The sequence below is a fragment of the Amblyomma maculatum genome, chromosome 1 (assembly GCF_055883805.1).
Source record: "Amblyomma maculatum isolate TAMU_Amacu chromosome 1, ASM5588380v1, whole genome shotgun sequence".
In the NCBI taxonomy this organism is placed as follows: Eukaryota; Metazoa; Arthropoda; class Arachnida; order Ixodida; family Ixodidae; genus Amblyomma; species Amblyomma maculatum.
The window spans coordinates 158,563,151-158,780,211 of record NC_139344.1 but is presented as its reverse complement, the minus strand read 5'-3'; the positions used below and the strand labels follow the sequence as shown (position 1 = coordinate 158,780,211).

Below are 217,061 nucleotides of genomic sequence, written 5' to 3'. Positions count from 1 at the left end.
TTTTGCTGTAGTTTCCTCTCTCCACGAGACGAAGAGCGAGGAAATGCCTTACGACCTTCCATGCAGGCGGGGACATCTCTCCAAGTAAATTTTTGTCTTCTTAATTCCACAGCTACGCTGTGCAATTCATTCAGTTATCTCCTCTAGCGAATGCGAAGTTTTGAGTCCTCGAAGCAGGATCGCTTATGGGGATAGAAAGATTGACGTATGTGTTCTTCCTTCATAAACGCGAAGTGATGACATATATCTGTTTGTTGAGGCCGACTTGGCACCGCGACGGCTGCTGCGGCACCGCAAGTTACAGAGGTGCGAGATACGAGCGGTACGAGATACCTAAAAAAAAACAAAAAGCCGACAATCATCCCGTTACCGTTTTAACACGAGTTTTGCGAAAAAGCGCACCGTCACTTTTTCATTCCAGTTCTTTTTTTTTTTTTTTGCCCCGTTTGTTGGAGCGCGACTGCGGCCAGAACGCGGCCGGAGGAGGAGAGAAAGAACCGAGCGCGCGCGCGCAAACGCGTGCTGGAAAGCAGCGCAGAGCAGACGACAGCATGCAGACGACGAGGCCGCTCTGCGCGGAGGTTTTGACGGGGTCTCCATGGAGGGCGCTGACGCACAGAGCGGCGCAGCGCCCCCTGGGCAAGGTTTTCTCCCCTATATCTTCGTCCACGCAGGTTAGTTCACCGGCCTGTTCCGAAAATCAACCATTTTGCTCGCTGTCGTTGCTGCCACCCATACCTTTGGGCTAGCTCGCCAGCATACTCGCCTGTTCTCACGGTACACTTTTTTTTTCTGGATGCTTGCCTGTGTGTCACGCGAAGGCCTATGAAATGCCTACTAACGTCGAGCTTGCTAAACGATCGTGGAGGAAGTTGAGTCAAAACTTGAAAACGTGGGTGACCAACTTACAGAAGACATCTTTGGCAAGATCTTATTGAAAATGCAAGCTTCAGGACTCGATGCTGTAGAGCTTAAAAAGCAAGTGGATGGCCTTGAGTCCAGCGTTAAATTCTTAAGCAGCATGGTTGAGAAACTGCGCGAGGAGAAAAACGCGTTAGCAGCAGACAACACTGCGCTAGCGGCGGAAAACCAAGAATTAAAAGCGCAAAACTTTGAGTTATCCAGAAAAGTTTCTGAGTTGGACCAATATTCTCGAATAAACAATGTTGAAATTAAAGGAATTCCGGTCACACAGGACGAAGACTGTGTGGCCGTCGTACTCACCATTGCAAACAAAGTTGGATGCCTTCTTGCATCATCTTATCTGGACATTGTTCACCGAGTCGCGACGAGAGATAGTGACAAAAAATATATAATCGCTAGGTTTTGCTCACGCTCAAGAAAATCAGAGTTCATCAGTGGTGCGCGAAAAGCTAGGCTTGGTCTGCATGATATTGGCTTGACAACTCCTGAAAACAGGCCCTGTTTCTTGTATGACCACCTAACCATGCGAAACAAAGATCTGTTCTCAAAAGCACTGAGGCTCAAGAAAGCGAAGAGCTGGAAATTTCTGTGGACGGACAACTGTCAGATAAAAGCAAGAAAAACAACCACAAGCCATGTGTATCGCATCTCTGACGAGTCTAATCTGGCGCTAATCTGCTAGTCATATGATACACTTTTGGAGCGTTTGCATTGCCGACTAAAGAACAATGGCGTCCTATCTTACGACAAGTGAGCTGAAGAGATTTCTTCTATAATCTATAATCCATTTTATATAATAATCTATAATCCCCTTCTATAATCCATTTTAACGCGCGTGGCATTCGCAAGCATTTTGATGACTTTGACAGTCTTTTTTCATCATTGGATACACGGTTTTCAATAATTGCTGTTTCGGAGACTTGGCTAAACGTCGATGATAAAGATTTGTTCTTTTTCCCTTCCTATGCATCGGAATACTCACATCGGCAGTCGATTAAACATGGTGGTTCAGCTATATATATAAGATCCAACATCCCATATAAACGCAGGCACGACCTAGAAATCAGTGTCACTAACTGTGAATCTGTTTGGGTGGAACTTGCCAACAATTTTCTAAATACAGACCAAAAAAACTTTATTCTTGGTTGCATCTATCGCTCCCCATCTTCATCTGTCCCAGACTCCTGTACTGCTCTTGAACGTGTCATGACGACTTTAACTGCCGAAACTAAGAACATCATAATTACAGGTGATATTAATATTAATCTTCTTGATACCAGCTCCTCTGATACCGTGAATTATGCTACATGTTTTCAAAGTTTGGTTTTGAATCCCTAATTACACTGCCCACACGTTGTGTCATTGGTGGTGGAGATTCATTAATTGACCACGTGCTATCTAACCTAGCATTTCCACCAGACACCGGCATTCCGAACATTGACATTACTGATCACTATCCAGTTTTCATGCGCTTCAATTCCCATCCTGAACACAGCGCCATCTCGTATACCAAAGTTGTGCTTGATAAAGAAAAGTTCGTCACTGCAGTTACTAACGCAAATTGGTCTTCACTTATCTCGGCGAACGACCCACAACAAGCCTTTTCGCGTTTCTTAACGCTCCTGATATCTTTCATTCATGCTAACTCCCAGAGACGTAAATGCAAGAAAGTTATTGCGTCACCCCAAAACCCATGGCTAACCGATAAACTCCTAAAGGCAATGCGCACGCGCGACAACCTTTACAAAAAGACAAAGAAAAAACCGTTTAATATCAAGCTTCGCGCTCGCTACAAAAGATTCTGCAATTGCCTATCCATGCAATTAAAGAATGCTAAAAGACGTTTTATTGAACAGCGAATTATCGAATGTGGTAGCAACACTAAAAAAAAAGTGGGAAGTAATTGACTCATTCCTAAATAAAGATGCACAACAGGTGCCGATAACGACTGTAACCCACGACAATGTTGTTTATTCTAGCCCTTGAGAAATTGCCGATGCTTTCTGTAATTACTTCTCGCATCATAACTCAGTGCCAGCACCCCTTTACGAGTTCGGCACAAATCATCCACCTTATTCATTTTTCTTATTCCCAACAAGTCCTGACGAGGTTGTTTCCATCATTTCCTCTCTAAAAATAACCAGCGCAGGTCTCGATGGTGTTCATGCTAGCTATATAAAACTAATCGCTCAACCCATATCTCTTGTTCTTTCTAATATCATTAATAGCATGTTTAAGACCGGAATCTTTCCTCGCGAACTAAAGCACGGCAGAATCACTCCGGTGTTTAAGAAAGGTGACCGCTCCTTGATAACAAATTATAGACCAATCTGTGTACTCCTCTTTTTCAGCAAAGTAATTGAAAAGTTAATTGAAAAACGCTTCACCAAATATTTCGATAAATTTAATGGTCTTTCTTCTTTTCAGTATGGATTTCGCCTAGGCTACTCTACTGACCCAGCAATTTTATATTTAACAGATAAACTTAAAAAGGAAATAGACGCAGGAAACTGCGCTGGTGCAGTATTTATAGACCTCACTAAAGCATTCTATTCTATTAACCATTCAATTCTCTTCATGAAACTAGAAGCGGTAGGAATAACAGGCCCACCATTGCAACTGATTAAAAATTTCTTAAAAAACCGCAGCCAGCTAGTAAGTATTTCAAGCATTTATTTCGATGGAAAAACTACTAATATAGGCGTACCACAAGGCTCAATACTAGGCCCACTTCTTTTTCTGGTCTATATTAATGACTTGCCTAACCGCCTGACTTCTTCAAAATGCGTCTTATATGCCGATGATACTACAATCTTCACTTCAGACAGATTCGTATCGACTGTAGTTAGTAACTTTAACAAGGACCTTGCTCATATTTCAAACTGGTGTGAACTTAATATGCTTCAGATTAATCCTTCAAAAACTTCTTTCCTTTTATTCACCTCAAGCCAGATAACTATTGCATCATCATCGTGTATTCGAATTGGCCAGCATATAATTACACGAAGCGATTACTGCATCTACTTGGGCGTGGAGTTAGATTCACATTTAAAATTTCATCTGCATATTGCCCACGTCAAAACTGAACTAGCATATGGCATACGCATACTAATCAGAGCACGAGCTTTCTTTTCACATTCTACACTGATGTCTTTGTATTATGCATTCATACATTCCCACATCACCTACGCCATTGTAGCCTGGGTAAACACTTATAACGCGCATTTAATTTCTCTACAAACGATTCAAAATCGGGCACTTAGAATAATTACTTACACCTTCAATGACTCTAGCGCTAAGCATTTACTTCGTAATCATGGAATCCTGGCAGTCGCTGAACTCGTTAAATACAACCTATGCACATTCTTCTACAAGTTACTAAACGACGAACTTCCAGTATCACTTATTCCACAAATTTCACTAATAAATGATAACAAAACGCGATTCGCAAGAAACAAAAATTTATTACTACCTAGAGTACGAACAAATTATGGGAAACAAACTTTTCATTTTTCTGCTATCATGGTCTGGAACGCGTCAACATCCATCGTCAAATCTCTTAACAAAAACAGATTTGCATCCGAAGTTAAACAATTCTTTTTAACAACAGAAAACTGATTCTGAATAATTACTATGTTATCAGCTTTGCGTGGTATGTATTTTTATGTGGTTTAACATGGTTTAAAGTCTGTACTGTCATGCCTTTTTATGCATATATTTTATTACTGTTTGATTTGGTGTTTAACTTGCTTGCTCACTGTGTTTTTTGTTGTAAAATAATGTTAAATATCTGAGGAAAGGAGGATGGCAAAAGTTATGGGGGAAAGAGAAAAATACAAGGTTCTCAATGCGGATTTTCAGAAAATAGCAAGGAGAGATAAGAATGCCTTCCTGAACTTACAGTGCCAAGCAGTCGAGGACAACAGCCAATTAAGGAACACAAGAGCTCTGTGTAAGACAATCAAAGATATCAAAGGAAGCTTCTGTGCTAAGCTGGGCACGATAAAGGACAAACGAGGCAAGGACCTCACTGAAGCCTCAGAGATAAAGAGGTGGCAGGAATACACAGAAGAAGTGTACAAGAAGGACCCGAATGTGCAAACCCAACATAAGACGGTTGTGATTACTGATCTCGAGCCGGGCATCCTGAAGAGTGAAGTTGAATGGGCCTAGCCAGCCTTGCTAAGAACAAGGCTAGCGGAATTGATGGCATTCCAGCGGAGTTGCTTCAAAACCTCAACCATGACGCTGTTAACATTCTGCATACATTATGTCAGAAGATTTGGACAACCCTGCAGTGACCACAGGATTGGAGGAGGTCAGTTTACATCCCCATTCCAAAGAAAGGCAGTGCCAAAGATTGTTCCAACTACCGTACGATCGCGCTTATAAAATCCTCCAAGGTAGGCTGCAGCAGTATGTGGATCGGGAGCTTCCGGACGTGCAAGCTGGCTTTCGCAAGGGCAGAGGAACTAGAGACCAAGACCAAATTGCCAAACTTCGCTGGATCATGGAAAAAGCAAGAGAGTTCCAGAAACCCATCTACTTCTGCTTTATTGATTACGCGAAAGCGTTTGACTGCGCAGATCACAGCAGATTGTGGCAAGCTCTCCAAGAGATGGGAGTTCCAATTCACCTCATCTGTCTCCTCAGGAACCTGTATGAAGGACAAGAGTACACAGTCAGAACTGGGCATGGTCTTACTGATTGGTTTCCGATCGAGAAAGGAGTGAGGCAAGGCTGCATACTGTCGCCCTGCCTATTTAACCTATATGCAGAGTGCATCATGAGGAAGGCCGGTCTGGACGAGCCTTCAGCTGGAGTGAAGATTGCTGGAAAACGTATCAACAACCTTAGATATGCGGATGATACCACTTTAATGGCAGAATGCGCGTACAAGAAGAGAGTGAGAAGTTTGGGCTTAAACTGAACATTAAAAAGACAAAGATCATGGCGTCTTGCCCTATCAAGTCCTGGAGCATCAATGGACAAGAAGTGGAAGCTGTGACATTTTATCTTCTTGCGCTCCAAGATTACCTCGGAAGGAGACTGCAGCCATGAAATTAGGAGACTCTTGCTTCTGGGAAAGAGAGCAATGGTTAACCTTGACCGTCTAGTAAAGAGCAGAGACATTAGTCTGCCAACCAAGATCCGTATAACTCGTGCTATGGTCTTTCCAGTTGTGATGTATGGATGCGAGAGTTGGACTGTGAAAAAGGCTGACCGCCGAAGAATTGGCGCGTTTGAATTGTGGTGCTGGCGAAGACTCTTGAGAGTTCCTTGGAGTGCCAGAAGATCAAATCTGTCGATATTGTCGGCCATAAACCCTGACTGCTCATTGGAGGGTCAAATTCTAAAGTTAAAGCTCAGCTACTTTGGTCACCTGATGAGAAGAGAGGAGTCGCTGGAGAAAGATTTGATGTTGGGAAAGGTTGAGGGTCGCCGGAGAAGGGGTAGGCAGCGAACGCGATGGTTAGATGGCATCCTCGAGGCACTGCAGATGAAGTAATGTGATGTTAGGAAGATAGTGAGAGACCGGAAAGCGTGGCGTGATATGGTCCATAGAGTCACGAAGAGTCGGACACGACTGAACGACTGAACTGAATTAGACAAAACCAGCCTAGCATAACATAACGAAGGAGATAAAAAATTTAGAGCAAGGGCTTTGCACCCTTGGAACATTTCATATGTCTTGAGAAGCGCTAATGGAAAGATAAAATGGTATGGGATCAGCGGCATTGCATAACAATAAATACGAAGCTATTTATCTAAGCGTTAAACAAATAAACTAATCGAAATAAAATTGAAATACTCCCGTGAAGGAGACCATCCGAATGACCATTTTTAGACTCAATCATGGCATAAAGGCAATGACCAAACTCAGTGCCACATTGCCGAATAGCAATGAAGTGGAAAACTTCAATGTCGCGGCCTTATTTCGTGGGCAGTGGTCTGAAAGCTTGCCCTGCTATGGATCAAGGACGCGTCATTCCGATTCTTGATCAGGACCAAACCCCCTTCACCTATATACACAAGTTGTCCCCTTATAGCTTGTCTACTAAGGTGGAATGTGCGCTCAGAGACGACTAGCACTTTCACACTTTTGAGTTTTCTCAACAAGGAACCTCCCCCCGCGGTATCTAAGATTTTAGTGCGCTCGATCCCTGATATCTAGGACCCCGTTTTTCTTCTGCCATGACGGACGTGTTAGGTCGAGGCGAAACGCATGGCGCAAGCGTATGTGGACATTAGGACGTCATGGACGTTCCCAGGCGGTCGAAATGTCCGGAGCCTTCGAAGACTTACGTTGTCCCTCATAGCCTGAGTCGCCTTGGATCGTTAAACGCCGTAAGTCAAATTAATACCATCAGTATAGGCACGAAATAGATCCGATGTTTGTACGGCGTCTGACAGCAGCTACTCGTTTGCACATCGCACGTAACAAAATTTAACTGCACACAAGGACAGTCCCAGGCGGGCGAATATTCAGGAAAAGAGTGGGTAAATTCAAGAGTAGCATAGGCTCAGATAATGTGGCAACATTATTTTGGACGAGCGGGATTTTAAAGAGGCCAACCCAAAAGCCCACGTGCTTCTTGGACTGAAAGCAAGAAAGAGAGGAATTCAAAGTTCGCAAACGTTTTTTCTTGTTAGAGCTTGCTCAAAAAGGACCTGGTGGCAGACGCAGCTTTTGCGGATAAGAGCCAAAAATAGATTTCGAAACAGTTGCTCGCTCCTATCGGCCCGCATGCAAATAACTTCACAACGAGCAAAACACAGTTGTACATCGTCCTTTAACGCAGAGAGTTTCTCAAAAAGGAAACGTGGAGTCAAATGTTCTCACAGATGTTTGCTAGGTACCAGCCGCCAAATATGACGACTCAACACAGTATGCGCAACTACTCTAAGCTCTGCTCGATGGGCTCAAGTGTAATGAGTGGTTCGTGCGGCTTTTGAGAAAACTCAAAAGTGTGAAAGTGCTAGTCGTCTCTGAGCGCACATTCCACCACTATAAAGCATGTACTTCGCGTTTTCGTGTCGCTGTACATTGTAGAAATTCATTTTGTTTAGGAACATATTGGCCCTGTTAAAGGCCACGACAACATTTTGCGGTAAAGACTGCACTTCCTACTTGTTCCCCGAATTGCAAAAATGGAAGACGAAGTCACGGGAATTCGTGTGACAAATAATGAGCTTTCACTAGGAAAGGTCAAATTTAATGCTAAACGAAAGTCAAATAAACCCACTCGTGCGAGCTCCGCCGGGGTGGTGCAGTGGTAAGACGCCCGACTACTGTCCGGAGTTCCCGGGTTCGAATCCGACCACGGCGGCTGCGTTTCGATGGAGGCGAAACGAGGTGGTGTCCGTGTGCTGTGCGATGTCAGCGCACGTTAAAGATCCCCAAGTGGTCGAAATTACTCCGTAGCCCTCCACTCGGCTCCCCTTTCTCTCTTTCAACTTTCACTCCCACCCTCATCCCTTCCCTTACAGCGCGGTTCAGGTGTCCACAGAGCAAGTGTGACAGATACTGCGCCTTTCCCTTCCTGTGAACCAATTATTATTATTATTATTCGTGCGAAATGAGTGTTCGTGTGCAACTTCCCTACTTGAGTCACATAACACGAATGCCTGTGCTGCAGGTTGGGAAGTGTATAGCAACGACGCTAATTTATTCTCTGTTCTGTACAATGCACGCTACGTAGTGATGTGACGGCTTCCGAAGCATTGCTACAAAAGACTTTCCACCGTTTCGCGGCATTTTGATAGTTTTGGATATAACAATGAATAAAAACAAAATCGCTTGTTTAATATTTCTTGGGGAGATAGTAATCTTGGAAGGAGAGGCAATAAGCACTTGGCTTGGGAGACAGTAAAATCTCCCTTTGATTACGTTACTTCCGTCTGATTTGACTTCTCTCGCAAAAAGCAACGTTGCGTATTATCCCTTGCTTCTAGATTTGATCAAATTGTGCGCCTATCGAGTTTGATGTCGATTTAACGCCTTTATCATTAATTGCAGCGTCATTTTCATCGCTACTATCATCTTCACGTTAGACAAGGAGAATTATGATGTGCGTTTCAAGATCACGGGCAACATGGCCGATGATGTCACCAGGTGATGACGTCACAATCTCGCTGTATCCCGCGAAATCTTGCGAAGAAGTGTGACACTTCTCGTGGCCGGACGGACAGGGTCATGGCCGCTAGTATGAACCATTAAAAGCGTTCACCTTAAAAGAAACTTTGCTCGAACGTAAGGCGACCAAAAAATTAAAAAATTGAGAGCGATAAAAGCAACAAAGCGGAAACAAGAGAAGCCTTGCGTCCACGCCTGACGGACTTTCGAGTGCCATTCATTTCCAGCGTGCAGGCTGCAAGGTCACGGTGCATGAAGTCAGAGCTACCCTCTCAAGTACTTCCGTCGCCTACGGCTAGCCGTAGTAATGGCTGCAGCACTGGGGGGGGGGGGGGGGGGGGGGGGGGGCAATGCTATAGCCCAATCACCACTGTAGTAACCACGCTAACAAAGTGCTGTGGATAGTGAGCTCTTGTTGCATGTGCAGAAATGTATTATTTCGCAAAGAAGAGGCAGGCCCGCAGTAGTAGAGTACCATTTTACAGGTTGCAGGAGACTTTATAGCATTTACATAATACAGGCAACGTACATGGAAGTCGAACTGTATCCACGCCAAATTTAGCTATCAAAGATCCGAATTGACGTTTTCGATTACATGCAGTGACTCCGCTAACTCCGGCGAAGAATCCTTGATGCAGGTGCAGTTTTATAACGGCTGCGCTGCCGCGATTAGATTGACGCTACCTCACGGCATACTCGGTTTTCATGTAGCTTAAACGGGTACCGCTTCGTTTCAATTCCTGAGAAAGAGAAAGAAGGAGGATTCAACTTTAGCCCATGCAGACATATCTGCCGAGGTCCAAGGTAACCTGAACGAAAGGATAAATATATATATATATATATATATATATATATATATATATATATATATATATATATATATATATATATATATATGAGAGGCAGGTGAAGAATCTATCGCGAACATGTCAGCCTGCCGCTGCAGCCGGGTCGTTAAGTCACGGCGGCAGCTGATTTTGTTCATCAAACCACGGCTGAGAGCAGCGCGATCGTGGCGCGCGAGTGCGCTCGTCCCTTGATGTTTTGAAAGTAGCGACACTCTCCTCCTTCGCGGCGCATTCCTCCTCGTTTCTCCTCGCCCGCCAGCCGCCCGCGCTGCACACGGCACTCTTTTTCACCCAAGCGCCCGCCGGCCAGCCGCGCCTTTGAACGCTGGCGTGCTTTTTAAGCACCGTTTACAGCTTCGGTAGTGAAAGTAATTCTCATAAACGGTTACCCAAGCGATTAGAATGCTGAGAAAAAATTCTGTGGATTTTTTTCTTTTTTTAAGGCACTTAATTTCTAAATATTTCCCAGAAGAAAACATTCTTCTGCGGGTATCATTTACGAAAACCGTCTCTGAAAGGAGATGTGATGTTTTGCGGCGTGTAATCAACTAAGTAGTGCTCCAGGCATAAGTTAATGCGTATTAAGCTTATCAGTGCAAGACATCTAACGGTTTGCTAGTGTTTATGGCGGCGTACAATAAATTAGTTGTAAGTGCTGTGCAAGACGATGTGTTTAGTTTCCTGATGTGAACGCAGGTGCATGCAGTGAGATGTGCGGCGCAGAAGTGATGGACTTAAAAAACTTACAAAACTGACAGTTCAAAACACAACACAAAAAGCAAGCACAATTGTACAAAAGCAATATCACGCTATGAATGAATCGGTTTTAGTGCGGCTGAAAAATGACCAACACGGTACCAAGCATGAACTGCTTACGATTTCCAGACATGTAATGAAGCCGATGCTACGTGGTGCAAGGGCCAGCACATTATTTAGAGCCGAAACTCTCCAGTAAAAGGAAGTTCAAAGCACGGAACGCAGTTTTCTTTAACGTTTATTGTCTCTCCTTCACCCTTTGTGGACGTTCTGAAGTTTTTTTTTTTCTTGGTGCACTTTACCATTGAGCCCCTTCAGTTTATGTTGCAGTAAATTGAAAGCGGATTGAAATAAAAAAGTCTTTTCTATTGTGAACAAAATTTATTTCGACATGAAAAGCGAAATCCTCACGTTAGATATTAACTACACAGTGGCTGTAAAATTTTAAAATTTATCCCAGGCAGTGGTTTGCTGCTTATGAAATATATTTGTTTTAAAAGTATCACATAAAGGTCATTTGCTTCGCAAGCAATGAAGCGTCTGCACATCATTTAATGCTTGAAACCGCAACGCGCATGCCAATGCTTTTACTGGCACATTTGGAACTCTCAATAGAAGATCTTTTAGCCGCTTCACTTTTCACTAAAATTTCCATGCGCAGTTTGCCGAATATTTTAACAATGTCTTCAAGTAAGTTATGGCAAGAAGGAAAGCATGTCTGCGAAGTTACGCTTTGGGTAATGGCTTCACCTCCGACTCATGTACAGAATTACGGATTAGCTCTTCCTTATTAGTGCGGAAGTAGTTCTCTGCTATTTTTATCACTTCAATCACCCCTTGCGATGGAGTGGTCAAAGACTGCTGGTGCTTTGAAAAGTTTTTGAGCTCTATCAGCGTCGTAGAGCTGTCTCGTTCAATCAGAGAATTATAGCAATTCTCACACTGTACTCGCTTCACAAGTTTTGAAGCAACGTAGCCTGCTAGGTACGTTAATGACTGCTCTATTTCAGGGCTCAGGTCAAGAATATCATCGGGCGCTTGAATAGCATCTGTGTCGCTTCTTGCTTCACTTGTGTCGCGTAAATGTAATAGTAAATAATCTTCCTCCTCGGAGTAGCTTCCTGATTTACTAGGCTTCAAAAATTGACCTAGTGTTGCGTTCCTTAAGCTACATTTAAACTCATATAGTCTCGGGATGGGGTTTTTGGCGCGTAATGTAGAGAAAAAGTTTCCAAGTCCATCCTGGCCTAACCTGCTCAGGAACACATAATGAAAGTTGTACGTTGTGAGAAGGACGTCTTGTACTTCTAGTGCTGTTATTGTCGCTAGTATAATTCCCGATTGTACAAGCTTCCAGACAGCATTTTTTTTTCACGTCCAATTTGAATTTTAGAGAAGAGCTCGATTATCATTTCCAAAAATGCTACACTGGAGCCATACTCCTCTTGAACTGCGTGGCTAAAAGCTAGCTTTGTTGTCCGTGACGTGATCAGGCGAAACCACCTGAACACGGTTTCGATAAACCATGCAGTAGTAAGAGCGTTTCTCGGAATTTTTCCTCTGTCTTGAAGCAAGCGCAAGCCTGAAGCTGTGTCATTATGGAAAATGGAAAAAGCTGGGCCTACCTTCATTTTATCGTAGTGGCTTGGATCAAGACAGGAAGCATTTAGGTGCGGGGAAAGTTTTATATCATCCGTTTCATCGTGCCTTACAAGTGCTTTAATGAACTCAAAATTCACGACATTAGTTGGCAAGTTATGTTTTTGCACAACTTCTTCGGGAAGGTAGATGAGGTGCCCTTTAGTCAAATGATTTCTAAGATTTTTTAACAAGTGAGGTACATCGCAAAGAAAAACAACGTGCGCAAGGTCTCCTTTGCTTGAGTGGGTGAAAAATGGCGCGCGAAGAACGAAAAGCTTCACAAAGAATGCAAAAAGCGCGCGTGAGTGAACTAGAATACCTTCTAGTGGCGCGAACGACGCCGCTGGGGCACGCCGTTTCTCATTGACGCCGCCAGGTGGCGCAACTGCAACATCTTCTAGTCAACTTTTCAATGCTTTCTTGCAATAGTGCGACATAGTATCGATACTTTTGCGCGTATATATAGTAATAAGCGCTTATTTTTCCCTGTGCTGATTTATGTAGACCTCCACCTATGTCAGAAGTTTGGCTTTTCATTCGAAATTACTGTTTTTTTCACGGCTGCACTAGTGCGAAAGCGCTCTTATTTCGCTGGCGTCTGCTACGGCTCATGCGGGATGAGTTCTGTACTTATGTAACTTTCTGAGCCCCGCAGAGCCCGCTTTATTAAAGAGAAAACTCAACCGTCAGCAGCAGACTGGTAGCAGAGTGGCCAGGCACTGTGCGCATGCACGGATCCTCACATCTCTGTTCAGCCTCGCGCGTCGCAGTAACTTTCCTTTAGCCAAATAAGGATGGATAGTAAACTGCGCTATTCGGTATGCACTGGTAACCAGGAAATACTGACTTTAGCGTGAGATCTGCGTAGCATTAGGAAATTTACCAAATGGAAAAGTGAGGAGCAGTTTCAGGATGTTGTTTAATGACAGAAAGTGGTCACGAAAAAAAAACTACGTTTTTTAAACGAGCCATCCGACGATATTCTGTGGATATTCTCTTTTGTTCACTTCAGGACGTTGTTTTTTGACAGATAGTGGTCACAAAAAAAAAGAAAAAAAAAGTTTTTTGAAACGAGCTCTCCGGAGATATTCTGTGGTGTTACCATTATTCTCTGTTCACAGCAGCAATATCTACTATAAACCATCGCTGTAAGCCAGGTGCTAATTAAAATCCGTTCATCATCTCATATGCATAACATATATGCCAAAAATACATACATGAGGAGGGCAGAGCAGTTTTATTTAGGTACTTCCCAAGGCTTCTCCACTGCTGTTTTATTTTATTTGCATGGGACACAAGCCATCAACAATGAGTTGTTTTGTGAAATTATTGACTACACAAACAGTCCTAACAATGAGTTGTTTTGTGAAATTATTGACTACACAAACAGTACTAAGAGCATCCATCTGCTCATCTTCAGGTGCTTTGAAGCTTGACATTGCGCTGGTTAATGCATTTTGTGAAAAAGTGCATGCGGGTACTTAAGCAGTGATTTCAGCTGCACCAATTTGACAGTGGTCAGAGTACCCAGGTTAGCAGGTTTGCTTGGCCAGTAGCATATACTGTGTACAAGCTGTCTGCTTGAATTTAGACTGAAGCAGGTTGTAAAAACATTCTCAAGGTCAGCCACAAACTGGTATCTCTTGAAGGGTACAAAAGGCCTCTGTTGTCCTTAAAATTAGTAAAATTAGCCAAATTTAATACATGTGACATCTTTTTCTTTTCAGAAAAAGATTAAAGCCTTCCTCACAGTTTGTTTGAGGTAGGATTTGAGGTAGGATAGAGAGACCACAATTGTATACAGCTGCCAGCCAACTGGCTCACCCCAGGCAATGTTTTATTTTGAAGCTAAGTAATTAGTAATTATTTTTTAATTGACTAACTATTGCCTTTAGACAATAACTGTGTTTGCAGAATTTGAGAGCGCCTTCTAAAACCTCCATTCCATTTATTTCCGATAAAGAAAGCCTCATCGTTTTTCCAAGCTCTAAAGAAAGCCCGCGAAATACAAAAATTATCAGCCTGTATAGCGCTGAGACTGGGCTGTTGAGTCACGGCCGCAGCTAATTTCTGTCACTTAAACCATGCACGGTTGGGAGCAAAACAATATCGTAGCGCATGAATGCGTCAGTCACGTGATTTTTTTATTTTTTTTATTTCGCGAGCTTTCTATAGAGGTGGGAAAAACTATGCAAGTGAGGTTTTCTTTATCGGGAATAAATGAAATGGGGGTTTCAGAAGGTCCTCCCCAACTTTGCAAATCCCATTTATTTGAACGCAATACTTACTAAATTAGAATTGCAAATTGAAAAATTGCCTGCACCGTTTTTTTTTATCGATATTTATTGTCTTAGGGCATCAGTAGGGTATGATATGAAGGATGATTAAATGATTAAATAAATATGCCAGCTAGAGATCCAAGGATATACCATGACTACGCGGAATTGAATTTAATTTAATCTTAGCTGTCTGCTTTATTGAGCCAGTGGTAGTATTCGAGATCACGCAAACAGTCGAAGCTTTCTTCCCCCGAAGTCTTCCTTTTGTTCAGACCTGGTGCGCCAGGTGGCTGTCAGCAAGTGGTTTCTCTGGCCTATCTTAAATGGTTTATTTTTAACCCTTGGCTGAAGTTAACTTGGACACGCGGTATAAAATATGTCGGCTATCGTTTGGTGTCGCCGGCTTAATAGCAAGAATCTGCACTGAGCACAACTCTGTAAAATCAATATTGCCCACATCCAGCCTTGGCTTCACGGGTTTGACGGTAATATATGCCGGACAACCCGGCAGGAGTGTATAGGCACCACATCAGGTGCCAGTGATGGCTTTTCACGCGGTATATCCTCACTTCTGCCGTTGATCATATATATGCGTAGTCACGCAGCAGGATGAGGTGCGGCTTGAAATGATGCTCACACACTGCCAATGTTTCTGTGAGAGGCTTTTCCTGCCTTCACAAGCTTCGTTTCCACTTTGTGCGATGTTTATTGTCCCTCGGAGCAGCAAACAAAGGTGACTGGAGCATCCGGATAGCCGCGCTTCGGCATCTCGGAGCAAAACAGTGCGAGTTGGTCTTTTTCCTGGCCATTCCGAACATCGCATGATGCTTTTGAAGGGCTGAGATGTCTTAGTTGCTGTGATGGAAGGCAGAACTGAAAGTTCGAGGGCGAAATCGCAAGAATGTGCAGACAGCACGGCGCGCCAAGCCTTGACTTCCCTTTGCGGACGCGCACATGGTCCTAGTAAACGTAACTGCAGCGCCACCAGCGGCGGTCAGTGGCGTCCGGCGTGCAAGAGGCGCCCATTTTCCTTCCGTTCGCGCCACTAGAAAGTATTCTAGTTCACTATACGTGTAACCATGGCGACCCCGGGGACAGCCAGAGTGACCAATTAGCGCGAAGCGGAACGCGCCGCGCGTCTGCGCGCGGCGTCGCGCAGAGGTGCCCGTCGCGCGGAGATCTGAATCCGAGTAGGTGGCGAGAAGGTGAGGAGAGGAGGTGATGCGGCGGCGGCAAAGTACAAAGCGTGGCGGTACTTTATCGAGGGATTTTACTCGTCCCGTAGTTCATTTCGTACTTCGCGGGCTTTCTTAGGAGTTGGGAAAAATATAAATGAATTCATTGCTTTATCGCAAATAATAGAATGGGGTTTGCTGAAGGGGCTCTCTAACTTTGCAAACGGCGTTTACTGTCTGAAACCATTTAGTAGAATTTAGGCCAGCAAGCCTAATTAGCTAATTAATTATTAAAAATACTAAAAATTCTGATAGGTACCCAAGATGGCTACTTACATTATGCAGCTCATCTGAAGTTTAACAGTTTGAAAGTTTATTTCTGACTCACATTACAGTGGGAAGGAAAAACACTGGGCAGAAAGCTACATAAAGTAGCTTGAATTAGCACCCAGTGCCCCATGTAACATTGGCAGAAATGTGTTCGCGAAAATCAGGCCTAAATGAAACATAATATTCCCATCAAAGATAAAGAAAGAAAAAGGACAACAATAGTATAACGCTCATAGCGTACACTACAAAATAATTGCACATAATTAATAGAAGCCACACACATTACAATACACCAACCTTTTACACTGATACCACATTAGGCTCTCATATGCGCATGAAGTATAACTGCCAGCGTGAGACCAGCACCCACTTTCGAAAATTCTTAAAAATAGTGAGTTCAAAGTAGAAAAAGAGCATTTGCAGGAACAAACTCTCAGCCGCAGCGAGCACAATCTTCTGCAAAACTGGCCACACAGACAAAAGTCTACTTGTCGAAACGTTGTCTCGGCTTGCGAACTGAGGCTCCCCCTACACCCTTGTTCAGTGCCCTTTCAAAACCTTTCTAACTATAGAACTGTTAAATATAAGTCACTAAATAACTGTTTGGGCAAAAGACAGATAAGTTAACTGAGCCCCTGTGTATCACGATCCTTGATTCGGAACGAGTGAGTGAGCCCGAATGAGCCATGAGTCGAGATGAGTGAGTGAGTCCCGAGAAGAAGTCATCCGTCGAGGTGAGCGAGTCACCCGAAATGAGAGAGTGAATCCCCATGAGTCGTGAGTCATAACGAGCGGTTGACTTCTGATGAGTCGCGAATTGAAGTGATCCTGGGGGAGTTGGGAGTCCAAGTTTTAGTTCACAAGTTTGGTGAGCCCGAGCTTGTGTGAGTCCGAGTTTTAGCGAGCCCGCAGGTTGTCTAAACTTTTGTGAGTGAGCTTGAGCCGGAACACTTCTGATTTTGCAGAAATGAAGCTTCTTTTCATCCTGTGCAGCGTTTTCAGCATTTTTTTTTTTGTACCTTACAAATAGAAACACAGAAGCACGAAGACAAGATTGGCATGTGTAACGTCAAGCGGGAAAAAAATCTCTGTATCTGATTGGCGATCACTTTTCACTACAAAACAAGTTCGTAGAAGCATAAGTCAACGAAATGAGCAGCTAATGCTCTCTGACGAGAAAAGCGCCGAAATAAAGGTCATCTTATTTACACAGACTGATTTGTTCACGGAGCACGAACGGTTTAAGGCAGTCGCTATACTTTCCGGAATGTACGTACCCGTCTTGCTGCATAGAGTCCTGTTTCGCGAGTCCTTGTTACAAACGAGTGAGGACATCCAATCCTGGAAACGGCTGATTAAACTTTTTTGGTCCTCATTCGTTTCCCCGGTCAGAAACGAACAGCTATGGGTACTGTGTGAGCGAAGAATGAAAAGGAAGCCTTATTTCTAAATACTTCAAAAGCTTTGAGCAGGGACAAACCTTGGCGCCAAATGCAGAGATGTGAAAGAGGCCCTGATTTAATCAAGCATGCGTTGGTTTTTTTTTTTGGTAAACTCCTTGCTTTGTCGGAGATAACACGTTAAGCTTTCGTGTTCCGCACCTGATGACTGCACTCTGGTAAAATGCGCGGCTGGTCACGTTCACCTCAGCTGTAATTCGATAGGCTTTGCTTGTCTCACGTTCGGGTTGCTTCTCCCGGCGTTGTTCCGCTGGTCATGCGTAAAGGGAGGGGGCGAAATTTTGCCTTTTTATTTAACGTTTGTCAAATTCTGATGGGCAACCATATAAAACAAGCGGATGCTGAATTGCATGCGTCTATCTGAGAGGCTAATGAACAACTAAGCCGTTTCAGCTGGAGCAGAACTTACCACATGCAAAGGAAGCATTAAGCAATTGCGGCCGTCACTAAGCAATCGCTGATAGAAGTGGTAATTGAAGCAAATGATCTGGAATCAGTGACGTTGAGAGAAATGCACCCTTTGAGAGCAAGCTCAATAATTTAAATAATCAAATAATTTAACCGCCTAAATGGTTCTTTCCTTCCTTTTTTATTGATGCCCAGTTCCCCTCTCGTCGACATTGACTGCAGTTGAAATTTCCGCTTTTAAATTCTCACACACATTCATGCAGTGGTGATCAAAGCACAGTCTATCGGAGCTAGCATGTCTGCGGCGGGCGAGAGTGTATAAAAAGTTGGTCTCAGTGGTTTAAAAGTTACTCCATTGAAATTCGTTCATATGGATCGACAGTTAATTTTTAGGCAGTAATGTTTGCCCTCCCAAAGATTATTCCTGAGGATTAACAGTTAATCCTGAGGGAGTAATAATTCCACTCCCAGAGATCATTTCTGTGGACCAACAGTTAATCCTTAAGAGAGTAACATGTGCTCTCCTTAGGATCATTTCCGAGGATCAACTTTTAGTCTTTAAGGGAGTAACATTTGCTCTCCTTGGGATCATTTTCAAGGATCAACAGTAGTATTATAGGGAGCATCAGCAAGGAGCAACTGTTCCTCCTTCTACAGTTTGTCCTCTGTAGGTTAAGTGTTTATCCCCTTGCAGTTGGTCCCCAAAAGGATCAGTGGTTGTGACAAACCAGTTGGTCACCAAAAAGACTAACGTCCCTACCCCTCCGACGACCTCCGGAGCTGCATGGTTACACTCAAAAACAATACACACACAAGAGAATTAAACCAAGACATTAACACAGATGATGCGCTCGCTACCAACTGCCTGTTTTGGGGGCAAAACGGATGACGATCAACAGGACTTGAGGGCACCCATTGTGTACCAAGGTTTACCGAAACCAAGGTGCTGGCAGGCGCAAAAGACCGTTTTAAAAGAGAGATTATTGAAGCATTCAAGATTATTTCGGGGGAAGAAGGGGAATGCGTGAGTGTTCCGTCGGTGGCGCTCAACAGCAAGGAGGTGATACTTCTCCGTTTGAACAATGGGACAACAATTTAGACGTAATTTGTCATTATTTTCGTTTTATCTTTATTTAATTTTTTTCATTCTGAATTTCTTCGCATTTTTTCTGAATCTTTTGTTTACTTCTTCATATCGTAACCCCACGTTTTTTGGGATGCATTCTTCTTCGTCGCACCACAAAAACAGGCAGTTGGTAGCGAGCACATCATCTGTGTTAACGTCTTCGTTTAATTCTCTTGTGTGTGTATTGTTTGTGTATAACCATGCAGCGCCGAAGGTTGTCGGAGTTGTATAGCCAACTATAGCTCGCTCGCAAGTACTACTGTCCCTACCCCTTTTAGTCCTTTTTTTTTTCTTAGAGTGTACCTTTTGATACCCGCTCTGTTGTTCCCCTCCTAGCGTCATCTCTGTGGAAAAGCACACGTGCCCTCATCATACCATGTACTTACCCCCTCCTTCATAACCTAACAAGACTAGAGGAGGTACCCTTAGAAGGATAAAGGCTGGGGCGGCCCTTACCCCATCGGTGAAGTGCCGATGGGGCTCTAATGACATAGGACTGACCACCTGCTCGAAATGTTCTACACCGGCTGCAGAGGTGGTTGTCCGCCAACTGCTATGGACTTCTGCTGGGACGAGGGCGCCAAGTACACGGATTCCCCAGGAAGCAGGACTGTCGACGACGAGAGAGGAGGATTTCTCCAAGTGGCAAACGGACAACACTAAAAGCGAAAACCTTCTCCAGGTTCTGGCAGAAAACAGTTTACACGACTTCCTATAGTATGCCTTATGGCATGTTTGCGAAATAAACAAAAAGAATACATCTTCAATAACTTTATTTTCTCGTAACTTGTCAACCTTATCGCCTTATCGTTATCGTTATCAACGTTATCGTCTTTGCTCCCGCAAATCTTTTTATTTCTTCATTTTAGCCTCTCACGTGTGACAACGCTGTGATCCCCTGGCACAAAAGGAAAGGGCCACATGAGCATCAGCATCAGCCCCTGAGGCAACGCTGGAAATCCGGGGCACAGGCCGCCTTCCGCTACGAGATATAGTTCACGTTGCACTAGCCTGCATCAGCTACGCATTTGAAAATGTTATATCCAATCTCACAAACTCATTTCCCCTCCTGTAATGATTTCTCTGGTTGTACTGAGGGTCACCATACACTACTAGTGTTGATACCCAAAAGAAGCAGTCGAAAAACAATGTCAATGGTGATGCGGTGCAGGTTATAAAAATGCTTCCAGATGCCTCCCAGCGGTATGAAAATGAGAAATAGGCATTTATTTCTAGGCACTCGACTAGGAATTTTCTGTCCGGATCACAAATTACACGCCAATATTTATTGCTAAACTGCTTGCAGTTAGCTTGACCATTTACAAAGTCCCTGTAATATTACATAAGCATACTCTATGACTGCCTGTTAGCCTTCGCAGCCCTGGAAACCTACAAGACACGTCTTTTTAGAACATTCCGAATATTTTAACGCGGTAGCGTTAAGGAGCTCGTGTCGCAGAAAAGCCGGTGTCGTCGGCGGCGTTGGCCGTGAGCGATAAATCCCGGCATGCACTTCATAAATAAAAAGCAACTTCCAAGATGGGCTGGGTGGGAATCGAACCAGGGTCTCCGGAAAGCGGTACAAAAGCGCTTCTAGTGAATGCGGTGTTGCCTTAGAAACGTGCCGTAGAACGTTATACTGCGGTGTATATCGGTAATTATGAGCATGTTACTTACAGAAGTCGCAGTTACACGAGTAGCGAAGTACGTTTCCGCTACATTTCTTCTGCACTCTGCGCACATGCAGAGCCATCTTGCGGCAAACACAGAACCCCTCCTCGCAATGTGCGGCGCTGCCCCGACACGTGGCGCGCCACTCGCCCCTGACGCTATCGCGTTCCACTCTTGAAGGCGAAGCTTAAGCGTCCTCCAAATTTTATCCTTCCATGTACAAGGAGTGTTTATTCAGTGGGTACTGCAGCATTGTGGCATTACTTCAAATATAATGGACGATTTCTTACAAATTCAGCTCTGTGTTGTACCTAACATTATTTGGATAACTATGTCCCGTTTATATCCAAATACTGCGCTCTTTTTTGTCATGAGCAGCCCCTGGCGGCTAAGGACTTTGACCCTTTAAATTTTCATTGAAACATCCGGTATTAAAGCCCGTATAGCAATGTGAGGCCTCGGTGACGCTACTGCATTGCGGAATTTTTTGCATCAGTCTTTATATCGTTGTGGATTCACGCCGCCGGATCTTTGTGCGTTAGGCGATGAGGTGAAATCTATAAAACATTACAATTTCTCCTGTCGAAGGTATGCTCATGAGAGAAGAAATTATTTCGAAATTCTTCTTGCTCGCTTTGGACTGCCGCTTATGTTTCCTGTCCTCCTCTCCTTTGGTACAACTGTCAAATAGCCTGCCTTAAAATCGTTGTGTTAGTTACTCAGCCATAATATCGAGGCAGGAAGATTTGTTTTTTAGCGATTTTCTGTCTTGATTATACTTACAAGTAATATTTTCAATTTTATTTTGTTTTGATTTATTGATTACGAAACCTACCACATCAAACGTTTTACTAAATCCTAATTCATCATATTTATTACTCCGACTAAATCGGGATAATGTATAAAATTTCTTGACTTAATCCTAGATGGACCACGTATACAGATGCGAGAAGAAAAAGAAAAAAGGCTAATCTCCTCCTCGTGGGTACGTGTCATGAGCTAAGGAAGAAGAAAGACTCGTTGTGCCTCAGAAATCGACTCAAGCCTAATCATCCCTACCTGCGCATACTTCACAACACAGACTAGCATGGTGCGTAGCCAGCGTAGATACGGATGAGCGCAAGTTTGCGTGTGCGTTGTTGATACTTCAAAATTTTCAATTTTCATTCGCGGTAATTCGTTTTCGTCATTCGCAGGTGGCCTAATGGCATCTCTTTCTTGACAAGACCATTCGTGCATCGGTGAGTTTGCATCTGAAAAACGAGCATGACTGATGATCTAGAATACTTGAAATTATCTCTGCAAGATCGTTGTCAACACAAGTTATGGAAGACTCGTTTGAGAGGATATGAAGATGCAGCATTGCTATTTAGCTCAATCACAGATCCCAAAGATGCAGAATTCCACAAGTTTTTGCCTCTAATCAAGAACTTTGTTAATGACTCCAACAGTGTCTGCCAGGAGAAGGGCCTGGCAGCAGTCTTATCATTTGTCGGAAAATCTCATCTGGCCGATCGAGTCTGCGGTGATGTTCTGGCCGGGATTGTGTCCAAGTGCATCGCATCTCAAAAACAGAGGACACGAGATCTGGCAGAAGAAATCATTTTCAAGTTTGTTGAAATCCAGAAACAGGAAGCAGTTGTGGTAGGGCTTGCAAAAGCCCTGGACAACAAGAACCCCAAAATAGTATCCAGATGTGTGGCCACAGTCAGAAAATGCCTGCGTCTTTTTGGTGCTCGCGTCATTTCGGTTAGACCTTTCTTGAAGGCCATTCCCAAGTTACTTGAGCACAGGGACAAAACTGTGCGGGAAGAAAGTAAATTGTTGACCGTAGAATTGTGCCGCTGGATCGGTGATGCAGTGAAGCCCGTACTGCAGTCGCTGAAGCCGGTACAAGCGTCAGAACTTCAGGAAGCGTTAGCCAAAGTGGAGAATAGAATCGTGACTCCAGAGAACTATATTCGTTCTGAGCAGCTGAAAAGGGCTCTGACAATCGAAGCTGGCTCAGATGCAGTGGACGGCGGTGAAGTGGGGGAGGATTATGGCGGTGTTGCTGGAGTCCCTACGAATGCATGCGAGCAGTTGGAAGTTGAAAACTTTTCAATGCTTCCCAAGGCCTTCTACCAGCAATGCGAGTCAAGAAAGTGGCAGGAACGAAAAGCGGCTCTTCAGAAATTACTAGAGCTTGTGAGCAACCCTACGTTTGAAGCCGGCGATTACGCCCACCTAATCAGAGTGCTGATTAGGATGGTAGCTGAGGACAGTAATGTGGTTGTTGTAGCACTGGCTGCGAAGTGCCTGGCTGGGCTGGCCGTTCGCTTCAGGCAAATTTTTCGCCGTTACGCCAATGCCTGTATATCCACGTACATAAACAAGCTAAAAGTGAAGAATCCGAACGTCATTACCGCACTGAGAGACGCCCTGGACAACGCTTTTCAGGCTACAGATTTAAGAGCCATCTTGGAAGATGTCACAGCAGGACTGCAAAGGAAAAATCCACAGATCAAAAGGGAAATAACTCTGTTTCTTGCACGCGTTGTTTCAACGTTGGCTCCAAATGTGCTGGACAAAAAACTCCTGAAGGCACTGGTGACATCGCTCTTGAAGACGCTAAATGACTCAGACCCAGCAGTGAGAGATGGTTCGAGCATGGCATTGGGAACTGCGATGAAAGTTGTTGGAGTGGAAGTGATCATGCCCTTCCTAGGAGACCTGGACAATGTCAAACTGCAAAAGGTGAAAGCGTATTGTGAAAAAGCAGAAGTCGTTGGTTCCCCACCTCAGAATGCCGCACGCGAGTCTGTAGCTTCAACGGGTGCGGCCTCTCCTATCACCGCAAAGGAGCAACAACTGATAAATAATCTTTTTAAATTAGCAAAATTTTTTGGTTATACGGCATTTTCTGTTCTTTTATTTTTCTGTTTTGTTTTTTTTCTGGCGCAGGTAAACAAATAATGCAAAATATCTTTTTTTTTCTCGTCTTGCAATGGGCATGTTTTTCTGCCTGTAAAACAATAAAATTGCATCAAGCGCCAATTTCTTCAATGAACACCATTTGTTTAGGCGAACGCCTAATTGGTAACTCCACCCCACGAATATCTCTCGGCTCTGGCAGTAATCTATGGCACCCATAAAATTGGCTATGCAACAACCGTTGTCTAGCCACCCGAAAGCACAAGTGGAAAAATGAGGAATAGATACCAGTATAGCAGGGAGCCAACCTCCATTCTTGTTTGGCCTAATATATGCTCATAGTTAGCAACAACGGACTTCAATGTGGCGCCACTATTTATCCTTCGAATCGAAATTTTACGCAGTCGATCGTCGGGCAGCGCGTCTTCGGGGTTTCCATTTCGCTTTCTATTCAGCATTTACCTACTATTCAAGTAAAGATCAGTTTGCGGTAGAAAATACAGCAGACGACATAAAATATCGAATTGGTTGCCTGCCAATCAAGGTTTCGGCTGCAAAACAAAAAAGTACAGTTTATTTCGCGAACGTATTTCGGTAAGTGAAGTTGAACATATATTCTCTGTACGGGGACAGAAATTTTCTTTAAAAATGCCTTTAATTTCGCGAACATTGTACTACGCTGCAAAATAAGGACAGGACAACAATCCTCCATGCATTAAACAGAAGGAAAATAAAACAGCCCTGTTAGCTGTTCAAGAAGCACTTTAAAAGTACCAAGTTGTAGGGGCATCAGTGGAGAGAAAATGATGCAGAAATAAGCAAATAAGGAGTTTTGGTCCAATAAAAGCCCTAAAGTTGTACAAAATGACTGCCGTGGTCAATAAATTATGAAATAGGTTCCCACCTTGTTCCTGTCAGCTCTGTGCTAAGCTTCTAAGTGGACAGTGTAAGAATTTAAAATGCGTCCTATCCACGGTTTGTATAACAACCATTTACCATAAAGAGAAACCCATAACCCCAAGAAACAGTTAAGGTGAAATTCTCGAATATGAACACAAACACTCTGCAACACGGAAATCGGTCCGCAACTAAACTAAATGTGTCACCATTGATTTCTACTTTGCACAGCATAACTGCGTACACACATTCAAAGCTCAGGAAAATCTAGACTTAGTGCAATACACACCGTAAACAAACACCTGATGAAACCACACAATACTCAGACAATGCCAGGCTTGTCGCAATGCTCACACGTTGCCAATTGGAACAGGTTTGAAATTGAAAAAAAGAAAGCCAATACACCACATGAAAATAAATTAAATGAGTCTGGCCCAAACCTTTTTAAGCACGATACAAATCTAAAATTGAGCAGGAAATGCGACGTAAAAGGGCTCCTCCAACCAAATGGGATTGGCTTTTTGACACAGTGAGGCGGTCAATCGCTCCGCCCTTGTTAGCGATGTAGCAGTTGCAAAGAGGTTGAAGTTGAATTCCACCGGCCAGAAGACCCGCCCCAAGGGCATTTCCCGCTAAATTCCAAGCTGCAAAAGTATGCAGGCTAGAACCCATTCTACTGTATAAAACTGGGTCCACATGACGCTGGCAAAAAGGCAAGCAGGTTTAAAAGAGATTAGGCATGCTTGGCCATACTACCCACAAGACACAAACTACAACAGACGGTCAAGCCGCTCAAGTCTAATGAACAGTATCTCATGGAGCGACCATGGACGTGATAAAGAGAGAGCCCCATTCCGGAATGCGTCTGTGCACCACCTCCTCTGGCTCAGCTATAGGCTGCCTGGTGGTTGCCGATGAAAAACATAGACTGTGGGGGCACGGCCGCTCAATGGAGGCGCACTTGGGTGCGGCCCGTCGCGTCGCCCAGAAGAGCCGTATTGCGCCTAGTTCTCATCGCCACCGCTGCGGCGCCACCGCTCCGGGACGAGTCCGGGCGGAGAGCTGCGCGCAGCGGCCGTGGCTGTGCTTTCGTTTCGGCGTCCGCGTGGTCGGCGCTTGCTCAATTTAGGATTATGAGCGGCGTTTCACACAGTATGTGATGCTATGTGCAAGTTTGCTATTGATAAGGTGATAGCGGCAAGTCATCATCACTGGGCTTTTCCAAGTCATTCGTGGTCTTCCGTTTACAACGAGAACGAGGCAGTCGCGTGCTTCGCTGAGTGCGCACCCATTTAGTTGCGTTTCAACCACTGTAATAACGTATTAGATATTGCAATCTTGAAATCAGGACATGGTTTGGGGCCAATTATTCGGCGTGCACTTTTATGGAAACTTACAATTCAGGACGTAGCGTTCAATATTATTGTTCAGCCTGTTCCTCCGTTTTCACTGGAAATAATATTCAAGTGGGTACCACCAACAAAACATACTAGCTAACAAAAACTGTTGCAAAAGAAACAACACAAGACAGCCAGTTCAACGACACGCCCGCAGGCTCAGGCAATTTTTTTTCTCGTTTGATTATGAAGCCGCGTGATGCACAAAAGACACGCAAGCTTATTTTACATGCGAAGAACTTTTCTCGAAAAAGGTTTATGTGCCAGCGTGATTTTTTCCACTGTCTGATTGATGTTGCCTGTCCATTTGGTCAGCAGTGGTCGCATTAGTTTGGTTAGGTCCTTAGTGCGACTGCGGTCTTCTCTCTCGCAAATCAACTCCGGAAATTGCACAAAATAGGGAAGACGGGATGAAATTAACATGTTGCATAGCTTGCTGCTTCTTATGACCTGCGGGCACTTCATCACCTTGCTAACAAATGTGCATGGTGATTTTCAGATACCTTAGGCGTCCATCATCAAGAATTTTGATAAGTCCAGGGTTTTGCAGGAATCACAAGGCACAAAGTTAATAAATGGACGGGGACTAATAAAATAAAATTATTGACACTCTAAAGTAAGCACTAGAAGTTATTTAAACTTTGGTAATATATAAATAATAAAAACACGGGCAGGCACTGAAAACAGAATAAATAAAAATGTTTCATGAGATTCTGTACAACTATTCATACTTTCTCTTCAAATGGACATGCAAGGTAACCAGCCAAGAATGCAATCGGTGCTAACTCTATATCAGCTGCTGGTTCACACCACACATGAATGAACCCAAGCTGACTCGAAAACTCTCTCGCAGCAGACGTGATATAGCAGTTGGCAAGGTACGACTTTCATAATCACGAATGCCAAGTTTTATAGTTGCGTATTGTTGATAGGTGCATTTTCATACTGATGCTTGCAAGTTGCCAACCTGCGCAAAGCATGGCAAAATGTGTATAACATCAGTCGATATATATTTTTTTTCGCTAGTGGTACCTTCCGTATTTTCTCCGAAATGAAAACGGCAGCCCTTGCATCAACTTTGTCGTTCCCGCCTTTGAATTGCCTTAGGCTGCTAAAAAGCGATACTATAGACCCGCTTTGAGAACCTGCTTTAGGGCGTATCGGAAGCTGAAAATAAGATTCGGTTAAATGCAATGCACTAGTAAGGCACACAGAAGACATTGTTGTAAGATACTTGATGTGATCAAGAAGGTACTTAATTTGCGCCACTGTGGATCTGGTTGTCATGATTGTTGCTTCGTACGTTTGTTTGGTTAGCCTTTGCTTCGACGTGCCTCCTTGGACCTGATTGTCTTCGATATGGCAAAGCCCAACTCTAACCAAGAGAATCTCTCGTCATCTGACAAATAGAGCGGCTCCTCTTGGTGTCTCAATGGCTTCACTTATGCGATGTTGGGCAAGGCATACCATTTTGATATCATCGTCATAAAAGTGATCGTGGCGCAGCTATCTTGAAACACACATGCTTCAGGATGACACGGGGGGTTGTCCAGGAGGAAATGAAGTGTAGCTATAACAAGTGGGGAAAATAAAGCATTTGACCTGCGCACATCAATTTTTTCAAGGTTGTTTGGCTCAACATGAGCCCGCGTGAGTAACTTAACTTGTAATTTGGGCAGTTCGGAAGCACGGAAGGGACAGCTGAAGGAAGCAGGATCTTCAGTTTCATGTTCTTCCTGTAATCGTCATCTGTGAAGTGCAGTGAGTATACCAGTGACTTGTCACTCGGCTCCCACAGGCTTCCTTTTCCATCCTAGCCCTCCCGAGATATGTTTTCCAGCCATGCTGCTCGACGTTGTGAATCGCACGGGAACTCATGGTAACCGATCTTTTCTTGCTTTCGTGGTGCACAGCGGCACACAGCAGTTGCCTGGCATGGTGCTGCATACGCTTAGGACGCTGTTGACACAAGCACCGATGACACGCATGCAGAACTATCAGAACCACGCGGTTATGCTGAGTAGTCAAAACGATAACACGCGCCAACCCAGCCAGCGCGCTCCTTCCGCGTCGTCTGCTCGTCCGTGCCGGCGGCGCTTTGTCCTGGAGTGGTGGCGCCCCCGCGGAGAATGACGGCGGCAACTGCAACTTCTCCCAATACGCGCTTCCCCAGCCATTGAGGCGCGACGCGACGGGCCGCACCAAGTGCGCCTCCATTGAGCGGCCGTGGTGGGGGCATGGCGGTGTTATTTCTGGACCAGCAATGACTCTTCAAGGCGCAACATCGGCATCAGGCGCTTCCTTGACGCTCGCTTGATGCGTTCCTCCAGGAGAGACTTGCCCTGGTCAGAGAGCTGACCGATATACTTGAATACGCGTTCCTCCTCGCGGAAGTAGGCCTGAATCACAAATTTCAGTGCTGCATTCCTGACTGCGTTGTCCGTTTCTGAAATGTGCTTGTCGACGTCATTGAGAAGAACCGCTGGCATGGGTTCCAAGACTGGGAGGCCCATATCTTCGAACAGAAAGCGCAATTCTTCCAAGCACTCTGCACGCTGGCGTGCATTCCTGGATGACAAACGCTGCATGAGGTATCTGAACACCTTGGATCCTGGGAATATCTTGTATATCCGCCGGAAGGTGTCGCGCACTCCCTTGTTCATGGTGTCTTTGGAATCGCCGGCCTTGAGGATGAGGTAAGCATGGCTAACCGCAGCCGTTGCCTAGTGGTAAGGGCGGCCGTCTCGACTGCGGGAGGTAGGTAGGTAGAAACCCACCGCTTGTCACCCATTGGTAAAATTAGTAAGGTCCCCCGGATTGGCGCCTGGCTTTCATTGGGGGTTTGCACTTGAGAGAAGCTCCGTAAACGCTGCTGCGTCCCTCGCGGACCAAACCGAGTTTTCAACGACATCGCATCCTGTCAAAGGTGATTCATCATTGTCTTGGTCTTCACATTGTTTCTCGGCATCAACAAGAGCGTCACCAACAGTTTGACAGCTATGTTCACGGAAAGCTCTACTTCCAGCATGCGATAAATAGTCCGAGTTCAGGCGGAGCAGTGCAGCAATCAATTGGGAGCCGCTGTAAGGAGCAACTTCCGACTTTGCGGGGTTTCTCGCGGTTAAATAGGTCGCTTTTTGTGCGTCCTACAGCAGGTTTCGGCGCAGTATACGTTGGCGACGGCAGTGTGTCTAACACTTTTTATGATAATTTTGTTTCAGGGTATGGGCTTAAGTATATATTTTGTGAACCAGACGCGGTTCACGGCAATTGCAGCTCTCAACTGCTTAGTCCTGGCTCCGAGAGAAACCTCCTTATTAAAGCAGATAATTAAACTGGCGTGCAGGATTCGCTGGCATGCTACTTACTATACGTAGGAAAGACAATTGGGGAGAGAAAGGTGGAGTTAGGCGTTGAATACAAAAGAAATGAAGATAGGGGACACGATACTGCTCGTCGCACCACGCGCTTACTCGTGCTTTTCGTACAGGTTAGTTAATTAGCGTCAGAATTCTCTCTACATTAAAACCTCAAATCCTTGCTTTTTCGCAGTGTCGGGCCCCATTCATCTTTTTCATGTTAAGAAATGGTCAGTCTACTTCTTTGAGTGCTCTGTGCTGGTTGTGTGCAATGTTTACCTTTCCAAACTGCTCATTTTCTTGTCAGGTGATGTCGAGTTAAATCCTTGCCCCCCTACTGCATGTGATTCCTGCACGCAGACTGATGCTCCAGATCTTTCAATTGTTCTACAAGCCATAAGCAGAACTGAGTCAGGCCAGGTGCAGATTCTATCGGACCTTGCGAAAATACGCAATAGACAAAAGAAATCAAAGGCCTTTCGGAGTCAAAGTACTGGAGCAATGTGTTAATGCGATTTCAACTGGCGACACTATGCAAGCCCCGTCTACCGAAATAGCGAATTTTAAGGCTACTCTTAATGATGCCGAGAACTGACTTCGAAAGAACAATCTTCTATTTTTGTTTTTTGTTTTTTTGTTTCAAAGATAACATATCTGAGACGTGGAAGCAATCAGAAGACCCTGTTGTCTCACTTTGCGCTACTAAACTCGGTATCTCAATCGACCCAGTTAACATAGATCATATGACTGGCTCTTTCCAAGAGGACAGAAGTCGCCCAATTATTGTGCGTTTTGCCAGATTTAAAGAATAGGATGCTGTTCTTGTTTTGTGTCACAAGCTTAAAGACTTTTATGTTCGCGTAGACCTTTTCCGCCCTCTTCATCTTGCCCGCAAAAAGCTTCTTGAGTTTGCAAATGACCAAGACTTATCTAATAAACTGCGGCACAGCAAACTTTTCATTGATGGTTGAAGCTATGTCTACGATGCTAGCTCAGATACTGAGGCTTTACAAAAAAAGTAGCACGCAATCGATCTCTAGACAGCGTCAACCTGCATGTGATGCTCGTACTAACTATAACCTCTGATTTTCCTTTCATCATACAGGCATCAGTGCCATGCTTATCAATTGTCAAAGTGTAGAGAATAAAAGTGATGAACTAGCTGCTTTAATATCCTCTTCGAACACGGATGTTGTTATCGGCTGCAAATCGTGATTAGATGAATCCATTTCCAGCGCTTAAGTGTTTCCTTCTGAATATGTATCTTACCGAAAAGATAGAAACACACATGAGGGAGGCGTGTTCTTGCTAGTAAGGCAAATATAGCAAGATTTGCGGTCACTACTGGTGATATCAAATTTGAATCAGTGTGATGTGAACTGGTGCTTGAGAATCGTGAACACCTTACGATCGGTGCATTTTATCGCCCGCCTAATAACGACTTCCATTCTCTCAATGCCCTCTCGAATGTTTTGCTGAAAGTCATAACTGATTATTTCCTGGTCGGAGTAGACTTTAAAGTGCCTGATCTTCAGTGGCAGAATAAATTACCAGTGCTCTCCTCCCACTCGTCTTTATCTAACGCCTTTAATTATCTTATCTCAAACACATGGTCTTTTTCAATTTGTGGCAACTTCAACCAGACGCCAAAGAGGGGCGAATTCGATTCTTGATCTTTTGTTCTCGAACTCCCCTTCATTGCTCGTCTCTCTCGGTGGTGGTGGTGAACTCTTTTATTGCGCCGAAAAACAGGGGACCAGTCAAAGGACCGGTTGCGCTTACTTAGAGGAGGTCGGCGGGGATCCTTTGGGATGCCGCGGCCTCCACAGCGCGCCGGATAAGCCAGCGTTGGTCTGCTGGCTCGGAAGTACACAGGATAGACTCCCACGTCTCTGGGGTGTTTGAGTTGTCTGTGTTGTAATGTGTACAAGTCCACACCATGTATATGAGTGTAGCCGGAGTTGAGCAGTGTTTACACATGGGGGCTATCTGATCCGGAAAGATCCTGCTGTATAAGAGGGGGTGTGGGAAGCTGCCAGTTTGTAGTTTGCGCCATTAGACGGCCTCGCGTCTTGTTAGATCGCGGTGTGCGGGAGGATATGTGCACTTTTGGAGTCGGTAGTGCTGGAGTATGTCCGTGTAAGTAGTGAGTAGAGAAGCGCTTGAGATATTAGTGTCAGCGGAAGCAGGGTGGCTGATCATATTCTCGGCTCGGCAGCTGAGATCTCGAGCGAGAGTGTGTGCCTGGGCGTTTCCTCTGAGCGATTCGTGGGCTGGAGCCCAAAGAAGTAAGCGAGATGTGGAAGAGGGTGCTGTAGAACGTAGAATGTGTAACGCCTGGCAAAAGATACGGCCAGTATCGTAATTGCGAATAGCCTGTTGAGAGTCACTGATGACGACTTTGGTATTAGGGTCGGCTAGCGCTAGCGCAATGGCAACCTCCTCAGCTGCGGTGACTGTTTCTGCATTGCGAATGCTGCAGGCTGTGTACCAGCTGCGGTGAGGGGCGAGAGCTACCGCCACCATTGCTGGCCTCGATGGATGGTAAGAGGCGTCCGTATACGTGACGTCCGGACGTCCGCTGAAGCGTTTCTCGAATTGACGAGCCCGGTCGGCCCGTCTCTCGGCGTGGTGTTCCGGGTGCATCCATTTGGGAATGGGAGGAATGCGGAGGTTTAGGCGATATTCCGGTGTAAGTTCAGCGTAACTTGGGGCCGATCTCGGCGGGGGGATCCCAACTTGCTGCAGTACCGCTCGGCCAGCGTGTGTGAGTGAGAGCCGCTCATACTGGGCGGTGAGGGTTGCCTCGATCAGTTCGCTCACGGTATTGGAGATTCCGAGAGCCATGAGCTTATGGGTAGCTGTGGACATGGGAAGGCCTAGGGCTTTTCGAAGTGACGCCTCTAGCCGTTCGCTTTCGGCACGGGTGAGACGTAAGTAGGGTCCAGAGTAGGTGATGCGGGAGCAGATGAAAGCTTGAACGAGGCGCGGGAGGTTGGACTCTCGCATGCCATGATGCTTGTTGGAGATTCGCTTAAAGAGGCGTCCGATCTGTACGACCGACTGGTCGATGCGTTGGATCGTGATGTTGTTGCTGCCGTTGGCCTGCAGATGCAAGCCCAAGATCCTGATGTTGTCTGTTCGAGGAATCGGGTTTCCTTGCACCTGGAGGTTGATGTCAGGAAGTATATTTGAAGGGCGTCGTCCCGGGGAAGGGATGATGATATACTCGGACTTTATCGCCGAGCAAGTGAGGCCAACTGCACTTAGATAATCTCCAATCCGTTCGATCGCGGTCTGTAAAGTCTCTTCAATCTGGCCGTCACTGCCGCGCGTGATCCAAAGTGTGAGGTCGTCAGCATAAATGCTGTGATGCAGGGGGGGGGGGGGGGGGGGGGGGGGGATGTCGGCCAGTAGCTTCGGCAGGCCTATCAGTGCGACGTTAAAAAGCATCGGCGAAAGTACGGCGCCTTGCGGCGTGCCACGGTTTCCCGGAGAGATGATGGAAGGATCTCCAGTGCCGGCTTTAAGTTGAACTGTGCGGTCGGTGAGAAAGTACGCATACATGCGATGTCCAACACCGAGAGCTTGAAGTTGTTGAAGAATCGCTTCATGGAGGACGTTGTCGAATGCCTTGGCAACATCGAGGCCGACGATGACTTTCGTGTCTAGTGTACGTCTCATGACTACCTGATGATGGAGAAGAAGCATAATGTCCGGGGCCGCTAAATGAGGGCGGAAGCCGAACATTGTGTCTGGTAGAAGATAGTTGTCTTCAAGGTATCGTGAGAGCCTGGTCTGGATAACGTGTTCCATCAGCTTCCCAACGCAGGACATGAGAGAGATGGGACGGAGGTTGGCAAGGTAGGTGGTTTGCCCGGCTTGGGGATGAGGACTAGATTGGCGCATTTCCACTCTTGAGGAATGGTACCGCTGGCCCCACATTCTTGAAAATAGTCGGTAAGAGCATGAATGGATGCGTCGTCAAGATTCCTAAGCATTTTATTTGAAATGCGGTCAGGGCCGACCGCCGAAGTCGTCTTGAGCCCGCATTGTAAGTACAAAACCGATCATTGCTGTGCCGCGGCCTCGCAAAGCCTACAACTTTGAAAGAGGAGATTATGATAATGTTATCCTTGCCCTACAATGTGAACTTGACAGCTTTGTTTAGCATAGCGCAACCCGAAATGTAGATGAATTGTGGTCTGACTTCAAAGATAACGTTCTGGGCTTAACTGATATATACCTTACCAAATACTTTCACTAAAACGCAGAAGGTCTAAGGCATGGTTCACGGAAGAAATAAAGATTCTTGTTAACAAAAGGAATCGTGTGTTTAGAACCTACAAAGACCAGACTAACTCTACTGCTTTTTGAGACTTGAGCAGTTGAATGCGGAAATGAAGTCTAAAATCAAAATAGCAATAAATGAGTTCTTTGTTTCACTTGGACCGAAAGTTGCAAGCAATCCAAATAATCTATGGAATTAAGTTAAGGCCAATAACAAAGATGAGGTCGGAATCTCTCCGATAGCAGATGATCTCACTAGTGATGCAGGTAAGGCAACTTGCTTTAACCAGTATTTCGCCTTTGTTTTTTGGGACTTGGCAACAAGGCTTACTCCAGTTACCATGGGTGCCATTTCTGAGACCATACCTGACATTACAATTAGTAGGTCTGGTATTTTTATTCTTCTGCGAAAGCTAATTAACACTGTTCTGCTCCTGGCCCCGGCGGAATACAGAACTCTGTTCTTGAATCTTGTGCAGACATCATCTCTTATTGTTCATCCATTTTGTTCACAAAATCTCTGGCCGCTGCTGAACTCCCCCAAGAATGGAAAATAGGGAATGTACTACCAATTCATAAGAAAGGACTGAGGGACTGCGTCTCAAATTACAGACCAATTTCTTTAACTAGCGTTTCCTGTAAGGCACTTGAACACATAATTTACACTAACGTTTGTTACCATCTTGATAATAATAGTAATTTCTTTGTAGTTTATCAGCGTGGGTTTATATATCAGGGACGTCTTGTGTTACACAGCTAATTACATTTTCCAAAGGCATATTTAGCTCATTCGATAATGGTTTCCAAACTTACTGCATTCTTCTTGATTTTCAGAAAGCATTCGACAAAGTTTGTTACGCTCTTCTGCTTCACAAACTATAAGCTCTCGGTTTACCTTGGCATATTCTTTTCTGGCTACAAAATTACCTAACTGGCCGTTCGCAGAAAGTAATCAATAATGGAGCTGAATCTGCTACCGCTTCTGTGACATCCGGAGTACCACAGGGCTCCGTATTAGGGCCTCTTCTTTTTTTAATTTACATTAATGACATCGGTACTGGAATATAACGTCAAAAATCACTCTACGCTGATGATTGTGTTTTATATCGGGAAAATAAAAAAAGATTCAGACCGATTAGCTTTACAGTCAGACCTCCATAGAATATCCCATGGGTGTCAAAACTGGCTTATGTCTCTAAACGTTTCAAAGTGCTGTTCTATCCGTTTCACCAGAAAGCGTAACTCCATGCAATCAAATTATTACATAGATGCTCAGCCCCTCGTCACAAGCTAAATACCTAGGTGTCACATTTTTTTCAGACTTAACAGGGAATATTCACGTTCAGTGTATAAACCAGAAGGCAGGCCGCGTTCTAAGCTCTATTAAACGAAATTTGAAGCAAGGCCCACAGAACACTAGGAAAACACTTTATATAACCAATGTCCGGCCTATCATATGCCTGCATTGTGTGGGACCCCCCCCCCCCCCTTCCCCCCACACGCACACACACAGCACCTCATTAATAGCGTAGAAAATATTCAGAATCGTGCCGCTCGCTTTGTAAATTGTTGTTACCAATTTCACAGCAGCAGATCTCCGATATAAAAAGTCAAATTGACTGGGTGGACCTTGCCCCGCCGGGGTGGTGCAGTGGTAAGACGCCCGACTACTGTGCCGGAGTTCCCGGGATCGAATCCCGGCCTCGGCGGCTGCGTTTCGATGGAGGCGAAACGAAGTGGCGTCCGTGTGCTGTGCGATGTCAGCGCACGTTAAAGATCCCCAGGTGGTCGAAATTACTACTCCGTAGACCTCCACTACGGCCCCCCTTTCTCTCTATCCACTCTCACTCCCACCCTCATCCCTTCCCTTACGGCGCGGTTCAGGTGTCCACAGAGCAAGTGTGACAGATACTGCGCCTTTCCCTTCCTATGAACCAACCAACCAACTGGGTGGACCTCTCCCTTCGCCGTGAACGATTTCGCCTTTTATTTTTGCGGGACATACTGTGCAATGAAACACCGTTAGCTGAAAGTAGATATTTACAGACATCGAGTTATGTATTTGAGCGATGAGGTCACAGACTAAACATTAAAGAACTTTTTGCCCGCACATCTGTTTATAAGAAGTTTTTTTCCGTGCACCATCAGTAAATGGAACCGGCTGCATCCTGACATTGTTGAAACTGCTGATCGAGCAAGATTTGTCGATGCGCTTAGTCATTATGCGTAACTTTCATTTTTTCCCCGTTTGTGGCCACTGATTGATTGGCCGTGTTTGTTGCGTGTGTTTATTTATTACTTTGGTGCTATGAATTGCGTTGGTGAAATTATTGATTGCCCGAGTTTGTTGCTTGTATTCCTTGTTACTCTGATGCATTGCAATGGTTGTCTGTCCTACCACACTCTTTACTGTAATGCCCATTAGGACAATTTATTTGATGTCTGTACTGTTTCATTTTACAACTTTGGTGCTGACAAGTGTCAAGTCTTTTGCCTCGTCTCTCTTAATGCAATGCCCACCAGGCCGATATGTAGGTACATGAACAATGAAATAAATAAATAAACAGAGGGAGAAAAATACGACCATAAGAGCGTACTAAGGTGCATCGTCGAGTAATGCTAAACAATGAAGTATGAGATATATAGCCCTACAGATATGCTTACAAAGTTCACAGCATGAAAAATACGTGAGTGTCCTGCAAGGGCATACAGTTCATAGCGTGAAAAATGCTTTAGGGCGGCACGCAACGTAAAACTATAACTTGTCAAGAAGTCCCATGTCTTTTAATATGCAAAAAGAAAGTTCATTGCTTTTCTCTGTTGCCTATCGCAGGCTAAGGGACCTAAAATACTGCCCAACGTTAGAGGCACTGTGGAGACCTTCTCCATGCAATGTTCGTAGTCAGCACGTTCACCAGTATACGTAGGGCGCCTAAGCGAGATATCTTCTACAATTTGAATCGCGCCGCAGTTGTCACAATTCGGACTGCTCGTCTGACCGAAACGGTATCGCAAACCGTTTGTAAATGCAACGGTCAAGCGAAGTGGATGATATAGAGTTTCCATGTGGCCAGGAAGTCTGGGAGAGAGCCTTGACCTAAAATATACTGAGTGAAGGAATTGGTAATGTTTTTGTCACGCTAGTGACGGCAATGAAGTATTGGGTGGCACAAGATGAGGAAGAGGCGTTGGGGATTTGGGGAGCTAGTAGGCCTCACCTTGTCCCTCTGCCACACAACTGTAAATAAACACCCCCTTTCTTATTTCACCCTAACAACTTCAATTCAATTCACTTTATTTATTTCCCATGTATACATTGTGAGGGCCGAAGGAAAAAAGCCAGATATTGTGGATTGACATTACCCTCGGCCCCTACATTGCAGGGCAGCAGACAAAAATCAAATTATTTACACAAGTAACATAGCGAAATGCAAACAAGGTTGTCAAAAAAGAAAGAAAACAGCTCGCAGAGTTAGACAGAAAAAAAAAAGAAAGAAATGAAGCGCACACAAAAAATAATGACAAAATTCAACAAAAATACAATTCATAGAAAAGATGACCAGAGTGCTCCGTTCGACCCCTTTTTCACTACCAACGGAGCTCGGCAAGGCCGACTGGAGTATCACCGTTGTCGCCGCCTTGCCGGACTGCCGCCGCTTCCGACCATCATGGAACGCATAACAGACTCCAACCGTGCAAGCCGCGATGCTACAAGCGAGGCTGGCGACAGGCCAGCCCCCTCCAGCCCTATTCCGCCCCAGCCTTACAGGGAACCACGATCGTTTTCTGAAGAGGCTGAGGACGTTGAGAAATGGTTACTTCATCATCAAAAAGTTGGTACAACCGGTGGGACCCTGTCACCATGTTAACCAATGTCGTATTCTTTCTAAGTCATACAGAATGACCTGGTTTGAGAATAAAGAGGACAACCTGACGACTTGGGAACGGTTTGCCACAGAGTCAAAACAGCGTTTTGGCGACTCTGTTTCGAGCAAAAAAAGCGGACTGAGCAGACCTTTGCCCAAAGAGCTCAATTGCCCGATGAAACTTGCACCACCTGCATAGAAGAGATCATCAGATTATGCAAATGAGTCAATTCAAGCATGCCTGAGGAAGACAAAGTCCGCCAAATTTTGAAGGACATCGCGGATGACGTGTACAAGTACTTAATCGCTAAAGACAATCTTGACACTGTCTCTGAGGTCATTACAAATATCCGCGCGTTTCAAGCTCTCAAAACACGTTGTATTGCGCCGAAATTTGGGCGGCATGGCCAACGTGCCTACACCGTGGCCAGCCTTGATGACCATGCCCTACTAGATCTTCCCTCGACTATCCGGCAAATCGTGCGGGAAGAATTTTTACGGCCCAACCCACTTCCCCAGCATGAATCTGCTGAAGTCTCTGGTCACAGGGTCTCTGGAATGCCGGCTACTTCATCATGACTTCATCACCCTAAGCGATTGCAGCGCTTTCTCCCAAGCTCATGAAGTTCCAGCTTCGATTTACTACCCGCCTTTGCATTTCGCTAACCTGACTGCGACGATGCTCAACGCCTCAAGGTATGACTTCGCCTAGTGTACATCTCGATCTACAATCCGACCTACCAGGATTACTGAGCTACTTTGGTCATCTGATGAGAAGAGAGGAGTCGCTGGAGAAAGATTTGATGTTGGGAAAGGTTGAGGGTCGCCGGAGAAGGGGTAGGCAGCGAACGCGATGGTTAGATGGCATTCTCGAGGCATTGCAGATGAAGCTATGTGATGTTAAGAAGATAGTGAGAGACCGGAAAGCGTGGCGTGACATGGTCCATAGGGTCACGAAGAGTCGGACACGACTGAACGCCTGAACTGAACTGATACGACGCGCCCTGCGGTTCCTGGCTCGTATCTGTTGAAGAGCAGCATTTTCTACCTCCTGCACCGATCTGCTACCGTGGCGGCGTCGAAGGTCACATCAACAGGTACTGCCGCAGTAGGCTGCCGCCACGGTGCAGCCGCCCAGCGCTTCCAACAGTACCCAATAATGGGAATACAGCCCCGTTTTCCAGCAATCAAATGCTCCGCGTGAATATCATCGCCACATCCCGGGCGAGAATCTCCGCGAGCATTCCCAAGCATCTGATAGAAGCTTATTACTCCTTCACTCGCTTTCCCTGCGCGCCTTTCTCCATCACCACGGTGGCTCTCCGTGTCACCTCGTCAGGAACACTAACCAGCGCGACCAATGGGGGTGAGGCCGCTGGAAATGTGCTGTGCGCCAATATCCCTCCTTCAACTGTAATGCTTAAAAAGAATATTCGTGTATTCATTGGTGGTATGTGTAAACTAGATTTAGTGGATACGGGTGCGACTGCGTATGTGAAGGGTAATCAGTTTAGGCGGTTATTGAGACGTAAAGTGATGTTTGAATAGGACCGCGCTTCAACATTTTGTGATGTGAGTAAAAAGGCGTTGCGACCGTTAATTGTGTCTAGTGCGCAAGTGTCTGTGCGGGGTGTAATTTTTCAAGCGAAATTCGGCATCCTACCCCACTCTTCGCATAGCATCATTCTAGGAATGGACGTTTTGAAGTTTTATGGCGCTACTGCGGACTGCCGAAGTGAAGGGGTTCATTTTGACGGCCCATCTGCCAAGTATTTTTGAAAGCGGCCGTAACGAAGAAACCGTTTTTAGTATTACCGAAGGCACAGTAGTTCCACCCTTGTCTGCCATGTTCGTTCCCGTGTCTGCTCCACTTATTGACCAGGTTACATTTCAGGCAGTGGTGCACCCATTCACTCAGCATGCCTCAAGAAAGATGTTATTATTCCTCATTGTGGGACCTCCGTGCATCACGGTGGTGCCTCGTTATGGACAATCAACCCATCATCCGAGCCTGCCTTTTTGCTAGCTGGATATTAGCTTGCCTCATCGTGGAGCCGATGCGCCCCGCGTCTTTGCTTTGGTCACAGATGCTACGAGTGCCCCCGTACCTCCGGCTGCTGATGAATATTCGATCTTCCACATGATTAGCACCGATCTGAGCTCACTTTAGCGCCGTACTCTTGTGGATAGTCTCCTACTATTCTCGCCTGTGTTTTTCTTTTCTCAAACAAACCAACCTCTCGCCCAGTATCTTGAACCCATCACACCATCGATACTGCTTTCGCTCGTCCCATCCGTCAAAAGCCACATCACGTGTCCCCATCTGAGCGCCATGCGCAAGTGGAGGAAATTCTACGAAAGAAAGTGATACAGGAGTCATATAGCCCTTAGGCAGCCCCTGTAATCCTCATACGTAAGAAAGACGGTTCGTGGCAATTTTCTGTCGATTACCGACGTCTAAATTTTGTTTAGAAAAAGGACGTCTATCCTCTTCCTCGCATAAATGGCACCCTCGCTGCCTTTCTGGACCATCCTATTTTTCTTGTCTCGACCTCAGATCTGTCTACTGGCAAATTCCATTGGGCCCTGCGAATAAGAAAAAAATAGCCTTTGTCACGCCAGATGGTCTTTTGAAGTTTAATGGTATGCCATTCGGGATGTGCAATGCGCCTGCCACATTTGAACGATTTATGGACACAGTTCTGCGCGGCTTAAAATGGGACATTTGCCTTTGCTATCTGGACGATATTGTCATATTTGGGACGTTCTTCCAAGAAGACAATGACCCTCTATTCCGCGTCTTGAACGGTCTGCACAACGCTGCCCTAATCCTGAACTTGAAAAAGTGCCGCTTTGGAGAGCGCAAAGCGCTGGTGCTAGGACACCTCGTCCATGGTAAAGGTGTTATGCCGGATCATCAGACAACCCCCGTTCTTTAAACTCCCGGAGGCAGTGAAGGAATTGCGCAGTTTTTCTAGGATAGTGTGCGAATTTTAGACGTTTTATACATCGCTTTGCTGACGTTACTTCCCATTTACGTGCCCAAAAACGGTACTTTTGACTGCACACCAAAGGGCGACGCGCCATTCCGTCAACAGAAGTTTCTTTTAATATCGAAACCCATTTTACGACATTTCGATCCTGCTGCAGTGACGGAAGTTCCCACGGACGCTAGTGGAATCGGCCTCAGTGCAGTCAGTGTCCAACGCCACGACGAACGAGAGCATGCTATTGCGTACCCAAGTCGTACCCTGAGCAAGCCAGGCCGAAATTACGCAGTCACCGAACAGGAATGTCTGGCTGTCGTTTTCGGTATGCAGCGTTTCAGTTCATAGTTGTAGTTGGCTGCAGAACCTTCGTGACCCATGTGGTCGCCTCGCACGCTGGGCCCTCCGAATACAGAAATATGAGTTTGACGTGGTGTACAAAAGCGGGAGGCATCATGCAGATGCAGATGTATTTCTAGGATGCCAGTGGCCACGACCAGATTTGACTGTGACTATTTCGACAATTATATATCGATCCTCGAGCCGGTGTTCCCCGACCAGAAATTTTTCAAAACGGAACAGCAAAGGGACAGAGGTCTGCAGCCCCTCTTTGTCGTCGCCCAAGCCTTCTAGATGGCGGGCACTTTGTCATACTGGGATCGCGGAAATTGGGCCGATTTACCAGCTTGCCTGCGACATCACACACCAGGCTTGCGTAATCCGCTTCCCTTTCCCACCGACAGAGGTGCGAACCCTTCAGCATCAATAGACACTATGACAACGTCAGGTAGGCATTCCAACAGTGTGCCACCGACACCATCACTCTGCCTGCTGTGAGAAATGCAACGTGATACACATCCCTGGCCAGGGTTTGCCTCTAAACTGGGGCCTGGTTGAACCAGCTCGTTCTCGCCTCGGTGACTGTAACAAATTTATAATAAAGTGTTTTTTCTCTGTGAACAAACTAAAAGAAGGATTTTATACAGCCTAAACAATTAACATCAGCAACTGAACATGAAAGGAAGGGAGCAGCAATGGAATATCAAGACCCGAATCCGATGCGGCCGGAGTAAACTGGTTGCAAAACAGTGACTGTCACCGTGGCTTGCACGAAAAGTCCGTGGTGGAGCGTGGTGATGGTGGAAAACATTTATTCAGGGCTATTGTCAGGAAGAGTGGGGACTCGAATTAAGGGCCAGCCCTTTACAAATTCTATAAATATAGGAGGGGTCCCTAGTCCAGAACCCCTGTGGCTTCCGCGGCAGCTAGGGCCCTATTCACGAGAGCTCTTTGACTCTCTGTGGTAGAGCAGTCGAGCAGGGCACCCTACCAGCTCTCTTGGGGTAGGTTAGGGGAAAGGGGAGTAAGCGGGGTTAGAAGGGCATGTCGACAACATGTGGTACATGTCCAAGACCACACACCCACAATGTGGGCACTCCCTGTTAAAAGATTAAAATATTGCAGCACCGCCGGGCACAGTACCATGTTTATATATAAGCGAAGGAGCCAACGCTCCTCGGTTTTGGTTAGCTTTTTCGCTAGGGGATGGAAGCGGCTATGCCAAGTTTGATAGAACTGAACAATGTATTTGTAACTTATAGCCGGGGTAGGTTCTCATACCTCAGGCGGCCGGTGCTTGAGAGCGCGGGCAGAGGCGACTTCAGCCTCGTTTCCCTCTAGTCCCGCATATGCTGTGGTCTAGATGAGGACACGTGTGTCAGAACGATTCCGGTACTCGCATCTACGTAAAATTTTCGCGGCGCGTCGAGAGATGCGTCCTTAATCTAGAATCTTACAGGCTCCCCGGGAGTCGGTGATAATAACCCGACGGTCTAGTTCTGCAGCAATGAGTGCTATGGCGACCTCCTCCGCTATCCTCCGCTTATGTAATGTCATAGCCTCCTTTATACTCTGTGCCTGTCAACGCGCCGCGCGAACAATAGAGCGGCGCCGTCGAGTAAAGTTGCGCGGTCCCCTCGCTGAGGGCGCCGCTGACATAGGGGTCGAGGCGCACAGGTACAGTCGAGCGCGATTTGAAGGTTATCGCACGAGCGTCGACCGGGAACATGAACAGCGCCATGGCCCAGAATTCTCTGCCGAGGCGAGGGGGGTATCAAGCCAGCTTCCCTCACTCTTCTTGCTGTTCCTTCAGCAACCGTCACTCCCTGCTGGGACATCACTTCCTTTTTTTTTACTTTTGGTTCTGCGAACAGACAGTGATCGTTGTGCGCACGGCGTATTCTACGGTATTATCTGAAATTGGAAACTTTATCGCAATAAATGGAAAGCTTAGAATAGAGAGAAAGGACGGTGAGTCTGTCGCGGGGGAAATGGTTGTGGTATGGAACAGCGAACGAGGGAGAGAATAGTGCGAAATCATGATTTTTCAAGTTCCAAATTTGGCTGCCAGGTGCCTGCAGTGCTAGGCTGGTCGACGCTCGTGCGATAACCTTCAAATCACGCTCGACTGTACGAATGTCGGCGCGGGGCGGGAGCGCTGTTATTCGCTAGCGGGATAACTGTTCCTAAGCATGAGTCGTGCATATTCAGCATATTTACTTGTAAGGCCGACATCCACTAAGCATAACAAGTGATCATGATACTTGTTAGGCAATAACACCAACGCTATATGACATTTTATGTCAGGCAGTTTCAAGAAATTGCGCATGGCTCGAAAAACTACATGAGTGCTCCGCTAGCGCCAATGGTAATAGAAAAATTACAATGCTAGTCTACTCTGCAATAAAACAAAATTTAAGAAGAAAGGCACCCGCATTTATTTACACATTTCACAACAGCAATTGTGCTGTAAGAGTACCATGTAGAAGTTGTGTGATGAATAGCTGCCACAAGTAGGGAAAAAAGTTCGCGGTGACTGCTGTCACTGATAGCACTTCAGAAGCCAGCTTGATTTACAGATGATTGGAACAACTGCATCGCAGTATGCCATTGAGATCTGTAAGATGAACAATTTTGGTATCAGCTGTTACTTTCAATGATTCAGCGCGTCGTACAAACGTTTTTTTTTTTTTTTTTTTAATCTAGAAAAACAAGGAAAGACAAATATACGCGTTGCATCTTTCTGTTTCGATCACTCCAAAATAATCGTCACAATAGGCAAAGCTCGTGTTTTTATTTTTTCACGGAATTGCGCAGTTAGCGAAACAAAAAATACCGCGCTCGAGCACATGTAATATACCACACAGACGAGCTAACCAGGGAGGAAGTTCGCATCGCAGTCCAGAAAATACACGTGCACATTTAATATTATTATTACCTTACTGACGCGTAGTAAACACACTTCTGGTGCTGTCATTATTTCTCACAGGCCTTAATGCGGTTGAGTGCGAGAAGGGAAACAAATATAGGCTTTGCAGGATTTGGTTTAACTCACTTTAAAGTAGTCATCTTCACAATAGGTAAATCTTGTGTTTCTATTTTATCACAAATTTCGTAATTAGCGTATACTGTAAAAAAAAAAAAAAAAAAAAAAAAAAAGCTTCGCAGGAGCACACTAACACACTACGCAGACGAGCTAGGCAGGGAAGCAATTAGCATTGCAGTCCAGAAAGTACAGGTGCGCATCTAACATTACTATTGCAGTGTTGACGCTTAATAAACACATTGGTGCTGTCACGAGAAGGGAAACAAATATAGGCTTTGCAGGATTTGGTTTAACTCACTTTAAAGTAGTCATCTTCACAATAGGTAAATCTTGTGTTTCTATTTTATCACAAATTTCGTAATTAGCGTATACTGCAAAAAAAAAAATAAAAAAAAAGCTTCGCAGGAGCACACTAACACACTACGCAGACGAGCTAGGCAGGGAAGCAATTAGCATTGCAGTCCAGAAAGTACAGGTGCGCATCTAACATTACTATTGCAGTGTTGACGCTTAATAAACACATTGGTGCTGTCACTATTTTTTACAAGCCTCAAAGCAGCTGAATACTACGCAGCGATCGCCGGAAGGACAAAGCAAAGCTGGCACTGACCAGTTGGTGCAATGCTGTATTCCTGCAGCACCCGAAGGCAGAGAAAAGTAGAAGAATGGCCTTGCACACAGCAGAACAGTCCACGAAACAGCGAGACCGCGGCAGCACGTGGCTATCCGGACCGCTTTGCAACACGGCACACCCGGCACACTCACGGCGCACCAGGCACTCGCCTGGCGAAGGTGGATGGATATGATGGAATATAGGAGCGTCCCCTTTGAAACGGGGTGGTAGCAGTAGCTATCATGCTCATTTTTCTCCCTATATCTTAATTATTGATTTAGAATGGTTAACTAAACCATCATTCTATTTATTAAATTTTGTTCCTACATTACTAACATTATGTCACTTCTCTGCTTTTAAGCCACCAATCTTCCAGTCGTTTTTTGCTAGTTTCCACCGCCGGTTTATTCACCCGGCCACTGTTATCTCTAAATCCCAGAGCTTCAGGAACAGTGATTGCGCCTGCATCAACTTCCGGATGGATACCATTACATTCGAGTATAATATGGTCAATTGTTTCACTGAAGTTTCCACATACAGCACATGCGTCAACTCCATTGTTAAATTTCTTTTTGTAGCTGCGTGTTCTAAGGCACCCTGATCTAGCTTCAAAAAGTAGGGCACTGCCTCTTGAGTTATCAAAGAAATCTTCCTTCCTGATCTGCATTTTCCACTTTCGGTATAATTCCACACTCTGTTTCTTTTCCATCGAATTTATCCAATTTTTACCTTCTGTGTTTTTCACCTGTTGCTTAATGCTGTTTATTTCTCCGTCCTTGTTACTAGCATACTTACTAGTTAGTTTCCTAGTTCTTTTCCTCCATTGTGAGTCAACGCTTTTTAGGTACAGGTATTTAAATACTTTAGCTGCCCATCTGTTACTGTGAAATTTGCTCAGGCGTTCCTCATATAATATTTTACTCTGAGCTTCCCGCACTTAGAAAGATGCCCAGCCCATATCTCCTTGTACCGCCTCATTTGTAGTTTTGCCGTGGGCACCTAGTGCTAATCGTCTAACGGATCTCTGATTTGTTTCTAATGTCGACTGTACCTCTGATTTTAGGCACAAAACCGCATTTCCGAAAGTAAGTCCGGGCACCATAATTCCTTTCCAAATACCCCTCAAAACCTCATACCTACTGTATCCCCACAATGCCTTATGCTTCATTATCCCGGCATTCCTTCGCCCTTTGGCCTTAAGTGATTGCTCATGCTTTCCAATGTATGCCAATCCTTCGTTTACCCATACCCCCAGATATTTATATGCTGCTACTCTAGGTATTTCAAGGCCTTGTATTTTAAGACCCTGATCAGTTGAGCCGTTGAAAATCATCAGACCCGACTTAACTGCGCTGAGACTGAAGCCTAGAGCGTCCCCTTCGTCTCCGCAACACTTAACTAGAGTTTGCAATTCTTCCAGACTCTCAGCTAGCAGCACAATATCGTCTGCATACATCAAACCGGGGAGGCGCTGCTCTACCGCCTTTCCACCTAATCTATATGACAGGTTAAAACCTAGGTTACTGTCTTGTATCCTCTGTTCCAGGTTTATCATATAAAGCATGAACAGCACCGGTGATAGAGGACAACAGCCTTGTCTTAATCCTTTGCATACTTTGACATCCTCCGTACTTCTTATCCCTTCCCACGTAATTTCTACTTTGTTATCCCGGTATATTTCCTGTAGGAACTCTATTATCTCATAACCGATACCTTCTTCTTTTAATATGTTCCACAGAAGTTCCCTGATTACGTTGTCGTACGCCCCGTTTATGTCCAGGAAGGCCAAATACAAAGGTCTATTTTCCACTCTAGATATTTCGATGCATTGGGTAAGCACGAACAGGCTATCATCTAAGCGCCTACCATTTCTAAAGCCGTTCTGAAGTTCTCCGAGTATCTTGTTACTTTCAACCCATGCTTGCACCTTTAATGTCACCGCCTGCATGGCTAACCTGTACATAACAGATGTTATGGTAATCGGCCTGTAGGATTTTATGTGCATCCTGTCTCCTTTCCCCTCATAAATCAAATTCATTTTACTCTGCCGCCAGCTGTCCGGAATTTGCTTATTCGTTATGACTGTTTCCAGAGCTTTTAACAACGTTTCCTTACTTTTTGGACCGAGTTCATTAATCAGCTTGATCGGAATTCCATCTATTCCTGTAGATGTGTTTTTAGGAATATTTTTTTCTGCCTTTTTCCAGTTTAGATTGGTCAGTTCTAAGCTGCTTTGTATTCTGCTACCTGGTGTTGCTTCCTGATTTGCGGAGATTACCCTATCGTCGCTCTTAAATGACTCGGCTATAACTGATGTAATGTAGTTCACTGCGTTATCTCCCTTTAAACAATTTCCCTCGTTATCTTGAATCCGATCCTGCTTTCTTTGATTCTTCTTCCCTAGCCAGCTTATATGGTTCCAGAATTTTCTTGCTCCGCCTCTAGAGGCATCGTGTATATCAGCCATCCAGCGATCGGTGGACTGTCTTATTTTACTTTGGACGAGGGCCTGCACCTGAAGTTTCTTTTGTCGATATGATTCCCATTTTTGGTCGATTTCTTCCTGCTGAGATACCTGTGCTTTCTTTGCTATTCGGTGTTCCCTTGAAGCAGCCCGTCGTTGTTCAATAGCTTCCCTGATTTCCTTATCCCACCAGCTCCGTGGCTTCCTCTTTCCATTCCAGCGGTTTGCTACTTTAACCTCCTGAATTTTCCTCCTTATGAGTAGTTCTACCTGTTCATAATCCCAGTCTTCCATGGGGCTTTTCTCTATTGCTTCCTCTATGTCTGCTGCTATCTGCGCTATTTGATCGTCGTTTAATTTCGCGTTTACGTTTTGTCTAAGTTCCATTTCTCTTTTCATCAAGGGCCCCATCTGCAGACTAATACGTTTATGATCACTTCCCAGACTACACTCCCCTTCGTCTATTTCCATTTTTGTGACCTTGCTATAAATTTCCTGCGACATTAGACAATAGTCAATGGTCGTCTGCCTGTTGCGGAATTCCCATGTGATTTGGCCTTCACATTTTGTTTCTCTATTTACTATAACTAGATCGTGTCGCTCACAGAAATCTAGCATTAGCTTGCCGTTACAATCCGTGTATCCATCCAGATCGTCGATGTGGCCGTTCATGTCCCCCAGTAGAATAATATTGGCCCCGTTTCCAAACTGGCTTATATCGTCAGTGAGACATTCAACAAGATCCCTGTTTTCTTGCCTGCATTGATGTCCTGTTCCTAAATAAACTACCCCTAGCCATGTCCTTATGCCGGCAATTGTTCCTGAAACCCAGATATGCTCTTTAAAAGATGATTTAATTCTTTGCCAATTTGTTCCCTGGTGTATCAACATACCTACCCCTCCACCCTTTTTTTGCGTTCTCGTTCTGTTGCACCCTTCCCAGACGTAGCCTTCTATAAAAGGCGGATCTTCTAGATCCCTGAGATGAGTCTCGCAAAGAGCGTACACACCTATTTTGTCATCCTTCAACTGCTGTTCTATCTCTAACCATTTCGCTCTTTTTCTACCTCCTTGCTTGTTTATGTAGCTGATCCTAGTGTTAAATTTCTTTTTTGTACTTTTCTTTCTCGACCTACTCTTTGCCATTTTTGGGGGCTCAGCCTCCATTATTACACTTTCTTCTGCTTCACTTCTAACTACCTCTGTGCACGGAGTCCTCGCGGACCCCCTAAAAAAGCTACAGCCCTGCCTGCCAGGCGTCAGCCGATCTCTGCTCCCACCCTTCTGTTAAAATGAATGCCATCTCGCTGAAAAGCCCTACCAAAACCTGCTTTATGTACCTCCCTGTTTACCTCAACCATTTCGAAACGCTTCTCCAGGCTTAACTTTCTTATGTCTTGATTAACTGTCACCACGTCCTTTTCCATCTTTCCGCTCAATCCTAGCACCTCTGGTACTGTGCATACAACTATCTGCGTCTGCTGTACTATCTCCCTGATCTCATCAACTCCCTTAGCTAAACTTTCCACCACTCCTGCAGCGTCACCATTTAGGACATCGTTTAGCCCCGCGGCTACTATTACCTATTACCATACTACGCTCTGCGGAATTCTTCAACAGCCTATTTTTACTCTCTTTTAGCACTGCCCTCATTGTGCTCCCTGGGAAGGCTCCAACCAACACTCTCTTATCACCCCTTACACGTTCCAAGATATCTCGCTTGCACCTGTTCATGTTAGAATCTCCGATGATAAGCACCTGGGCCTTCTCTCTCCCTCTCTCAACTGTTGGCTCCTGCTTTCGGTTATCTGTGTCCTTATCTCTGGGATTTTCATTCTTCCTTACTTCTTCCTTTTTCTCCGGCGTCTTAGCTGCTTCTAAATAACTCTGACGGTTCGGATCCGCCTGACCTACTTTGCTTATGCCTTCCATGCCAGTGCTGGCCCCCGCCACGTGGCCCGCATTGGAATGGTCATCCTCGTTGGTTCCAAGGATAAAGTCGGCCCCTTTTTTTTTTCAATTTGAGTAAGCTGTCCAAGCAGTTTCTGATTTTCCGCTCTTAACAAACTTACTTCATTTTCTAAATCATCCACACGAGACACTAAACTGCCCCTTTCTTGATCAAATCTATCTAGACGCGCACTCAGTACGCAACACCGACACAAAAAGTCGCTGCCTTCCGCTTCACCTACAGAGTCAAAACGCGTTTCCTTGAGATTAACCTGCGCCTCACACTTAGTACACTTTACCTTCTTTTGATTGCACATCTTAAGCGCTCTTCGACTGAACTGTATCTATTACGAATTCTCAGAATATACAGATTGCCAAAAGAAGACACAAGAAACGACTAGCAAACACGCGTTAAAAACCAATTCTGCGAATGCCAATAGCCTAGAAAAAAAAAGATTTATTTAAACAAGATAGCTAAACAATGAACGCCAAGAAAACCTAGCTGCCGGCACGAAAAACCAGGCCGCTAGGACCAAGAGCTAAAATCTATTCTTTCCCCTGTCCCGTGGAACTGGCGTGGCCGTGCATGGTGCATACTCGTCTCCTGTAGCAGCCTATTAAAATTCTCGCCCCTCAAATGTCTTCGCTGCAGCTTGCCTGCTTGGCAAGACCAGTGCGCAGATGGGGGGGACGAAGGGAGGGCGGAGGTGGTGTGTTGAGTATACACGCGCGCCCTTACCTTACTCGCAACCGCACAACAACCCAAACCAGCTTGGGGAATGTGCTTTTCTCCTCTCCAAGGAGCCCATCCTTCACCCCTGGTTCCTTTCTCCGCCTCCGCATCGCACTGACAAGCGGTAGCAAAGGGTAGCACGCTTTCCCTGGCGGCGGTTTCCGCGTGTCGGGTGCAATATTTCATCTCCCAGCAGTGACGAAGTCATGTGAAGTAAGAGCCACGCATGCATTTTCCCATGTACAGGCTCACAATGCTCACAATACATTCTCACCTTACCCTTCTTGTCGGCAGTGACAACAGCTTCAGCAGGGGTCAGCGTCCTATATCCCCACCCCCACGGCGTCTTGACGACGAGCATGTAGTCGTTTTTTGTTTTTTTTTTTCGCTACTGGAGGTGGAGGGCGCGTGAGGGAGAGAGGAGTACGGGTTCTGGACTGAGGCGACAACCAAAATGGGAAATATATATTTTCTTACCCATTGTTTCTGCGAGCGTTGGAGTCAGGACGCAGTAAAAGATTGTGTAGGAATCTTTATCGAACCCATATTACACAGCGTGTTCACACATTGGCGGCGAATAAGACCACGAGTGCCCGTTTATCGGTACTCGATGTTGTAAGCTGCGACGCCGAGCATTGTTTCTGCGCAGCCTTGTGTACAGGTGAGTAGTTTTAACAGCCTACAAGTGTTCATTCAAACTGGCCTGCCTGCTATAGTGTTTGGGTGCACAATAAACGCATGCGTCGAAGGCGACAGGGGTTTTTAAGCACCGAAAGCGTCCCTCAACGGATGTGAAATAAGTCGTATTTGAACAGCGATGAGAAATAACACTGTTCGGGATGAAAGAATATTTTTCTTTCATTTAAATGTCGCGATAAGACGCGAAAAGGTAATGAAGGCTTGCCCCACATATTCCAAAGGGTGGCTGGTCAAGCTATTAAATTTACTCCATATTTCATGTGCTGTTATCAGAATAAAGCGATGTAATTACTCCCTCCGCATTTAAAGGGACACTAAAGACAGCCAAAGATGGTATGAAAATCTAATAAACTACATTTGGTGACACTGTCGCCGCATATCCGGCAGCAAAAAAATCGAATAATTGCTGAGATATTGTGATAAGAAGTTGAGGTTTTTTCTTGTTCCCGCCGGTCAAATTCAAACTGTGGCCTCCAACTACGTAGTTGGAGTTGAGTGACGCACACTATGACGTAAGCGGAGACTCCGTGATAGCTAGCGAGCCGGCGCGGTCCGCGGCGTCGCATCCCTCAAGGGCCAACTTGGCAACAGCGTACTCGCAATGACGGCCTCAGCCGAAATAAATAAAACGATGAAGAGAGTAATATACCGAGCGATGGGCCCATAAAGGAAGAAAAAAAAAACATAGAGGGCTTGTAATGCACAATACTTTACATGTTTCTCAAGCTTTTGCGCTCCTTCTTGCACTGTGTATAAACAAACCGAGCCCTCGGTCATCGCAACGCTTCCTGACATGTTTACATACAAATAAGATTTAGTTACCAGCAAAATAGTGTCCTCGCTGCTGCGCTTGTCAGTTTTGAAGCTTCGTCGCACTTTTTTCCTTCAAGGTTTGTGCTACAGCTCCGTGTTCAGCGAAAATGCCGTCCACGTAGCAGAACATGACCGAAGTGCCGGCGCCACTACATTTGCCAGCGCTGTGAAATTCCACATGTTAAAATGGATCCAGTGCGCAATATAGTGCGCATAGGCATCCAGAACATTAGTTGCAAGACGTGAGAGCAGGCAGCATGCGCCGATGATCAAGAAGTTGTAATTTTTAGACCGGCAGCAGAAGCACTTTATTGTAAATGGGGCCATGACATAAAAACTAGAAATATTTCCAAGGTTCTTGTGGCGCGTCGTAGTCGAGCGGTTAGCGCTGAACCTTACGGAGCAAGCAGTAGCGATTTCGAGTCTCACCGCTTTTGGCTGTTTTTTTTTTTTTTTTTACAAATTGATTTTTGTTTTAACCTTTTGTAATGTATTTCTGGTGCTTCGTTATTTTTAGGTTTTAGTTTTTACTTTTTACCCGAGGCCCTTTTTTTCGCCGTGCGACGAGCGCAATATATCGACGCTCTCCTTGGTATCAGCGGCAAGTATGCCCCTTTTGTTTACGACGCCTGCAAATAGCACGCTGAAGGCCTTGTTGACGCAGTATATGTTGGTCAGATGTGCCATGATTTAGTGAACAATTGAATAATAACGTGTTTTTCCTTCGGTACTTAGCATATGTATGCTTTTCGTGGCGTACGTAGCTGCAGTCAAGCGGTAAGGTCGCAGTCGAAGCGGCAACGGCGGCGATATGTTGGCGCAGAAGTGTGAACGAAGGAGTGTGTCGGCGGTAGCGGATTTCGCTCGCTCGTGCCTCCGAATGCTCAAATGGGAACCATCAAGGCGCATCTACTGCTCCAAGCTCGTAATTCAGGCGCTGCAGGTTCAAACAAACTATCCGAGTGCGCACGAAATGCCTGAGCCGAAACATAACCAAAACTGAAGTGGGCGCCTGTGGCGCCTCCAAGTATATTTTTGTATTTGCCTTCCAACGTTTACGTTGTCTTTTCGCCGTCGTTTACGTATGATAAAAGCGTGTTATATTGTTTGAGAAAAAAAACGTACTACCGCATTCAAACATTCAACGTAATTCGCATTTGTCAGGCTCCGGGATCCCTAGCGCGTCACGTGATTTGTAGTTGCGAGCCTCGGCCGTTTGGCTGTGGTGGCGATACCTGTATTTCTGTTATTCTTCTTTACTACCTTATAACAGCTCTGTTTTCAGTAAGAGTGGTCTTTTTGTAATCAGGAACTGGCATTCTATCGATGCAAACCCACTTCCTTTCTCTCTTTAGTGTCCCTTTAACGTCATGCGTAGTAGCAATATACACTAGAAGTTTTTAGTGTAAAACTATAGGCTCCTTTTTTACTCCGCACCTCTTAATTTTTGTCTCTTTCAAAATTTTGTTTTCAGTTTTGCACTGTCAGTAAACTTCAGTAGATCTACTTCTACCGGCACAATTGTTTTCTCTCAGTACCGCTCCCGGCGCACCTTATCTCCCAACGTTACTCTAAATATCTCCCAACGGTACAATAGTTAAGTTGGGGCCTAGACTACGCGGGTGACCCAGTAACGGGTGTGCACGAAACATGTGGCGTCTAGACGAGTGTAAATAAATAGTTTTCTCGCATTCAAAAAACGGCTGCTGTAAAGTCAACGGCTGATATAACAGTGGTGACGAGGAAGGTGATTCCAGCCCAGCGTTAAAGGTATACTGAATAAAAAAACTGCCGCCGAGATTTCCAGCGCAGATGGTAGCTATGGGATTGGGAGTGAATAAAACAATCCACTTTATGAACAGAAATGTGCCGAAAGTAAGTATTTTAATGAATATGTCTCAAATCGCCGCACCTAGCAGGCTCCTGTGAAAGCTCTGATAAAACCGGATAACAGGTCACATTTACCTGCCTCCCTCATGCCTCCCTAGCCAACCCCATCGCGAGCGGTCACACCTGCTCATTTTTTCTTTCCCCCGTGGCACTCACAAATCGTACTGAGGGACATCCTTTTTTTTTCTTTTTGCTGCTCGTGTTCCTGCGCACAATTCATCATTCCCTCCCAGCGCGCAAACAATTGTCCTCCTTATGCTTCCCCCTCGACCTCCCTCGTATGCAGTATTCCACACTTCTCAGAATTGTGCATGGCTGGCATGGCGCGACGCGGGGGAACCGACAACTTCAGGGGCGGGGCCGGCGGCGGCGGGATCGCGGGGCCATGACGTTTCTGAGATAAATGTGACGTCACACCCGCCGGCTCGCAGTCGGGAGCGTGCTGCCTCTGACCCAGCGGCCGCTCAGAAAACGTCAAAAATACAGTCATTCACTCAAAACTAACCAGAGTTGTGTCTGTACTAGTGCATTTGTGTCTTAAGTATACAGTTGTGGTGCTTTCTCAATATTTTGGGATATTTGTTAAGTATACCTTTAAGGTATGCCCGTGCAACACCTTGGTTACGCTCGCTTTTCCCGTACGGATACCGGAATTCAACGGCTTTGCTTCGGCTTAGGTGTCACGGAGAGCGCCCAGAAAAGAACCCGCACTTGCTCAAGCTGTGCGGGGAGGTAACGAACGACGCTGTCTGTGCCGTGGTCCAGCCAAGCATGCCAGCTGCCGTGGCCTGCTAGAGTACTACACCATCGTAGCTGCACTGAAGAAGCATTTAAACCCGCAGCCATCTGAAGTCCGCAGCCGGCTCGCTTCCAATGACGAGACTAGTTGGAGGGAGAACTGGCTGCCGACTGCAACTTTGGAACAATGCCTATACGAACACGGCAGCCACTGAACATGTCAGCCAAAGCAGTGTCGTCGCTATCGCTTGTTAACCCGACTATGTTCCCATTGGAGGTGACAAAGCCCTACAAGAGCGCCGGCTCGCTGGAAATGACCTCGCGTTCTAGAAAGCATGTGGGACCCATCGAAACAGTGCACAAGACAAGCCGTTCGCACAACCAGAGCCACAACACGAAGGTAAGTTTGGAAAAAGTTGCAAAAGTTCGCCGCTGTTGGCGATAGCTGTGACGAACAAAATACGCAGACATGCCAGTTTCAAGAAATTGCGTGCAACTTTTAATTGCTGCCGGCGTGGACACCTAGAAAAGGCCTGTATCACTATAAAGAAGCAAGATAAAGCAGCTATTTTACGTAGCCACAGCGCAGATGCTTCAATTACAAAATTTGGGACGTAACAAAGTGTCAGCTTCGTCAATGCTGTATGACCTTGACACTGTTGCTAACCTCTACACCGCGGTCTAAGTAATAGCTCACTTGATCATGAACCACCATTTGATGTAGTTCGAAATGGACTCCGAACCGGAGTGGTGCGTGCACCCTCATCAGCGAGGACACCTTTCACTCAACGTGGCCGGACAACCACGACGACACGTATCTGCTAGGTCGTGGTCAGGACAGATCGATCCTCTCACTAATGGGTGGCGCCGGCATTGACGTTCCCAACAATAAGGGGGTGAACTGCAAGCTGCCACTTTTAGCTGTTATAGGCAGCGAATCAAGAACGTTGGTGTAGTAGACGTAGCCGGTATAACAAGCAAAACTGTTTATTTATACATCAGGTAATGGCGCCCGTTTTCGCTCTGCTTGGTGTGGTCGCCCATGCCGGGGTCTCCAGACGGTCCGCCTGGTTAGCTTGCCGCTTGGGGCGCTGTCGTCAGTGGCGCCCACTTTAGCGCCCACAACACCCCCCTTTCTTGAAAGGTTTGATCTCGCAGGTCCAGGCGTTCTGGTCGCTTACAAACACGTCCACTTCTTGTGGTGCTCGTGTCCTGCAACGGTTACAAGTGTCTTGCTGTACGTCTTGGTTGTCCTCTGTCGGTTTATACAACGTAGGACCTTGGTTCTGATGTTCGCTGTGTTACCACGCCGTGTGATGCAGCTCCAGCGAGGATGCGCACCGCTGTGCCTGGTGGTAAGCACTCTCGGCTCCGTACCTTGTGCCGGGTGTTGTATGATCGTTTTGCACGAGCTCTGTAGGCTTCATTATTTTGTCTGAATTCGCTGTCGTCCCACTTCGGGGCTAGCAGCTTCGAAGTAGTTGGTACGGTGGTGTTCAGACGAACACCGATTAAGAGTTCTCCTGGTGAAAACCCTTCCACGCTGGGTGTGGCCCTGTAGGCAAGCAGCGCTTCGTGTATGTTGGAAGACTTCCTCAAAAGCTGCTTTGCTGTCTGCACAGCCCTCTCAGCCATGCCGTTGCGCTCTGCGGGTAGTAAGGATTTGAGGTTGTGTGTGAGGCTCCCCAGTGATGCACTAGTTCTTTGAACTCTGTAGAAGTCAACTGCGGCCCGTTGTCTGTGCGTATTGTCCGTGGAACACCGTACCGTGTAAACATTGGCTCCAAGACTAGGGCTATGTTTTTTGTAGCTGTCCTCGGCAGCTGTTCTAGCTCGGAAAATCGGGAGTAGTAGTCTACTACTACAACATACTCTCCCCTCCAGCGTGAAGAGATCCATGCCGACTGTGTCCCAAGGGTGTGCTGGCAATGGGGTTAGAAGCAGGGGTTCTGTTTCTGGCTTTCTGTGCTCTCTGCAAGTTGGACACTTTTCCACGTAGTCTTCAATGTGCTTGCCTATGCCTGGCCACCATATGCATTCTCTTGCCCTCGCTCGGCACCTCGTTGTGCCCAAGTGGCCTGCATGGAGTTTTTCCAGAACCTCTACTCTGATGTCTGGCGGGATGATTATTCTGTCACCTTTGAATAGCAGACCATCAACGAGCGAAATCTCACTAGCCACCTCGACGTACCTCAGGTCAGGTGACAGCCCATGCACAGTTGGCCATGATGTAGTGCAGAAGGTAGCCACCCTGGAGTGTTTCGTCTGACTGGATGCTTGCCCTGATTCTGTCCAGCATTTGGTTTGAAGCAGGGAGCTGTTCAAGTGCTAATTCTTCAAACTCGCGCACTGCACTCTAGAGAGTTCTTTATTTGTCTGCTGGTTTTCCAGATGGCTTCCGGGACAGAAGGTCAGCTGTGTACAGCTTTTTGCCGGGAGTGTGGGACATGGTGTAGTCGTACTCCAAAATGCGCATCCTGAAACGTTGAAGGCGAGGACTCAGCTCGTCAAGTCGTTTAGTCGTCAGCAGCGGTATTAACGGCTTGTGGTCCGTTTCCACGTGAAAGGTTGATCCCAGCAGGTATTTGCGGAAATGTTCGCAAGCCCATGTGATTGTCAGTGCCTCCTTTTTGATTTGGGCATATCTTTGTTCTGTATCCGTAAGGGAGCGTGATGCATATGCCACAGGTAGGAGCTTTTCGTGCGACTGCTGTAGAAGTACAACCCCAAGACCATATGAAGAAGCATCCACAGACACTGTGTGAGGCGACTGAGCATCGTAGTGAGTGAGAATCGGCGTCCTGCTTAAAGCTTGCTTGAGTTTGTCAAAACTCTGCAGCTGAGCTGGGCCCCAGTGCCAGTCGGCGTCTTGGTGGAGCAAGTCTCTGAGAGACTTCGTAAAGTCTGCTAGCTCTGGAAGAAATTTCGCTAGGTGGTTTGCAGAGCCCAACAAAGACTTGACTTCTAACACATCACATGGTGGGTCGAGCTGGACTATGGCCCTGACCTTTTCCGGGTCGGCGCTACGACGTGTCCTAAGAATGTTACTTCTGTTTGTCGAAAGGAGCACTTGTCGATGTTATTTTATTTTATTTATTAATACTGCAATCCCAGGAAGGGATTTTCGCAGGGTGAGCATACAGAAAATAGGTAAGTACAAATATAACAAATAAGTACAAAGGCCACAAATTAATAATAAGCAACAAAACACAACAGCAAAAATGAAAGGCTCAATGACGTAACACAACAAAAAAGTACACTAAGGTTTGGGGCATATAAATACACTACTATCAAGTCATCAGTGAACATGGTCAACAGAGAATTAATAAATGAAGAAAGAGCACCAGAACGATCACAATGTTAAATTCAGTTCAAAAATGGGAACCGGGAAGGGTAACACCTGCATCTTCCAGCTTCCTCAGCACCAGCAGTAGGTTGGTGTCATGTTCCTCAGTTGTCTTCCCTGAGACAATGATGTCATCTTGTAGACAACTCACACCATCTAGTCCTTCGAGCACACGGAGCATTTCTCGTTGGTAGAACTCTTGCGCTGTGGAGATTCCGAAGAGAAGCCTCAGGAACTGGAACCTGCCAACTGGTATGATGAAGGTTGTGTATTCGCGAGAGTCCTTGGACAGTGGTACCTGCCAGTACCCTGCTCGTGCATCTAGGCGGCTTAAAACTGTTGCACCTGCTAATTTTGCAAGACACTCGTCCACCTTAGGCATGAGCACATGTTCGCGTATTATTTGTTGGTTAAGTTGACCATAGTTCACGCAGATGCGCAGCTCATTGTTCTTTTTTCGTGCGACAACCATTAAAAAACACCACTCGGTTGCTCGCTCGATCTTCTGGATGACTCCCAAGTCTTCCATCCTTTCTAGTTCTTTCTTCACAAGTGGAAGCAGTGGAAGAGGAACGCGCCTAGGATAACTGACTGCGTATGGCTCAGCATCCTTTTTGACTTTGATGCGGTACTAAGTCTTCATGACTGCAAGCCCAGACGTTAGCTTTGGGTATGACGCCAAGAAGTTGGGGACATCAGTTGATTGTGCGAGGGTTTCGTCTAGCTCAAGAGGGCGCTGTAAAATCCCAAGTGATTCTATAGCTGGTCGACTGAGCAGCGGTTCTTTTAATCCTTTGATGATGAAGACTGCTTCTTGGACTTCAGTGTTGCGCCAGGTGACTGTTGCATCGATGTAGCCAACAGTGGCTATCGCTGTCTGGCCTGGGCCTATCAACAGCTGTTGCGTTGACTTGATGGGTCCCATGACGGTTCTGTCGTACTGGTCGTGTGCGATTGCAGTCACATCCGCGCCGGTGTCGACCTTGAAGGTAAAAGGTAAGTTGTTCACGGTAGCAGTAATCCTCCACGGCGTGTTCACTCCCACTTTGATTTCGCCTAGATATAGCTCTCCGAGATCTTTTGGCCGTTGTCGGATACTCGAGGTCTCGTCCTTCGGCTTAGACATGCAGACGCGGGCGTAGTGGCCTTTTTTCCCACACTGGTTGCACGTCTTGTCTATCGCCGGACACTGTGTCTTCGTGTGGTCACGCACACCACTACACCACTTGCAGCGGTCGTCTCCCGTCTTGTGTGTACGTTGAGGGCACGACTTGAAAGGCACCTTCGCTTCGTTCCGGCGAGTCTTGACGTTTGTCTGGCCGCGAACGTCTCCCATGTCGAGAGCTGGCTGTTCGATGGAGAGAATTTCCTTGTGTTGAGGTTTCATGCTCCCTGAATTGCGGGTAGCTGTGATTGCTTTTTCGAGAGTGAGTTCTGCGTCAAGCTGCAGGCTCTCGCTGAGTTTTACGTCTCGCAAGCCGACCACGAGCCTGTCCCGAATCAGTTCGTCTTTGAGAGTTCCGTAATCGCATCTTTCGACCATCTTGAACAGTGCAGTCGCAAATGTGTGGACGTTTTCATGCTGCTCTTGTTTCCGAGAGTTAAATCGCGCTCTCTCATAGATGACATTCTTTCGAGGTAGGAAATGCTTTTCAAAAGTACTCACCACGGCGGAGTATGATGCCATCTGTTCGTCTGTCAGTTTCAAAGCAGCGAGCACGTCCTCCGCTTCTTCGCCCATGGCGTAGAGTAATGTGTTGATTTGCGTCGTCTCGTCCTGTTCTGTCAGACCGGAGATGAGTCGGTAGCTTTCCCACCTGCGGTGCCATTGTGTCCAATCTTCGGGCTTTCGGAAATCGAGCTTTGTCGGCAGCTCCACGGCGAGCGGTTTGAACGTCATTCTCGGAGTGCCGCTCGCGCGCTCTTCGTTCGCGCCGCGAGTGTCTGGAATGACGCTGCGGCCGCTTACGTTGGGCTCGCTGTTCTTCTGGGTGTCACGCTGTGTTGGTTATCCCGCCGCTGCCACCATGTGGTAGACGTAGCCGGTATAACAAGCAAAATTGTTTATTTTATACATTAGGTAATGGCGCCCGTTTTCGCTCTGCTTGGCGCGGGCGCCCATGCCGAGGTCTCCCGGCGGTCCGCCTGGTTAGCTTGCCGCTTGGGGCGCTGTCGTCAGTGGCGCCCACAACAGTTGGAAAGAAGGTGGTTTGGTGCACTCGTGACAGCGACAAAACGACTGTGGAATATCTCAAAGAAAAATATAAAACCTTCTCGGACGACGTTCCAGGACACAACACCTTGTCTACCTGGGCTTGCTAAGCGTTGGTATAAGCAGTTCTTCAAAACAAGGTCGTTACCTTTTGCCCTGGCTTGTTCAGTGGTTTTGCCCTGGCATGTTCAGTGGAGGTGAAAATTGACAGATTGCAAGAATAGGGCACCCTTGAGCCAACATAACAATTTCTTCTCGCAAAGAATCTGAAGGCAAGTTGTTGGGATCCTTAAACAACCTTTTGTTGGTTCCCTGAAGTTATGTTTTCTCTAAAACCAGCTTTTCGATTGCTTGAACTTGAATCATGTTGGTAATTTTGTCTGAGTACAGTAACGAGTATTTTGAAAGTATGAATTAAGGGGAAATGAGGGTGCTCGTTATAATACATGAAGGAAAGAAGCCAACAGTCGGCGAGGCCAAGGAAAACGTTGGGGATGGTACTTTGTCTTTTTTATTTTTTTAATGTTTACTTGGATAATCACAGAAATTAGTAATGTAATCTGTTTAGGGGAAAGATAACTAAACACAAAGTAGAAGAAAAAACAACGTGCCGATGGTGCGAACCGAACCCACGACCTCCCAATATCGCGTCCGGTGCTCTTCCAACTGAGCTACATCAGCCGCTGTCCCCCCTGCTGCTTGCTTGGGTATTTATGTTGTCTGTATACGAACCTTGAGAGTGTTCACCAGCGCCACCCTCAGCCGTAGCGGCGGACGTGGAACATCCTTTGTTACCGCCAGCGTCACGTAGAACGTGATCAAGAGCGAGGGCGAAAGCTGTGCTAGAACCCTCTTACGCTACCTATGGCTTCAAGACTGCCAGAACCGAGACCCCCGTAAGCTACAAGCAGATCAATTAAGGGGAAATAAGGGTGCTCGTTATAATACATGAAGGAAAGAAGCCAACAGTCGACGAGGCCAAGGAAACCGTTGGGGATGGTACTTTGTATTTTTTTATTTTTTTTTTAATGTTTACTTGGATAATCACAGAAATTAGTAATGTAATCTGTTTAGGGGAAAGATAATTAAACACAAAGTAGAAGGAAAAACAACGTGCCGATGGTGGGAACCGAACCCACGACCTCCGAATATCGCGTCCGGTGCTCTTCCAACTGAACTACATCGGCCGCTGTCCCCCCTGCTACTTGCTTGGGTATTTATGTTGTCTGTATACGAACCTTGAGAGTGTTCACCAGCGCCACCCTCAGCCATAGCGGCGGACGTGGAACATCCTTTGTTACCGCCAGCGTCACGTAGAACGTGATCATAACGAGCACCCTCATTTCCCCTTAATTGATCTGCTTGTAGCTTACGGGGGTCTCGGTTCTGGCAGTCTTGAAGCCATAGGTAGCGTAAGAGGGTTCTAGCACAGCTTTCGCCCTCGCTCTTGATCACGTTCTACGTGACGCTGGCGGTAACAAAGGACGTTCCACGTCCGCCGCTATGGCTGAGGGTGGCGCTGGTGAACACTCTCAAGGTTCGTATACAGACAACATAAATACCCAAGCAAGTAGCAGGGGGGACAGCGGCCGATGTAGCTCAGTTGAAAGAGCACCGGACGCGATATCCGGAGGTCGTGGGTTCGGTTCCCACCATCGGCACGTTGTTTTTTCTTCCACTTTGTGTTTAATTATCTTTCCCCTAAACAGATTACATTACTAATTTCTGTGAATATCCAAGTAAACATTAAAAAAATAAAAAAAAAATTAAAAAAAAGACATAAAGTACCATCCCCAACGCTTTCCTTGGCCTCGCCGACTGTTGGCTTCTTTCCTTCATGAAAGTATGAAGTGCGATAGTGTTTTAGAAGGGCCGTATTTGCGAACAATTCATGGCCTCATTCTTCTTTAGGGGTAAAACGTGCTTTCAAATTGCGTAAAACTTAATTTACCAATTGTAAATTTGAGGTTAAATTTAATTTAAACATTATGATAAAATGATACAATAACAAGAAAACAGAATAAAAATAAAATAAAATTACCTGGAAAATAACAATTAGAACTTCATAAAATTTGCCCCCCCCCCCCACTTAAAAAAAAGTTCCGGAGTACCTGCCGGTAGCACCTTCTATAACCATTTTCCCCACGCGAGTGACACACGAGTCCTTCGAGGTTGGTCACGCCACGCTAAACGAGCTGTATCGCACGACGTGTGCATCGCTGAGCATGTGAGCGGCATAACTTGCTTCAAGTTGTGTCATTCCACTGTCCAGTGATGTGCATAGTGACGTTGTCGAACGGGTACACTGTATTCGCAACAACGCCGCGGTTGCTGCGTCGGACACTAGCCGACTGCTCGACAGGGCTGCAAGCGAAGATGGCGGAGCTAGGATTTACCCAAAGCGCACCGCAATCCAAATCCGCTGCGTGGCCCGAGGATTACGCCCCCCCCCCCCCACCCCCCACCTCTACTTGCAGGCAGCTGCAGGTAGAGGCCAGGCTCGGCATTTCGAGTATTACGCCTCACTACAACCTACGCCCATGGCAGACGTAGCTATGACCAACGCGCAGGGAGTAATTTCTTGTGCTGAATACGGATCGGACGCTGCGTCGACATTCAGTGTATTTTGCTTTCAGAGCAAGCACGCGCTTTCTCTTTACAAAAAAACCGAGTGGGGGAAGGTTTGAAAAAAAAACAAAACAGCAAAGTGCAAGAAAAAAGTAACTAGGAAAAAGGCAGCCTTGCAGCAGCCGGCCTAGAGGGGAGCCGGTGGACACCACGACGGCCGTTAAGGCGTCGAGAGCCAAGCATTTCGAAGAGTGGTCGCATTCCTGCACCCAGAGCCTGCTGCCACCGTCAACTAGGCCATTAATGAAAAACGGTTTCAGGTCAGCCATGGTGCGTACTGAAGTTCGTGGAACGGGCTCCTGTGTCTACCGCGAAAGCTGCAGCAAAATAAAGAGGCCGCCTGGGCGCCACTCGAGACCCGCGGCCATGGCGCACACTCTGGTCTGCGTCGGCGACAGAAGGGGAAAAAGAGGCAAGCCAAGAGCGAGTGGTCGAACCGCTGACGGGAGGCCTGCTGCAAGCTACGCAAAGGGACGACGCCGCGCCCACGCGTCCGCAGCAAGCTGCCCTGGCCGGCTGACGGTGAAGAAGCGGGACATGCGGTTGCTGCGGTCATCGATATTTCCACCCCTAGCTCCATGGTCGTGGAGGACATTCGTGTGGGGATACACGAATGTCTGGTCCCATTATAATCGCCGCGCGCAATTAACAAGCGAGTTACACGCGCTGTTATGGAAGTTGGTGGAGAGGGCACGCTGACCATCCCCACTGCCTCGTTTCCCGCCGCGACGCTGCCCCCCCCCCCCCCCCCCCCCCCCCCCCCCCAGAACTACTTCGTTGCCGCGGGTTTCCCTCTTTCTTCCCGGCGCAACCCGGAGACCTTCTCTCCCCAGTAGCGCGCGGCGGAGCGCGCCTCTCGCAACTCGCTCGGGGCTTTTCGGCGGTTGAGCGCGCACGCGCGCGTCATGATTTCCGCTGGGGAGACCACCGCTGTCACCGTACGCACCTACAGCAACGGGTCGTGAGCGCGAAGCCACGCCAGGTAAGCAGAACACTCCTCTCATCTCCTTGCGTGTGCTTCTCCTTTTGGTGGGCTTTTATTAATGCGAAAGCATTACTTCGCTATGTTCAGATTTCTGTCCGCAGACTGCGTCCGCAGAACATGTCCGCAGCAGTTGTGAGTAATTGAGAAGTGATAGAGGTTAATGAGTGGTGTCAATCGATAGAGGGTGACGTAATGTTGTATCCGAAAAAGTAATTAGGCCAATAAGTTATATAGGTAATTAATTAGAGGCATACACTCAAAATTTTGTCTGCAGCAGTTGTAATTGAAAAGTGGTAGAGGTTAATGAGCGGTGACAATCGATAGAGGGTGACGTAATGTGTCCAAAAAATAATTAGGCCCATAAGTTAATTAGGTAATTAATTAGAGGCAACAAATGAAAAGTAAAGGCGAAATTGGTCTCATTAGCTAATGGCTTATGGCGCCACATTTGAATGTATCAAATACTAAAATAGTTAAGTAATCTTTGAGTCTAGCGGAGGGGGCCAACGGAGGCGCATGTGCTTCGTGTGGGCTCCGCGTTTCGAGCACCTGCTGCAAGGGACAACACCCGGATACGTCGACTCCGACACACGGACAAGAACCGTGAGTGTACAAGGCACCTTTCAAGACCTTATTTACGCAAATCGGAGCTCGGGACGGAGACCGAGCTCCGACTGTCTAAATCCAGCGTCGCTCCGGCGCCCTTGCTTACCCGAACGCCAGGCCTAGTGCGGCGCGAACGCCACGGCGGCAGTCATGGAATACGCCGTAGTTGGGACGAACGCTTCCCCAGCCGAATTCGAAACACCAGATTGGAAGACAATTGGTTCTTACCGCATCAAGAACCCCAAAGCTGAGTCATTAACACCTCGGAAGAAAAATGAGCAGTACGAGAAACCGAAGGCGAAACCTCTCCCTCCGCTACATCCCAAGAAACCGCTACCCCGACTCCCGGAGAAGGACTATAAAATCATCTACAGACCAACGGGTGGCGTAGACATCACGCGCTACACCGAGAAATCTATCAGACAAGCGATCGCAACAGCGAGCGGCGTCACTGCGTCCGCGGCCGAAAACGACCAATCTAGAACCAACTCTGCAAAAAATGTGATCACCATATCGACGCTTGTGCAGGCAAACGCACTACGCTACGTTGCAGTCAAGCGAATCAAAATAGAAGGCAAAGACATTGTTATGACGTCGTACATCGCCCCTCCGGACAAGGCCCTGCAGGGCATTATCTATAGGGCTTACGATGGCGAAACGCACCAAGAAATGATGACCGAATTCCGAAAAAGAAACCCTGAAATCGTTCAAGCACGCACCATGGGAAGAACATCAAAGTCCGTCCTGCTTCACTTCGACGCGGACGAACTCCCAGATAGCATCGTCTACTTCGGAGTCCTGTACCCAGTTTACCCCTTCATTCCTAAAGTAGAGGTGTGCACAAACTGCAGAAGAGTCGGCCACAGAAGAGACGTATGTCCGGAGCCACCGCAACAACGGTGCCCGTACTGCGACAACCAACACCTGAAAGAAGAAGTCTGCGACCCGGTCTGCATTATCTGCGGAGGAGGGCACCGCACAGGCGATAACAGCTGCAAGAAGCGATTTCAACGACACTAAACGAAAATGTCGGAGCACCAATCAAGACCCAAATCACGGACATGTGACGACCCAACATCTACCGAAAGGAAGAACCGCTCGAGCTCCTTCCCGTCCTTGGACAGCGGACGCAGCAGCAGCCGTAGCGGACGGAGTAGCAGCGGCAGACGCAACGGAAGCAGCAGCAATGGAGGAGGCGCCAGCACTAGCAGCCGGACTCAGAGCCCCGGGCCGGAACAGGTGAGCTGGGCAGGAGTGGCCTCTCATGGGAAGGGGATGGAGCTGCAGACATTACATTCTAAACTAGATCAGGCACTCCATCACATTCAAATTCTCACGGATCGAATCAAACACTTGGAGGAGGAAAATAGTAAACTAAAAGCACCCGCCATATCTAAGGACCCACCTCCGAATCCACTCCCATTGCCGGAAGTCACAAAAATGAAAACTACTGTGACCGCCTCAGTCGAAACCCCAGTAAGCGTAGTTAGCAAGGAAGAAACACCTCGCAAAAAACGAGCAGTAGCAGCTGACGTAAGAAATACCTCAGTGGAGGATAGAGTCCCAAAACTCGAACAAAAAGTGGAGGAGCACAGCCAGAAACTCGATAGTCTAACCCAAATAGTTGATAATTTAACACAAAGACTCGAACAACACATACAGGATGTAAATCACAAGTTCGGAGTAATTGACACCGTTTTACAGGAAATTTTACACCGGCTTCCCCCTTCAGCTCAAGGGGCGCCAATCGATCTATCCCAGCAAAATGGCCAATCCTAAAACCGTAACAATTTGGCAGTGGAACTGCAGGTCTATGCGCAAAAAAAAAAAAAAAAAAAAAAACATCTGCAGTTACACATTCAATCGCAATCCGAAAAACCTGACGTAATAGCGATTCAAGAACCCAGAATGTATCGACTAAAACTGCCAGGGTACCGGGTGGTTCTGCCATGTCACATCAAAGAACAGCCTTTAACCACTACGTTGGTACATAGAAATCTTACCGTGGTTAACCATGAGATTGAAAACGTAGAGCTCGATTGTGTATTAATTGAAATTCTGCCTAGCAGAAGAAACTCCTCTTCTCTGTTCCTACTAAACGCATGCAGCCACCCCAGGGCACCGGCTGGACCAGCCAAAGCCGCTATACTCAAAACCCTCCAAATCGCAGGCCAAAACCCAACGCTAATTGTGGGCGACTTCAACGCTCAACACGTGCAATGGGGACACGCAACCATATCCAGGAAAGGAACGGCCCTAATGGAATTCATCCAGCAAAGAGGGCTCACTTAATACACGGATCCCATGCAACCTACTAGGATAGGCAGCAGCGTGATCAGGGACACGTGCCCGGACCTCACGATAGGCAAAAATTTCCCAGACTTAAGCTGGAGCAACACCAGACAAAATCTGGGAAGTGACCATTATATCATAATGTCTAAAATCACCATTGCCAATCTCAAACCCCAACCCAGAAAAAACAAAATCACCGACTGGGACAAACTTAGGACTATCCGCGACCAAAATAACGAACCAATCATAGACTTAGAACACTGGACACAGACCCTCCTATCGGATGTGGGAAAGGCCACTAAGGAACTAGTACATGACTTAAGCGTAAATACGGTTGACAGCCGACTTACGCACATGTGGGAGGCAAGGCAGAGCCTAGAAAAAAGATGGCTTAAGCAAAAATATAACAAAAAGCTTAGAAACAGGATCGTCACACTCACGAAAGAAATTCAACACCACACCGCAGAACTAGCGAGACAGCAGTGGAACCATATCTGTGAAAATGTGAATGGCAATCTAGACACGAGGGAGACGTGGAATCTTCTGCGGCATCTCCTTGATCCGGAATTGAACAAAGCTACCACTCAAAAGGAAATCACCAAACTTTTAACATAGACCCAGGCACGGATCAAGATATTATAGACACGCTACAGCAGAAATACTTCTGCACAACCCGTGAGACGAAGTCCCTGCCCGATTATAAAGGAGAGCCTAACTCCATCCTGGATGCTGACATAACAATGGCGGAAATAAGAGCAGCCCTCTTTAAGGTACGTACAACATCCGCCCCAGGAGAGGACGGCATTAACAATAAGACACTCAGAAATCTAGACAACGCTTCTATCACAGCTCTCGCGGACTTTGCGAACGAGTGTTGGAGGGAGGGAAAACTCCCAGCGTCTTGGAAACATGCCATCGTTAAATTCATCCCAAAACCTGGCAAAAAGCTCGCGCTCGAAAACCTCAGACTTATTTCGCTTACTTCTTGTATAAGAAAACTGATACAGCACGTCATACTAGACAGACTCCAGTCCCACATGCAAAAAGAGAATTTATATCCAAACACTATGGTCGGCTTTAGACCACATTTATCAACACAGGATACGATGCTAAGACTAGCAAACGAAGTCCTATCTCATGAGCAAGAAGGGAGTACCAGGGCAATCCTAGCCCTAGATTTAACCAAAGCATTTGATAACGTTAAACACAAAGCAATCCTAGATTCTCTTTCACTGCTGAATGTAGGCGCAAGAACGTTTAACTACATCAAGGACTTTCTCTCCGATAGGACGGCTAAAATTCAAATTGGCACTATCAAATCCGACACCTTCACTTTAGGAGATAGAGGAACTCCGCAAGGATCGGTCTTCTCCCCCTTTTTATTCAATATAACCCTAATCAAAATGGCACACGAACTCGAAAGAATCCCAGACCTAGAACACTCTTCGTACGCGGACGATATCACCCTTTGGACCACCAAGGGGAGTATTGGCACGATACAAGATACGCTACAACAAGCGGTAGACGTAGTCGTAGAGGAGGCGCAAGCCGCGGGACTCGCGTGTTCCCCCCAGAAATCTGAATTACTCATTCTACACCCAAAGCGTCAAAGAAAGAATAAAGCGCCTGCGATCAAAATCTACGCGGAAGGTGCAGCCATTCAAGAAGTGGAAACACTAAGAATCTTGGGAATGCTCATACAGTCAAACCAAAAAAAAAAAAAAAACGACACACTAATTAAGATAACAAGCGTTGAGGTGCCGGCTAGTTGGTAATACATTTTGGAATAACAGCGCGAATTGCATAGCTCCAATTCTTAGCGACTTACTATTAGCTAAATATGACCGGCTACTGCAAGACAGTCTAGAGGGATCAAGTGTTTTTAAAGTTTTTAGATTTGTAGACGACTTTTTACTGGTTTTAGACATCAGCTCGGGATTTTACGAGCATGATGTTTTTAATACACTCACTATTTTTAGTAAGTGTCTTAATCCATTAACTTTGACTCACGAACTTCCAGAAGGTGGGGCAATTCGGTTTTTAGACTTAAAAATTATATTTTCTGATAATCATGTGTGTTGGGCGTATGAACCCCGTTCTAAGAAGCCACTACTGCAGGTTCATTCGGCTCATTCTAAGCTGGTAAAAAGAGCCGTAGTTACCTCTTGTTTTAAGAATGCCCTAAAAAAATCCTGTGAGCACCTCACTGACTTTAGTTTCGCCCAGCAATCATCTAGATTAGCGGCCGTTGGCTACCCGATCCATATGCTGGTTTCCGTTGCTGAAGGCTTGCTAAGGCAGGAACGGAAAAACAAGAATGATCAACAACCTGATGACTTTAACAAGCAGAAAAAGACAGTTGTAATTCCTTACATTCATACCCTGTCGCATAATCTAAAAAAGATAGCACAACGGTCTCAGGTACGAGTAGCCTTCTCAGCTCCGTGTAAGCTGTCAATGCTCAGTCGCGTCAGTCATCCTGTGACCGAGCCAACTGGTGCTTGCAAAACTAAACATAAGAACAGATTTGTTGAATGTACTGAGGAACTAGTTTACGAGATTCCTCTGTCATGTGGGAAAGTTTATGTAGGGCAAACGGGGCGATGCATTAATGATAGATTAAGAGAACATAAAAAGGATGTGGAAAATTCCAAGGACCGTAACCTGCCTCTTCACTGCCTCACATGCACTAAGCAACGAAAAACAGAATGTAAACCCCTTTTCGATAAATGCAAATCTTATCAGAAAAATAAAGACCGCACCACAAGAGAAATTATTGAAGCCGAAAGAATTTTGGAGCATGGGGACCGATGCATTAGCACTCCTTCCCTTGCGTTATCGGAAAAAGAGCTTGCGTTCCTGGCAATGAGTAAAAAGTGATAATTGGCTTTGGTTTCGGCATGCGCATTGCATCTGTTTTGTCTGTTTTTCTGTCGCGCATCAAGGCATGTATATATGCTTGCTAACTTCTGGAATTAAATCAGTTGTCAGTCAGCGCTGTGTTTGTGTCCTTCTATCTTCGTCCTCGTCCTTCGCGCTGTTATTCCAAAAACTAATTAAGAAACTGAAAAACACCGTCAACCAAATTTTCCTCCTCTTCAGACGAATCGCGAATAGGCGTGGAGGAGTTAAAGAAGCTGAGACCAGGAAACTAGTAGAAGCCTTCGTTCTTAGCAGAGTTATCTACTCTACACCATATGCCACCCTCACAGTTAGAGAAAGAGACGACCTGGATTCTCTAATTAGGCAGTCCTATAAAATTGCGCTTAACCTCCCTCGTCATACCCCAAATGAAACACTACTAAAGTTAGGAATTCATAACACCTTAGCGGAAATGATGGAAGCACACCTCACCGCACAATACGAACGACTATCAAGCACTGAAATGGGACGTTTCATCCTAAAAAAAGCAGGAATACAATATGAAGGGACCCGTGCCTACACTTTGCCGATTCCAAGACACGTGCGCGAGCAATTAATAGTCCGTCCTCTGCCTAAAAACATGCATCCAGAATACGATACGGACAGAAGAAGGGCTAGGGCACAAAAATTACACGAAAGCTTTTCAGTACAGAAAGACACGGCGCACGTGGACGTGGCAGAACATGCGGACAGAGATGCCTTTTCCCTGGCAGTTGTCGATCATCGAGGTTCTCCCCTTGCATCGGCGACAATCAATAAAACAAAATTTCCGGAGGAGGCCGAAGAAGCTGCCATAGCTTTAGCCATTACCTCCACCACTGCCAAATCCATCCTTAGCGACTCTAAAACCGCAATTCGAAATTTTGCAAAAGGAAGGGCCCACTCCGCAGCCATCAAAATCTTACAAAAAATCTCCCATACCCGCCTTATCACATTGATCTGGGTCCCTGCCCATTCGGGCCATCCTGGGAACGAGGCAGCGCACCAATTTGCCCGAGGATTCGTAGTTAACCGGGAGGTGCGCTGCCCTGAGCTCAGATAGGCCAAGGAGCGGATGACAACCTACAAAGAAATTACTACCCACTTCAAGAAAGAAAGACAAATCTTCCCAGAACCACACAGATATCTAAGTAAAACACAACAAGTCACCTGGCGGCAGCTTCAAACAGACACTTTCTTTAATCCGTACATGTACTCCATATGGTTCCCAGAGCAGTTCAGCCCTGTCTGTTCTCTCTGTGGACATCAAAAGGCAGACACACCACACATCCTATACTCATGTAATCAAGACAAGCCATCACAGAGTCTGCAGCTCTCTACCCAATCTCAGTGGGAGGCCGCGCTGATCAGCTCCGACCCAGAGGTTCAACTCCGAGTCACGGAGCGGGCCGAAAAGGTCGCCGAACGACATCGTCGGTCGGCCACCTGGCGTCCGGCCTAGAAGAGGAGCCCACCGCGGGGACGGGAACGTCAACCCACCCCGCGCCTACGACCTCTTCTTTAATAAAGTTTACCTCCCCCTCCTCCTTAATTAAATCAGTCAATTAAGGTGATGTAAAGTATGTGATGTCACGCAACCTGAGGTAGAGCCAAAAAAGGCGGTAGGAAGGAATTGGCACTCAATTTGACGGTACCAAAGCCTAAAGTAGTTAAGGCAGTCAATTAGGGTGACGTCAAGGATGTGATGTCACGCAACCAAAAGTGGAAACGAAAAGGGCATAGGAAAGGATTGCCGCGCGATTTGAAAGTACCAAATACTAAAATGGGTAAGCAAGAAGATAATGTGATGTCAATGATGTGACGTCACGCAACCGGAGGTAGAGCCGAGAAAGGGCATGGGAAGGGATTGGAGCCATGGAAAGCATGGAGGAAGGAAAGCTTAGGAGAGGCCCTGACGTCATTTTCTTGAAGCCGGTCGGCCGCGCCGCGACCGGACGCTGCAACGTCTCTCCTCCTCCTTTATCCTTTCTCCGTGACGCTCACGTACCTAGGGCCCTTAGCAACGCTGTTGCTAGTGGCCCGAGTTTTCATAGCAACAGCGTCGCCGTTGCTAATGACCCGACTTGGCTAACCCTAAATTTTGACGTCACTTCCGCCACGCTTTCTCCAATGCATTGGTAGGCACTATAGCATTGGGAATGGCAAGGGCCTCTCCTAAGTTGTTTCCTTCCTCCACGGATTGAAGCGCAATTTGAAAGTGCCAAATACTAAAATGGCTAAACAAGAAGTGATTTAATGCGACATAGAGGATGTGACATCATGCAACCTAAAGTAGAGCCGAAAAAGGTCATAGGAAGAGATTGGTGCGCAATTTGAAAGTACCAAAGTCTAAAATGCGTAAGCAAGAAGTAACAGCAGCATCCGTGCTTTCGCATATTACTCCAATGTAGATTCTGCAGTGCTCTTTATTTCACCCCCGTACGCGAGCGGGACGGGTCGTTCGCTCGCTACGGTGATTGCATTTCAGTGTTGCGTCTTTGCCGTGTATTCGAACATAATAAAGACTGTTCGAGCACGTAACTCAGTGTTTGTCCCCTCTGCCCCGAACCCAACACAGTGGCGACTTCTCGCACCGCGGGTGGGGGGTCACAGCTCTGTCAGGGCTGGAACGCCGGGGCTAGAAGGCGACTGTAGTGTCAGCCCCCCATGGTGCATTATCTTCGAGAGTAACTCGCATATTCTTGGCGCCCGAACGGGGGGGTCTAAAGGTGTGACAAATCGAGTGTTTGTGTGTATCCGACTACCGACACAAAGACTAGCCATGACAGTGAGCAGAACCGAGTTTCAGTCTCTTCTATACTGTTGCGTCTAGCACCCACCCGCCCCCGCCCCCCCGTGGCGCACTATCTTCAAAAGTGACACCCATAACCGTTCGTGCTTAGATAATTTCTAGGTAGTTCACAGTGCAGGATGAGGCCAATTGAGGGTTCTTTTTAAAATTTTTGGAAAAATCTGAGCACTTCAAAAACGAACTTCTTTCTGTTGTCATCATGTACACCACATATATTTGATACTTCCTTTATAGGATAATTAGAAATCCAAAAAGTACCTTATCTTGTTCTCAACAAAATTTTAGTCTAGAGACTGCCCTGAAAGCAGCCTTTGGTAAATGAGTTTGGAAATGGTTTTTTCCTAACTGTGCTCTATCTAGCAAACAGTGCAAACTGAGAAAAATGAGTTCAAAGATTTCAGAACATGCCATTTAAATATAGGGTCTAAATTAATAAATCAGTGACGGCGTATACGTTCTGCTGTCCTTTACAACACGGCATTGCTCTGTGACGACTGTTTTCAGTTTTTAGCTTTACAGCTCTCCAGCGCCCATTGTCTGCCACCGTGCAATGCTTTATTGCTTGCTGGGCGTAGCTCATTGTCTAGGCTCCATCTTCTATCTCTAGCTTATCGAGCACTTCGGTTAGCTATGCTAATAGTGATGCCAAGAAAGTGTTCCAAGTTTACGTGATGCATTTTAGTCAATTTGAGCTTCTATTTTGGTTTACCAGCCAATCTGCTGTAGCCATGGCTCAAAATTTGTCGTCCCTTTTGTTTTTATTTTAATTGCCTGCTGTACTCTTGATAGCAGGTTCTTTCTTGGCTAGAGAGTGCGAAAAACAAGCACTCTAAGTTGGGGATAGACTCCGCCTTCAGTTTCTTGCCCTCTTTCCAGCTGCATCTTAAAATCAGCGTTCTAGGCACCTTCGGTGGAGAGTGCTGCCCATCTCGCAAAACAATTATAATTTTTCTATCCAGTGGATGACAACCAAACATGGTGAGAAGGTTCTTTAATACATGCAAAATCCAAAACAAATTTTTTTTGTTGTGAAAATTTATTTTAGACACATCTCCCCTCAAGATGCACAATAGGCACGGATGGCAAGTAAAAGACTTTTAGTGGCCGAACAAAATGTTACTATTTCTTGCATTTCTCCATCCATGAAATCACGAGAGCAAAGCAAGCAAAATATTTTAAAATAATATTTGTCACTGCGTCATGCTTCACACTTGATTTAAAATGTTTATCTTAAACTCACTTTTGCTTCCTCACAGACAGTTCAAAGTGTTTTATAGGCAAAAAAGTTTTGCTCTAAAAAACTGTCGAAAGGCCTTTCTCACTATTACCAAAACGTCCATTTATGGGGTGTGGGACATTTCGCATGGAATGAACAAGTTATCATAGCACAGATCAACATGGCTACACCACTCAATGATGGTGGTGAAAACCTTATTGAAGCAAAAGATGTTCAGTCCTTTAGGGCTCTGGGCCCCTACAATCAAATGTGATAGCAACCCGCGGCGTTGATGGCCCTGCTGATGGTGACCTTCTGATGAGAGGAATCTGCAAAACATGCACACACATTGTGCTAACAGTAGGCAGCAAAGGGTTAGAAAGCGACACACGACCGGTGTGGGTTCCGTTACCATCCTTTTTTGCCATACATTAGGCAGTAGCCTCAGCATCTTTACATTCTCCTGGGCTGTAAGTTGCAATTACATCAAAATCCATCTCTTTGTATCAGCACTAGCAGGGTTAATGCAACGGTGCAGGATGACACAGCATTCCCGCCACTGGTTGTATGTTTTGTGATAAGCTACCACCACTACTATGGCTGCTACTCAAAATCAGACTCCTGCTAGAGTATTATTATGAGCAGTCAGTCAGTCAGTTCAATCGTGTCCGACTCTTCGTGACCCTATGGACCATGTCACGCCACGCTTTCCGGTCTCTCACAATCTTCCTAACATCACATAACTTCATCTGCAGTGCCTCGAGGATGCCATCTAACCATCGCGTTCGCTGCCTACCCCTTCTCCGGCGACCCTCAACCTTTCCCAACATCAAATCTTTCTCCAGAGACTCCTCTCTTCTCATCAGATGACCAAAGTAGCTGAGCTTTAACTTTAGAATTTGACCCTCCAATGAGCAGTCAGGGTTTATGGTCGACAATATCGACTGATTTGGTCTTCTGGCAGTCCAAGGAACTCTCAAGAGTCTTCGCCAGCACCACAACTCAAACGCGTCAATTCTTCGGCGGTCAGCCTTTTTCACAGTCCAACTCTCGCATCCATACATCACAACTGGAAAGACCATAGCACGAATTATACGGATCTTGGTTGGCAAACTAATGTCTCTGCTCTTTAGCAGTAGGAGGAATAAATACTATTACAATAAAGTCCTAGTTGACTGCAGGCTCCCGAATCAATGAGTCCTCTGGCTGTCGGCTCGTGTTGAACGCGGTCCACTGGCTTTAACTGGTCATTCGGTCAAGCAGACAGCACAGCATTTTCTCAGATCTGGGAAGAGGAGGGGATGATGGGAAGCAGTGCCATAGGATGTGGCAAGCTAGCTAGTGAAACAGCTCAGCGTATATGGTGCTTGGCATGCGATAGTGTGGTTGGTAGACAGCCGGGTGAACTTTGTGCACAATATGCTGCGATGGAAATAAGTGGGTTTGCAGTTTTCTCGAGTGTCTTGTCGAGTGACATGGCGGCAGGTATGCGGTTTAACGAAAGCAGAAGTATGTGATAGTTGAGAAGTTTGTAACATTTGTCATCCCGGGAGTTGAGAGAGGGTTAAATATTGGATCATACAAACTGATGTTCTGCCAGTTAAAAAGCTTGTTTGATAGCACTTGCTATTCCCGCCACCAATGAGCAGCACTTTTGAGAAGTGATTATATGGCTAGGTGCATACCTTATTTAAGAACAATTGTTTAAAATATTGCACGATAGCATATAGGCTCAGCTGGCCGAAAAGTTGACAGCGTACCCAAAAATTGAGAAAAAGTAAAAATATTCTGGTGGCATTGTCATGCAGCAGTCACTGGACTCCAATGAGATCTGATACGCCATTGCCAAGACAAATGACGCCTCCGCATTCCAAGTTTGAAAGTGGCTTTCCGAGTGCAAACTGCATCTGCGTCGTTTTCTCAATGTGGAAACACCCCAGAGGCTCATAGGCCACTATCACTGATATCATACCCTTAATGCAGAGCTTACGTGCCCCCATTTTTTTTTTGTTGTAGCAAGTACCTATGAAATTTTTAATTTATTTTAGTTATTCTAAAACGAAACGTGCATAACTACACAATAAATGCTTTTACAGGTTAACAGAAGAGTCCACTAAAAGCACTTGCAATACTGAAGAAGCATAATTCATGGGGAACTTGCATGCATGGATGATTCTTAACACAAAGTATCTCGATGAAAGCCCCAGTGAAATTTCTGGAAGCAAAGTACACTTGCCAAAACCATCACTGAACTTGCCCGTTCAACAAGAGCATACAGGAAAAGCACTGCAGCATGCTTTGCATCATTTCGATTTTGCCAGTGCATTGGAAGTAACTACAAATATCTGATGAACAACCAGTCACAGCCTTATGCCACACTAGGCATGAGATGCCCATAATATTATACATCTCTGCACTACGATGCAAATCGTGCAACACACCATATGAGAATGTTGGAAGGCAGGCAATTTGTAAATATAACTTTATTTCACTATAACAGCACTTTGATGCAAACACCCAGCGACATCAGATGGAGTCTCTTACTCTTTGGTTCGTATTTAATCATGTGCAACGCTTTGCAAGGCCCACTACCAAACGAAAAGCGCTTAAGTACATTGTACCATAGCCAAGAACAAAAGTGCACTACAAAATAGCATGTCAAAAGATATTTTAGGTGAAGTGCCAAATTCTGTGGGAAGCTTTGATGGACACTACAATTCATAGTTGCTGGACTTTTGATACTAAAATTTTTCAATGAGCCTCATCTGGCAAGTACATCAGCACAAGCATGGATGCAAATAAAAAATAGTCAGCATTGAAAAAGTGCAAAAAACGACCACTGGAAAAAAAGAAAAAGTTAAGTTTCAGGGGAGTAAGTTGTAAAAAAGCTATACAACTAGTACTCTGAATTATTACAGAAAGCAGATGAGACTAGGAGGACTGTATAATCGTAGAAAGCAAAATGGCAGTGTTTCAGCAGATGTAAAACACACATACAGTAGTTCAAAAGCATTCACTGATTGACACAAGTATTTTGTTTAACTTGCATACACAAAAGCATGGCAGGCCATGAATGTATCGCACTGAGAAGCTGGAACTTTCCCAGGCAACACACGTTAAGTTATGCAGAGACGCTAGAAACTGGGTAGGTTTAATTAATTTTTATTACAAACCTGTCATTGAACTAGGAACTAGCTGTAGAAAATGGCGTACAAAAGTTGTTCGCTTAACTTTATCAGCTGGCAGGCCTTGCCAACAATACCAACACGTACTGCCATATTAGCACATACACAAACAAATCACCCTCTTATTTTACTTTGCAGCTTAATAAAGCCAATTCATTTTCAAGTCAAAAAGTGTGCTGTCACCAGAAACAACCAACAAACTGAAGCACCAACATTTCTGGAATCGTTCTGAAGTAATCAATAATTCAACATTAATAAACTCTGCATTTAAACTCCATTTCAAATCACTCCCACACAAATGGCAACTATCAATGTGCATCTTTTCTTCACAAAGAAATTGTGTATTCCATCGGCCTATTTTCGATCACATAGATAGATGGCAGTGGAGCCCTTTCCTCACAACTGAATTCATAAACTCTACATTCAACTCTATTTCAAATCACTACTCCCACATAGTTGGCAAATAGCAATGCACATCTTTTTTTTCACAAATATATTGTGTACTTCCCTTCCAATGGCCAATTTTCAATCATGTAGATGGCAGTGGGTGCCTTTTACTCACAAGTGAATTCTATCGGCATTTTGCTTCCTTTTACCATTGTTTTACTCGGTGTGAAGATCTAGTGGCTCATCAAAAAGGCAGCACTTTAATGAAGAAAACATAAGCAGACTCCAACAGCTGCCTGTACAATGATGCCTCACCAAAGCCAGCTTCTCATTAGGATTCACAAACAGTTTCACAATGCACCACCGAGCGAAGAGAGAAGACACATACACACATACACACACGCACACCAGCAACACCTTCTAAAGGAGAAAAAAAAAATCGAAGGAAAGTCATGTGACCACAGTCCTTCCATCAACTTCTATTCCCACAATTGTCCCAGTCTACAAGATACTGCACTTTTCCATCCTCACGTGTGCGTTTGGCCAGCAAGCTGAAGCGGCTCTTTGAACCACTTGCAGCAGCCTGGGTGCTCTGAAGTGCCACCTTCCACCGCAGTGGCCCTTGGCCTGAAGTGCTATCTACGTCTGTGCCACTAGTGCTGCTTGTGGTGCTGGAGCTGCTTGTGGTGCTAGAGCTGCTTGTGGTGCCTGTGCTGCTGGTGCTGCTCATGCTGCTGCTATCTTCTGAGTCTGTGTCAACAGTACCAGGCTGCAATTTCCGTTGAGAGCCACGCAGTTTCAGCTTAGCCGGCTTGAGTGGCACTGTGAGTATGCGCTTTTTTGGGGGCCTCCCAGGCCTGGGTCTTGGCTGGGGAGGTGGAGGGAAGAGCACCTCATCCCGAAATGGGTGGTTGCCATTGTGAAAGTCTCGCAATGGTGGTATGAAGGCATCCAAAAAAGTGCGGTCCTCTCCAGTACCCAAGCTCTCGGCTTCCTCGTCACTAGCAAATGGATCATATAGAGCTCTACCATTCCGATTCGATGCCTTGTTCCGCCTCAGACCGTTTGGGAGCTTGCAGAAACGACGGGCATTGTTCTACAAAATAGTGAAAAAAACCATCAGCAACAGGTACATATCACTGCCTTATGAGCACAAGAAGGGCAGACCAAAAAGTACTGCACTCCACAAACAGGGCTAACAGCATGCAGAATGTCTAGCAAACTCCTATTTTAAAAATCCCTGACTTTTCCAGGTTTTCCAGATTATTTCAGTTCAAATTGCCTGACGAGTGAATAGGCTAATAAATGTAGCTGCTGATGATAATGGTCTGGTTTGTGGGGTTTCAACATCCCAAAGCGACTCAGGCTATGATGAGACGCCATAGTGGAGGATTCCGGAAATTTTGACTGATGATAATGAGCATAAACAATATTTGTTAATCCTATTCTGCAATTTAACAATAGTGGAAAGGCTGTCATTAGTACTAATGGCCATTAAGAACGTCAAAAGGTTAATGAAAATTAAAAGTGCACTGATGCCCGAGCATTACCAATGGTGGCAATGTCCACCTGAGGCACCTGCACCACCCTATCAACGAGCAGCTTGTGATTAATCAGCATTTTCAGCTTGGAGAGCAGACCTTTGTATCAGAATGGCGAAACACGTTTCAGAAGAATTGACAGGATGGTTAAAGAATTAGATGGTTAAGCAACTAATTTTTCAGTATCATGCTGTGCCGGTACTAGCCCATAATGCCTTGGCACTCTGCCAAGGTCTCACCCCCTGTAGCAGATTGTCTAGGCTATGGAAAGTGCTGAAAAAAGCAAATTAAAAGAGCTAACACTCTTCCTCTCTCCAAAAGAAAAAAAAAAGCAAACAAATAAAAAGATACAAAGAAAGGAAAACAGAAGGAACCATGCTGCTCCAGCCAGCATCCAAAGTGCACTCAGCTGGGTTTGAATTACTGCTGTGCAGCCAATAGCCAATATCTCTGCAGGCTGGTAGTGAAGCTCAAGGAACGAAGCTAGATCCCAAACAGAAGTGCTGTTTGGATCTTTATTATCACCAGCTGGACTATACCCACTGCAAGACGTAGACTTGTCCCACATAAGGTCCAACTGCAGACCATGTCCTAGTTAACCAGTTGGAGGAGGCAAATTTTTAGCTCACATGGCACTGCAAGCCTAATGTGTCTGACCTCAGCCACTGAGCTTTCGTGTACCAGAAGCGCTGGAGCAAGACAAAAAGTCTAAACTAGCTGAAATTGCAGTAAGGATTAAGCAGCTTTAAAATGCATTGAAAATCTAGCCGGGCAACCAAAATTTTGAAACCCATTTGAATTATTGCAACTCTACTGTATCTCATCCGACTGGCCAGCTAAACGTGCAATACTCCGAATAGACGCATTCTAGTTAGGACACACTGTTTTTTTTTTTTTCTGAAAGCAAAGGGCCCATTTACTGCTGAGAGAATTGGATTTAACTTTCCCATCGTTCAATTGAAACTTAACATGTGCAGGTTGGGAAGAATCCTGTGATAACAGTCTTGAAGAGACTGGTGGCGATGCTACCTATGCGAATAGTAATGTGCGACATATGCACAGCCCAAAGGGGAAAAAAAAAAAGTATCTATGCAATGACGCAACTGCAAGGCTAGCATTCAAAGAAATGGAGACTACAGGCAATTAAACGGCACCTCATCTTGCTTTGCACATTTGCGTGTCGCTGGCTTACTAGCAACAAAATGTACGCCAATGGTCCTGTAGTTTTAGATCCCAGCAGGATGTATACTGTCAAGGTTAATGGAGGCCTGCTCTCGCTCCATTTAACCCTTGCCAGGGAAAGTAACTGCCAGTGTGAGTGAGCCAGGTAGACCGGTACTGATTTGCACAAATTTATTCCCATACACTGAGCTGCATGCGTCCTGCCAGAAACAGGCCATTCCATCATGAGGCACATACACATACTGTCTCAATCGAAACAACCACAGTAGCCTAGATAGGTGAACTACGCATACAGGTCAACCCCCCCTTTCAGATGGCTGGGTTTGAAAAAAAAAAAAAAGAAATGCTGGCTTAAACTTGGCGACACTTTCGCTTTTGCATATAAAGCCGCGTTCAGACTATGTGTGCAACGCACGTATAGTTTGTAAGGATCGTAAGCGTAAGAGCAAAAAACGTAATGTGCTTGTTCAGACTGCTGTCGCATTGAGCGTAAGATGCGTAACGTCCGCAACCAGCGTGGGCGTAAATGTCGGAGGACCCGCAACTTTTACGACTAGCACAGATACGTCTGTTACGCGCAACCAATGCGCACAGCCGTTTCTGTTTTCCCTTTCCGGTCACGGGGCTTCCAGTCCTCCCAGATTTCGTGCGCAAACCAGCTAGTAGGTGACATCATGGTTTGGTTTGTGGGGTTTAACGTCCCAAAGTGACTCAGGCTATGAGACGCCGTAGTGGAGTACTCCGGAAATTTCGACCACCTGGGGTTCTTTACGTGCACTGATATCGCACAGCACACGGGCGCCTTGCTTTTCGCCTCCATCGAAAAGCGGCCGCCGAGGCCGGGATTCGATCCCGCATCCTTGGGAGCAGTAGTCGAGCGCCGTAACCACTGCGCCACCCCGGCGGGGCAGGTGACATCATCCAAAACGCTCCTGCTCTGCTGCAGTGTCTCGGCTCACCGGTGTTTTGGTGTTGTGTCAGTGATTGTGCCTGTCCGCAGCTTGATCATGTGCAGTGAGGAATCTTCTTCGGTGTGAAATTATCAGCCTCTCATAAAAAAAGTTCGGCAGAGGCCGGTTCTCTACTACCAGTAGCTTAAATAGCACAGAGAAAAGTGCAAAATGATGCCTGGCTGCAAATTGCCAGTGCGCTGAGTAAAAGCAGTAAGTGGTTTTTCAATCCCTTTTTTTCATGTGCAAACAAGCTCTCAACAAGCAAATGCTGCCTCTAGTTTAGAAAAACGAGGTTATGGAGGTGGCGGATGCAGGTTCATAACAGTGCATTCTCGCAGTCCATCGGCTTCGTCGACAAGTTAGGGAACAGTTGGCCTGCAGCGAAAGGCCGATGCGGGGCGACGGTGCGGTCGGGCCGCAGAACGGAGCTGGCGCGGACTCAAAGAGCATTGGGGAAGCACGAGGACGGAAGCTGGCATACAAAACCACTGTCGGACCATGCGGACAGGCATGCACTATCGAAGAAGATTTGGCAAACCCACATTCTTCTATTATTGGTCCGTCTGCGTAGGTTGAACGCACGGACGATGATAAGCTCATTTTGAGCTTGAAGAGCCTCGACCTCCGCTATCAGCCACTTGCTAACCGGCGCCATGTTGAGAAATAATAGACCCAGTTGAGCCAGAGCGGTGATTGGCCGATCATAAAGAACGTATTTTACTGAACGGCCCAGTGTAAACATGCGCGGTCGCAAGCTACGTAAACGGGAGTTCTAGCCACTATGCGCACTGTGATAAATACGATACTTACGATGGATGTGCACATAGTCTAAACGCGGCTTAACCTCCAAAAATCAGCTTTGGTTAATAGGTAGCTGGCTAGGCCAACAATGTACAGTAGTTGTAAATGATCTAAACTTTCGTGAAGCTTTGTAAATAGTGATACACAAAGTCTTCATCTAAGAACATCCTTGAGCATTCGGTCCCTTCACCGGAACAAAACATAATGTCAACAGAAATCCTTTTGTCCTAACGTACATTACTTCCGTACTCTGATTCCAGTTCAAGGTCCAAGGTAATTTTACTCCTCATAGCAATACTCCACAATCGCAGAAACAGATGCAAGACAACTGCTAAAATGCTGCACTGCACTCAAAGGTGCACAGTGCATGCCAAGGATGACATTCAAATTCTCAGCAACTCTCTATACTCTAGCCATTGCTTGTACAAAAATGCAACTGACCTTCAAGCGAACATCCTGAAGACTATTTTGCTTGCTCCTTTGGGGGCCGTTTTCTCGATTACGGTGTCCCCCAATGTTCTTTACACCAGCCTGCTTGAACATACGAGAACTGCAGAAACATTGAAAGACAGAAAGCCACGGTAATATGTCAATGCCATTTTTCAGAGACAATCATCTGAAACATTGTACGAAAAAAAAAGGCATTCATGCAAAAATGCAACACTGCAGGCAGACTAATTGCGGAAAAATAAATTTAAGCTATAAAAAGCAGCAAGCTCGAACAATTCAAGATGGGCAAGTAACCACGAGGCAGCAAAGTAAATAATCAAAACACAAATCACACAAAGCAGCTGTTCTATTATAATGAAAGAAATCCCAGTTGTAATTGTAAAACAAAAAGGTTAGAGGATTTAGAACGCTTTTCAAAGAGATTGGCTATTTTTTTCTTAGAAGCAGGATGCCTTCACTCGCGTGCCACAATGGGCACCACACCTACAACGCGACATAAGTGCTTGCTGCATAGTGATGTTACAGTGCTGGTGCAGTGCAGACAGGAAGCAACAAACTGTGTCCCTTGCTGCATATCAAGGCATGGCAAAGGGAAAGAAAAGGTCTCCTTTTTCAGATTCTTAAGAGCAGGACAGCCAAAATAGGTTTTGCCGCGCCTCTCAAAGCAGAAAAATGTGCACTGAAAGTGTGATTGAAAGTTGTGCCGCAAAATAAACAACTTAAATTGAAAGGTTTTTGCGATGAGATTTCAGTATACAGATGTATAGCATGTGAAAGATCGCAAACAAATTTCTCTATTCAGGAATAACTTCCATCATACAGCAGTTTGTGCTATCCACAGATAATGACATAAGCCAACAAACTTCAGTGAATATCAAGCATTGCAAAGCAAGTCTTTCCCCTCTACACAGGTTCAGACTGATCTAGCCAATGCACCCCACATCCAAGTTCTTTTCCAAGAAAAGTGATAGCTAGGCAGGCTGAAACAAGAAATAAGCATAGTGTGCCTTTGACCCATAACTAAGGTTTATTACAAATAGAAAATTCTGAAGTATATGAACAAATAAAACAACACTTTTGCAAACAACACTTTTGGCTGGCTGAATATTTTTTTAAAGCTTTCAGGTATGTTGCATGATATAAATTTCGCACACTTGCTTTCGGTGCAGCCTTCCCTATCTACGCGCTAGCAGCTCGCTTGGGAGCATACTAGCCCTTAAGTGCGTTGCAGAGATGTGCAGTGAGCTCGGTACATGAGAGCAGCGGCAAAGGCACTCAGTTTAGGCTGCAAGCATGAGAGGTGTTGCATAGTGAAACGCTGGATTTTTTGTGGTGCGCCGACAATGGAGCCATGCCGGCGTGAATGCATGTGCAAGTGGCGAGAACGACAAAGCGCGTACTGGGCACGAGGAGTGGAGAGGTGACCATGTCTGGAAACTAAGATATTGAAGAAGGGAGGAGAACAAAGGAATGGCATTCAAGCGTAGAGGTTAGCAGAAAACTGATGTCTGGTCTGTGCTGCTAAGAGGCCTCTCTTGGATCACCAGTGCAAAGCTGGCCTGATTAAGCCTTCAATGTGACGGGATGCCATCAACGGGTCTGGTGGTGGTTTCAAAAATTGGTTATGCTGCCGCTGCCAAGTTCGTGGGGCTACTGATGCAAGTCCACTGTCGTTTCCTCTGGGATCCTCTCTGCACCTGCTTCCACCTGGCACCGCTGCAGAAAAAGAGGGGGAGAGGGGCTCTTCATAGAGCGATCCTAACGCAGCACCGCAGATGTGACTCTCACCCAACTGTGTCTGCAGTGGATACAAGACATCCCTGCCTTTTCTAGGACATTCCTTATCCGGTGGACGCTTTCATTTAAATTGTAGTGTTGTGCGCATTTTATGTGTGTTTTGCTTTAAGTGTGATTTCTTATTGGAGTCCTAGCCCTTTGTTGCATGATAAAAGGTTGTGTGGAAAGTGCAATTTTTGGGTGTTTTCTGTCTTTTTGCATCCAGAAAACACCAAGAAAAAATTTCGCTCCTTTCAAAGTGTTATTTCCATAAGGTATAGAATGTCCACTACCGTGGACATCATGCACCCGAGCTCCGAGGGTGGAAGTTCAGAGTAGCATTCTTTTTATTCAGCAGTCAGGGTTTGCTGCTGCACACATGGAGGCGTGAATGCAATAGGCTAAATGTGGTGTTACTCTGTCTTACAAAACAGAAATAGACACTTTTGCCGCCAACGCACATGTACACCTTGCACCTTCCGCAGAGATATGTAGTCTTTCTCTTCCTGTCGCTCATCTCACATCATTGAGCAGTATATGCCTGTTGACTGCGAAAACGACACAGACAACATGCACATCGTTGTGAACAGTGCTTGATTTCACAGGTGTCCTTAGTTTCACTGTGGCAGAAGCTGCTTGTAGGTCCACAGAAAAATCAGCTTCATCAGCTGTGGCAATTGATTCGTCTTTTATCAGATCTGTCCCCATCTATAGCTTGAAATAACAAAGTTGGATGGTGCGCTCTGCTGTGAGACGGTGGTAGAAGAGCTATGCATTGATAACCGCCAAGTCTAAGCAAAGAATGTCACATTTTGTCGACTTCGGTATCAGATAATTTTTCTCTGCAGCCCGCTGCAGTCGACTGAGAACAGAGTAGTAGTGCATAACACAAAATAAAGACATCAGAAACCATTTCTGTGATGTTATAACTGACAGAGCATGGAAGAGGCTTAAATGGCCCCGTATTCCGAGTTTGCGTCGTTATCGAAAGTGTCGCTATCTCCCCGACCTCGAGTCATCTGATTGGTTGAAATGCCAGAACAGGATGTTGACACTACTTCCTGTTCCGTAATGGCAACATGCGGTTCTGGCGTTTCAACCAATCGGATGACTCAAGGTCACTAAGATCGCGACACTTTCGATAACGACGCAAACTCGGAATACAGGCCATGTTTTGTACGGGCGGTTTATCCCACCATGCATGGTGCCCACTTTAGTGGATATTTTACAAAAGTTCTGAAAAATTATCTTCGCTTTACTCAGCCACAGTACTTATAGTACTTGTCTCTGAGTGCCCCTTGTATCGCTTTTATATAATTATATGCTTCAAATTATAAGTAAAGGTAAGTTATAAGAAAATGATTGCAGACTGACGTCATTCATTCGTTCGAGCAGGATGCACCCATTATAAAAAATCGGCGGTATTGCGGCACCACCTAGCGGCGCCACACAGCTTTTTTATCCACTGTTGTTACCAGTATGCACATGGGTATCTCTAATGCGCTGAACTTTTTCGAAAAATCGCAATTTGTCCATTGTAGTGGACAGCATGCAACAAAGGGCTAGCTTTAAATTATAGAAATGGCTTCGCCTTGTTTTGCTTCATATGTTTGTGATCTTGTTAGAACATGCTTGCGTTAGCGCTCCCCCTTTGTATTCCGGGGCGCGTTCACAAATTCGCGACAATTTGGCATCCACGACAGGACGAAGCTGTGGAACTTTATTTAGGGCTGTCAAGACAATGAACACATTGCAGGATTTAATTGCGCTGGGTAAGGAGTTGGGGTAGGCAGATGTCGGGCTGCGTTCATGGGTTGCTGCTGAGCAGGAGAAGGAATGGGCTGCGCAGGCTGCTGAACGCGTGCATGTGAAGTCACAAGCAGAGGCTGAGGAGCGTAGATTGCAGCATGCGAAGTTGCTCGAAGAGGCTGAGGAGCATAGACTGCAGCTTCAATCAAGACTCGCAGAAGCTGGTGGAGGCAATCGAGAGCCCACACCGAGACTCAAGAACGTTTAGCCCACACAAGTTGGTCCCGCCTCTCGATCACAGGGATGACTTGGATGCATACCTTAAATGTTTTAAGCGTACTGCAGAAGGGCACAGCTGGCTTAAGGAAAAATGGGCTACAGCACTGAGTATGTGTTTGACTGGGGAAGCTCTCCGTGCATTCAGTCGACTGTCTCCTACAGAGTCAATAGATTGTGATAAGGCAAAACTAGCACTGCTCCAGCACTTCAGGTTTACAGCAGGCTATCGCGAACAGTTTCGTGAAAGTAAGCTGCTTCATAAAGACACAGGCAAGCAATACGTGGCCCGCTTGCTCAGTTTTTTCAGTCGATGGGTCGAGACGTCAGGTACGGCCACGACGCACAATGATTTATGTGACTTGGTGGTGGCCGAACAGTTTGTGAGGAATTGTCATAGTCGTCTGGCGATTTTTTTCTTCGGGAAAGAGAGTGCAGGACGCTAGATAAAATGGCCGAGATGGCAGACAATTTTCTAGAAGCCCAGCGGCAAAGAAACTTGCCTTCGTTCACAGAGTCTTTCGAGGTGGGCGTCCCAAGAGAAAAGGATGTTCCAGACCGCAGACAGTCAAGAAGGTGCCTCATGTGTAACAGACCTGGACATAAGGCTGCTGATCGTCGTTTGAGGACAAAACAGCTTTATTGCAGTTATTGCAGAAAAGAAGGACATGATGCGAGTTCCTGTTCATGTAAGCACGAAAACCAGAAGCAGTCGTCCTGTTGTGTTCAGCCAGAGAGTGTTGCGCCTGAGAAGGCGTCCACAACGGAAGGCAGGCAGGAACCAGCTGAGGAGAAGCTTGTGATCAGATTTGTCCACAAAACATCTGCAGATGTACCAAACCTGCCTGTGCTAAAGGGAGAGCTTTAGGGTTTACCCATACGTGTTTTATGCGACACGGGGAGCAATACGGTGGCTGTGCAGAGAGCCCTAGTTCCTGACACCGCTCTCACCGGCACCACGTCCACGGTGTTCCTAGTTGATGGCAGTAGTATGGAAGCTTCCGAGGCAGAAGTGTTTATTGCTTTCCCTTACTTCACTGGCATGGCACTGGTGAAATGCATGGAGACGTCATTGATTGTGCGACCTGATAAGTGGAAATATACCGGAAGCCCGTGAGCCATCAGATCCAGTAATTGGAAGAAACCTAAGGGTGCCGCTAAATCATTTCCTAGCATAGAGAAGAGCAATGTGATCAACGTAAAGGGAAAAAGTGAAGAAGGCCTAAAAGTAGTGTTGGTCAGAAAGAAAATTTCCGGGCAAGGAATTAACAAGACTGCTTTAAGTGTCGGCCCCATGCAGTTCACTAAGAAAAAGAGCAAAGGAAGGATGGACCATTGAAGGCATATTGGGTGAAAGTAGATAGTATTCCATGGTAAGCACTGCACTTCTCACTCATATTTGGTCAACAACTGTTTGCTGTATTGCCTCTATCATCTCGCCTCCGCCAGAGAGGTCGACAGCTAGCACTTCCATAGTACTTCCAAAGTCTTGCAGATCGCATGTACTAAACCTTGCTCATGTTAGCCCACTGGCGGGGCATCAAGGCGTTAAACAGACTACAGATCGAGTTCTTGCAGAATTCTGTTGGCCAGGAGTGCAGGAGGGGATTAAGAGATATTTGAGGTCGTGCGACACCTGCCAAAAGATATGTCCGAGAGGAAAAGTAGGGAAAGCTCCGATGAGAAGCATGCCTCTTATCGAGACTCCATTTGAAAGCGTTGCTGTCGATATTGTCAGTCCACTGTCATCGACATCGGCGAGAAAGAATTCTTTCTCGTCCGCAACCATATATTCTCACTCTCGTCGACTTCACCATCTGGTATCACGATGCCGTGGCTCTGCCTAAGATAGATTTAGCAACCGTGGCAGACGGTCTGGTGGAGATATTTTCAAGGATAGGTTTTCCGAGAAAACTCCTTTGTGACCAGGGCTTCTGTTTAATTTTTGAAATGATGAGGGAGCTCAATGATCTGCTGGCAGTGAAACATCTCAGCACGACTCCTTACCACCCCATGTGCAATGGGATGATGGAGAAGTTTAACGGCACACTCAAGCAGATGCTGCGGAAGCTTAGTCAGGAGCAACCCAAAACTTGGGATCAGTATATCGCTCTGCTGCAGTTCGCCTACAGTGGGGTACCGCAGGCGAGTTTGGGGTTTTCTCCATTTGAGTTCATTTTTGGACGAAACGTGTCCTCAGAGAGATCTAGACAAGAGAAAACCTGGGAGGGAATATGAAGACGGTATACGGTTACACGCTCGACCTAAGAGAGCGTATCGAACAGACCGTGCGGGCAGCACATCCAAATTTCGTGCGGGCTGAACTGTCTCTGAAGAGATATTATGACAGGAGCAGTAAGAAATGGCATTTAAAGGTTAGCGATCGAGCCCTCATTCTTTTGCCGAGTAGCCATAATTAACTCGTAATGCAGTGGAAAGGTCCCTTTGTGGTTTCTAAAAAGAAGAACAAGGTAGTTTAGAGCGAGGTAGGCTATTGGATCGACTTGGGCAACACTGAGAAACTGTTCCACATTAATATGTTTAACACTTTCCTGTCCGTGGGAAAAGGGGTGGTTTTTGAGTGGTATCATTAATATTTTTTTTTCTTTAACAAAACTTGCTTGGTACAGGAGTGGCTATTATCAAATTGTAGGGGAGGAATTCCTCTTCACAGTGATATTAGTGACAGTCAACATATTTATTGAATAAATGATGAAAAAAAGAGCTAACAGCAAAAAATTGTAGTAAAAAAAAAAAACACACAAAAGCATCAAGATTGCTTAATAATTTTTTTTTTTTTTTTTTTCAGAATATAAATTTTTTACAACAGGGACAAATGCAACATTGCAGCAAATTCTAGCTTTCTCTGTACAGTATTCGCTGAGTTAAGAAAGAAAACAGACGTTGAGGTCGACGCCTGGCTGTCCTCTAGCGGAAAACACGACTCCCTTCGCTGCCGGCGGCAAGTAATACTACCCAAAAGGCGTTGTCAACCTGCAGATAACAGTTGTGGCCTTCAGAACAGTGAACTCTTCTGAACTGCGTGCAGCAAAAGCGGAAACTTTTGGGGAGTGAACGCGAAACTTATCGAGGCATGGCTGTCGACCTTCCGTGTTGGTTTGACATACTTTCGCTGTCAGTGCTAGTCTGAAAAGCTGAATTCGTCTTCCGAGTCATCACTGCTGTTGTTCGCATTCAAAAATGAGCTCTCCGATGCGTCAACTTCTGCGGAAGCACCAATTTCCACGAAGTAGGAGCGCGCGACGTCGACACCATGATGTAAACAAGCGTCGATCACCTGACTCCGGAAACCATCTGGAGGAGCACAGCACGGCGAAAAAATTAAATTAAAAGCAAAACTAAAAGAAGAGAGAGAGAGAGAAAGAGAGAGAAGGCAGAGAGGTTAACCAGGAAAGCTTCCGGTTTGCTACCCTGCACTGGGGAAGGGGAATGAGGAGTTTAAAGGAGAAAGATAGAAGAGAATGATAGGAAAGGTAAGGCGGCGAGGAGCACAGTCACAGTTTCTCAATCTCTCTTGAAGTTTGTGTCTCTCATAAAACACATAAGTGCTTTGAAGGCTTTGCCGTTAGACGCCTTCTGTGGCCATGGGCCGAGGATTTTCTCCTCTGTGAAAGGACGGCTGTCAAGATGGTCCAGAGCCGAACGCAGCGCATGTCTTTCTCTTGAAAAAGCAGGGCACTCGCAAAGGAGATGCTGTGTGGTCTCTTCGCAGCCGCATCTTTCGCAGTTAGGGCTATCCGCCATTCTCATCACATTAGCGTATTTTCCTTTATTTCCCATTGGGTGACGCCACTTGCCAAGGAGCGCTTCGAAAGCGGGAAAATTTGAATAGTGAAACAATCAATAGCGGGTGCGGACAGGAAAGTGTTAAAAGATACGAAGACCGTGCACCCCAGGAGTCTGTGCAGGCGCCATCGTTTGTCGTAATTGAAAAAGGTGACTCGGAAGAACAACTGCCTACCTTTACCACTGACCATGGTGAAGGGATTGAAGCCGTGCAGGTCTCACCCGATCTCGATGACAAGAAGCAGAAAGAGATATGTAGTTTACTTAAAACGTATGAAGACACCTTTTCCGAGATTTCTCGTAAGATTAATCTAGTGGAGTGCCAACTTAAGCTCGTCACTTCTGAAGTCGTGAATACTCCGCAATATCTGTTACCTTTTGCCATGAAGGATGTGGTTGAAAAAAGATAGACCAGATGATAGGGGTCATTGAGAGTTCAAAATCTCCCAACTATTTCTCCCTCGTTTTCATCAAGAAGAAAGGCAACACTTATCGCACTTTCATCGACTTTAGATGTATCAATGATATTCTTGTGCCTGATGCAGAGCCCATTTCAAGAACTGATGTACTTACCGAGGTGGGAACTAAGGTGTACTTCTCGAAATTTGACCTGGCTAGAAGCTACTGGCAAGTTCCCTTAGAGAAAGATTCAAGACCAAAAACAGAATTCTCGACCTAATCTGGTCATTATCAGTTCGTCTACATGCCCTTTGGCATTAGGACCGCATTGGCTATCTTTACAGATCTCATTCTCATTCTGTTGCAGGACATAGACAATGCTGTTCATTACATCGACAATGTTCTTGTAGCGAACTCTTCCTGGGAAGAACATATTTGGACTTTACACAAGCTGTTTAACAGGGTACGTGAGGCTGGCCTCATGATCGAACCGAAGAGGAGTGAGATCGGGGCCATTAGCATCTCTTTTCTTGGGCACCAGCTTAGAGAAGGGACAATCTGGCCGTTGTAAACGGTGGTACAAAAGCTCGTCAATGTGCTGCTTCCGAAGACCAAGCAAGTGCGTTCATTTTTAGGGCTCGCCGGATACTACTATGATTTCATCCCTGGCTATGCCGATAAAGTCCAACCGCTGGTGGAAATGACATCCAAAAATGAACCCAGCCTTGTCTCTTGGACACCACAGATGCAAGCCGCTTTTGACTAGCTCAAGAAGGCACTAAGTTCTAGACCCATGTTAAGAGATCCAGTTCTTAGTAAGCAGTTAGTGCTTTGCACAGATGCTTCCGAGGATAGCATAGGTGCTGTTCTCCTACAGGAACATGATGACGTTCTTCACCCGGTATCATACACGAGCCGACAATTGTTACTTCACGAATGCTGCTGTTCAGCGATCGAACGCGAGTGTTTGGCGATAGTCAGGGAAGTAGAGAAATTCCACATATTCCTGTACGGAACGTTTTTCGTAATTCAAACTTACCCCCCACCCTTACAATATCTGACGAAAGCGAAGCACTTAAATAGTAGGATACTGCGCTAGAGCCTAACATTACAAGAGTATACCTTTCATGTAGAGTACATCAAGGGGTCGGAAAACGCAGGCGCTGACTGCCTGAGTCTGTAAAATGCAGGAGGGTGTTGCCTAAACAGTTCTATTATCCGGTGTTTACAATGGTTATCTGTACAATGGTAGGGTGGTAGTTTGTTTATTTTGTGTTTCTCTTATTTGTCGCAGCGTGTAAATCTTGATCTTTGTGTTACAAATTTGTGTGCATCTATTGTTGCTTTGTTTGAAGAATTTTGTGAAAAGTACAGTCAAGCTGATTCTTTAGCTGGGCCACTAATGGTAAAATGGGTTTCGTGCCGAATGCACTTATGCCTAGTAGGTGCAGTCCATGTTTTTTACTTACATTTCACAATGTGATGTGCATTTTATGTGCGGCATAGAACTTGTCTCCTTCCCTTGTGAAGTGTGGTGTGATGTGCATGACATCATTTAAAAAAAAAAAGAAACCTATTGTGAAGAGGGGGCATATGTGAGGTGTTACGTGGTTAAATGTTGGACGTTTTGTGGTGCGCCGACGGCGGAGCAATGCCGGTGTAAGTGCACGTGCGAGTGGCGAGAACGATGAAGCGGAGCGGAGAGGTGACGTGTCTGGAAACTAAGGTATCGAGGAAGGGAGAAGAACAAAGAAACAGCATTCAAGTGTAGAGGTTAGCAGAGGACGGATATTTGGTCCGTGCTGCTAAGAGGATCATGTGCTTGGATCACCAATGCAAAGCTGGCCTGATTAAGCCTTCAGTGTGATGGGACGCCATCGACGGGTCTGGTGTTGGTTTCAGAAGTTGGTTACGCTGTCGCTGCCAAGTTCCTGGGGCTACCGATGCAAGTCCACCGGCATCTCCTTTGGGCTCCCCTTTTGCATTTCAGGATGCGTTCACAAATTCGTGACAAGCGGTATTGTACCATGTCATGTACATTCTTTTGCCTTGCAGCTTGGTGCAAGGAAAAGGCCAGTCATCGCTAATCAGTGCTTGACATGTCACAGTAGAGCAGATAGTTCGAATTCGACGTCGTTGCCATTGCATCACATCATCACTGAGCTTCATGCGCATCTCTTGTACTTATTTCAGTTTCGCACGGCACCGGACTTTAGAAAAGAAGTTTTTCTTCATTTCAGAAACTGATATGGCATCGTCTTGTTCATGGCTTCGAACTCCCCATTGGGACTAACCACCCAAATGCAATAATTTAAATGCTAATTAGTGGTTTTAGATAATCAGCTGGATATTTAGAAGAGTTCTGCAGCATACTGTGTCTAATAAGGCAGAGACTTTGTTAATGCGAATATATATATAATATACAGTCGAACCCGGATAATTCGAATTGTGGTTATATCGAACGCACCAAACATTCCCTTGAAAATCCCATGTAAAAGTATAGGAAAGCTGCGTCGTATATCGAACTCAATTTCACCGGTCGTTCGATATATCGAACTCTGCACCACGCATTGGACGGTGCGCCTTCCCCAAAGATGGTCGCATCACCCTCAGCCGTTTGCCGCGTGACGTTTTCAAGCCACGCGCGGAAGGAATGAGGGAGCACAGATCGGCGACGGCTGGTCTAGGGCAGTGCCGCGCCCTTTCCCCAAAGGCGCGCATCTGCAGTGATCACTTGCCGCGCACCAGCACGTGACGTTTGCAAGCCATGTGCGTGAAGGAACAAGAGGGAACCAATGCAGCCGTGGTGTTCGGCAGAGGGGGAAAACTCGATAGAGCGAAGCGCAAGGGTGTGCCCCCTCTTCTGCTGAGATTTATCTCTCCCCTTCCTCTCTTTCTTTCCCAGTCTTCGTTCGCAGCAGCATGCACTACGCATGCGTGGACAAGCCAGCTCAGCCCGTGGTAGACGCTTCTCCAGTGTGTGTTGTGAACGCTCTGCGCGCGGCGGCTGACGTGAGTGTGTTATCGAGCAGAACGTCCATAAGCTAGGGCAGCTGCGGACGCTAAAAAGCGGCAGATCTTTTTTTTTTGCAAATTTTTTTTCTTGCTGTCGTGCTGACGTAGCGTTGCTATGGCGGTTGGAAACAAGAAGTAGCATCTTTTTTTTTTTTTTTTTTTTTTTTGCGAGAGTCGTTCATTCTTGCATTTATGAATCAACGAAAGCACGCGGTCAGCTGCGATCATGACACCGGCTTTTAGCCCTGTTCGCTTCAAACAGCATTTGCTGCTATCCCGCTTTCCAATGGTTTTGTGGCAGTGAACTACGCCAGTCTTAAGTGCGGCGCGATAAATCGAACCAGGCTTGTGCAATCAAGCCATCACAGGCACTCTGCCAAGTTCGCTCCCAGCCATCGCAGGAGCTATGAAAAGTATAGCAAAAAAATAAACACGCAGTGATGTTATCGCTGCACAGCGTCCTGGCGCGCTGCCAATAAACGAGCTGTGGATGCGATGGTCGAAACGAAGAAACGCACCACCGACTTTTTTTTTTTTTTCAAATTCTGGGGGGCAAAAGTGGGGAGTGGGTTCATTATGAGAGCAGGTCGATTAAGCGACAAATACAGTATCATTTTTCACGATCGCAAGTGGTGCCTCAAGCCAATTTCTGTATATCGAATTATCGATATATCAAACTATTTCGCGATCCCCTTCGAGTTCGACATATCCAGGTTCGACTGTATATTTTTTTCTTCAATTTTGAACCTACTATATTTCTTAAATGACTTGAAGTCTTTCCTGAAATACCTGCATATTGAGGCCTTGAATGAAGAATCCCTACTTCGATATGTTTTGTACGTTGACCCCCTGCAGCATGTGAATTTGGCGTGATGGCTGGCTCATGCCGGAATGAACTTCTTAAAGCAATCTTATGTAAACGTGGGAATCAAAGAATGCAAACTTAACACCACAGAATCGTCGATACCTACACAAGTCAAGGACACACCACTTTTTTGGAGGTCAAGCAGACACTGTTTTTGAAGAAGCTGCAAAAGGAAATAGTGTTTGTAACAAAATGGCACAACTGGCATGGCTGTCCCACTTTTGCATTTCCCTACTTCATGCGAAAGTTGTGGGAGAAGTGTAGCATTCATGGAAGAGCATTAGCTTCAATTTTGATTTCACCCAAGTTTTTCAACAATATTTTGGCACAGGTGTGGTGCAAAAGCAAGCAAAACTTTGACTCTGCAGCAGCATATACACCAGAATTTTTCATTTGGCACTACTGTTGCAGCAGTTCTAGCACAGGCCCAGCAATAAGGTGCTGCATGAGAAATTCTTTCTGGACAGTGTCATAAGCTGTGGCAACATCAACGCTGCCTGCAAATCCTCCCCTAATCGCCTCCTGAAAGACTTCGCATTCCAGCTTGAAAGCACAAATCTTTTTCTGCCCCGGAGCTACCACAAAGAATAGAAAAGTTTTTGGTTGCCCTGAAAGGTGTACAGATGCCAAATTTTGGCTGCATGTTTGGTTGTTTGCAATAATGCATAAGACATTACTATGAACAGATCCCCACATGGTATTTGCCCCCGACCGTTAAATAATTTCACAGCCGAAGGACAGCTCTTCCATCATTTCTTATTTTTTCTTTTGAAACAGGCTGTCTTAAGCACTTTAGTGATGTGTCAGAGCGAAATCATAGCTATTGTACTGTTTCGAAAGGCTGCCCATGAAATGCAAAAAAAAAAAAAAGAGAGAGAGAGAAAGATGAAAAATAAAGATGTACGAAGTGCATCTACTAGTGAAGCACCTGCATCCCAAACCCAGCACAACACAACAGCAGAGCTGCCAGAAGCAACTGGCAAATGTTAGGCATGTGCACACTTGTAGAGGGAAGATAAATCCCACTGGAACCACACAAATTTGGCAACAAGGCGAGAGAATTCTGCCAAGGCCATACATAATATCCTGACTATTTTATGAGCAGCAAAGGAGGACTGCTGCTGAATTACTGTTCACAGGTAAAAAGCACACCACGGAGAAGAGTACAATACAGTTGCACCTCATTTGCACATATCAGCTTGAACAGCACATGTGAGCATAGCTTACACTCCCGCTTCTACGACAGTGAACTGAAAAACACAACATCCAAAGGTCTATGATTATATATACATGTAGCCCATTGCACCCTACAAATGACTCTTCCCCTAATGCTGGATAACATGACCTTCAAATTTGCATTCATAAGTCACTAAAGAGTGAACAAGAATGTACTTTATACCTCGAGGCAGCATTAGGAAGTGGCTCTTGTGGAGGAGGTAAAGCAGGTACGGCACTCTTCTCCTCTTGTGGTGCAACACTTTCTCCAGGAATTGGAGGAGCTGTTCGATTTCGAAGCCCCCATAGCGATGTTCGCTTCTTAACCTCTTTGCCAGACTTGAACCTTTAGAAAGAGAAAGAAAACCAGATCGGCATTTAGAGGGGGTCACTACCCATTTGGCACCAATAAAGTTGCCCAAAAATAGGGCTTATATATCCTTGTACAATTTAATTTCCACAAATGTTGGCCAAATAAATAAATAAACAAATAATCACACTAGTTTTCCACTGCCTAAAGTTGTGAACATTACGTCGTGTATCGTCCATGCTAAACCAGCACACCTAAATCAGCCACTTTAGGCACCAACCATCAGCACACAGCAAACAACAGACTTCTGCTATTCCCGGAGACTCTAAGGCAGTGCCAGGATTTTTACCTTGGAAAGGAGCCACATAATAAATTTTATTGCGTAGGCAAGGGAAGAGGGACAGGAAGCATGCGGTGTTTTGCAGCTTTGGTTAGTATTACAGCATCCTTAAAGATATCAATTTTGTTGGGTTAGCTGCTCCTGGCCTGGCACTGCCATAGCAAATACAATTTCTAAATGTCAAATAAAATGGCACATTTTAGATAGCAGCTCAGTTTTATTGTGATTATATGTGAGAAAAATTCATTTTATACAAAATTTGCCGCATTGAATATAAAAAATAAGTGGCTGATTAGTACATGGTTAGGGAAAGCATCATCCTGTCAACTTCTTGTTGTAAACATCAGGTTTTTTCTCCCTAACCACGTAGACTAATTTTGTTTCTCAAACATGCAGTGGAATGTGACGACCCAAATTTTACAACAGATTGGCACGAGCTCAGTGAATCCACTACAGAGGTGATGCATTAAAAACCTCGACTATCTGACAAAACATTATGCAAGCCCCGCTTTGTATGATGGCCTGCAGGCACTGTCCGAAATGGGAGATGATGGTGGAGCACTTTTTTGGCAGACCTCACGTCATCCCAGGGTGCTCGTAATTATTATCAAGACAGACGTGCATGCAGGGGTGTGATCCAGTGCATGGCAGCCTGTAGTGGCAGTTCTGGCATCAGCTCTTAGCTGCGCGTAATCAGTGGTTATCGGTGCGTGGCAGCCCACATCTAGCCCAATTTCTGCACGCTTCGCTAACGAGGGCATTACGGAAAAAAATTTTACGTTTATAATGGCATGAAGTTATTGCATGGGCAATGACAAGATTATGCGTTCTGTGGTGAGTAGTAGCTAGTTCAAAAATGCTGTGGAACTACTTCTACCACCGTGGGTGAGGCGTGTTCGTCCAGTTGGCTTTTTCAACTGTGATCTCGTAAATGCACAAAGGTAACACAGAGGACCTTGGAAGTTTCAAGGGCCAAATGAAAAAGATTGCATGCACATGTAACAAACTGCTTCGCACTCGCTCAAGAGTCGGCCAGTTATATTTTACAGCCTGCCATGTCTAAAAATTAGTGTCCTTGCAGCGCCTAGAATGACATTTTTTTAATGAGCACCGTTTCACGGGTTGAATTCACGGCCAAACTGGTCGCCTTTCAATAGAAGTGAAACGCAAAAAAAGCTTATGCATGTCCCAAGGTGACTCAATCTATGAGGGACGCCATAAAGAATGGCTCCATCTCATTTCAACGATCTGGGATTCTAACGTGCACTGACACTGCACAGTACATGACTGCCATGCTCTCCGCCTCAAATCAAACCATGGCTGCGCAGCCAGGATCAAAACTGGGTACCCCAGCTCAGTAATCGAGCGTTTTAACCACTGATCCACTGTGGTGGGGTAATAATAAAGTCAACATACCTTCACCTTTATTTTTCCAGCATGCAGCATGGCTTTTATTTCATCTGCCTGGCTGCTATAACGCCCCAAGTGTACTTTACTCTACTACAGTGGATCAAAAGCTGCTCATTGGACTTCTATGTACAGCCCTAAGCCTGGCCAGGACCTGGTACTTTAGAGGAGCATAGACACCTACCTTCTGGGTTCGTGTTTTATCCTTTGTAATGTTATGTAAGATAGTACTACACATGGATCACCATGTGACACTCACCTATAACCACTGAATAATTTAAAACCGAATTTCTTTTCTTACCTGCTTCGATTTTGGTTTCAACAGCCGAGTGATGACTGTGACGTCGAAGTCAAGTCTACATCACGTGAGCGCTCAAAAAACAGCAATATAATCATTCCCTGTAGTTTGAATTCACTACAACGCTAAAGCCAGCCTGCCTCAAGAACAGGTATCACAAAAGGTAAGGAGTCAGTGATTATATCGCTGTGTTTTCATGTCGCGCGCGACGAAGACCTGATTGTGACGTCACAGCCATCTTTTGGCTCCTGAACCCGAAACCGAAACTGGTGAGAGAAGAAAATTCGATCAGGTGGTAACTGCATGAGGTGAAAATCTTTGGTGATCCGTCGTGCGACGCCAAAACCTATCGTAGCCTTGTCCCAGTTACACTATATCTCACTTCTAACAATAAACAGCATCAAGTACAATAAAACACTGATGAAATTTCTCGTAACGTATAGCGTAAAAAAAAAAGTGACAGCGCAGTGGTGCGCTACTATTACACTGAGATTTAGACTTGCATTGTAAGCAGTAACAATATCTAGCAACATTAGCCTTTTTTTATACTCTGTACTCCTTTGAGGGGACACACTCGATACTCCTATACTCTGTACTCCTTTAAGGGAGCGCAGGGCTCTTCATTGGCCGAAAACCACGAAAAAAAAAAGCGAAGTTTTGAAAATGACATTTTGAAAACCTACAGCCCACCTCCTACACACCAACCGATTTATTCACTCCCTGGGCGATTAATTTAACTTTATAAGGTGCAAACGAACTGAATAAACCCCACCTCTATTCATTTTTGCTGATTTTCTCACAAATTTTTGACAGTTTGCTAGTTCACAAGAATGATATCTATGCATCTAGAGAAGGAATACATAATTTTTATTGCAGCACGCTCCTGAGTGACTAAACTATACAATGTTGGGAACAGATTTCTGAATTTGTCCTCGCTAATTTTTTTTGTGCACTCTAATTTAAATGGCTCATAAATAACATTTTTCTACAATTAAAATTCAAAAAGTTGTAAAATGACTAATATTGCCTCAATCGAAAAAGTACTTCCTACGCTGTATTTCTTATACTGTATACTATCTAGCCACACGTTAATGATAGTTTTCTGATTAGTGGTTCCTCCGCTATTGTTTCTGTAAAAATAGGAGTGAAAATAGTGGATATTTTGAAAACTAACTGCTGTATCAGAAAAAGTAATTACATATTTGAAATCAGCATAAAAAACTCATTAAGATTGCATTTTAATTGCACTTAGTCCAAAAAAAAAAAAGAAATATGTTCCAAGATTCCTGTCCCCCTCTTACACCTGAGCCCCAGTCCAGGCCCACAACTTCATGCCTGGGCCAGGCCCTGCGAAACAGCTCGTACCTCGGCCCAGCTCGGCCTGTGATTTTGGGCCAGACCGAGCCCATGCATTGCTCTTCCAAGAGTGTCATTCACAAGACAAACAGCTAGTAAACACGTTTTCTTTTTGTCAACACCCCCAGTATTGAAGACAGGGACCATCAATAATATGCATTTAGAAATGAAGGCAAAGAACAATGGAGTTACCTAGAAATGTCCCTGCACAGGCACTCATAGATGTTTATTCGCCTTTCACGGACAGAACATCGAAAAATCTGCTTGAAAGGGAAGAAAAACAATGCGCAATTTATTACAATACAATAAGCAATATCGCAACCTGCTGTGAAGCACAACAGCATACAACAAAAGGGTACGTACATCAGAAGGCAGCTGCAAAGCAAGCCATATAGAGTTGAGGTACGGAAGAATGACTTCATCTAAGTCATAGTATTTTTTACGACGTTCCATGACCAAGTTGTACAAAGTCAAGTGGGTAATATCCATCCTGCAAATAGAGTCCAGATAAGAGTCAAATAGGGCAGTAGCCAGCATTTAAAAAATAACCACCATCCTCTATAGAAGTTCTTTATTCAGCATAAGTCCAACCATTGAAAGGCAACATGCTAATTTTGCTTCTCAGCATTTTCGGTATAGCCCAGCACATTAATCTCCACCAAGTCAATGGCCCAAAATGGAGCGTGGCTGTAATATCAGCAAGTGGACACAATCTGAAACAACTTTCCATTGAGCATAGACAACGGCTCACAGCTCATGTTCAAGAGGGTCCCGATGCCCGCGAGCCATGTGCACACAGCACTACATGTGACCACATCAGTGCTTGGAGATTAGTTTGCCCCCTTAAATTGCTAGTTATTCCCTGCACAGGAGAAATATCATTTGAAAATACAAATAGCAGTTAAAGTTGAAGAATAAGACCCTCCTGCTTACTAAATGGCCATTCTCTTACACATATCCATAATGCATTGAATTTCCAATAAAATATTCAATAGAACTCATACAGCTGTCACACAAGCACTTTGGACCCCGCAAATTCCAATCCTGCTTTAAGTTCACAGCATGCTTGATGTACAAAGCTACGGCACATTCCTACCTGATCCCCATCAATGAGTTGGCCATATACTGCAAATAAATAAGTTTGTAATAGAGCAAAAGCAAACAAAACGTCTTCTGATAAAAAAAAAAAAAACTACCACGACTACAAAAGTATGGAAAGCATCATATACTAGTGGTCCATGCATGTGGGTGCTGCATTCTTGGTGCATGCTTGTTTATTAATCATGGTATGTGAAGCTAATTCATATGGTCTATGAAAGATAGCGTAGTGGAGAGCTGCTGCAGCCCAAACGCTTAAACTGCCCTAAATAAAATAGGTTTTGAAATTTTAGTTTTCACATTGTTGTAGGTTAGGTTTATTTTTGTTTGCATTTTATTATTTCCCAAGAATAAGAGCAGCAGCATTCAACCAGAATCGAAAAGCTTGACTGAAGTGAGGAAGTGGCTTGATGCCAAGCAGAACCTGGTTTTTGGTTTTATCGAGAGTGAATTGTCTGCGTAACAATATCAGATCTGCATTAAATCTGATCCCGATTGACTTGACCATGATTGACAGTGCCTGTGTGACAAGTGGTATTATGTTTTATAGTTACACTGCCTGTGTTATAAGCAGTAAATGAAGCATTAAGTTCCTGCACAACAAACATCCTAGGCACTTGCAGAAAGCGAAATCTTCAAGTGAACACCTAATTAAAGTTAGTAAAGGTTGAACAAACCAAGTCAGCTGCATCCGCTTGACAACTTCTGGCCCATTATTGCACACAGAGCATGTAAAGTAATAAAAGCTGTCGCCATGTAGTAGTGGGGTTTCCAGGGCCTGGATGCATTCTGAAACATAAAGGTGTGACTGTAATAACTGATTCCAACTGCCACTTTTCTGCATCATGAAGTGAGGAATTGTGCTACCGCGTATATGATCAGTGATTGCGATCACGGGTGGTGTGGTGCTAGTTATTTGCGAGCAGTATAAGCAGCATTAGCTCAAAACATATTAATGAAAACTTCATCAGCCCTAGAGAGCTTGGGGGTGTCAGCAAGAAAACTCTGAGGGATGGCATCCTAATGCTGGCGGCAACTTGCATTCCTGAGGTGGTTCAATCGAAACCGTTGGATGGCAATGTTCCTCTGGTCTCATGGAGCTTTGGGAGCCACGCAAAGGATGCCCTTGTCAACAGGGTCCACAGGAGAAGTGGAAGTAAGTACAGTAGAATTCCTTCATTGTAAAGTGGGACCAGCAAAATCTTTACTATATCAGTTGTTGGTCACGACATGGGTCTAAAGATGCTGCCTGGTAATTAAATGCTCACTTACTGAACACATCCTCTTTACATACTGAACAGAAAAAAAAAGGGCAGCCAGCACGACGCAATCCCACCATCCACCTAACCTGCAAAGCGTAACCTGCAGTTCAGGTGGATCGCAGGTTCGCTCCGTGCTGGCTTGCATTTTTTCAGGGCTAGATAGCATGAAATAATATAATTAAAAACTGGATTAAACGCCACTGCACCTCGCAATAAAAAAAATTACAGGTTAGAGATTCAACCATCACTTGCCCTCTCCCATGAAATTGCCAGAATTAGCAAATTTATCCATCTTAAATGTTGCCAACAAGTATAAAAGACTTTAAAAGCATTGAGAATGCTTTGGATACTGCATCAGATAAAATGTAACTAAATTCAGCAAATGATAAGTCCAAATTTTGATGCCTGCACCTTAAGCAGAAGCCCTAAGCCCTTCTATAGAATAAAAACAAGCATACATTTTTATTTATTTTTTATATTTTTAGTTTACATAATGCAATACCTTTTAGTGCCTGATATTTGTAAAGTATTTAGAATTGCTTTTAGGGATAAAAATCGAAGATGAGGTAGTTTTTAAATTCGAACGAAAGTTGTCCTTTTTTTTATATTTTTTAATTTTGGCCAATTTCAAAAATGAAATATTCTAGAGCTTGAAATTTTTTCGGGAATAGAGAATAAGGCCTGGACAAATATAGACTACATTGAGTTGCGCCAGAATGTAGGGATGAATATTGGCAATTTACAGGACAAGCACTTTATATTTATTTTTATAATTTTTAACAATATCATGTAACACTTTTTTAGTCCACAATATTTCTGAACTACTAAAGATTCTTGAGAGGGATTTTAATAAAAATCAAAGATGATGTCTATTTTTAAATTGCAATCGAAGTTGCCCTTTTTGCTGTATTCGAATTTCGGACGACTGTGATGCATTGCGGAGAACACATCTTGCAGTCTAGAGCTCAAAATTTGGTCTGAAATTAAGTGCATAATGAACATAATAAAGAGAAAAAGTTTTAGTGCAAACAATTCAAGGCGTCATGCCAATATATAAGGTTGAAAGTGGACATTTTTGGAGAGCATCGCTTCTGAAGCAAAGTTTGGGAGTTTTTACTAAATCAATTGCAGCAACAAAACATGCTTCTAATAGTTCTGGTAAAAGTAATAGTTGCATAGATTTAGTGAGCAAAAAATAAAAGGCGATAAAAGTTAATTGCACAAGTAGCAGGTTTCCAAACTTGCAACTTTTTGAAATGACAAGAACGGCGTTTTACACCTCTATTGATATATGATTTTTTTTCTGAGGCAACTATGCCGCATGTTGCAAAACTAAGGTTTATTCCTTTGTGTCCAGACATTTGCTCACCACATATAAAAACTTCATTGAAAACAAAAAATGGTCATGGGACCTCGATTACCGTTCTTATCTGAGCACACCCTGCTATATTTCCAAACAGCAGTATCTTGTACTCATCACGACTTAGCCTGTTCTTTCCTTTGAAATGTGGTTGAATGCAGGTGGCAAAAGCACGCGCGGTAATGCGCTGACAGCCATCAAGAGCCATCGCCGCTGCGCACTCACGAGTGAGAAAATGGAATTGCAGCATCACATGGTACGTCAGCGAGTCCAGTCACTGTGCATTCGAAAACTGGCTCTGAGCGTGAATACTGGCACTGATCATCTAGTTTTAAACCACTATAATCACGGGCATGGAAGCTACCCTGTTTGACTAGCGTGGTGCTTATGACAAGCCCGTTCAATTGTCGCGCGCATTTCCTGGACTTCCCATCGCAGCCCATATACCCCTTCCCTCTTCTGCGAGGTATAAAGCGAAGTGCACTGTCGCCTCACGGGGGGCTTTTGGTGAGTCGCTGTCGAGTCTTCCTAGTTGTCCAGCCTGCTGCTGGCCGCAGCATCTCTGACCTCAAGCCACGGATGCTATGTGAGCAATAAACCATCTGCTTGTTTTTAAGCCCTGTCTTGTCCAGTCTGTGTATCTCGTGGTTAAAGGAATCGCCTACATGAGGTAAGCATAAGGGGGCAAAGTTGTAGCTCGCATGCGGTGTGTCGACTGTTTCAAGGCAATCACTTAAATCAATCTCAGAGATATCATTACTGAGTGCGCGGTAGAAGTAGGCGGTAGGATAGTTAGAGAGGATACCGGTAAGCTGTCTAAGGAGACGAAAGATTTGATTAAGAAACGCCAGAGTATGAAAGCTTCCAATCCAACAGACCAGATCGAATTGGCCGAGATATCGAAGCTAATCAATAAGCGCAAGGTGGCCGATATTAGGAAGTATAACATGGAGAAAATTGAGCATGCTGTAAAGAACGGGGGAAGCCTTAAAGCGGTAAAGAAGAAATTAGCCATAGGCAAAAACCAGATGTATGCGATAAGGGACAAGGCGGGCAACGTCATCACTAATATGGAAAAGATAGTCAAAGTAGCCGAGGAGTTCTATACAGATCTCTACAGTAGCCAAAGTAGTCAGGACCGTAATGAGATTGGCGGTAGGGAAAAACAGTCAGACGTTCCACCAGTGACGAAGGACGAGGTCAAGAAAGCACTAGAAACTATGAAAAGGGGGAAATCAGCTGGAGAGGATCAGATAACTACAGATTTGCTGAAGGACGGGGAAGATATCGTGCTAGAAAACCTGGCCACCCTGTATACGCAGTGCCTGGTGTCATCGACGGTACCGGAACCATGGAAGAATGCGAACATTATCCTCATTCACAAGAAAGGGGACTCTAAGGACCTTACAAATTACACACCAATCACCTTACTGTCTGTTAAGTATAAGGTATTTACTAAGGTAATCGCTAATAGAATCAGGACAACCTTAGACTGCAATCAAGCAAAGGATCAAGCAGGGTTTCGGAAACGGTACTCTACTATCGATCATATCCATACCATCAATCAGGTGATAGAAAAATGCTCGGAATATAACCAGCCCTTATACATACCATTCATTGATTACGAAAAAGCATTTGACTCAGTTGAAACCTCGGCGGTGATGCAGGCATTGCGAAATCAGGGGGTAGACGAGCCATACGTGAAAGTGCTGGAAGATATATATAGCGGCTGCACAGCAACCATCAGTTCAGTTCAGGCGTTCAGTCGTGTCCGACTCTTCGTGACCCTATGGACCATGTCACGCCACGCTTTCCGGTCTCTCACTATCTTCCTAACATCGCATAACTTCATCTGCAGTGCCTCGAGGATGCCATCTAACCATCGCGTTCGCTGCCTACCCCTTCTCCGGCAACCCAACATCAAATCTTTCTCCAGCGACTCCTCTCTTCTCATCAGATGACCAAAGTAGCTGAGCTTTAACTTTAAAATTTGACCCTCCAATGAGCAGTCAGGGTTTATGGTCGACAATATCGACTGATTTGATCTTCTGGCAGTCCAAGGAACTCTCAAGAGTCTTCGCCAGCACCACAATTCAAACGCGTCAATTCTTCGGCGGTCAGCCTTTTTCACAGTCCAACTCTCGCATCCATACATCACAACTGGAAAGACCATAGCACGAGTTATACGGATCTTGGTTGGCAGACTAATGTCTCTGCTCTTTACTAGGCGGTCAAGGCTAACCATTGCTCTCTTTCCCAGAAGCAGGCGTCTCCTAATTTCATGGCTGCAGTTTCCTTCCGAGGTAATCTTCGAGCCCAAGAAGAGAAAATCTGTCACAGCTTCCACTTCTTGTCCCTTGATGCTCCAGGACTTGATAGGGCAAGACGCCATGATCTTTGTCTTTTTAATGTTCAGTTTAAGCCCAAACTTGTCACTCTCTTCTTGTACGCGCATCAGAAGTCTCTTGAGTTCCACTTCACTTTCTGCCATTAAAGTGGTATCATCCGCATATCTAAGGTTGTTGATACGTTTTCCAGCAATCTTCACTCCAGCTGAAGACTCGTCCAGACCGGCCTTCCTCATGATGCACTCTGCATATAGGTTAAATAGACAGGGCGACAGTATGCAGCCTTGCCTCACTCCTTTCTCAATCGGAAACCAATCAGTAAGACCATGCCCAGTTCTGACTGTGGCCTCTTGCCCTTCATACAGGTTCCTGAGGAGACAGATGAGGTGAATTGGAACTCCCATCTCTTGGAGAGCTTGGCACAATCTGCTATGATCTACGCAGTCAGACGCTTTCGCATAATCAATAAAGCAGAGGTAGATGGGTTTCTGGAACTCTCTTGCTTTTTCCATGATCCAGCGAAGGTTGGCAATTTGGTCTCTAGTTCCTCTGCCCTTGCGAAACCCAGCTTGCACGTCCGGAAGCTCCCGATCCACATACTGCTGCAGCCTACCTTGGAGGATTTTCAACATTACCTTGCTAGCATGTGAAATAAGCGCGATCGTGCGGTAGTTGGAACAATCTTTGGCACTGCCTTTCTTTGGAATGGGGATGTAAACTGACCTCCTCCAATCCTGTGGCCACTGCATGGTTGTCCAAATCTTCTGACATAATGTATGCAGAATGTTAACAGCGTCATGGTTGAGGTTTTGAAGCAACTCAGCTGGAATGCCATCAATCCCGCTAGCTTTGTTCTTAGCAAGGCTGGCTAAGGCCCATTCAACTTCACTCTTCAGGATTCCCGGCTCGAGATCAGTGATCCCAACCGTCTTATGTTGGGTTTGCACATTCGGGTCCTTCTTGTACAGTTCTTCTGTGTATTCCTGCCACCTCTTCTTTATCTCTGAGGCTTCAGTGAGGTCCTTGCCTCGTTGGTCCTTTATCACGCCTAGCTTAGCACAGAAGCTTCCTTTGATATCTTTGATTGTTTTATACAGAGCTCTTGTGTTCCTTAATTGGCTGTTGTCCTCAACTGCTTGGCACTGTATGTTCAGGAAGGCATTCTTATCTCTCCTTGCTATTTTCTGAAAATCCGCATTGAGAACCTTGTATCTTTCTCTTTCCCCCATAACTTTTGCCATCCTCCTTTTCTCAGCTATTTGCAGCAACCATAGTTCTGCATAAAGAAAGTAACAAAATTCCCACAAGGAAAGGTGTTAGGCAAGGAGACACAATCTCCCCAGTACTATTCACAGCTTGTTTAGAGGAAGTATTCAGAGACTTGGTATGGGAGCACTTAGGGATAAGGGTAGATGGAGAATACCTCAGTAATCTGCGATTTGCTGATGACATTGCCTTGCTAAGCAACTCGGGGGATGAACTGCAAATAATGATTGATGACCTAGACAGGAAAAGTAGAAAGGTAGGCTTGAAAATCAATATGCATTAGACTAAGGTAATGTTCAACAGCCTCGGGAAGGAACAGCAGTTTACATTAGGTAGCGAAATACTTGAAGTAGTAGGCGAATATGTCTACTCATGACAGGTAGTAACCGCAGACCCGGACCACGAAAAGGAAATAACAAGAAGAATACGATTGGGATGGAGCGCATTTGGCAAGCACTTGCAGATTATGACTAGCAGCTTACCGGTATCGCTCAAGAGGAAAGTATACAACAGTTGCATCTTGCCTGTACGCACCTATGGGGCTGAAACGTGGAGGCTAACCAAGAGAGTTCTACTTAAGTTGGACAACCCAGAGGGCTATGGGACGAAAAATGGTAGGGGTAACATTAAGAGATAGAAAGCGTGCAGAGTGGGTCAGAGAAATAACTCAAGTTACCGACATTCTAGTAGAAATTAAGAAGAAATGGACATGGGCAGGACATGTAGTGCGAAGAGAGGATAACCGATGGTCGCTGAGGGTAACAAACTGGATTCCAAGGGAAGGAAAGCGTAGCAGGGGGTGGCAGAAAGTTAGGTGGGCGGATGAGATTAAGAAGTTCGCAGGGGTCAAGTGGATGCAGCTAGCACAGAACCGGGTTAAGTGGATAAATATGGGAGAGGCCTTCGCCCTGCAGTGGGTATAATCAGGCTGATGATGATGATGATGATGATAACTTAAATCAATCTTAATTTTTGTCAGAACCTAAAGGCTATGCACCTTCATCTGCAATGGCCAATAAAAAAAAAACACACACACAACAGACTCAAGGGGCTCAAAGATAGCCTGCAAAATCCCACTGCACAAACAGCAGAGTGCATTCCTGCTGGAAACGGCATGGTTTCATTTTTGCGACTTCACGGTTTGCAACACAGTTTGCATGTCGATACCAATCATGGGGCTTGCAGCCCTGCTAAACCGATGTGCGAGGGGTAAGTGGGCAATGCGTTGTGAACACCAAGTTTCGGGCACCATTCCACGATAGATGTTTTCTCCTCACACATAGCAAAAAAGCATAAAAATAATGGTCCTGTTAGCACTGATGCTCAGGCTTCTGCTCTTCTGTCCATTCCGTGAGCCGTTCTGTTGTGTTTTGGCAATGCCTTACTTCACTGTTAATCAACTGCTGACATCATTCCTCCAGAACAGAGGTATCCAACTTACAATGCCACATGACAGCCTTCCGCAAACTCCCTTTTCCATGTGAACAATAAGCCAAACTATATTAGACATCTCTTTCAGCGGCAGCAACCGCTACCAATAAATTGTGTACAACAAATTATGTGGATGATAGGCTTTTACAAGGCCTCTTTTCATAGCAGCGTTTTGAGGAAAAATGCTCGTCTTTATTTTCAATGATTTGTACTGATTTTCAGAATTATTAAAGCTATTTTATTTCCAACTTTTTTTTTTTTCTGCTGTGTAGCCAAATATTTGTTATCATTCACATATGCCAGCACTTTGTGGGACCCTCCCCTTCAAAACCTAACAATCTACCACTGAATCAACACAAAGCCGTGCAGCTAGATTTATCTTCTCTGACTACTTACTCTCACCAATACTGGCGTCACTAATCTAAACGCTAAGGCCGGTCTCCCAAACTTACAAGTGTGCCGTAAAATATCTAAACTCTGTTTATTTCATAAATTTTATCATGACTAATCACCTAGCACAGCAGTCACCATGTCGATTTACTGGACATCCAGTCGCATCAGCCACACCTTGGCCATATATCTGCCCCATGCCCAAACGACAACACATCTCAATTCATTTTTGTAAGGACAGCCATCCACTGGAACAATCTTCACACTGACATCGCCGTTCAATCCGATACAAGCCAGTTCAAAACCGCCACTGAACAATTTTTCGGTTAATCGGGTTAGCCCTGTCAAGCCTGCCCCTCATGTAAAACCCCTCACACTTGGGGCCTTTGAGGTATTGGAAATAAATAAATAAATCAGCCTTTTTTTTGGCCATGGTTCATAGGAGAGAAAAATATATTAAAGTATTTGATGTGATCTGCACTCCGTTTTTAATATTCAAATCTGCTTCACACCTAAAATTCTCCTATTCATACAGTTGTAGTTAATACATTTGTTGCTAGTCTGAAGAACAAACATGCTCTGCACAGATTAAGCATAGAGTGAAAATAAATTATAGGGGTCATTATAACATGGCTGTACGAAAACAATAAGCCTAAAATGATGCTTTCAGCAGTAGTTCTTACCTTCGTGAAACCACTGCCGGCAGAGCCGACATTGAAGCATCTTCATATTCCAACTGAAAAATCAAATTCCAAGTTTAGTGCAAAGAGAATAGTATATACTTTTATAACAAAAATAGAGAAAAGAAACTGCCACAACCACTTATATTTTCACATAAAATGGAGCACTAGTCAGCCCAGTGTTGGCTCAATGGTTGAAAGCTTGAACTGGTACCAAATCAGCACTACCCTAAGGATGGTCATGCTCGTCATGGATCCAGCCAATAGCTACAGTATCACAATTCCAAACAACCATGCATTAGTTGCGAGGGATGATAAAAAAGTTTTGCAACTTGCATATCAAAAAAACTGAAAAACAAAACAAAAAAAAAACAAAACAAAGATTATTTTCAACATAATCTCCCTAAACACTAATAGATTTCTCCCACTTGCCTGGAAGGCTTTTGGTACCTTGCAAAAAACATTATTCCTGGTTGCAACGCCACTGCTCTACGGCAGTTTGCGACGAGTTTAAGTCATCAAACCTTGTTCCTTTGAGGAGTTTCTTCAAATTCAGAAATAAATAAAAGTCACCCGGGGCCAGGTTGGGTCTGTAAGGTGGGTGGTCCATTTGTTCAAAACCACATTCTCTAATGGCAGCCTGGGCTACATGAGAAACGTGAACTGGGAAGCAGAATCCCCTTTGCGGTTGTGGTTTGTGGGGTTTAACGTCCCAAAGCGACTCGGGCTATGAGGGATGCCATAGTGGAGGGCTCCGAAAATTTTGACCACCTGAGGTTCTTTAACATGCACTGACATCTCACAGTAGACGAGCGTCTTCCATAGAAAAGCGGCCGCCGCGGCCGGGATTCAATTTCGAATCCTTGGGTGCAACAGTTGAGCACCCTAACCACTGCACCACCCCGGCAGGTAGGATCCCCTAAGCGTCCCAAAAAGTGTCACCATCACTTTCTTCCCCGAGTGTTGGGTCTTGAATTTCTTCTGGGAAGAGGACCTCAAATGCCTCCACTGCACAGACTGCTGCTTTGTTTCTGGGTCCCACTGATACAGCCATGTCTCATCCTTAGTTACAAGGTGGGAGAGAAAATCTTCTGGGTCACTTAAATAGATGTGCAAAAGTTTCCTTGATGAATGCATGCGGTGGTGTCGATTTTGAACTGAGAGGTTCTTTGGCACCCCATCGTGCTGAGACCTTGGACGTACCCAAAACATTGTGGATGATAGTGAGAGCATTGCCATAAGAAATGTTCAATCCTCTAGCAACTTTGGACACCTTGATTTGGCGATTATTCATGATAAGGCTCTTTGCTGAGGATGAGTGGTTCAAATTGGTTGAAGTGGTTGGCTACCCCGACCTTGCGTCACCTTCTACATGCACCCCCCCCCCAGGCTACATTTAAACTCACTAAACTCCCAAGTCACTGTAGCATATGAAGGACATTCCCTGCCATACACATTCACCATTCTACTGTGGATTTCTTTGCCGAAGCTTCCTCCTTTTTACAAAAATTTGATAGCACTCTAGTACTCGAGTTTGAAATCGCTGAAGAATGCCATGTTTGATTGATGCAGACGAAGTAACAAACTGGAAAGCTTGATATTCAGACCTTGCTAGGCTGCAGAGAAGATGACCTAAATCAAAAGGTAGACAGAGATCACTGTCAGATATTTGGTTATAAACAAGTCGCAAAACTTTCTGATCTCCCCCCTCAGTTAGATATATGAAGCTTTATGGCAAATAAGCAGCTATAGCTATCATGCACCAAATACAAGGTTCAAAGTGTGCTGTGTTAAATGACATGTTTTGATACCTTTAGATGGTTTAATAAATCACTTTCTTGAGAAACGTAAAAACATGAGGAAAATCAACACGAGCTGGTTTGCCTAAGCACAACATTGGATTTAATGGGATGTGATGAGTGTCATCATCATCAGCCTGACCCGGTCCTGGGCTAGCTGCATCCACTTGACCCCTGCATACTTCTTAGCCTCATCCGCCCACCTAACTTCCTGCCGCCCCCTGCTACGCTTTCCTTCCCTTGGAATCCAGTTTGTTAGCCTAAGCGACCATCGGTTATCCTCCCTCCGCACTGCATGTCCTGCCCATGCCCATTTCTTCTTGATTCTTCGCTTCGCTTCGAATTCTTTGCTTGACGAGTGTAAACTAGAGTAAAATATTTTTTCCCCAGTTCTTCAAGCTTTGTGCAATTAGAATGCAATTAACTGTTAGCTAATCAACTAATCTTTCACAAGCAGGTTTGTTTTTGTTTTGTTTTTTTTTTGTTAATAAGATATGGCACGCGATGTGCGTTTGTGTCCTACACACAGGCGGCATAAAATTATTTCGGTGAAATGTTCCTGCTGTCAATACGATTCCCATTCTTTTAAGATGGGCTTTACAGAATGAAGCTTGTTGTTTGCTTCCCTTTCTCAAGAAGCCAGTCACTTGGTTCTCAGTTTGCAGTGCACTAACATCGTACAATCTTTGTATAGCATGTTTACGTTTTATTTCCACGGTTCTTGCTTATGCAGCGCATGCATCTGCCCTCTCATTACTCTTGATCACAATGTGACTAGAGACCCCGCAGCACTTCATGGTGCGTTCCTATGTTGTGTATTATGTCTTCTACTAAGGGCTTGACAGCAGTTTTAGAGTTTAATGTGGAGAGTACATTCAGGCGGTTTGTATAAATAATGCAGTTTTTTATGTTTTCATTTGCTTTTCTACAGCAACAAAGGTGGCGCAACACTCAATATTGAAAACTGCTGCATGCTGAGGTAGTCATATTGCCTTTTCAGTTTTTGACCCATCAGTATTAAAATGCAGTGTAATTTCTGTATTCTGCTTGTAGTGTAAGAAATTCTTGTCATATATGCTCATGTGGTGTAGGGGTTTTCCGAAAGTGTGTTAACGTGATGTTACAAACTGTGGGGAGCGTGCACCATATGGTAGTGGTTCATCTAACTCTTGACATTTTTGTTCGAAGCGCAATAGCGATGGTTTAATCACCAGAGGCTAGTTGCTGAACAATAATTTGGATGGACATTTTGTGATGATGAGATAGCAGAGACGCTTTGGCTGAGAATGTATAGTTGCCGACCTATTTTTCGGACTTGGCAGGACCTTGAAAATGGTCCGAATAATCAAACGGTCCGAAAAATTTGTAAATGCGATGAAATTCCCATTTCTGCAAAATATCAGCTTTCAAAGTCACAAAGTTTGTCGCTCCCCATGTTTTGTCTGTATTATATAAAAGCAAGTCGGCGGGCTAGTTGATAATAGTCAATAATAAGGAGTTATAGCACACCACAATTAGCTGCTGTGATCTGCTGCTGCCCACCGCCCGTGCGCATGTGCTAGCGTGATCCGATATGGTGGGCACGGTTGAAAATGCATGCATGATCATCCGTGTGGACGCGGCAGGTGTGTACAACACCCCCGGGAAGCATGCTACATATACCATGCATCGCATGCGCAGTGGTACACCGCTGAAGTGGATTGTGCTAAGCTATAAGCACTATAACTCCAGTTAGACTCTCTGAGTCAGTCATGCTTTCGTCATGCCCATATATGCCCCTCATGACTGTGAACTAGCTGCAGATCATGCTCATGCCGCGAACGAATGCACACACCACGCGAAGCAATAACATTCAATTTCCATTGTTAGTGACAGTAGTGAAGACCGTGAGATAGAACGCATGAAAAAAAAAAAAAAAGCAAGCGGTACAAAAGACTCGGTGAATGCACTGATCCCTCAACTTCTGCTTTCCACTACAGTCGGGGGCAGCAGCTACAGACGCCACAGCCTGTGGCCGTGGCGGACGGTGCTCACATACCGTTTTAAGCCTGACTGCGCACTCTTTGTAAGCCACCGTGATGACAATGAAGTGTGTGCCAATAGGAGACTTGCGCTGCCCAGGGGGCACCATAGGAGTCTATTGGGTAGTACAAATCCCTGGTATCTGCATCCGAATGCATGCAGTCGGTATGGATCTACTGCTTAATTTGCGCTATGTATGAATTAGAAAAAAGTTACGGCACTGAAAATGCTTTCACGGTTGCCACGACGTGCATTATACGGCATGCAGAAATTGAAGACGAAGTCTAGGCACGCTGCCAGTCAATATAGCCAGGCGGGTGTCACGCGAATTAGTGGAGCTCTTCGAAACCTTTACATGCAAAGAAGCTTAAAGGGACGCTGCAGCACTTTTTGCAAAAAATTGGGCTTTCAGTAGGAACCCACAGTTTTTCATGCTCCGAACTCGAATATTAGATTCAAATTAGGCAGAAAAAAGCAGAAATAGCTTTTTTTTCTTTTTTTTCAGCAAGACTACGCAGCCCAAGCGACGGCGCTCACCGCAAGTTGCGCCGCCGCCTGCGATTGGACAAGACGTCGCGTGAAGACATTTTGAGGACCGGGGAAGCAGCCGATGCGGCTCCTTTGCTGCGCTGTGTGCTGATCGCAGCTCTCTGCGGCTTTGTGAATGTCATTATGGCATGCCATTTCCATACGAATGACTATCGGGATTTTCACCGCATGTATCCGTACTAGATGGGCTCACAAATGATGCAGCACTTCCGTTGTGGGGAGCGTAGGTTTGGCATGAAAACTTGCTTTGGTTAGAGTAAGGTACTTCCAAAAGTAGTGTGTGTCATTATTAGCAGAAACTACATGACCCTCAGCGAAACCTTGGCGCGCATATTCCTGGGAAGGAAGGGCAGCGAACAATGCCCTAGTCGGCTACCTCCGTCTTAGGCCTCCCGCGCTGCCCGAAAAGTCGTTGTTGTGTAAAAAGGACCCAAGGCTTGATGTACCAAATCCTGCTTTGAGTGCCAGTCGTCGTACCTTGGGTAAACGAAGAATTTTATAGAAAGGGTGAAGCAGTACACAGCTGCCACTAGACAAATGAACAATAAGCGAAGCGCGGTTGCCAGGCTCTGCAATGGATACGAGGCAATGATGGAGCCATTGTGCTGGAGACCAAGTCAAATGCGCGTAAGAATGCTGCTTGAGTCATAGGACATTTATCAGATGTAGAGAACCTTTCCCTTTTATCGTACACTCACAATACACGTTTAGTGAATTGCCGGCTGACGTATGTTGAAAGCCAAACTGCAGCTCCGCCGCACCCATACTTTCATGAGAAAACCATGTTCTGAAATGTGTTTTCTTACAAAAAACTCGTCGTTTTCATTTCTAACTTAGTTTGCATCTGCAAACAAGACAGGACTATGCAAAATGACAAGGCAGCAATGAGTGCAAAATCACAAGGCCATATATGAGCAACTTGGATGATTGCTTGCTTGGACGCATCGAAGGAAACCTGCATTTGTGCGCTCCTCAGCTGAGCAGTACACGCCTTGTCTTCTAATAACGTTCCCGTAAGAGTTCCACGGACATATCAGGTACGTGCGGTGCTGAAAACGATTGCGCAAAGCCTTCACAATCTAGCTGCAACACAACAGTGGCCTCTTCTTAATCATCTGCTAGTTCACAAAGTTTGTGCTGCTGATGAGTTGTCCATGTTTAGCATAGAAGCCGTTGCACCAAGTTTGTGCGCAAAAAAAAAAACAAGAAAAAAAAAAAACATGCGAATACAACCATGCACCGATGCTGTCTGCCAGTCCCATCGCGAGATTGCACTCCATGAACGGATCGCAATCAACGCTAAATGCAACGGTTCACATACAAATGAGACCTGAATAGTCAGAAAGTATTGGAACAACTGACCACGGCGGCGGTCAGACCTGTGACGCAGCAGGGGGTGCTAAGAAAGCCTGGCTCCGCTGGACAGGCCGCCATTGGAAACTGACCCTGGCAACGTTTAACGCTAGAACCCTAGCTAGTGAAGCTAGTTTAGCAGTGCTCTTACAGGAACTAGAGGGCATGAAATGGAATGTCATAGGGCTTAGTGAGGTTAGGAGGCCGAATGAGGCATATACTGTACTGAAGGATGGGCATGTACTGTGTTATCGAGGTTTACCAGAGAGGCGACAACTAGGAGTAGGCTTCCTTGTCAATAAGCATATAGCGGGTAATATAGATGAATTCTATAGTATCAATGAGAGGGTTGCAGGCATCGTAATTAGGCTTAATAAGCGGTATAAACTGAAGGTTGTACAGGCCTATGCACCTACATGTAGTTATGATGACCAGGCAGTTGAACGCTTCTATGAAGATGTAGAATCGGCAATGCGAAAAGTAAAGACGCAGTATACTGTATTATTGGGCGACTTCAATGCCAAGGTAGGGAAAAAACAGGCAGAAGACAAGGCAGTAGGTGACTATGACACTGGTTCTAGGAATAGCGGGGGGGAGTTACTGGTTGAGTTTGCAGAGCGCAATAACTTACGAATCATGAATACCTTCTTCAGCAAATGGAAGAACCGGAAATGGATATGGAAAAGTCCTAACGGAGAGACTAAAAATGAAATCGACTTCATAATGTGTTCAACCCCCGCCATTATGCAAGATGTAGAGGTAATCGGGAAAGTGCGATGCAGTGACCACAGGATGGTGAGGTCCCGAATTAGCCTAAATCTGAAGAAGGAACGCAACAGATTAGTCAGAAAGAAACCCATCAACGAATTAGCGGTGAGGGGGAGGGCAGAAGAGTTCAGGATCTCGCTACAGAATAGGTATTCAGCTCTAACTGAGGGTGGCGACATTACCCTAGAGGCAAGGAACAATAATTTCAGAGATACCATTACTGAGTGCGCGGTAGAAGTAGGCGGTAGGATAGTTAGAGAGGATACCGGTAAGCTGTCTAAGGAGACGAAAGATTTGATTAAGAAACGCCAGAGTATGAAAGCTTCCAATCCAACAGACCAGATCGAATTGGCCGAGATATCAAAGCTAATCAATAAGCGCAAGGTGGCCGATATAAGGAAGTATAACATGGAGAAAATTGAGCATACTATAAAGAACGGGGGAAGCCTTAAAGCGGTAAAGAAGAAATTGCGCATAGGCAAAAACCAGATGTATGCGATAAGGGACAAGGCGGGCAACGTCATCACTAATACGGAAACGATAGTCAAAGTAGCCGAGGAGTTCTATACAGATCTCTACAGTAGCCAAAGTAGTCAGGACCGTAATGAGATTGGCGGTAGAGCAAAACAGTCAGACGTTCCACCAGTGACGAAGGACGAGGTCAAGAAAGCACTAGAAGCTATGAAAAGAGGGAAATCAGCTGGAGAGGATCAGGTAACTACAGATTTGCTGAAGGAAGGGGGGGATATCGTGCTAGAAAAACTGGTCACCCTGTATACGCAGTGCCTGGTGTCATCGACGGTACCGGAACCATGGAAGAATGCAAACATTATCCTCATTCATAAGAAAGGGGAATCTAAGGACCTTACAAATTACAGACCAATCAGCTTACTGTCTGTTATGTATAAGGTATTTACTAAGGTAATCGCTAATAGAATCAGGACAGCCTTAGACTGCAATCAAGCAAAGGATCAAGCAGGGTTTCGGAAACGGTACTCTACTATCGATCATATTCATACCATCAATCAGGTGATAGAAAAATGCTCAGAATATAACCAGCCCTTATACATAGCATTCATTGATTACGAAAAAGCATTTCACTCAGTTGAAATCGCAGCAGTGATGCAAGCATTGCGAAATCAGGGGGTAGACGAGCCGTACGTGAAAGTGCTGGAAGATATATATAGTGACTGCACAGCAACCATAGTTCTGCATAAAGAAAGTAACAAAATTCCCATAAAGAAAGGTGTTAGGCAAGGAGACACAATCTCCCCAGTACTATTCACAGCTTGTTTAGAGGAAGTATTCAGAGACTTGGTATGGGAGCACTTAGGGATAAGGGTAGATGGAGAATACCTCAGTAATCTGCGATTTGCTGATGACATTGACTTGCTAAGCAACTCGGGGGATGAACTGCAAATAATGATTGATGACCTAGACAGGAAAAGTAGAAAGGTAGGCTTGAAAATCAATATGCAGAAGACTAAGGTAATGTTCAACAGCCTCGGGAAGGAACAGCAGTTTACATTAGGTAGCCAAATACTGGAAGTAGTAGGCGAATATGTCTACTTAGGACAGGTAGTAACCGCAGATCCGGATCATGAAAAGGAAATAACACGGAGAAAAAGACTGGGATGGAGCGCATTTGGCAAGCACTCGCAGATTATAACTAGCAGCTTACCGGTATCGCTCAAGAGGAAAGCATACAACAGTTGCATCTTGCCTGTACTCACCTATGGGGCTGAAACGTGGAGGCTAACCAAGAGAGTTCTACTTAAGTTGAGGACAACCCAGAGGGCTATGGAACGAAAAATGGTAGGGGTAACATTAAGAGATAGAAAGCGTGCAGAGTGGGTCAGAGAAATAACTCAAGTTACCGACATTCTAGTGGAAATTAAGAAGAAGAAATGGACATGGGCAGGACATGTAGTGCGAAGAGAGGATAACCGATGGTCGCTTAGGGTAACAAACTGGATTCCAAGGGAAGGAAAGCGTAGCAGAGGGCGGCAGAAAGTTAGATGGGCGGATGAGATTAAGAAGTTCGCAGGGGTCAAGTGGATGCAGCTAGCACAGAACCGGGTTAAGTGGAGAAATATGGGAGAGGCCTTCGCCCTGCAGTGGGTATAGTCAGGCTAATGATGATGATTGGAACTACGAAGTACTAGCCTTACCTCCCTTTTCTTCCTTTAATAACTGCGACTCTAGGAAATAGTGACTGGCCCGACTCTTTTGTGCAAAGAAATGGGAGCAACTGCGTCATGGTTCAACCATGCCTTTTTGACAAAGCCCTATAGAAATCGCATTAGGAACATATACTGCACATTGTCACAGTTACAAAAATGCTTAGAGTAGAATAGTTTCCCTTGGTCGGCTTGAATGCATCTTTCTTTTCAGCAGCCCCGCACTGCGCTGCGAGCTTTTGACACAATGGAAGACTAATCGTCGTGTCCACAGCTGTTCATGCATCTGAACACATGCAGAGCTGTGTTGTATCAGGTGCACAACACTAAGTTGACATGCTTTGTATGTCCGCAACTCATGCAAGATGAGGAACAGCGCACGCTGAAAGCTTCCTCCGTTGGCTCCGAATGCCTCCGGTTCCTCATAGTGACGTCACAATGGACGGAGAAACGAGGCTTCTCTCTCCGCTTTCCTCCTCTGTAGCAGTCATGCAGGGCGTAGGAAATTTGAATTGCACGCTTTCAGTCGGCGATTGTACAGGTGTTTTATACATAATCGAAAATACCTTCATAGACATGATCAACAAATAATCTACTTCAAAAATCTATAGTATTGGCACATTTGATCACCGCTGCAGTGTCCCTTTAAGCATGTATGTGAATACACGAAACTGCAAGGAATAGGCAGCGTAAATAACCCTCATGAGGCACAGTCTTATCGATAGGCACCTTGCGCGGGCCGTGCATGGGCCGATGGGGATTGCGTTCAATGCATGCTCGACCCAAAACTTGCATGTTGATCCTGCGCTGGTTTTTGCTTTTTACGCCCTGTTTAGCTGATAAGTCGCGCTCGTAATGTTTGGAAATACAGAGTCCACGTACTGGAAAGTCACACAGAAAGCTGGAGCTGGGACTGCAGAAACGTTCGAATTTTGCCATGGCGAAGTCTCAGTATTCGTCATTAGGTAGAGATATCAGTGAAGGCACACTGACCTGATTCTACTGCTCAATTGCCAATTGCCTTTAACCTATGTGCTTGCAGCTCTCAAGCCAGAACTTTTGCCTACTGGTGCAGTGGGGACATCGCACATTAGAAGCACAGTGCCAGCTCAGGAACTCGCAGTGTATAATGATTGAAATGTCGGCTGCTTAGTAATTATAAATCTGCGCTAAATGCCGTCTATTGCTGAAGTTTCTACTTGAAAGTGAATGGCTGTTTTCATTGAGATAGCAAGTGTTTTAAGTGAGCTCTAGTTTGCCATCCTCACCCACCGTTGTTTGATGTACGTGCCGTTTTTATGCTTGTGCAGCAGTCGAAAACAGCAGCATAATGGACGGTTTCTATCGCGATCACAAATAAACGTGCACATAGCTATCTGTACTCATATAATTTCAGCTTGAGCTGGCAGAGCGGCCAGCGTAGGGCAAAAGGCGTTTCTCTTGAACCAGAGCATGTATGCACCTAATCGCCAGGGTCGTACCAATCACACTTAGCCCTGTTTCGTGCGGCTTTGAAACAGAGCAATAGAGTCTAATTAACTTGTCCGTGGCACCCTACGACGGGCAATATAGCAGCAGTGACGATGTTTTGAGGCGGAAGGGTACACGGAAAGATCAATTCCGCATGCTTTGAACATTTCGGCACAAGGCAGCCACAGCGTTGTTTTTTATATTTTAGGCAACTGCAGGTTCACAATGATGTCTATGATACATGACGAGCCTTTTCAGGCTCACCGAGGGGCAGAAAGAAGCGCAAGTTGACATAGAAAGCCCGCGAGATAAGTGCTGCAGCATAGGCAGAGCCGCCATTGTACTACCCAGTCAGGTTTTTCTTGGCCGCCACGAGGCGGCGCCACCCTACCCAAAACTCCAGCGCAAGGCTCCTAAACAGCCAGTGCCTAAAATGGCAATGATGAACAATGAGCGAGGTTAGTCCGTCCTACTAAAATCCAAGATGGCACCCTTCACAGATACACAAAACTAGGTGTTTATGACTACGGTGCCCGCTCGAGTCAATGTCATGCCGTAAAATTGAGCCTTTGGCCAAAAAACAAGCTCCACAGTATTGCTGGCGCCAATTTCGGTCCAAAAGATTGAACTTTGGGACTCCAGAGAGAAAATGTACATGTTCCTATAAAGTGTGTGATGGTTCCTGAATGAAGTCTGAAATATAGTGCACGTCCGAATTAATGGAGTTCGAAAAATCGGTCGGCTACTGTATCTTGACATATGTACAAGTTAGTGCTGTTTTTCAATTTTCTAAAGCAGGCTCATTTGTATTCTAATAAAGGCTTGTTATCGGGGATGTTCTGTAAGCCCCAGATGACAAGTGCAGGCCAAAATTATGGACAGGGTCTAATCTTTTAAAATAAGATTCCTTTATATGTATATAATGTTTCCATAATATAAACTTGGATTGCACCAGAGAACGATAAATATCTAATAAGCATGCAACTATCAGACCCCCAGCATTTTCATGAGTAGTTTCAGGATATTTAGGGCTTGGAATGCTTTGCTCTTCAGAATGTTTATACTATGTGGTAAAAACGCTACCTTTTTTTTATCAAAAGTGAAGCTTAAAAATTTATGATCTTGTTTAATGGGTAATGCAGTTTGTAAGCCTAATTTCAGTGAGAACAGAACGAGTACCATTTTTTGTGGAGAGAACTTGAATCCATTTTTGTCTGCCCAATTGGACAGCTTGTTTAGAGTCACCTGTATTTGTCTCCCATAGGTTATGATGCTGGAGGAAGAGCATGCTATTCCGAGGCCCCCTCAATAAACAGAATATTACATTATGGAGTTTGGGATTACATTAGCTAAGGAATTCCTTTTTATCATAAAAAGTATTGTGCTTAGAATGGCGCTGTCCTGTTGTGTGAATGTCATGGAGAAAGTTGTGCCTGGACGGCCAATGAATGTGCAGTTAGTCAGGAAGCTGCCCAAATAATTCAACATCTTGCCAGACACACCTAGGCTTGCTACGTCACAGAAGATACCAAACCACTGCCATGCATTAAGTACAAACAATTTGAAAGGGATTACTGAGTTTTCATTCCAAAACCAATAAATGAAAACCCTGCCTGCTGAGAGCACAGAAGTACTGATTGTGTGCCACTGACTGAATCAATCAAATGTGATGACATTTTCCACACAAATATGCACACAAAAAATATGGTAAAGTATATGGTGTTTAATATCCCAAAAGTGCTAGAGGCTATGAGGAGTGCCGAAGTGGAGGGCTCTATATTAATTTCGAATGCTTGGCATTCCTTAATGTGCACTGACATCGGACACCTTGCCTTCCATTGAAACATTGCTGCTACAACCGGGATTGAATGTGCATCCTTGGTCTGTGGTGAGGTGCAAAGAAAAATACATTTCAGGTCACATATTGTGGCTGTATAGTGTATCCCCTTGGAGTACGAACATGGCAAGGTCAGGATAAGAATGGACGGTAGTCATACGGTCGATGATAGACCGGAGCGTGGAGTGGGAAAGTGAGAAGAGGGAGAGAATGAAAGGAGAGAGGGAAAGAAGAGGGAAAGTGAGAAGAGGGAGAGAATGAAAGGAGAGAGGGAAAGAAGACTGAAGGTAAGAGGGAAAGAAGACTGCAGGCAAGAGGAAGAGGGAAAGAGGGAAGGGAGAAGAGGGAGAAAATGAAAGAAGGAGAGAGGGAAAGGGGAAGAGAGGGAGAAAGTGAAAGAGGGTTCCAGCGAGAATGCAAGCCCTTGTCCCGCTACAAACAGCTCGACCGCGTCCACCGCTCCTTGGAGCGTGTGTTCAATTTCAACATCGCTGCCCGGCTAATCCATAGTGTAATGTCGTCAGCATAAACACTAACATTTAAACAAGGGTAACGTCACAGCTGCTGTGGTAATTTCACAGTAGTCGAGCATCTTAACCCCTGCGCTACCGCGGTGGGGCATAGAAAAACCAGCGCTAGCAATCCCAAAAGTGCTAGAGGCTATGAGGAGTGCCGAAGTGGAGGGCTCTATATTAATTTCGAATGCTTGGCATTCCTTAATGTGCACTGACATCGGACACCTTGCCTTCCATTGAAACATTGCTGCTACAACCGGGATTGAATGTGCATCCTTGGTCTGTGGTGAGGTGCAAAGAAAAATACATTCACTGGCATGCTGTACTTCGTTTACATCTCCATCTCTGCCATAACTGTTCTGACTTGGCTGCTATGTACCAGTGGCATAAAAAAAAAAAAAGACCCAAAGCAAGAACCGCAGAAAAATGGAAAAAAAACAACAACAACAAAAGAGGCCACCACAAGAGTCACTATTGTGCTGTCTCTACCACAGTGCATTTACTCATAGAGCTGTGACTGTATGCATTAACTGGCATAAAAGAATGCAGGACCTATAAAAGGCTTTTGCAGTGTCTCTCGCTATAGGCATAGTTGGCAAAAGCATAGTTGAGCGACAGCAATCTGCAGATTGTGAATTGCTTTCAGTGCTGCAGTTACATTAGACCAATATGGCTGGCATCTTATTAAGTACACACATTAGTCGAGCAGTATATTATGTAATTTTTCTCACTCAAAAGATGATTTCTCATAACATTCAAAATTTGTCGCCATCAAAATGACCTTCACTGCTTCCCCACTGTTGCTCTTGTGACCACTACATATTTCAGCCGTAACACCGCTAGTGAATGCAGAGCAGGAACAAGACCTTTGTTGCATGACACTTGGCTATTCTGATGGAAGTTATGACTGCTTATATAAGTGATGATAAAATTCTGGCTGAAAATGTGTTGCATTAATACATTGTGTCAGCAGTATATTGTAGCCAGCACTGTATTCAATAAGGCAATGGACATCAGTTTGCAACACCACACACTGCATTCCAATATGGCAATCATGGTCTCACTTTGGGATAAGCTATGTATTCAAGATGCTCAAACACCAGAAATAGAATAATAAGCTCTAATACTGACATACAAAACATTCAGAACAGCCATTTCGCGGCCCTTTTAACCCTTTCAGATGCCATTTACCATTTTTATATATAGGACAAATATTACTCCCATTTATATAATGTTACAGGCCCCCACAACTAAAAATGATTTGTTTTCTAACAACAGACTAATGTAAATTTTCTTACACAATTTTCTTACACAAACTTTCAAAATAAGCAGAACACCAATAATGAAATGACAAAATTTTTTAACACTGTAAGGGTATTGGAATGTATTTCTTTCAGAAGATGAATATGAGGCTCCAACTTGAGGGGAAAAAGTTTACGTTAGTAATAGTGGCATAATCTCAAGTTAAATTGCAACTTGTAAGTTCTTAAGTGACACATGGGCGATGTTTTTGTCAGCAAAATGTGGTGGAGGATATGCTACCACACGCATTCTTTTTACATGCTATGACTGTGAGCTGGCATAAGAAAGTACTGTACAGTAAATCATGAGTTGTAATAAATGCCGATTAAACGAACATTTCAGAACAATAAACGTAAAAAAAAATCCTTAGCAGTTTTTCTACGCTTTTTATGCAAACATGCTTAAGTTAAATTAATTTCGACGCAGCAAATACTTCAGTTGAATGAACTCAATTCGTGAGCCCAGGTCTATTTTTGTGATCAGTGCAACAAAGTTTTGCACTCTGCAGTGCTGGCATAACAGCATCATCTATGTACAATAAGGAACTGCTGTCACAACCCCCCCCCCCCCCCCCCCCCCATTATTGTGAAAGTTGTAAGAGGAACAGTGCAACGAGGTGATACACACAGGATGTGGACGCACGTATGTCACTAATTGGATGTTGACTGCAAAACTTTGAAGACTAAGATATGTATAGTGTGACAGTGAGCTCACTACCTGTGCTTAAAAAACAGGTTTATAAATTGTGTCCAGCATACGTTACGAAGAAGAGCTTGATTAAGAAGAGGCAATGGCAAAAAAGCAAAAATAAAATCCTGTAACTCTAGCAGAGACTGCAGGATGCCTTAGAAAGTTGTAAGACTGCGTATAAGCAACAAGCTGTGCCAGAGGAAGTGCACAAAAACACTCTCAGGCCAGCTTTGTTGCTTCTTACGCTTTAAGAGCACTACTAGTGCAGATGAAAATTATTGTTTTGTTTTTTGTTTCTCAAAATGAGAAAGGCAGCAAACAACTGTTAAGCACTTTCCATATACTGAAGTACGTGAATCCATAAATTGCATTTCAAAACGTTGTCATGCTGTTCCATCTTTTAGTACAAATATCAAGTTTAGTGAAGTTTCAGTAAAGGAAGGATGCGAGGCTAAAATCGCAATTTTCATAAAAAAAAAAAAGTTTTTAAATTTTTGTTGTTTAGGATTGCGTATGTATTAAAGAAACTTCTCACTAAGATTGGTTGTCACCTGCGCAGTAGCAAAATGAAAATTAATTTTTTTGCGAGATGGGGTGCACTCGTTACTGAAAGCACCTATGAACACTGATTTCAAAACACAGTCATATAAGGGGTAAGGAACTGAATGCAGAGTGTATCCTTAAGTTAGAAACTTGTTTTCACACTAACTAGCCAAAAAAGATCTGCTATCAAGAATACAGCAGATAGCTAAAAAAGAAAGACAGTAAGAGCAAACTTTGGGCAGTAGCAACACCGGATTGGCTGGTAAACTGCAATAGGCGTTTGGATTGACTAAAATACAGCAGGTAACCCTTGAACACTGTTTTCGCACCACTGGGAATTGGGCTAACCAAAGTGCTCAACAAGCTGGAGATTGAATATGGAGCCTTGACGAAGAGGCACGCACAGCAAACAATCAAGGGAAGAATTTCATGAGCGCAGACGAGGGCGCCGAACAGCTGTAAAGCTGAAAAAAAAAAAAAAGGCAATTTGAAGCAATTGTCACAGAGCAGTGCCGTGTGTTGAAAAGAATGGCCAAACTTGTGAGCCAGGCCACTTTGATTTACCAATTTAGGCCCTAAATTTGAAAAGCATGTTTTGACATCTCAACTTATTTTTCTCAGTTCGCACTTTTTTTTTTGCAAGAGAACAACCGTTAGGAAAATTACCATTTCCCAACTCTTTGGCCCAAGACTGCTCAAGGTGGTTTCTGGACTAAAAATTTTGTTGGGAACAAGACAAGGCACTCTTTGGATGCCTAATTTTCTCTAAGAACAAAAACATATCAAATGTGTGACATATTATGACAACAGAAAAAATGAAGTTCGTTTTTAAAGTGCTCAGATTTTCATAGAAATGTCATGAACCCACATTGGTCTTATCATGCACAACGAACTACCCAGAAGTTATCTAAGCCCAAACGACTAGTACATTTTCATAATACTTGAAATAGTAATTTTCCCAAGCTGACACATTTTATTATTCACTATGACAGCTACAACTTTTTTCTATTTGTGCTAAGGTGATGAAACCTAGAAAATAAGAGGAATAGCCATATCTGAAACTTTTATCAAAATTGATGCTACAGTTAAAATGTTGACCCTTCAGCCCCGCATCCCCCCTTAAGTGAACTATTTCCTTAGGTAAACTAAATAATATTAATAATTGGTTGACAGGGAAGGCAAGGCGCAGTATCTGTCACACTTCTTCTGTGGACATCTGAACCGAGCTATAAGGGAAGGGAGGAAGATTGGTGAGAAGGCGGAAAGAGAGAAAGAGGTGCTGTAGTGGAGAGCTACGAGTGATTTCGACCACCTGGGGATCTTTAACGTACGCTGACATCGCACAGCACATGGACGGAATCGAACCCGGGTACTTCGGAACAGTAATCAGGCATCCTAACCCCTGTGCGACCACAGCGGGGCTCAACTCAAGTGACAGTTTACAGTATTTGCAACATGAATGATGCTGAATTCCTGGGAACGAAGGTTTGGTTTGGTTTGGTTTGTGGGGTTTAACGTAACAAAGCGACTCTGGCTATGAGAGACACCGTAGTGGAGGACTCGCACCGACATATACATACTGATAAAAATCTACGAGTTCGCAATGTACACAAATGTGTACAAATGCCTTGAGGTAAATGCTAAAGCAATCTCTTGAAGAAATGCTAGGCATAATAGTAATTCAAGTGCAAGAGAAACGAAAACTGGGCATGTGTGAGCAGGTAATCTTTATAATTCAAGCACCTGCCTAATAATAAAAACAAAAATTGAAGTCATCTTTAACCCAGAATGCTGTCAAAAGACTTCAGGGGAGCCACAAAAGTAGAAGCTTAAGGGGTAGCGAGGCTAAAGGGTCAACTTTTCAACTGTTGCACAAACTTTGACAAAATTATCAGGGATAGCTTACCTTCCTCATATTACAATATATTCTTAGCACAAACGGAAAGAAAGTTGTAGCTGTAATAACAATTAAGTGAATCAGTTAAAACAAACTATTATTTCAAAACTAATAAAGATGTACTAACTGTTTGTGCTTAGATAACTTTTAGGTAGTTCGTCGTGCAAAATAAGGTCAATTGCAGGCTCTTTAAGACATTTTTTGTATAAATGTGAGCATTTTAAAAATGAACAGTTTTTTCTGGTGTCATTATATGTCACATATATGATACTTCATCTTAGAGGATACTCACGAATCCAATAAGTACCTTACCATCCTCCCAATAAAATTTTTGTCCAGAAACCACCGTGAGAGCAGCCTTTGGCAAAAGGGAAATGGTAGTTTTCCTTACGGCTGTGCTCTTGCAAAAAGTGCGAACTGAGAAAAATGAATTCGAAGATTTCAGAGCATGCTATTCTGATGTATGGCCTGAATTATTAAATCAAAGTGGCCTGGTGCACATATAGGACCATCCTTTTTTAACACACACTACTGTGTGGCAATTGCTTCGAGTTGCCTCTATTATTATTTTTTTTTTCTCCATTTTTACAGCTGTTCGGCACCCTTGTCTGCATTTGTGCAATGCTTTCCTTGGTTGCTTGCGGGACGTGCCTCTTCGTCTAGGCTCGATAATATAGCTCCAACTTGTTGAGCAATTTGGTTAGGCCAGCTCCTAGTGGTGCAAAAACAGCGTTCAAAGGTTACCTGCTGCATTTTAGTCGATCCAAGCTACTATTTCAGTTTACCAGCCAATCCATCTGTTGCCACAGCCCAGTGCACCCTTAAATCAAAACTACCTTTCCTTCTGCATCACGAGTGGTATGCTTTTAGTTTTTGTCACTAGATGGCGCCACAGTGTTTTGAATTCCGTGAATGAAGCGGCGATAGTGCCCCATAAAACTTTCGTTGATGAAGCGTACGTTACTGTGCCGTAAAGCCTTGAGTGTGAAAACTGAAAAGGATGCTATTCTACGCTAAAAACGTCTAATTACAGTCTGGCAAGTGAAATTTATACTTGTTTTCGATACATCTTTTCCGTCTACCACCAGTTGTCATCGCAGTCGCTGCTCACGGTTTCCAGCATCAAACTACATAAAAACGGGAAACTGAAAAACTCTTGGTAAAAGTTTTTTACAGCGTTTCTACCAAAACCGCTATGGAATCGAATACTTTAGAAAGCTATCTTTTCATTGCGCCAAAAAAACTTCAATGCCAAAATTCCAGTTTTCTGTCCTTTTAAAAACCTTTTTTTGTATGAAAATTGTGATTTTAGCCATTCATCCCCCTTAGGAATAAAACAATCCCACACATTTTCTATTGCAAAAGTCAAGCATTTGGCCCTGGTGTGCTGTGAGCCAAAAAATAAGGACAAAAACTGTTGACGTACCAGCAACACTATAACTAGAATCAAATCAAGTACCTGCAGTGCAGAAGGCAACCAGTTTGTTCGTGACCCATGCATGACTGACTGAACGGTTACATTAGCAGAAACTCAGTACTAAGGCTGAAATATCGTCTAAAGGGTTAAAAAAACGTTTTCTACAACTACATTTTCTCATGTCCCACAGAGCAAGACTGGGAAAACGCACACACACACACATGCACACACACGCATACACTCAGGCATGCATATACATATAGAACTGAAAACTCACTGCCCAGGTCCTCCACAGTAACAATAGCAGCTCTTGGTGTTAACTCTGTGCTGATCATCCCACTGCAGTGACTTCATCTGCAAATCAAACAAGAGATAAGGTGTACAGAAGAAAGTTTTCCAAGAAGAAGCTGAGAAATTCACCCTGAGGAATCAGGCTCTTGAAGGCCCTTCCACACTAATGAAGGTAGCATATCAAACCAAAGCAGATTTCAAAACAGATCACTCGGTGCTCAAATGTGCATCAGTGTACAGCAACATTTTTTACTGTAATGAATGTTGCAACGCAAGCCGTACAGCGCTTCTATCGGTTAAACCAGTATTCACGCTGAAATTCGGCCTATGTAGCATACAACCGTCTATCGTTTTCAATACCACTTTGGATGATGTACTTGCCTGATTTGATCAGAATTAATTTGAAATCTGCATTATCTGCAGCATCGGTAACACAAAAGGGAGGCTTGTTGTGGGTCACCGATGCTGCAGGCGATGCAAATTTCAAATTATTTCACCCTGAATGAAAATGAGCAAAAATTTCATTGGTGGAAGAAGAATCAGCACAAGAATTGTATGATGCTTTGCACTATTGTGTCGTGCATGTTTCGCATGTGCTGCCCGTCAAAAAAGGGTGATGACAAAGAAGACTGTGCCATGTTCACAGACAGCAAAAAAATCTAAGCAATAACAATGCCTGAACAAAAACCAACCACGGGTCCTGTATCACTTGTGCATTTTTCCATGCTGCCTCCTGTTCTCACACCCTAAGCTATTGCTGCCTTGGAGAATTCTAACTCTCGTTATAATTGCAGTAACTCTTTTTCTTAACGCAGACACTCTTCAGAGTTAAATTCATGGTTGCATTATTGCATTACATTTTGCACAGAAATGTGTGAAGCAAAAGAGAAAAAGACTGCAAAAGATCAAACAAGACCCCTCTCATCAACAACCATATCACCATAAGGTTGTTCCAAAGAGGCTATGAAGAGCAGAATATTCAATAACCCCCCAAAATACTTGATGAAGCAAGTAGAAGAATCTTATTCATTACTTATGATTACATTTGCATGGCAGCTGAAGCCCACACAATCAGTCCACTCCACCCCTCCTCTCCATAGATGACACCCCACTCTACGTAATCCCAATCTCGGGAGCTGAGGAGCGAATAGTTATTGCCGTAATATTTACACATAAATTGTGGAAAATTATGGCAGAGCAATGAGGTTCAGCAACAACCAGTAGACAGTTGGTGTACAGAGAGTTTCAGCTAAACCTTCAAGTAATTTTAAAAAATATGCTCTTTGAAATATAAAAGATAGCTTTTGTGGCATCAGTGGCCGACGTCAGAAAACAGGTGAATGTGGTAATAAATTTTACTATATTGCAGTTGGGCTCCAGAATGCAATTAAGAGATGTGTAGCTGGCTGCCTGTAACAACCATATCAGTTTTTAGACTTCTGCAAGTGCAATTATGATTGGCACTGTCACACAACAAATTTTAGCCAGCCCGCACATTAATGCAGCAAAGTTCAACAGCTGATGAGCCCCATGCCTTTGTGCTTTTTTCTTGACTGGCGAAGATGCGCAGCACATAACGTGGGCATGCAGAGGTCCACGAACAGGCAAGCACGATGGTGCCAACTACCATGCCCTCACAAGAAAGAACTCCTGCAAGACAGCTTCCCCGCACACTCGCAAGAATGTGTGGGGAAGCATTCTTGTCCACCATGAACATGGTCACCATATACAGAGTGCCCGAGCTTCAAGTTCTGCATAGACACTCCAAGAGTATCGTTGTAGCAGCCATCCATTTGAGGTTGTTCCAAATCTTATTCACCTTAACCGAGTTTGTCTCAGTGAGAGCCTCCTGCAATGGTATCATACTGATTCTTAAAATGGACTTGAAACTAAAGTGTGCAAAAGTGAAAGCTTTATCTCAACACTGTACTCGGGTGAATGGTCAACATTACTATGGAGAAGAAATCCATGCATCAGACATTCACATCCCATTCTCAGCCTTGCAAGGCTTGGTTTGTGGTCTAGTTTACGGGGTCCAACATCCCAAAGTGACTTAAGCTAAGAGGGGTGTCACAGTGGAGGGCTCTGGGTAATTTACACCGCCTGGTGTTCTATAATGCGCACAGACATCACACTATGCACGAGTATAGCAATTTGCCTGCAAAAAAATGTGGCTGCCAGGCTAGAATTGAACCAAAGTCTACTGGCTCAGTAGTCAAATCTCCTAGCCATTGAGCTATCACGACAAGGTTGGACTTGCAAGCATGATTCAAATATTTTCAGTTTTTATGCAATTGCGATAATGATTTTAAAAACTTTTTCCGCTAGTACTTCAATCACAGGAATATTTCATTCTTATCACTTTCTTGGTGCACACTTCAATAGTGAAAAGGTATCTCCATTGCCTAGGTTGCGTGTCCTGCGATTTATGCATTATGTAATTGGCTTTTTCCTTTACCTGCATTCCCACAGTGGCAGAGAGAAACCAGCAAAATGTTAGTCGTGTAATTTAGCACTTGCATGACTAAGTGCAGTTGGCACACACCCCGGAGCAAAATTTAGGACTATGACCACCAGTGAATATTAGATCCCAGTGAATATTAGAAAAGTTATTGCTTGCGCGTCTTGATGGCATCAGCATTAAGTTCTTATTGTTGGACATCAGCATTATTATTGGATTGCATCCTACCACTGCCATTACTGAATTCTCAGCCTTTGGCCTGTCAGTGAAGAGTAAAGCAAAACCTTGTTATTTCAGGTCCCACTGATGACAAATTTCAATAATTTCAACAAGGAGCAAGGCCCCAACCGATGACCATGTAAGTTTATGGTGTCAGATGCCCATTAATTTGATGCTGGCAGGCTTGCAATGGTTAATTCGCATGGATGGTCATGTCGAGGCACATCCCACAAAGCAAACAATCATCCAAATGAGACTTCCCCAAACCTGAATTGCAAGGAACATTGGTGCCGCACACTGCAAGCATGCATGTTCCGGCAAGTGGGAGGACAATTGGACACCCCATTACCGAAATATAGTCCAGCAGCATGGTTTGTTTCGTTCCTCTCAGAATGCCACTACACCGCTGCTGCCATCGGGCGCATATTGACCATTTGCAACGTTTTGGTCACTGCTTTGTGCGTCACTAGACGTATTTTGGGATGGCATCACACCTTTCTAATAACAATGCATATCTCTAGCATCCCAGTGTTTCCTAGAGCTTTGAGGACGCTGAACCATTACTTTCTGAAGGCGCTTCACCACAGTTTGAAGTGAAACATCCTCAAAACACAATCGGACTGTTTATCAAGAGGGCCTCAGAGGCACAATTTTGAAGCAATTCTTTAACATTCCAGATAGTGTGTGCAAAGCAAAGCACTTGATGAAACCATAAAAAATCACTGTTGTAAATTTTCAACTCAAATGTGTAGACAACCATAGCCAAGTATTCACTAGATAGGAATAGCTGAACATTATTCCTCATTACTTGAAGGCCAAATTAATGAGGTTTTATTGCATGTGCCGTACTGGCTATGGAACCCTACCCCTGTTTAGATTTAAATCAGAGGTAAATAGCTTCCATTAACAAACAATATTTTTTAGAAGGGTAGAGGCTTGGGCTTGTTGGCACATGATTGAAGGGAACAAAATGTAGTGCACCAAGACAAGGATTGAGAAAGAAGACGCACATAGCACTGTGTGTGCCTTTCTCAATCCTTGTCTTGGTGCGCTACATTTTGTTCCCTTCAATATTTTTCAAACAGACTCTTGGTTGCATACTATTCGCAGTGCTGCTTACTCAAATGGGTGTGCACTCAAAGCCACTTTTTGAAGGTCATGCATACAAAGCTACTACTACCCGAGACAGATATGAGCTGAGTGTGTAGTCTAATCTACATTCGCTCAAGAATTACCATATTTTCACATATACCCCCGTGGCTGCACACAACCCACACCCTTCATATAGACCCCAAAAAAGAAAAAACTTGGAGGACACTTGAACATAACCTGCCACACTGGAATAAACTAACTGCTCGGCAAGAAGTTCTTACAGATTGTTCGCGATCATGTGCCATCCGCGTCTTTGAGCGCAAGTTCGGTTTGGTTTGTGGGGTTTAACGTCCCGAAGCGACTCTGGCTATGAGACCTGCCGTAGTGAAGGGCTCCGGAAATTTCGACCAACTGGGGTTCTTTAATGTGCACTGACATTGCACAGCACACGGGCGCCTTGCTTTTCACCTCCGTCGAAAAGTGGCCACCGAGGTCGGGATACGATCTCGCATACTCAGGCACAGTAGTCGAGCAGCGTAACCATTACGCCACACTGGCGAGGCAAAGGGCGCAAGTTCAGTTATCATTCCAGTATGATTCGTTTCGAAGTAGGAAGGACAATAAAGCAAACGAAGTGCTTGTTCGTTAACCGAAAAATCTGTGAACGCACCAGCATGCATGCATGTACAGTCGAGTAAAATCAGGCCCAGCCACCATAATGCCTGCTTTTTTTTTTTTTTTTGCCCGGCTCCAAAACCCATTTTGTGCCACGTTTAAGGCTGAAGAAACACTTGTTGCTTGTCTTTTTCGATTGATTACTGCATTCCACCACATAACAACTGTACGGCACTGAGAAAAACCGGCAAATATTCCACACAAGACCTAACCCAATGTACCCTAGCTCGCGGATGTTGTCCGTGAAGAAGTTCGGCAGACATTGGGTGTTCCTCAAGAGATAAGATATCGCCTACGGCTGCAACGCAAGAAGTCACTGCGATAAACTATGCGGGTGCATTACGCCATCCTGCGTTCCAACGAGACCCACCAAGCACCCTTCGTCACGAACAAGCCGCTGTTGAATAGCGTCCCTTGGCCCCCGCTCGCCAAGCCCATGAACGACCCCCCAGTCCCAGGAAGTGAGACGCCTGGAGGGGTGTGAAAAACTGGCCATTATGCTTCCACTATAGTGAGGCTGACCACATTCCACGCCAGTGCCTGTACCGATGAACTGGCCTCCGCGAATTTGCTGTTAACGCCCCACGACACCACGCCGGTGAATGACCGCAAGAAATCGAGAACTATCTGTGCAGCAGTGAGTTTGCGCCACTGTCACGAAATCGGCGCACATATTCATCAAGCCGGCACGGCGCGAGGCCCGCGCGGCGTCGCGTGGACAGCATGTAGAGAAAAGCCCCCTTCCCCGCGCGGGAGAGCGCGTAGCTTTGTACGCGTTGCCGTCACCCTCTTTCCCATTGCCCGGGGAGGACGGTGGTTCATCGGACTGGAATCAGCCAGAAAATTCCAGCATCTTCTATGGGACCTGGCCAATGGCGACGCGCGGCTCGACGGGAGGAAGAGAGAGCGCTATAACCAGCGAAGCTAAGTGTGTGTGCGCGCTAGCTTTAACGCGTGCTAACAAACAGACGCGGCGCGCCCTATTTAAAGAGACCGCGCCGCTTGATGAGTCAGTCAGTCAGTCAGTTCGTCAGTGTTTTGCGACGTGTTCGCCTGTGCTTCGGCTGGACTCCCGGGGATCACCCGCTGCTGGCAAGCCCACGGACTTTCAAGGGAGCGGCGCTCGTCTCGTATGGCGGCCACATCGTGACTCTTGAGGCGTCGGACTGCAACAGTGCCCGGTGAACAATTTGGTGTTTGTTTATGTAACTCTCTCGTGTTTGATCTGTTGTAAAGCCTGTGTTATTGAATCATTCTGTAGTTGCATGCTTAGCGTTCGTATTCTGTGAACCTCTTGCCTGTTGTATTTCCAGTGACCTTGTGTATTCCTTTGTATCGTCTCTTGCTGTGCATAAATTGTGTTTTGTTTGTTACTTCTGACTCCGATCCTTACTCTGGTTTGAACCGGCGACCGCTGGGCACCAAACGACCACCCCCTTCTGTCACTACAAGGTAGTTGAATTCCGGCTGAGCTTGCCATGCAAGTCGAGGGCATCTCCTTCGCGACCGGAACAGCTACCCCCACTCACTCTAAGGGTGTCTGGGAGTGTGCGCACCGTTAAGGGCGCATCGTTAATAATACCCCGTAATTATTAACGGGTGACAGCCACCAAGCTGTCGGTTTAGGTCCTCATCGCTGTACAGGGCCCGCTTTGCGTCACCAGGCCACAACTATGATGATAGTATGTGAGGAAGGTCCCCAATCCCCATTGGGGAAATTAAAGGCAGCAACCTATGGAGGTGAGGTTGCTTCATAGCAAACTACAGAAGATCCTCCGTCGCCGCCGCCAAGTAACGATGACGTCACTATTACGCCAACGCTCCTTATGAAGATGCCCTCGAAGCGCCCACACTTCAAAGTGACACAGCTGCTACGCATGACGACAGCCTCCACGACGACGCAACCAGACTCCAAGCGGACATTGCCACTTAGGCAAGTGACAATGGTGTGCTCCAGCTGCGACCTCAGTACACGAGGGAGCCGAGATCGGATGTCAAGGCCCATGCACAATGCAAGGACACGAACAAGTGACTTTGAAGTGAATATCGACGGTTACTACCTTAGTGGACACTGGAGCTGACTATTCTGTCATCAGTGGACCAATCGCCGCCCAGCTCAAGAAAGTGACAACCACTTGGGATGGCCCGCTCATCCGCACCGCTGGTGGTAACCTTATTACGCCGTCGGGGCGATACACCACAAGGGTTAAAGTAAATAAACGTACCTACCCTACCAGTTCCATCATCCTACAGCAATGCTCGCGTGACGTGATCTTTGGCATGGATTTTCTGAATGAACAAAGGGGGATCATCGACCTCCGATCTAAGCTTATCAAGCTCTCGACGGACAAAGTCCTACCTGCTACGACAACTTGACCCATCATGTCACTCTCAACGTCCTCGACAAAGAATTGACCGTACCGCCCCGATCAAGCGCCATCGTCTCTGTGGGTAGAGGAGAGATCGTCACCGTCGAAGGGAACACCCAGTTGTTAATAGATAGAGGACTTGGTATCGCAAGAGGCATCGCCATTTCCGGAATGAACAAGCTCAGGTGATGGTAACCAACCTCACCGAAGAATACCCTCATCACAACAAGGAAACAACGGTCACCTTCCTCGACGAGTTAGCAGACATCAGAGGTGTCTTTGCTCTTCCCAACGATCTCGATAATGACCAAATTGACCAGGGCTAGCATCCACCGTTCGATATCAACCCTGCACTATGCCCGAGGAGATAAACCAAGATTCACACTGTTCTTGAAAGCTACTGCAAGTGCTTTTCGTCAGCGGTGAAGGTGCGACAGACGCCGCTGTCAAAGCACTGCATTATCGTACACGAATACGCCTGGCCTCTTTGTCAAAGCCCCTATCGTGTATCGCCGCGAGAACGCCAAGCCATCCGGGAGCAAGTCGATGAAATGCTTCGCGACGTCATCCAGCCATCCAACAGCCCATGGGTGGCTCCCGTCGTTCTGGTGAAGAAAGACTGAACACTTCGTTTCTGCGTTGATTATCGCCGCTTGAACAGCATAACCAGGAAGGATGCCTACCCACTCCCCTGCATCGACGACACACTGAATCAGTACTTCTCGTCGATGGGCCTGAAGAACGGGTACTGGCAAATTGAGGTCGACGAAAGAGACCACGAGAAAACTGCATTCATCACGCTAGACGGCCTCTTCGAGTTCAAGGTAATGCTATTCGGCCTCTGCTTTGCACCAGCAATGTTCTAGCAAGTAAGGGATACTGTGTTGCCTGGCTTGAAATGACAAATTTGTCTGATGTACTTAGACGACATCGTTGTCTTTTCCTCAAGCTTTGAAGAGCATATGAAAAGGCTTCAGACAGTGCTAGAAGCAACCAAATCATCAGGGCTAACACTGAAGTTAGAGAAACACCACTCAGCCTACGAGGAACTGCTGTTCCTGGGCCAAATTGTGAGCAAGGAAGGAGTTCGCCTGGACCCGCAGAAAACAACTGCGATCGCACAGATCCCACAGCCTGCCGACAATAAGGCTGTGCGCTGATTCCTTGTGCTGTGCGCTCACTTTCGGCGATTTGTCAGTAACTTTTCGCGCATCGCCGAGCCGTTGACTCAGCTTATAAAGGCTGACGTCCCTTTTAAATGGGAAGCGCTAAAAGCACAAGCCTTCAACGAACTTAAGCGCTGCCTACAGTCCCCTCCTGTTCTAGGCTACTTTAATGAAAATGCCGAGACTGAATTTCACACAGACGTAAGCGGTGTCAACAGCTTGATCATGCATAAAGAAGGCCCCGAATGGTCTGCACAAACAAAATTATGTTAGCCAGCAGTCTTCAGGTGGACTTATGCGTCATTAGCTGCTGAATTCCAAAGTGAAATGGAAATATATGATGGCTAGGCAGTTGCCCTGAGTTGCATCAAGAGTAGCGAACTGTTCAATTTGTTTTGGCACGGCGCCAGGCGACATCATTGCTATGTTTGAGAGCATGGCAAAGAATCTTAAGCGCCAAAGGCCAACAGAGGATGTCATGATCCAGCATGACATGCTTAATGTGAACAATTATTGACTTCATTGTAGCATGGGATAATAAATAGCCTGCTATAATTGTTTCGTAAGAGGTAGACAGGTAAATAAAAGTGTACCGTTTTCAATTTCACTTCGAACAGAAAGTGGCACCGTGGTCACATGAGCTAAAGGCTACCGTAACCTGCCAGCCTGCTGAGACTAGGTTCACGGCGGTGGCAAGGTGCAATGCGGGGCAGCTGCCTTGAGCTGCTCTCTGCCAGTGTTATATCAGTTATGTTGTTCACCAATGCATTGAGTGCAGCAGCATGTAGCCGCAACGCGTGCATATGGCAGAACAAATACCCAATCGCACTTTGGTATGATGCAAGCGTATAGACTTTGGTAGGCTGTTAAGTGTACAAGTGAGCTTTGAGAGGCCTTCAAAACCACGTGTACACTTTAAGGTTTTTAATTTATTTAGCCTTGCATCTCAGGAATTTCGCTTGAATTATTCATTAAACGAAATGCTGTGCTCCCGGATTGCCACATCTGTCAACTACGCAATATGATCGCAGAATTGTGATTTCCTCAGCTGTGGCCCACAGCAGGGGGCATCTGTTACAGCAGACGCTTGGTGTATTGTTCTGCAAATACATACTTGACTGTTTCGAATATCAAAGCGAACAATGCCGATCACTGCAGGCTTCGGAGCAAATATCAATATACGAAAATATAGAAGACCTTCAATGTATTTTGAAGCTCAAAAATTAAAGAAAATAACCTGCTAAAAAAAAGCAGTCGATAGTCTTACGCACGCTATGACACTTCGCATGATTGTACTGCAACATCACACTATGTTGACACGTCATGCATACCGCATAGTGTCTCAATCCATAAACTTGGACATCGCAACTGCAGTGTTCACCATGACGCTGACAAGCGCACAATGTGAAAAAAGGTCCCATGCGAAAGCAAACATGCTGCTGTGGGAACTATGATGTGACCGCCACATGGAAGGCTCAAATGAAGTTGACGGCAAAAGATAAGAATTCCGAAAGCAAACTGCCCGAGGCAAGTGCTCTGTTGGCATTGGCTTTCGAAAGGAACTGTGGTGTCACTGGAAACCAACTTCGAGGCAAGCAACACTTACCGATTACAGCTTTAACCACTGAAATTAGATGAAAAGTGCAAAGCTAACTATTGCAAGGAATCACAATGAGAAAATGTGGGACTGTGAAGCGTTGCGTCGTGGTTGCGACTGTTTTCACTACTGAGAGCACCACCATTTTATTTTTCTCATGCTTCCTTGCTAGCTTTTTCCATGTTTAAACATAAGGACTCACCCCTGAAGAGTTACATCAAACCTGCTATCGGTGGCTAAATGCACCCCAAACCTTTGTTCATTGATACATATAATAATGTAAAAGGACATGCTGAAATTTCACATCATGGTGATGAAACAATCAACATGATTCTGTTTGCAGCAGTGTTAGCGCAACATTGCAAGGTTGGTCTGCACAAGGACTCATTTCAAAAATCCTGGGTGCCCCATTCTGCTGGTGGTGTGGGGCACCATGCTGTCTGTCACTTCTGGCATGTGCTCAGGGCCTTCACCGATATCTTTATAATTTCACAATAAAGGACTCAGGATATAGCCTCCTCTGGCAGTGGTGTGAATGCACAATCACGCATGCACAGTGGTCTCGCAACTGTTTGCCGCATGATTGAGGTCGGGAGAAAGTGGGACAGCACTGGTTTCCACACGTCTAAAATTTTAGAAGAATCTATACACTGACTCTGGAATGCACAAATTGTGAAACACGAATCATGTACGAAATTTAAGCATCCAAAAAACTTGTATTCATTTGTTACTCATAGTAAACGGCAGAAAAATGTTGGCCTGCTTGGAAGCCAAATTGTGTTTCAATATGATGCTAAAACGAGAATTCTAAGTGAATACAGTAAACCTGACTTAACGAAATTGTAAAATGTCCGTGATTTTTCGTTACATCCCGGTTTTCGTTACATGCAGCTTTCGCGTGAAGACTCAAAATGACAATGCATAATGAAAACCAAATTAAGAATTGAATGTGAAGGAAACAAACCACTTTGAATGTATTTATAGTAAATCAGAATTATTCCAATTTAAAGAAGCCCTGAAACGTGATCACTCTGAGCCCGCGGCAGGCGTATGACAACAGCCTTCATCTCTGCTGCGGCTCACATGCGTCTACGAGGAAGCAGGGGGCAGGAAGAGGAGGGTGGGGGAGGAGTCAGTCTGGGGGAAGAATGCGCGCGTTCACGCCACGCCAAGTGAGGAGGCACCTGCATCTTTGCACATGTCCCCACTCGCCCACCACCGCTGCCCCAGGAAACAGACTCTCCTTTTGTTGCTGGTGCTCTCCACTGTTCCCTCTACCAGTGCGCAGGAGTTCGCGAGCAACCACGTGCCAACGATGGATGCACACTGCTCGCCCCGTCTTTTATTTTTTCCCCCCCCTACTTTTGAGCCTAAGGTATTATAGTGCCACATTCCAAATGTGACAACAGCAAGACTGCTGTGTTTGCCATGTATATGTGCCGTCAGTACTTAAACACTACAATTTGCGATCATACACGTTCCACTCCCGTCAGTGTTATATCGCCATGAATCTTATGGGGTTCTATCATATTTTCAGTAACTCAGTCCTAGCTAAGAGATAGTTGGCGCCGCGAGTTCGTTATATCAAGGTCAACCGCCGCGACGTCCGTTACATGAAGTTTTAAAATGCACGCACTTCAATAGGAGCGGTGTTGGGGAATTGAAAACTTCATAATATCAAGGAATTCACTACATAGAGGTTCGTTACATACAGGTTTAACTTCAATTGTTCTATGGAGTTTAACACCGCAAAGAGAAGCTGGCTATAAGGGATGCCATAGTACAGGGCCCCAGATTAATTTCAACCTTCACTGAGCACCGAAATTGTACAGAACACAAGGACTAAAAGCATTAAAGCAATGTGATTCCCAAAGTACAGACTCAGCGTACAATTTTTTTTCTAGATCAGAGTGTTTTAATTTTGCACCTTATTACCCACAGCTCCATTAACTGGGCTAACATGGCGCACTGCATGCGGCATCCTGTTAACCCTAGAATTCGATGCGCTTTCAGGAGTTCAAGGTACCTTGCATATGTAGCACATGGAGCTTTCTTGAGTTAGCATTTGAAATGATGATGCAATCGCCAATTAAAACTGCGATGTTCATACTCCTTTACAGCGCACAGTGACAGGTAGGGCGCCGCGTGATAACGTCACGGATGACGACGCTTTTCAGCGCTTCAACACTGAATTGAAGGAAGAAAACATATGCTGCCAAAGGCAAGGCCTCCAGGGCGTTGCTTGGTGGCATCTGGTGGGGCTCGGACAGCTGTAAACGCAAGCAGAACAACTCAAACATTGATGATCTCAACATTGTTTCTCATTTCTCCAATGCTGCAAGAAGGCAAAACATCCTTGTGTGTTCAGTTTGCGATTATGTCAAGAATATAAATGCTAATGCAAAAGCACTTCGCATGCTTTACCTTCCAGATTCACACATTAAAAATTTTTTTAACTCCTTGAATACTAAAAAAGTTCTTCGCACCTTTTTAAGCAACTGTACTAAAAAGCTTCTTATGCCAAAATTTCTGCCCAAGTTTTCTCAAGCACTTAAGTACCTACTTGTGTACAACACTATGGCTATGCATCCAGCGGCCCCGCTAATATTGCAGAGCGCATTGAAACAGCATTTCAGTTCCACCGAGGTTACGATAAAGGAACTGAGGAAATAAAAATATTACTGGCACTGTCTATGGATGAAACAGCAGCAACACAAGCTGTGCTGTGTTGGTTTTTATGGTGCATAAGCAATTGAGGCTATCATTCACCACACACAAGGTTTTTAAAATGCGTATCTGTTACAGTGAAGGAGAACAAGTGTTAAACCTATAGTAAGCCTGCACAGCTTAGGTGGTGCTGCAATTGTCCTGCAGCGTGCCTGAAAAATGCAGCCGTTAGCCGCCTGGTTCACGATAAACGATAGAGTATATTCTGTACAGTTATAGATATGCATGTGACAGATAACATCCTCTTCCAGGCGGTCTCAATTATAGCCCAGTTATCTGACACATGCCATGCAAAGCTTTGACAGAGCATGCATTCTGATCCCTTTAAGCTCATGCAGGTGGCGTGAAAATGCCCTAAAAATTGCTCTTCTCACTAGGATGTGTTACGGTGCGGCGATCGCCACAGCAAACTTCATTGCAGGCTGGCTATAGTGTTTAGAAATAGCCCTTTACTTTGCTTTAAACTAGCAATATATGTTAAGTCTACAACTGTGCTTTCCCCTAGGAGTAGGCTGGGGTGGAATGGAATGCAATTATAAAATAGACAAATGCTTTTTGCAGTTTCTCAATTTATGAGCAGGAAATACAAAAAATTAGGAGGAGGGGACATTAGCTATGCCTCCAAGTGTATCTTTGTTCACATACATAGACTTTGCTACTTGTACTAAGCTCTCAATTTGCAATATTAAGCCCCGCATAAGGTTGGCTCGCATGCAAGCGATCAGGCGAACTCAGCGGCCAGCGGCAGCGACACAGCAAAAAATCTGCAACATGTTGGAACTGCGTCGCTTCTGCTGCAACAGCTTAAAACCGGCTTTTGAGTTGCTGCAGCAGAAATTGCTAGAGTTTTCACCTGTACGTGAAACAGACTATAACCAAGCTGCACAAAGATGCCCAAGTGGTCTAGTGGTAGCATGTCTGACTCAGCACTGATCCTGATCAGCCTGCTAAATCGGCCATGTCACGTGGTACATCAGGCAACCCTATGACCAATCAGAGCCAAGCCAGCCACCAACTTCCACCTACCAGAGAGAGCCATGTCCACGATTTTTGACTCACAACACAGATGCCGTATATTTTGGACAATGGGGCATTTAATGCTCCTGCGTTAATTTGGTTCACCTCGAGTACTTCACCTGCTTGAAAGGCAGGTTTGTTTTCTTTGATAAAAAAAAATTGTATGTGTGTGTCCAATTTGAAGACTGCTCAGGATCACTTCACTGAATACCAGGAGTAAGCAAATATTGTACTTTTGAAGTGAAAGCTTCACTATGCCAGGTAGTTCGAGCCATTGGGTATGAACTTTTTTTTGAATATGAATCAAATACAAATATGGGGGAAAGAAAATGGCTTCGAATATCTAATATATTGTTACGCCCTTAGCGTCGCGACGGAGACGTTCTAGTCGGTTCAGTACGCTAGGTACACACGGCTAGCGGGAACGACACAAGTGCCACAAGACAGAGGTCGAACGGGCGCGCACACTTCTTCTTCCTCTTCCTTCTCTCTTCCTCCTTGCTCTGTTTGAGAACAAGTCCGTAACACTTCCCCCGTCGCAGGCGAAGCCCTCCGGGCGAATCAATCGTCAGCACGAGGATGACAGGGCTTCAGACGTGCGACGTGGGCAAGCTCAGTTCGTGAAGAACGTCGGCCACTTTTGGTAAGGCGCGCAATCCGATAGGTGAGGTCACTAATTGCCTCGAGGATAACATAGGGACCGATATAGTGCGCGAGCAGTTTCTGACTTAAGCCACGCTTCCTTAATGGACGCCAAAGCCAGACCATATCTCCAGGTAGGTAGGTGACGTGGCGATGGTGGTCGTCGTAGCGGGATTTCGAGCGCTTTTGTGAGGCGAGAGTTCTCAAGCGGGCTATCCGGCGGGCTTCTTCAGCCCGGCACAGGATCTCAGCAATCTCAGGTTCGTCGTCTGTGGAGAACGGGAGGATGGTGTCGAGGATGTGTCGAGGAGACCGAGCATAGAGGAGAAAGAATGGACTGTAACTTGTTGTTTCCTGTTGGGCGGGGTTGTATGCGTATGTTATAAATGGTAGCACAGTGTCCCAGTCCTTGTGGTCGGCGGCGACGTACATTGAAAGCATGTTGGTGAGTGTCCGGTTGGTTCGCTCGGTCAATCCATTTGTTTGCGGATGATACGGGGTAGAATGTCAGAACTGCGTTTGGCACAAACGAAGGAGTTCTTCGACAACATCAGCGGTGAACTGACGCCCTCGGTCGCTGATCAACACTCGGGGAGGCCCATGGCGCAGTATAACAAAGTGCAACAGGAAGAGGGAGACTTGGTGTGCAGTAGCCGATGGAAGGGCTGCCGTCTCACAGTAACGAGTGTGGTAATCAGTGCAGATGACGATCCAGCGGTTGCAAGAATGAGACTTGGGAAAGGGTCCCAAGAGGTCTACCCCGACTTTCTCAAAAGGGGATCTTGGAGGCGTCACCGGATGAAGAAGACCAGGAAGAGTGCCGGCGGGGCGTTTGTGACTCGCACACTGAGCACAGCTAGCCACATACTTTTCAGTGGTTTCACGCATCCGGGGCCAGTAGAAACGTTCTTGGATGCGATAGAGCGTCCGCGCAGATCCCAGGTGTCCCGAAGTGGGGTCGTCGTGCATAACGCGCAAAACAGAGGAGCATAGGCTGACGGGCACCACCAGAAGGTAGCGGAGACCAGTGGGAGAATAGTCCTTTTTGTACAAAAGACCACTCCGTATACAATAGGGACTAGAAGCTGTAGGGTCCTTTGCAGCGGTAAAGAATGGTTGGAGATTCTCATCTTTCCTCTGCTCAGTGCGGAACGTACGGGTATCGGGGAATGGAGGTACAACCGCAGCGATGTAATGATCAAAATTGTCGGCGTCACATTCCGTTGTGGGAAGCGGTAAACGTGAGAGACAGTCCGCGTCAGCGTGCCGGCGTCCACTCTTGTACGAAACTGTATAATCAAACTCTTGTAAACGGATTGCCCACCGTGCAAGACGGCCAGATGGGTCACGGAGGTTTATCAGCCAGCACAGGGAATGATGATCAGTGACCACTGTGAAGGGCCGCCCGTATAGATAACAGCGAAACCGCTGAACGGCGTAACAATATTATCAGTGAAAGAAAAAAAAAAGCTAAAAATTAAAACACAGCAAACATTGTTTATCACATTTATTTCAAAATTCACATAGTATCTGCAAATAAAATTAAATTAGAACTGAACAGGAGCATTCACCATACTAAAAAAATCCAGTATAATATTATACAGGATTTTGTACCTGGACCGCTGGACCTTCTCTCTGCCTAGCAACAAACTATGCAGAGCTTAGGCAGTCATCTTGAAGCAATTACAAAAAAAGACATACCTGGACCCACTGTAGCATAACAAGATTTACCCCGAAATATATGACACCAACACATGCAAGGTCTGCAAGACAAACGTAGCCACACTTAAACACACCCTCTGCGAGTGTAAGGGACAAATGCCCGGTGCTAATCCTGAAACCCTCTTGTCGAGGCGCACTCTGCACAACTCCAGCCTCAATGACCAACTCTGAGTCGTCCAGCAGATTCCCGAAGCGGTGAAAAGAAAATACCTCGAGACTGCTTATGGGAGACTTAGGCCCGGTCGTGCTAAACCCTGTCGGACGCTAAATAAAATTATTAGTCACTCACTCTGTACACCAGTTATTTTATACAGGACCTGCATAAAAGCAGATGGAGCTGCCATTTCACTGCTAATACGGTAAGCTCTTATTAATTCAAGGGACCAGAAAAAATGTCTGAATTAACCGAGAGCTCGAATTACCGAATGAGCCCCCAAAAAATTATTGAAAACCATTGCCATCAGAGTAACCTTCACAACGGTTTTCTGTATTCGAGGTGAAACCGAAGTGCAAATGAAGTTTTGTCAAGTGCTCTACTTTGCACACACTGCCTGGAAGGCCCTCTTCATGAAACGGCCCCGTCGTGTTTTGAGGATGCTCCACTGCACAGTACACGTGGTCAAGTATTGCGGTGAAGCGCACAGTGCAGTGAAACTGAAGTGAATTTTAAAATTTTCAATGTATTTTCTAATATAATCAATCAAGGTTCACCTCATAAAATTCTGAGAGGTGGACATTTTAAGATGTTAAGATGAAGGGGGGGGGGGGGTCTAAACCAAATAATAGCACCCCAACAGATGTTTCAAAAACGAAAAAAAAAAAAAAAAAAGAGAAAAGACAGCACAGACAGCTGTATAGTTTTCCTTTGTAGATGCATCGCCAGTGCATGGCAGTACTCAAAACCGTTTGTTGCCTTTGTTTACGCATCAAGGCCTCGCTAGAGCGACAGCGCACTTGGTTTACGCTGGTTTTTCCAGAATGAAAGACGTCCAATGGCACCACATCATGGTGAAGAATGGATCATTTTGGTTGACAGCATAAACATGCCACATAAGTAGGCTCTGAGCTAATGGTAGTATTACATGAAAAGGAAAATGCAGCTTTTCAGAAACGCTACTTTTTTGAAATCAGGTAAAAGATGAAAGCGGAGGCCACATGGCAGATACAGCAAAATCTCGTTAATTCGGCTTTCAGAAAAAATGCTCGAATTATCCGAAAGTTCAAATTATCGAACGGGCCTAAGACACTGCTGAAAAGCATTTGGATCATGCCAATTTTATTTGATGACACATGGAATAAGGCTGTCTATATAACTGAGATGAGATAAAGGCGATTTATCGCGGGTTCACTGCACGCTTTGTTTTGTGCACACTGTTGAGAGTGTCAAAGAACTGCTCAAAAATCACAAGTCTCATCGCAGCCCTTTTTTGCAGTGTGATACAAGTAGCAGTGGTGCCTCATTACTAACAGCCCCGTTGCATTTTGAGGGTGCTTCACCGCACAGATCGTGCAGTGAAACATCTTCAAACCGCAACAGTCGCTGAACTTGGGGTACTCAAAGAGAGGAGGAAGCACGTGGGTGCAAGAGAAAAAAATATGAGTAAGCGTTAATAAATTGAAAGGCCAGTGGTGAGCGCTGCAGTGTCAAACAGCGACAGTGGGCAGCAAAATCACCGCTGCCCAATGTGGGGAGAATCTTGTGTCCAATGCACTTTCGCATATGAAACAAACAACATACCGATATTCGATTCGTATCCGCAACAACAAATACTTGGACACCCTTACTGAAAATGCTCTATTTGTGTACAGCCGCCTATATCTTTAATTGGCGTGCGCAATTGCCACCTTTTCTGTGCTCCTACGCCTTAAGCAAGGGTTTGGTGAGCCCTAGTTTATACTTGGACTTTTCTCAGGTTAGCTCCTCTGTAAGACTGAAATTCAGAAAAAATGCGGCAGTCCCGCATGCCAGTTAAAGATTTGGGTGGCTGTACAAGATATCAATTCTTACATAGGCTTTACAAAAAGTAGTTTGTTTATTATTTGATTCTGATGTGGACTGCATTTCTCTTTCAGTTAACCCTGTACTAACCTCATGCAGCACCTATGGGGCAGGTATAAATTTCCTTGCTGTGAGCTTGTGCAGCACACATATACCCTCTCTCATTGCTGTCAATTCTTATGAGGTTATTGTTGCGAATCTGCAAGCGGAACCAGGAAGAGGTGGTTTGATAATGAGGTGCGCAGTTGAGATTGGGGGTGCTATGTGGTTTCAGTATTGACAGCCGGGGGAGCAGCAGAGGATTAAATGCAGTCAGAGGCGGCCTGGTGCCTTCCCTCCTCTTCCCTCCTCTTTATAATGCTTTGAGATCTTTGCTGCCCTATATAATATATGACCAAGTCACGGTGCGACAGCATTTCTGGGTTGCAGTGCTAAGACTACGCTTAGCTAGCCCAAGTAAATATTGCTCTCGACGCCTTTACATACTATTTTTTCTACAGTTGCCAAGAGTATAACATTCAGTGTTTATATCTATGCACAATGAAGAAGCCCCTTTTCCAGTTTCCTTCCACTCTCACTTCCAATATAAGCTTTAATTTCTGCCCCTTTCATGCAAGACTATTTTTTAGCTGTTTCGATGATGTTTTGATGGAGTTCATTTCTTGTGAAATTTGTTTTCTTTCCCAGAGTGCTTAGTTGAGGCAGGAATGAGTTTTCTGTCAAAGATTTATGCAAAAAAATTTTGGTTCATGTTTTACTGGTAGTGTCATTGAGATAGAGGGTAGGATCAGTTTTTCAGGCCTCACCAAAGCAAGAAGAGAACAGTCTAGGTGGAGAATCTGAAACAGTTTTTATCTGCCCATATTGCTAGCTTATTTACGGTAAGCTGCATTTGTCTCTCACATGTTGATACGCTGGACAACGTGCAAGCAATCTGGAGGTCTTCAATACAGACCGAGTACATTATGGATTTTGAGATTATTTTTGCTGCAGAATTCATATTTATTATGGAGAAAGTAGTACATACACAGTCTTGTAGTACACAATTTTCTTGAATCAGGCACCTTGAACGTGTTCTATCCATACATATTTCAAAATAATTGGTCCAACAAAAAAAAAAAACACTCAAACATTTCAGCACTCTGAAACAGATGCCAAGGTCTGCCAGGCTGTGCAGGATTCCGAGCCTCCAAATTGATTCAAATGTTTTTTTCTAGACTGGAAAAGACAGCAAGACAGTAGTGCTGTCTGCATGTAAATGCTTCTTGACCAGTATTTTTGAGGTAAACTAGGTCAGTTGTTAGGAAGTCAATGGTTTTCCAAGTTTCAGAAAGGGTACAATAAAAGCCTTTTTCCATGCTTTAAGTATGTTTTTTTCTTCCAAATATTTCGTTAAAAAACCTTAAGAGTGCCTCTAAAGCAGCCTCAGACAGATGGGCCAGCATTTCATTGTCTATTTCGTCAGGACTTGGAGCAGTCTACTTCTCGGCAGACAGCAAGTGACCGATTCTTTGAAAGAAATTTCATCATTGCAAGGTTAATGACTGTCAATTGTTGGGATTCTTTTTTTGCTTTATTTTTGTACATCAAAAATGACTCTGCGTGTGAGAACTAGACACTTCAATAAAATGTTCCCTTAATACAGGGCCTCAAACCCTTATTACTATGCAGGCAACATTGAGAAAATTTCATCCCTCAGGGGCCAGAAGCGGGAACAAATAAATGGAAACAGGAAATAAATGCTGTGAAAAAACATCAAAAAAATTTAACTGAATCAAAAGTCTCGTCCCGAGACAATAACCTCCCACTCTGCCTGTGAAAGAAAAGCAGCGCTTGCTTGATTCTGCTTAGATGCCAGATGGGATGGGCGGCCGTTCACAATGGCTGAAAGGGTACAATGGTTAATAATAAATACCACCATCACTTATTCCCAAAAGACAAACTGTAGACTTGGAGATGAAAGAGGGCAGGCTGTCCAGCAGCTTGCTCTTGAAGGCACCTGACATCCATTTGAAGTCAGTACAAATTAGGAGCTGAAGTCCCATCTGTTTCATAAAGAACTTGTACCATCTGGAGACTAGGCCTTTTCCTTTTGTTTCAGCTGGAAAACGAGTCTAATAGTAAAGCAGACTCGTGAAGTTGGCACATGCTTTCGGAACAAATGCTGGAAATTTTCGAGCTGGCAGGCCACATGCTCGAGACTCCTGCCTTAATATGTCCAACAAAAGAAATGTGAATGAGAAGCACCTGCTATTCACCTTAAAGGGGGAGGCTATGTTAAAAGGCCAACTTTCGAACTACCCCACCACACTGGCTTTTTTTCTAAAAAATGCCCAGTCAGCTAAAAAATAAAAGCTGTGTCAAAAATATAAACCCAACAACTCAGTTCTCTCAAACTGTGGAAGTAGTATATAGGTTTACCCCTGTTTAGTAAACAAATATTATTACACAGAATAGAATTTTATCAGGCCTCCTGTGCCTTACCACCCTCCTAAAAACCAAAGTGGTGTAAAGTCGCCAACTATCAGATAAGGCTCTGCCAGTTGATTTGAAAACTGTCTAGTTCACGCAGGGTTATTTAGATGTGGCTCAAGAATACACATCACATTGGTCGTTTTGAGCATTAGGTAGCTGCCACTGTTTCAAACCACTGGGATGTCATTTCTTTCATTTCTTTTTACTATGATGGCAATGCCACTTCACAGCCTGCATGTGAAGAGAGTAGTGATGCAAAACTATAGGTAAATTGGCTATGGATAGTATTTATAGTTTTTTTTAGCTATCGATAGCGTGAAGAAACTATAAACAATCTATAGTATTGCTATCAATAGTAAGACTACTCATAATTATGCAGTTGGAGGCCAGCAATATTGCCAAAACATTCGCAATACCTGACTGGTTTCATGGTTTAATGAGCTTAATGTCCAAAAGAGACTCCCGCTATGAGGGACACCATATTGGAATGCAGTGAATGCGAGCGGTTGGTTTTATGCTAGTGCTATTGATGGTACTATCAATAGTTTTACCATCAATAGTTCGATAGTGACTCAACTATCTTGAGGTTTGCATCGCTACAGGAGGGGAATTGCTGCCTGCTCTCCTGGGGGCCTGTGATGACTGCTTTGTGGGTGATGGAGTAGCGGTACCTAGGGCACAGATGACACTGCACCAGGCGTATTGTATGTGGTCTGGGCAGGTGCCGAAAACCACTGTGATGGCGAGCCCCATTGCATCACAATGGAGAAAAGTTGGATTTTGAACTAAAAAAAAGTTGCTAGCACGCTTCCCTAAAGGTTAAATTTTCTTTAACGCTAAGTATGAAAATCTCTTTTTTCCATACAGAGGTGTGTGAGTAAACAAGATGGCTGCCCTCACAGTTTACACAAACATGTGGTTGAACTTTGCAGCAATCTATGGGATGAGCTGGCCATCAGCACCTTTGCAAGCTGTGGCTGTACTTTTGGCACACAGAGTCAAGGAATGTGCTCAACGGGAAGGTAAGGACCAATGCTTAGTTTCCATTTCGTTGCTGTCCCTACTGGTTTTGTTCTTTTGAGAACGTCAAGTTCTTCAGTCTAGTACTTCAGGTTATTATAAGAAATGACGTTAATTACAACGGGGCATATCCTCAAAAGCTCCGACTGCTAAAAGTTTTCTCATACTGATGGTGATAAAGCCCTTCTAAATGAAAATCTCCATTTCCCAACATACCTGGCCTATGGCATAAGAGTCCTTCAAACAATGAAAGAAGAGATGTCTTGCAATTTTATTGGCGTGTTCACTATGAATCACACGGCAGCTTGAGGAGGTGTATTAAGAAGTGCCCTCTGAACTCTGTGCACCCTTGTTTAGAAAAGCAGTCAGATGAAAAAGAAAAAAGAACTAGCCGTAGAAAGATGCTTTTGGTCCAGGGTGGGAGCTACGCATCAAGGAGCCCAATAAGGGGGTGGGACAGAAGCTTGCACGCAAGTCATGCCCTAACTGTTGTACATCGTAACTATCACCAAATACAGTGCAAGTAACGCAGAGTGGTTAGCTGCATAAGGTTAACCCTAGCTTCCAGGAAGAAAGAAATAACAAAGAAAAGAGAAGACAGGATAGGAAGTAAAATAGGATAGAAAATCAAATGATGGAAGGGAGGATAGCAGGATACGAAAAGGCGACTGCCTATTTCCACCAGTCAGGTCAGCATGAAAATGCAGTCTACAGGAAACGAAGACCTAAGCGCTGCTTGGTCTGGTTTATGGTGTTTAAAGTCCCAAAGAGACTCAAGCTATGAGAGATGCCATAGTGGAGGGCTTCAGAAATTTCGGCCAACTGTGGTTCTTTAACGTGCACTGACATCACACAGCACATGGGCACCTTGCTTTTTACCTCCATCGAAAAGTGGCCGCTGAAGCCGGGATCTGATTCCGCATCCTTGAGCACAGCAGTTGAGCGCCCTAACCACTGCACCACCGCGGAAGAGCGGACATAAGTGGAGTGTTGTCTTTGCCGAGTGACTTCAAATGTTCAAATACCCATCATTAGCCCGATCTCCAGGATCTCGCATTCTCCAGACACAACAATGGCACGCATAGCTAAGCATTAGCGGTCAGGTCCGTGGCATCACATTGTACACACAAACATCTGCTTTAACAGATGTCTCTTGTGGGGGAAGGGGGCGATAATGTGTAGATGTGATCTGCTCACAAGCTTCAAACATCTCGCCAGCGATGTTGCCGGTGTGCTGCAAGCAGCTGCCATAACAAGCACTGGTCACAGTCCCAAGAAAGAGGAAGGAATAAGAAAGGCCTGGGTTTTCACGGCTCATGTTTCAGGCATTTAGTAGAGACTGTGCTGACCATAAGTGCAACTAGTACTATTCGAATAGGATAGACTTTCAGCATTGCACTGTGGTCAGACAGCTAAAGGTAAAAGTCAAGAAGTTTCCAGTACCCACGTGAATTTAAGGGTCTTCAAAGCTTTCAAAATGAGTGTTTTAGAAACTCATGGGTCTTCTAGTTTTACTCGGAAATGATGCACCCATAAGAAGGGAGCACTTTTGGCAGTTTGCACGAAGTGAAAACGACAACTTGCAAGTGCGAGAAGAAAGAGTGCAATAGAATTATGATGCAACGACTTTGGCTTGCCAGTAATAGCAGTGAGTGAGGCAATAGAGAGATAGCAATGTCGGTCTTTAGACACACATTGTGTCCCTTAGGGCAGCAAACATTCTTGCCAACCTCAAACACCCACTTCTCTTATCACAGTATATGCAAAAGGGGAAGTGAAGCATTGTAACCAAGTGAGTGTCACAGTCCATTTTCCGAGATAAAAATTTCCTGCTACACAGTAACAAGACATAGTAAGACTAGCAACTTCATGAGCTCGACACAATAAAATCAACAACAGTATTACTGATATTATCGCTGACGAAATGGTAGAATTTCAATTTAACGATAGAATAAATGCACCTGTAAATAAAAGTACAATGAAGGGGTTTGAATACTGTCAGTACAACATGAAACTTACATTGTATGGAAAGCCAAGCTTGAACATTTGTACCGGTGTGCCTAAAAGAGAAAAACTGAAGCTTAATTACTATTACATTAAAAAATTCTAAAGAATAGTCAATCCGGCAGTAAAAGCATAGCTTAAAATGGTCATAAGCATGTAAAAGTTATTCACTGCCATCATGAGCTATGCACACATCTATATCTTGCCCCATGTGAGGAACTGGCATCTACCTAGCACATTCATCCACAGCATGCTCCATCCTCACCACCACTTATTTCTCAGCCGTTCTTTGTCTCTTGGCATGTTCCCCCAGTGCCCAGTGTTTACTCCAAGCCCAAGATGTTTCTTAAGCCAATTTGTGGGGCACCAAAGAAGTTGGAGGTGTAATTCTCAGTTTCAGCAATGAATTATCAGGACAGCCCTACAAAGTGATCATGATTATTGCACCGGTAATACCTCCAATTTACTTTCACCTCAAGAAATTGTAGCAAATACTAACAATATGGTATTGCTCCTTAAAAGCTCCTTGTATAGCCGGCAGGGAACAGCCAGCTAACAGAGGGTTCAGTGTCAGAACAGCCCCCGTAATGTTTTTAGCGCTGCATCTCCCCATCTGCTTCTCCCTCTCTTCCTTTCTATATTTTTTGTACTACCAGCATATAAGACCCTCAAAAAATATATCTGGCTATGCCACTGTCGCATACTAAAAAACAGCAACACACTATTTCAATTTAGTCCTGCCCTTGGTAGTGCATATATGAATGTGATGAACAATAGCCCCCAATAATAACAAAAATTATCTGCAGATGAGACCCAATCCTTCAAAGTGTACATGGCAGATAAAATTTTTTCCTGTAGCTTGTTTCATTACCCAGATGAGATGAAAGTTACAAGCTGCCAAATGCAGGCTGTATGATGAATGTCTGGGTAAGCTCAAATTCCAGAAAGGCACAGAAATGACCTCCACATAGGATAGACTAAGCCTGCTGCTTTGTTTCAGCCATGAAGCCCCCCTGGAATAAAACAGCACAAGTTTGCCACCTTGGTCAAGCAAAAAAGCAGGCCGCCTTTAAGTGCAACACCTCTTTTCTGCCTCCCGCCATCAACATACTGCACATTGCTTTCTGCTGCCAGTGGTACCACAAAAATGTGACTATTACTGTAAGTTCATCAGTGTGGTTGATCTGGATCTTCACAAACCAGGAAAAGTAATACAGTAAAACCTGGTTATAACAGAACTGTAAAATGTCTGTGATTTTTCATTACATCCAGGTTTTTTTTTTTTTAGAATACCCGAAGTGAAAATGCAGAATGAAAACCAGAATAAGAATTTAATGTAAGGGAAGTCACCTTGAGTGTTTACAGTAAATCCCCATTACTCGAAATTATAGAAGCGGTGATACGTTTTGCGATCGTGCCGTGGGCGTGGCGTAACTGCGGCAGCAGCTTCCGCCACGTCAAGAGAGGCAAGGAAGAAGGGGGGAGGGGTTGTTGGAGGCGCCATTGCCAGGCTAGGGGTGGAGCGCACACTAAGGTTCCTCAATGACAAGCGGAAGCAAGGGCATCACTGCCGCCAGGTGAAGACTCTTGAGTCTTCATGTACCGTTCTCTCACACACTACCGTTGCTCCAGGAAACGAACTCTTTGCTTTGAGTCGCCAAAGATCTCCGCTGGTCCCGCTACTCACTAGTGACACGCAAGAGCTATTGGCACCAGAATCTCGCGAGCAACTGCGTGGCAGCGATTGGCACATACAACTCACCGCGCTTATTTATTTTTTCTCAATGCCATGTTCCAAAAGCGAAAGCAGTGGAGTCTACTGCGTTTGCCCGTACACAACGAAGTACCATATTTAATCGCAAAATGGTCGCACTTTTTTTTCGCGAAAAATTGATGCTAAGTTGGGGGATGCGATAATTATGCGGGGAAAATTTTTGAGCAAATGTTTTGAAGAGCTAAAAGCAAATTTAAATAGGTGCGAATCGGGATTCTTAGGTGAGCTATTGTAAATATAACCAAAACATTACTTTCAAGCAGAACTTACCCTTGTTATAAAAGTACAGGATCGCCAAAAGCATAAATTGCTAAAGCACTTTATTTATCGCACGCAGCCTCATCATCACTCACTGCGTTCCGTGGTATAATGCTGACAGCAGACCATGCAGTTCTACTCTTGATCAGAGACTTGATCAGAGTCCGTATCGGCACTGCAATCACTGTCTCCAGTAGCACACTACACAGAACTCGTTGACATCGAAGTGTGTGCTGGCAGCGCGGTTGCTATGCTGTAGCCCAAACTCGAAAGCTTTCAACTTAAAAATAGCTGTATAACTTGCGTACCGCCCCACTGCGATGCGGCACCAAGAACACGGTAGACGGTGGAACAAAGCAAGTAACACGGACGGAACGAAGGAACAATGACAACGAGACGTGGAGACACCTCGCAAAATGGTGACTACGAGCATCTTGGAGAAAAAAGAAAAAGACGAGCATAACCGATGATGATGATCTACCCGAGCACGCTATCGCCACCTGGTAGCGCCTGCACACGAGGCCAGCTAGGTTCAGTAGCGCTCCAAAGATGGCGCTTGTTACTACTAGCAGACAACTCTCGCAGTGATAATATTGGTGGTGTGGTTATACGAGGAAAAAAAAATTCCAATTTTTGACACCCAATGTTGGGGGTGCGAGCATTACACGAGTAAATACGGTATATGAAGTCAGTCATGACCTTAGATGCACCATCAGCGCTAAAACACGGCGCGTTCTATGCAATGCAGTCACTCGTTACGACCGTAGACATTCCTCACATGTCAGCTCGTGCTTTATCGGGCTGAAACTCAAAGGGTTTTGAGATATTTTCAGTAAATCAACACTAGGTAAGATATAGTCGACGCCACGAGTTCGTTGCATGCAGGTCAGCCGCCGCTACATGTTTGTAATGAAGTTTTCAAATGCAAAAACTCCAGTGGGGGCAGCACTGGGGAATTGAAAACGTAGTATCGAGGAATTGGCTACATGGAAGTTTGTTACATAAAGGTTTAAGCCCCTCATTTTCTGAGCTGAGCTTGCCTGACTATGAGCAAGTAGGGTACTCAACAAAAAGTCTTCCTCTGGCAGTAAGCTTGAATCCCCTGGTATTGCCCAGCTTATCCCCATGACGACACACACCATCGTAGAAGAGCTGGAACAAGCTTTGGAAGAAACATGTTTACAATATTCTAAGCAATTAACTGTGACTTACCATTTTTGTAATTTTTTGCACTTTTCTGTAAAATGAGAGAGAAAGAAAGGAAGCTAAGACATCACAATAATATGCGACCATTGCACTCATCGCTGCCAAGAAAAAGTACTACTCAGTGCAAACTCCCGCACCAGCCATAAGAAATCACCATAAAATTTTCATAAGCAGCCATAAGAAATCACTAATCACCACTGGCCATCGATTGCCAAATGCCACATGCTCCTAAGCTATTACATACAGGTTTGTACACTTGCACACAAATGCATACATACGAAAACATAGATGTCCAACCTTTGTCAAAAAGATATAGCCTGCAGTGCCAGTTTCGGAAGTTTGCTTAGTGGCACGTAATGTATTGCCAAAATTCAAGATCTACCTGCAGTGAAAGGAACCCTTGTCCTCACCCCTCAGATGCTTAGAATTTCCATGGGTTTTACAAGAACTCTTACAGTCGTTAAAAGTAAAATCCCTGGATGTCCATTCTTGACAAAGGCTGCACACTGCCATGTGCTGAATGAACTGCACTTGTTAGACTCTTGTATTTGTGACATGATGGCAAGAGCCATTTTTCAATATTAAATTTCTTTGCACAAGAAGATGCAATGAAATAGAAATGCTAATAAAATATACCAAGCCATTAAAAAAAAAAAAAAAAAAAAAAACGAAGTTTTTAACACCACCTGATCTATACACACCAATGTGTGGACACACTGCAGGATAGAATATCAGTGTCAAAATTTTACTGCACATTATCTCCTTTTCACGTGGTTCTCTATTCTAATCCTAAATTAAATGTTTTTGCAAGCCTCTACTGATATAAGCAAATTATTTGTTAACCCTTTCCCTTACTCGCCCACCAATGTCAAGGTGCCAACCTTAAGCAAAAAAATAAAAATAAATAGCCCTAGCACTACCATAGCATAAGCTCACAACCTGATAAAGCAGAATATTCAGCTGTGAGCCCATTTAAGTATCCAGAACAAGACAGGCTGCATTATTTGGTCAATCATAAGACAGACAAAACGTGACTGGCACAACCTTGGCCCAATTCCTCAAAGAATCACAATGAAATGATACAACAGGCTACACAAGCTGCCATCTCCATCTTCCCATTTGTATAGGATAATAAACTTTAGCATGAACAAGAAAGAAAACCAAGCTCTCACCCGCACAGAGCCAACCGGAACGCAGTTTCGACAGTGCCATGGTATATTTGGCAGAAGGACTTGGTCACTTATCTTGGGTGTATGGCATGCTTGGTGAAAGCCTTTTATTGCAGGAAACAGCAATGAATAAAAATACAGCTTGATGACAGTAAAGTAATATGGTGGCAGTAGGCTTCCTCATTCACTTAATGCTGAATTTAAATATTGTTTTTCGACACCACTTCCCGCACAGTTGCACAAAATGAGCCCTATTTCAGCTATTGCGAGCATAAAAATGTTCACAGCTCCGTAGAGGCATGTTTACTTCGTTTTTAGCAAATGCTCAACAATATAAACAAAGCATGCAAGAGAAAAAACTTGCACTTCAGCATCGTGAAATTTTTCTATACATTTCATGGAGAAGACATATGGTTTATTGCGCTCATACGCAAGTGAACCTTAAGCATGTGGTAGAATTTGCACAAAGCACTTCAATATCTTCACTAGGCATGCTCCATAATATGGCCAGGACTGTTGTACATAGCAAGCTACACGTAGCATATCCTGCTGATCACATGATGAACCTGATCAGTTCTGTGCTTCTGATGTTTGCCTTATCAGCAGACTGGGTGAAGTAGTTGAATTTTTCCACACATCAAAGATATATGTTTCACATTGATTTGGGACCATCTTTACATTACACCGTGGAAGATGAAGGCATCTATGCCTTTCTTCATTCTTTCCTGTGAGAGCTAGACAAATTCCTTTGTTCCCTTCCCAGACACCCAGATGTTTGCCAAACAGCTGTAAAATCTGGTGCCAATTCCCCAAACCAGGAAGTAAGAGTGACAAGCAGACATACTGCTGCACCAGCCAGCTTCCCTACTTTGTTGTCACTATTTTGCCCTGTTGGGCCAAACCAAACAGTTGCTGTGAGCATGAAAGATGGTTTCTGGCCGTGCACCCTCTTAAGCAATGTTCTATGCCTGAGCACTTCAGTGCTGCCGTGAGATCAGATGCACATGGTATATGCACACAGAGACTAGTGCATATCCTAAGCCAAAGCAATGGTTCCTAGACATAGAAAAGACTCAATCACATGTGTAAGATGGAGCTGAGGACAATGAAAATATTTTTAAAGAAGGGGGTGGGGCAAAGAGAGATTTACTATTTATCCACTGAACAGCTTCACATAATGCCTATTCTCGACAATCACAACTGCTGCCACATATTTCAAGATCACAATATTTGTTCGCATACTTTGCATGCAACCATAATAATCAGCGACCACAAGCTGCAGAGAAAGAACACCACCAGTATGGCAGCAAAATTTTGAGATGCAAGTGGGCAGAAAAATTTTACTTTGGCTCAGCAGCATACATAACCCAGTCAACTGAACTGTCTCGAGGTAGGCCTCCATGTTCAATTCACTGGTAACATTAACCTTACGTTACCAGATATTGGAGCATGAGGCAGAACTCTAATAGATTTTTTTTAGAGAAGGCCTATCCTGTAAACTTTTGCTGCTGATAGCACATGAAAATGATGCTAAGCTTCCAGTCTGGCCAGCTTCCGCATAAAACTTGCTCGAGAATTCTGCTAGTTGCTATACTTCCAATGAAGCACTTTGTACCAATCCAGTGAAAGGCTAACAACATTTAATGTACAAGTGCTCTGACAAATCTAGCGTGAGTATTGATTACATAAAGCACCTTACATTGACCTATCAGCAAGGAAAAGGCAATGGAGCCTTCACAAGACACATTCCTAGCTTAGGAAATAATGTACTAGCGCTACTGGGGACACCAGGCATACCAATACAGACAATGAAATGTGGCTGATAAGGCACAAATCAGAACTGTCGAAAAAAAAAAAAAAACTGGGGAGAGAACATTTTTTTTTTTTTTGGTTCAATGCACTGTGATTTTATTGAGAAATCTGTATCGGAAATCTGTGCACCACTTTCAACTATGAAATGCCGGTACACAAAAATTGAGTAAATTAAAGAGAGTAAGCACAGCAAACATGTGTATAAAGAAACAGGCTAATGCCATTGAACAAATATGTAAACCTACAAGCACCAAGTGCGATAAATGTTCAGATTTCTCTTGCAAAAAATATCAAGATTTCAATGCTGTTTCAGGATTTTCTTTTTCGTCTTCCACAAATGAACCCAGTTACTAGCATACTGTCAGTGGTAAAATAAGAAGCTCACATTGAGTACCAATGTTGTTTATGTCAAAGTGACAACTGTAGTGGTACAAAGGCCATGCAAACCTTAACAGAGACACTGAAGGTGAGGTATTCACATTACAATAAGTTGCTGAAAGAATGCATTCCATCCTAGGAGGCCTTCCAGAAGGGATGCATTCCTACTGCAAAAGAACCTTCATCTAAAAGAAAGCAAAACCAAAAGCTTGTGGTTCTGTAGCAAAGTTATCAAGTTTCAGGCACTTATGCCTCCATTAGCCAAGTTTGCTTCAAAACCAGTAGGTTAAAGCAGAGAAAAGAGTGTAATGCATAAAAGGCTCTTTATTACCAAACGGAAAATGCAAACTGTTGATAGCCTACCTTTGTTGCAAGTGTCACAGATGACAATCTCATTCGGAGGTTCAGATTCCCCCATATTACAGACACTGCAGACCAGATCATTGTCTTCACACTCAGATTCCTCATCAGAACTTAGGTCAATGCTACGCTTGGCCCCAGAATCTACAAAAGAGAAAAGATTGCTCCAAAAATTAACGAGAAATATTAAGCATAATAACAACTGTATATTTTTAAAAAATAAACTGAAACTGGGGATCTGAATTCTGAAAGTTAAAGCCCTAGAGCTCATGTATCAAAGACGTACTAGTCAGACTGGGCTATAGATTGGCCTACCTCAACCACACAAGTTCTAAAAAAATAAAAAATATCAATGAATGGCAAACCTACTGAAAAAAAAAAAAAAAAAAAAAAAACATTACCTTGAAACAAATGCAATTTAACTGGCTCTGCACACCAATGACACTATTTTCATGTGCCTTTAAATGATGCTTGTATGCAATAGTACATTAGATCCAGAAAGCCGCGAAATGCACAAATGTTACTTGGCGCCATCCAAAATAAAGTCTGCTGACAAGCAGTACTCGCTTCCCATGTCTTACTAGATGCATCATCCTCAGTGCCGTAAAATGCATTGCTGATGCTACATTTACAAAAATATTTCAGCACAATCTCTCTGGAGAGAGACTTCCATGCTAACCACACACAGCCCCAAACGATCGGCAGAGACAGATACTGCGCCCAGCCGACATGGTGGTCTAGTTGCCACCCCACATTTGTTCATCATACGTAGTTGATTTCTAAATAGCTTATTAAGCCATTTATTAGTGTAGCCATCATGTCACAACGCCACAGCCCAGTCTTGATGATGAAAATGGTGATGAAGGCTACCGCGTTCAGCCAAAAATTACTGCGATTCCCTTACTTTATACCAATGACTTAAGATAGAGGTCAACCTCTCACACTCATATATTAAAAAAAAAAAGTTAGTTATTTTCAATCTTTGCAGTACTTGTTAACAAAAGAGTACAAAACAAATTTATTGTCAGCAGCCTCTCATAGCAGTAAGCATGTACTGTTCCACATGCATAAATGCCTATGTTCACCCCTTTCAATTTTTCATTCAGGTCCAGCATGTCAACCTTCAACATAATAATAGATAGCAATGAAAAGCTCTGTCCAGAACTTAAAATTTCATACTTGGCTAGCAAGCCCGTAAAGGTTGACCTACAATGACTCAGCAATAAAGAGACCATATAAGCCCGATTTGGCATTTATGGTGGACAATGATGAGTGTTCAAACCCTAGCCAAGCCACTCTCCTCATGGACATGTATGTCATTATTCTGTAGAGGGTGTCTCAGCTAAATGTAACCAGGCTTTTAAATAAGATGCAGCTTCATAGGCCAGTAAAAGAAACAGATAATAAGAGTATTGCAGCCTTACCTGCAGCATATTTTTACATTTAAAGTTAAAAAATACTAATCAGCTACCCTTTAAATTATTGGCTTCAGGGACAAAGTGTCCATACGAAAATTTTAGATAATCTTCAAAAACAACTGGCTGCAATGTTTGCACCACGGTACCATTTAACTCAACTTTATTTGCAGGCCTTAAAAAAAAGTCATCAAGTGACCAGCTGCTGATGTGTATCTCGCGTCAAATGAACATGAAAAGCCTCATCAGGGAAAGAGCTCCAGAAAGAGGCAGATTTTTTTCTCAGAGACATATATTGGGGTACCAAAGTAGCACTGCTGTCATGTGAAAGCCTCCTTATTCCACAACTCCCCACTAAAAGAAGAAGAAAAAAAAGAAAAAGCAGAGGTTTAGAATAGTTAAACATGGTATTCAGCAAAAGCTTCATAGACCGGGATTCGATCCCGCATCCCTGGGAACAATAGTTGAGCGCCGTAGCCACTGCGCCACCCGGGTGGGGCATTTATTTAAAAAGAAAGAAGAAATATATAAACCCTTAAAACCTTATATTTGTGGGGAAATCATGTGATGTTAGTAATGAATTACCTGTAAGTACAGTTCAGCCGCTATCTAGGAAATGCTTAAAATAGCTATCCCTTATAAAATATGCTTCACGACATAACCTTCAAAGTTTTAATAGAATTTCTGGTAGTACTGCACCAAAAAATAAGAGGTATGTGCAATAAAAACTCAAAAAGCTTCACAAGCTTCACAGACCAAGATTCGATCCCGCATCCCTGGGAACAACAGTCGAGCGCCGTAGCCACTGAGCCACTTGGGTGGGGCATTTCTTTAAAAGGAAAGAAGAAATATATAAACCCTTAAAACCTTACATTTGTGGGGAAATCGTGATGTTAGTAATGAATTACCTGTAAGTACAGTTCAGCCGCTATCTAGGAAATGCATTAAAAAAGCTATCCCTTATAAAATATTCTTCACGACATAAGCCTCAAAGTTTTAATAAAATTTCTGGTAGTACTGCACCAAAAAATAAGAGGTATGTGCAATAAAAACTAATATCCTGACCACAACACTACTACAACCACAGCTATTAGCTGTAGAAAAAAATTAAAGGGAATGACCATTGAATTTGCATTGCAACTAAGCAGGCGCCCTATGCTTGGGGCATGCTGGATGCTGTACCCAGTCATCTTCACAAATGTGTCTTCTTTTGCACTGTGCCCAAGCCCTGCTCATGGTGCAAGCCATGGTAGCCTAGCCTCATGCGGTGTCATGTGCACGCTGGAAAGTACTATTCTGCTTCTGTGCACAGGGTGTCTAGCAAACCACTATCTTCAAAATCCCTGATTTTCCCAGGTTTTCCCTGATTATTTCAGGTCAAATTCCCTGACAGAAGAGGCTCAAAAATGTAGCTGCTAATGATAATGAGCATAGACCAATAATTCCTAACAAAAAGCTATTTATTAAACATATTCTGCAATTTACAATAGTGAAAGGCAGTTATTAGTGTTAATAGTGGCTAAAAACGTAGCAAATATACTAAAAATCAAAAGTGCACTGATGCCAGAGAGCTCTTCGATACTACCAGTTGCGAAATTTCCTATATGCCCCATGTATCAAAAACGGCGGTTTTAATTGGTCAAAAGTCCGGTGTATATGGTCTAGAAGGAGAATACGCTTCTCTTTCCCCCAAGACCGGCAATGCCTAGGTGTACAATAGCGGCGGCAACCGCGGCCATTAAAGGAAACTGTGTCTAAGTTGCAAACTTTCAGATTGTTGATAAATGCACAATCAGCTAGAAAATAAAATTAGTTGAAGACTTGCAGTAGCGAAAATTCTTAAGGACAACAGCCGTAGAGTTAAGGGGAGACGCGAGTCATAGAACGAACAAAAATGCTAAAAAATCGATTTTGAGACACTCATTTTCGGAACGTATTATCCTTTCAAGCACCTGCACTCAAATTATTAAGGCTGAATTCGGTCAGGAAATGTGATAAAATCGGCTTTCAAACCGTCACGGCATCCCCGAAATGCCCCCCGAAAAGAGAAATTTTGTTCGAAATTCCTGCGTGCACCACGGGTGTTGCAGCTGGCCGCTCGACGCCGTCTTGGGCTTGGTTTAAAGCCGTTTTCTTTGTGCACAATTTGCGCTATCTCAAAATGGCTCCACTCAAGCGGACTGACTGCGTGCGCCAGTTTTCCAAAGGCCGTTTATGTTCTGATTAGCTATCACGCGGCGCGCTTGAAAAGTGCGCAGTTCCGCGTCTCCTACTGACTGGCGTGAGCGGCGCATCATTTTTTTTCTTGCTGTTTTGCGTTCACCGCCGTGGCCGCCCCTTCATGCGCGTCTCTGTTTGCGCTCGTGTTTTTCAATGCACCGCTTTGCGCAGTTTTTCCTTGCGATCGAGATGCCGGAAAATAGTAGATTGTAACTGTGCACGCAAACAAGCCTTTGGAAGCCACAAGAAACAGGCATGGGACAAAAACCAGAAGTCGCAAGCCACAAGCCTGCCGTCGGGACCTGAGTTACAGCCGGTGCCGCTGTAGATTTGCAGGGGAACATCAACCATGTTGCCCGATGACAACACCGCGGGTTCATATTGCAGCGCGAATTGCATCCCAGATCATGGTACTACTATGGCGGAGCCAGCGCATTGTCGTTCTGTCAGGAAAGTCCGCGACCCAACGAGAGTTTCATCTCGACGTTAGCGCGGAATGCGATGCCGGTACAGAGTTTGTGATTGTGGACATGAAAGTGTTAAGCAATTTTATTGCGCACACAAAGCGCGGAACCTGCGGCGAGATCGCGAAGACATTAGTGGTCAACCGCTGGAGTGTCACAACAGACCTCAGCTGTAGCTCAGCTCACCTATTACGTTCGCGCTGGCTGCTGCCTGCAATTATTCCTGGTTTCTGACACATACTACTCTCCCAGCGCTTCCGCATATTTTATTGAGTACCCAACTCACGTGCGTATTGTTTCTTCTATTGCGGCAGCTCAGCCACGCGCTGGTGTCAAAGTAATACATACTGCGCCTCGCCTTGCGACCGCAGCCGCTTGCTCAGCACAAAAACTGCATGAATAACATACTTGCTGTGCGCAAGCTTAAAACTGAAATGGACTGCAGAATATATTGTGCCATTTTCCCTGACTTGGCGAAATTTTTGATGGTTTCCCTGACATTTCCCTTATGTTTCCCAGTGCATGAAATTTCCGACCATTCCCGGTTTTCCTAGTTGCTAGACACCCTGTGTGCAACACTTGCCAAAGAGAAGGCAACCAAAGCTACGGCGATGGAGCTCTGGTGAAGTTCTCAACACCACAAGAAATTATGTGAAGCAAAGAATTATAGAGGACAACAGCATTCTTTCATAACCTTCTCCTTTAGCATATCAATATCCAAGAATATTCAAGGATCCCATATAAATTTCACCACTCTCAAGGCCCTTGAAAGCACTTCTGCACAGACACTGCAATATTAAAAATCCCTATTTTTTGGATGTTCCAGTGTTCAATCTTTCCACTTCACAGCTAACTCTGTCATTTTTACCATAATCTCAACACATTCTTTAGTCAGTGGGCAGCCCCTCTAATTACAGTGTGCCACAAAGTAACAAAACATCGAAAATATATCTGAATTCAGCTCCAAAGACTCCTAAATGCTCTTTCACATGATCAAGGCCGATAACTAGTAAATGATGTATAAACTTTGGAACAATGTCAGAATATAGTGACATCACCATAGTAACATGGCATACTATGAATGGCGATACATGCTGTTAGCCAAGCATTACAACAGTGGGCTTATAAACAGGTAATGCTGCTGACACCAACATTGGCGATTACACGAAGCCTTACTGCCAATGAGATGATAATCTGTCCGGCTACTGCTGTCTTTACTTTACCTCTATTTCAAACATGTGAAATAAGAAACTACACTCTACTGTTTGTACTTCAATGCTCACCAGCAGTTAACAGTGAATTTCAGTCAATACTGGCCTCCTCTGCAACGCGTAGCCCTCGCAAGACATCACGGTTTGTGTGCGAGTTGTCAGCGATTGTGGAAAATGAATTCACTAGTTTTAGAGATTGCAAATGATCTTTAAATATATTTTTGACACCTGTAACCTGATATATCAACAACTTACATCTCAGGATACACACAGAAGGAAGCGTCATTGCTTGTCAGTGTGACCTAGTCTGTCAGTCAATGCTGTATGTGCCCGGCAGCAGCCCTAGGCACTGCTTATGAACAACAAATTAGGCCACTACAGTTGAATCTCGGTAACATGAATCTCACAGGGTTGCAAAATAATTTGCATCATCAAAACGAACAAATATCTATATGCGGAAGCATGGGAAAGGCATTCACACAGGCCTATTTATGGCAGAGGCGATTTATTTATGGGCGTGCACTGCCGCAAATATCTCGAGGTGTGTACAGCGCAACAGAAAACCGCAATGTTGATGATGTGCAGGCTGCGTGGCACTGCAAATTGCTTCCTACACATACAGCACAACAGGAGATCAAGACATTGTCAATGTACAAGCTGCATGATGCTGCAAACTACTGCCAGTGCATACAGTGCAACCTGCGATCGCTGAGTAAACACTGTGCAGGCCGTGTGTCGCCACAAACTGCTCACAGTGCATAGCATGACATCGGCGATTAGCGAGAAGCGCAGCACAGCAAGCTTTTTGTAGCATGTACAGCATGACAGGAGATCGCATCATCACCAATCTTTATGGCCACGAGCCAAAACTGCTGCTTGTGTGTACAGTGTGACAGGTGATCCGGCAGCGATCTGAGGGATGCGCGTTGCCATAAACTGCACATGGTGTGCAACCGGCAATCGTGCCGGCATTGTGTGGCAGCCCAGCGGCCCTCTATCTGCTCCCTATGCAGGCAGTGCATAGTGCACAAGTATCTAGTTCCTTAATGCGAACTGAAACCTTCTTTGTAAATTTTTGTAAAAGTGAGATCCCGAATTTCATGAATATTGTTAGACTCCAGTATTTTCAAGAAGATTGCTCCTCGTAGAAGAAAAGAATTCAGGTCGTTTTCACATTAATCGAAAAAATGGTCCAACAATCCTCTTCCCATTATAATACAAAGGACTCTCAACTAGCTCTCAGGTTGACTGAATGAAGGAATTAAGGATATCAAACTTTAATTTCTAGTGTTACAGAGGAAATTCATAGACCATGAAGTCAGGCAGAGCCCAAAGGAAACCTCCAAAACTTTACTGTTACCGTCCAGTATATTGTGTGTGCCAAAAAAACTTCCCAAAATTGCGGGAAGCTCAGGCATAACACAATCTTCTGGCAGTTTATGTGAAGACTAATTAGGATAAACTACTCGAATAATACACATTTCAGGAATTAATTTACAGAGTACGACTTAAATTGATTTGTATGACCAATATGCTACACTGAATTGTGGTAAGTGGAGGGGAAACTGTCTTGCGTTGCAGTGTGACAGATGAATTATACTCACTGGCACAGGAATATTGCTTAAATGGCCAAGAGCTAAGACCTTGAATATTTCGTAAGGGGTTTTATAACCTTATTTAAAATGACATCCAATTATGTGTTACTTCAGGTCCCTTTCGCATTACTGCTGGTTGCAGTTACTAGATTGCTTTCTCCAAGCTTTCACACAAATGGTTCCTCGATTTTGTATTTTTCCGTTCGTTCGCACACACCAACATTCCCACAGAGGGGGATGGGCCAATTAAGATTCCTTTCGCCCACCTTCCTTCGCTTTTCTACCCATTTCTACCAGAGTGCTCGTATCTTGATCCTTGTATCCCTTGTTAACCTGACGCTTTGTTAACCGCAGAACTAACTTGATTAACCAAATTTGTCAGATTATATCGCCCATACACTGAATTGCACAATGTTTCCTGGAATGTCTAGACAGCGTCAATCTGAGGTAAATATGAACAAAACAAGCAGCGTGGTTGGTTGGTTTGTGGGGTTTAACGTCCCAAAGCAACTCAGGCTATGAGAGACGCCGTAGTGGAGGACTCCGGTAATTTCGACCACCTGGGGTTCTTTAACGTGCACTGACATTGCACAGCACACGGGCGCCTTGCCATCGAAAAGCTGCCGCCGAGGCCGGGATTCGATCCCGCGTCTTTGGGAACAGTAGTCGAGCGCCGTAACCACTGCGCCACCCCGGCGGGGGAAACAAAACAAGCAGCCTGCCACAAACCTCGGAAGGTTGAAGTGTCATAATTATTATTTAAAAGACGTAGCGCAAGCTATTGCTGTTCTTTGCGCTGTAGCATTACGACAGTCTTTAACTGCGCACTAAGTTACTGCACAACGACCTACACAATGGTCACTGTCGGGGTAACCGTAAAAACCAGTGCATAATACGAACCCGCATATAACAGAGGTATAATTTTGGGATAAAAAAACAATTCTCATCTACATACAGTCCATCCCGGATATATCAAACTCTAATGGGATTGAGTTTGATATATCCGACTCTACACATCTGAAGGCAGTTTCCCGATGTCGTGACTAATGGGAACTTATTGATTTGTGCCTCTCAGGCGCGTAAAAAATGAAGACACAGCGCGATGACCAGAGCACTTTATTTCGGAAGACTTTAGCTTGCTTCTTCTGCACTATCATCAAGTTCATTAAGCTGTCCTCAAGCTTGCTGACAATGTCCAAATGAGAAAGGACAGCTCTTTCCAATGTGCCACAACCGCGGCGAATGACACTGAAAGCTGATGCAAGTTCAGCTGCAGTGCATGGTGGGTGGACCTCTTCGTCAGAATCTTCATCGCTTGCTCGAGTCTGCGTCCTCGGCGCTGATGATGTCAGCCACAATCTCCGCGTCAGAGCAATCTGGTACAGCTTGCGTGAAATCGCGTGCTGTAACACCTCCTGGGATGGCTTCTGGAAATGCCGAGAGCTCGCGAAATTCCCTGTCCAGGCATCCAGCGTCATAGTCCTCACTGTCAAGACACCCATTGTCTGCAGCCACCAAAAAGCTTGCTTTGCGGAAGCAGTTCACAATTGTGCTTTTCTTCACATTGTTCCAAGCACCAACCAGCATTTGAATGCCTCCGAGGAGGCATTCAGGAGTTCGAGGAGTTCGATTCCCAATAGAAGGTTGATTAGGAGCCTCTGCACCAGTCGTCAGTACCAAACCTTACACGCTTTCACAATGTCTTGGTCGACACAATGTTTTGCTGTTCTGTTTGGCGGCAAAAACTTGAGGGTGATCTGCTTTAACGGACAGAAGACATGATGGGCTGGATAACTGTCAAGAAGAAGACAAAATATGCGGCCAGACTTCTCCAGTTCGGTATCCCACGCCTGGAGCCACTTGACGAAAAAAATCAAGTGTCATCCAAGCTTTCTTATTGGACGCGTATCGAACTGAGAGGCCTTTCGCGTTTTTTAGGAAGCATGGCGACCTGCTCTTTCCGATAACAAAAGGCCGTAGTTTGCATGACCCATCCATATTTGCCGCAAGCAAAATCAATACGCACACTTTAATGTTCTTTCCACCATGCCATGCAGTGCCCTTCAGGTGCACAGTCTTGTTTGGCAGCATTTGCTAAAACAGTACAGTCTCATCTGCACTGAATTCGCCCGAAATGGTCTTTCTGACGATGCTGTAGAGACTCTTAAATTGCTGCTGCCAACCAGTGCACCAGTGAAGCTTTCTTCTCCAAGGCCACAACAAACCATTTAGCCTTCTTCATGAGCACTAGGGCTGTCAACAGGTATGTTCTTAGCACGTGTCTCCAAAAGCCAGGCGTAAAATGCCTTCACAACCTTGTCAAAAGTTGGGACACGCACACGACACCACACATCCAGGGTGACTGGACTGCACTGCCTGCAGCTTAACATCGACTTTGTTCTTGAGGATCGTACTCTGGCTGTCGAGAGGGATTCTGAACGCCATGACGACCGAGCCACCAGCGACCCATTTGGGGAAGTCGCTCGCTGACTGATTTCTTGCGACGCGACTTCAAGCCGCAGAACTCCTCAGCCAATCCGCGGCGCTTCTGCCTCCTTCCTAGGGTGGGAAAATTCAAGAGTGAATGAGCGCATGTGCACGACTTGCTGCGCATGCATTTGTAGGGCACACATGTCAACGATCACTGTGAGAACGAAGCCTACCACTAAACATTGGCATAACCATAAGATCTTCTTCCTCGCTGATAATTACACATTTTCATACCTGAAAGGATTCCAAAATGATCTACCCTGAGCGTGGCATCAGAGACTGAAAAGGCAAGAAAGTCGGCTCTTCGCTCAAATCTCGTTCGAGAGAGGGTTGTCGTGAAGAGAGTCGCACGCCGGTGTGAACACTCAGTGCCAATTGGTGCAATTCGCGAGTCGACTTCCACGAGTCGCCAGTGTGAATCAGCCTTTAGCCTTCTTACGCTCATTCTCTCTTTGCTGCTCCTATGTGCCGCTTTTTACGCTATGCCAGCGGCTGCATTTTGATGGAGGCGAAATGGAGAGGCGTCCGTGTGCTGTGCGATGTCAGTGCACGTTAAAGATCCCCAGGTGGTCGAAATTACTCTGTAGCCATCCACTACCGACTCATCTTTTTCTCCCACCTTCCTCCCTTCCTTTACAGCGTGGGTCAGGTGTCCACAGAGCAAGTGTGACAGATACTGCGCTTTTCCTTTCCTGTGAACCGATTTATTATTATTATTATTACGCTCTGCATCTTGGCGTCCTTGCTTGGCAAAGCATTCTTCTCTTTGTTTGGGCGTCTCTACATCTTGGTGACTCCGGAGCGGCGTCTCCTCGCGGTCGACACGGCGCACCAGCTGCACAGCTCTGACGTCACTCGGCTCCTCACGCATGCGCAGAACTGGCAAAGCGAGCACCAAGCGAAACGGCAAGACTGCAGGTAATGTAGCTCTCGTTACAAAAACGCACTACACCACACTAGTCTCAAGCCTTCGCGTTGGCCTCATGAAGAAAAAGAACAAAGCGAATCGAAAGACGCACTGCTCTGCACTACCACAAGACCAAGCTACACTGACCTCTTTCGTCTCGCTGCGCCAGCGGTGTCAGCCAACCAGCACAAAGGAAACGAGCACCTGCGGTCAGTGTGGTTTTCCCTTCTCACTTCCCTTTCAAACCAAATTGCACTTCAAGTGCTCCTCGTTACGCGCGTTTTACCCACCCGACCATTTCTCCAACTGAGGGGCGGCACACGAGATATCGCGGGAGCATCGCAAGAGCTTCGTGAGGTGAAGCGCACTTGCAGGGGTGGGGTATGATGGGAGAAATACACTTTCCGCGGCGCGGTGCAGCACGGAATTCGATATATCGATATGCCGGTGAACGGGAATTCTACACATGCGAACAATAGCGCTGTACTTTTGCATGGGGTTCCCAAGGGAATTTTTTCAACTGTTCATATATAGGCAATAATTCGATATATCCAGGATCGACTGTATAATGCGAGTGAGGAAAGATCAGTAAAAATAGTTATTTGCACCACATTTCGCAGTAACCCCACGAGGCGTACACGCTCCACACTTTCGCGTCACTCAGGCACTCCACGTCAGGTGTCACGAACATTGCCACGCACCTTCCTGCGCCAGTGCTGGTTCGCTCCCCTTCTTGCGCAGACACGCTAGATGGAATAATTTCATGCACCATGAGAAGAGTAGCTCACATTTGCCCCGACAATCACGGAAGCCGCATGGCTATAAATTTGTTCTAAAACCAGTAGGCCGCTTTCAGCTTGGACATGGGACGGCAGCGCATGCGACGCGCTCGCACCTCTTCGCATCTAGCACTGTGAGTGGCGTGTGCGCCCCGTGAGTGCTTTCGAATTCTGGATTTTCGAGATCGCCGTCGTCCGGTGTATCGTTAGCCAAGAGTCACTTGCTAAAGACATCTTTCTCATATCTCTAAACGCCTTCAGTATCTCACATTTCTCAAAGACGCGACTGCCGCGCTCCTTGGCAATGCTGGTGAAGCAACTACAATTCGGCTGTAGGACGTAGCCAGCATGGCTGGAGAGGCCCGTGAGAGACTCGTGCAACAAGCCGAGTGATCCTTTCCCCGTGTCGTAAGGTGCGATCGACCTCCTCCTGGTCGCGTGTGCATCACGGACACCGTGGTCGCTAGGATCATGGGGTCAGTGTGGTGAAACAATCGAAACAGTCAGCTGACGCCAGCACTAGACAGCGCCTCCTCTGCCTGAAAGTCAGCTGCTGACAGCGCTGATTAATAACGAGGCGATACCTGCGAAATTAGGCATACAGTACGAGGCAGAAATCCGATATAAAACCTGATATTATATGCGGGTTTTTATGGTATTTGGCGGCCGCCCTAGGTTGGAAGAGACTGGATTACCATTTTGGTAGAGACTAGATTATCATTTTAGGGTACACATATTAGATGTCACAAAATGCCGCAAGGCAAGAGAGCATATTACACAGCTAGTGTAGTATGTCTAGTACAACAGAACAAAATTCCCGCAGCAGAGCCTTGCTGGTACTCCAAAGGCCAACAGCAGTGCCACTGCCTCGTCATGAATTTGTGGCACCATCCCCGGCGCTGCGATGTGCACACCTGCTCCCTCTAGCCACCATAGCAGGGACTGAACCTGTAAATTAGTGCTTTGCAACTAAACATCAAAGCTACAGAGTCTGAGAGGGAATCAAACTGGGAGAGAAAACTGTTGAATAAACTGACCTGAATGAGGAGTGCGGCACCTCCCATTGACTACTTTTTCTTGTTGGTCACCATGAAATATGTTGCCATTGAGACGCATCTTTCCAGACGCCGCATGTTCACCAGAGCTTCCAAGGGAATTACCGCTGGGCTGTGTAATGAAATAATACTGTAGTAATAAATTTATGCAAGAAAAGAATGAAGTTACACAAAAACATTTATACATATTTGCCAAGGAATACACTGCAATCTACCTTTGCTAGCAAACTGACATTACTCCAACACCACAATTCTGCTTTCACACAAGTAAACTAGCTATAGTGAAGCGTCAGCCCGTGACGTCATTGGAGATGCGGCGGCGCTAGCGACAAGAGTGACTTTTGTGGTGTAGGCAAAAGCTCGGGTCGTCTGCATCGGATGCGTGCCGCTTGTGTTTTCGGACATAATTCCCAATATTCCTGCAAGCTGTGGTGAGGTTGGTTGCGCCACGAGGCACACAAAGGAAAATAGCACCTGTTTTCACGCGTTTCTTGCGGTCGGACAAATATGAGAGCGATGGGCAGCAGCGTTGAGAGCCACAAGTAGACCCTTCGGCGACGGATTGCCTTCGCGGCTGACGTGCGTTGCACAATTCTGCACTGAAACTTCATCAGTTCGTTTGCAACTCTTAATTGTCGTGACTGCTTTTCGGCTGCACGATGAATAGCGCAATAGCAAATGCCTGCAGCTCGTGCACATTTTGTTGTATATAATATACCAAGTTATGACGCCGCCCTGCGAGTTCCATTCACTTGTGTCCGTGCTTATATTCGTACAGAAAAGGACACAAAAGCTTCTGTGAAGGTAACTGCTGTTAGTTTGAACGGTCACTCCAGCGCAATATTGCCGAAACAGAGCTGAACTAGTGAAGCAGCTTTTCTCTGATATCACTTTCGCGAGTTTCAACGAGTGACTCTTCATCACTGGCCCCATAGAAAGCAAGTAAGCATTGTTAGGATCTGGGCAAAGTCACACAGCGTCATTTCTCAAAACTTTCTTTTTGAAGGTCATTAAGATTTTGATGAGCGAATTAAATATCCATGTACAACGTAGCTCTGATCAAGCAGGATACATATTTAAGTATGGTATATATGGTGCATGCAATTTAATGTCCCAAAGAGTAATCGGCTACGAGGGGTGCAAAATAAGCAGATCAGATGACGAATTTTTGAATAAACAGTTTCAGAGTATATTAAAAAAGCTTAACAGATTGTGCAAATTTCGCTGCAAGCGATCGTGGAGAACGTTGCATTTCCATTTGTGCACCTCTCCTAAAGAGAAAGAAAAAAAAAAAGAACATTCTAACAGGCCTTCATGTATCTATTAACCTGTGAATGACCTTGGCTACGCCTGTACGATGAAACAGACGTGAAACGTCTTTTTATCGAGCAGGATAAAACATTGGCAGAGCACACTATAGGCGAATATGTTACAAAGAACTAAAAGATTGAGTTCTTATTCAGTGAAATTCTGACTTAAGTTGCCGGTACACTGAGCTAGAAATATGATTTCTAGTTCACTATAGTTGTTGGTAATATATTCTTTAGAGTGAAGGTGCTTGGAGCATCAGAATGCCAATTAAGAGTTGTCATATGAAAACCACACTTCCAGTCATTCATTCGTCGTCCTTGCATGCATTAGCAGTAGGCATGGGAGTTGAACAATGTTGGCTGTTCGTTTTTTATATACATTGCGCTTTCTAGTTTTCATTTAACTCAGTCACTACAGTCGCCCACCGTAGCTGCGTGCTGCTGAAGCCACGGAGAAGGAAGCAAATTCAGCGCTCTTCGCCAGATAATTCCAAAAGTAATCGGCTGATAAAGTGCTGAACTACTCTTCAGGCATCAGAATTTCTAAGCACAAACAAAGCTTACGCTTCAGAATATTCGCACGCGCGAACTGGTTTCGAAGGTAGCGTCGCATGGCGCTGTGTAGGCACGCTACGTTTTTGCCTACACCCCATGTTGCTGCCGATCGCAGCGCCACCTTTGTTTAAAACATGACGCATGTCTATAGAGAAGAAAAGCTATAGAAAGGAAGCTAGAGTGAACCTTTCCAAGTCACTGCCTTAATAAAGCTATAATTGCGAGTCATTAAGATGCAAGGACCTCAAGAAAACAGATTGGCATGATTTTCAAGATTTTTGTCCTTGTGTAGACAAAGATAAGGCACTACCGTAACCTTTACTACAAAGACTACTTCTTCGTGCCACCATCAAAGAATACAACAATGCCGTCCATCTCAAGTGTAAACTCTATCCCGAACCTCAACCTAGATGTATGGGAGGCTGACGCCCTTTGACAGATAGAGCTGAATACGCTTACCACAATAACGACAAGTAATCAAAAGCCTTTCGCTGCACCATAACTCATAGCCCAAATCAATTTGGTACATTAAACCCTATAAATCGAACCAAAATTATAAAAGTTCACCTTAAGGAGGGTCAACAGTATAAACAGAAACTATACTACCCCCCCCCCCCCCCCCCCAAAAAAAAACTTCATGAACCAAGCTAAATAAAAGCCAGCACCTGCACATAAGCTTACTAGCCTCTGCTTACTAGCATAGCAAAAAAGAGATGCCATGAATTCGGTAGTGTGCACACAGATGGAGAGCACTGTGGACTACCAAGGGCTTCTACACTGCCACAAATTTTATACCCGAAAGAAACCACAAAACAAAAATAAAAACATGAAAAGGCATATCACCTCTTTTAGTTCATGGTTCGTATGACGATGCTTTGAGTCCTTCTGGACCTGGAAATAATTGAAATCAATGCAATTGCCAATACTTACTTAAAAGAAATATGCACCATTAAAGGTTAACCCTTTCCTATCAATTTAATTTTTTTCTTGATTGTAACACATGGAGCAGTTAATGAAGCATCCTTTCAATGGCACAAAGGAAACAAAATGTACAGGACACACATTGCATATGCATATCTGTCAACCTAACGAGGTCAAAATAAGGGCAATTTTATTCAAGCCAATCAGGAAGGTGGAGGGGGGCAGGCAGTGTCCATAAAACCGTGTGCAGTGCTCAAAGAATCCTTTCACAAGCGCTCAACACCAGTGCCAAGCCACAGCAGCCACTTGAGGGTCCTCATAAAGAAAGCGCTGCTTTTCTTGCTAGAAGGATTTCTAGGAGATTTGGATAGCCCTGACATTGCAAATATTGTTGATACCGGCATGTCACTGCGACCACCTCAAAATGCCAATTATGGTTGCGGGACAGCCTGCATAGGAACCAATGGCAAGCAGTTCTCTATGAAGGAGGGATGAAACCAGATGTTTGCCATCCTCAAGAGCGTATTTTGTGAAAAGGGAAGACCTTACATACTTAATTTCAGGGAATGGAAAACAACTGCGATGATTGCGATGTGCCGATGCACTCGTGAAAAAAACGTGGAAATTGGAAATTGGTGCAACAGCTCAGCTGTTCCTTATTCACCCAGTTATTGGTGTTATGTTTGTTGGTGCATTGCGCATATTATATTAGTGTTGTGAAACGTGGAAAAGGCTGCACAACAAAACTAGAGAACAAAGAGGGCGCAGAGAGCATCAGCTGCCAAGCATCCCACTTCTCCGACTCAAACTTCGCGTTCGCATGCGTGCTTGCGGTCAGCGCAAACGAAGGCGAATAGTACTCAGTGTCCATACAAAATTCTTCTTGCGCAACGCTTCACCCAAGTGGGAATGAGCATAACATGCGTCAAAATTTGAAATAATGTAAAATGAGGTGCACCACTGGCCACAAGAGCAGAAGAAGGGGAAACAGGCGCAGTAAACAGACAGTCTCTCATGCGGCAGATGAAAAAAAAAATACAAAACTACAGCCCAGTTGTATCACAACACATAAGATGACATTTCTTGTTGCAAAACAGCCACGATTATGTCCTATGGGCCCTTTCATGCTATCAATCAAATTGGTCAATTTGAATAGGTGCGGTAAGGTCAGTTATTTTCAGATTTTCGAGACAAAAAAAGCATTCTTTCTCCTTTCCAGCACGATTCTCACAAAGGCCCGTCAACAACCTGTCTACAATTCATTCCTCTTTTTCTGTTCTCCATAGTTTCGGTCAAGTTGACGTAATATTTCTAGACTGGCATGCCAGCAGCATGCCATCGACATGCCACCTATGTGGAAGGCAGTGAAAAGTATACGCTTTCTACAATATGTGTTTCTTTCAGCAGAGCGCTTTCAAGTGCCAAGAAGAAAGTATATATACCTAGTAGACTGACATTTTAAAAATGTATATGATGTATATTAACATCTTAAGTCTTAAACTAAATCTTTCCAGCTAACTTCTATGTAATAATCCTCCCAAGACTGCCAGAACAGGGAATCATAACTGTCGACAAAAACTGCAAAAAAGCCATATTTTGATTTCATGAAAATAAATGTTTGTACTAAAGTGGACTTACTTGATCTTCCACATCGTGGTTGTTATGACGATGCTTATCTTTAACCCCCTAGAAAAAAAAGAAGAAAAAAATTCAGCAATGAGACAGGGATCTCTCAAGAAACAGTACAAGGCTACCATATAGTGCCTCATATAAGCTGACCTTTCTTCCCCAAAAATCATCACCTGAAATAAAAAGAGCAAGGAGGGCGAGGTGAACATGCGTAAAGTTGACTAATTTGCAGAGCCTAAAGGCCCAACTCCAACGACATATCCTGGGCATCGGCGCTCAGCGTCGTGCCACGGTGGGCGTCAGAAGCGGTGCGCATCTCCATGGGGCTTGGCGCTCACTACTGACGCTTGTACTCGCGCTGGTGCGTTGTTGCTAGACCTAACAAGCAGACATTGCCCAAAACAGGTTTAACATCCACTCAATGATTTCTGCTTTTTAAAGCGTTAAGAGACGCAATTTAGACATGGAACTTAATTAGTTTACGCATTCTACTTCTGCACAAGTAAACGTGCATCTTCCACAGTTTTCTCGGCGTTTCAATACAATCTGCAACGCCATCGACACATCAATTTGTCCTGTTTTCCGAGACTGTAGCTGAGACGAGTCTTTTGAGTTTTGTTCCTCCACAGCTGAGATCAACCGACCGGCTGCGAAGGGTTTTGCCATCACGGCCACGTGCGACGATGAAAAGCGAGGACAAAAAAGTTAAAAAAAAAAAAAAAAGCATGCGAAGACTCTGCGCGAGCGAAAATTCCCAATCCGGAGGTCGCGGCCACCCTGTTCTCTCATTGGTGTACGGCGCCTAGATGTGCGCCAATGAGAGACCTACGTGGGAGAGCAGCTCGGCGCCTACATGAACGCTGACGCCGAAATCTAGCATGGAGAGATCTCGGCGCTCCGCTCGAGTTTGCTGGTGTCTCGTACCGTGCGCATGCTCAATTCGGTTCCTGCACACGCCAACAGCACTGACGCTGAGCGCCGACGCCCAGGATATGTCGGAGTTGGGCCTTAAGGTAGTTTTGGCTGAGCCTTAGGTAGCATGCGCACTGTGCCTGTGCCCATGCAAGGCGTTCCACGTGTAAAAATAGATTAACTTGAGCTCAAATTGGTTCCTCTATGAACGTTTCAATTTTGTGTCATTTACCTGGCTCACTCATGCTGGTGTTTTGGTTGGTTGGTTTATGGGGTTTAACGCCACGAAGCGACTCAGGCTACGAGAGACGCCGTAGCAGAGGGCCCCGGAAATTTCCACCACCTGGGCTTCTTTAACGTGCACTGACATCGCACAGCAAATGGGCGCCTAGCTTTTTACCTCCATCGAAAAGCGGCCGCCGCAGCCGGGATTTGATCCCGCGTCCTTGGGTGCAGTAGTCGAGCGCCCTAACCACTGCAGCACCACAGCGGGGTGCTGGTGTTTTGCTTTGCCTGACCAATGGTAGACCGCGCGAGAAATTCTAACAGCTCAACAGTTTGATTTGCCACTAGTCAGGTGGTCATACTCAATGAAGTATGGAAAGCAGGATGTAGTGCAGTTATTACTTCAAATTCCTGACCACCTTTGACTGACAGCTTAATGATTGTATTTTTAAGTTTCTGTTGCTTTGAGCAGTATGCATGGCAAAAAATCCCATGGAGGGCAGGACGAGGCTGCACCACTCAACTTTTCTTTGAAGTCAACTTTCTTTTTCTTTTCAGACAGCAAACGTTGCAAGTTGGGCAGACGACTAATATTCAGAGTCTCCTTATATGCAACAATACTCAGTATACTCAATGAACTACAATGTCTTTATGCTTGTGACACTTGCGTCAGTTCGCTCACAGATACAAATTTGCTAGGCAACCCATATTTACAGCAGTGGCATTTCACGTATCCTTTCGTGTGTCTGTCTCTTGCTGTTGTCCGTTGTTTTTTATGCGCTTTCCAGGTTTAACTTTCGAAGTCAATTGACAGAAACTATGACAGGCATTGAGACAAGCAAAATGAGCTTTTTTTTTTTTTTTAAACATTCAACTGACTTTATTGGCGCAAGGCAACTCCTTATATAGGCCGAAAGATGGGAGAGAATGAAGATAAAGCGAATAACAATGAAAAAGAAAACAAAGGAATCAATTAATGCAAAAAGCCAGCAAAGAAGGGGGCGTGCGAAAAAATGTGAGTGCCTGAAAAAGCATGACATGCCGTTTGCAAAGTGTTCCAGTGGAGTGGTTTATTCCATCCCCATGTCTTGTGGAAAGTATTACATCGGCCAAACGGGACGTCGTGTCAATGACTGTCTGGGGGAACATGCCCGAAAATTCGAAAATAAAGACAATTATAAGCATCTAGTGCTCACGTAAGTAAATGTGATGCATGTGTGGCCCGGTTTGAAGAGACAAAGGTTCTTGGAAAAAGTGAAGATAGGACAGCACGGATTAGCATAGAAGCATAAGAAACTTGGCAGCGAGTGCATCAGAGAACCCTCTTTATCTTTGTTCGCGGCTAAGATTGACTTGAAACTACCTATTGATTCTCTGGTAAAAGTGTCCTTTCATGTGTTACACAGGCCCCCCCGTGCATGCGCCCTGCTTTTCTGGCTCTTTTCAACCATTGATTCCTTTGTTTTGTTTTTCATTGTTATTCGCTTTGTTGGAGTTGGAGTTTATTTCTTTCTTTAACAAGAAAGGGGAAGCCAAGGCAAAAGGCGACAAGCCTGACTGGGCCTTGGCTCCCAAAACAGACAACAGCAGACAACAGCACACACCTCAAGTATATATAAAATATTAAAAAAAAAAAAAACAAAAAACATTATGCAACACTTACATACGATATATAAAAGGTATCAATACATGCAGTATTCATTGGATATTCAAATCAACAGACCACGCACTCAATAACATAAATTTCATAGCAAAAAATATTGCATATGAGAAAACTACAGCTACTACCACCCATGAAATTATAGGAGATATTCATTTAAATATTGTTTTACGTTCTTTTTAAATACCCTAGGTGCCAATGAAAATTCCACATTTGGTGTTGTGTTGTTGATAAGGGACGGCACCTAAAAAGTTAATTTCTGTTTTCCATAGTTGGTTCGAGTAATAGGTACAAGTTTTTTTTTCGTGTTCGCAGATCATACGTTACTGTAGATCTATCAGGTAGAGTAGTATACAGCCTATTATGGTGAATGTACTGCAGAAGACCAAAGTAGTAAATCTGATTAGCGGCTAATATGGCATATTTTTTAAACAAGTGTTCTGTATGCAAGTCGCGCGGTATACTGTAATAACCTTCAATAGCTCGAAGGGATTTTTTTGGAGAACAAGCAACTTATTAATATTATTGGAAGTTGTGGTTCCTCATATGAGAATACAGTATGTTAGTTTGGAATAAAAAAGAGCATAATAAATTGAAATTTTTAACCAAATGGGTACCAAATTAGAAATTCTGTAAAGACATCCTACAATTCTGCTCAAGTATTTTACTAAATTTAAAATGTGCGTATTCCATGAAAGGTTTTCATTGAACCAAACGCCTAGAAACTTGTGATTCGTAACTTGCTTTATAACGTTGCTGTTATATTTAATTACTATACACACTACAGTGAAGAGTGGTGTTGATTGGCCTAAATATGATGTAGGTAGTCTTATTAAGATTCGAACTGAGTTTATTTGCCGTCAACCAAATCTCTAAATTGTTTAAATATTCACTGACCGTAATATTTAATCCAGACCCAAGGCACAGTCGGTAAAAAAAATATTGGTATCATCCGCGTACATGATCAAATCAGGTGAGTTAGGAATATTTGTGATATCATTAATATACACTATAAATAACAGTGGTCCCAAAATTGATCCTTGGGGAACACCTTGCCGTATAACCATGTTAGTAGAGCAGCAGTTATTAACTCGTACAAACTGTAGCCTGTTCCACAGATAACTTCTTAATAAATCTAGTGGCACACCACAGACTCCATAATCAGCCAATTTACTTAATAAAATATCATGTTGTACACAATCAAGGCTTCTCGAAAATCCAGGAATAAACCAAGGGTATATTTCCGACAATCAATGTTATCAATTATTTTTTCTTTTATGGTTAACAATGCTTGTTCAGCGCACCTTCGCTTCACAAGCCCATACTGAAAGCTGGTTATAATGCTGTATTTGTGAAATAACTTTTCGAGCCTAGTATTGATTACTCACTCGACTACTTTGGATAATACAGGCAATATGGAAATTGGACGATAATTAGAAATTTCATTTATATTTCCACCTTTATGTACCGGGCATACTCTAGCTATCTTTAACTGATTAGGGAACGTTCCAGTTTAAAGCATTAGGTTAATGATGTACGTCAGGACATCACATATAAGCATTGCTACGTGTTTTAGTGGCGATGCTTTGATATCATCATGCCCTGCTGATGCGTTAGTATTTAATTAAACCATTGACTTCTTTTGTAGTTGCAGAATGAAAGTTAACAGAGTTTGGCATTGGATTAATCAAATCTGAGTATGTTGTACATGAGACTGGATTATTGAAAGCTGCATTGCCAACGTTAACAAAGAACTCATTCATAGCTGTAGCTAAGTCGGTGCCAGTCATTATCCCATTACTGGTAGTTACTTCTAAGTAATCGGAGCTTGTTTTTCTATTGAGTAAATTACTTACTTGATGCCACAATTTCCTTGCATCATTACGCAGCTGTGAAAAGTGATCAACATAGTAATTGGATTTGGCACTTTTTAGCTCCTTATTTAATTTGTTCCTGTATTTCTTGTATTAATATCAGCATTTTTAGTCTCAATAAGCCTATGGTACATCTTATTTTTTATCTTAATTTTCTCGTATAGTGCTTTAGTGATCCATGGTTTTCTAAACTTCTTACTTTTCCCATTTTTTTCTTTCAACGGAAATGCTTCGTCATAATATGAAGAAATTTGTGAATGAAGCCTTCGTATGCCTCATTTACATAGCTCATCTCATATATATTATCCCAAGAAGCACTCTCGATGAGTGATTTGAATTTATCGAGGGATTTTTCATTTATATCTCTTACCTCATAAGGAAACGCGGAGATGTTTTGCTTATTCATTCTAAGAGGAACAAAACAAAAAACAGGTAGATGGTCGCTGATGTCATTAGTCAACACACCAGACATGGTTTCAGAAACTAACACATTTGTAACACAGATATCTAGCAAGGTATAGGTAGTTGGAGTTATTCTTGTCGGTAAGGTTATGCTGTTAGAACACACATATGTATGAATGATACTGTTTAGTTCCCGTGAAATGTTATCAGAATTTCATCATCATCAGCCTGATTATACCCACTGCAGGGTGAAGGCCTCTCCCATATTTCTCCCCTTAACCCGGTTCTATGCTAGCTGCATCCACTTGACCCCTGCGAACTTCTTGATCTCATCCGCCCACCTAACTTTCTGCCGCCCCCTGCTACGCTTTCCTTCCCTTGGAATCCAGTTTGCTACCCTCAGCGACCATCGGTTATCCTCTCTTCGCACTACATGTCCTACCCATGTCCATTTCTTCTTCTTAATTTCTACTAGAATGTCGGTAACTTGAGTTATTTCTCTGACCCACTCTGCACGCTTTCTATCTCTTAATGTTACCCCTACCATTTTTCGTTCCATAGCCCTCTTTTATGTTTTATATTTATTTATATAAATATTTATATTTATTTATAGAATTCATATTTATGTTAACATCATCCATAAGAGCAAAAGGAAGCTTGGTGGAACTCAGGAATTCCATTAGATTTTCCAAGAACCGGAAGAAGTGGGACCTGCTGCCAGCAGGTGGTCTGTATATTGTAGCAACCATAGTGTGGGGCAATGCTATTACCAAACATTCAACATTTGGCGTCATGATTGAAAAATCTTCTATTATGCTGTGCGCATAACGGTTTTTTACATAAATTGCAACACCACCGCCTCTGCCACTTGACCTATGTAAACCGTTGTAATTATAACCAGGAAACGAAACATGATCGCCATTACAAGTCTGCCAGGTCTCAGTAAACAAAAGTGCATCAAAGTTCACTTTTAAAGATTCCAAAAACAAATTGAGGCAATCGCTTTTATTCTTCATGCTACGACCATTGATATGAATTGCAGAAAATCTAGTTTTGTCTGGGCCAAATATTAGGTTGAAAGCATCATTATTATAATACTGACATGAGGGTTCAAAGTCCATGAAAAAAATATCAACAACAATATATCTCTACAGATGCACACATTATTCAGTCATCTTCACCAAATCAGACAGATCATGGATCCTCAGCACATCCCCTGTCTCATTCTGGCGCGCAAAAACTTTACATCCAGAGGTCCAAACTAATTTCCATCTCACTTGCCTTTTGGCGCAATAGCAGCTCCTAGCAACTTTTTGTTGGCTTGTGAAGGTGCTCATTAGCAAACACTGGCTTTTTCCCAGAAAAACCAAGTTTATCGTTTGAAATCCTTTGTTTCCTAGCTTTGTAAAGAAAGGCATGTCGCTTGTCCCTTTTCACAAATCGAACCAGAATATTGGTCTCAGAATTCTGTGTTGGAACCGTGCGACACGTGTCGATGTCCGCTTCAGAGACAGGCTCGTCAATCAGTTCCCCAATTTTCATCACAATGTACACTGGGTTTTCATCCGAGTCCACACCTTTTATCTCCAAGTTGTTCAGGCGGCTACATTGTTCAAGCTCATTTACTCTTTCGGTCAAGCACTTGTTTTCCTTTCTGAGGTCTTCATTGCATTTCAAAAGCTCGGCTTTTGAAATGCAATGAAGCAATGCAATGCAATGCTCAGCTTTTCTGAGTGCTTTAATGTCTGTGCTAATTACTTTTGTTTCATCACACGTATCGCTACAGAACTTGACACTATCCTTGACACTGCGCAGTTCGTGCCTCATTTCTCATTTAAAATCCTCAAGTGCTTTTATGAACTCCTTAGACATGTTTGAAAATTTCACTTCACTGTACAAGGCTCAAACGAGGTTCAAGTTTGGCAGCAGTGCGCAAAAACCAGCGTGAAAAGGCACTATAAATGAATAACTCGCTTACCTGCAAAAGCAGGAAAAGTTAGGTATGATGCATGCGACGTGCACGCTGCTGAAAAACTGAAGAGCCGATCGATGTGGTGTCCATTTTAAAGGCAGTTGACAGCGGAAGTCCCACGCAGACAGGTCGTTGCAGCCGGAACTGTGATATGCCTATCACTGCGGTGACGCGGTGGTGCCCACCCGCAGACGATATGCCGGCCTCGATCTTGTTCCACGATGTACGAGCAGCGTCGTAACAATTCTGCAAAAGCAGGAAAAGTTAGGTATGATGCATGCGACGTGCGCACTGCTGCCAAACTGAAGAGCCGATCGATGCGGTGTCCGTTTTAAAGGCAGCTGACAGCAGCTGAAGTCCCACGCAGACAGGTCGTCGCAGCCGGAACTGTGATACGCCTATCACTGCGGTGACGCGGTGGTGCCCACCCGTAGACGATATGCCGGCCTCGATCTTGTTTCACGATGTACGAGCAGCATCGTAACAATTTTGCAAAAGCAGGAAAAGTTAGGTATGATGCATGCGACATGCGCACTGCTGCCAAACTTTAAAAGCAAAAGGCTAAAAGCAAGAAACAGGTTTATACTGCACATCTAAAACGAAACTAACCAATTTTTAAACCACTGCAGACGCCCACAGAGTTTCAATTACAAACACAATGGAAAGCTTACTTCTTTCTCATGATCAGAATGCAGTAACAAGGAGAGGGGACATTGGACAAAAAGCTGATAAAGGCAGTTTGAAGAAGCACCCAATGACTTGCAGAGGACCAAATACAGTCAAACCCACTTATAACAATACCGGTTTTAATAACATATTAGATATAACAATGGGCAGCCCCTGCACCGTCAGGTTGGCCATGTGTTCTATGGTAAAATAAACTGCTTCTTACAGTGGTGTCATAATATAATCAAATATAGTAAAACCTTGTTACAAGAGACTATCAAGGGAACCGAAAAAGATGTCTTTTGTAAGCAAGGTCTCTTTTAACCGAAAATTCTAAAGGCGCTGTGTTGATCAGTTTATGGCACATCAGCATATACTAAATGCACTCACACGCAATAACAGGAAATTGTTCAGGAAAGCTTAACGAAGTCCTTCATACTAGTATGTATTTTTGTGAGTGCATAGTGTATTCCTTCCCATATTGTGGAGGTAAAGCACTTCACTTTGCAAGCCTTCTTGTTGCTCTAATACATTTAAGTACTCTTACATGCTCGTCACCCTCAGATGCTGACACTTTTCCTCCGAAATGTCCTCATAGTCATCCTCTGTGGAGCATGTGCCATTTACTTCGCGAGAGTTGCACAGTCTGCAAGCTCTTCGGGAGCACACAAGATCCACACCTGCAGATACAAATTCCTCAAGTGAATCTGGTACCTCAGCAGTCTCTTGGATGCTCACCCAAGCTTCATCTTCAAAGAAGCTTTCCACAGTATCCATATATGTGCCCTCTTACATCATGTTGCCACATTTAAAGCCTGCTTGTCTGAAACAGTTTTCACAGCTTCATTTCTCAGGCCACTCCAGACACCTGAAATCACTTGAACAGCAAACTTTGTATCAATTACTATTGTACAGTCTTGCTGCCTGTCGAGCAACAGGCGTTCTATTAACCTTGTCTTGTACAGCAACTTGACAGCGTGCATAATCCCTTTGTCTATTGGTTGAAGGTAGAGTGCAGAGTTTGCAGAGAAAAATAACTTTAGTAGATTTGAGCATGAGAACTTTAGTGCTGCAAGAAGCATTGTCCACAAAGAGAAAGACATCAGAATTCTGAGCTTTCATCTTGTGATCAAATTTTAACAACGAGGAGTTAAAAAATGCTGGATGTCATTCACACATTTTGGTTTGCTTCGAAGGTGACAGTAAAGCGATGCCAGTGGCTGAAACAACACGGTTATTTTTACTTTCTAATCATGAGGAAGCACTCTTCAGTTCCTGAAATATGGCAACAAAAAGGATGCTGTTGTGGAACAAAATTTAGCTAAAGGAATCTGAAGTGCAGCATGTACAAGCAGGCATGCTTCAGCTGCATTGCATGAGCATATTTGGGTTGTGTCTCTTATAAATAGTGAAGAATTTACTCCAGGAAACTGAAAAAGTTGTCCTTAGTAGCCGAGTGTCTCTTGTAACCATGTTTCTTGTATGCAATGTTGTTAACATGGCAGACATAGGGAAACCAACCAAACCATTTTCAAATGTCTCTTATAACCAAGTGTCTCTTGTAACGAGATTTTACTGTATAGTCACTGTAAGTCAACAAAACGCGGAAACGTGGCGACCACAAAAGCGCGTATGTATGCGGTGATGCCGACAATGCCGATGCAGCAACAATTAAAGAAAAAAAAAAGAAATCGGGACAGAGCTCATCGAGCCAATGCGTTGGTCGGGTGTGCCGGGGAAGCTTGCATGCCGCGGATACATGAGGGAAGACTGAGAGCTTCCTCACGCAGAGGAGGAGGGAAGGCGTAAGGCACTGCTAGACCTGGCCGTTCTGAGGAAGAGCTCTGAGCGCTCCCCCTCGAGACCGCCCGTGGCCTAGGCAACTCGTGCCCTCTCTGCCTCTGCATGGTGGAGCAGTCCATTCTCGCCAACCATGGTGCGCTGCACTATCCTCTCCTATTTGTTTTGTCCAGGTCCCCGTTTCGCGGTTGCATGCTTTGTGGCAGGCGTGCAGCAGCGTTCATGCACTTGTCTTTCTAGCGTGGTTCTCCTAGTGTGCCATCATTGCTGCCACGATCTTGCTGGCCCTAGATTTTCCATGAACTGCAATGGAGGGTCTTCCTTCAGAAAGCGCGACACAACCAGCGCAGAAGAGGGAGTGAATGCCAATACCGCCAGAAGTGTAACATTGTACGTGAGCACAAGTATGGTGTAAAAGTGTGCAACTTGGTGTGCAAGTACGGCATGACGGAACCGACAGTATTGACAATCATCCGCAACGCGCTCAAGATTGAGAACGAAAGCGATGCCAGTGCTGCCCATGCAATGAACAACAGCCGGAAAAGGGTTCAAAACGGGGCCTACAAGGACGTAGAACAGGCGCTCACCAGTGGTTCTTGAACGACCGTGCAGGGAACCTGTCAATTAGTGGCCCGATTTTAACGGAGAAGGCGAAGCACTTCGCATACCTCCTGAGCAACTCTCATTTCACAGCGATGACTGAACTCTGGTCCACAGTGAGCGGTAGTGACGGTGGCGTGTCGGGACTTGACGTATTTTAACATGCCGACGATATAGTCGAGACAGATGAAGAGCTGACAGACGAGGTTATCGTCGCAGCAGTCACTGGCGCAGAGAACGGTAACAGTAGTGACGACGCCGATGAACCTGAACCTGTGCAGGTTGCATCTCACCATGAGGCTTTGAGAATGATCAACTCCCTGCGGGACTTTGTTTTTGCTAAGAACCTTTCACTGCACTATGTTCAGCATTTGAATGCCCTGCAGAAAGATGTCGGCCAGATTGCTGTGAAACAGACAATGCTTACGGATTAGGGTTCCTTCTCGCTACGAAATAAAAAGTGTAACCTACCTCATCCTTATTAAATGTGTAGTTTATAATGTTTTCTTTGTTTTTTAGGCCTAACCTGGTTATAACAATTATCTGTTATAACAATGTTATTTCCATGGTACTTCAATATATAAGTGGGTTTGACTGTAGTGCATATGGCTGGCCAATTTTTGCAATGCCAACTTTGGCAATATGTTTTGCATATACTGTTGTTAAGAGGCTTGAAATCACTGGGTACGTTCGATTTTCAGTCCCAGGCAGTACCGAACTACTTCCTGTCACGTGTCCAGCGTTCCTATTTTTCTCGGGCAGCCCAGACGCTCCACCCACCAGTACAGTTCCCAGGCCGGACGGCCATATTGAGCATTCTGAGTATGTTTCGTGTTCCTGCAGACGATAATGTGTGCTTAAGAATGACACAAGCTCCAGCTAGGCATCTTCACTTTCTTGTCATGAATTTCGCTACTACACATGGAAGCATTCGTTGTTCGTGCTGTCCAGACGTTCTTCATCTGTTCTGCTATTGCACAGGTCTCAAAGCGTCACAAGCGAACCGCTGTGTGCTGGAACAGCTAACGCCTCTTTGAAATGCTTTAGCAAACACTTTCATCTACTTTCAAGCGCAATAAGCTGGGCCCTTGGAAAAACTTCGCAAGCAGCAATGGCAAGCAAACCCTGCCAAACTGAGTTCTGTAAAATGCTTCGCATTAAAGAGAAACTCCGGCGATTTTTGAATCGTACTGCGTTAATGATTGATTTATATTGCTGAAGGCTTGGTCATCACAGTAAGTGATTACATTATTTACAATACGCAAGCAATAATTTTAAATAACCAAAAACTTGAATTCAAATTGAAACTCCCACGCGTGGCTCGGAGAGCAGTGCCTTGCGTGACGTCAAATGACGATGACACGGGCGTGCAGCCGCACCGCACGCGTCCGTCCTGCCGAGGTGTGCTAACATCAATCGCTGTCATGTACAGCACCATGTGAAACATATGTGATGTCGGTGAGCCGCCCTCAATGTCACTGGACAAGGACAGCTATGACTACAGTCATCCAAATGCAATTTAAAAGAAAAAAAAGCTACATTTGGCACGCATGACCAATGAGGGCTGAACAAGCGAGCGATCTTGAATGCAGCTAAATGATTGCCATATGAAGCATCAATTCTCTAGAATTTTTAAGCCATTTATGCACTCACAAACCCGGTGCAAGTGGCCGACATATATGAGGCCGACTGATCGTTACTACGAATTCCCCCTTTTTGTTTTCTATACCGACCCTAAATTCGCCTCACTGTGAGTGAGATTATCCTCTACACAGCCATACCCCTGCCACATAGAAACTTTAATGTCATTACCACCGAATGGCATTTGTTCAATTTAATATAATTTTTTCTATGCGCTGCTAAATGACCAAACTAATGCCTTTTGCAAATAATAGCAAGGATAAAAAAAAAAAAAATTATCATACACAATATTTTATAGGCCTTCGATATGTTATGAATATGATTGCGCTCCGAGCAAAAGCAGTTTTCAAATTCCTGCTGGCCTCCTACATGCCATGCGTAACCAACCTGCTGATCACAACTATCCATTACGAAGCTTAGCGGCGGTGCCGGCGTTTGTTTACGGAAGGGCACGGAAGATGCGCCAAGCCAGGATGCAAAATTTTAAAGCGCATGGGCTGGCCATGCAGTTTCAACGATGTGCACTTCGCACACTAAAGCAAGTTTCCAAAGCAACAAGTCATATATGCATTGTCTATAGTGTGGCGACCGACGGATACAACCTTTGAGAGCATGCACCCGACGGCGCAGCATATAGCCCCGTTCCGCCCATGCGGTATCGTTTGCTCGGTGTAATAAATGTTACACGGTACATCAAGATATGACTGGCCCCGGCTGCATCAAGAAAGTACTTGTAGCACTGAATGTAGCAAGCTCACCACAACGGCGCTGCCCGCGAGAGGCAGCGCACTGCACCCTAGTCATCGCTACGCCTGAATGGTTTCACATCGAAGCCGTAGCGGACGGCGCTTTGGAATTTATCAGCGCTATAGTAAATGGTCCATTCATGAAAAGCCTTACTGTCAACCTAACTGTCTCAGGGTAAAAGTAAGATGTAATCTTGGCGACGCCTTAGCAGTGGAGCTTGAGTACGAGATCAGATGAGCTGAGCCACATATCAGCAGCTGGGAGCTGCGAACGGAAATTCGCTTGTAGCGCAGTTATCCCCAAAATCTCGTTGCAGATCAGCGATCCTCAGTAAGGGTTTTTTGACATTAATTTATTCAATCACGTATTAGTTAAGAAAGCAATTAGATTTTAGCATGCTCTTTTTTTCTGACGGTGGCTCGCAAACAATCTGCCGTGCCGGCACCAGCAGACTGCGGCAGGCAGTTTAACTTATATATCGTGTGCAGAAAGATCGTCAACACAGCATCAGATTTCAATAATTGCCTAGTACTCGCGAAGCCAAACTCTTCTCAGAACCATCCTGTGTTGGTAGCAGGCCCGTGTGAAATGCAACGAGCATACATGCGTTCTGAGGTGTAGAGGGGGCACTGGAAACCGCACGATTCAATTTGTCGCAAAGCATTTTTTTCCCCCAGGAAATCGGTAATAAATCAGTGCGTTGCTCTTCGTAGAATAATTCATGCAGCCAACAACACAACGCTAGCTACCACCCACCGCTACAAAGGAATGCATTAAAGTGTGAGATGAAACTACAAAACAGTGATTCGAAGATCTGCGCTGTTTGCAAGCAAACTGTCAGCCATGCCAGCAATGAGCCAGGCTATTTCTGAGTAGCGCTGCCGTCGCCCTGCCCCATGCCAGCATCACCTCATAGGACTGTACAGGCGACGCCACACCGTACAAGCTGCACCCAGTAGGGCCGTCACATTGTCGCCGTAGTCTGCTCGAAAACCCCTGCACGACTGTGATGTCATCAAGCAGAGTGTTGGCCGTAAAAATTTCCTGTCTAGCAGTGCGAGTCGCGGGTCCTGGAGCGCCATCTTTAAAATTATTTTGCGGGAAGACTAAAGCGTCCTCACCTGTGCTTTTTGGAACACGTAATGTTGACGTTAAGAAGAATGTCTGATGCAAATTTCGTTGATATCTGTGAGTCTCAAAAAATCGCCGGATTTAACCCTTTCGCTGTCACGAACGTACCGGTACGTTTTCACTTTTCGCGCCTGAGCGCGAAGCTGATGCGCTTGGACAGGCTGCACCATCTGTAATATCTTTCTACAAGTTCGCATTTTCGCCCCGCGTTGTGTTGATACGTATATACTGAAGAGTATGGAGCGACCGCGCCCACCCCCGCCACCTTCTTTGCTGGGGGGCGCGGTCACTCCGCGCGCAATACTCTATTGCACTAAGCGATCATGCGGCGCGCGCGTTTCACGGCGCGTGAGTGCGGCTACGGGATCAAGGGTTGTTCTGCCATCTGCCGCAGGTTTGCAGGTTTTTATTTTTATTCTGTTCGCGTGTCTGCTACGACACTGCGTCACATTCAGGGGTTCGCGCCGTTGACACTTGACTCCATCGCTGCATTCGCTCTCTCTTGCCGCGCCCTTGCTTGTGGCTAGCAGCGACAAAGGAGGTTGTTTTCATGATTGTTTTAGCCTCTTTCCATCTCCCTCTGTAATCTTGATTTCACAACGTGCCATTTCTCTCCGTTGTGCGGGCCATCGAAAGGGTGTCCTCCATATGCGCAGTTACTTTTGGATGACTGACCGGGCGGGACCTTCGACTGAGGACTGTAGCGATGGCTCTTTAAATACGAGCCGAGCTCGGATTTGGACTTTTAAGAAGTATCGAGCAGTTTTTTTCTTATATTATCTTTATTTAGCTCATTTATAATTAGGCTGATAATGATGATGATGTTAATTAACAACACCTGCAGAACAATGAAATATGCACATTCCGTTGACTATGTTATTTGTATAGCAATCATAATCAAAAATAAATCGCTATGCTCGTTCCCTGAAACCAAGCCGACACTGGGGGTGCGTCACAGTCAGAAACGCCCAACAGCGAAAGGGTTAAGGCATGTCACACTCTGTTCGCGAAAAGCATCAATTGATTCATGCCTCTGTCATCTACATTTATTATTACACGCACACCAAGAGATAAACGTGCCCCCGATGTCACTGCAAAAGAACTGCGTCGTGGTGACCGATGGTTGGCATCGTCTGCTAAAAGCAAACGATGGAGGGAGTTTGCAGAGTAATGTGACCATAACGCTACTTCCTGTCAGAGCGGAATTAGAGACCTGTCGGAAAATATTCAGGGACTCAAAAATCAATGTACCCATTATGTCGGCCATTGAAAAGCATCTTGTGAATATATGGCCCCTAGCAGTGCTCCCCTGCTGGTTCCTAGAACAATGTGCTTCTGGCAAGCGCTCCTGATGAATACTGATAGAGCAGCACAGCTGCACCAGTGTTGAATGTAAGGAGAGAATCAAAACTGCAAGATGAGTTCCACTGAACCCTCATTGTCAGCATGCACTTTGGCTGATAGAGCGTACTGAGAAGCAGCTTTGCCACTACTCAGGGGTATTATGCAGTTTTACTATTGATGCAGCAGCACTTTGTTCACAGTACAGAACAAATCTGCCTAATAAGCCTCAATGCAGGCTGAAACTGTTCAGCTTTATTAACTGAAAAATTTTGCACACCTCTAGTGGTCTAAGACTTGTTTACACTTAATTAGGGCAATATGATGACAAACACTTGTTTATTACTGGGCAATCAATTGAAGCAATGGTTCTACTTCATGATAGGGATGAATTTATAGGTAATTCTTGGAAGTGGTGATTGCCCCTCCAGCAGCTTCCCATGCTTTGTACCCATAATACAAACCATTTTTTTTATCCCTTTGCCAACATGTGTAGGTAACCAGAACAGACACTATTTCCCACAGCTTTAAAAAAAATGTCACCCGAGATGCTTCATTTAGAAGCTTAAATAAAGAAAAACTATGCTCCTCACCTCATCTACACCATCCACACCATTTGGGACAGGTTGCTCTTTGCCAACCAGGTTGTACCAGCTGCGCAACAGACGCTTGGGCTTTCTGTACCGCACCCGCGGCCTCAGCTCACGACCACCCTGGACTGCTCCCCGGGACATGGCATACTGCATACAGTGGATGCAAGGTGTTGAAGAAATCAAACTCATAAATACTGTAGCGAAATTTTCGGTTGCGCATTCTTTTCGGAATGGTAGACAAGACAGTAATATACACAGCTCACTATGTGGACTCACAACACAAACACTGTAAACAACTTGTAACTTAATTCCTTCAGTTTCAGAACTGAACCGCACTTATAACATTAAAGTCCACTTGAGGCATAAAAAACAGTGATATAACAGCTGCTTTAACATTCTGATACTATCCAACTTATCTCTGCCAGCCAGGTGTAAGAACGAATAAACAAGCCATTGTGATATCAATTATTTTTTGCGTGTTATGTAACCTCTAGTTCACTTGCACATCACACCCATCATTTGACTGTTCAAAACCAAGACACAGAAGAACCACAATAAATTATTTACTATGTGCAGATAGACTCTGTGTGCCACCTTATATTTACTACTTTTGAGCATCATTACAAGAATTCCGATAACATGCAAGGCTAAGCGCGGGTGCTCGGTGTCCATGGCGTTGCAAAATACACAAAAATTGGTAAACTGCTATATTGTCAACTCACAAGACTGAACACTCACATCTACTGGGGTTTGTGCAAAATTGCTGCCATGGTGTGCCATCACTGCACACGAAGATTGACATACACCGGATCACATCATTTCTCCGCTGCCTGAGTGGATCCCCAGCATATTAAGACAGTGATGTTAGTGTATCATGGGAACAGAAAATTTCCCCCATGACAACGCAATTCTTATTATTCAACCTTCCTTCTCTTCCGAAAAAAAAGACATCAGACTAGACTAAGCAGGTCCATGTAAATATGAGGCATTCTTTGTCGAGAAATAATGCTGAGTGGGTTATTAATGGCACATTTTAAGTGAGAAGACTTTTGTGCACAACAGCGAGTAGTGTTATGCGCAGAGAAGGGAGAAAGGGGATCATATCAGAGGGTCAAGCCTCATATGCAAGCTTTACAGCCACATATTCCGAGTTCTGTGATGAAGCTGTGGGACAGATCAATAAGTTCAAAGAGCTCACAGAAGTCACACATGCAAGGTCACTACTGCCATCTGCTGTTAACTCAAACAAGCTGGTTTATTCAGTGGCTCACAAATGGGTCACAGTGCACCCATGATAATTTAAATGTAGCCTACCAATGGCCAATGATACATCGGAATTAGGATTTTAAAAACCCATGCCACAGTGAATGTGCCAAAAAAGCATGAGAATTCCCCAACATAAAAGTTTAGTCAAGAAAAGCTGTCCGCGCGAGCGGCGCACCTGATTGGTAGACATAGAAGTGACATCACCAGCCGCCAAATTCGAAGCGACCAACCAGAAGTCTTATGCCCAATCACCATTGAATCGATACATTTTCTGGAGTTGTGAATGACAACTGAGAGATTGCAACAAAAGTGCAAAAGCAAATCCTTCAAGGCACAACAAGTCAATGCTATTTCCTAGGCCACAAGACTTGCCTCATTCTTGCAACAATTTCCTAAAAAAAAAAAAATATAAATAAAGGTTCATTGCCGGCTAACAGTAGCTTACAATTGCTCTTTTTTTTAGTCTGCACAGCAGCCTCGCTGCGGCTATACTTTTATTAGAAAGCACCACTTGCTAGTAACATGTTATCAAGAACTGCAAATAATGAGATTATAAATTGGCAATAAATGAAGACTTTAAACGGAAACTTGAAAATTCCAAATGATGCATTGGTTACAAGAAAAATGCTGCAAACTGTATGTGCAGAGATAAGCACAATGTTATAACAGCATATCTGAAGCAAGGTTTGCCACCAAATGTAGTCCTCACTTCAGCCTTGTCAATGCGTGGCTGATGACAAAAAAACTGAAAATTATGGGGGACACTTTCAGTCTTCTTTAATGGTATTATGCGATAGTTAGGTTTGGTTTGTGGGGTTTAACATTCCAAAGCAACTCAGGCTATGAGTGATGATAGTTCCAGGAATACCTGGAAATACCAGAAATACCACCTGGAGTTCTTTACCGTGCACTGACATCGCACAGTACATGGGTGCCTTGCTATTTGCCTCCGTCTAAAAGCAGCCACCGTGGTCAGGGAGGACACGATAGTGTCGGCTAGCCCCTAACATGTAAAGCCCAGATTTAACCAAGACATTTGAATGTGCCTGCGTGGCCTAGGGGTAATGTGTCAGACTCTGAATGAAAAGGTCCTGGCAGGCTGATTCTGATATCACCCTTTCCCCTCTATGAAAAGAGAGGCCATAGTTGGCAGCTTCTGCCAAACGTAACATCAGGCAGTCTTGTGTCCAATAAGTGCGCAGCCATGTCAGCTGCCCACTACCACATGCCAGTGCCATGCTCGCAACTTTTCACTTGCAACTCTGTCACCAGACTTTCTGGTGAACGGGGTCTTTAAAAGGTTGTGTCAACTAGTGCATGGTTTTCAGGTTCATGTCATAAACAGGCATCGTGCCTAACAACAATATCAATGTGTCACATACATCTTGTAAGTACAATTTGCAGATAACACACATCATATAAAAACCCTTGGCTTTCTTTTTAAACCAACAATGCAAGGTTAAGAATGAACATTATTCAGCAACATTATTAGCATGCATTGTAATAGGAAAGAGTCAGACATAATGGTTAAAGATAGCAAGTACCGATAGGCTAAAATCAATTCAATTATTTCATTCCTGCTTGAATATGAATTAGCTATGATTTTACTGCAGGCCAAGGGCCCCTAAAAAAGGTTGAATCAAAATCTGCATTCAACCTCATTTGCCAAATGTGATCAAACAAATGGAATTTCGAAATTATGCAACCAAGAGCTGGTTTCTACAGTACAATACACCTAGCTTAAGAATCTACCATACTTCTAGAAGCCAAAATTAAAGCTGATGAATACAACCTCCTTTCAAGTTCACACTCAAGTAGCACCCACTGAAATGGCTCCAGGTCCAATTCTCACAGCAATGAACTGCATGCAATTTTGACAAGGACTAACAATGAATACAGTCCATTAATTACAAAGCTTTCTCCTTAACCGATAAGTTTTTTTTTTTTTTTTTTTTTTTCAGCAAAGCACCACATGCCACACAGGTTTCAACAATGCGGACAGATCTTTTGCTATGGCAAGCACACGAACGCCAGTCACTTGTTTCGGTTGTCCAAGCTTATCCAGGTAATTAGTACATGCAAAAATGCTTGAACAGAAAGCAAGAATTTCTGCTTATTTGTACCTAGCACGTTCGTTTAAATAAAATATACGTCACACACCAGTCACAGTCAGTTAGAACAAAAAACAAAAACGTGTTCCAAACGCATCACCAAACACAACGCACGCTAAATTTTGAGCTGCTAAGCCGAAATATAAGCGAGTGTCAAAAAGAAGTTCCGTGTTAAGTGCTCCTTATATTACTGCCTTCTTGTGACAAATGCAAGTTACCACAAAGTGACAAACAGATAGAAACTACAAAATTCTAATTAGTGACAGTAAATTTGTTCAAAGAAATTCACGAAACACGAATTACGATAAGCACTTACCTACACAGCCACGCAACAAATCGAACACTTAATACGCAGCAAGAAGATTTTCTAAGGGGTAACCACTGTGCCAACCGGCAACTGTTCGAAAGCCTGCCACTAGGTCAGTAGCGAATGTGCGTGGCTAAAAAAAAAAAGAAAATAACAGCACAGGGAACAGAGCTCACGAGCGTTAGCAATATTGTTTCTGCTATTTATACAATACGACTACAAATCAGTAACTGACTGAGAACTGCTGCCAGTAAGATTAAATGTCTCTGTAAAGGGGCCATAACAAAACAAATAACCGAAATTGTCACTACTAACCCGGCCGGTAGCAGCAAATCAAGCAAGTCCACCTGAGCAAAGCTCACGCACTCACGCGCTCAGGCAGGTATTTAAAACTGACGCCTGCATAAAAATTCGCACGTAGCGCGTGCAGAGGAAACGTTCTTTACCAGTAACATCCGGTGAGCAGGAAACAAACTTTCAAGTCGAGGGTTCAGTAGCCTCTAGAGCTCCATCGTCCTAACCAGGCTAGAATCATCATATGATTGGAATATCAGCACCACTTCGCAAGGAGCATGTTGCTGGAATGAACACTAATCGAGAACGCAAATACTAGTGACGAAAACACTAAACTGCACCAAATGAACCCCTATCGCCGCGAGCGCACGGGCGTACCGACGCCATATTGGGACTTTGGCGCCTTTTGAAAGCGTTTGAACAGTGGTTTGAAAAGCGTGCGCGAGATGGCGCAGAACCGAAAGTCACTTACATAAATAGTTACTCGTGATCTAAAAATACGTAATTTATTACGCACGTTTTGACCGCTACGTTATTCGCGGTAGTTTTTGCTATATGTTGATGGCAGCGGCAGCGATAGTAATTTGTACTTTCTACCGCCAAAGCCAGCATGGCGCCTGCAGCAACACCTCCAGTGCCTCCAGCTCTACTGGTTCTACTCTACTGTACTAGCTCCTGGGTTTATTGGTTCTACCAGCTACCAGTTCCACCACCCCTGGTTTCACACCCACGGCCGCTTCCTATGTTCCGCTAAGACCGCTACAGTGGCTGTAGTTCCGCTGTTGTCGCCGCTGGTCTCACGTGGGTTTTGTTTAGGACTGTGGTACTGAGGCCCGTCCGTGGCTGTCGTGGTAGCCGTGGTAGCCGTGGTGCTAGCTTCTGCGGCTCTTATTCAGTGTGGTGGCTCTTGAACGTCAGCTGTGGGCGGTGGTTAGGTGCTCAGCATGCGCGACACCGTGATTTTGTAGGCGTTTTCTTTCTAATCCTCTTTCCGTCGGTAAAGGCCGTTTCACATGATGCGATTCTCGCCGCAGCAGAGTGCGATTTCAGCCGCACAGCGACAGAAGGGCACGTCGCTCCCGTCGCAGAGCGGCTGCGACAGACTTCCAACATGTTGGTCGCACGCCGCTCCCATCGCAGCGATTGTTGCGAACGAGACAGCCGCCAGCCTATGAAATTCAGCCTGATGTGACTGTTGTACGTAGTTGCGTACAAAACGAAAAAGTTAAAAATGTCTATTTTGCATAAAGTGTTTTATATTTTGATAAAAAACATAAATTAAATACTGCATTTAATCTTACGCGTGTTCTACCTTTATTGTTCGTAAAATATGATGGTGCCGCCGCTCGTGCCGCATCGACAGAAATCGCTGGTGCCGCAAGCATGTGAAAGGGCTGTTGCGATTTGCGCCGCAACGACGCTGCGACTGGACCGAAATTTTTCGTGCGCGTCGCGCCATGTGAAACGGCCTTAACACGTGTAGGTGACAGCCATGACAAATGCCACCCGTTTGCGAGTGGAATTTGGGTACGCTGCTTTGAGAAATCTTGTTATTGCTCTACGCAGTCGTTCTTGCCAGCTACATTTAAGGCACGTTCTGAAGTTGCTTTGTCATTTCAGAGGTGGAGCAGAGCTTCTTTTTGGCAACCAGAAGCAGCACGATGTCACTTTACCAACTGGGCCCGAAAGATGTAAGCAACAGCTATCATTTTGTATCGAAGGTCCCCTTCTGAGCTCCGCGTGCAATTTGGTGCACTTCGTTACTATAATCCGCAGTGATAATGATCTGCGTTGACGGTTAATTATGAATCATTATAGAAATTGTAGCAAATGTGCAATCATTTATTTGTCACTCGTCTATATTCTATATTAAAGTGCACTTTTGTTTGTGTGTAGGCACCTTGTCTGACCTAATTATGTGGCTGAAGGAAAATCTTCTCAAAGGGAAAGAAGAGCTGTTTGTCCAGGGAAAAACAGTGTAAGTGGAGGATTGTGTTATCATCATAGTTCGCACTTATCGAGTTATAGTTCACATCTGTATTATGTCAGCATGCGCCCTGAAAGTATTGTTGCCATGCCAGTGAGGTGCTCCTAAAACGTTCACTCTTTTTATTGTGCTCCACCATCTGTATTTGATGGTGCTAGTGCCTAGAGAAATTTGTTGGGAAAATAAAATACTGGGTGATACGATGCGAACATGGCACATTCAAGTTGCACTAGTGTGGCATGTGTGGTACCAAAACAAACAAGGCCACCACCTATGTAGCATAAATAAAAAATATTCCATTGAAATAGTGTTGCATGCACTAAAACTATGTTTGTGGCTAGGAGCTCTGGTCTCAATTGAATTCCTAAGCTTGCTGCGGCGAAAAAATTCAAGCTACAGCATCTATGCACAACACAACATGAGAATGGGTAAGAGAAAAATTAATTGGGCTCATTCTTTATGATTATTTCACAAAACGTAACACCGTGCATACAATTTACAATAATTTACAATTTTTCACAGAGCTATTTGGTGCCTATTGTCGCATTCTTGAGTGCTTTGGACCTCAAATCACGTTTAAAGCACTCACAGTTGAGCATGGAGGTTTGGCGCAGCTGGTTTGGTTGCCAAAGGTCATGTTGTGTGTTTACGGGTCATTCTCATCATCATCATCATCAGCCTGATTATACCCACTGCAGGGCGAAGGCCTCTCCCATATCTCTCCACTTAACCCGGTTCTGTGCTAGCTGCATCCACTTGACCCCTGCGAACTTCTTAATCTCATCCGCCCACCTAACTTTCTGTCGCCCCCTGCTACGCTTTCCTTCCCTTGGAATCCAGTTTGTTACCCTCAGCGACCATCGGTTATCCTCTCTTCGCACTACATGTCCTGCCCATGTCCATTTCATTCTACAAGCTGAAATAGTGAAAGCAAGACAGAAGTGTGAAGTTTGTACTTGTTATCTTTTTTTAAGTAATAATGCCAGTGTGATGAGTGAATGGCAAGTGTGACTGTGCAAACAAACTAGCAAGCTGCGACAACACAACAGTAATGTTTACTGTCAAATGCGTAATCATTTGTGCTTCTACTTGGCCGCCTCACCTGTAATCTTTCAAAAATAGTAAAAATTGGGAATTCTTTTCTTTTCCATTTGGGCAGCTACAAATTTAAAATTTTATTTTCACCATTACTATTATTTGGCAGACCTATACTAAAGAACAGCACCTTTATGTTGGGATGTGACTTTGAAGCCACGAAAAAAAAAAAAATTTAATGTTTCTTTCTGCTTGTATGTGTATGCCTGTCCAGACATTTTATTGCTAAAATCCACTGGGAATCGCTCTAAAAGAATCTTCATGACCTGTGTCAGCTCAGCATGTCAGTGTAATGCTTGGACAATCATCATTTTTCTCCATTCTGATTTTCTGACCAGGTGCTCACCTTGTGGTGCAGATTTCTTCATGGCTATTTTATGTCATGACATAGTTTGTTTTCTTGTACCGCAGGGACCATAGTCTAGGTCAATACATTCATTGTTTTTCAGATTTGCCATAATTTTCGTTCATTACTCAGCATCTGTGATGATGCAGTGGAAATGGCCCAAGGTAGTTCTTTGCTGTCAATGAGACGACAGAACTGCTTGGATCACCCAAAAAATGACAAGCTTCGAATCACGGGACCAGAAACAACAATTTAATTTTTCTATTTTACATACACACAAAAAGATGGCATTCTTAATGCATTGGAAATGAGAGGGAATTCTAACTGGGTTAAGTAAAAGACCTCAGCATTATTCTCCCTTGTAGCCCTCTGCTTACAGGAAATTTACTTATGCCCCAAACATTGTGTATTTAAAAAAAAGTACCAATGGGTTATTATTTTTAAAGCAAAAGCTTCACTACGCCATGTAAGTCAAGGTCGCTCTGTGCTACTGCACATGCACCGTAACCATGGCAACCAGCTGCGTCGTTCCATAGGTCGTCCGCTGCTGCACTTGCTACAGAGAGGAGACTGAGATTAGCAGCATCCCAGCAGATGCGCATGCCGGCACGGAGAGGAGGAGAAGGGTAGTTTCCGCTCTGCGCATGCGCACACCACCGTGGAGAGCTGAACTAGTGGAGCAGGAAAATGTCTGCCGACATCGCATGCGGAGGGCATGAAAGTTTATTCTGCCTGGAACGCCAGTGAGCGTTGATGCGTTCAACGGAACACTGGTTGTGTTTGATGCAATGCTCAGTCGCCCACAGCCAAACCTTTTGCTCCACATTCGGTTCAGCAGCGTTGAACCCCTCTTACTTTTTTTTCAATGGTTGAACCAAGTTACATAACGATAGTTTGGATTTTGCGTGGTTTAGCATTTGTTTCGTCAAGACCTTTTCAATGATATGTGACATTTCATTGTAGATTAAGGTTGAATTTTCGTTTTAGAATAACTAAATAACTTGGGTAATTAGACCAAGTAGTATAGGGCAATTATACTTTATATAAGCTATATAATGATATATTAATTGCCTAATTATAGTAATTAATGTTCGTGATTACTCCAGTGCATTTATACTCAAATCAGCTATTCAAAGATAAGACACAATGTTGTAAAGTGACATTTTTATTACCATGAAATAATTAAATCATTAATTATGGTGTGTAATTAGTAATGCTTGACTATGCTCGACAAACTTTCCAGTGGTATAGCATTTGTGTTGCTGTAGCTAGAAAGTTACACATTGAGGTTGAGCTGGAGGTCAGACAAAAGCAGTCCGCTGTTGCTTGACTTTTGGATTAAGCACAACTCGCTCTAAAATATATCTTCTAATCCGACCGAAGACAGGCAAGCAGCCTCTCTAGAGGGGTAGCTATCGTAGTACAAAGAGCTGTCGCAGCTCATTAAGTCCAATTTAAAACCAGATTTGAAGCTGTAGCAGCCACTCTAATTACATATAAGACTAATACTGTGTGCTTCATATATCTTGACTTGATTTCAGTTCAGTTCAGTCGTGTCCGACTCTTCGTGACCCTGTAGACCATGTCACGCCACGCTTTCCGGTCTCTCACTATCTTCCTAACATCACATAACTTCATCTGCAGTGCCTCGAGGATGCCATCTAACCATCGCGTTCGCTGCCTACCCCTTCTCCGGCGACCCTCAACCTTTCCCAACATCAAATCTTTCTCCAGCGACTCCTCTCTTCTCATCAGATGACCAAAGTAGCTGAGCTTTAACTTTAGAATTTGACCCTCCAATGAGCAGTCAGGGTTTATGGTCGACAATATCGACTGATTTGATCTTCTGGCAGTCCAAGGAACTCTCAAGAGTCTTCGCCAGCACCACAATTCAAACGCGTCAATTCTTCGGCGGTCAGCCTTTTTCACAGTCCAACTCTCGCATCCATACATCACAACTGGAAAGACCATAGCACGAGTTATACGGATCTTGATTGGCAGACTAATATCTCTGCTCTTTACTTTAAGCAGGCGTCTCCTAATTTCATGGCTGCAGTCTCCTTCCAAGGTAATCTTGGAGCCCAAGAAAAGAAAATCTGGCACAGCTTCCACTTCTTGTCCATTGATGCTCCAGGACTTGATAGGGCAAGACGCCATTATCTTTGTCTTTTTAATGTTCAGTTTAAGCCCAAACTTCTCACTCTCTTCTTGTACGCGCATCAGAAGTTTCTTGAGTTCCACTTAACTTTCTGCCATTAAAGTGGTATCATCCGCATATCTAAGGTTTTTGATACGTTTTCCAGCAATCTTCACTCCAGCTGAAGACTCGTCCAGACCGGCCTTCCTCATGATGCACTCTGCATATAGGTTAAATAGGCAGGGCGACAGTATGCAGCCTTGCCTCACTCCTTTCTCAATCGGAAACCAATCAGTAAGACCATGCCCTGTTCTGACTGTGGCCTCTTGCCCTTCATACAGGTTCCTGAGGAGACAGATGAGGTGAATTGGAACTCCCATCTCTTGGAGAGCTTGCCACAATCTGCTGTGATCTACGCAGTCAAACGCTTTCGCATAATCAATAAAGCAGAAGTAGATGGGTTTCTGGAACTCTCTTGCATTTCCCATGATCCAGCGAAGGTTGGCAATTTGGTCTCTAGTTCCTCTGCCCTTGCGAAACCCAGCTTGCACGTCCGGAAGCTCTCGATCCACATACCTTGCCTACCCTGCAGCCTACCTTGGAGGATTTTCAACATCACCTTGCTAGCATGCGAAATAAGTGCGATCGTGCGGTAGTTGGAACAATCTTTGGCACTGCCTTTCTTTGGAATGGGGATGTAAACTGACCTCCTCCAGTCCTGTGGCCACTGCAGGGTTGTCCAAATCTGACATAATGTATGCAGAATGTTAACAGCGTCATGGTTGAGGTTTTGAAGCAACTCAGCTGGAATGCCATCAATTCCGCTAGCTCTGTTCTTAGCAAGGCTGGCTAAGGCCCATTCAACTTCACTCTTCAGGATGCCCGGCTCGAGATCAGTAATCACAACCATCTTATGTTGGGTTTGCACATTCGGGTCCTTCTTGTACAGTTCTTCTGTGTATTCCTGCCACCTCTTCTTTATCTCTGAGGCTTCAGTGAGGTCCTTGCCTCGTTTGTCCTTTATCACGCCCAGCTTAGCACAGAAGCTTCCTTTGATATCTTTGATTGTCTTATACAGAGCTCTTGTGTTCCTTAATTGGCTGTTGTCCTCAACTGCTTGGCACTGTATGTGCAGGAAGGCATTCTTATCTCTTCTTGCTATTTTCTGAAAATCCGCATTGAGAACCTTGTATCTTTCTCTTTCCCCCATAACTTTTGCCATCCTCCTTTCCTCAGCTATTTGCAAAGCCTCTTCAGATAACCATTTTGCTTTCTTCCATTTCTTTTGCTTTGGAACTACCTTAGTAGCAACTTCTTGTATTATATCACAAACATCAGTCCACATCTCTTCGGGCTCTCTGTCTTCTAGATCTAATTCTTGAAATCGATTCCTCACTTCCACAGCATATTCTAATGGAATTTGATCCAGATCATACCTGAAAGGCCTTCTAGTTTTCTGCATTTTCCTCAATCGAAGCTTAATTTTGGCAACAAGAAGCTGATGATCGGTGCCACAATCGGCCCCAGGCCTTGTTTTTACTGCTTGTATGGCGCTTCTCCATCTCTGCCGGCAAAGAATATAATCGATCTGATTCCTGTACAGACCGTCCGGTGAAGTCCATGTGTACAGGCGCCTCTTGTGCTGTTGAAAATGAGTATTCTCTATGGTCAGGTTGTTTTCTTGACAAAACTCTACTAGCCTCTGCCCAGCTTCATTTGGCTCGCCAAGACCGAACTTGCCTATAATTCCAGATATTTCTTCACTCCCGACCTTAGCATTCCAGTCTTCTATGAGGAAAACGATGTCTGATGATGGGGTGCGGTCTAAAAGGCATTGTAGGTCCGCATAAAATCTCTCAACGTCAGCTTCTTCAGCAGTAGTGGTCGGTTCATAGACTTGGATAACTGTTATGTTGAAAGGGTGACCTTGGATCCGAAGTGAAATCATTTGGTCATTTTTGGGGTTGTACCCTAGCTCTGCTTTGCCCATTCTTCTGTTTACTATGAGAGCGACCCCATTCCTTCTCTTGGATTCGTGCCCACAATAAAAGACATAATGGTCGCCGGAGTTAAATTCTCCCATTCCGGTCCACTTTAGCTCACTGATCCCCAAGATATCAATGTTCAATCTGTCCATTTCTCGCTTGACGACATCCAGTTTACCTTGCGTCATAGATCTTACATTCCATGTTGCTATGTGATATATCTCCTTGCAACATCGGACTTTCCGGTCGCTTCCCGACACATCCACAGCTGAGCGTCCTTTTGGCTTTAGCCCAGCCGCTTCATTCGTCCTGGAGCTACTAGGAATCGCCCTTTGTTCATCCCCAGTAACATGTGGGATGCCTTCCGACCTGGGGGGCTCATCTTCTGACGCCATATCATTAATGGTATTGTGACTGGCCATAGGGTTTTCTTAATGGTATTGTGACTGGCCATAGGGTTTTCTTGGCAGGAAATACTGGAGTGGGTTGCCATTACCTTCTCCAGTGAATCACATTTTGTCAGAACTCTCTGCCGTGACCTGTCTATCTTGGGTGGCCCTACACAGCAGAGCTCACGACTTCATCGAGTTTCGCAAGCCCCTCCGCCACGACAAGGCAGTGATCCAGTGAACCACACCTGAAAGCAATCCTGCAAGAGTTTGGACCTTGTAACTCAACTACCAGAGCCATACTTGGTAGTTGGAGCATTTTAATGAACATTGTGGTTTTTGGGGGAGTAAAAAAAATCACATAGAGGTGAAATTTTAGAGGGTTTTATACTTAGAAATGTTTCCTTGCTGAACTCTGATAAACCCATATACTATTCCCTTTCCCTTCCTTTTCCCTTCCCTTTCCCTTCGAGTTCACAGTCTGTTTTTAGCTTTTTTACATGGGACATTTTAGACAATCCATATGGAGTGACCACCTGCCAGTTTATATCACCTTGTCATCTTGCACCTGCAGTCATTCCAACCAGACCACAGCATTGGAAGCTGCACTGAGCTGATTGGGCAACGTTTAAATAAAAATCCAGTTGGCATGAAATGTTGTGAGAAAAACTAACCACTGACGAACTAGACAAAAAGTTCACAACTTGTAGCCCTGCTGCCGCACATATTGCTATCCCTTGATCCAAAAAAAACCCCAAGGTTTGGTATTCTAAAGGTTGCAAGGAAGCAAAGACGAAACAAAATAAAGCCTGGGGAATTTTTCTTAGATACCTAGCCTGTGGTAACCTAATAAACTTCAAACATGCAAGACCAAAAGCACGATGCATCTGGCACAATGTCAATAAAGTCCTCGTGGCAAAGTTATGTCATCTATAAGCAGCTCCACCACATTAATAAGAGATGTGGGAAGTTCCTAGTTCCCGCAACACACATCATTTGCAAAATACAAAAACTTAGCCGAAAAGTACAGACTTACAACATGTGACGCAAACAAGCTCTGCAATGGCCAGTACGGTACTGTCTGGCAGCAAACTTCCAGGACCGAACAAAATGCACTGTCAAATGTTGGCCACTCTGTTCAAGGCCTCTGTATAGGCATTTTTGAAATATTTAACAGCCTGCTTGCTGTTGCAGTTTGTATGTATAGGATGTTTCGATTAGGACTCACTGCATAAAAGTGCCCCCCCAACCCCTTTTTGTGGCAAATAAAAAATCTGATATTTTATCTCGCCACGTTGGCAGGTTGAAAGTCTATGATACCAAGTTTACTCCACAAAGTAATACCTATAAGTTTATGTTAGCCAGAGCTTAGTGCAAGCATGCACTTTGTATTGTGCTTAGCTTTAATTGTGGCCTGTAAGTGTCGCATTTTTAAGTGGCAGCTGTGATGATTTCTGATGTGTGCCGGTCTGATTTCTGTTTACAGGAGGCCTGGAATTCTTGTCTTAGTAAATGATACTGACTGGGAGCTCTTGGCAAGTGCTTTCTTCGTGCTTATTTTTTTTAGATGGAAGGTTGCTTTTTAGTATTTTTTTCAGGAAGTATTTTAAAAGGTCCTTAAACAGGCTTGGACATTTAATAAAGACAGCCAAAGAACTTTAAGCCATCCGTTCCCTGAAAGATGATTAAAATTCGAACCACAGCCCATTTGTGCTCTTTATCAACTGGCATGCAAGGGTCTGCTGTAGCACTGTACTGAACATGTCATTTGCCCATTGTTGTTAATCATGGGCGAATAACATTTGTGTCTCCTGTTCAGCTAGCTGCTCTTGCTCTTTTTCGTTGTGCAAGTGCTCTGTATCAGGAGAAAGTTGCTCACACATTTCTGTGTCCCCGCTTCCTTATTCTGATAATCATGCTTCACGCATTCTGTAACACGCTGCAAGGCTGTGTTTCGAGACAGGTTCACGCTGGAAAGCACACAGAAATATGGCAGGAGGATAAACACAGAAAAATATACTTGGCGGGGTACGACCATGATGTAGGCATCTAACTTACTCCATGCTTTTCCCTAAAAGTGTACGAGAAAGGAAAATTCCACTTGCAAAGGCTCATAACCTGGATAGGTGAGAGAAACAAATATTAAAAGGAGGGGGGGGGGGGGATAAAGCAGAAGTTGTGGCAAAGTTGCTTGGTTGTCACAATTGCAACTCTGCTATTAATGAGTCGTTTATTGATTAATTAATTTGTTTATATTCTGCCCATGCATTATAAGCGTGGTGCATGGCAACTGCCAGAGTATACTGGTAAATTTTCAGCCAGAAAGTAATTGGGGGGCCTTTTAAAGGGATAATGAGGGTAAGCAAAAGTGGGCCTGTACTAAAAGGGTACTCTGCTCTAATCATGAAGCCACCACTTTAATCAAAGGTATGCCTTTTATAGGCTACAAAAGATCGATAAATGAAATACAGATGTCGCTATCGCCGACCAATTTTACAAGTAAAAATGTCTGCACCGACACAGAGTTGTTTGTCATAAATTTCGGAGGTTATTGTATACTGCCATTCACTTCAAAATGGTGGCAACCAACCCTTTTCATAAAGAACATCATGCCTTTGAGTCTACTGGTGGGAGGACATTTGTACCCAACCTTCTCGCCGATAAAAGAGTCTTTTGTTGCTAGGCAAACGTCATAGACAGAAGAGGCCAGATAAGTTTACTGACAATAATAATTACATGGAGTTTTCCTCAATGTCCTTTTAAGGATTAGGTGAAAGTAATGCATGCAGAATATTCAGTTTATGGCAAGCACTAAGTAGTAGTTTGTCTTGTTCATATAACCAGTCATTTTGGGACATTGTCTTTCAACTATAAGGCAGAATTTATGAGTGCTGCTGCATTCAGCAGAAAAATCTGCATCGAAGTTGTAAACAGCATTTATTATACTATTACTCCGGGGATGTAGATACGAAAATAAGTACAGGTAGAGGGGTAAACTGACCTCTCCTTGTTGCTTCTTGTTTCAATTGGGCCATTGCTAAGAAAGTGTTTTGTATGCATAATTACATTCAATATTGTCTGAGTCACAGCGTGTCTACATTGAAATGCTTCTGTTTTTCAACTGTTTTTGAGTGTACGTTATAATAACATGATTTCTTAATCAATAATTATATTGAGTCACAAAGTTTCTGAGAGGTTCCTACGGCATTTCTACTCTGCTCTGGTAATATACATTATCAGAAAACAAAATACATTATCAAATTCTGTCTCATCTCTGTGAACCAACCCATTTGAGTATCGGGAAAAATATCTGAATTCTGGAAGCCATTATCATTTTATTTTTAAATCCCGGGAAACCACTGACCTCTTCTAGTAGTTAGAGGCCCGTAGCCTTCACCAAATGGTCTATTATTAGATTAACCTCCATGCTAGAAGCTGGTGAACTTCTCGATGTTACGGTGGTTTTCAAAAGGCATTTTGCACAACTGATCATTTGGTCAGAGAGTGAAAATGTGATTCGAGAAGCTGTTGTACACAAACAACACTGTCTTGCTGTCTTTTTGAATTTGGAGAAGGCATATGACAAAACCTGGAGATTCAGGATTTTTCAGAACATTGCTGAGCTTAGCAGTCGCAGAAGTATGTTGAAATGCCTGAAAGACTTTTTGTCTGTCTATTCATTCCATGTATGCCTAGGCTCAACCCTTTCGAGAAATTTAATTCGGGCAAATGGAGTACCTCAAGGGTGTATTTTAAGCACAACTTTTTGTTGTAAAAATGAGTTTTGTTAGTAAAATAATCCCAATGTTCATTATTCAGTCTTTGTTGATCTTCAGATTGCTCTCTCATCCTCCAACATATCGTGTGAAAGACAAGTACATTGCACTGATTGACTCTTCCAGATAGGCAGAATTTTTCTTTATCTTAAAAAATTGTCTTGTACAGAAAGCTATTATCGTTCTCATTAATGTAGGCTAGTTCATCATATTATAGTACAACACGCACTTTGTTGTTTGTTCCCTGGTACACTAAGAACTGAAGAAAAATTCAGCCATTATAACTGTTATGCTACTGTTTATCATTTCCCACACTAAGCAAATTGGTCACATCTATTTATTGTTTTGGTTTTCAATCAAGGCTGTTATGAGGGAGTGCTGATAAGTGTGTATTGAGCTTTACCCTAATATAAGCATACAATAACATTTCAGATTTTATTAGAAAACCTGTCTTAGAATATTGCGAGCTTAATTTCATGGCACTAACTCAGATTTTCCCTATTTCTTTCTAGTGGTAATTTAAGTAGTCTCTGATTGCTATGGGCTTCATGCCAAAGGCGTGCCGCACTATGATTGGAAATTTCTTGTGCTCAAAGCTTTATTGTTGAATTACACTGTCAGAAACTGCATAACATGATGCTGCTTCATAAGCCACAGTGGAATAGTTGGTAGCTCCATTCCAGACAGGACATTTCAGCACCAAAGACAAAGACTTCCTTTGAGGCTAGTGGTAGTAACCTCTTGGGAAAATGTGGACAGTGTTCCTAAAAAGGTGTTAAAGAACAAAAATAATATTAGCTAAATGCACAGCAGAGACCTTTAACATTTTATGAGAGTGCAAGATATGTGCTAGGCATGAGTCAGCCAAGTTAGTTCTCGGGCCTCTAATATTTTAATACTGACCAGAAACATGACTGTATGGTGAGTTTTCAGGCCATTCTTCTGCATTTTGAGGCATATGAAGCAAGTTTCTGTGTAGGCTTGTCTGAGTGCATTATTTATGCATGACACAGAGACTAAAGAGCAGTTGAATTGTTTGAAAGAGCCGAGTTCTTTCTAATCAAAGAAATTCCCAAGGTTAAGCTCACAAGCTGATGCAATCCTTGCGTTGGGACAGGGAAGGAGTTGTGCATGTGAAGTATGTAGAAGTAGATGCCATAGTCAGAGCAGCCTGTTACTCTTCAGTGTAGTACAAAGTCGAGAAGGAGCTGGCCAGAAGACGTGGGAATTTTTTGTATGACTGTGCCTCTGCACATAAAGCCTCCATAACTGTTCAGAAATGGAAAAAGTTGTAAAAAGAAGTGTTTTTGTATGACAGCACCCTTGGACATGAAATTTCAGTAACCATTTGGAAAATGGCCTATTTGAAATTTTAAATGGTGCAACATTCACTTTACTAACTTTATTTAGCTCCTAGTGGTTATTGTCTGTTTCAGATTATTAAGCAACACTTCCAGCAGCACACATTTTTCTGCCAGTGAAGTTGTCGTAGCTGCTGCAAAAAGAATGGTTTGATGCATAGCCATAGTCATGTCTCCTAAAGGGCTTACAGAACTGCCTTTGCAGATGTCAAAGATGCATTCACCTAAGAGGAGGATATGTTAAATAAGTGGCAAGCTTATTTCTCTACCATTTATGTTCCACAACAGAGCTCAAGGCTTATCAGTATCCCTTGATATATATTTAGACATCCACAGTAATGTTGCACTGCTGTGTATTTAGAATACTGCTTTTATGTGCTTCTTTCTAGCTTTGTACCATCGCCCAACATGCTGTTGCTTGGCTTCATTTGAGCATGTTTACCACTTCATTGAAGTCTTGTTGTCTTTTCTAGGGTGGACTCGCCTATGAACTCAAATCAGATGACAACGTGCTTTTTATATCAACTCTACATGGTGGATAAATGCTTGTACTTGACTCGTCTCAAAGCCTTGTTCTATTTAGTAGCATGTTTGGGACAATACCAATTTGTGGACAACACCTGCACCAGGAATAAACAAGAAAATATAAAAATGCGAATATATAGTGAAGTTTTTTGTTAGGTTAAAGCAACCCTACAATAAAACACAGCAAAGCATTCATGTTTGTTTATTTGTTAGTTATGTAGAGTGAAATATGCTGAAGCCCTTAGTATTGGTCCTAACACCAGTATGGAGACATTGATTGCTTATTTGGCTTGAGAAAGCATGACCTTGGCACTTTCATTATTAAAGCTACAAATGTGATGTGCTGTTCTGTACTGTACGGGTACTGTTCGGAGCAGAAGTGTATACTTTACATGGTGGGCGGCGGAGTGAAGCAAAATCGCATTGCAATGCAACCTAGGGGTTATATCTTGGTCCAGGGCAGCAGTTAGGAGCCCCTTTTTATCTACAAACATTGTTTGGCTCACTTCAGTGCAACGTGCTCCATCTCGCTAAAAGGTCAAGCAGTGCTGCAACAATAGCAGTCCCATTGGTCTGCTTCTATTTTGTCTTCTTTCTCTCCGCACGTTGAAGATATGACATGAAAGCCAGCACATGACACAGTGTGACACAAAATACTAGTATCAAGGCAATGAGTGCCATGGGTCTTCTGCTGTGGAAAAAAAAAAATCTGGAGGTACAATATGAAAATAAGCGTTACAGGATTGCTACTACTGCAGCACTGCTTGACATTTTGGTGAGCTGAAGCACCCTGCATTGAAGCAAGCCAAGTGACATTTCCGCAGACAAAAAATGACTTTTCTGTCTCAGTGACAGATGTCATCTGTAGATGACATTACAGTGCAGTTAAAAGAAAGAGGGGTGCTGTGATGGCGCCGCGAAGAGTGGCTGCTTAGTGTAACTGTTACACATGACGTGGCCGCCAGAGCATCGAAGCACCGATACTGGGGACCTTTCTCTTCACTTGTTTTGCTGGTGCTTTTCAAACGTCTGATTACGACCCATATACAGTTAAACCGCAGTGTAACGAAATATGTTGGTTTTCAAAACTTCGTGTCCATAAAACACTATTTTTTAGCTTCAGTATGACTAAGTAAATTTTATCATACTTTCAACATAATGACACGCATGCTCAGGCTTGCGGCACAAAGCTATGATCATGCTGAATTGGGTTTCAGTTAAGCAAGTGTGATGGAGGGCACCATTTCCACTGTTGCCGACTTGAAAAAAAGTGAGGCCAAAAAGCCAGCATGGCCCACTGCCGGCCTCCCATTTGGCTGCAACGGCAGAGGCAGCCTAATGCGGCGTTGAATCGGTGACGTGATTGGGAACTCTATATCCAGTTGGGCAGCGATGGTGGAAACCAAAAATATGTCTGCATTGTCCCCGTCATGGACATAACACCCAGTTCCACAATTCAAGGCTTTCCCTCTGAATTGTCTGTGGAATGTTCTAGAGGGTTCTCTACATGCAAGATGAAAACTTTTGATGTTGCGAAATTTCAGTTTAGCAAAGTAAATGGCAGATCAAGGTTTAATCATATATGATGTTCGCTTGCTTGAAACGAGCTTTTTTATTGTTGGTAGGGCATTTTTCTATAGCACTGCTCACTTTCTATGCTCTAATTTGACTTGGGGACGCATGGGTGATCACATAATCGATGCTCATAACAACTGCCTTCTCAGTGCTTGGCTGCATTTGAATGCAGATTTTATATTCAAGAGAAACAGGGTAATGTAACAGTACTGATTGAAATCCATCAAGTAAGCGGCATGTAACATATGCACTAAGTGTTAGATAGGCATTGGAGCTGAGAACTGTGCTTTGGACTAGCTCTATTATGTATTTTGTTACAGCACAACCTGAAGGGTGTAATAATTGATTTCTAAATTTTATGGTTGATATTAAGCTCAGAGGAAGGTATGTAAACACTATTCCGTATTTTTGTTGTAAGAAGTATAATTTCAAAATTATAAGCATATCGATGATCTCTCTTCGGAAAAGTGGCATTCGTATAAACAGATATTTTTAAAAATCTAAAAAAAAAAAAAAAGCTATAAGCGAAACGCTAACAAAACCAGACCGCATACGTTTGGTGTTTGGGGTTCGAGTTTAGGCCATATTAACTATCAGTGAGCACACGCTGGTGGTAAGCTGCTGTGTAGCTGGTTGGATTTGTGTTGCTGTGCGTTGCTGGAGATTTGGAGCCTCGTAGAAACCGCTAGAGATGGGTATTCCTTCGATCACTTGATAGTCAGCTGTTTGAGCCACTATCGTCTTTTGCATTTTAGCGCTGCCAGAGCCGTAGCTTTGTAGCCTTTCCCAAGTCACATGATTGGCTGCTGTCAGAGCTTTTATTTTTTTATTGCTGAATTGTGGCATCTTCAGCATAACACAATAGTTTGATTCACTGTTATGTATCATTTTTGCTGTGCAGATTGAAATGCAATACGATGTTTGAAAGCACTTCGACGGTGGTGAGGTCTTATGCGCCAGACTTTGCAGAATATTTTCGTAGAGCTGCGTCTGAGGATCTCACCATCGTCGAAATACTTTGCATATCAATATTAAATAAACTGGGCAACGCTACATATAACTGCCTTTTGCTATGCTTTCTGGCCATTTCCCTCTTCTGAAGCGCTGAACAATCATACCTGCCCCTCAAACGTTTAGCAGCAATTTCAGCCATGTATGAAGCATTTCTTCCCTGTTAACGTCTGATTATGCATTTCCTGCAGTAGCCAAATGCGCTGAAATTTTTAGAAAGTGGGTCAAACAAACCGTGTATCTGGCTGTTGCAGTAAAAAAGAATGCATGACATGGTCCCACACATCACCACACCTGTGAGCTGAGCTACCAATCACATAGTCTGGTACCTTTGTTGGCAGCAGGATATCACAAGACAGCTCTTTACTTGGTCAGATGAGGGAACAAAGCACCTGCAATGCCCGCTACAAGGCAACAAGTACCACACATCTGCTCGAGCAGACAGCACGTTCGTCTGCGGTAAGAAATAATGTTTACTTGCACAGAAACCAGACTGAAATCTACCTGCTCAGAATAACAAAATCTGGCATATATAAAGGTTGGGCTGTTTGAACGTTGACAGATCACCAAATTTCAGCAGGCATGCCACCCTTGCATAGGACTGCCAGCAGAATCAATGGAGAGGATGGCCTCTCGAAGAAGGGCTGCCCGTGGTGGCATCGGCCTCTTCAAATTATTCTAAGCTGCCGCTGTCACCACGGAATGTCCAAGAGCACCTCTCTTCCACTGTGCTCTTGTCTCGGAACTTGTACATAGTGGGGTGAAAGCTGCAAATGTATGAAAACAGCACTCCTGTTAAAACTCTCCTCGCACTTATAGTTCCTGTGCCACTTAAGAGCAAGTTGTGAGGTAAGATAAAAGAGCAGTTACAGCTTTGGTATAGTGCTGTACCAACCTGCAGCCCAAAGCACTTAGATGGAAGCAAGTAATGTTAAGCTGTTAAACTGGTGCTTTATGCATGAAGCCCATCTGGATAAACTTTAATGTAACTCGTTTCTTGAATTCCAAACAGATTTCTTAAAACTCTGATTAAGCCCAGTTTCTACGCAAAAATGCACCATTTAGAGAATGCAAAATTGCTTGTAGTAAATAGTAGTCTTCTTCTACACCATTTACTTAAAGAAAACCGAAATCTTTGAAGTTTATGCTGAATGATATGACTTGTACCTGTATTTCAGCAAAATGTATACTGTTGCAATTTTCACTCTGCAAATTCCAGCAGAAAAATAACCAAGAAACTAACTGCATGAAAGAAAGTCTTATGGTGTTAGGTCAAGAGGCTGTAGGAAGTGTGAACAAGACTTGCCATGCCTCTTTAATCACAGGTACTTTGGCTACTAAGGTAGCTGCAGCTGGTAGTCAACGCATGTCCTTGTTTTGTGCTTTCTGCTACCCCTACTACGCTTGCTTTATTTGGAATCTATTCTGTTGCGCTTGACGACCATCGGTTATCTTGACTTCACATTACATGCCATGCCCATTTCCTCTTGATTTCAGCTAGGATGCCATTTACTCATGTTTGCTTCCCTACTCACTCTGCTCTCTTCCTATCTCTTAATGTCAGGCCTATCATTTTCTTTTCCTTAGCTTGCTGTGTTGCCCTCGGTTCAAGCTGAACTCTCTTCATTAGTCTCCTTCTTTCTACCCATTGCAGAAACAGAATATTGCACCAAAACTGCTCCAAGTTGGCTGCCTCAATGTTTTGCCACCAAATTTAGCAGAACATGGGCTTTTTCCACACTGTGGGCCATCGCATTGCTTACAAAAATTCGATCTGATCCACTCTAAGTGGCTGTGAGAAGCGCAGCAGGCCGGTGGCATATGAGTTGTGCATTCGTGCTACGGGGAATGCCATAGCTGAAACGATAGCAGCGCACCAATGGCAGAGGTATAATGCATCTTGCACGGCTCCGAATACAAAAGCTTTCATGAATTTGAGAAGCTTGCAGCATAAATATTTGTTTGCTAGTAAATTTAAAATGAGCCACAAGCAATTGGAGGCAATTAAATATGTGATGTTAAGAAGATAGTGAGAGACCGGAAAGCGTGGCGTGACATGGTCCATAGGGTCACGAAGAGTCGGACACGACTGAACGCCTGAACTGAACTGAAATATGGAAAAATGCTCTCTGCATGAGACAGTGCCTCCTCCAAGCCTTTTGAGTTACTGGTGACAAGAGAAGCAAGGTGCCTCTCACTAGAAACCTTCTCAAAGGCTATTGGAAATCCGTACAGAGGGCTTATCGCCTATGTGTTAAAATTGAGAAAGCCCCAACATCGCTCAAGCAAAACCATGAGGAGCCACTGGCAGAGGACAGTGAATACAGAAGGTCAAGGCTAGAAACTTATCAGCACAGGAGTAAGATCAGAAAGGATATGCTCAGGATAGAACAAAATGTGTTGCTCATTGATGTGTACCTTGACATGTGTGAGTACCTTTTAAAATGTCTCACTCTGCAAAGAAAGAGTTGGGGCATATAGGTCTTGTAGACTGGAGGCCTTGGTTCCAGCCATCTGGCTACGTCAACTGGCCAGTATATTTCGGGTTAAGGAAGACATCACATAGGCACATTCAGCGGGGCTTCGCATGTCTGGTGGTCCCCTAGAAGTCTGAAAGTGTCTAGTTGCTGACTGCTGCATATGGTGTTTGGCATGAACAGGCCTTGTCTACATCTCCAGAGCATCTCGTGAAGCATTATCTGTCCCCTGCAGTTATTAGTTGTGTACATAGGTAAGCTTATACACGGAATATATGCAGTAAGTTGAAAAATGGTTGGTTGCATGGTTGGTTGGTTGGTTTGTAGGGTTTAACATCCCAAAGTAACTCTGGCTATGAGAAACGCCTTAGTGGAGGACTCCGGAAATTTGGACCACCTGGGGTTCTTTAACGTGCAATGGCATTACACAGCACACGGACGCCACTTCGTTCCACCTCACTGTAGGCCCATGCAGCAGGTGGTGCAGCAGTGTTCAACAGTACTGTGTCTTTTCTTTCCCAAGGATGCAGGATCGAATCCCGGCCTCGGCGGCCGCTTTTAGATGGTGGCGAAAGCCAAGGCGCCTGTGTGCTGTGCGATGTCAGTGCACGTTAAAGAACCCCAGGTAGTCGAAATTTCCAGAGCCCTTCACTACGGCGTGTCTCATTAGCCTGAGTCACTTTGGGACGTTAAACCCTGATTTAAAAAAAAAAAAACTGATTTATTTATAGGAAAGGAAAGGCGCGGTAACTGTCTACAAACCAATTCTGTCTTTTCTCGAAAGAAGGGGAGGAAAAATATGCTAATTGGGTGGCTTTTGCTCTGTAGTCTGACGCAGTTTGCGTAAAGAATGGCGTTTAGAGGAAGAAAAGCATATGAAGCAACATTCTAAAAATGCTAGTAGGAAGAAGGGAATGGCTTCCCTTAGCTTAAGTTGTAACCCCCCCCCCCCCCTCCCCTCAAAAAAAAAAAAAAAATTAAAGCGAGCTGAGCAGCCGTGGCAACCAGGCAACCACCACCCACGGTGGCAACTGCCCTCCCTCTGGCTCCTCAGCTTGATGGCAAAGAAAGAAGAACGTCTTAGATAGAGGATCTGTGTGTGTGTCTACGTATGTTTATTTGTTGCATTGAGCTATGGTGACTAGAAGCTGGATATATACTCATTTCTGCACCCATTGTCGGCTTTCCTTGTTTTGCGTCAAAGTTAGCCGAAATCGCCAGCAGTCGAGCAACCGCGCCAGCCACGCCAATCCTATCCATAAACTCATAAACTTATGCGCCAATCCAAACTGTTTTCGTGTCGCGTCTGTTGCGAATCGTTGAGGGTGCTGCGTGGGCTTGTGTACGTGCGCTTTAATTTGCCTTGTGTAATTAGATAAGAGCTATTTGGCTCAGAAAGTTGCGTGCTTTTGTAGTACTTCATCAAGTATATTCTATTGTGAACGCTAATTTAGGTTACGGATAGTGTGAAGTGTTAAGCCGGCTACGAAAGAGGCCGTGCCGCCGTGCCCCGAACCCCGAGCATTGGAGGCGTTGGTGCGTTGGTTGTGCATTGTCTGGAAGAACTGCGCATTTCTGCGAGTCTGCAGTTTTGTAATTACCGCTGCGGTATTAACGCAGTGGCCTACTTCACGCCATGAGAGCCGCTACATTGATCTTAATTGCCGTTTTTTTGCCAGCTGCGTTATGCGAAGATTATTACCAACTCCTGGGCATAGAGCGGGATGCCGACAGCCGCGACATACGACGCGCTTTCAAGAAGCTAGCGCTCAAGTTCCACCCGGATAAAAATCAAGGCGACCCCGAGGCGCACGACAAATTCGTGAAGATAAACAAAGCGTATGAAGTTTTGAAGGACCCTGACATTCGAAAGCGTTATGACACCTACGGAGAAGAAGGTTTGGATGGCGATCAGAACAGATGGGGGCGACAGTACCACAGCTGGAACTATTATTACGAAAAATTCGGCATTTACGACGACGATCCCGAAGTGGTGACACTGAGTAGGAACGACTTCCAGAGCTCTGTTGTGGAGTCTGAAGACATCTGGTTTGTGAACTATTACTCGCCGCAGTGTTCCCACTGCCACCATCTCGCTCCGGCTTGGCGTCAGCTGGCCAGGAGCTTTGAAGGGGTCATACGAATCGGGGCAGTAAACTGCGAGGAAGACTGGCAGTTGTGTAGGCAAGAGGGCATACACTCATTTCCGTCACTGATTTTCTACCCGGAAAGGGAAAAGTACGCTGGTTCTCGTGACTTGGACGACTTGAACGATTTTGTGTTGCGTCGCCTACCCGATCTTGACGTTGACATATCTGATACCGGCCTGCTGCAGCCAGAAGCGAGCTCGCTGCTTAGATCAGTGGTAGTTGCTACCTGTACTAGTGCCAATATATGTTTAGCAAAAGAGGAACTAAAAAAATTGGCTGTTGCACTTGATGGCTTGGCGTACGTGTCACTTGTTGATTGCAGCAAAGCAGCAGCCACATGTAAAAACTTGAAAATTGGTGATGGAGTGTACTTCTTTGAAGCAGCCACCAGCCAGCTTAAAAAGCCAAAGCATTTGGAGGGAAGTGATGCCTCTGAATTGCGCAGGGCTGTTCTGAAAGAGCTTCCTAGCTTTGAGGTTGTAACGTCAGAAGTATTTAAAAGCCTTTTTCAACAATTAGATGGCGGTGACGAGTCTGAGCCATGGCTTTTGCATTTTACTAAGAGTGGCCAACCTGATGCTTCACAAGAGCTTGAGTTGAAGCACATTAGAGGCTACATTCAGTCGGTACGCCTAGGCACAGTAGATTGCAGCAAGGAGGTCGATGTTTGTTCACAGTTTTCTGTGACAAAGTCTCCTTTGTTCCTTCTCCTACAATCAAGCGGTGAATATGAAGTGTATCATGGCCGTGTTAATGCACGTGATTTGGCTTCATTTGCAAAAGAAAGTGCAGGAAGTCGTTTGCAGACGTTAACAATAGCAACATTTGATAGGAAAGTTTCACAAAGCAAAACCACATGGCTGGTTGATTTTTTTGCACCTTGGTGCCCACCATGCATGCGTACACTTCCAGAGCTGCGAAAAGTGTCTCGTTCTTTTGACGGCATTATGTTTGGAGTTGTTGACTGTACCTCTGACCCTTCAGTGTGCCAAAGCAATGGGATCAGCTCATATCCAAGTCTTGTGTTGTTCCATAATGGTTCTGCAACATCCATGAGTGGTTATAAGACCGCTATGGAAATTAGGGAATTTGTTGAAATATCCCTTGATCCAAAAGTGGTAACTCTAACTCCTGAAACATTTAAAGAGCTTGTAGAAAGCAAAAGTGTGGATGATGTATGGGCTATTGACTTTTTTGCCCCTTGGTGTGGTCACTGTAAAAAAGTGGCTCCAGAATGGAACAAATTTGCAAAAATGGTATCTGATGAGCCAAACATAAATGTAGGCCACGTTGACTGTGAAGCTCATCGGCACTTCTGTGCTGAGCATGGCGTACGCTCATATCCTCACATTCGAATCTATCCCCGTGGACATTTTAGTAGCCGCCATTATTCAACATTTAACGGTTGGTCTAGAGATGCTGCGTCCTTCAGAGACTGGGCAATGCACTTTCTTCCCAGCAGCGTTGAAGAGCTTGATCATCATGGTTTCTATAAGCAAGTTCTTGAAGACACTTCACCATGGCTTGTTGACTTTTATGCACCATGGTGTGGCCACTGTGTGTCATTCAGGCCTGTGTTTGAATCTGTAGCAAAAAAGTTTGAGGGTAGGGTAAAATTTGGTGCTGTCAACTGCGAAGAGCACTGGCATGCTTGTGATGCGGCACAAGTGCATCGTTATCCCACACTGATGTTTTATGTTGGCAGGACTGCTAAGGCTCAGTCTGCGGTAGGCAGTGTTATTCATGATCACAGAGAGGCAGACCTGGTTAATGTATTGGAATTGTTTCTCGAGAAAAGACCTCGGGTCAAAAGAATCAATGATGAATTGTGAGAGTAAGTATTTTGCTTTTTAACTAGGCCAGGGGTCTGTTTCTTATATGGTCATGTATTTATTACGCAGCTGAGCAAAGGCATCATTACATTGGTCTGTAAAGCATTCCACATTGGGAGTGTTTTGCAAGCTCATTACTGTTTTTGCAGGCTATGTTGTCTGTCTCAGCCTGTGCTTTTTTTTCACCGTATTCTTGCTGGAGTTTCCTAGTCATTTTTGAAGTGCACTATAAGAGAGTGCAGCAATGATTTCTTACGCAAGTTCACTCCGCACAAGCTGACAAAATAATGTTGCACTTCTCTGGCACTTCACAAGTCACTGGATATAGAACGCAGCGCTTCGTGGATGCTAGCTATCGCTTTCATTGTGAACTCTTATCTTGCGGGTTGCCAGCTTTGTAGCTAACTTCCCAGGACACGAATGTTCAGCATCCTTAAAAGCAGTGAAAAGCACATTTTTTATTTTTTTTTTTTATGAATGTGACTTTATCATAATGTTGAACCTCTTGGTAGTCACAGCCTAAGAGCTTTTTCGCAAATGTGGTAACTTCTAAGGATATGGTCACATAGATAAATCTTTTTATTGCTGTGGTCATGGCGTGTAAAGAAAAATGCAAGCAAGCAGAACTGTAGTTGACCATATCAGGCTAGACAGAGTTGTTGTTTGCCCTCTGCAAGATTTAAAGGAGATTTGCATGGTTCAAGTTACTTGATCAGTTGACTTAAATTAGGTATGTGACTTTTTTGTTCTTCTGAGCAAAGAAAACAGTCTGTGCACACCCGTGCACAAGCTACTGTCGTGCACTGTCCTAGTGTCTTCTATTTTTTGTAATCTCAGAAGTTGTCACAATAGTGAAGTCACTTTACAACTTCACGGCTCATAACACTCTGTTCTTACCAGATTGAAATTGAATTAGGTAATGCTCAAATTGTGGCTTATAGGGATAAGGACAACATCCCAATTTTTGTAGTTAGCTGCTTTGTTCCTATGTTGACCTTTGTTTGGCAGCAAAAGGCTCATTCCTAGCGACGTTGAATGGTGGTGTGGCCTAGCCTCAGAGATTTGCCAAGGAATAAGTGCACTGATGTTGCTGCAATTTTGAAAAAATGGCATGCAACAACACAGCTTTGTTTTACTGTTTAGCTTCTAGCTTTTAAATACACTGTTTTCAGTGAAAATAGCCTCTGCATATTAGAATGCAGTAATCGATTGATACAGGCCAGCATCAGTTGGTCCTCGGCCTTTCCGTTTTTTTTTAACAAGGTTCAAAAATATTGGCAGCTGCACTATGTCCAGTGACTACCGCTTGTTCTGTATGTTGCACGCTCTGCAAGAGGTTCTTTTGCTTTGTGGGCTATTGGTAATCTCTTTGAGCAGTTTAAATTTAAAGGAACCCTAGAAATTTTGTTTTGAGATCGGCCTGCCCACCCCTTAGATCATGTAACTTGAATGTCCTGGCAAAATTGTACACTTCTGCACGAAACAGAAAATGCGACATTTTGTTTCACAAAAGGGGACTTGTCTTTTCTTGCACCACCCCTTGTACATTGTAGAATGTGTCAGTTCAGTGACAATATCTTACTTGTGTTGCTCTGCATCTGTAAAGTATGTTTTGGTATTTAAGCTAGGCCACATCAGCTAGCTTCTGTTCAT

General features: G+C 44.5%; 4 protein-coding genes across 6 annotated transcripts; 3 read left to right on the top strand and 1 right to left on the bottom strand.

The window, feature by feature from the left end:
- Positions 1-22,021: 22,021 nt before the first annotated feature.
- Positions 22,022-23,702, top strand: LOC146204730 (cytoskeleton-associated protein 5-like). The gene is made up of 2 exons (XM_084605021.1): positions 22,022-23,553; positions 23,699-23,702. The coding sequence occupies exons 1-2, from the start codon at positions 22,022-22,024 to the stop codon at positions 23,700-23,702; spliced, it is 1,536 nt and encodes a 511-aa protein (XP_084461147.1).
- A 51,513-nt stretch (positions 23,703-75,215) lies between these two features.
- Positions 75,216-193,179, bottom strand: Pcl (polycomb protein Pcl). 2 transcript variants are annotated; one of them, XM_084589446.1, is made up of 17 exons: positions 192,915-193,179; positions 188,785-188,931; positions 173,230-173,277; positions 171,514-171,561; positions 168,788-168,917; positions 156,673-156,813; positions 154,123-154,223; positions 152,957-152,981; positions 149,728-149,768; positions 126,514-126,590; positions 107,898-107,950; positions 99,835-99,946; positions 98,423-98,549; positions 98,252-98,319; positions 94,533-94,694; positions 81,238-81,346; positions 75,216-77,415 (listed from the first exon to the last, which is right to left on the bottom strand). In XM_084589446.1, the coding sequence occupies exons 1-17, from the start codon at positions 192,921-192,923 to the stop codon at positions 76,792-76,794; spliced, it is 2,022 nt and encodes a 673-aa protein (XP_084445572.1). In that variant the 5' UTR covers positions 192,924-193,179; the 3' UTR covers positions 75,216-76,791. The 2 variants fall into 2 exon arrangements, with proteins under 2 accessions (XP_084445572.1, XP_084445573.1); XM_084589447.1 differs by having other exon boundaries at positions 192,784-192,915.
- Positions 193,180-193,303: 124 nt separating this feature from the next.
- Urm1 (Ubiquitin-related modifier 1) lies at positions 193,304-206,394 on the top strand. Of its 2 annotated transcripts, none has more exons than XM_084589449.1 (6): positions 193,304-193,762; positions 194,245-194,289; positions 194,383-194,453; positions 194,659-194,740; positions 202,188-202,236; positions 206,312-206,394. In XM_084589449.1, the coding sequence occupies exons 2-6, from the start codon at positions 194,255-194,257 to the stop codon at positions 206,378-206,380; spliced, it is 306 nt and encodes a 101-aa protein (XP_084445575.1). In that variant the 5' UTR covers positions 193,304-193,762; positions 194,245-194,254; the 3' UTR covers positions 206,381-206,394. The 2 variants fall into 2 exon arrangements, with proteins under 2 accessions (XP_084445575.1, XP_084445574.1); XM_084589448.1 differs by having other exon boundaries at positions 193,316-193,763; positions 194,237-194,289.
- Positions 206,395-212,700: 6,306 nt separating this feature from the next.
- Positions 212,701-216,656, top strand: LOC146204727 (endoplasmic reticulum disulfide reductase DNAJC10-like). The gene has a single exon (XM_084589444.1). It carries the CDS (start codon positions 213,063-213,065, stop codon positions 215,406-215,408), a length of 2,346 nt encoding a protein of 781 aa, XP_084445570.1. The 5' UTR covers positions 212,701-213,062; the 3' UTR covers positions 215,409-216,656.
- Positions 216,657-217,061: the final 405 nt, after the last annotated feature.

Excerpts from the sequence above, each read along its gene's own strand:
- Urm1 (XM_084589449.1), top strand. The coding sequence starts at position 194,255 with ATGACAAATGCCACCCGTTTGCGAGTGGAATTTGG. Across the intron at positions 194,454-194,658 it reads ACCAACTGGGCCCGAAAGAT|GCACCTTGTCTGACCTAATT; the intron begins GTAAGCAACAGC and ends GTTTGTGTGTAG. Across the intron at positions 202,237-206,311 it reads ATACTGACTGGGAGCTCTTG|GGTGGACTCGCCTATGAACT; the intron begins GCAAGTGCTTTC and ends TGTCTTTTCTAG.
- Pcl (XM_084589446.1), bottom strand. Across the intron at positions 94,695-98,251 it reads CTGTGCAGGGACATTTCTAG|GTTCAAGTCTGGCAAAGAGG; the intron begins GTAACTCCATTG and ends CTCTTTCTAAAG. Across the intron at positions 77,416-81,237 it reads TTCAGGATGTTCGCTTGAAG|AACAATGCCCGTCGTTTCTG; the intron begins GTCAGTTGCATT and ends ACTATTTTGTAG.
- LOC146204730 (XM_084605021.1), top strand. The coding sequence starts at position 22,022 with ATGACTGATGATCTAGAATACTTGAAATTATCTCTGCAAGATCGTTGT.
- LOC146204727 (XM_084589444.1), top strand. The coding sequence starts at position 213,063 with ATGAGAGCCGCTACATTGATCTTAATTGCCGTTTTTTTGCCAGCTGCG.